This window comes from Podarcis gaigeae (genome assembly GCF_964106915.1).
Source record: "Podarcis gaigeae genome assembly, chromosome: 7".
Taxonomy (NCBI): Eukaryota; Metazoa; Chordata; class Lepidosauria; order Squamata; family Lacertidae; genus Podarcis; species Podarcis gaigeae.
Window position 1 is genome coordinate 43,344,627 of NC_139683.1, and position 233,583 is coordinate 43,578,209.

Genomic DNA, 233,583 nt, shown 5'->3' on the forward strand with positions numbered 1-233,583 from the left:
CGGCTACTGATTGATTGAAAATGTGACTGCGGAAGGGGATAAAAGCCCCCCATCCAAACAATGACTATCATCCGCGCAGGTAAGAATTTTTTTTTAATCACCTACAGTACCGTCTTATTTATTTTATCGTATAGTACATTGATTATTGCTTTCATTTTATGGATCAATGATCTCATTAGATAGTAAAATTCATGTTAAATATCTCTTTTAGGGGTTGTTTTTAAAAGTCTGGAATGGATTAATCCATTTTGCATTACTTTCTATGGGGAAGTACGCCTTGGTTTAGGAACGCTTTGGTTTTGGAAAGGACTTCTGAAACGGATTAAGTTTGAGAACCAAGGTACCACTGTACAGTGGTACCTCGGGTTACATGCACTTCAGGTTACATACGTTTCAGGTTACAGACTTTGCTAACTCAGAAATATTACCTCGGGTTAAGAAATTTGCTTCAGGATGAGAACAGAAATCATGCTGCGGTGGCGCAGCGGCAGCAGGAGGCCCCATTAGCTAAAGTGGTGCTTCAGGTTAAGAACAGTTTCAGGTTAAGAACAGACCTCCAGAACGAATTAAGTTCTTGACCCGAGGTACCATTGTATATGGAAAGGGGCATGGTCACCATCTGATCCCAAACCCAAGTGTTGTTGGACTACAACTCTCATCATCCATGACTAATGGCTAAGATGGTTTAAGCATTGAGGTGGCAGACCATAATCTGAATGCTTCATCAAGTGCCCAGGACCTTTCAGAAAAGAGCCATAGGGGTAGAATAATGTGTTGCATGCAGAAGAATCCAGATTCATTCTCTGCTAAAAGGATTTCAGAAAGCTGTGCTAGTCCTTGGAGAGCTGCTGTCAGTCAAATTTATCAGTAATGGGCTAGATGGATGGTGATCTGAATCTGTGCAAGATGGCTTCAGCAATTTAGCTAGTAGGCCACCAAAAGCACTTCAGGGGCATCATTTACAAAGGAGCACTTAACAGGGAACTGATCATTTCAGAATGAAATGCTCAGACACTCCTTCATTATCTCAATATTTGAATCTATTCTCAATAAAAAGGCACCACAGATGTAAATTAAGCCCCCCCAAATATTCATGTGAATTGCCCATGAGTTATCCTATAATTAATCTTAAATTTCATCTGCATAAAATCTTTACAAATCAGCTAACCTAGAGAGAACTGATTACTTTCCATGTATGTTTAATCCCCCTGCTGAGGCTGATGCATGATAGGGATTGCTGAGGTATTTGTAACTTTAATAAAAAAACCCTCATCTTTTACTAGTTTAAGAACAGTCATTTCTTTATAGAAATCTGCAAATGCATCCAAAAACAATGCAGATAGCAGCTATTAAATAGATGCTTTTATAAATTATCCATTTTCTTACATGCATAAAAACCTCAATTAAAGCAACATAAATCCTATCAAACTGTACGCTGAAAGCATGCATATATTGTTGGAATTAATGTGATTTTTCTATGTTTGTACCAATAGATGGTGCTAGCAATTGCCATATTTTTCTGTCACTTTAATTTAGGCCATAAAAGTCTTCAGCAATTATTGGAGGGCGGGGGGAGGAACAATCTATTCATGTGACAATTAAAGCAGGAAATGTCATCTTATTGACACTCAACTTTTTTACAGAGTGAAAAGGGTAACAGAGCAGCCAAAAGCTGTTTTGGCTGTTCTAATTTTCCACTGAAAATGCATAGAATTTGCAAATGAGAGAGGTATCTTCTCCTCCCCTACAACTTATCGTCAGAGATATTCAAATACTTATGCTGTGCTACGTAGTTGTCTGGGAATGAACATTTTTGTCTAGTGAAGATGAGACAGGAAGCAACAAGCAAAGACTGTTTCAAGCACAATTTAGGTTGTAAAGCCTTTAAGTCAAAGGGATGGTTTGTGTTATCTATCAACACTAGGACAGGGATTTGAATACTAAAAACTTATAGTCCAAGATTTCGCTCAGAACTACAAGTCAACTAGACTCCTAGAGTTGGATGGTCTTTTAGGCCATGCATTCTAACCGCTTGCTTGATGCACCCCCAAGAACACTCCCAAGATATGGTGGTCCAGCTTCTTCTGGGAGGCATCTAACAAGGGGACACCCCCCCCCACACACACACCTCCTGCCACCAGGTAATCTGTTCCATGAGGTTCTACATTGCTCTCCCTCTACCAGCCTGACAAGAAGATTTCCTCCTTTCTTGTTCTGGGCAGTCTCACTTGAAACTGTAGCTTAGGGAGTGAGCAACTGAGTTATTCTCTCATACTTAAGAACAAAGGAAAACAGTTCAGATACCAAACTATGATATCGGGAAGAAGGTGTTCTCTTAGTCTTTTCCCTGACAAGGTACTGGTAATTGTGCACAGGCAAGTTATTATTTAACTTGAAGAAGAATTTAAGCGTTTAATCCTCCAGCCGCAATCTGAAGTCAAACAGTCCTGAAAAGGAGAGGCACATCACATGTGTCTCCTGTTGGCATTTGATCTCTTTAATCCATGTAGTCATGTCATTTAGGCTATGTACAATTTATGCTAGAAACATTTCTGCACTTGTTATTTCTGTGCAGTCCATACATAATCAAGATCTGCTATGTATTTTTTTGCACCTGAAAAGTGCTTCTTGAGAAACTGTGATCGGGGGGGGGGGGGGAGCTTGATGCAGATTGAGTCTGCATGATCCCACAGTGTGTCCATGTGAAAACAGATTCATCAGTGCTGGCAATGGGGGTGTATCAATACCTGCTGAATGATCGATGGGCTTATACCAGGATCATAACCACCACTTCTTCATTCACCTGGGATATGTGCAGAGAAGAAAAGGCATGGGCAGCTTAAGGAAGGGGAGGGTTTTCAAAAGCATATCAAATAACCACACCCACCATCGTGGATGGTTTGATCTAGAACAGGCATGACCAACTCCCAAGAGACTGTGATCTACTTCCAGTATATAAAAACCTCACAGTGATCTACCTATTGTCATTGCCAACAGTTGTTAAGCTTTTTAAAGGGAAGAGTGCCCGAATGTTTGAGCTTTTTTAAAATAAATGAATAAAAATAAGTACCATGGCAATTGACCAGGAACATCGCCGCGATTGACCAGTAGATCATGATCGACCAGTTGGACATGCCTGATCTAGAATAAATCTAGATGGGAAGCAGCATGGTGATGATGATAATGGATTATTCCGTTTTGAGAAAAGCTATATTTTTGTGATACAAACAGCTTAGCTTGTATGCAACCTTACCCTCTTGCCAAAATGAGGGGTATAATTTCATTGTATACCTTCTGTGAATGTCAGGGGGCTAGATAACAACTTGAATTGTTCAGGAAACAAGGGAATATTTATTTGTTTATTTATTTATCTAATTCTTTTAATTTATACATTGCTTGATTTAAAAAAAAACAAAGCTCAAAACAATTTACAACAATAAAAGAGAGAGAGAGAATACAACAGTACTTTAAAATGTACAGAAGTTAAAATACCAAAACAGGTTAAAATTACCTCAACTTCCTAAGCATGTGAATAGGTTTGTCTAAATGATAATGTTTTTAGCTGCTCCAAAAAGTGTACAGTGAATGTGTCTGCTTGATCTCAATTGGCTGGGGTGTTGGACAGAGTTCTTAAACGCCATCTCCTAACATGTAATGTATGTTAGGACACCACTTTCTCTGCATATATTTTGCTTAGCTTGTCAACTTCAGGTGGCTGTCCAAAGTCTTTGCCCCTAATTCATATATTCATATTCAGACTACAGTGCAGTTCCATCATAGCTTTATGGAAGACATGGAAGACATGCATATGTTCAAGATCAGGACATTGTAAAATAAATAAATAAATGAGGACTATGTTACAAGTGAAGAGGAAATGGTGACACTCTTGAAAGCATCGTTCCACTCTGTCTTCTGATACTGCAGCTACTGTCCTTTCTTTCAATTACATCACAATGCCAAGAAACAAAGAATTAGCTGTACCTAAATTCAATAACCAAAGAAAAAGGTCAGACCAAGAACCTCCTCCTCAGCCTAATGCAGACATTTGCTTCTGAATAAACTGACGTGTGCAGCAAGTAGCTTTGGCATAATAGGGATTCTGTTTTCCTGTAATTAAAAACAAGTTCCCAGACCAGAATTTCCCCACTCTCTTATCTATTTGTATACCTCTAATTAATGTCAGATAGTTTTCTAAGAATATCAGAAAAGGAAAACAAAGCCTATTCGTGCAAATATAAAATGAAGGGATTTCTTTAAGGGTGGGAGAGATATAAAGGGCTTTCAGAAACTGTTACTGCTGCTAACTGTAGGTACTAAATACAACTGATAATTCTCTAGAAGATGCAGACATGCTCAAGCAAAAATAGAATTAATGGAGTCATCCATCATCATGATGTTGCTTAACAAGCCATTCCTTGTTTTTCTGAATATTGTCTCTGTGAAACAGTCAGATCTTAATTCATGAACTGCCCTGGGAAAAAAATGTACATATTTAAAAATACATAAATGTGTTGGGCTAATCATAAAGCTGTAAGACTGAAGATTATTTCAAGGCTACAGATAAGAAGGATCTGCCTTAAAACAGCTACTCATATTAATTTTCTGAATGTGCATTCTTAAGATACATGTCAGGAAGGATGCCAGGAATAAGGCCAATGTAGCTAAACTCTCAAATGTGCTTGAATCACTGTCTTCCAGTGATGTCATCAAATACATGCCACAGAAATAAATAACCTCCCTGCTTTAAAGGTGAGTGTGGATCCTTCTGTGGCCCCACACCCCATCTACACAACATGAGGAAGGTATTAACAGGTGGTGAGCTTGCAGAAGTTAGAGGGGGGGAAACTTATTTTAAAAAAGAAAAAATCCTGGAGGGACCACCCAGAAGTGAAGGCACTTAGTGTCCAGGGAATGCTGACTGGCTATTGGGGTTTGGGATGAATAGCAGGTGGGGCTGGAATGAGGAGATTTCACCCCTCCCATATCCAAGAATCTCCTGGTGATCTCTGCTGACTCTCCAGAGAGGAGGAGGCGTGTTCTGCTATCTACTTATTCTACTCAAGCACCAAGTCAGTCAGTCAGTCAGTCAGTCAGTCAGTCAGTCAGTCAGTCAGTGTGTTGGAGAGAGAGAGACTGAGAGTTAGAGATCGTGTGTACAGATAAGGTTGCTGCTAAGAGCAGCTGCAGACACTCAGTGCAGTTTAGCATTCATTTATGCTTAGAACCCGTTTAGCTCTGTATATAGTTTGTATGATAGTTGTAGATAGAATAAAGAAGTTATTCTACAGAGCTGCTCTCTGAGTCGTTTATATACTCTGCTAGACTCTGCTATACTCTGCTGTGCGATGACTGTCTTCTTGTGGAAGTGAATCCGGTGCTCACAACTCTAAGCTGTGAGTCCACAGCACTTTGACCTGTTCCTGTCCAGAAGGTGGTCTCTGGAAGTGCTACCCAGCTCGCCTAGCCCAGTCGGGGCTGAAGTGCATGAGTCCAGTTGGTGGTACTGGCTCAAGGGCGATGCTGACATGGAGATGGAATGGATTTTCTTGGGGAGGGCAAAGCTGGCAGGCTGGAGCATGTATCAGGAATACTTAACCTTCATCCAGTTTTCTGGGGTGCGACACTTATCCCAGGTGCACTTTTAATTGTACAGTTTACACATAAGTAGACATACAGGGTAGTCTCTTTAGGGCATTGCCACAAATTGTCACCTGTACAACATCCTCTAATTTCAGCCAGTAACCACTTATTATTTTCCTTCTGGAAACAAAAAGCCACCAGTAGCATATTATTATAAATTTGCATTAATAAATTTGTATCCATAGATCTCAGGATCTGATCCAGCAGGACTCTTCTTATGTTTTTATGGCCTGAGAGGAATAGGAGCAGGATCCCATGCTGTCAATATTCCACTTGCAGATCAGATCAGTGTGGCAAGTGCAGTAATTTGTGCGTGGAGAGGAGTTTTATATTCTTATTTACAATGCATAAGAGCATAAATGAAATATAAATGAAGTAAATGTGAAAAAAGAGGAAATAGTGAGACTAAGAAACAAGTCATTAAATTGGGTGGTGGGAAACGATTTTGAAAAATAATTAGTTCCAGAGTTTCCGTCTTTTGCTGAATCTGCTGGTTCTATTGTTCTTTCAAAATCCCTTATCCTTTCTTATTTATGTGTTCTTATTATGATATATATATATATATATATATATATATATATATGCTGGTTTCTCTTCTTATTCCTTTTAGTTTTTACTTAATAAGTTGTGTATATTAATGGAGGTGGTAAAATGAGAGTAGGAGACCTAATGGGGAGTAGTTGTTAAATTTCTATAGAATATTCAAAAAATGTTGAAGTAAGCCAATAAAAAAAAGTTACATAAAGTCAGGACTTTTCAAATAACATCAAAGAGGGAGGACTTGCTGCCTGGTCTCTGCCGGTCTAAGCCACTCTAGGGAGTAAGCGTTATGAAACTTACTGCTGAGCAAACCCATGCATCTGAGCTATAAGCCCATCTACTTTTACCTTTCCTGTGGCATTGTGATCTGGGGCTTTTCAGTTTAGACAAAAGGCAATCAAGAAAAGCAGGGTTACTGACAGGGGGTACTTGAATGCCTGTTTGAACAAGGAGGCTGCTTTATTGGCTTTTTCACATGGCCTGCGGTTGATATTACCTTAGAACATAAGAAGAGCCTGCTGGATGAGGCCAATGGCCCATCTGTTCCAGCATCCTGTTCTCACAGAAGCCAACCAGAAGAAGCCTATAAGAAGCCCACAAAGAAGACTCATGTGCAGCTTGCAGACTTCCCACATGCATCAGGTCATCTTTTTATTTTATTTTTTATTCAATTTATCTGAAGATCACAGGGCAGTTTGCGACATAAGTGGTTGTTGTGAGAACAGGATTTTAGCTTGGCTTGACTCACTTTATATTCTTGGAAGCCATGTTGTCTTGAGCTATCTTGGATGTATTGAAAGATCTGTATGTCAGCCTTGGGACCTGTTTGGTACCCACCAATCAATAAAGTAAGGCCTCTGCCTAAGTGATCTTGTCTATCATGTCTGGAGAGGTTTTATAGCTTTACTGGGCAGCAATGATGTAATGCAAAGAAACAGAAAACAGTAACTTTCATGCTACTTTTGAAGCAGTGGCTAGATGGACATCTGTCATGCATTGTAGGGGTTTGGACTAGCTGACCATTAGGGTTCTTTCCGATTCTATGATTCTTTGAAACGCCCTTTATTTTAAACATTCAAATACCCTTTCTAAACTGAAATGTGTTTGTGTATGGCTTACTTGTTTCTCAGGGCTTACTTGTTGACAATAAAAGGACATAGAAGGGAACTTTGCAAACCTTCGCTCCAAGCCTCTTTGCTAATTCCACTCCAAGTAATCTGACTGTGGCTTAGAATCAAGGACAAAAATTGAGAATGAGGGCAAATTGAGGAGCTTATTATATAGTACAAAAATAAGATGCTGAAGAGAGAAGTAGAGTTGCTGTGATTTACTTAAGAGTATCATATTCACATTGTCATGGATATGCCAATCACAGCATGCTGAGAAATCGTTCCATCTGGTAATTCTGCTCTTTATAGTGCCAAAATGAGTTCTTCAGGAGATATCTAGCACAGAAACATGCATTACCATTTCTATAGATAGCACCGGGACAACATTACTTTTTTAACAGCACAAACCTATTATACAGATATGACATTGTTGAAAATTCAAGGGAGAACCAGGAGACAGTGGGTTTGGGGGCAAGAGAGTCAGGGGAAAGGTGGGGGCTAATTTCAGATAGAGTCCGGGGACAGGAGAAACTGTGTGTTAATGGTGCAAAACTATATGAAGAGATGACAAAAACTAAATTTCATATATTGATTCAAAATAACCAAGCAGATCTTTGGCAGCAGGCCTCCCTGGTAGTTTTAAATTCATGACATGCATAGTTTTACATTTTGTTTGTACAACACACAACTAGAAAAAATTGCTATCTTTTTCTTTAACCAGAAGGTACATTCTTGGAATATAAACATTCCAAAGTACTCTTGTGGATTTCCTGCCCTTCAGGATGAACATCAGTGACTGATAATGTTTTCAATAAAAAAAACCACCCTGCTATTACTATCTTTTGATCCAACTCCATTTGCCAGCCTTGTCGTGGATATATTATTCATTCCATATCTATATTGCAAGATAGTCTGGAGGACCTGGGTATGTTGAGCCAGATTCAGGTGGATCAGAAGGGATATTGCCAAGACTGCATATTTTACTGGGAAGTTTCTTCCACATTCAAACTCTTCTGTTCAAGGAGGAGGAATGTTACAAATAACTCACAGAACAATATTTGATCTGGGCATTGGTCAATGGAAAAAAATACACATGAACAGAATAAAAAGGAGCCACAAGCTTGATTTTACAGAAACCATTTCAAATTCAGTTATGGCATGTTAATTGCCTGTAGTAGCAATGATGGGTGAGTGCCAGTAGTAGCAGTAATAGTAATCCTATACTCAAAAATTAAAGTATGTTTCATAAGTAATTTAATCCATATTACCTAGATATGAGCTATGATTTTAGATTCCCCATGATAGCAGCTGTATTAATTCAGTTTCAGACTAACTTCTTTAAGCTTAAGTCAGTTTGACTATTGCCTTCAAACCAAGTCCTAATCAGAATGCAGATCAAGCTTGTTAGTGTGCTTTTTTTTTTTACTGGTTTTACAATATTTTTGCCACAATCCAGTGAAGTTATTCATCACTGTCCACGGTGTGCACAGTACCTGCTTAAAACACAGCTAGGTTGCTCTTTGTCTCAAGCTGGCTTGAAGGGAAATGGATCAAGCAGCTGCATTTCATAAGAAATGATGGCATAGTTATAGGATAGATACAGACTGTAGCTGTCTTGGGTATGACGCTTCCCAAACTAGCAGTGGGAGCGTACTGCATGCAGGCCTGCATGCATGAGGGCTAAATATATATCTCCTATATAAAGCTTATAAATTATACCCATCTGGCTTCCTAAATTAGAACTAGGTTATATGTTGCAAATATGATCTCTCTGTTCCACATAAGGTCAGGGATGGGGGACCTGGGATTCTTTCCAGGCCACACACCTTCCCCCCAGGTCACATTCCTTACCAGCCCTGCTTCACACTCTCCTTGTGTGTTTTTACCTGCTTGGGAAGTCTCCTTGAACTCTGATACTTACATGGATGAAGGACAGAGAAGGGTATGTGGATTGGGAGGGCATGTGTCCTGGAAAGAGTCTCAGGAGTCAAACACAGAGGTCTAGTGTGTGTGTGTGTGTGTGTGTGTGTGTGTGTGTCTGTCTGTCTGTCTGTCTCTGTCTGTCTGTCTGTCTGTCTCTCTCTCTCTCTCTCTCTCTCTCTGTGTGTGTGTGTGTGTGTGTGTGTGTATAAACTAGCCTGTTGGACGAAGGAAAAATTCACATCCATTGCTCAACCCAATTTTGCCTCTGGTTCTGCCCTGCCATGTGACCCTCAGAATGTTGCTGAGTAGGCAATCTGTGAACCTCAGACTGAAAAGGTTTCCCCTCTCTGATGTAGGTTCTCAAATCTGCAGGTTGAGAAAAGGTACTAAAATACAGCTCCTTGAGCAATTCTTTCCCCTACTCCAAATTATTCAAATATGGCATGGATCTGCCCCCCCCCCCTTTACCACATGGATAAATTCTACAAAATAAATTATACTGTCCTCTCTCCTTTAAAAACAAGATTAAAAGACCCACTATTTCATCACCAGCGACTGCCATTAATTGCTAACGCTGAAAGGGAGCTTGACATATCCCTGGATGGCACATCTGTTAACTGTATGTAGACTGCAATCAGTTAAATAGGTTTCCCAACAAATGGCTTGTCAAAGTCTTGACACAAGAATTACTTAGGTTTGTTGCCAGCCATTCACTTTTCTCTTTTTAACTGCCCATCTTGTGCCTACGCACAAGAATGTGAAATATTGGGGGGGGGGGGAGAGATTTCGCTATTGATCAGGAAGCTTAAGTGAGCAAATGTATTCTTTCCTTACTTCCCGGGCGGGGGGAGGAGTTTCAGGGTCAACCCAAATAGGTTTATTTTCCCCTCACCTATCCCAATCTGGGCCTCAGCCTGTGAGCAGGGGATTCAATCCTGTGGGGCAGTGGAGGATTCAGTCCTGCTGGGGTCTACTTCCCCGGTGCATTTCCTGCAGGAAACATGCTGGCAAAGCAGACCCCCTACAGCAGTGTACCCCAAACTTACAATAATCACATGCCACTGTTGAGAGTTTCATCTTACTGGCATACCCCTTATTGGGCAAGGATAATGTGGGGGTAGTTTTAATAATATACTACATGTACTACTTTATAGAAACAAGAGCAAATTCTGCCATGTACCCTTTGAAACCCTTCCATGTACCCCTGAAGGATATGTGTACCACACTTTGGGAAACATTGCCATACAGTTTTTCCACCTGACACCCACCCCCAATTGTCTTGGATCACTCTGGTCAGCCTGATCTGATCTAGGGCAAACCAGAGCTGCCTCAACCCAGCTCAGCCCAAGCCCAGATTCCCCCAACTCTGCCTGATTCAGTTCAGGCTTTGGCTAAATCCAGTGCAGGGTCAGAGCACAAGTGGAGGTTAGATGTCACCCAGAGTGAGCCAGGAGTCTGGACTGAGGAACAATCCAGATCAGAAAGCAACTCAAAAGGTAGGAATGGAAGAAGGTAAGAGTTAGAACCAAAGAGTGATTGGGATCAGAGGGCAAACCAGGAATCAAGACCAAAGAATAATACCAGACACAGAAGTGTGTTTAGGTAGACCTTGTGGCTCAAGAAGATATCTGTCTTATACAGTCGTACCTTGGCTCCCAAATACCTTTGGAGTCGAATGTTCCGGCTCCCGAACGATCAAAAATTGAAAGTGATTGTTCGGGTTTTCAAACATTCTTTAGAAGATGAACGTCTGATGGGGCTTCTGCGGCTTCCTATTGGCTGCAGGAGCTTCCTACAGCCAATCAGAAGCCACGCTTTAGAAGTCAAACATTTCAGAAGTTGAACGAACTTCCGGAATGGATTCTGTTCGACTTCCGAGGTATGACTGTACTCCTCCCTGTTCAGAAGAAGCCAAAGGCAAACCTGAGTAGAACCAGGAACTGAGTGAGCCAATCCAAAAGGTTCTTCTCTATCTCTTGTATCCAAAAATCAACTGGGGAAATCTGCTGGCCATTTCCCAGTTCCTGGGATGAAAGCCTGAAGGCTGTGGGTTACTCTATGCCCAAGCAGTTTAAAGGTTTGTAAGCAGTGGGGTAGCAGCACTACTAAAAGGTTATAGCCATTAATGGTGCTTCACCCCCTTGCACGGTGCATGTGCACAGCAGACTCCATGATAACTGCCTCCAAACCCTGATGTGTAGAGACAGTTCTGTAATCATTAATTCTTAAAGGAACAGTTGGCCAGATGTAATTGAGCCAGATATAATCCATTGATGCCACCTGATTGTGGTGTCTGAAAAACACATTATTGCTGCATTCACAATCTCCTTTTTGTACCAGTCCCCCCATGCAGAGGGTTTTATTCCTGATCCCAAAAAATAACAGGAGGGCCTGAAGCTTGCATGTACAATAAGTAGAGTGAAGTGGGAGAGAGTGTGCCTTGTGGTGTGAACAGCATGGTTGACTTGTGATCTCTAGAACCTCCTGAGAGACAGCAGTGATATGTACTGGGGCTCAGCATACCTAGCTGGAGTCTAGAACTATGTTCTGGTTGCCCATCTGAGAAATGAATCCAGTTTTACATCTAATTAATTTTGGAGCAGATTTGGATGGGAACTCGCAGCAGGACCTGAAAGTGCCAAGGATGCTGAATCCTAACGATGATCTCTCTTCATGCCTTCAGATCACAGGGCCTGTTAACTATTATTGCTTTAGTTTTCTTGTCGACGTCTGCATCCCAGCTCTGAAATAAGCACAAATGCTGCAGTTTGTGGAGTTTCAGTACCGACGACCAGGGTAGCGGAGTAGGTGTTTGACACAAACAACATGATATGTGTTTCACTCTCTCTTGGGAGCTGGAACAAGTGCACTTGCATCAGTAACTACCATCAAAATATTTCCTGTGATGTATGTTACATCTATTTATAACAGACTTTAGTTGAAACAAGTTTTGATTTTAAATGAAGAGCCTCTGATTCCTTGGCAGCTTGGAAGGCATTCAGTCATTCACTCAACCTGTTTAGGTTAATATCATGATGTTTAAAGGATGCATTCCTGATCACTTGAGTTTTGCCACCAATAGCGACAGAAGCAGTTGCACCCCTAAATTAACATGAATTTAGTTATCGTAAGCCTTTTAATTTTTATATGCAATTAAACCTGGGGGGTCAGAACTAGGTCACAATTATCTATGAGCCATAAAAATGTCTCTGTGACAAACCTTTGGCTCTTTTCGAACCCAAGGGAGCTTTATCATGTTTCTAGAAGGAGGAAACAATAACCCACAAGGGACCAATGGCATTTTATTACTCATAGAAATATGGCATAAAACTGAACTGATTAAGATCAGCTTCATCCACACTTGCCATGAATACTGATACTACCAATTTTTTACATTCACCACGCTGTTCAGATGAATTCTATATATGTATCCTGCTTTATAACAGCAACTGCATAGAATAGAGTAATTAAAATAACTGCAGAAATGTACCAGTATTCTTCTGCAACATCCTCTCTCCTCCAAACAATTATATTTCTAAGAGGCATGTTGAGGTTTCAGAAGTAAAGGTCTTGCAACTGCAGGGCCAAGAGGTTACAGGGTGGGAATCAGTCACTATAATAGAAACTTGTGGTTAATTCTCAGTGTTATTAATGAAAGACAAACAAACAGAAAGGGGACACGTGCGCTGAAATTCCTGCTTTGCCATAAATTGCAGGAGGCAGTCTTGGGCTCAAGACTATCTCTTAAACTAACCTACCTCACAGGTGCAGGTAGGTAGCCATGTTGGTCTGCCATAGTTGAAACAAAATAAAAATATTCCTTCCAGTAGCACCTTAGAGACCAACTAAGTTTGTTATTGGTGTGAGCTTTCGGTATCTGAAGAAGTGTGCATGCACACAAAAGCTCATACCAATAACAAACTTAGTTGGTCTCTAAGGTGCTACTGGAAGATTTTTTGTTGTTGTTGTTTCGACTACCTCACAGGGGTATTGTGAAGACAGAATGGGTTCATTCTGTGTATCTTACCTTGATCTTATTAGATAAAGGATGAGAATTATGCAAACAGGAGCAGCAGCAGCAACAACGTAGAATCACATACTGAAATCCTATATTTACTATTTAATTTTGCTTTAGTTACATTTATACCATGCCTCTCCAGAAAAAAAAGAGGTTAAAAATGCCCCCTTATATGGTAGTTGAAAGCCAAATTATTCACGAGATCTGGTCTTTTTTAAGATTTCAAATCAGGTGCAAAGGGGGCAAACTGGATTGGGGTTGTGGTGCCAAGGGTGCCAACTAGCCTCCTCTGCACACACTCCATTTCCCATTCAACGTCTGCCCTTACCCCTTTCAACATTGCTTGCAGCAGCAGAGTGTCATGAACTGGCAGGATTTCGGAAAGGAGGAAGAGGATCCAGGCGAATTAGAAAAAGGGCAAGCTGGGGATGAGGAAGGAGAGGTTAGTGTAGGTAGTACTCAAGCAGTGACAGAGGATGATGAGGGGATGAGAGCCAGTGCACAGGAACATGAGCAGCAGGACCCAGAGCCAGAGGGGTCCCTGTCCCCATGATTATGGTCCATTCTGGGGTATAGGGAACAGTGGCTGAGGCACTCCAGGAAGCAGAGGCAGACCAAGGCCTGCAGCTCAATTCACTAGCTGGCCAGATGGAGAAGGAGGCATGTGATTATTCAGTTGGAGGAAGTGGAGATTAGGTGAGGTTCACATGACTCATCAAGCCCAGAAGCTGCAATCAGCAGGTACAGTATAAGAAGGAAGCTGAGCTAAGGTTCTATGTATGCTCAGCTGTCCATGTTTAAGGACCTTGTCTTGGATATTTCTGGACCTCCATGGGTGTAGACTTTGGGCTTGATGCTGCACTGCATCCTGACTTCAGATTTGGATTAACTCTGAACCTTGTCTCCTGACCTTTGGCCTTTCAACTTTGGATCTTGGACTGATCTTGGTGGATCATGATGGAGCCTCAGATTTTGGACTTGGTCTTGGCATACTGTCTGGCTGCCAGGTAGGCTAGGGGATCAGGACACAGTGGGAGAGGGAAGCCCAAAATAAGATGAGGTCCTCCTTTGTAGTACTGGAGGGAAAGAGCCAATACTCCTCTCTGAGCAGCTGATCCAATTCAAGGTCTTCTTCAGTTGTTGCTTTTAAAATGTCAGTTCAGTCACATGGATTATAAACTATCACATGTAGTTTGGCCCTGAGTCATATGGATTAGCCCCTTCGTATTTCTGTGCAGAAACCAGTGGCTATGGTAGGTCTATTCTAAGGCAGTCAATCGTTCACATATGAGGCTGAGGAATGTGTGTGCTTGTTGGCCCTGCCTCCTCCATAGGCCTGCTATGTGCAGCAAGGAACCTTCTGTATGCATGCATAGTTTATAATCCTGAAAGTGCAAGGCTCTAAATTGTGCAGGGAGCCCACATGTATCAGGCTGTGCGCTCCATACTTTCTCCCCCAATGCATGGAACTCAGTGGAGACAGACTACAAGGATGCAATGGAGAGGGTAGGATTAGTGAGTGTGCACCTTCTTCCTCTTCCATGGCTTTGCATGGCATTCTCCTAAAAATGATGTATACCGTATGTTTATGATGTTTACCGTATATAAATACCCCAACACTTCCCTACATGTGCTCTTCCATACCCTCCAAGTGTCCTGATTTTCCAGGGACAGTTCTGGAATTACGAGAGCCATCCTAGCTTCTGATTTGATTCCATAATGTCTCTGTTTCCCCCACCAGAGCCACGGCTGCCAAGCTCTGGGAGGAGAAAGAGCCGGTGCTTGTCCCGAGCGATGGCTGTGGCTGCAGTTGTGAGGGAGCATCTCGCGGCCTCTCCATGGCCTCTCCTTGGACACCACTGCCAGCCTTCTCCCTTGGGCGGCTGCTGGCAGCAGGTGAGGAGGAGGAGAGGCTGCCACTGCCAAGGCCCAACACCACATGATGTGCCAGCTCTCTCTCTCTCTCTCTCTCTCTCTCTCTCTCTCTCTCTCTCTCTCTCACACACACACACACTTTGTGCATCCATGTCTTATCTTGCCCCTTTCCAAAATGTATTTATTGGTGTGTGTGCTTTCTTTTTGTAAATTTACTGAAGAATAAAAAACAACAACGGGATTAATGAGTTTTCTCAGGACAGTAGAGGGCATATGTGCTGTGTCCTGTTGGTGTAGTTGTGGTGACACTGGCTCTTATTCTGATAGGAAATGCTGTACTGGGGGGGGGGGGCAAACAAAGAATGGGGGGGTCAAGGAGTGTCAGTTGGGGGAGTGAGAAATATCTCTATTTTCATCTGAAGAATGTTGGAGGGTATGCTCTTCGTTCATCCTTTTGTGATGCCATTGTTAGCAATGACCACCTATGGCTTCCTTGGAGAATTGCGGTTGAGGCGGCACTAAGATAAATTGTCTGCAGCAAGATCCAGTCAGTCAAATGTCTGGGTACATGCAGCCATTAAAATCCTCCACCCTCTATTCAGGAGTGGTTCACTGGGGGGAAAGATGAAGAGAAAGCCATTGTTCTTTCACATAAAACCAAAGGGAGTTGAAAAGAATGGTTCTATAATTTTCTCCAATAATATTTGCATTAACCACTTGTATCATTTCTGTGTAACTGACAAAACAAGGCTGGTGCTATTTCTTTGCAGAGCTTTTTCCACTTGGATGGTAATGGTATTGTATAAATTTTTGATTGCATTTTCTTGCTTTCTGACATTGTGTTCTGCTTTTGCCATTTGTATATGTATACATATGCAAACAGCTTACTACTAAATTGTCTGCTGACTCACCTGGAATCACACCATAATATGTTTGATTGTAGCCTACATGCTGATTTAGAATGGCAGAGGCCCATATAACATGCCCCTGTGATCCAGGAATTATTGCAGTTGTTTGAAACTGAAAATAAAGGGAAGGCTGCATAAAAAGAAAAGAGGAAAACATTGGGCAGGTTAGGGGAGAAGAAAAGGACATTCTTTAGCTATATGCAATGCATCCTTCTACAGTGAGAAGTGTAATTCCCCTCAAAAAGTACACTCTGCGGAGGGCATTAAGCTCAGTGGCTGTACACTTGCTTTGCATGCAGAACATCCCATGTTTAATTCCAGCCACAATCTAGTTAAGGATTTAGAGATATGCCTGCATTAAACCCTAGAGTGTCATTGCCAGCAATGCAACACCAGATTTTAATCTGGGGCTTGATGACCATCAATCCCTACATACCACACCTACTTGGTGCCTTTTCCCTGCCCCCAAGAAGGACATTGGCCATTGCTTCAGCTGCCTCTCTCAGGTCCTCTCTGCTCTGCTGAGCATCAGACTGAATGGCAATATCCATCACCAACAGTGCTGACTGCCAGCTGCCCCAGTACAGGCATACCTGGCTTTATTGTGCTTCACATATATTGGTCCTTATGAGGACATAGGTGTGGCTGCAGGCGGCTCGGCTGCTTCCAGGGAAAGGAATCCCCTACTACTACTGCCCCTCTTCTGGCCATGGGGGTGGAGCTGGCTAGGGCTGGAGCTGAGTTTTTCCTCTTCCTTCCCTGAAGCCAGGGGGCCTGGCTTAATAGACTACAGTAAAGTGTAAACATAACACTTTATATGCAATGGGAAACACCCCCCCCCCCAAAAAAAATAGTAATAATTGTGTGACTCGCTTTATTGCCAAATTCACTTTGTTGTAGTGGTCTGAAACCAAACTATATTTCTGAGGTATGTCTGTACTCAGCAGAGCACAGAAGTCTCAGATGTCTTTGGGGAGTCATAAAGATGTTGTTGCAACTGCTCTGCAATGCTTCCCTTCTCTGCTGGGTGCTCCCCCACGAATTGTGTGTTTAAGGAAATATTTCTTAGTTGATTCTTTGAAGAGGTGATGATGTCAAGAGATCATGATGGGCCTTGGCATTGTCCCACCATGCCAGTTGCTGGTCTGGTCTGACTGCCTATTAGTGTAGACAATACAAGGTAAAACTGATGACTTGACTCGTACAAGGCAACCTACTCCACATAGAGCTGCAGAAACAGGAGGAGTTGCCATTTGTCCTCTTTTCCCAGAATACGTCGTATTTTTCATGGGTAGAGACATCATAGTGATCCAAAATTAAAAGTAGAAGTTGGCAAATGTGTCCTCTTTTTTTGCTCTTCAATATATGGCAACTCTACTTAAAGGGGTTTTATTCCCTCCCTGCCTCTTCACTTCTGATGCATGAGTCACAGCAAGCACTCCTTATTAACAAGACATTCAGAAGAACACTCCTTATTACTTGCTTTGAGAGGTCCAGATGTAGATCTGTCTGGTCCTTCATGGAGCTGAGAGCCTAGGCTCCTTGTGTACATGGGCCCCACAAGAAACAGGCTGGTTGAATTTTCCTGTGGGAGGTCACATGGCCTTTCATAGCCAGGAATGGTTGAATATAGCATTGCAGTGTGTTTATGCCTGGCTGAGGGATTTTTGTCACATTTCAACTTCCCCACCACCCTTTTTTTCCTCTTTTGATTTTTAACTGGATATTTTCTCCTGCCTCCTGTCCCAATTAGCTGTTAAACTGCCCTATTAGAGATGATGGCTTCAAGCTAGAATCCATAGTTAAATAACTAACTATGCTATGGCAGGGATCCTAAATGCATTTATGAGAATATAAGCCCCACTGAACACAGTGCAGCTTCCATCTGAGTAGACATGCATAGAATGGTGCTGTATGGTTACAGACCTAGGCACATTTACTTGAATTTAGTAGATCTTCCTTCTGAATAAACATTCATAGGTTCTGGGCTGTCATCCTAATTTTTGTGGCTTGTGTTTTTCATTTCATTTCATTTTTCTTACAATCAATGCTCACAGATGGGCACAAACAAGTCTCATTAGCTTAGCTAGTTGCTATGTGTGCACTTACCCCCTCACTAATAGTTGCTCTAGTGCCAATCATTTTGGATCAATACTGTGATGAACATCTGCTTGAGCTGACATGGGGTCAGCAAAGAGTTTTATTTCACATGCCATCCTAATTATGCATCTTTGGATGTGTACAGCTGAGAAGCTTGCAGATCTGGAGAAATGCTGCATCAACCTTTGAGGCTCGTAGCATAATCATATTCGCAATTTCCACTTTCCCTGCACATCAATGTAAGAGATATTCACACCATATTCATCCAGTCTCTGTGGCTGATTTATGTTGCAATGAGTTTTAATGGATGGGCTGAAAAGCATAATTGTTTGCACCATTGTGCACTATATTAGTCAAAAAAGAATGATACCGAACATATAGAAATTGCAAATGAAACACAATACCTTGCCATGATGACGAGATGTTCTTCTTCGGTTAGCTCAGCAATAGATATTCACAGAGAAACAATCATGGTCAACAAAAGGTAAAGGGGATGTATTCTCTCTTTTGGCACAGCAGCCATGCCTACATTTCTTATGAAAATGGGAAGGCCATATTCCAAAAATAGGAGTTCAAGTTATTAGATATTGAGACTGCAATACTGTTTTCATTCTGAAAATGAGGGGAAAGATCAGTCGAACACCCTCAGCCATATAATATTTCATATGCATACACATAGCTTTTCGACAACTGGATATGATAAGATATTGATGGGCATTTATCCTGTTTCCTTCCAGCTGTATATAGCACTGGCCAGCATTTGGACAATTGGAATATTAGTTTCCTAGTTAGTAGCACCAAGCAAATGGTAGTAAAGAACAAAATAAATGGCAAATAAGATTGATCTGAGAGACAATGCGCTATGAGAGAGCACATAATTAAGTACAAGGGAAAGGGCCTTCTAGGTGATGGGACTACACCTGTGTAAGGAAAACATTTTAAACATCATTGGACCATATGGACTTTATGCGCTGGTTCTTGATGTGTAGGTGCTATGACAGGCCCCAGGAAAGAGTCTCAGGTAAGCACCTTCCCATGTGCATAATGCCATATGGGGCAGTTATTTTAATTTTGGACTTCTTGATGGAAAAGGCAAGACAATTCTCCCCCTGACCATCTTTCATTTCAAGGTATTTGTGCAACCCATAGGCCACAAATATGGATGGATGGGGCTGTACAGACAGAACAGATATGTATAACTTGGATTATGTTTTACATGCAACAGGGAGCATAAGGGTAAAGGTAAAGGGACCCCTGACCATTAGGTCCAGTCATGACCAACTCTGGGGTTGTGGCGCTCATCTCGCTTTATTGGCCGAGGGAGCCGGCGTACAGCTTCCGGGTCATGTGGCCAGCATGATTAAGCTGTTTCTGACGAACCAGAGCAGCGCATGCAAACGCCATTTATCTTCCCGCTGGAACAGTACCTATTTATCTACTTACACTTTGACATGCTTTCGAACTGCTAGGTTGGCAGGAGCTGGGACCGAGCAACAGGAGCTCACCCCGTCGCGGGGATTCGAACCGCCTTCTGATCAGCAAGTCCTAGACTCTGTGGTTTAATGTTCAGTTTCATACACCATTGTGTATGTTATAATGGCAATGTGAGTCAACTTTATGTACATGCAGATTTTAGCACCTACCACAGAAATTGGCATCTGAAGAATCTCAAAGATAGTTACCACCAGAGTTCAAGGCTCCAGAATGAGCTTTACATGCTGAAAGTCCCCAGCATTTCCAGGATGAGAAACTAGATGCTATAAAAGTTATCTGCCATAGCCCATACAGAATTGTTACGAATCAAAGCAGTTCAGTGCTAGGGGAGAAACATCCCTCCAGATTTGTTGGACTCCATTAGCCCCAGCCAGCATGGTTTCCATCTACTTCCATACCAGCTTGCCTTCCTTTTCTATAGTCTCCTTATTACACACACACAAATAGCAAAACAATATTAGAAACACCAATTCTCTAAATCAAATACCATTAATTTCCATAGTGTGTCCACCTACAGCATTTGCTAAGTGCATATTATTATTATTATTATTATTATTATTATTATTATTATTTCTGAACTGAGCACGTACAGCCCAAGCTCTGGTATTAATGCAGCTCGATGGATTACAAACCCATCCAAGCATCTAATCATAGAGTTTCAGATATTCTTCTTATAAGTTCTGTTCAGAGAACAGAAGTACAAAGGAATAAAGAAAATAAGCTTTCTTACTCTGGTTTTACAAAAATCACAACAACCCCGGGAAGAATATTTTGTTGGGATTCTGTTCAGAAACTTGATTAAAGCCATAGTTTACAAGCTAGCACTGACAGTATTGTGATGAGTTGGGGGTGGGGAGTAGGTTGTATGCAAGACCCCTGATCCAGGGGTCAGCAAACCTTTCAGCAGGGGTCCGGTCCACTGTCTCTCAGACCTTGTGGGGCTAGATTATATTTTGGGGGGAAAAAGAACAAATTCCTATGCCCCTCAAATAACCCAGAGATGCATTTTAAATAAAAGCACACATTCTACTCATGTAAAAACACACTGATTCCCGGAAAATCCGTGGGCTGGGTTTAGAAGGTGATTGGGCCGGATCTGGCCCCCGGGCCTTAGTTTGCCAACCCATGTTCTATCCCCTTGATCCAGCAAGTGTGAAAAACTAATCAAGCCTTCTAACCCTGAAAACAGCCAAGCTAGCTTCCTGTGTTGAGGAGATAGTTGAGGAGATGGGCCATTAAGGGAAACAAAGAAAAGGGGATCTGTGTGAGATGGCACATGCGTTTTCCCCCTCCAACTAGTTACAAGGACAAACCTGAGTTTAGAGTAAAGTTGCAGTGATGCAGGCCAGAAGAAAAGCAGGAGACAGAACAATGTTTGATTTCTGCTTGAATCCAAGGCTGCTGCTATTGGAGAAACAAGACTTTTTGGGGGTGTTAATACTTTGAACCCCTCCGTCATTGGCTCAAGTTGTACATATGTGTAAATAACACTATAGTCTCCACTGTGCCTCATTCCTAAAGGAAACACAAATCCTTGGTAAGCTCCTGAAACCCCTGGAATCTTGGTCCACTCAGTGACTGGGGTGCCGTGCAACAGTATTAGAATGGCCAGTTTCACTCATCAGCACAACATAGCCCACAGAGACATTGACTTATCCCTAAAGTATTTTCAGTATCGGTGCTTTAAAAAATATGATCAAGAATGTATAAAAATGAAAAATCATATTTCATGCTTATGTATTCCAGTACATTACTGTGCAATTCTAACAACTGAAGGAAGTGGGAAGAAAATAGCTTCAAGAAGGTTCAGGGGATAATGAGAAAAGCTATAGAAACTGGCTCTTCTGATAAGCTGAGCTAAGCCTTGAAACATCACATATGATCAACCTCCAAGTAGTTATTATTAACAGGGATGTTATTTTAAAACAACTATAGGTATATGAGGTTCCTTTTGATCATTAAATTCCTAACACAAAGGGTTTTTTAAAATACTAATGTACAACAAATAGAGATTCAGTGGCCATTGTTCAAAAACTGGATGTTTAAGGTCTATAAACTTGATTTCCAGAGCCAAGCATGAACTTAAACTTTAGTAAAGAGGTGTTCTCCAGAGGTTGCTGGTCTGCAACTCCCATTTTGCATACACACATGGAATTAAGACTCAAGAACCAACATTGGCATAAAGGTCACAATTTATTTGACATCACTTATTTTATCCACAGAAGTCACATCCACACCATACCTTTAAAACACTCATGCAATTTAAGAGTCATGGCTTCTTCCAAGGAATTCTGGGAAGTGTAGTTATTAAGGGAATTTTAGGCCTGTGAGATATCTCTTAACAACTCTCAGGACCCAGGACAGTTCCCAGGATTCTTTAGGCTTGGGTAGTGGACTAATCAATTGGCTGAAACCAGTCAGGGAAAGGTGAACTTGTAAAAACACTCACTCAGGACTATGGAGCGCAGAGAGGGAATGGGTCAAGAAGGCCTTCCTACATAATCTTAAGGGCAGGTTGGGATTGAAGGATATTTCACTTTCAGTTGCCTCAGATTCTCATTTTTCAATCTTAAATTCAGTTCTCTACAGTTCTGCAGCAATTTGTGATTTATTACTTTCAATATATATTCATGAAAATTCACCATAACTCTAAACCTAAACACATTCTTGTATGTAGGTTTGACTGATGAGCACTTTTTGTTGCAGACAATTTCCCCTAATATAATACATCTTTGTATGTTATTTCCACTATTTTTTTATTTTTATGCACCCTTTCCCCTAATATATGCATTTTTGTAAACATTGTTGTAGTGCATTGCAAAATTCAGAAAAGTGTGGATTCCAAAGGTAAATGTGTTTTCTTTTGCTTGTTTCTGGAAGGACAATTATGATAAAAATGAGGAACAAATTGAATTTCTCCCTTATCCCTAGGGGCAGAGCTGATGGAAAGGGTGGTATTAAAACTAGCCTCTTGGCTGTTGGTGGGTTGGGCTTACCCAATTGGTCAACAGTTTTGTTTTCTGCACAGTCAGTCACCCTGCAGATCCTATCATGTTTAACCTACTTTACCTGGCCTTGCTTAATTTTCCTGGCTGTGTTTGCAGTCAGGAGGCTGAAGCCACTGGTGTAAGTAATAAGAGAAAATGTAACATGGTGGGATAAAGAAAAAGCCACCAATCAGATGCCCCCTTCTTGATCTGTCATGCTGAAATGACCTCTTACATACATCTAATGGTATTCTGTTGCCTCAAAGTCACAGAAGTGGAATATTTATATGATACTTCCTTGCATTTTTTCAAAAAATATGTATCTTTAAAACCTCAGAAGTTAAATATGCAAACGTTATGTAAAAAGAACCACAAATCCCATCAGTTTTCACTCCATTAATTAGAACAAAACTTAAAATGACGACATCATAAACCAAATACCAGAGCTATTAATGAACAGACCTGCTGCAGCTCTTGCCAGATAAGCCATAAATCTAATTACTGTGGTTTTTTTCTGGCAGATGGCATAGTGTAAAAAGATTTGATTTAAAACTGAAACAGATTGGAGTATGATAGGAAATTCCACAAGCTAGACACATTGTATACATATCAGGAGTCAGATAATGATTGAAACATTTGTCTAGTGTTGAGAAACAATAGCTTATGAGCAACATAGCAGCCTGTGCATTAGGGCCTCCTTTAGGTACTACAGAGCAACAAGGGTATGACATGGAAGAATCCTCTGTTGATGCTACTCCTTAGTCCATGCAGAAAGTGTGAATATTAGTGGCCCTGACTGCAATTCAGAACCAATGTGTGGTGTAGCCATTAGAGTTCCACAGACTAACTAGCACTGGAGAGACCCAGGAACAAATCTCCACTTTGCCATGAAACTTGCTGAGTGGCCTTGAATCAGTTACAATCTCTCAGGCTAACCTACATCACAGGAGGGAAGCTGGAGAAATCTGATGGGAATAGGAATGGGATTTGCCAATGTCTGTTTATTCGTCTCATGCCCAGAAAATCAATCCAGCAAATAGGATTTGTATTTTCTGTTGCTTTCAGTCCGCAAATGAGATACAATTGATTACAGTTTTTATCCAATGCTGGTCCTATTCAGAGTGGAGTCAATGGGCATGACTTAGGTCCATTAATTTCAATGGGTCCAATCAGAGTTGCATTTAGCTGGATACAATGCTACATCCCTGCCCTCTGCACTTTGTGTTTCCTTTACATTGGAATGAACAGAGTGGAATAACCTGATGACAATAAAATGTACATAATTTTGCCATTGTGAACATCCAGCTAAATAATGTAGTCCTTGGCAGAAGCCGAACTGCAGTGGAACAGAAACAGTGCTGCATGCGACAAATAGAGGGCAGAATGGAAAACTACATCTTCTTTTATCCCTACCTCAGTTGCAGAGTGTGGAGTGGAGTGTGGGAATGTTGGGGTTGGCAGGAGAGGATTTATTGATTGTTAATATCCTTCCTAACTTGCGCTAGCAAGTTTCTTCACTTAGCAGAATGCATTCCCCTTCTTATGCAGCAGAAAGCTGGTTGCAAACTCGTGTGAGTTTCTTAAGACAATAACAATTCAATCTGGCTTGTCCAGATTGAGATATGTTTTAATATTCCTGGTAAGACCCCTTTGAATCCCTCCTAAAAAAAATAAAGACACCACAGTCTTATTCATAAGTAACAAAAAGTAGTTTTACTCACAATCAGGCAGAGAGAGCACAGTGTGATCCCTGAAGGCAGGCTTAAGGCTTAAAGTTACAAACATGTACAAACAGGTTTACCCCACATGGGAGATAACCTGGGGGTTGCTGTGGCAGCTGGCAGTTCAGTCCAGGTGATACAGGAAGCAGACAGGACAAACAGGAAAGTTGAAAAAGAGAGGTAGCAGTGTGACTAGCCAAGTCTGGAAAGGTCACGCCCACCTACTAGTCGCATGCAAGGAAGGATGTTCCAGGCCAGGAGGAACAGGAAATTTCAACTGGCTGGACCAACATCCCCTGCATGGCCACTCTAGCAAAACAGGTAATGTTGTACTTGACTGCTCCCAGTGGATTACTTCCCACATGGAGGACTGCCACAGCTCTGCCTTCCCAGCTGCAGCAGTACTGTTGCTCTCCGGGATTGGGAAAGGACAGTGTGATGTGGCCATGAGAGTGAGGGGAAGAACTGCTTTGACAAATTTGAGTATTTACCTGCTGCTGCCAACCTGATACTCTCCCACCGCATCTCATCTTGGTCCCCCATAAGTGGCAGTCCTGCCACAACCAGGAGCACAATGGTCCATCTACACCCATGAGTGATCACAAGGTTGTTGTGCAGCTAGCCTGGTCATTGGTCAGAGTTGTACTCAAGAAACATCTGGAGAGTTAGAGGGCCTGACCAAAATGAAAATGGGATGGGAAAACTAAGTTTCAAAGTGGGAAGACTAAGTTTCAAAGTGGGAAGGAGCTGGAGCCAGTTTGGCAGTGGAATCCTATGTAGCTGGAAGTCGTATTATGTTCAGTAGGTATGTTAAAAATTGAGGCCTTTGTGAATAAGATTTTATCATTTCAAGGGCAAAGAAAGCATACATAATTGCCTCAGATGTGCCAATTAAAGAAAAAAAGGGGTCACAACCAAGCACCTCGTAAACATCTAGTATCTTTCACATTTTGCTAGAATATAGATTTTTTAAAACACTGTAGTATTGACTTTGTTTTTGTTTTATTCACTGTGTGCCTGAACATCATTCCAAACCAATTTTCTTTTAATAGAACCTCAGCAGAGAAGTGTATATTTTCAGTGAAGTTCCTTCCTATCTATTGCATCCAATTACAAAATTGCCCCATTTTGAGACCTTCACAAACAAAGTGTGTGGAGATGGTTACTGATAATTTGAGCTTGCAAAATGCAGCTGAGATAAAGGTCTGAAAACAGGCTGAAACACTGTGGTATCAGAGTTAAAGTAAACGTGGGATCCTATACATGTCTACTCTGAAGTAAGCCAAACTGGATTCAATGGCACTTAATCCCAGGTAAGTGTTTACAGGATTGCAGTCTACACAGGTGCTCTGACACTGAAATCCCAGCTGTGTGTGAAATGCTGGAGGCAGGTAGGCTCAATAATGCAGGAGATATGAACAAAGATCTTAAACCTTTACTTCCCATTGACAATTGACCCTCAGTGATGCTATTTAGATGTTGGTTCCTATTGTACCAATAGGAGCTTTCCTTCCAATACAAATAACAGTGAGAAGAGGGGACATTATGTGGGGACCATGAAAGGAAGAAAAAGGGTTAAATTCTTCCTTCCTATCAGTCCCAAGCATAATGAAGAAGAAGTGGTGAAGAAGTGGGAGCCTTGGGAGGACCACATTCTCTTGGCATCCTTTATACATAGGAAAGGGAAAGGTTAGTGTAATTGAGCTTACACTCTGAATTTTAAGAAAGCTGATTTCAGAAAATTTAAGGAACTACAAAGTTAGACCCTATGGCCAGAGATACTCATAAATGGGTGCTCATGAGTGAGGTAAGAGTTGTTGAACAGTGGAACAGTTTACTTCAGAAGGCGGGTGGACTCTCCTTCATTGGAGGTTTTCAAACAGAGGTTGTATGGCAATCTGCCAGAGATTCTTTAGTTTGTGATTCCTGCACAGACTAGATTACCACTGGAATCCCTTCCAGCTCCAAAGTTCTATGACTCTAGGATAATCCCTCCATGGATGGAAACTGCATTTTAAGGATCATACCCATTAAATCCTCATGAAAGCATTTAACCACATGTTCAGTTTGGCCAGTTTACATGATTGAGCATCCCACTGTCTAGAAAATGTAAATAAGAATGAAATGATTTGGCAAAGATTTTTTTTCAAAAACGAATACTTTTAATTGACTGAAAACTCCCCTCATTTAAGCTAGACAGCAGATCTCACATGAATGTTACCATTTTTGGAGTGTATGTGGGGGAGAGATTGCTTAAAGGCTTAATACAAACAGGATATTAAATCAATGAAATATAAATATTCAGCATTAGCCTGAAGAACAGAATGAGGCTGTTACTGACATTCCTCTTCCTTTAAGTGCCTATTTATTAAAATAAGTAAATATACTGCTGTGAGCCATCCTGCCCTAGTATGTAAATAGTCCTTCTAGGTTTTGGTGTGGCTTTGGTGCTTGCTCAGGGATTTGGGGAATCCAGCTGTAATCCTGCACCCTCTAACCTGGGAGTAAGCTCCATTGAACTCACTGCAGCTTACTTCTGCATAGAAGCATATAGGATTGCGCTGCAAACCTGTAGTCCTATACAGATTTCCCTGGGAGTAAACCCAAAGGGGCTTACTTCTGAACAGGCATGCACATGTTTTGGCTGTTAATGAGGAACTGGCTACAGAAATGCACGCATGGTTCTAAGTGTTTAGAATTTTCTTTTTTAAAAAAAAAATCACACTCATACACATTGCAGCAAGACACAGGAAGCTGCCTTCTATCAAGTCAGACTGCTGGGTCATCTAGCTGAATACTGTTGGCCCTGACTAGCAGTGCTCTCTAGGGTTTCAGACAGGAGTTGTTCCCAGCCCTATCTGGGAACCTTTTGCACAAAATGTGGGTGCTGTACCACTGAGCTGTAGCTTTCCCTTCCAGGTTTTGCTAAAAAGGTTATGGGGGAAGAGCTTTTTGAATTTTATTATTTATTTAACCAGATTCCTATCCCACTTACATAACCTCTAAACAGATTCAAGGTGCTTTCCCATCTAGGAATGCCTTTCTGCGCACTACAATATATAATGTTTAACCCACACGGATCATTTTCCTAGACACTACATCTCTATGGCATTCTCTCTTCCAAGGGAAGCTTTCCTTATCTTCCCACTGTGTGGGAAATAGGAATGCAAAACAAGACAACAGTGACAGCAGGGAGTGGCGTTTTGGTCAGAATCACATTGCACCCTGGGAGCTTTATACAACCTATACCACAGGGATCCCTGCTGCCAAGGGACTGAACAGGGATGGCAAATCACTTTGTGTGAATGAATCTTCTCCTTGATCACAATAAAATAATTTGTATGGGAATTGATTGGCATGTTTCCTTTAGCCACCACTGGCATTAACACTATAGCTGGGCATCCCACTTAATGCTGGTATATGCCAGCATATCTGAGCCAGGTTTAAAATCTCTTTCTTAACAGGGCTCATAGTTGGCAGTGCTATGTATACCATACATCTTTAAGAAATTTTAACTTCTCCCTGTATGCTTTTGTCACGCGAAAGAATACACCCACACATTAAATTATAGTTTCCTCTTATCTGCTGTTCCTACAGTGCAAGTGAGCTCTAAATTGTCTAACATGTCTACTCAGAACCAAGCCCCACTGTGCTTAATTGTTTTGTTTATTAACTTTATTAAATGCCTATTTCTTTAAAAAGAGTTGAGGCATTTTACAGCAGGTTAAAATATGCAAAATAATAATAATAATAATAATAATAATAATAATAATAATACTACAAAACAGTATAAACAATATCTTAACAGCAGACAAAACATTAGAAATCCACCATCCTATCCAATGCAACCGGACTTAAGTTCCTGCTGCAGGAGGGTACAGGATTGCTGCTATAAAGAGGGATAGATAAATATACTTCAGAGCTGTGTACTTGCTTTCCTCTCTCTCCTCCACCCGCACATGGCCACTTTCACCCAGCGAGTATTAAACTAGACAGGCTGTGGTGAATGCAATATTAAAAGCTGCTTTAGTTAATCCCGTAACACAACACTGTGGTTTCCTCTCCATGTTTGAAACGAATTTCAATTCCTCCATCAGTCTGAGCAGAAATAGCTAGCTAGAATGGTGTCCTCTGAGGTCTCTCCTGCATCAGCTCCCTTAGAAGGATGTAGGGATTTTTCTGCCAGTATTGCTGCACAACATGAAGCAGCCACAGAGATATAGAAGGACAAGGACAGGGGCCCTTAAGTTGCTTGTGAAGTGCCATGCAAATGGTAAAGCAGTAGATGAATTTACAGTTAATTGAATAATATCATTTGTGGGCACCAGTCTCCCATAAATTCCTGGGTCCAGTAGGTTGATTAGAATTTAATCAAGGCTTGGGGAGTTAAATTGGATGCCATATTCCTAAACCCTGGACCCAGATTCCTGTGTTCAGGTGATTGCCTGGCAGATGAGCCATTAAGAAAACAAAGGAAAGGTAAACTCAGAGTTAGTTAGAATACAAAGCCAGAGTTGAGAGTTGGCTGTAATGTCACCTAGGGAGAAAAAGGCTGCAGGGTAGTAAAGACAGCAAGCTGAAGAGAGGGCCAGAGCACAATGTTTGATTTCTGTTTGAATCCAAGGCAGTGTCTATGGGAGAAACTAGACCCCATTGGGGTGTTAATACTGTGAACCCCTTCATTGTATGCACAGGTTGTATATATGTGTACATGAACCATATATCCTAAAGACACCACAGTCTCTGCCGTGCCTCATACTAAAAGGAAAGACAAGCCCTGGGTAGATGCCTGGAATCTTGCACCGCTCAGAGACTGGGGTGGTTTGCAGCAATATAATTATGGTGCTTTAAATGGCAGGTGCTAACATAGTTGGTTTAATGCCTCATTCTGTGAAAAGACAACTCTCTTCTAATGTATTGTCATGGCTTTTCTAACTGATTTCTGTAATGCTATTGACCTGGGGTGCCTGCCCTTAAACAATGTCGGCCAGCCAGTTAGACTTGCGAAAATAGTGCTGATAGCCCTGATCTTCTAGTGATGTATTTCCCTGGGACTATGCGATTGTCAGAAGAAATTATTCATCCAGGTTGCCACACCCTCTAGTCAGAGGGGAGACAAGGTGTCTCTGAGTGTAAGAAAACAGACTGCATTTTCAGACAGAAAATGAGGCAAACAGAGTGGGCTTTGAGTTCTGTAAGCATTTTGAGGAGCAGGGTATCTCCCTAGAACTCAAAGGTAGCATCACTGGATTTAGGCTGTCTATTGGAGTGCTTAAGCTGTACCTTGACCTATGCTTAACCTGTATTTTTGTAAATAAACTCAAGCGCTACAAAGCACCAATGTGTCTCCAGTGGCCTCTTCCAAAGGAAACCAAACCTGAGTAATAAGCTTTGTACCTCTGGAATGCCTTACCTTGCAGAGCAGTGAGGTAAATGAAAGAGAATCATTAGAAAGGGTTGTAGGCAACCTACAGGCTCAGCTAAACCAGGTCTTGGGAAGATTTGATGAAAGCTTAAACCTAAATCTTTTTCCAGAATGGGGAATAACAGGATCCAACCTACAGTAGGAACAGGTTCAAGCAAGTTAGATTTGGTTCAGCATGGTGGTAATGGGATCTAAGAAGTGAGAGAAAGCATTATCAACTTTGCAAAATGCAAAACGGGTAGGCAGCCAGAGCCTGTGGTCCCAGGGCCAGCAGAAAACTAGTTGTGGCTGTGCCTGGTAGTTCCGACAGGACAGACAGGAAAACAACAAGGGAAGATTAGGATAAACATTGAGCTGCGGGGGGAAACTTCCCCCATGCGAGGCTCAGTTAGGGTAGGTAGAATCAGATGATGGTTAATTGTTTTTTTTAAAAATTGCTATGTGTCTGAGGTAACCTCAGAATAAGGAAGACAACTTTTCAGCTGGCTATTATAGCAGTGCCTTTAACAGCATCTCAATGTGTAGGCATTACAAGGCGATCAACTTTACATCCATACTGTGAAATTCTTTAGCTACTAATTTTGCATTGTTGCTAACCATCTGTTTATAACCTTGTTTCTGCTTGCCTGTCAGAAGCTTCTGATTGTTTCATAGGAAGCTGCCTTATACTGAATAAAGCAGTGAGTCCTCCTAGCTCAGTATGGCCTACATGGAGTGATAGTGGCTCTCTAGGATTTCAGACTTTCCAACTATTAGCCAGAAATGCCAGGGATTAAACCTGGGGTCTTTTGCAAGGGATGCTGGGAAATCAGTCCAAGCAGAGCATAGTTTGGACTGTGTTGGCTACCTTTCTCATTGTCAGCCGCCCTGAGATCTTTTGATAAAGGGTGGTATATAAATCAAATAAATACAATAAATTACCAGTGCAATTTGGTACCTTGTGGCACCAGAGCTTCTTCTCCATTGGGGAATGTTACCAATTATTTACTCACCATGGAAAGTCTTCTATGAGAGAAAAGCAATCATGCTAGATTCTTCTAATTTATTTTCCCCTTGTTATAATAATTCTAAGGTCTCAAATATAGAATAGTTAAAGGTAAAGGTACCCCTGACCATTAGGTCCAGTCGTGACCGACTCTGGGGTTGCGGCGCTCATCTCGCTTTATTGGCCAAGGGAGCCGGTGTACAGCTTCCGGGTCATGTGGCCAGCATGACTAAGCCACTTCTGGCGAACTAGAGCAGTGCACAAAAACGCCGTTTACCTTCCCGCCGGAGCGGTACCTATTTATCTACTTGCACTTTGATGTGCTTTCGAACTGCTAGGTTGGCAGGAGCAGGGACCGAGCAACGGGAGCTCACCCCGTCGCGGGGATTCGAACCGCCGACCTTCTGATCAGCAAGTCCTAGGCTCTGTGATTTAACCCACAGCGCCACCCACGTCCCGTCAAATATAGAATAAATGTCCATAAATGTACAAGGCAAACACATAGGTAAGTATATAAACCATGTGTTTGAAATAGTACAGGAGAGCAATGCAGAAGCTGAAATAGTAAAAGGTAAAGGTAAAGGTACCCCTGCCCGTATGGGCCAGTCTTGACAGACTCTGGGGTTGTGCGCCCATCTCACTCAAGAGGCCAGGGGCCAGCGCTGTCCGGAGACACTTCCGGGTCACGTGGCCAGCATGACATCACTGCTCTGGCGAGCCAGAGCTGCACACGGAAACGCCGTTTACCTTCCCGCTGGTAAGCGGTCCCTATTTATCTACTTGCACCCGGAGGTGCTTTCGAACTGCTAGGTTGGCAGGCGCTGGGACCGAGCAGTGGGAGCGCACCCCGCCGCAGGGATTCGAACCGCCGACCTTTCGATCGGCAAGTCCTAGGTGCTGAGGCTTTAACCCACAGCGCCACCTGCGTCCCTTAGCTGAAATAGTACAGGAGAGCAATCCAGAAGCCATCCCAAATTGACCTCAAATATTTCTCTGCAAGGAGGAAGGAAATGGGAAAAGCTTTCCAATTGTCTTTGGACTGCAGGGGATTACACCTCCCTGCAAATACAGCCTGGCAAGTATCTGTTAAGCTGAGCAAACTATCAATATGTGTAAGAGATTCAGGAACTAAAGTATTTACCATCTCAAAGGAATGGCCAGGCTACCCAGAAAATGCAATCAAGTAAGCCATTATCAGGTATCCTGGCAGACAGGAGAGAAGCAACACTCTCAATATTCTGCTGGAGACCACCTCCTTCTGTGATGTATGTATGATGTTTTGGGGGCTGGTCTTGGGTTACAGGGTGGGCAATATCAAAAGTCTTTATAGGGGATTGCGCACCATTGTTCTGGGTCTCTACTACCTCCTTGCAAAGTGGGGAGGGAACTCTATTGCAACAGAAAAATAAAGATCTGCCTTGTTTTCTATGGATCTTGCCTCCATCCATTCACCTCTGACCGATCATGGACTTAGGGGACTCAGTCTCTTGGAGAGTTGGGCAGCAAAAACCAAACCCCCTTACACTTTCTGGTCTTTAGAAGTGCTAAAGGGTTCCCTTCATTTCTATAACTTCATGCTCTTTTTGTTTTATTTCCTTACATTTATATATTGTCTTTCTTTCATCATGGAACCCAAGGTGGTGTAGAAGTGGTTCCCAGGTACTGCTTAACTTCAGCTAGGTGTTAACCTCAGGTGCCTTCAGACCATGCCCTGGGACCCACAGTCTTGCTCACAATCCACAGAGAAATAATGTTTAACATGCATGTGAAGCTGGAATCACTAAACCTAAATTATAATCTATGCACTCACTATTCGATTGATAGCAATTCTTTGGTATGACACCATAGTCATGGTATGGTAAAACGGGGAAAATGCAGTGTTTTCACAGGAAGCAATTCCACTGTCTCACTGAAAAGCCCCTCAAAAGTGTGGATCTGGGAGAATGATTCCTCTCTCTCTTTGGTTATTTAGAGTCCCTTATCTGTCTCACAGCTTGCAGATTCCAATTAACTCTTCAGCACACCTTTGATTAAAATAGTAAGCAGCAAGGTGGATTCTCCAGGAAAATGTACATTTAAGGGCCTGAAAGGTAAAGAGAGATAAAGAAAAATGGAAGGAGGAAAAAAATGCATACAAATCTAAATTTTGCCATCCCCAGAAGTGCTGCAAAATATTCCTCCTTAGAGAAAGTGGCATTAAGCTCAGTATTTTTAGTCCCCCCCCCCCACCGAAAGATTAGTTTCCTGTATAGAAACATATTGCTTCCCTGATTTCATTGTGGTTCCTGCAGCTCGTCAGACATGAGGATGGAACTGACACTGTCCTGTGTAGCAGTGTGGATGTGCTTCAGAACATGACACAACACTGGTTACAGACAGCTGTTCTGGGTGAGATAATATGCAGGAACAAGCTGCTAATTCTAATTGAGAAATTAACATGGATTTCCACACACCCTCGCCCCCTGTAATAATTAACAACATTTCATCCAAAAGTAGAACTTGGGCAGCAGCAACCAAAATCAGTATGCTCCATTAGAAGCACACACCATCACTCACTGTTCCGTTCCCTGAACTCCCAAGTACAGCAAATACTCTAATTCAAAGTCATTTTGAAGCCTGCATGTTTTCTGTTTAGAATAATCTTAGGTAAGCCAATGGGGCTTTGAAGTGAACTTTGGTTCAATGCTAATGCAGCCGTTTACATGCAGTTTTTGAGTTCTGTTAGTACAACATTTGCTTTATCATTATCTCTACAATTAGTGATGTGCTCCTTGGAGATGACTGTGATATGTATATGAATGAAAATGAGTTTTAAGGCATTAGGAAAGCATAAATAAAATTATCCAAGACACTAAAGCCAAATGCGGTGGGGAGCTGAAGGCCACTTTGTTCTACTGTGAACTTAAGTTACTATAATATTGGCATCCTTATCTGAATAGTAATATATTAATACAAATATGCATCATTATTATGATTGCCTGAGATGTCAGCATGCAGTCTCCAGTCTCACACAGTTGTCTCTTTATTAAGTGGCTGCAGATGTCAGGACTTTGCACTAGGGCACTGGGATACCAACCCTGGAGATTCACGGACCATTTCACCTGGCTTGAAATGGCACTGCATGTGTTTTGCTTCCTGCTAAACTTTATGTGAATCTTACAGCTACTTTCTGGAAAATACCACAGATGTGGAAATTGACTTGCATGGAAGTTAATAGGCCGTGATGATGTCTCATCCAAACCAAACATGCCACATAATAAAACTTTGCCACTTATAATTAAATGTAGGCATAACAAGTTTTGGAAAACATAAATGTGGCTGAGAGAGGATGTTTGTGGTGTTATTCTAGACTTGCACAACTTCTCACCCCCATCTTCCCAAACACAGCCCAGCAGGAGCAACCCACATTGCAGACCGCTTCATTTCAGCATTGATTGGATTTGCACCGGGCAAATCTGAAGAGTTTGCTGGAACTCGCAAACCCTATGAACTTTGACAGCATAACCATTTCTTCACTACAGGAAAGATCACTTGCACACTGCCTTGATATGATGTTCCACTGTCTGGATATAAGAATAAAATCTACAATAATCTTAACTAATTTAATTTATCTACATCAAGCGGGAATGAGGTCATTTTTCAAGTATTAATGTCCTGTGTGAAGAGCTTAACATTTAACAACTGGGATGTCAAAATATATATTAGTGCTTTATGTCTCCCATCAAATGGACAATTTAAGAAGTTTAACAGCTATTCTTTTGTAAGAACAACTCTGCCCAGTGAATAACCTTCCAGAATTCAAAATGGACCATCCCTTCTAATCAGCACCTTATGTGATCACTGAGATGTCATTTGCAAGGGACAATTTGCTGAGGGCTTCTCCTTAGGAATGCATGGAAGATGTCTTTGAGGTCTTTTTAAAGGAGTAGCATTCACCAGCTATCAAAGCAGAAAGCATTATCAAATGAGGCTGTACTGTACAGACACGAAGCTTTCAAAAACTTAGAGATGGCACTGTAGAGCTGCCTCTGGGGATGGGGAGATTTGGTTCAGTTGACCTTTAAATGAGAACTTATCTAATTCACTCTTTCCAAAGCAATATGCAAACTGAAACACAGCCAACTTCTGAAATTGACACTTCTCAGAATTTTGGATATTTAATTTTTATACTGCTTATTTAATTTTTATAGCACTTAATATATTAAAAAATATACCTAAGCAGAGTACAAAAAAAGTGGAGCAACAACAGGCAACTTAAAATATTACAAAAACACACCATTACATATAAAAATGTTGCATTAATACAAAGTTACCAATATATATAAATCAATATCAGTTCATTTTCTTTCTGATACACCCTCCCTCTCAGCCTCTGGGTTCTTGCCCAGGGTCCAAACAAACTCTCAGCTCACCCACAAAAGTCTCACAACAAGAAGCATTCCTGGAAACTGCAGGCATCACCCTAGTCTCTCTAGATTTGCTTTTTATGGGCAGGTCCAAGGTGAATGGTACTTCCTCAGGCTGCCCACTCATGTGTCCCATTCGGCTGCACTCTCCACACCCAGTTCAGGTACAGCAGGTTTGTTGAGTTTCCTACGGGGTCCAGAGGATGGGGAAAGGGCCCTCCTCCACTCACACCTCTTTCATCACCTTCTATGCTCCCCTCTGCCTCCAGTTGCTTTGCAATGCAGTTCCTCAACTAAATGTGTATAAAAATGCATATTGCAGGATAAAGTGTGGATAAAAATGCATATATTACTAAAGATAACATACAATAATGCATAGGTATTAGAAGAAATTCATTTGCAAACATGTGCACGTTGGGCAAAATTGCATTCAAAAATCTGTATATTAGGATAAATTTGTGCTAAAGTTGTGTGGTTAATTTTTATAAGCATTTTATGACCAAACCACCACCACCACCACCACCTAGTGACAAAGAGATTTTTTTAAAGGAAAACTTCCTTTTTTTCAAAAGAGGAGAACTGAACTTAAGACTTGAAAAATGAGAAACTGAGAGAAACCAAATCTAGCAGATTTGGCCATCCTTAGCTGCCTTAACCCAGTGTTGCCTGGGAGGGTTTCAGACTGTTTGACACCCTAATGGGGGATGCCAGGGATTTAACCTGGTGCTTCGGTTGTACAAAACATGTGTTCTACAACCAAGATACAGTCTCTCCTTCCAATCACCTTCCTCCTCTCCCAAAGGTCTCTCAAGGAACTGGAATACAGTGCAATTCTCTGTACCTTTACTTAAAGGTGAATCCCACTGTGGTCAATAGTATTTACTCTTAGGGGGCATTTATGTAGCATCACAGCCTGAGAGTTTTGGGGGCACTCCACACATTCCCAGGGAAAAGAGGAAACTAATCCAGCAGCCTTTATTGTGGTATGTATACTTTTGTGACATGGACCAATTAAACTGTGCCTTTGACAGTAATTATGACGGGTAACGAATTTGTCTGCCCTTCTCTCTCCTCTTCACCCTCCTACCATGCTCAGGGTAGTTTAAAAGATAATGAAAAGTATTTAGATACTTGGCACAGGCTGAAGCTATCATGGACAGGAAGGATGGCTGCGATAAAGATGTGTGTTCTCCCGAAGTTATTGTTCCTATTTCAGAATATCCCAGTAATTAAGGGTACCACCTGCTTTAAGAGTTGGCAAAAAATCTTGGCTAAGTTTATATGGCAGGGAAAAAGAGCCAGAGTGAAGTTTAAATATCTTACGGACTCGAGAGATAGAGGCGGATTTGCAGTCCTGAATATAAAGCTTTATTATGAGGCAGTCTGCCTTTGTTGGATAAAGGAATGGGCTATTTTGAAGAATGCAGATATGCTGGATTTAGAGGGCTTCGATATAAGATTTGGTTGGCATGCCTACTTGTGGCAGGAGAAAGGGAAGGTGCACAGGGGCTTTTCCAACCATATTATCAGAGGTCCGTTACTTGAAGTCTGGAATAGATATAAGAACGTGATTGAAAGGGGTACACCCTGGTGGCTCTCCCCGTCTGACATTGTTAAAATTAAAAAATTAAATATGACAGGTGAAAGGTGGACATATGAGGATTTATTAGTTAAAACGGAAGAGGGATGGAAAATTAAGCCTTATGAGGAGTTAAAGGATAAAATTAAGGAGTGGTTACACTTTCACCAAATCAATGCATTGTGGGGAGATCACAAAAAATTAGGGATGAGTGAAAAAAAATCGAAATACCAAGTGGAAATTCTGGAAAGCAACAATAAACTCCTCTCTAAAATGTACAAACAATTACTGGAATGGGACACTAAAGGGGATGTAGTGAAAGGTGCGATGGTAAAATGGGATAGGGATCTTGGGCACAAGGTGGATTATAATAAATGGCAGATACTGTGGAAAAAGGGTGTGAAATTCACGGCCTGTGCAACCCTCCGAGAAAATTTAGAAAAAATGATATACCGCTGGTATTTGACTCCGGCTAAGTTAGGAAAGATGTACAGGAATGCTGATAATCTATGCTGGAGATGTAGGGATAAGGTGGGAACTTTTTTTCATGTTTGGTGGACTTGTGATGTGGTTAAGAGATTCTGGGGGCAAATCTATGACGAGTTGAAGAAGATCCTGAAATATAACTTTCCTAAATCCCCCGAGGTGTTCCTGTTGGGCATGATTGAGGAGGAAATAAAAAACGCAGACCAAACCTTCTTTCAATATGCCATTACAGCGGCAAGGATCTTAATTGCACAGAAGTGGAAATCTCCTGAAATACCTTCGGTCAGAGACTGGCAAGTGAAACTGTTTCAATATATAGAATTAGCAAATTTAACTCAAAGAATTAGGCATCATAATATGGCTAAAGTTAAAAGTGACTGGAACAAATTTTTAAATTATATTGAGATTAATCTGGGAATTAACAATATAGCAGTAGATATTAGTTAACACTTACGGCATTCTGAGTAATTACTATAACAACTGCAGAAATTGTATAGGATTATGTAACCCTAAGCTGAAGTGGTTGGAGGTCTAACTCATATGTATTTTTTATATTCTATGTTATGTATCTTAGTTATACTGATACTATGTATCTGTATCTGTACCTATTTTTGAAGGACTTTTGTTCTTTTTTAAAAATGTGATCAATAAAGATTTATGAAAAAAAAAAAAGATAATGAAAAGTATGATAGATGGATAAATAGCCGTTTATCCATGTGAACATTCATTAAGTCCTTTGAAAGAAAAAGAAAACGGTACAAGGCTCCTCACTCCCCCACAATCAATTCTCCCATTTCAAGAACAGTTTATTACTTTTTAAAGAAATTGCTCCCCTCCCACAACACAACCAGAAACATTTTCTCTTCCTTCCCCATATTTTTTTTCAAGTTTCCACTCTGAATAAAATGGAATTACACCAGAAGCTGCTGACAATCTGCTGGTGGTTGATTTGCATAGGATTAATAGGAGTCATGGCAATTAGAACTTCCTCTATGCAGAGGGGGGCCAAACGCAGCCCCCAAGTCTCTGTTTGGTTCTGGGTTAGTTGCTGAGTTTGATTGACTTGCCTAAGATCCAGGACAAAGCGCCACCTTTCAGAAATTCTCCCCAGATAACAATTCTGCCTTTGAAGTCTGGATGCATGGCAACCCTGTTCTAGGCACTTTTTCCAGGCCACACCCCTTTCCCAGCAACAACCCTCATGGGCCCTGTTTATTACCCTTCTTGTGAGTTTTTGCCTGGCTGAAATGTATCCCTGCCTGGATGAAGGACAGGGAGGTGTGTGTATAGAAGCTAACCTTTTTTACTCTGGCCTCTTGCCCCACCCAGCCCTGGCATGTGGTCCCCGAAAGGTGGCCGAGATGGGAATACAGCTTTGAAAAGTGTTCTCCATCTCTGATCTAGATCTCTGTGAATGTAAGCTTTCCTGTGAGTTAATGCTATCCTGATTGTGCAGGTTCTGGAAGGCTGTGATGCTACATTTGAGTTCCTGGAATCTACCTCTGCATACAGGTTTTTACCCTGCAGATGTCAGCACCTAACAAACGCATGTCGTGGGTGGGGCTGGCAGAAACCATGTGAATTCAGGAGTGGGGCCAGCACCAGAGGCCTTCTCCCTGGTGATCACATGCAAACCCCTTTATTCATTGGTCATAGGGTTGCTATGTTTAAGAATTGTGATTTTAAGTTTCTTGAGCTTTTTCCACTGCTTTTTCCATAAGGAGCCATACAGCCGGGTTTCCCTTGACATTTGCACCTGAAAACCAGGGGCATGTCAGGAATTTCCCTGATCTATGGCAATCTTACTAAACATATGAAGGGGGCTAGAGAGTGTAGGTCATCTTTCATTGCCACCACCCGGTCCCCTCTCCTCATCACTGCTTCTCTTATTCTGCAGAAACTATTGTGTGTCAAGGTGGCAGGTTGTGTATCTGCCTTCAGCTGGCTTAAGAGAGACCAGGGTTCTCCAACAGTGAATTCTCAGCACCCTCATCAAGTTGAAATTCCTTAACCCTCTGCTTGGCTTAAAATTGATTTAATTTCACGGTGTAGTGGAGAAATATACCCTAATGCAACTTCAATGGCAGCATTTGGACTTTCATAAAGGAAAGGCAGAGAGAGAGAAATGTTCCTACCTCCCTACTGCTAAAGAAACAGAAACTGAAGAGCAACCAGTTAAATGGGGCTGTGGGCTCCCAGGGAATTTGTGGGGAGGGAATAAGACCTTTTCCCACTCCCAGTGATGTCATCAGAAATGTGGTGGCATCAAAATTGGGCTTGGAAGTTTCTGTGATTCAGTTTTATTTTGTTTTTGAAAAATAGCTCAGTTTGCTGAGCCTGATTCAGAATCCAATGGGGCGGGGGGAATTGATCCATCCCTAGATGACATTGTTCTCCTCAAACTATTTGATTCTGAAATTGCTTTCCTAAGGGGAGGTTATTTGCTAGGAGGTTTGTATCTGTCATGCGTTGGAAGGAACCATGTTGAACCATTTCAAATAACCTCCTCTTCCATTCTGGTGCTGATGCACATGGATGAATTTTATGTCTCATGAAAAGTTTAAAAAAACAACAACCCCAAACCAGTGGACTATACAAGGCTATGGCCTTCAAGTTAACATTAGTCAGCAACACAAAATATATGATTAAAGAGCAACAGAGTCAAAATGGACATGGTGGCATCCCATGCATGTTTTAAACCTGGACCTGACCAAAACACATATAAAGTGTGTGTGGGGGGGTCCAATTTAAGACACAAACAAGTTCATGGGTGAGCAATTCTGATCCTTTCACCCCATCCTCAGATCACCTCTTTACAGTCTTCTATGAAAGCGCCCCCCCCCCAGCCAGGATCTCTTCCATTAACAGAACCTGGTGGATGGAAAGGTTGAATTTGGAGGTAAGTTGTGGGTATTTGGGGTGGGGATTCTACATTCTTCACCCTTACTTTTGCTCTTAAAAGAAGATTCCCCTCCCTGTACTTTTTGCAGAAAGTATGTTTTGCAGAGCAGAACCAGTTAAAATCTACAAGTCTGTTACCATCATATCTAGCCTGGCCTACAAAAAAGAGTTTATTAGGAGCATTACAGTCATAAACAGCCCAAGGGGTGGGTATGGGTGTGGGTGTGTGGAAAAAGAGAGATTGTTCTACATCTAGATTTGTCTTTCTATCTATCTAAGGATTAGAATATTAAAATGATTATATAAATCCTATTTTAAAAATTAGTTGATGTTTTTCATAGTTGATTCATTTTTGGAGCAAAAGAAAATTTAGCACACCCCTCCCCCCCCCCAGTAATTTCACTGTCATCTTTAATGGCATAAAAATCAATAAAGAAATCACATATAATAACAAATGGAATTGCCTCTTGCAAACCTGTCATGGATGAGGAATGCAGAAATACTCGATCATAAATCCATAGAACATAAATACAATTTTCCTCCATCAAAACTTGCAGGGTGATTAGATTATACCATATCATGAGCTAATTATTAGCCCAGTCCTCCATGATTCAAATAAGACTTAAAATATGTTTTTACTGTTAAAGAAAATAAAAACAGAATAAAATCATCTTTTCCTCTTGAAACACACTTGCAGAGTCCACACCACATTGGAATGCAGTGGAATATAATAAGCTGCTTGCAGAGGTTATGATGATTGCTTGAACATTATACATGGTCAGTTGGAGGAAACAGGACAGGAGTGGTGGGACCATTGGTTGAGTTCTGTGAAAGGCAGCTTCTATTTGCCCATTTAAGCTTACCTACCTAAATCAAAGGAGACCAAACAAGTGGCTTTCCGCTTCCATTCTAAGTGTTTGTTGAACAGTACGGAGTTCATTTTATACAGTAGTTCACTATTTGTATTAACTAAGCCAAATATTGTGAAATAGACTATGACACCTGTCTAACTGAATGAAGATAAGGCTAGATAGGTTTTTAATTAATCCAGTTGGGAAAATTATGTGTAAAGTCTTTGAAAAGGGCTCTGTGATCAACATGGATTAAGAGTCTTGCCGCTGTCTCGGAAGTAAAATTCATTGTTCAGCACTAAGATTTGCTGCAAGGCCAATGGCCGCTTAGGCTTGCGTGTATTTACCTCTGTGTTAATGCAGTGTTGAAAACTAAGACTGGCGACACAAAAAATATATCTCAACAAGTGTCTAGGAATTCAGAGGGATGACCTGTGGCCCATAATCACTTGTGGATGGTGAGATGCTTCAGAGATGATGCATTGGTTTTCTTTGGAACAAGGTCACTGAAGGCTTATTGGTGCTTTTTAATATTTGTTTTCATTTATAAATATGCAGGTTGAGCATTGGTGAGACCCTCAAAATCCCCTGCTCCCACATCCAGTGAGCCAGCTAAACCATAACTCAGATCTCTATGTTTCTTCATCATCTCCTTCATACTGCAGCCAGTGCTTTACATCAGAGATCACTAACCTCTTTGGCTCGGGGGGGGGGGGGGCTACTTAAATAAAATATTGGTAGGGAAGCCCTGTCCCACATAACTGATCACATGACACAGCACACACACACACACACCATTTGAATGGCAATGCCCATTTGGGGGCATTAATATTTGGGGCAATAATATTTTATTTTTGGGGGGTGCAAGGGGACCTCACCGCCTAGGAGTTGGCACCTATGCATGGGGACATTTGTGTTTTTGAGCAGGTGCTGTGAGCCCTACCTCTTCTGGCTCTCTCCTGAAATGTCCTTATATGTTAGCCTTCGTCCCAGTCATGCTTTGTTATTTCTTAAGTTGGCTATTTAACCATTTTCAAATAGCCTTAAAAGAGACTGAGAAAAAGAAAATAACCTTCTTTAACTTTTGAATTGACCATCCTCTACTCAACATACATGAAGTGGGGTGAAAAACACTGTAACACCCAAATTTGAAAGGGCTTTAATTGCATCCTGGTTTTCTGTTTAATGCTCTCAACTTTACTCTCTCTCTCTCTCTCTCTCTCTCTCTCTCTCTCTCTCTCTCTGTGTGTGTGTGTGTGTGTTTAGAATAGCAAATATAAAGGCAACTGTAGAATATGTCTTACTCTCTTCGAGAGATACAAGATAAAACTCTTCTTCAAAGTTTTTGAAATTGGGTATTATCTTCCTTCTCACTTCTGCACAATAGCAGGGGTTTTATACTGACAGATAAGCAGAGAAAACCTGAGGAGCGCTTTATCTGGGAGGGGGGAAATAAAAGTCTCTGAGAATAGCGGGTACATTCATGTGAAATGGGGAGGGGTGTGTGATTACACTTCCACTAATGTCAAAAAAGCTTTTTGCAAATCTTTCACACACAAAAAGTAGTTAGATAAACATAGCTTCTGTCACCACCCCCGCCACCCCCCTGTTTAATCGGAGATGCTTTCTAATGCACCAACGATTAGCTTCCAAGAAAGAAGATGCTTTCTTTTACATTTAATGTTAATGGCAAACCCACAGTTATGAACATTTGGAGCTGATATCCTGCTGTGTCAGTGACAGCCCAGAGTGATAAGTGTGCAAATGAGAAAGGGGAAATGTTGGTGACCAAGCAAGAAGTATGTTTGATCCTGACAATTACAAAATAAACTAATGCCACATTATTCTAATTTGCCTTGCATTGTTACGATCAGGATTGGGGAGCCATGTTCAACAATCTTGGGGCCCACATGCTATTGGTGGGCAGCATCAAAGGAAAAATGGGTGAAGCAACAAGCATACATTTTATCTTTGTACAATAGAATAGGTCAGTTTCTACACACACTCACCCACCTCTCTCTATCCTCCATCCAGGAAAACAAGAGACAATATTACATTTCAAGGACACATTCCTTCCAGGCAAAAAAAAAAAAAAAAAGATTAAGGAGGGTGTGAAGTAGTGCTAGAGGAAGGATATGATCTAGGGAGAGTTCTAAGTAGAGATGGACTAATTGGTCAATTTTGGTTTCTCTCAGTCTTTCATTTTTCCCACTCATAAGTTCCTAAGTTCATTTCCACATTAGTTAGTGACTTTTTAAATAAATAAATAAATAAAGCCAGGTTTTCGTGAAGATCCACCAGCATTTTAGTGCAATTTCCCTCTAATATATACATTTCCGCATGCAGTTTTTGCTTAATATACACATTTTTGCAAAGGAATTTTTCCTTTCAGAACACATTTTTTGTATGCTGCTTTCACTAATATATACATTTTACCCACACTTTAACATAATATATGCATTTTTGTATACATTACTTGGCTTATGAGATACATTGAAAAATCCAGTGTGAATTTCAATGGGTTTGGTTTGCACATTGTTTTGAAAAGGATAGATTGGGTAAGTTCACCTATAAATGCAAAGGGAATTTCTCTTCCATCCCAAGTTCTGAGGACCTCTGAACCTAAGGTTTCCCACCCTTGGTCAGGGCCAACCACTGCCAACAACCCAATTACCTTGAATCAAGATGAAGAGCTCTCATCCCCAGTGAATTCAAAACGAACCTGCCCTGCCCAATGCTGGAATGGAAACAGCTATGGAAGCAGTACAGATGAACACATTCTCACAATAGAAGAAGGTGTTATTTCTGCTGTGCCAAAACTCAACTTGCCATTAAATGGCGTGAGGTTTAAAGGTTAAGATGCTAGTGGATTAGAACAATGATAGAACCAGTACAAGTATGTTTACTTTTATAATCCTGCTTCATCAATAGAATTTCTGTAGAGTAGAACTAATAACAGTCATAGGATGGTAAATGCTGTGCAGTCTTTACAGTGCCAAACTACATCCAGGTCCAAATTTGTAATAAGCCCTCACTAGGTGACCATCGCTCTGTCTAATTTGCCTCACATTGTGGTTGTGAGGGAGGAGGGAGAACCATGTACACTGCTCTGACCTCCTTGGAAGATGAGAAGGATAGAATAGTAAGCATGGAAACATTAGCCTGGCCTGAACATACCTCAGGGATTGCTTCTTGTCCATTCTCTCTCAAAATGTACACTAATATCAGCTCAGAAGACCCTGCTCAGAGTTCCCTGTGCTCAGGGTTATAGATAGGTCATCAACTGAGCCTGCTGTACCTTTTCTCCAAGAACTTCCCCATCCACAACCTAAATGACCAAAGCTACAGTTCATCCATTAGTCTCTTGACTTGGTATTACTGGCAACATGAGGAAACATTTCCAAATTTCTTTTGGGTTTTGTTTATGTTCAGAGTTGAATGTTCTGAGCACACACCATACTTCACAATGTGTTGACCCTTTGGAGGACAACAGGACAGTAGAGATGGTCCAATGATGGTCCAATGCAAGCACCCCAGCATGGTGGGTCGAATGCCAGGGTCCATTAGTCCAAGAAGTCCTATCACTGATGATACCTGCCTCTTTTTCTTTGAATTTACTTTTTTTCAAAAATGGTCTGGCTCCTTGAAGAGACATGTCAGGAGAGGCGACTCCAGTCATCATTGAAATTTAGCCAGAATGCCTCCTGGTTCCAAAATAGGGCTCAGAGGCACACTGGGAAAATTAAGGTTGGGGTGTTTCTCTTTTCAGCACCAGGCTGCCTACTGCCACCGCTTCCCTCTTCTGTCCACAGTTGCTCAGCCTGCTGCACCTTGGTAAGCTCATGGAGGAGCTAAGAGGGCATTAATGAGGGGGTGCACACAGCTCCAACCCACAGCCCAAGATAAACACTTATTTTCAGAAGTATGAAGTCCTAATGAGAGATATATGAGGAATTAGTAGTCATTAACTACAAGTTGAAGTCTTGTGTTCATAGGTCACTTTTGTCTATGGGAAAACTAGTCTTTCTGGTTCCAAAGTTCTCAAAAGCTCACTCCACAGTAACGCAGAGCAGGGCCTTTAGTGTGGCTGCCCCTGTTCAGTGGAACAGATATCCTGTCAAGATACAACAGCTGACCACGACCTATACGTTCTGGAAACGATTGAAGGTGTTTTTGTTCCAACAAGCTTTCTCAGCTGGTCTCTGCCATGGATGTCTGCCTGGTATTGTTTTTATCTGCTCTTGTTTTCTTTGCTGTTTTCATTTTCATTTTTTTTTACATGTTTTTATTGCATTTTGCACATCATCTTGAGATATATATGTGGAAGGCAATAAATAGATAGATGATAGATGATAGATAGATCATAGATAGATAGATAGATAGATAGATAGATAGATAGATAGACAGACAGACAGATAGATAATGTTTTATTTATCCTCACTGATCTTTTTTTGGAATGATTTTAAATGCGTGTTTGTTTTTGTTTTAAATAACACTTCTTAATATTTAATTTGACTTGCTTACTGAGTTGAGCCTTTCAAAAGGTGCAGCCTCCTGTTTAGGGCTTTCCCTGACTGGGGCCCCCCATTGCATACATAGCAAAGAACAGTACACACCTGAACATCATACAATTTCCAGATAATTGTGTAGGTTTCTCAAAATCAGCAGGAGGCAGCCCAGTCAATCATGTTTAATCTCTGGGCTTTCTCAGCAGTTCTTTGCATCTGGCATCTCTGGCTCTGTTCCCAGGCAGGTGTAATTTCAAACACTGGGACCAGTGACAGCTTTTCTATGGATACAAATGTCACCGCTTACAGTTCAATACCTCATGCAAGCCTACAAATAGGAATTTATTCCATTAGGAAGGGGATGCTCCCTCTATCGCAGTGAGGGCCAACAGCTACATATGCCTTCCCGAGGTAGATCTGAACTAAGATAGGACTTGCATTCTAATCATTAACAACAAATACATTAGGGAGTTTTGATGGCTTCCTTAGCTTGTCTTTCATGGCTGGGCTGATAGGTATGTGTGCAAGATTTGTAGGAACACTGGGCTTTCCTACATTTTCAACCCAGCAGTTCCCAAATAACACAACAAATGCTGAGGGCCACCCCAAGACATTTTGCTGATGGAGCTGAAGGACAAGGTGGCTCCTTTTTCAGTCCATGCAGAGAACTCAAGCATATTGGCTGCTGAGTTTTACTTTAACACTGGTGATGGAACAGTGTTCTCCCCTAGACCTGAGGGAAGCCAACTAATATAGGAGGTGCAAGGCAGATGGTGGCACACACAATTTTGTCCACCAAAAGAAGGAAATGGCCAGGGGACAAGCCCAGGGGACAGCCACCAATATCCTCCCACTTCCCACAGTAGCTGCTAGTGCCACCTGAAGCAGCTTTCTCACTCTGCCTAATGATAGCACCTACCCTGGACTTGTGCTTAGCACTAGAAGCTGCCACAGAAAGAAAACTTCCCAAGAAATTCCTGTTTCCCCTTTGCATGCTCTCTCTTGTATGTGCTTTTGTGGCTCCTATCTATAGAAGAGTGGATTTCCTTCACTCCATTCTTGTATGGTCCCCTGAGTTCATTTTGTTCTCCTTTCCACCTCTCCCAAATTCAGTTTTAACCAGGAAACTTTCTAAGATTGATTCCAGATTTGGAAGAAGCACCATATTGGATGGAAATGTCCATCCAAGTAGAACTGGAACCATTGCAAAGTGGTGCCACCCACCGCTAACTTAGATAGCCGCTCCAGTAGAATACCAAGGTCAATGGTACTGAAAGCCACTGAGAGGTTGAGGACACATTTCTCATGTCTCTCTTCTGACAGAGATCACCATACAGAGCAACCAAAGCACAAATCCCAATTGAAATGGAACCAGAATATCAGTTTCTCCCAAAGCGCCTTGATCTAGAACAGCTATGACCAACCAGTCGACTGTGATCTACAGGTAGATCCCTGGATGTTAGCGGTCAATCGCAGGAGCCTTATTGATTGCTGGATTAACTGAAGTGGGCAATGACTTTTGGGAAATGCTCCTCCTCCCTCCAATGAGAATGGGTAGATCACTGACACTTTTTATATACTGGGAGTAGATTTCAGTCTCTTGGGAGTTGGACGTGCCTGATCTAGAAGGGGTCTGATGAAGAACACAGTGATTAAGGCAGCAAGAATACAACCTTTAAAACTGTTTAAATCTCTCAAGCATTCCTAAACATCATTCTCTTGTTATATGAAGTACAGAGACAAAAAATGGTTACATAGCTCTTCAAAGATGTCAAATATTCAAGTTTCTTACAGAATGATCTCCCAGTGATCCACTCAGAGGATCTAAAAAAAGACCCACATGATATTCAAGATGCTGCAAGCCATTTGACCACTTTGTCACAAACCTATTGTAAGTAAACAGCTGGAGAAACCGAACAGCATGCTGTAATTGACAACGACCATTTCCCACCTTGGCTTAACTTCTCTGCTCATTTTAGTCATCTGTTAAATGTTAATGTTTGTAAAGCACTTCAGAGGTTAAAAGTGGTGCATAATTGCTGTGTATTATTATTCTCATGCTCCCTTTGATCTTTATAAGGTTATCCAAACTCAGAGCAATTAAGCTTTCGATAAAAATGGCAGGAGCTTTTTCTTTGTAGAAAATGTCAAATCCGTAGTTTTCAATTTCCCATAATCTCTACTGGAAGAGTGAATGCAAAACGAAAAGCAATTGATCAAAAAGCCTTGACACAAAGAACACCTCGACAATGTAAATGAAACCCAGCTTGTTAAAATATATATATCGAAAGGAGAGGATTTGTATACATTTTTTCCCATGAAAAAAGACTCTCCTGTCTCTGATTTGAGAAGGGAATTGGAAGATGTATTTTTATGGTGTCGGGTAATTGCTGTTTTGAAAACAGCAGTGTTTTTCACGGAGAACTAAGGGGAGGTTGGTAGACCTTTGTTCTTTATTTGGAAGATTTATGTTGCTAACCTTCAGCCAAAGCATGATCTATGAGCATAGAACTTCACTGGAAGAAGAGGGAAAATATGCCTTCCTGAATTCTAAAAGATGAAATGATGGTATAATAGTATATGCAGGTTATTTAAATGATTCCGAAGAATGAGACCAAGCTGAATAAAAGAAAAGGATATCAAATGATCGACTGTCATGACCCCTGTAGTTAGCTTAGGTTCTACTTCAAGGTGGGAAATGATTACAACAAGGCATGATTACTTGGAAGTAGGAATGGAGAAGAAATTCATTTTTTATTTTTATTTTTTGCCTTTCAAAAGAAACTACCTAATTTGCACTGAAGTTGCTGCTCACATCAATTTTGTATTGGCAAAATCCTTGATATTTACAGATGTCCATGTGCATTTGAACTATATCTTAGCAGCATAAGTATTAACAGATGAACACAGATGGTGGCATAGAGATTCAAACTTTGACCCTGGAAGGCATCTATTACCCAATGGTCTGAGGACCTCACTGCCTTGCCTACTTTCATACCTATTTCATATAAGCAACAATTTCATGTGGATGCCTAGTTGGACATCTGGAGATCTTACATTAACTTTTATGTTTAAGATTCATGTACTGATAGTCACTGTATCCTCAGTGTAAACTGTTAATAATAACTACTGTTATTATTCTTTCTTTCTTTCTTCTCTTTCTTCTTAATTTTAATTCATCTTCTCTCCCCCCCCCTTTCCTTTTCTTGCTAAATTAGCAAATAAAAAAAATTAGAGAAAATTACACACTGGAATTTATGTATTCTGTATCAGAGTACTGATGCCAAGGTTGTGTTTCTGGTCCAATTTTGGGAGCGTGCTCACAGGAAGATTTGGAGGTATAATGCCAGGTGTACCTGCCAGACAAGGTATCCAAAACTATCAAAAGAAATAAGTGTTAGGGTCCTGCTTTCTGATAAGCCAGACTAGTAGAATGTTCTTTGAACTAAACTAAATCAATGTGCATTCTGTAAAACAATGCAACAAATGATTAATAACAATAACAACAACAACAACAACAACAACAACAACAATAATAATAATAATAATAATAATAATAATTTTTATTTATACCCAGCCAAGGCCGGGCTTAGAGCAGCTTACAAGCAAACTTAAAAACAAGTTGAATGATTACAACTTAAAAACAAAATTAAAATACAACATTAAAATATTGAAACATTAAAATATTAAAATGTAGCCTCATCACAGGAGGAGAAGGAAAGGAAAAAAGAAAGAGAGGGAGGGAATGAAATTGGCTCCAAGCCAAAGGCCAGGCGGAACAACTCTGTTTTACAGGCCCTGCGGAAAGAAATCAGATCCTGCAGGGCCCTGGTCTCATGAGGCAGAGCGTTCCACCAGGCCGGAGCCAGAGTTGAAAAGGCCCTGGCTCTGGTTGAAGCCAATCTAACTTCCTTAGGGCCCGGGACCACTAGGGTGTTGCTATTTATGGACCTTGAGGCTTTCCATGGGGCATACCAGGAGAGGCGGTCCCGTAGGTATGAGGGTCCTAGGCCGTAAAGGTCAAAAGCGGCACCTTAAATCTGACCCTGTACTCTACCAGGAACCAGCACTGGGTGAATATGCTCCAATGGCAGAGACCCCGTGAGGAGCCTCGCTGCAGCATTCTGCACCCTCTGGAGGTTCTGGGTCAGCTTCAAGGGCAGCCCCGCGTAGAGCGAATTACAGTAGTCAAGCCTGGAGATGACCACCGCATGGATCACTGTGGCCAGGTCGGGGCGGGAAAGGTAAGGTACCAACTGCTTGATGCGGCGAAGGTGGAAATTTCACCTTGGCTGTTGCTGTAACTTGCGCCTCCATGGAAAGGGAGGCGTCAAGGATTACACCCAAACTCTTAACGGAAGGCAATGGCATTAATTGGGCCCCCGCAAGAGAAGGGAGTTGGTCCCTCATCCCCATGCCATCCCGACCCAGCCATAGGACCTCTGTCTTGAAAGGATTTAGTTTCAATCGGCTCCCACGAAACCATCCAGCCACAGCTTCCAAGCATCTGGTCAGTGTGTTCGGGGCCGAGTCAGTGTGGCCATCCATCAGCAGATAGAGCTGAGTGTCATCAGCATATTGGTGACAGCCCAGCCCAAAGCTCTGGATAATCTGGGCAAGGGGGCACATAAAGATGTTAAAAAGCATCGGGGAGAGAATTGCGCCCTGCGGCACTCCACACACCAAGGAATGGCGCAACAACATTTCCCTCCCTAGTGCCACCCTCTGTCCCCGACCAGAAATAAAAGAGCACAACCAGTTACGGGCTATGCCCTGTATCCCCACATCTGCGAGGCGGTGGTCCAGAAGATCATGATCAACCATGTCAAAGGCTGCTGACAAATCTAAAAGGATCAGCAGTCCTGATCTGCCTCAATCCAGTTGTCTACGGAGATCACCTGTTAGGGCAACCAGAGCCGCCTTGGTCCCAAAACCAGGACTGAAACCGGACTGAAATGGATCTAAAGTCGATGTTTCCTCCAGAAACCTACCAAGCTGTTCAGCAACCACTCTCTCAATTACCTTACCCAGATATGGAAGATTTGAAACTAGGTGGTAATTGGATAGGTCTAAGGGATCTAATGAAGTTTTCTTTAAGAGTGGACACACTACTGCTTCCTTCAGTTCCCCTGGGAAAGTCCCCATGTCAAGGGACAAATTGATAATTTCAACCAGGGGGGTCCGCGCAACATCTGGACACTCCCTAATCAGCCAAGATGGGCACGGATCAAAGAGGCAGGTGGTGGGCCTACCAACTTGGAGGAATCTATCCACATCAGCAGGAAGTATCCGATCAAAATGGTCCAACACTGGACCTGAAGTCAGTCGAGGGGCCTCCAGTTCAGTCACTGTATCTAAATTGGCAGGGACGTCACGGTGGAGCAACAAGACTTTCTCCGCAAAAAAGCTCGCGAATGCCTCACAGCTGTGGGTCGAATTTGTGCTTAAATTTGGTTGTCCTCCTAAGGACGTTATTGACCTAATTATTGTAAAAAGTTGTGCCGGGCGAGAGCTAGCGGATGCAATGGAAGCTGCAAAGTAAGATTTCTTAGCAGCTCTCATAGGCTTTCATAAGCGTCCTATAAGATGTTCTTGAGGTTCCGTAACGAGTCCGTCGCCACACTCGCTCTAGCCATCTGAGATCCCGCTTCATTTTCCGGAGCTCCTCAGTAAACCAAGGGTCCCGGTTTCGACGGGGTCGCAGAGGGCGCTTAGGCGCGATCTCATCAATGGCTGCCAAGAGCCGGTTATTCCAGTCCTCAACAAGGTCATCTAATGAGTCGCCAGGAGGAGCACGGTCCCGTAAGGCTTGTCGGAATCTGTAAGGATCCATCTGTTTTCACAGACGAGCCCAAATAGGTTCGCCACCCAAGCAGGGGAGGAGCGGGAAGTCAATCTTGGCTTTCAGAGTGTAGTGATCAGACCATGGCACTTCCACAGGGGGGAGCATGATCACATCTATGCCAGCCCCAAAGATCAGATCCAGCATGTGGCCTGCTTGATGAGTGGGGCCCAAAACAAACTGGGAGAGCCCTAGTGTTGCCATGGAAGTTGATAGGTCCAGAGCCTGTGAGGAGGGAGAGGCATCGGCATGGACGTTGAAGTCTTTCAAAACCAGTATATTTGGGAACTCCAAGGCCCAGCCCGCCACCACCTCCAGCAGGTCTGACAGGGTGGCTGCCAGTGTTCTGGGTGGTCGGTACACCAGACAGACAGCCAAGCTCTCCTTGGTGCCCCACACGAGACCAACACATTCAATGCCAGAGATCGCCGGTGATGGCAGAGCTCTGAAAGAGAAATCCTCCCGGATTAACAACTCTACTCCTCCCCCCCCCCGACCCACAGTCCACGATTGATGGAGGACAGAGAAACCTGGGGGTGTTATCTCATGTAGAGAGACTACTTCGCCTTCCCATACCCAGGTCTCCGTCACGCAAGCCAGGTCAATCCCCTGCGAGACAAAAAAGTCACGCATGGTGGCGGTTTTGTTGCCTATGGACCTGGCATTGCACAGCACCAATGACGGAGGTTGGTAATCCTTGCTCTCCCTACCCTCATTCCTTGGGATGGGGCATAGATTGGAAGGGGTTCGAGGATCACTGCATCTCGAAACCCTTTGCCGATAGAGATATCTAGCCCCAACACCATTCCTCCCTAGCCCTTCAATAGTGGAAATCCCAGACCCCATGCTAGCCTCCCCAATAGAGGGGTAACATCCCCTCAGTAACAAGTCATCCTTGGGCCAGGACTCCTGGGTCAAAATGGTATGGGGAAGAGGTGGAGGTTTGATAGGGTAAGTATCCCTAGAAGATAAAACCCAACCAACCACACCCCAAGCCGGTGTTTCGTTAACTGTCAATCCCCCTCTCCCTCCTGGGTTGATTGGAGGATTGTTGGTTCTATTGTGACAAGTGTGCTGTAGATGTGCATAGCAAAACATACTTATTTTGTTAAGTAGAACTAAAAGCACATAAGGTTAAAGGTAAAGGTAAAGGACCCCTGGATGGTTAAGTCCAGTCAAAGGTAACTATGGGGTGCTGCGCTCAGCTCGCTTCAGGACGAGGGAGCCAGTGTTTGTCCATAGATAGCTTTCTGGGTCATGTGTCTAACAAGGACTAAACCGCTACTGGCACATGGAAACACCAATTTATCCACCACAGTGGTACCTATTTATCTACTTGCACTGGTGTGCTTTCAAACGGCTAGGTTGGCAGAAGCTGGGACAGAGCAACAGGAACTCAACCTATTGCATGGATTCAAACTGTCAACCTTCTGATCAGCAAGCCCAAGCAGCTGAGTGGTTTAGACCACAGCACCACCCACGTCCCCTAAAAATGGCATTTGTCTTCAATCATGATCAGTCCACATTAATTCATTTTACTAGCTTTTAAAAAACTTCTGTTGAGCTTCATGACTCATACTTATCCATCCTGTTCTTCTTGTTTACTATTGACATACAATTGCCCTATGGCTCATGGAGATTTCACATCTTGTTCTTGCACCTTCTGCTGTATAGACTGACTCAACCCAGAGGCATATGGCTTGTGAGATTTAATGTGTGAAACACATCTGACCTTGGGGGGTGGGTGGGAGGGAAACCCTGTACAAATGGGTGCTAATAGACCAGCTTTAGCAATTGGAAGTGAGATCACAGCTCATCAACCTGCATTAGAAATACACAGCATACACAAGTTAAGAGAACAAGAAGTATAATTGTAGGGAGTATGAAACATAAACTTCTCAAGAGACTTTCATATGAGAAGCACGTCATCCAGAAAAAATATTCTACCACTGTGCAAAATTTCATCCAAACATACCAAGGGGGATGAAGATAGGAGCAGGAGAAAAGTGTTTGGCTAAGGAAGAGGAATTAAAAATTGCAGTGTGCAGCAGTTCTTGGAGCAGGGGAAATCAAGTTTGCAACAACAGTCTTCAAAAGAATACTAATCCTATCCTTACATTTTACTATGCTGGACATCCTTCCCCACCCCCACCCCACTTCTGCAAGGACATCATCAAAAACACAGCTCCACTGCATTAATGGCAATTTTTTAGCTCAAGACTTTCAACGCATAAAATTGCGACATGGCTTATTAGTATTTTTAGCATTTGGTCTGAACCACTGTGGCTATATAATGTTGGAGTGTGTCAGCTATCATTAGCATCAGTTTGTTGACTGACACCTAACAAATCAATTTCAAGCACTCCTAATGGTGGTCAAAATTACACATGATGATGTAATAAACAGCCCATCACCTTTGTGTCGCTTCTAGGCTAATTTTGGTAGTCGAATTGACCAGTATTTGCAAGTAATGCACAACATTATAAGACATGTGGGATTGTCAGGACTCTCTCTCTCTCCCCTCTCTCTTGTAATATCTATTACAAAACCATGCATGATGCCACATCATGATATTGTGAATCTTCCCTGATGTCAGAAATAAAGAAGAGAATGGGAGAGATAGAGACACGGAACAATGAAATCACCTTTCCATTTTTGCTTCCGATTTTTTTACAGTCTTAAATTCAATTCACCACATTTCCACATCAGATTGCAATTTTTTATTTTACAAGGCTCCCCCCACCCTCAAAAATCAGAGTGCTGCTAGTGCCCACATCCTCTCCACATTTATTCCCTCATGCATTATCTGAACATCATACTACATCTTTTGTAACTAGGGCTTAAATGTGAACAAGAGAGCTAGCAAAGAGAGAACAAATTGTGGTAGATGCCTGTAGCTTTTAATATTGTGTGGTCCTCAGACAGCTATCTTTAAACTGGTGCTGTTGAGACTACAACTCCCATCAGTCCCAGCTAGCATGCCCAAAGATGATGTGAGTTATGATACAGAACATCTGGAGGGGATCAGGATGGGGAAGGCTGCGCTAAAGTAAGTACACTGATTCACATTTTTTGGCAGGTTTACTATTGGCAGGTTTGCTTAGCCTCCCCAGGTAAGTAATAATCTGCAATGCAATAAAAATACCTAATACAAAATAACATCTCTATCACACATACACATTACCTTCTTTACTTCTTTAAGAGTTTCATCTGTTTGTTTCATCTGTCTTTTTGATACTATCTGCTTTCAATGGATACCCTTAACTCCAGCAGCTTTACCGCCCTGCCCCCCTCACACACAAATAAAATCTATAAAATAATGTGTCCAGGAGGATCAACAGGCTGCTAAATGGTTCACTTATAACCCATAGACCAAAAACCTTGGTATGATATCTATTGGCTGATATAATTCCAACAGAGGCACCGAAAGAGTGATCAACTAGGGAGCAATTCTGAAGCAACAGGAAGAATTCTAAAGAAACGTTGTTTTAAGGGCTGGGGCTATTTAAACAGATGCTCGATTGTAAAATCAGCACCACTGCAGTAAAACATACAGCACAAAATGTTGTTTGCAGGCATGTTTGTTAAGACTGCTCTCTCTTACCTCTGGCCATATGGCTTTGTTTGCTCAGGTGGCTCTGCTTCCCTGTAACATCGGCAGACAGTGCTGGAGGCCTCCTGGTTGCCATTCCTCTTCCCGATTCCTCTGGGTATGGAATCCTTCAGGAAATTGTCCTGCACAAGACAACCTGAAAGGCAAAGGAAACTTGGCACAACTTCTGATCAGTTCAATGGGGTTTGCATAGAAGAACTTCCTGGTGGAAGATGACTATTGCATTTTATGTATTGTCAAAGTATATATCAAAAGCCTCTAAACACCCTTTTCTGCTTCAAAAAAACACGCAAACTGTGCTATTTTCTTTATCATTTCCCCATTGCATTAGAATATGTGATATTATTATTTTGAAAATCCTGAAAACACACAGATGTGCTTGCAGTTCCTGATTTATATGGGGGAAAACCCATATGTCTTCTCTTCATAGAGATCATCTCTTCCTAAAGTAGCTCCATTTCACAGGTTACAACAACATGAGTAGAAGGCAAAAGTGCAAGTATTCCTATCTCTGGTCTGTACTACATACCCTCCAACATTTCTCGGATGAAAATAGGGATGTCCCTTTCCATAATGAAAATTTTGCTATTTCTACCTCAGACATCTTCTTGGGTTACCTCGGCCCCCAGGCAGCTTCCAACATATAATAATAATATAATAAAACATATAATAATAAATATAATAATAATAATAATACATTAAATATTTTTTTAAAAAACATTTCCTATACAAGATTGCCTTCAGATGGCTCAGGAGTTAGCTAACTCCATACCCTTCAACATTTCTCCAATGAAAATAATGAAAATAGGGATATCCTATGCGGGACATTCCAGGATCAAATCAGAAACCGGGACGGCTTCTCTAAATCAGGGACATCCCTGGAAAATAGGGACACCTGGAGGTGCTGGTACTACTTTCACATGTATCACCTATGACAAGTCCATTCTGTTCTTTCCTCCTCACACCTCAAAATATGTATTTTCTATTAAAATATGTATTCACAGGCATATTTTGGTATGTTTAAACAGCAGAGAGCTGAGTCACAACATATGGAGAAGTGTGAACTCTAGGTGGAAAATCCAAGGGGCACTGTTCCAATCATTTCACAAAAGCAGGGATGGGGAAACTCAAGCCAGGAGGCCAAATAATCATGATAATGATGATGATATTTATACCCTGCCCATCTGGCATGGTTGCCCCAGCCACTCTGAGTGGCTTCCAACACAGATTAAAAAAACACAATAAAACATCAAACATTTGAAACTTCCCGATATAGGGCTGCCTTCAGATGTATTCTGAAAGTTGTATAGTTCTTTATCTCCTTGACATCTCCTTCTAGGCCTCTGTATCTGACCCTAGACTCTCCCCAGGCTGCACACCCCTCACCAGCCCTTCTTTGCACCCTTCTTGAACATTTTTGCCTAGAATGTGCCCTTGTACATTTTGCTTGAATGTGTTTTGCTTATCCAGATGGAGAACAAAAGGGGTTTCATAAGTGTGTAGAACTGGAGTGTGATCCTAGGAAGGTTTCCCAGAAAGAGAATGTGACCTTTGGACTGACAATGTTTCCCCACCCCTGTCATATAGGAATTAGTAGATATTAACATTTCTCAGGCATACCTATGTGAAACACACACATTTACTGACTTCTTGCTGCTTCCAGGTATCCTGAAAAGCATATTCACACAACTCTTACCTAAGGGACCAATTGGGTTGGGTAAATGTGTGACTTCCTTTCCACACATCCATCTCCTGTCCCTCCTGTTCCTTTCACTCCACAATCAAAATTGAGGTTGTAAGCTCCTTTGGGACACAAGCCAGTTTTTCCCCGGTAGTCAAACTTTGTAAAATGATGCATGCCTTTATGGCGCCAAATATCAAGAACAGTAAATGAGGCTGACAATATTTGGAGAGCTTGTTTATGCTTGCAGTCTTCCTTGATCCACAGGACTGAACTTTCTAAAGTCTGCAGTGTTGGCTTCCTTGTGTGAACTTGGAGGTGTTCTCTGGGAAACCATATTTGCCTTTTCTGAAGATGCTGTTATCTACTTCCTGCTTCCCCAAGTAATTGTGACATTCCAATGGGCAACACTAAATGATTATTAAATACTTACTTTAATTACAAACACACCAGGAGGGTATATTGGAAGAAAGGGGACACATATTCAGCAGAACTCAACTTTAGATACATCTGACCTATGGACCATTTACGTTTAAATTAGGACGGTCACTGATGGATTATTATTATTATTTATTAAATGTCTATGCTGCCCGTCATCCAAAGATCTCAGGGGGGTTTACAATATAAAAAGGCAAAAAGATATAATAACAAACAAAAACAATAGTCCATCCTAATGTGAGCTGGTGCTGTTCATTTTTTCTTTATTTAAACATACATCCTAAAGACTCACTGGATAAACCAGGGGTCAGCAAACCTTTTCAACAGGGGACCTGTCCACTGTCCCTCAGACCTTGTGGGAGGCTGGACTATGTTTGGGGGGGGTGAAAAAATTCCTATGCCCCACAAATAACCCAGAGATGCATTTTAAATAAAAGCACACATTCTACTCATGTAAGACACACTGGTTCCCAGACCATCCTCTGGCTGGTTTTAGAAGGCGATTGGGCCAGATCTGGACCCCAGGCCTTAGTTTGCCTACCCATGGGATAAACTCTATTAGGCTATATCCCAGCTACAGCTAACTGCAGGGCAAACCTTTTAGCTGCTCTCTCCAAATTCAAACAGCTTTCCCTTCTTTTAGACACACACAGGTTTGCAGAGCACTGGTCTCAGATCTCACTCCCTGCAGATAGATTGCCCATTCAGGAGAACATCCATGGCCATTAATGGAACATTAAGGCTCCTTTGTTAAATCTTGGACTACCCATAGAGGAAATATCAGCCAGTCATTTTTGACCATTAACAAGCAATCAACTTAGCAAAGGGTGGCCAGTCAGCATCTGAGCAAACCTTTTCTTGTGCTCATGTAAGACTATTGCAAGTTGCAAACTGTATGTCCCTGAAGTCCTTTTCCCAAGCTTGTCCTTGTCTGAGTCTCCTGTTCATTCAGCGATCTTAAGTTTATTAAGTTTATTAGAATTATTAACAACAGCATTTTGTGGGGTCTCTGCTTTCATTCCCCAGCCCTGCATAACTGTGTTGGGATGGTTAATGAAGCTTAACATACTTTCTCAGGAATTCATTTCCTTTGCAACTGTAGACTTTAGCTGTGCTCTGTTGTATCTAGAGAAAGTGTAAGCAAAACATTCAATGTCCAATAAAAAATACTGCAGAAACAAAATGAGACAGATAAGCTTCTGAACTGTATATTTGAAGCTTAGCCCAGCATGACCATTCATAATGCTTTCTCTTATAATCAAGTTGAATGACCGATATTCCTTTATTTAAAAAAGCACTTTGAGCTATAAGTCTGTATCTGTATTACAAAAACTTTTAGCACCTTTTTTTTTACACTTTCTCATCACCTGAGAGCAAACACGCATTACAAAGGCCATTTTCCTGCATAAAAACCAATAGTATGTTTCATGAATTTTATCTTATTCCTAACAAAACTTCACAAAGAGCCTATTTCCAATAGCTTAAATTTCTGGACTCAAGAGGGCGCCACATTGCCTATCCCTGTGTTAGATAAGGGGAAATATAACATATTCTGGGCTAGTCCTCACATGATAGAATAAACTCCGTCTTCCCCATGCCTAAACACACAGACAGACCCAGCATTTTTGAATTTAAAACAACTGACTGCCACCTTCCAGTTTTTAATAAAGAAAGCTACTTTTTTGTAAAATACCCATATTGAAATCTGCACCACTCCAAAGCTGAGTTAGATGTTGACAGCTGACATAATGTAAGTCAACGTGATCTCATATGCCATTAAACAGCATAATGTTAGTGTGATCCTAAACAGAAGGAGGCCACACACCATTAGGAAAATAATACAGCATTAGCAAAGCGCAGCGTCGCAAGTCGTGACATCTATTTGGCAGGGGATAGTTTTGTACTCAAAAAGACGGTCGTGCTTTGTGTTCGGTGAACTTGTCTGGAAGTGCAAAACACCTAATGGCGAGATTAACCAGTAGCAGCACAGCAGCAGTCTGTTTTAATTTAGGTTTGCAGCTAGCTACTGCTATGAAAATTAACAACTCTTAAATGTGTTAAACAATCTTCAGGCTTCTGCAATAAATGAGCAGGCTGGAAGAAGCCATACAGCTTGTGCAATACTGTTGTTGTGAGACACCAGCCAACTATTTCCCACCCCCTTTGAGAGCTTGATCTGATAAATAAACATAGACATGCATAGACTCTCAGAGCTAGCTAGGCATTAATTCTAGCCTTGGGCTATATTATCACCCACTGGGCATTTCATTTTAGGATCCGGCATAAATGAAAACTGCAGCCTTTAGATTATTTTAAACATAAATGTAAGTAATTGTCTACTCCTAAACACAATTAATCACAACCCACTTGCTGTTGAAGTAATAATAATAATAATAATAATAATAATAATAATAATAATAATTTTATTATTTATACCCCACCCATCTGGCTGAGTTTCCCCAGCCACTCTGGGTGGCTCCCAATCGAGTGTTAAAAACAATACAGAAATAAATATTAAAAACTTCCCTAAACAGGGCTGCCTTCAGATATCTTTTAAAAATAAGATATTGGCTTATTTCCTTGACATCTGATGGGAGGGCATTCCACAGGGCAGGCACCACTACCGAGAAGGCCCTCTGTCAGGTTCCCTGTAACCTCACTTCTTGCAATGAGGGAACCACCAGAAGGCCCTCGGCGCTGGATCTCAGTGTCCTGGCTGAACAGTCTACATTGGCTATAGCCTCAAGATGGAAAGAAGATAGAAGTGGCATTGCGGGGAAACTGTTCCAACCACTAGGAAGTGCTACCACTTGGCTTCCACTGGCTTTTTAATCTAGTGCATGGATTATTAACCATGGTAGAAATACTTACTGAATACACACACCTGCACGCTGAGGCAACATATCTTGCACACAATCTGCCTGCCTTGAGCGACAATCAAGTGCACCAGTCAGTCGAAACCTTATTCCGGGGTATGGCTGCTGTCGCCTGCTGACAGCTCCTAGGAGCCACAGGTGAGAACTGAGTGCAGTGTGGGGACCAAAGGTGGGCAAACTACCCCTGAAGGTGCATGATGTTCTCACACCAAAGGTACAACCCCTCTCCTTACACCCCTATGGATATGGATATAACTACATAGAGGGGAAAACAAAGTAAGAGTAGATGAAATATTCTGGGTGAAATCCAAATGTAGTGTCCAGCTTGCACAGTGGACTACTGCTTGTGTAAGCAGGACTTAGCCTTTTCCTCATTCCCTCTGTGAACCTGCAACATCTACTCTGAGGGGTGGGTACCCTTAGAGCAGATGGGGAGGCTGTTGGGGAGCCTGGAGGAAGGGAACTTTGCTGGTGCAACAATGTATCCTGTGCATTATTTTTTATTAAGCAACTTTAATTTCCTCCCTAAATAAATAAACTAATAACAGAAACACAGAATCATAGAGCTGGAAAGTGCAGTTCTAAACACATTCCCTAAGGGGTATCAGACCTCTCAGAGGATCTACAGTTCATTAGAACCCATGGATCCAAAGTTTCTAGTGCTTCAACTCTGTCCCACAATTCTCTGTTTTACGGATATATGCCATCTACTGGGAGAATGGCTGGCGGGGTATTACTATCTGCCCAGGTACAGCAGCAGCACCAGCAGTGCTGTTCATAGACTCATAGAATCATCATGTTGGAATGGATCTCACAGGTCATCTAGTGTAACCCCCTGCAATGCAGGAATCTCAACCAGATCATAAGTGACAGATGGCCATCCAACCTATGCTTAAAAATCTCCAAGGAAGGCATGTCCACCACCTTTCGGGGGAGTCAATTCCACTGTCAAACAACTTTTACTGGCAGAAAGTTATTCCTTTCTTCTGGAGAAGGCCAGCAGAGAGGTGAATGTGCATCATTCTAACCTCCAATCAACAACAATAGGGAATTAGAATTGCAGCCTTTATCAGAGCAAAGATTCTTCCCCAATGAAATCAGTGGACCTGAATGAGTCCATATACCTTCCTATGCTCTGCGGGTCAGGTAATAGCAGGGGTCAGTTTAATTAAGCAGATAAATGGATAGGCTGAAGAATGGCCACCTTGATATCTGTGTGGAAGAGTGACATAAAGGCTTGGGAGCAGGGGAGCCTGTAATATAATATTCATACAACTAATCTTATGCAGCAAGTACAGTTTCCCACCCTGCACCAATTGAAATAACATAACTTCTGCTAATTTCTCCCGAACAGCTGATATTAGCTACCGTGCACTTACTCTTAAGCAGGCATTTGCTATACCCACAAGCTTCTCCTTCTGAATATTTACACTTCAGCATCTAGGAACCTAACATACATTTCAGCTCCTCCTTTGTGGTCATCAAGCTGCCCCAAAGTTGCAACCAAGGTAAAGTTAGATTGCAGGTGCCACATTTTGATGGTCTTGTTTGTAATTTTCTTAGAAAAAAGTAGACCTCTTGTCTGAAAAAAGGTTCTTTTTTATTCATGTTACACATCCCTCATGTTATTCATATCAAGATAATTTGCACATTTACATCACTTTTAATTACAGCACTTTATGAACGTTTACTAATTAAGCTTCAAAAGACCCCTAAGCCTCACAAATGAGGAATATATAGTCATCATGTCACTCACCATTGAAATGAAAGCCTCTCTGGAGTAGAGTGGAGCACAACAGCTGTTTTGAAGCGTACACCAATGCTGCACAACTGTTGAGATGAATTCCATTTCCAGCCGAAACTGTTGGGGAACGTTGGGTAAATAAAATGTAATTACTTGATTTGGAATGTATCCAGGACACCAAGATTAACATCCTGAGACTCACAACTGTTTTCGGAAGTTGGGTTTTACAGGGACTGGGTTTTGCATTTCACATGGAAAACAGCAGGCCTAAATCTGTTCTGTGCTATGTCAGTATAAATCAGGCTGGATTTCTTCTAAGATGAGATGATGAGAAGTTCTGTCACCCTCTCTGTACACACACACACACACACACACACACACACACACTTATAGACACAGGTTCTGTGTGTAGGCTGAATAGCAAGGCAAATCAGTTTGATCTAGAGGATTCTCCCTTTCCCGAGCTGAAGTGAAATGCTAATAAACTCCCCAATGACCCCTTGCATAGAATTTGCTTTTTTCATAGTGCTGCACATTCTGTTGACATTTGCATTGAAATGTCCACCATGATGCCCATTTCCATTTTCTGTTTAGTCACTGCCAGCTCTGTGTACATGTGAAGTTCAGATCTGTTGCCCCAACATGTCCCACTTGAAAATAAATTAAAAAGCACTGACCCAAATTCAAATCCTTGGGGGACCTTCATTGTAAGAACTGTCCATTTATTCCTACTCTGCTTCCTGTTCATTGACCAGATGCCAATTCATAACAGATCTTTTGATTGTAAGCCCTGTGACAAGTTCAAAGTGAGTTTAAATGTGAATAGAACTTACATCTTCGGAATTATAGCCAGATTTTATTTCCCAGTTTGGGCAGCTCAAACATTTGACTGTTGTTCTTTTAATTTATTGTAATAATCTCCGTAAGATAAATCATTTTTACAGAAGACCTTTTTTCACAAAGTTACTAGTACTTTGGGGATTTAAAATATGTTTCCACATAAGGTTACACAAGCTATTTTCACTTGTTTTCCAGCACTTATTTAGCACTTTCAGTTGAACATCAAAGGCACCCAAAATGTGTCACATAGCATGTTACATATTTTCTCTTTTCAGTTATCAAATTCCTGCATGTTACTTTATCAGTATGCTTTTAATTTAAATATGGCATTAAAATTCACAGCTGTTTCAAGTGGAACATAAAGTCAATTGAGAGGACAGATTTGTGGAATTTTGCAGAGAATTTCAAACACTCAGCTGTCATCATGCCATCCTTTGCACTTGATATAAATAACTTGCCTTTGGTACATAAGCCATTTTTAAAAAAGAAAGAAAGAAAATGAAGATGATTGCACTGAAGAAAGCACTGTGTGCTCTTCAGAGTTATATGGGATGTTTTCCAATTGACAATATGGGAATGCTCTGACTCGGGCCAAGGAGTTTGTTGCTATGGGGAAATAAGAAAAGCGTCATTTGATGTTGTTACACTTGGCAGACAAACTCAGGAACAGGGAGTGTGGGGTGCCTTCAAGCGGGTTTCACTATCAATGGGAAAAGAAAAGTTCCTTCCTTGTTATCTTTCAGTCTTCTATTTGCTTATCAACTTGTCACAAGCACTTCCATAGCTATGAAAGAAATTTCACACGTTCATATCTCACAGTCAGTATTGCCCATTGGAATCTACATGGACTATGCAGCCCAGTGTTGCTGTGATTTCTCACTCATATGTACCTGCACATTTGCATGCCACCCAGCTTTTTCAGATCCAAAACAGGGACGCATGATCTTGCCTCAAAAAAGTGCTTTTTCGGGGTGAGATCTTGTGCAGCACCAAAATATGTGTGTTTTGGGGCACCGTGTGAGATCATGGCCCCCCAAAAAGCACTTTTTTGGGGGGTGAGATCATGGCATGACAGCACATCACCCAAAATGGCCACTGCAATCTCATGCCAAAAAACCCCCCCAGATGTCCCTTTTTTCCAGAAGACTTGGTAGGTATGCATTTGTGTCTTGTTAAAGACCTTAGTTTCAGTGGAAATATATATATAGAAAATAAGTGTTAGTAGGCCACTCCATGAAAAGGGAAAGAAGGCACAGTGGTCTGAAATCAAGGAAAGGTCAGGAGCAGCTCACCTGGCGGAGCTACAATATCAACTTTCCTGCTACTGTGTCACTGCTGCTTATCCAGAGAGAGAGAGAGATGTAAACCAGCAGAGAGGTACAACATGGGTTCACCAGCAGGAGCTTTGCTGGCGTGCCTGCACCACACTGACCACCTCGCCCCTCCCAGTAAGCAGCAGCAACACTCCTGTCAGGAAGCTAGCAATCACAGGTCCATCCCACTGAAGAACTGACTTTCAGGAAATTGGCCCAAATGAAGAATTTCCAACACAAGTTCTGGATGCCACACAGAGCCTACAAAAGCTTTCCTACTGTTGATAGTGGCACCCTATCTTGGGGGGTAGTGAGTTGAGGTGAATCCAAACCAGAGAAAATAGTACAATGAGCCACAGATTAGCAAAAAAATGGCAGTGCTGTGATGAGCCAAAAGATGTGTAAATCGAATTGGGGACTGAAAATAGGGAAATTAAGGAAGGCCAATATGGGGTGGGAGAAAGTAGCCAATATGTATAAAGTGTGACCTAAATATTTCCCATAGTTTATGTAGTGATACATAATCGGCAAAACTGCCGATTGGAGTTTTCAAAGTTATGCTTGTATAACATATTTATTATAAATATGCACAGACACAGACAGACAGACAGACAGAAAGAAAGAAAGAAAGACACACAGAGAGAGAGAGGGAGGGAGAGAAGGTCTATCCTGGTCATCATAACTGTAAAATCTCTCGGACAGCAAGACAACGTGAGCTCCAGGTGTGAAGCACATTTGAAAACAAGTCTGTATATAAATCAGTGAAGAAAAATAGCATATGGGCTTCACAGGTAACAGACCACAAGAGAGCCCTCTACATAAGGCCTGAATTATTGCCGCTACATGGCTTACGAAGCAGCCCAACTCACAGCCACCAAGCTATCGCACCTCAGGGGGAAAGGGATATTGAGGGTTATTGAACATTGCCAATTTTTGCCGTGGATCAGCTTGAAGTTATTTAGCACAGATGTTTCCGTAATTGTGACACACTGGGAAAATCCACATGCTCAATAGCCCTCAAACTCACACTTCCATCTGTGCAGCGTGAAGGTCTACAGTTACTACACTCAGTGGCAATATAAAACATCCAGGAATACTGGCTTAAGATCTAGGGAAAGGTTTTTCTTTTCTTTTTTTCCTCTAGCACCATCTGCTCTCTTATATTTACCTGCATTTTTGTGCTCTTGCATTCATATTCAGCACAAGGAGGCAATGTGTTTTGTGAATGTTGGTAAATATGTGCAGTTAAGGAACCATAACCATTTATTAAGCTCTTGTGGCTGAAGTGTAATATATACAGAAGAGCTGGAACCAATTTCACAAGAGATGTTTAAATCAGATTTAGAAATCCCCACCTCTGTGCCATGAAATTACACTGAGTCACACAAGGCAAGTTCAAATGTTATCATTTTTGTTTTATACCATGGGTAGGCAAACTAAGGCTCGGGGGCCGAATGCGGCCCAATCACCTTCTCAATCTGGCCCGCGGATGGTCCGGGAATCAGCATGTTTTTACATGAGTAGAATGTGTGCTTTTATTTAAATGCATCTCTGGGTTATTTGTGGGGCACAGGAATTCATTCATATTTGTTTTTCAAAATATAGTCTGGCCCCCCACAAGGTCTGAAAGACAGTGGACTAGCCCCCTGCTGAAAAAGTTTGCTGAGCCCTGTTTTATACAGCTGCACCCCGATAAGTTTTTCTTGCAGACTGGTATTGATATTCATGTAAGGCAACCCTCGCCAACATGGTGCCCTCCAAATATTTGGGGCTACAGTTCCCATCAGCCATGCTAGCTGGGGCTGATGGGAGTTGTATTCCAAGTCGTAGATTCATAGAGTTGGAAGAGACCATGAGAGGCATCTAGTCCAAGAACCTGCAATGCAGGAATATTTTGCCTGATGTAGGGCTTGAATCCACGACCCTGAGATTAAGAGACTCATTCTCTACCAACTGACTCATGACAGAAGCATCTGGAGGTCAGCAAATTGGCAAAGGCTGATGTAAAGGGATGCAGAAACAACACAGTCTTCAACTTTTCCTCTTCCTGGCTATGGGCATTCCCATTCCCAACCACATGGTGGTAACCATATAGTTTGCAAACTGAAGTCTTCACATGCACTCTACAGTTATTTTTAATTCAGGCATTTCAAACACAAACCAGTTATTCTGCACCTATTTTCACTGAGAATTAATGGAACGAATTATCTCTAAATCGCTTGAATGCAATGCTGGCAGAAAAGGAGTATTGATTCCCACTTGTCTTGCACTAGGGAAAGGGGTTCATGGAGAAAGAAGAATTTGGCTGTAGACGTGGCTCTTGTATTGCCACGGAAAAACTAAAAAAGAAGAAGAACCAATCTCAAATATGCTGAAGAGTCTAAATACCTGGCACACTTTTAGCCAGAACAGGGGCTTTCCTATAAGAAATGGGACAAACCATGCTTATTTTTTTATAAACCTTTCTAAAAATGTATAAAAACCTTAAAATACAATCTCAAAAGTCACCAATTTATAAAACTATTTTTACCATAATTCTCATAGAATATCCATTATCCCGCTAAACAATTTGTCTTTTTCCAGGCAAAAAATATTGTTTGTGTACGTGCTTTGCCACAAAACATGACATGCCACCAATGCCTAACATTACAATACTGTTCACCTTTACTTGGAAATCTCTCCCCTTGAACACAAAGGCATTTGCTTCTAGGTGAAGACACATTGGATCAGGCTGTAAATTACAAATGGCTGTTCCAACACAAGTTGGAATTATTACAATCAGTCTCTTTGTTCAATGACAACACCATTGACTTTGTTTTAGAGTCAGTGAACATTGTGGTATTCCCAAACTGGTATTTCTAATCAAAGGAACCAGCAGCCCTTTCATCAGATACAGCAGTAAATTCTGATGGTAATTGATGAAATCCTTTAATTTCTCTGTTTGAGAGAGAAAAAACATAGCAAAATGGACAACATGCCAGCCCAACATGCCAGCCCAACATGCCCAAATGAGCAACATGGAGTGCACAGGGAGTAAGCGAATCTAAAAGTCAACCCAAAGTGTCCAAAATCTGCAGTCAATAGGTTTTCCCCCCCTCCTCAGGCATTGTCACTCTCCCTAAGTAGCCATCGATTCGTGAAACACAAAGAAGAAGAAATCAACTGAGTGACAGCTTTATGCTCTGCCACAGTAAATTCATGCTGAGATGTTAGGGAGGGGGATCTGCCCTAAAAATATCAATCAAGAGACAGAAGGGAAATGGACACAAGGACACCAGTGTTGACATGCCATTTAGAACAGGGAATTTGCCTTTAAGAGCCGTGAAAACAAAACAAGGCCCATGCAGCCAAGGGAAGCATAAAATCTAGGCTAACACACAGCAGGAAAAAGGAAAGAAAGAAAAGAAAACATTTATTGTTCGGGTTGTGGGGGGGACACAAGGGATCTCCTTACACCAAGAATTGCTTTGATGATATTAGGGCTCGTCATGAGAACGAGTAAAGGAGTTAAGACACAACATGGCTTGTCTGTCTTATTCCACCCTTCTGAAATCAGCGAAAGCGAGTGAGCCAGCATTAAGTTACTGTTCAGAAAAGTCAAGGAGGAAGGACTCGCCAGGGGTTCCATCTAAGGACAAAATGGACAAAGATTACAGATATAGATATAGGTGGGGTGGAGAAGCAGGTTTCACAGCCTGCTTGTGAAACTGCCCCAAACGTGTTTAAATTCATTTGCTATGGTGACTTTTTATTCCATACAATAATCAGATACATAAGTGTTCATAAGGGATAATCACGCATTGCTAAAATGGATGGGGCTATCCTTTCCCTAAATGCTACATTTGGATGTTTGAATAACTAAGCTGCAAAACTAAGAAGTGATGCTGCACTGCAAATCATCCAATGCATTATGACATTCTTACATTTTTATTATATGTGAGGCATTAAGTACGTAATGGTTTTGTAAGTATCATATCATATCAAAAGAAGCTACATCAATAGGGCCTGATGGCATCTGCCATCCAATCATTTAAAATTTAAAATAGATGTGCCATAAAACCCAGAAAATACATAAGCTTTGTTTGCATGTATCGACTGTCACACATCTAAATCTTTAAATATCTTCTTGATTACAAAATTCAATGCATTCCACCAAAGCTAAAGTAATTGTTACACCTTAACCCCTGCTCCTTAACTTATAAGTGTTAGGTGAAAATTTAGTGGTCATAAGCAATTGATACTCAAATATGTACCGCAGCTGTTAAACAGGTACAAGCGGAGGGAACAATAACATCAGGGTTGTGGGATGGTTGCTTGTCTTTCCCTTTCTGGGCATTATTTCCATGTTGTATTTATCTTGTCTTCTTGTAAAACACAGCTAAAAGTAATGAACACAAAATTTTAATGATAGCCACTTTCTGCTTAAGATGCTGCAACCTCAGAAGATGTTCACTGTAATTATATTATTCAGGCACTTAACTCCTGGTCTATATGCTTAGACCAATGGGAAATATTTGAGAATGAAAAATATGAGATGGTAACTTGGAATGTAGATCAATGAAAGACTGAGGGCAAGGGATGAAATATTGGCACAGACTTAATTCATTAGGAAAGTCTCCAATCTTAACCAACTGATATAGCCTAAGTGGATTGATCCACTAACTGAACCATTTAAGAATGGAATCAATCATTCCTCAAAATAGTACAACAGTGTATGTGTGTGTTTTGTTTGTGTGGGTACAGGTGCAGAAGAAATAATTTCAATCTTTCTCTCAATATCTCTATCTGGTTATTGTCTGATATTTTCCTGACAGAGGACTCTGCACTTCAGGGGTGTAGAGATTTTACCTTTAGTGGAATTTCAAGGTTAATTGGATAGTAGAGGATAATTAAGAAGTATTCATATATTCTGTTTACTATGTGAAAAGCTCAGTAACAGTGATGTAGTCATGGATCTGGTTGGATCGCACATCAGATAATTTTGCCAGTGATTGAACAAATGAATCAAAATGTACTGAATGTGTCATACTGTTATGTTGCCACGTTGGGAAAACTGCTACATAGTTATCACCCCAACCTTTATGAGACGTGAATCTAGACAAGCAGAATTAATCACTGGTACATTCTGAAGGACCACAATGTAAATCCAAAATATTAGTCAAAGGATTTCGGATGTAAATATTGTTCACAAACTAAAAATGCCCTTGGTTACCCACATCCATCAAAATATTGCTTGATGTAGAAAACATGTATAAAATATCAATGTTGTTTATTTTTTTAAAAAAATTAAGCAAGACATCTGCTCGTTTAATCATGTGGGTTTTTTTGTTTTTGATTTTTTAAGCCAGAAATGAGAGCTCACAATGAACTACAGCACACAACCTGAGGTACAGGACATGTCAACACATTTAAGGTCCAGCAAAATAGCATAGGAAAATTTTGTGACTATACCAGACTGCAACCTTTCTTCTTCAAGTGTAACTTTTTATTAAATATGGTGGAGCATTAAAAATGTGGTAATATTTGAAGTTAACTCTGTGGCTTAGACACTCACTTACTGTGGCACGGATGTTTGGCAAATTGTTAGTACTGCTATTCAATATGCTGGACATTTATTATGAATGCTGTCCATTTCTATGAAACTTGGGCATTATGAACTTGGCTTATGTCTAAGTTGCATTCTGTATGCCAGGATAATATTCTATAAAGATTTAATAAGACATAATGAGCAAGTGAAATTTATGAAGCAGGCTTGTTCCTCTCTAACCAACACTGGGATTTTCATTCCTGCCGGCTCAAAACGCTAACTAAATGGTGATTCATTTTACAATGTCAGAGGTATCTAAGCAAGAGTCATTTATTTAAATCTTTCTGCTCCTGGGGTGACTGTACATGGAAAGCAATGCTTTCTGGTATTTAGTATTTATGAACCTTTGAGAACCATAGCAGTACTAATTTGGCACATCATCTTCTTGTAGTAATTCTTAGAAGACAAGCTGGGAATCCCAACAGGATTCTCTAACACACGGTCCTTTCTTTGGGTTGGTGAAAAACAGCATCTATGACCCACATTCAGCTAATATGGAATACAACATTAGCGAGAATTCATGTATGTAAATCAGGAGTGTGCCAGTGTAATTAGGGCTGAATGCACTTCAGTGCTAACAACCTGTGTTCTGGGAGAACCAAGAACCAACCATTCCAATGCTCCATTACCTGTCTTAGTATATTCACATGGTCAACCAAGGCTGTTTCCCTTCCCAAACCAGCATGGGACCCAAATTGGTATGCATCCAAACAACCAGGGATGACATCACAAAGCTAAAGGAGGCCTAGGGTTGAGATACCATTAATGAGCAAGGTATTGAAGACGATGAGAGTAAATTAGACACTGGCTTAAAGCTGTTCAGAACTGTAGAGTCCAGACTAGATTCTACCCCACTTCCAGAAAGTCCTCACTATTTCCTCCTTAAGGGAAACAAGAAAAGCTTCCCTCCCTCAGAGCAGCATTCACAATCTCAGTGGTCCAAGTCAGAAACCCAGCCTGGTTTATTTCCCTAGCTAGAAAAGGCAAGTACAAGTATGGGACTAAAACCTCCAAGCACCTTGCTTACATTCTCAGTCTATACAAGAGCCCGTGACAACATACCTAGACAGTGCTCTAGCCATGTCCACCTCTGATTTTGTAATAACTATGGCATCCAACTCTTCAAAATTATCTAAAAATGTAGTGCAAATTGGTCACAGTGAACATCCAAGTGTTACACAATTTTCCATTGGGCCTGCATAAAAAGGCCTTCGGCCACTTCAAACATCTCCACTGGCCAACATTCAGATGCAATGGTGGAAAATTTTTCTGTGAGCCATCTCAGCCACAGCAGGCCCTACAACAGAACTTTATCAGTATTTGGTTGCATTTGGCAAAAGTCTTGTGCTATCAGTTGGTCATCCATTTCACTCCCCTCAGCTCCTCAGAATATGAAGCAGCTAACATGATGCTTAGTCATGCTGGCTTAGTCATGCTGGCCACATGACCCAGAAGCTGTACGCCGGCTCCTTCAGCCAATAAAGCGAGATGTGTGCCGCAACCCCAGAGTCGGTCATGACTGGACCTAATGGGTCCCTTTACCCCTTTACCCCTTTACCTTTAACATGATGAAGTGGTTAAATCGCGGCCATTTGGGAGTGACTATCTGAATGGCCAAAATCACCCCCATATTCTAAGCAGAGATCTGGACCTTGGCAGGGTCATTGGCCAAATCTACAAGAAAACCCTCTGAATCCATCAGCCTCTGGTAGTGTACCACTGAAAATGGTGTATTCAGAGCCACCAGTCCACCATCTGCACATGTAATTACCTTCTGGAATCCATCGGAACATGTTTTGATGTCACCTACCTTAAATAACTCTCCTCAAGGGCACAAGGAAGTAAAGAAACACTGCATGTAAGGAAGACTACAGTTATTACTTCCATATGGGGGAATTGTTAAAAGATTGTGGTTTACCATTCAGAGAATTTACAGCTGAGTTGAAGCTTAATCTAGGCAATTCCTCTTCATACCGCAAGTTCAGCACACACTACACTACAGCTCTTGGGGAACATCTCAGGACTATCCATTTAGGGCTGAGTGAGTGAGTGAGCAAGTAAATGATTTATTAGGGATCAATGGAATGGAAGGATGGTACAGTTTGCGGGAACAGTATATAACACATAAAATCTCCCCCTTTTGGTGACAATCTGAGAGACTTAAAAACATGATGCAACAATTATCCTGTTCAATGTGGGAGCAGAAACCACTGCCCTAAATTCACTTTAGCTTTGTGATGATGCCACATAGGTGGGGATTTGACCTTTACACTAGGTACATGATCCCTGATTGGTTGGATCATGCAGCCAACATAAGGAGGAATTCACCAGAATAGCAGCTTAAAAAAAGCAGTGAGCAAGAATGAAAAGGAGCAAAAGGATATCTCCCCCCCCCCAAAAAAAGGAGAAAGGTATGAGGGGGAGAGATATATTTCAGACAATATTTGGTGTTTGTGTGGAGAATCCTTTTTTCCCCTTTTCTGAACTGAAAATGTTCACCCACCTAAATGCAGCTCAGCCCTAGAATTTATTTTTGATGGAAGAGTGGAAGAGAAGTGAGATAATCATGCAAATGTTGGCTCCATAACTTTATTATACCAGACCTCTGCATTGCATTTTAGAAACTTTTCCAGGGCAAATTATTAACCTTTCCGGCTATCTGAAAAATGAGTTTAATAGCATTTTTCTACCTCAAAGGGATATTGTGTCGCTAAATTAATTAGACTCAGCCAGGATCTTATTTTGCATCTGTAGTAAGAATAGTGCATCAGCTCTAGGGGGTTTCCCTCCTACAAAACACCCCACACACCCCAATAAGAAGAATGGAAGAAGAAAAAATAGCCTCTAAATGCCATGTCCAAATGACCACAATATGGAAACATCCCCTACAAATTTTAATATTAGAAATGAAATGAATCCTGTTTGGTTTGTCTGCAGAAATGCAACCATCCTCATGCGAATTACATTTTTAAAAGTCACAATTACATCTGTAAGGTACATAAACATTTTTTTAAAGCTCTTTAGAGGAAGACCATTAGATAAGTATTGATTTATGATCCCAACTATATGTGTGAGAGAGAATGGTTTATATGTGGGATTTTATGGGTCATTGTAAATAGCTGTCTCTACCAGTGTGGAAAGATAATAAAAAATGAAAAATGATTTTTAAAATACCCAATTCCACGGAGACTGTAAAAAGGAGTGAAACTTCTTCACCTGTTTGACCTTTAAACTATGTAGATGTTTCATCCTATGGCATAAAAGCTCTTTGTAATTTAAAAACAGGAAAAGGACGAATGGAGCAAGCTCAGACTTTCTCTCTTCTTTCTCTGCTTCTTTTCTTTCAACTCACTGTAGGCAGTTAAAATGAGGTTGCTGGTTTAGTTCAAAATACACCCACTGAGATCAAGACTCTGTCCTGCTGCTAGACTATGAGCAAAAGCAAAATAGGATTAAACTGGATAAAGCACCTTTCTAATTTATTAGCGTCAGACTTCAGGTCTGAGAGTTTAGGTGAGAGACCAATGGAACATTGCTCTTATTCTCCCCATTGGATGCTGGTTTCTTCCACTGTTCCATTGCAGAATATGATCCATTCCCTCCCTTGCAGAGGTTCATTTCACCTGAATGCTTTCATAACAGCACAGCAAGAAACTGCTATATCACTCCAGTGGCCTATCCTGTTCTCAGCATCCTGGGCATTTAGAGGAGAGCTAAACAAATAAATAGTAATGCATCATTCCATGTTTCTTTTTATCACCATAATAGAATAATGAACTACGGGTTGTAGCCAATGTTACTTCTAATCTGAGTAGACCCATTGAAAATAAAGGGTCATAGTCCATACGTCCATTCATTTCAATAGCTCTGTGACTAACATTGGATAAAACACTACATCCCAACTTTAATCTAGCAGTTTTGTACTGAAGGCACTGCAAAATATATGAACTTAATGCATTGTGCTTCCCCTAAAACATGTGTAGCTTGCACTTGCACAGAAATTGTAAGAATCCAAATTTTCAATCAAGCAGAAATATCTTCCATGTGTTCCTTTTGAAATTTGTTAAAAGCTGTGACCTCAGGTGATACTAGTAAATAAAGTACCAAAAAAAAAAAAAAAACCCCAGCAAAAGACAAAGGCAGCATTTTCAAACTTGGATGTTATTTTCCATTCCATTGTTTTATTTTAGGTTACATCTGACGTGTCACATTTGCATCATGGTGTCTCTGAAGACTACAACCAAAGATCTACTGGCAGAGGCTATGAAGAGATGTGTTTTAATCACTGAATCCCTTCTCCGCTGTTAGGAGACAGCAACCCACTCAGTTGTGTGGGTAACAAGGGCCGTGATGAGGTTACTCAGGACTTCTGACTCAATGGCAATTGACCCTGTGACTGAAACCAATTTGAGTTTATTGCTCATTTACAGTGTTTTTGTCTGGTCCCAGATGGGCAATTTTCACATTCTGTGATCAGTGGCTGCCCCACTGTAGGTCATGCATGACAGGCGGCACACAGACAGAGTCCACTTTGCATCCTCCTGCTAAGAATTCCACTGTAGCTGCATAGTGCTTAATGCCTGACTCACAGCGTGGGACCATGGCTTGGCAACTTCAAGTGCTATTATCTCGCTTTTTCTCAACAAAACAGAAGCACACTTCTCCTGAGATACAATGGGAACAAAGCAAATCTCCTGCTGCTTTGTTCTGATACGGGTAAGATTGCCAAACTATTGCTGCAGGTAAAAAAACCCCCAGCAAAACTATCTGGAATGAAGACCAAATTAGCTAGGTTACCCATTAACTTCATTCAAAATGGTATTCCAATAATCTTCTCACAACCATCACCACAAAAAACAAAAATTACAAGCCTAAAGTCCAACTAAGATGACCACAGCAATGGCAGGGCTTACACCAGTATATTTAGTTGATATGCTATGCTCAGCAGAGAGTTGTAGCATCTTTGAGGACGAACAGAAGCATGGGGCTCCTTTTATCAGGTGGGGGGGAACAGTTTGGAGAGGAATGGGTTGACCTTTTCCTGTGCTGCAGTTCTAGTTTAGGCCCCTGCAACTGTGTACAGTTGTATAGAGTTCCATATTTCTGCTGTGCAGATTCGTGTGGCAGCAAACCAGTGAAATAACACTTCCAGATCCACTGTTTCCAACTCATGTTCCGGCAATCTGAAAAATGGGGTGAGCATAATTCTTTGCATAGAGTGGGATAATATCTTGAATTTTGTCTGAAACTGTCATTCAGAAATATTGTATATTTGGACAAGACACAAATGAATGCACAAAGTCTTCCTATTTCTGAAAACAGAGAAAACAAAGCATGTCCAAGAGCTCTGACAAATGCATGACAAGGAACCCCTGCTTATGAGTTCTGTTGAATTAGTGGGGTGGATGACTAGTGCCAAGTAGCCCTGAGGGGTTAGCATTCTCTGTAGGTCAGGTTCCAAGAACACTTGGCCATCCAGATGTTGTTGGGCTCCCACTCCCATCAGCCTCTGATGGGCAGGGATGGTTAGTGTTCTGGTTCAGCAACATCTGGAGACCCTGCTCATTTCCTCAATGTCCCTTTGAGTGCATTCTATCATTTTGTATCTGTTTCCTTAAAATGAGAGCAAAGCCAATCATGGGGAAGGATGGTGCTAGATGGGAGCATGGCTGAAAGATGAGAGGGCAGCCTACAGAAAGAAGGTCATGAAGATATGTAAGATGTGTCTCTTTCATCCCAGATTACAGTGCTATGTCACCAAGCAACTCAAGGGGTGGATAAATCATTTTCTTTACCTGACCACTGGAAGACAGAGGTCAGGTAAATTAGAATATCCAATGCTATTTTGTTATTTAGGCAAAATCATTTATTCAGAGAAAGAGGCTCACCCTGGTTGTCCTGTTTGATGGAGGTACACAAAGCCGATTCAGGTAATTCTTATTGACAGCAGAGAGTCATAGCACTTGGAGTTGAGGTGAAGAGCTGACCAGCTGCAGAGGTGCTGCTGACTGATTTAACTCAGCCAACAGGCCACATGAGATTCCACTTGAGCACTGACTCTGTTATTTTGTTGTTGGGATGAGGGAGGAAAAGGAGTCTTTCTTTCCTTCCTTCTCCATAAAACACTATGTCCAACTTTCTTCTTATGTGACAGTGGATGTTTCTATGAAGAATGAACTCTAGATGGAATCATTGGGGTTGTGTCTTTTTTAAAACAAAGCACGACAACACTGTTGTTGTTTTTAATGGGAAAGCTGTCAAATATTTATCAAGGAAAGAAATCCAGAGGTGAATTTAAACCGACTGAAATACATCAAATAAATGGGCAGACTTTACCTTGCATTATTGGGATCATTTGTTTCAATAGCAATCGGTTTCAGTCTTGTAAACAAACTATCTGTAATGGAATGACCTCTGGGAAGCAAAACACACACACAAACACATTTCATTCTTTAGTTTCATTCTTTTTCATTCCAGAATCTAGCTCTCTTTCATGATACAAAGTGTTCCCATCCTGTTTGATATCTTTAAAAATGATACCGGGTACCAGATTAAAGAACAAGGAATGTTGTACTCAGAGCTTGGAGAGTTCGTTTTAAACAGAAATCAGTTCCTACCTTAAGCTCAGTATGTCCAAATAGGAACTAATTCCAGTTCATGTTCATTTCTTTACAAAACAAACTAGTTTGGATCATGTTCAATTCAAGTTCATCTATATAGATCCTCAGCAATTTCCCCCCAGCATCTGAATATTACAAACTGTTGTGCTAAAGTATAAAATATAGTTAAGAAGACAAAGGAAACATCAAAATACGCTCAGTGGAATTTGAATTGTTTAATTTATTTCCCCCAGCAATTATGATCTTTAAGTTTAAATTTCTGAAGCGTATAAAGAGTAAAAAAAAATGTGTAAGAGAATAAACTTGAAGATGAACTAAAAATTATTAAGAGTTCTAGCTTACCATTCAGCAAACCCAACAACTCTGGGAACTGCTTTCAGGTGTAAGCTCAGAGATTTTTGAACTTTATTCCATGATCTTCATTAAACTGAAAAGCCAGGGTAAAGAGGTGTAGCTTCTATTCAGGCTTTTATAGTAGCTCCATTGTAACGGTTTTGACCATTATATTGTAATTATTTTTCTATAATTTACTGTTTATTTTGTATCATTCTTTCATGGTTGTGAATGAACATTTCCATTTTTTCACCGTTTATCACTTATTTTTAATGCAGTTTAAATTGAATTTCTTTTTGGTGCAGTTCTGGCTGTCTACACATATGCTCACTGTACAATGTATATAGATTGAATTGAGAACCCTTCCCCACCCCCAACAGAGAACACAGTGCACGAGGAGGGGAGATTTAACCCATATGTCTCCAGTTATGAAGACAACTGCAATATTTGATGTGACTTCAAGAAAAGGTATAGATAGTTTTTGAGAATTGTGCAACAGTAATCATTAAGTGGGACGCAGATGGTGCTGTGGGTTAAACCACAGAGCCTAGGACTTGCCGATCAGAAGGTTGGCGGTTCGAATCCCCATGATGGGGTGAGCTCTTGTTGCTCGGTCCCTGCTCCTGCCAACCTAGCAGTTTGAAAGCATGTCAAAGTGCAAGTAGATAAATAGGTACCGCTTTGGCGGGAAGGTAAATGGTGTTTCCGTGCACTGCTCTGGTTCACCAGAAGCAGCTTCGTCATGCTGGCCACATGACCCGGAAGCTGTACGCTGGCTACCTCGGACAATAAAGCGAGTTGAGCGCCGCAACCCCAGAGTCGGTCACGACTGGACCTAATGATCAGGGGTCCCTTTACCTTTACCTTTACCATGAATCATTAAGTGAGGGGCAGAGTGTGCTTGCTAGGCAAAAGGGTGCTTCTGAAAGCACATAACTGAGGTCTTGTGTTGACTGTGGAGATATTTTTTCCAATATGTTTATTTAAACATTTGCATTCCAGTTCTCTATATGAACAACAAACAGATCCCTAAGCATTCAGATTCAGCCAACACTACCATACATTAAAAACAATTAAAAACAATTTTAAAATGAACTATTTTTTAAAAATATAACTATAAAAGTATGAATAAATTGATAGCCCAAATTAAATACCCAAACATCTTTTGATCATCTTTCCAGAAATCATGCACTATCCATGTGCAGAACACATCTAGACATATTGAGCCTATTTGGATCTCTGAACCTTGGCTCTAGAAGAGTTATATTGTTCTTATGATGTTTAAGTTGATATATGAACTTTTCACCAAAGTATCATTTTTAGAAAGATGCTGCATTTACAGAATACAATGCAATATTGATGTTATCAGCCATGTATTAAAACATGTGATAGTCTGTACTTATATCATGATGAAATACATTCAAATACCATACCTTTTCAAGGCAGCTTGGGAAAACAAAATATAATCTTAGCAATCCTCTGCCAAAATGGATTGAGAAGTGAATGTTAATAGGTGCTGCTTAATTCTGGGCTATCCAAAATAAGTTTTAAATCATTTGTTAAAGATAAATTGGAGTTTTCGGTGTTCAAAAAATTGATCATGCAAATAAAGGCACCGAAGCCTTTAAAGACAACCTCTTTTGTGATCTCGACAAGAGATACTCTAACAGTCATAAATTCATCAGGGAGACTGCATCTCTAGCATAAGCTATTTGGTTTTTATAGGGAGCTCATTGTAGGCACATTGTTGGCCCATCAATTTTATTTGCTGTGAGTAAAGGAAAGTCTAAACAGAACAAACTAAAGGGAGACTGTGCTTCTGAAAAAGCCTTTACACTGTTTAAATGAAAACATTACTTTACTTCTTGTGGCACAAAACAAATAAAGAAGAACAAAAGTAAACCCAAGAGGGACATCAAGAGATTTTAGAAGTGACCTCTATGGTGACATCTTTTATTTTCAAGGATCAACATATGGTACTTGAATACTTCATGGAATGCTAAGTGGAGGGAAAGGGAGATAGTATATACAGAGGAATGATAAGGAAATAACTCAAGCAAAATACTGACAGTTGTATATCTAGATGAAACCAATTAAAACAAGCATTCATCACTTCGGTCACAAGAATGTGCAGTTTAGATTTAATGCTTGCAGAAGCCGCTGATATTTCAATAGATAATAAACAAATCTAAAGGGTGAGCATAATTTTCTGTTTACATTTCAGCACCATGAACAATCACACATGTGATTCTCAATTAAATCTGTCCCACAAAACTATGCATACAGATTCAAACTCTCTCTCATCAAACAAAACAGTCCAAATAAAAATGTTCTGTGCTGCATGATCACAAAAGCTTTCATGATAGTCAGGAAATGTGAGTTAGGCAAAGTAAGAATACTTCATTGGCCTTCTTTTCACTGATGGATGAGAATGTAAACTTTGGAGGATCTTAATGTCTATGAAGGTTCATATGGCAGCAGCTGGCCCTTCAGCTACACAAGTTACAGGCTATTTAGTGATTGGACCTTTCTAATAGTGACAAGAGACAGCACTGCAATAGTAATACAGCACTATATTAGTTAATGAACACTAGCATCCAGGACAAGATGACAGCCTTATGGGGTCAAATCATGTCATTGGTTCAGGAGCTCAGGCATATTATTTTTTATGTTGTTCATTGTCTTTTTGAGATGCTTCTCCTAATATAACTATTATAAATGTGCTGAGAAAGGCATTGCTCCCCTGAGTCATAACATCCTCTCTCAGCATCTTAATGGAAGATAACCTCAGCATAAACTTCTTTGGCAGATAAGGAATCATGTGTAATTATTTCCTCTAAACCTTCCCAGGCATATTTTGAGGACTGGGTTCAGAGCCTTGCCATTCAATTAAAAACTACAGCTGTAGACTCTAGCAGGTTTGTAAATTTAATTGTAAACAATGAAGAGCATCTAATTAACCCCATTCAGTTTTTGTGCAATAATGGCTACATACGTTGAAGTGGACAGTTAACTCAGTTGGTTAGAGCCATGCCAAGGTTGAAGATTTGATTCCTATATGGGACAGCTGCATGTTTCTGCATTGCAGGGGATTGGACCAGATGTTCCTCAGGGTCCCTTCCAACTCTACAATTCTATGATTCTATCACTTTTACCTTTCTTTTACCTTTCCCCCCTCCTGAATACAGAATCTACTGTAAAATTGGGAACCCACTGAAGCTAAAGCTGTCCAAAAGAGTGTTTTTCACTCAGGGGACTGAAAAGCTTATTCTTATTTCCAGAATATTGTCATTGTTATTATTTATATACTGCTTATCTACCCAAAGGCCACCAAAGAGAAGAAGAAGAAGTGTTTGGATTTGATATCCCGCTTTATCACTACCTGAAGGAGTCTCAAAGCGGCTAACAATCTCCTTTCCCTTCCTCCCCCACAACAAACACTCTGTGAGGTGAGTGGGGCTGAGAGACTTCAGAGAAGTGTGACTGGCCCAAGGTCACCCAGCAGCTGCATGTGGAGGAGCAGGGAAGCGAAGAGGTGAGGAACTTATTTATATGACAGAAGATGCAGTAAAAATATGACAAAATCCAATGAAGAATCAACCAAACAAACGTTACAAGATATCAACACTGCAATATAGGAAGATACGAATAAAAGGAAGCCTTTCCAAGCATTTGTGGTGTTGTAAGAGATGCTGCTACTTAGGCTTTTGCCAACTGTGGCAGCTGCTTCATCTTGCCTCATGGGTGGGCCGGCCCTGGCTTTTAGAACAAGCATTTACCACGCAAAAGTCCCACAATAGTTAGAAGGCCCACTATGGTGATTTTACAAGGTCAAAATCAATGCAAGAATTATTCCTAAGGTTTATAGATGCTGAAGCAAGATACAGTGATATTAACACAACATAGTTTTGCTAGTATGGGGATGGAGTTAAATCTTCCCATTTGTTTGGCATACAGTGTTTATGTGATTGTTCAAAATGGCTGTATAACAATAGAAAAGCTGTTTCAAATTGGTTCATGGCCAAACCGAGCTACAGCCCTATTTAAAAGTTCATAAACCAAAATGGCTTTCAGGGTCAAGTAGGCTTGACTTTTCCTAATCTTTTGGGTGAATGATTAACTAAAGATCAATTCTGTTTCTTTGTTAGAAGCAGTTTGCTCACAAAAGCTGCTTTCTCACAGCTATTTCTTCCATTTTCCCCTTTCCTTACCTGGTTATTTTTGTGTTTTACATGCTCTTTCACATGATATAAAAGCCATTCCTGGAAATCTAGTGAGAGTCTGGTGTTCATTTTCATATTAACTGCTTCCTGGGAGGGGGGATGCTTTGCAACCCTGTTAACCCAGAAGAGCTTAGGGCAAAATTTGGGGTAGCATCCTAGCATACGGTTCCCCGCCCCTTAATTTTAGCAGAATATGCAAGTATATTGATCAAGAAGCTACAATTTCATAATGGCACTATGACAAAAGTGCCAGAATTATAATCAGGAAAACTAATGCAATAAGATCCAAGTCTGAATGCACCCAGGAGGCTTTGATGCACAATACTGTTATTCAGAAGTCAAATGCGGAATTCAGCATAGTACTAAGCAGATAACTCCATCAGCAGAAAGATTTCTGCTTGCCTGGTGGAAGAACCTGCTCTCTCCTCCCCCTGCATGTTCTTCTAGAAGTTCTCCCACCCCACCCCAACCTTCTGAGTTAGAATGGCGAGAGGGTGCAAAGACAAGGGGGGGGAGCATTCTGAGTGCACTTTAAACCTTTTTACCATATGAATACCCAAGGGGTATTATTTAATATGCTTGAATGTATGGTGCATTTTGTTACCATTCAGAACAGATGCCAAGGGTAGCAGGCCTGCTTAGCACAACATTGTGAAAAAGATTCTGTTACTTGGTTACCCAAGTTTATCATTCGAATGAGTCATGCTGCCATTTACAATGGTTCAAATATTTCTTGTAAAATGTATAAGAAGTAATTTGCTTGAAATTTCAAAGAAGCACACACTGATGTTCACAGAGATTCAACAAACTACGCTGATGAAAGAAATCCTGTTTTCTTACATAAAAAGAACCCTATGGGAGAAAGAGAGGCAGTTTATTTACACAAAAATCAAAGCAATTTTGGCATGCACTGAGGCTGAATATATAGCTCTTGGGGAACTAAAAAAGAGGACTCTGGATTTCTAGATGGAAAAAAATAAAGCAGAATAAGCATAAATTCATTTGACCAGCAGGCCTTTTAGAAAGTATATTTATATTAGTGTATGTGGATCAGGTCACCATTTTACAGGAATGAGTACTACCTGATCTAGACATGGTTGCCTTCTCCCTTAAAAAAATCTTGGAAGCATTCCTACAACTAGCTTTGTCTCTAGAGGTTCAAGTGGTCTCAATGGCTTGGTGTACTTTTGGCCAACTTTCTTGGTCCATCATGTACCATGTGTCACTAGTAGTCATATGAATATTATGGAACTTGTCAATGCTATTTTTCTGAAGACAGAGGTGCCAGAACTCACCAGGAACACCTCCCTTGTTCTGTTATAATGGCAATGGCGTCCACCTGAGAAGTGCTAGAACTGAATTTCGGTGTGTTCTGGCTGAAAAAAGGCCCTGGATGTTGTAAATAAAAGGTGTTGGTGGGAGAATTGACCCTTTCTTCCTTCACCATGGTCTTCACAAAAATCCACAGTCCCTCAAAACTGCTATGAGCCTCAGGAGGGAAGTTTCTGTTGTCAACAATGGAAGCTTTCCTCCCAAGCAGTAGCAGCCAGTAGGAGTGGTGCAGGTGGGGCTGCTTTGCTGACCTGCCTTCCCAGTGCTGCACATCACTGTTGCTTACCAAAAGGGGGAGAGGAAAAGCAGCAGGAGCCTATGGTGGTCCTTGTCCAGCAGAGGAGCCAATCTGATGTTCGCTCACTGTGCCCACACTATGTACACACCACACTGGCTTTCCACTGACTTACCCCTCTCCTTCTCCTTCTCAGGAAGTGGCAGCACTGCACAGCACTGGCAAAGCAGGTCAGTTTACACAGACCCACCCACACTGCCCAACTGGCTGCTACTACTCCCAAGGCTAAGAACACTCTGTGTATGATATTTGACAGGAACATAGTGTAGGGGACTATGTGCCACAGTCTTGATTGCCACCACTTCCCTTATGGTGCTTTGTAAGTTTGAGAAGGCTCACATATCTACAAGTTTAGCATTTTGTAAACTGCGACTCAGCTGCCTTGCTCTCCTAAGAAACTCCATCTGTTCTCCCTCGCTTGCCCTGCATGCCTGGAATAGCTCGAGGAGCCACCTTTCATCACCTTCAAATCCTAGCTCAAAAACTGCCTTTTACAGCAAAGCCTTTGGCTTAACCTCTTCGTCCTCATCTCCAGCTGAAGCAAAGCCTGAGCACACCAGACTGCACTTGCTCTTTTACATCCCTGGTTCCAGCTGACTCTCCTTTCCTCATCATTTCTCTGTCTCCTTGTTGAAATAGAAATTGTAAGGTTTTCGGGGCTGGGACCCACCTTTATGAAATTCTGATAAAAAGAACCATATAGACTGATGACACCATAATAATAAAAATTATTAATACTGGGCCTACTGAAAGGAGGAACACATTGCAGATGTGTCTTTGCTACTCTAATGGTGCACTCGCTCGTACACACTGTTGGGTGTTTCTCTCTTTCTTACAGAGTGTTCGCCTGACAAGAAAAATATACCTTAAACTTGTTGTTCTGTAGCTCACAGGTGAAGATGAAATCAACCTGAAATATATAGAAGATGCTCTGAAAAGAAAACAATTTCACCAGCACAGGGAAGGGGAAGAATGTTAATAGTCCCTAGAAACATTTGGAACGATAAATAGAGGAAGAGAACAGATAAGGGTAGCTGGGAAAGTGTTTCTATTTTAGAAAAAAAAGTTGCACATTCTTATCAACCACCCACCACATACTATAATTTAAAAGTTGTTGACTACACAGTATTTCTTTTACAGGCATAAAACACTGTTGTGTGTTGTCCCAAAATACCTTGATTAGCAGTTGGCAGTTGAGCCAGGGGAGGGACCCCTGCATTTAGACAGGCAATTTACAAACTCCCCAAAGTCACTCTGAAGAGACAAGGACAAGAGGATTAACAGAGCAATTTTGTCTACTCAGAAGTAGGTGCCACTGAGTTCGATGGATATCCAGGTAAGTGGATATAGGATTGCATCTTTAGCAAAAGAAAGGGAAGATTAACCTTCAGGGGAAAAGACTGTTGAAACAGTGAATGTGGTCTCCATCACCACTGATCTCCTCCGCCCCTTTTAGGTTTTTTGATACGGTGTGTCAAATTTAGCCATTTAGGTGGCAGGAGATTTCTCAAGACACTTGTGTCGTCCGTTCTGCCAGTGCACTTCAGTGAGAAAGTGACAGCTACAGCTGGAAAGAAGATGATGGCTTAATATTGCGTGTGTGCAACAGACTTCCCCTTCCCTAATTTGAAAACATATTGTATAAAAAGAAAAAGAAGGTGCACGCTTGTACTGTGTAGCTGCACTAGGCAACACCCATCCGTCTGGAGCCACACAATCTGATTTGATATAATTAAGAAAAGAAGATCTGGGGATATGCCTGCAAAATATGCACAGAGTTATTTTAGCAGAGTGACTAAAAGACAGAGCTTAAAAATAGGGAGCTTCTCTGGCCAAATCTTGCCTCTGTAGCTAGAGATGGGCAAATCTCTAGCTGTCATTTTCTGTTTCTCTTCCCCGCCCCCCATTTCTTAAATTCACTTCTTGCATCCCTCCCCCCTTGTAGAAATAGAGCTTGCTGGAACAAGTGCAGAAAAGTTGAAGGAACATGAGCATGGAGTTGGACCAACTTCTCTATAAGAAAAAGTTACAGCATTTGAAGTTTTTCAGTTTAAAAAGGCAAATAAAGGGGAATGTTATTTGGCAGAATGAGTTTTTGGTGGAAGGCGAAGTTCAGCAGAATGGAAAGAGTGCTGCCTGCAACAGACACAGAGCAGGGCAGGAAATGAATCCCTAACACACACACACACACACACACACACACACACCCCAGTATCTCATGCAACTTTGCAAACAGGATGCTGCACTAGAGAGGGCTTACAGCTCATCCACCAGGGCTCTTATTATGTTCTTATTTGGGATTGTCCTGCTCATGATTTTGGTTCTGCTTTTGAATATTAATTAAAAAGAGAAAGGCAGGAAGCGAGCATTCCCACTCTCTCCATTTCTTTCTTTGTTTTGTCTGTCTGTCGTCTCTTTTGATTTGTCTGTTCATGTGCAGAATTTTAAGAAGTCATAATATATTATCACTGATTAGACAAAGAAGTTGCAGTGAATGTAGGTCTGTTTGATCAAGCATCTGTACTTTGATCGCCTAGTTAAACATAAAAGAAATCTAGCCTACAATTTACATAACATCATTATATAAAAAAAGACACAATCATTGGATGCAACTAAGGAACAAACATTGCCTCTTGTATGAATCTGGCATCTGAAGGTGGTAATTAATGGATTATTTCCACCCATGTGTGACTTTCTTTAACCCCTTTGTCAATGGTCAGTTGTACCAGGAGCTTCCTTCCACAATATTGCTCTTATTACAGTACCGCCAGAGATAGGGACCAATGGGGCTTAGGGATGACAGAGAATTCAGATGAAAATGAAAAGGGTAGCAAAAATTGCTGTGGTTTGCATGTTTCTCTGTGGTCAGGATCAGGAACAGAAACAAGTCAAGCGGATATGATTGGTGTTCATTCACATTGTTTTGGGGGTTTTTTTAAACTCCACAAATGATATGTAATTAATGACCTTTTTTACATTGCTTTGATAATATTCATTTCAATATAAAGGAAATATGTAACTTGCGTAAATAGTTATGTAATTTATGTATGGATGTAATGTTAAAGGTAAAGGACCCGTGGGTGGTTAAGTCCAAGCAAAGACAACTATGGGGTGCGGTGCTCATCTCACTTTTCAGGCCGAGGAAGTCAGCGTTTGTCCACAGACAGCTTTCCAGGTCATGTGGCCAGCATGACGAAACCACTTCTGGTGCAATGGAAATGCTCTGTATGTAGCTTAAGCTAAATAATAGGGAGACAAATAATGTAGCATTTGATGAACTACAGACTGCAATGGAAATCACTGCCTTCTTACATCCTTAGATGAGTCATATGCTGTGTACAATTTTTGAAAGATACCAGAGATATAAAATGAAGTAACTATGTCCTGGAGGTATCAGAAATTCATATTGGAAAAGTAAAATTGCTGGGGGGTTTTCCTGACCTGGCGTGGCACCTTTAATAGTTATATGTCAAGCTGAAATTCAGCAGATGTCTCTCTATGTTTTGAAAGCATCACCTCAGCTTTGGGCTGTCAAGCAGTGAGGAGAGCCCCCTCCCTCTTAGCTTCAGATTGGTCCCCTTGTCCTAGTTTGAATAGATGGAGAGAGTTTTGGATTCACAACAATGGAGATTCTTGGGTGACTTTGGGCCCATCACAATCTCTTTGTCAAATCTACCTCATAAGACTGTTATTGTGAGGATAAAGGAAGGGGGAGAACCATGTATACCATACCAATCTCCTTTGATGAAGGGTGATATATAAATGTAATAAATAAATCAATAAACAGCCTTTGCATTTACCTCTCTTGATATATCTCTGACATGAAAAGGGGTTCAGTTGGTCAGCAAGAAAGGTCTTTTCTGTAGCAGCATCCTGGTTGTGGAATTCCTTCCAAAAGAAGGTGAGACTAGCCCATCCCTGATGATGTTGGCAACCAATGAAAACATATTTATTCCACATAGCTTTTAAAATATATAAATAAAAGATTTAACTCTGTTCCTTTTGAATTTAAGGTTTTAGTTGTTGTTTTTAATTTGAGGGTAATTTTCTTGGTTTTGCTCTTATATGTAAACCTTTTTGAGCTAAGGCTGTTAACAAGCTATAATAATTTATAAAATATAAATAATACACACTGTCTTTCACTCGTGGTATTCCTTTTGCAGTCAGACAATGGCCTTTTACAGTGGAAACTCATGGAATACAAAAGTGGAAACTCATTGATACAAAGGAATAAGAACACATTGAAATCTGGGATGGGAACAACCATTTGCCTACAATAAAACTTTTTCGAAATGACTAACATTTCATTTTCATGTATTTTTCCCACCACCTCCCCTTTTAGTTTTTACAAAGAGTTTTACAGGAAAGGTCCTAATGAAAATGCAATAAAGAAGAGGCCACTGCTATCTAAAAGATTTCATATGAGGCCAGCTTGCGAGATTAATGTACCCGCCTGCAGCTAATGCATTACTCTCACTAGCTTGCCAGAGATGAAACGTCATGTACGGCAACTCGTATTTTATTGCTTTTAATTTGTATCCCATTTTTGGAGCGAACAGTGAATCAGTGTCCCTACTTTAGGCCCTTATGGTTGTGATTCTTCACTAGCATAGTTCCATCTTCAACAGACAAGCCCAATTACATCTCTGAGGGTGAAGGAATGGCTGCTGCAGGAAGGAGTGATGAAAGGTATGCCTTAATGTAAAGAAACCCCCAATTTCCTTGGCCTGTTGTAAGTGGGCTTTTGACCCAGAATTCTGGGTACAGGTTACATTGAAGGCGAAAGTCCCATTAATTGGTTTCATCTTTCCACCTGGTAGTGTCTGAGGCAAAATGGCATCATAGCTATGATGACTGTGCATAAGTTAAATGAATGGCTGCATGGTCAACCAGCATCGCTGTAGTGCTGAGAAGCAGGCCCCTATGTCCTGTTTGTCTAAGCTATGTCTGTCCTTCTGTATCCAGGCCTTTTTGGGTAAAAATGGTCCTTGTCTTTTGTCTGACGGCCCCTACTTTGATGGAGATTGGGGATGTACTGTGCTGGTAGTAGTAGTAGTAGTAGTAGTAGTAGTAGTAGTAATTTAGATACTGCTCATTACCCAAAGATCCCAGGGTGGTATGCAAGACCAAAAAAAACACACAAAACACATAATTTGCATAGCATAATAATAGAAGACAATAAAAAAATCACGGGGGGGGGATCATAATAGCAGGCTCCTCACATTTAAAAGGCCATAGTTTGTTTAATGGTTGAAGGCCATTTTTGGAGTGAACAGTGAATCAATGGGTTAGTGTATTAATGGGTGTCAGGGTTTCAGGGACAGAGAGCGAGGGGGAGGGGTCCCAGGGCGATGAGGAAGAGGACGACGACGACCCGAGGTTGTCAGTGAGTCCGTCAAGTGAATCCGAGGATTCCCAAAAGGGAGCCCCCCTGGTCAGGCCAAGGGGCAGTAGAGAGGGAAGCAGTCAGAAGCAGGGGAACGAAGAGGGAATCCCCAGTGGGGGTTGGAGATCGGGACCGGCCTCTCCGTCGGAACGGAGTGAAGGGGGTGGAGTTGCCAGTGTGTCAGAAAGAGCAGAACAGGAAGCAGAGAGGGGAAGGAGTTCGGAGCAGAACGTCCTGCCGGAAGGGGAGGAGTGTAGTACCGAGAGTAGCGTAACGGTCGAAAGGAAGGTCAGAGGCAACGTACGCGCGCCAAGTTCAAATGTGGAGGCGCGCGGAAATGAGGAGAGCCCCTGAGGAGGAGCCTGGTCCCAAAGCACGAAGGAGGGGGGAGCAGGCGTCAGAAGACTCAGCCTCGGGGGAGTCCCGAAGGGAGGGAGCACAGGGGGGCAGGAAGACCCTGCGGAAAAGGAAGGAGAGGAAAAGGTGGAGCAGTACAAGCCTCTTAAGCTGGTGCAGGGGCGGGACTGACTCAGAGGGGACTTCAAACATCTAAGGGTAACAGATGCTGAGCCACGGAGCTTGGATGTAACGACAACAATGTTCTTCAATAAAGCCTTTTGTATATAACTTGGACTGGACTTTGGTCTCTTGTGAGCTGGGACCTCGGGTGGCTCTGACAATGGGGGAGGAAATTATTGGGGTCTATGAGTCTAGTGGTGCAGCAATAAAACTGCTAGCACCTTTGCAAAGGTAAGTAGAGTCTGGCATGGTTTCAGATTGGATGGGAAACAGTGTATTGTGATTCCTGCATTGGACTAGACACTCACGGTATCTTCCAACTCTACAATTCTATGATTTTATAATTAGGATGAGGCAAGGTGTACAACGATTTCCACAAAGAAATGGTTCCTCAGCCCCTTAGCATTTTTCAGTGCCATTAGGATATTGGGAGCATATGAGCTCCTGTCTTCCTTAACTCATGAGTTTTGGTGATGCCATTTACTATTTGGTTGGACAGGTGGTTTGTTGGCAAGATTTCGACTCAATTTTACAACCATCTTTACAGTATGCTCTACAAAAGAAAATAACAGTGGATTTTTTTTTTACATTTATACATCTTCTATAATGGAATTCAAGGCAGCGTATGCAGAGACCCAAACAGCCACCTTAATGCTCTAGACCTGCTTAGCTTCAGCAGTGTGGGGGCCTCAGACCACACCCCAGGACCACATTTATTCTAATATGCAAATTACAAAGAGCTTCCAAATGAAAACCGTCCAGGAGAAAGCTATAATACAGATAAGTAAGGAAGCTCCTCTTTTGTTCTAGTGTGGATTATTAATTTTCAGTAAGCTCTGAATTAGGAGTCGTTCCCCAGTGCCTTCCCTGCTATTTCTCAGAGTGATACTTATTAGGAAAGGCAATTTATCAGATGCTTTCAAAAACTGCTGCTCTTGTATTCTGTCTGAAGTAAGGATAATTTGTGAAAAGTACTGCATGGCTCCGACTCTAGGTATGCTGTGTGTATGTGCACACTGAATTGGCCCCACTGGTTGTATTAGAATTTATTCAGAATAGAACTCATCATTATTTCCTTTCTCTGCAACATTGTTTCTGAGCCCAAAAAGTGTGACAATTGTTTCTTATGCTTAAGTGTGTGTGTGTGTGTGTGTGGAATTCAGTTTTATAATTCTTATTCATGTATTCATTCCTGGAAATGAACCTTTGCAGTCGAAGTGAGAACTACTGGTAAATATTATGTGTATATTTAGTTCCATCGGTAAATCTTATCTTGCAACATGAAATGAAATGGCTGCAACTCTGCAATAAGTATCATATGCCTTCACTGGCACTCCTCTATCTAGCTCAGCATCATCTACATTGTAGATTCTACATTAACTGGCAGCAGCTATCCAGGGTTTCAAGCAGAAGTTTCTCCCAGCCCTAGGTGGATATGCTGGGGACTGAACAAGAAACCTTCGGCATGCAAAGCAGATGTTCTGCCACTGAGCTATGGCCCTTCACTACAAAGGTACAAGGCATGTTTTGTTGATTTATCAGTATGTTTTCGATTGTTATTACTATGTTGTTGTTGCTGCTGCTGCTGTTGTTGCCATTGCCCTCCTTTCACAATGATGCTCCAGAGCAGGTTACAACAATTTAAAAATAGAATAGTAAAACAGTAAAAGTGGATTACTATCAAGAGAATGAAGTGTTTCCTAAAACATGTGTTTCCGATGTCAAAGGGCAGGCAGGGTAAAGCCATGTGTCTTCAGCATATGGTGAAAAGTACAAACCCAGCGAGTAAGCTGACTGCTGCACTTTGGGCTAGCTGAAGTTTCTGAGCCATCTTCAAAGGCAGCTCTCTGTACAGTGGGTTGCAATAACCCAGTCTGGAAATTAGCAGGTCTTGGAGTACAGCGGCCAAGTCTTCTATGTTCAAAAAAGGCCATAGCTGATCAGTGCTGAGTTGAAGCCCCATTGAGATTGGCTGCAGTCTTCCTTTGCAGCACAGTTTGAGTTCAAGCCTTGCAAGAGGGTGAAAGGAGCCAAGGCCTTAAAAGCCCTCACTCTGGGGCCATTTTGCCCCACTCGTCCATCCTTGGGTTAGAGCTTCACTGAGCTGTTAGGGTTGCTGAGTGACAGGACCAAAAATGTTTTTTTCTTCTTCTTATCAGTCTTAATTGGTACCTTGGTTGGTGAGTTTTTGGTTTGTTTGTTTTTTGCCTTTCCATCTGTGAACTTATGTCAGGCATTGACAAGCTTTCTAAACTGTGAGTGGAAATGGCACAGGGCAGGATCACCATGGCAAAGAACGGCTCCCTAAAAGGGTCCTGGGAGGAGAATTGGCCATGGCATGCCCAAAGTTCAGGTTGGGGACTCTGTCTAGCTGAAGTCTCTTATTGTGGTTGCTCAGTTAAACCCTGGATGCTTGGCTTGCAGCACACCAGGGTTCAAAGTTGAGCTACTCCCAGGAAAAGGCTTAGGCAGTTCCAAATGATGACAAAATGTAATTATATCAGCAGGGGCTGAACAAAATGAGAAAAATGATCCTTGCCTCTTTGCCATGCCAACCCCACATATGCTGCTGGCCAATAAAGATATGGCCTGATTATACCCATCACCTGGTCTTGGTTATTTCACCATTCTCAGGGGACCACAAAATGCATGTACTTGGACAATTTGCCAGCACCTACTTCCCATTGAAATCAATGGGACATGTTAGCCATGCCGTCTGACTAATTTCAGTGGAATGTAAGTACAGTGATGTTTCTGTGGATATGGGTCAACATATTTGGTGTTCAACAACTAACACAAAACATTTGTGAAGATAATGCTAAACTTCAGATATGAACAGATGGCTTAAAGTGTGATGATTTGATCCTTACATCAAATTTAGGAGGCAGAAAGACTGTCCTGGGTTCTCTCCATAGATTGAGAGTTCCTATGCCAGATGTTTTAATAACATCCTCTAAATAAAGCCTTTTAAATGGGTCTGGATGAAAGAAATTGATTCACCGAGGTTTAAAAGGTTGAAGACACAAAAAAAGTTAAAGCCTTTTAAAGCAAGAGGATTAAGAAGGCTGCTTGTTGACTCTTTGGAAGATGATGGGGAAAATAATTTTGCACCATGCTTCATCTGGAATCGCAGAGAAAATATAATGAAGCTTTATCAATGCAATGCAGATTCTAAGAATGAATTGAGAACTTTAAAAAGTAGCTTGTTGACATTAGCAGGCAAAACTAAGAAAGAGCTTTTAGGTGAACAAAACACATTTTCTATGCTGAAGTCTATAGCAGTCTTCACTAACCTAGTGTCCCTCAAATGTTTTGGTCTACAACTCCCACCCAGCCAAAGCTACTGCCAGGAGTTTGACTCAAGGCCCCAATGCTTTCATTCTGCTCTTGGGTGAATTAATTACTAAAGCATGTCACAAAGCAATGACTTACAAACTGTGATCTAAGAAACTCTTGTCGTTTGTTGGAGGCTTCTCAGGGGTTCCTCAGTGAGAACATTTCCTGAAAGATAGCCAGCCCACCACTAGTGATTTTTCCCTACAATGTATAGCCACAAGAGAAGCCCTGCCCACCCATTGACCAGTTTCTAATGCTGTCTGCCTCCCAAACAGCTCTCTTGTTGCTTGACTCCTTGTTCTCTGGCCTTGTGTTGCTGGTCAGCTTCTTCACAGCGCCTTCCCAGCTCTGATGGACTACTCTACTACTCAGCCAGAAGACTGGGAATGAGGCACCACAGAGCATGGAGAACCAATGTGATATCTACCAGAGGCCACTGAACTACACCTCCTAGCATCCCTTAGCCACGTCATTAGTGGCTTATGGGAGCTGTATTCTCACAGTCTCTGGAGGACACTATGTTGGCTACTCCTGCCCTATTATCTTTAAGTTTCTGGTTGTATGTGGGTTTCTGACAGACTTAGTTTGTCACTGATAGGTAGGAAGAATAGTAATTGACAATGATACTTAATATTTACATAGCACTTTTCCTATAATTTATTAAATAAATCCTTAACAACAAAAGTTTTCTGGGAGGTGACAGAGAACCAGATGCAAGTCAGATGTACATGTGACTTGACATGTGCAGTAGCAACATCCATATTCATGCCTAAGTGTTGTTGATGTATCATCTAAAGATCATGGAACTCAAAAATGTGTGCCACTAAAATGCAGTGCTAGGAACAGCCCAGAGAGCATATCTGTGTGACAGTAATTGTGTTCCTATCTTGCTTCTTATGCTGGATTGTATTAAAATTCCCCACAGCTTCAAACATGGTGTCTGTTCTCTTATCATAGTGTCAAGGGAGAAGGGACCCTGTTACTATATCTGGAGAAAAATAGAATATTAGCAACCTTCCCAGCAAGGAGAGGAAAAAGAAGTGAAATTAACAAGACTGAAGAGTGGTGCTAGCTGCTGGGTATCAATATGGCTGCTTAAGCATCCCTTTGAGGCTCTTGGCAAAGCAGATCATGAGGCATGTGGGGTATAGCTATGTGGGTGCTCAGAATAAGCACCATTCCATATATATTAATATATTGATTGTGTTGCATAGCCCTGCTTCAAAGTGACACCTGTTAATTCCTTAGTAGGTACTGTTCGCAAACTGGGTAGTCTTGAAGTGAATATGCCCTGTTCAGGAAAAATATGCTTTTAAAAATCTAAGCCAAGAGTGCTTTGAATTTAGTCTCTGCTCCTAAATAAGCTCAGGCCATTCCAAGATGTCCCTGCTACCTTTCTTTCCCCTTCCCCCCCCCCCCCAGAAACTACTTTCAAGCAGCAGTGGTGAGTAGGTGGCAAGGAGGCAAGCTATTTCTTTTGTCTTCACTGGGTCTGAAAACCATACCAGCCATAGGCCTTGAACACAAAGATTAATGGGAAATATAATTTGCTAGCATTTAAGACTGGGGACGCAAACATGACAGGCTACAATGTGCATGTAGAAGATCCCAGCATATACCCCTTCAAAAATCCATAATGAATTGCTCTTCCTACCCAGTTCCTATTCAATTCCTGTTTGCACTGGCTTGACTTCTCTTACACTGAACATGCCCCCTCAGGAATGCCCCAGTTTCACTGGATAGCAGGATTTAACGCCCATGCTTCTTCACATTTTGAACAGAGGAAAGGCACAATGGTGACTCTGCTCTGGCCAAATCCCAGGTGTACCCAAATTGATTTGGGTTTGGCGTTTGGGATTTGGTGGGCCAGTCCTGGTTAGTAGACTCCCTCTCAGTCCTCAGATCTTTCAACCACCAATCAGCTGTAGAATCTCTGGGATACTACATGTTTCCTCAGAAATAATTCCAGCCCTGACTTTGCTGCCCAAGCACTAGGATACTATCAGTGTGATTCAGAGTCCTCTTTGCTAGGCAGGCATGATTTAAATGGATGCCCCTTTCAAACTGTAGGCAGTGCATGGAGGGCAGCTAACTCACTGCCCAGCTGCTGCTCTTGCATGTCATTTGAGGTAGGAAGAACAGTCCTGCCCTTGCCAGAAGGGTTATCACTTGGTGCTGGCAGGGGCACAGATGGACTGGCGTTGTACCTTGCTGCATACTACAGCCTCTGACACCCCCCTCCATGCATTCAGCCTCCATGCACCCCCCTCCCCAATATGTGTTGAATACCCTCCCTGGTGAAATGTGTCCGTCTCAGCTTTTAATTTCAAAACATCCCTGCACACCCAGGCATTTGCAGACTGAAAGGCTGTTGCTAGCAACCTTGAAATTATTATATTACTTTCTTGTTTGCTGCCCTGGGCTCCTTTGGGATAAAAGGCAGGATAGAAATTTAATTAATAATAGTTTTTAATAATGCTGTTATTTCAAGCCACCTCATTACTTGGGTGCAGGGATTCCCCCCCCCCCCAGTTTAACGACAACACCTCCAAATTAGGCAGTGGCATTCAAACCAAAATACATTATACATACCAAGGTCTCACACCATTAATAGCTTCCAAAAGATGATATTCAAATACATTGATTGCTACTGTGTTGATGATGAGAGGCCTGCAGCCAATGCTTAAGTTTCATCCTGTCTCTCTATGAGCATATACCAGAAGGCTAGCTTGAGGCTTGATCCCGTGTATATTTGCAGTCATTCTACTGAGACAAGTGGGGTTTTCTTCCATGTGCCCAGGAACACAGCATGACTCATTCATCTCCACAATTCTCCTGGGAAGGGGAAAGGAAAAGTCACAGAAGAATCCTACCCCCACATCCCATCCTTGGCATTGTGGCTAGCTTTGCAAATAAGACCATGTCTCATTTCATTTTCATTTACATATTGATTTCACAATGGGGGGCAAGGCACTTTGGACCCCCCCAAAAGTTCTTAAAGGAGTGGTAACATCATATGCAATGTCACACATGCCATGCCAGCACATCATGTGGCTCCAGCCCCCTCAAAAGCAGGGGCTAGCCAGTGCCTCTGTTTCACATCTATATACCGATTATTGCAATCAATAAAACTTCAATGTGGTTTCCAAAAAAAATTTAAAACAATAAAGTCTAAAAGCAAATATGTAAAACATTCAAAAATAAATAAAACCAACAGCAAGCTAAAACCAGGTTAAAACACATGACAGCTTCTGCATATCTCGATAGGCTTGCCTATGCAAAAGTATTTTTAGTTGGCACCCGAAAATATACCACTTTAACAGTGATGGGACCCCTCCAAAAAGAACCCTAGGAAGTTTGTCCCAGACCTACAATGCCCTGCACCCTTAACAAGCTACAGTTTCCAGGATTCATTGGGGGGGGGGGGACACAAGACTGTTTTAAGTGCTACAACAGTCCTGTCAGTATATGGTGGTGTGACCTAAGTTGTTTGTCATTTACTTTAGTAGCAGCTGCTCTCAAGTGTGAGCAAACCATGAAGTCTTGATGAATAAGAGTGTGCAACAAAGCTTCTTCTCCCTTTGCTTTCTGGAGAGAGCATGAGGTGTGTAAAGGTTGCCATCATGGGTGCAGGCAGGCCTTACTAAACTGAATGTGTCCTGCTTCTCTGTAAAGGATCAGACTGAAATTGAGACTTGTTCTTTTTGGCTCTTGCACATATGCACATATCACACTCCCATTTCAAGTTGTCTCCTAGGGAATGAGATGTGCACTGTTCACAGCAAAGTTTCTCCACTACAAGCACAATGCAACATAAGAGTGCTGTCTGCTCTTGGGCATTTACTTCTGCTTGTACAGCAGCAAACAAATGGTTAACATTCTGAGTGGAAAAACACTGAAGTTATTAAAAGATTTTCTTATAAGAATTATTCAAAAATGAGATCTATTGTAAAATGTAAGGATTAATTTATTAATCAGAGCTTTCTGAACTCTCGCATTAAGCAGCTTTGTTATGCTAATTCCCTTATAAATGAATAATGGACTTATCCTCCCATTATTGCCTATCATTTAAAAAGACCCCATTTAGAAAATGAAGATGTCCTTTTCGCTTGCAAATTATTATACGTTTTAGGGCACAAGTTTGTTTTAAATGAATACTAGAAAATACTCCCTGCCTGCCTTCCCCATCATTCATATTCATCAATCATTGTTCTAATCAGATTTGTCTGATCTTGAGCATTTATCAGAGACAAACCTTCTATGCTAATTAAACACAAGAGAAGGAAGAACTGTGTCTTAGCCAATTTCTTTCTGATAAATTCCCTTCAAGTAAAAGGTTGCCTAGGCAGACATGCAACGGTGGGAAAAGATTGACAGCCTGCTCTCTTCCAAAGACTAGCTGTACCGGCATGCAAGAGTATATGATGGTGCATGCTGAAAGCTTCACCACATCATGATTTGACATTTATATTAATTAATTAATTCGATGTTGTTGCTTCTTTGTTTTTTTAAGCCATGCTTCATCCTGACAGATTCAAGTGTGCTGTCCAATAATGCAATGCTATGGCCCCATCTGCACTATACATTTGAAGTAGTATTATAACACTTTAAATAGTCATGGCTTTCCTCAAAGGATCCTGAGAAAGGTTTCTTGTTAAGGGTGCTGGGATTTTTCTAGGAACCCCTGTGTTTCCTAAATTCCCAGCGTTCCCTGGCACTGAGGGATTGATCATTAAACCAACCTGGAAATTGTAGCTCTGTGAAGAGCTGTTAAGTACCCTTAACAGGCTGTGGTTGCCAGAATTCTTTGAGGGAGCCATGACTGGACTTCTTGTAAGTAGGAAGGCATGTTAAGTATAATTTTTTTAATTGACTGAAATGGAGACTGACAGTGTATATTGCTGAAAAGGTTTAACAAGGGGAAATTCCACTGTATACTACATGGTCTTTGAGCTCTTTGATGGGTTGATAATTGTTATTGTTCTCTGCTAGCTAACATGTGAGTGTTTAACCTTAGATCACATGGGAGGCTATTGAAGTACAAATTTGCCATCTTGGAAGTGTGGTGGCTTGGGTCCTTTGTTCCCAGGCTCTGTGTGAGTAAGGATGTAATGAAGCTCTCCAGGAGCACATAACTTCAGGCTTTAAGGAGAGAGAGAGAAATGTCTTTTCTTATAGGTCTGTTTGGAATTATATTTTATTTCTAAGATGCTGAGCCTGTGCTGGGCAGCACAAAATCTTGTATGGAATTATTTGGATGTATCTTTAATGTTTTTGTTCTGTTTTGAAGGAAGTTCTGCAAGCCAAGTTTTGAACAATCTTATGGGTTTAATGGACAATATAGTGGACAATGTTTCATTTCAGAAAGGAGTCAGTTTTTCTGCATTCAGTCACTTCAAGCTGCATGATATTAATATCTGCAGTAAGGCAGGCAGGTCGGGGCTGGCTGAGGATAGTGGAACAAGACTCCATTTGTCCTAATGAACCAGCTTCCACTACAGCGACACCTGTAAAAGTACCTATGGGCTTGTAACTTGGCTGTTCTACCAGACACAACATTTTTGTCAGCCAGCAGTTCAGTGGGGGAGCAATATATATGGTTGGTGTGATTTGTGCAATTTTGACTGCTTCAAAAAGTGCTATCCCACTGTGGGGCATTGCAGCAGCTAAGCATACAACCCCTACATGGCAGTTCCAGTTCATGCAGATGACATCTCTGCAAGGCTGTAGCTCAGTTGTCATTAGCACCCTACTTGTGGTCCTGAAATACACCTATGGGAGCCACTGGTAAGGATGAACCACCACCCTGCGTAATTGACAGTGGTTTTTCTTAAGCTGAGCATTAAATTCTGAACCATCCCCAGTGGATATTGTTCCAACATGTAAAAATAACAAACAAAAACCCTGCAAGAAACAATGTCTCAAAGCATATTGATTCTCTTTCCTATTCCCCCCCCCCCAATTCTGTATATCTAAAGATACGTGTGGCTTTATTTATGCATTTTCTGAGTGACAGTTTTGTTTGATTTTGCTTTCCACCTAGCTGTATTTCCACCTGCAGGACGCAGAGCGTTGGCACTGTTTGAATGTCTGACCTCTTTCTGGCTGATGCAGCAGAAAACTGATTTGAGCTGGCAAAGCAATAAAGGCAAACAAAATAAACTCACATTCTTGGCCTGTTTTGCAAGAATTCAAACTTAACTAGTATTTTAAACGGGCTGTTCTTTTTTAAAAAAACAACAACAAAACTCTGTCTTCTTCTGAAAAATGAAGCAGTAGCAGTTGTCACCGCTTTTCATGATTTCTGTCTTGCAATACTTTAAGCTTAACTGGTATTTTACACTGACCCTTCTTTAAAAAAGCAAAGCAAAACTCTGGCTTTTTCTGATAAATGAAACAGCAGCAGTTGTCGCCACTTTTCATGACTTTTGTCAGAAGAAGTAAAACTGCACTGTGCTTTAATACTACCAATATTCTCCCCACCCCACCCCCGCTGCCTCACCATTACAAACGATGCCTGACCTGCATTGTATTTCAAGCCTTTCACTCACATAGTTCATCTCATTTTTATTTCTCTCAGTGGAGTGAAATCACAGTATTTTAGGGAAGACAAGACAGCATAATTATCATGCTATGAAAACAGTTCATTTATTGAGACAGAGATGAAAGATGAGATGGACAAACCCGAGGAAAGATTCTTTGCACACATTAGTGGTGTCAGCTGCTAACTGCTATTCCACTCATAAATGAATTTTCAATGGCACTGAGGTTTTTTTTTATTAAGTAATGCTGTCAAAGGTTTTTTTCAGAGTGTGAAAGGTGCTTTTTAAATAAATGTGTTCATTTTGGCCTATCTTTGGGTTGTAAATCAAACACTCTATTAAATTTTACTCACTACCTGCTGAAGAGCACCAACTGAAGATGAATCTTCACTTCCAATATGTTTTGTCTACTATCACACTCAACATTTTTAATAAGCAAATCATGCACTGCAACCTATTGGGGAGGCTGCTGTCTGAAAATACATCCTAATGCCAAGCATTAGACTTCAGAACTAAAAATGCTTGGGTTCTTAATGCACTTTTTTTTTTAAAAAAAGTTATTAGCTTGATTATTCTAAGAGAATATAAGGATTTAAAAAGTATAAGAAGAGTCCTAATGGATCAGACTAAATGCCCCCCTAGACCAGGGAGGAAGAACCTGTGGCCCTACAGATGTCATTGGATTACAATTCCCATTGGCCCCAGCCATCAGGGGCAGTCTTCAGGGATGAAGGGAGTTGTTGTCCAACAACATCTAGAGGATTACAGGTTGTCTTTCTTGTCCAAGAGGGCAGCCACATACCTCTGGAAAACCTAGAAGCAAGATATAAAGGCAATAGATCTCCATCACTGTTTATCTTATACCAGCTTGGTAAACATATCCTCCATGAATTTGCCTAATCCTCTTTTAAAGCCACTGTGCCATCACAGCAACCTGAGAGGAAATTCCATATTTTAAAGCTGAATGCACATTACACACTTAAAAAGCATGCCCATCATTCTTTTACACAATTTGGATTGAAGATTGGGGTGAATGTATCAAAACACAATATTTCATAATAAACTATGGGATAAATATGGACAGCGGCTAACGCTGTTTCTTCAACAGGCCAACTAAACCAGGTAATAGTAACCGATGGGCATAGAACCCTCTGTGAGTTAAGGATTTTCCCTGCATGTGAAGACAGGTTCTGAGCAGATTAGACTAACAGTGGGTCGAATGGCGAAGAAGGTGTTTTCTGCACATGGTGTAGAGGGAAGTGAAGGGCAGATGGGGCTCATCAACCTGAGACGGTAGCTCATCCAGGAGAAGGAAAACTTTGATCCTAAACCTCTTGTGCTTTGTAGGATATCTTCAGAAGGAGAAAAGACGAAGGAGTAAACCCTACACAAATCTGGAGCGGAGTCACTAAGATGGTTGGGTGGCAACTCCTGCAGCCAAGTAGGTACCAAACATATTGCTCTGCTTTCCTGTGGGCCAGATCAGCAAGGCCGAAAGTGGGGTCTTGTCATCTGGACAGCCCAGGACCTTCACACATACAGAGCTCAGGCTTGCGCCCCATGGAGGTCATGTCAGTCCTACTAATGCAGTAGTTTGACTTCAACCCTGGAGGCACATTCCATTGTCTTTCGAGAGAGAGATATGTCAGCAGCATGACTACCCTCACATGCAGTTGGAGTAGACTCGATGTAGACTAAACAGAAGTGTGTATGCAGCTCTAGACTGTGTTCTCTGAAAGTGTTTGTCCATTTTCCTGCCTTGAATCTCATTGGAAGAAACAAAATTCACGGAATATGGGAGACAGGAAGAGAAATTTGCCCCTTTTACTGGCATCACATACTGACAGCATGCACAGAAAACCATTCAATTCATTCTGTTTCCTGGTACAGTGATACCTCTGGTTATGGATGTAATTCATTTCGGGGTGCCGTACACACCCCGAAAAATCCGTAACTAGAGGCACCGCTTCTGCGCACACACGTGTCGTGATAGAGTTCTTCTGTGCATGCACGCAGCACACAGAGACCCTCTGCGCATGCGCGAGCAGTGAAACCTGGAAGTATACACTTCCGGGTTTGCCACAGCTGTAACCCAAAGATTCCGTAACCCGGAGATTACGAAACACGAAATAACGCTGCCTTTTATTTTATTTTACAGCAAGAAACTCTGCTCTTCCAAATTCTTACAAACTGTCTCTGGCTGTTGTAGACTTCTTGTGTACCTTTCTCCCTCTTGATGGTTAGAAAGCCTGTCAAAATCTTTCTGTTCTGCCAGGTTTTTATCTGCTGCTAGTTTTTAAACTGATGCCCTGATGCTGTTTTTACAGCTAGTGTACTGTTATGTTGTTTAGTTAACAAAAGCTGGGGAATCTAGCATGCGTTTTTTATCTTGATTCCTGACTGCTAGATTGAGCCACTTTGATTGTCTAGTTATATGCACACCGTGTGTGTGTGTGAGAGAGAGAGAGAGAGAGAGAGAGAGAGAGAGAGAGAGATTATTTACTATATTGCTTGATATGCTTGATGCCCTTCAAAGCCCTCAGAGTACACCTTGCTTAAAAGGTAGAAGGAGCCCTGACCATTAGGTCCAGTCGTGAGTGACTCTCATCTCGCTTTATTGGCCGAGGGAGCTGGTGTAAAGCTCCTAGGTCATGTGGCCAGCATGACTAAGCCACTTCTGGTGAACCAGAGCAGTGCACAGAAATGCCGTTTACCTTCCCGCCAGAGCGGTACCTATTTATCTACTTGCACTTTGTCATGCTTTTGAACTGCTAGATTGGCAGGAGCAGGGACCGAACAACGGGAGCTCACCCCGTCACAGGGATTCAAACCACCGACCTTCTGATCGGCAAATCCTATGCTCTGTGGTTTAACCCACAGCACCACCCGCGTCCCACACCTTGCTTTTGTTGTTGTTCTTTAGTTGTTTAGTCGTGTCTGACTCTTTGTGACCCCATGGACCAGAGCACGCCAGGCACTTCTGTCTTCCACTGCCTCCCACAGTTTGGTCAAACTCATGTTGGTAGCTTTGAGAACACTATCCAACCATCTCGTCCTCTGTCGTCCCCTTCTCCTTGTGCCCTCCATCTTTCCCAACATCAGGGTCTTTTCCAGGGAGTCTTCTCTTCTCATGAGGTGGCCAAAGTATTGGAGCCTCAGCTTCACGATCTGTCCTTCCAGTGAGCACTCAGGGCTGATTTCCTTAAGAATGGATAGTTTTGATCTTCTTGCAGTCCAACACCTTGCTTAGGGGGTTAGAATACATAAAACAGAGGCAGCCACTATGGTGCCTACCTGTCAGGGGCAGGCGGGATGATGAAGAGTGGTGGGAGGCTCCTGCCCAAGAGAAGAAAAAGACACAGAAGAAGAAGACTTAGATCCTAGGTCATGGTGGTGGGATACTGAAGAGCAGTCTGGGATGAGTGGGGAGATGCTAGAAGCAGGAGGTTTGAGCAATCAAGTGGGGGTGGGGGGACATCTGCAGAAGGAAGGCCTTCCAGGACAGGGTTAGAGGCTGAGATTCACAGTGCAAGTGCAGATGCAGACAGAGAGGAGTCAGCAGTTGCCCTTGCTACCCAGCAGCAGGACAGTTTCTGTCCTGCTGGCTCTCCCCCCTCTGTCCTGACACCCTGCTCAAGGAGAGTCCTGCACATTGCTTGGCTAGAAAGGCCCAGAGGAGGAGCCCAGCCCCTTAACACAGCCTTTGCCTGCTTGGGAGTGATTCAGAGTGAGAGGCTAGAGAGGAAAGGACAAACCAGAGGGCTCTACTATGTCATTATTTTCTGTTACTAAAAAGCTAATTGCATTCCATGCCTCCTGTGCTTCCCTGTCCTGTTGTTGACCGGGACATGCTTCAAAGCTCCTTGACCCTTCCAGAGGTTTGCTGGACTACAACTCCCATCACCCCCAACTATGGACTATGCTGGCTAGGGCTGATGGGAGTTGCAGTCCAGCAATATCTGCAGGACAGTGTCTTGGTTACCCCTGAGTTCACACTTATGGTAGACCCTTTCTGAGTATCTCAGGAGTGAGCGTGGGCTGCTACTATCCTTGCAATGAGGTACTACTCTTCTGGAGATACTGTTCTAGAAGATGTTCTTCTGCATGGGGCTTGTCTACATGGTGCAATCTGAAACCTCACAAATCATGACTGCTGTGCATATACACCTCACAAGGAGGTACCTCTATCCACATGGAACCTGCACATGAGCACTGGCCATAAATGTGAACCTCTTCATAGTATTTTCAGGATGTTACCTGTTAAGAGAAGCAGGATGTTACTCACTCTCAGTTCCTTTATTTTTGTGGGATCCATGTGATAGCATTGAAAGTCCAGCCAAGAAAAAAATGTCTTCAACTAGCCAATAAAACTGAGATGCTAGTTCCTTCTATTCATTCTGTTGAATAGCAAGCTTTTGATTTTCAGTTTCAAGCTGTTACTCCTTGCTGTTAAAATGTTAGGTATTTTGTCTTCACGAACACTAAAATTAGGGTATGCCGTGTAGAATCTGCAGAGAAACCATCAGATATATTTGTAAATACTTCAAATGAAATTCAGTGTTGCAAATATTTTGAAATGGATTCAAACAGATCACCACTAGGTTATGTTACGGCAGATGAAATTCTTTTAATTACATGGTCTACTGTTGGGATTTGAAAAGTATTAGGAATATCAAGCTTGCCATAAATAATCCATTGCATGTCTATAGTGTCTCACACCTTTTAAGTGCTGAAAAAATTAGCTAATTAATACAACAGCCCCTCTAACTCTAGTTTGGTGTGAAAGGCCACAATGAAAGACTCTGCCAACACATAGGCTAAATCCATCAGGCATATGCTTTGTACTGGTGTTAACTAGATGCTAGACAACAGATACCAAGGAAATGAGTGGGAAATTTGCAAGTGAGTGTGGATAACAGAAGCGGCTTAAGCAATAAATGGGTTAGAAAGCAAAGTTTCTGCAAAATGTTCATTATTGCTCACTGTTCTAGTCTAAACACCCCACTAGCTGGATAACCTGTATGGGCACTCTCAGTGGTTATTGTTTTATCCACTACGACCATTGGACTCACTATTGGTCTCGTCCACTCAATCTGCTGGAACCTGTCTTTGTACACAGGGGAAGACCCTAACTCACTAAGGCTTTGAGACGCTTGGCTTGCCAATCAAAGTCATTCCTGGAGTGTGACTGCTGTCACATACTGGCAGCTTCTAGGAGCCTTTGGTGAAGAAGAAGAAGAGGAGGAGGAGGAGGAGGAGGAGGAGGAGGAGGAGGAGCTTGGATTTGATATCCCGCTTTATCACTAATGCAGGTGGCGCTGTGGTCTAAACCACTGAGTCTAGGGCTTGCCGATCAGAAGGTTGGCGGTTCAAATCCCCTCAACGGGGTGAGCTCCCATTTCTCGGTCCCAGCTCCTGCCAACATAGCAGTACAAAAGCATGTCAGAGTGCAAGTAAATAAATAGGTACTGCTCCAGCAGGAAGGTAAATGGTGTTTCTGTGCACTGCTCTAGTTTCGCCAGAAGCAGCTTAGTCACTTCAGCAAACTGTCTGTGGACAAATGTCAGCTCCCTTGGCCAGTAAAACAAGATGAGCGCCGCAACCCCAGAGTCATTTGCGATTGGGCTTAACTGTCAGGGGTCCTTTACCTTTACCTTTTATCACTACCCTAAGGAGTATCAAAGCGGCTAACAATCTTCTTTCCCTTTCTCCCCCACAACAAATACTCTGTGAGGTGAGTGAGGCTGAGAGAAATGTGACTAGCCCAAGGTCACCCAGCAGCTGCATGTGGAGGAGCGGGGCCACAAACCTGGTTTACCAGATTATGAGTCTACCGCTCTTAACCACCACACCACACTGGTTCTGAGAGCTGAGTGCAGGGTGTGGACCAAAGGTGGACAAAAAGAAGGAGCACAACACGTCCCCCACCAATTACTGCCTTTCCCCTAATGCCCCATGCACCTCATGTATGTCTTTCATTTCTACTTAAAAACAGGGGGGTAGGTTGCATAACGCTGACTAAAAATAAGCGCTAGATATTTTGTTCACAATCTACAGAAAAAGGTACTCTACAACTAAAATAAGAAAAAAGTTTATTTTGTTTTATTTTTAAAAGAACCAAATGGAATAGCAAACATTTATTTGACCTGCTGAAATCACATGCAGCTGAAGACTGCAAGTTATGCTAATAGAATATTCCTTGTAGCTGGAAAGAAGAAAGTGCACTTACCTGACCCCTGGATTTTTACATTTTTCCATTATGTAGATTGACTGTTTTGATGGGCTCAGGTGAATGTTGATATCTGGGTCTCAAGGTGGGAATGAATCTGATTGTCTGTGAATTGGTAGAGAAATGAATATGAGCAATTGCCGGTTACAGTATTGGCACTACATTAGCTGCAGATCAAATAAAGCTTTGAAGCAGCTAATCATTTTCGGAGTGGCCATCGAATATTGATAAAGCCGAAATGCTCAAGAGCCAAAAGGAGAAAAAGTGAGATAGAAAAGCAATAATAAAAAGGCCTCTCTGATCAGTATCATTTTTTATTGTTCTGCTCAGAGATGAAATGAAATAAACTGTGCAGCAGAACAGACAAAAGGAAGAGCCACTCACACATCATCAGCAAACTCAGGTTCCTTGAAAGGTAAACTGTGTCCGATTTTATAAGAAGATCTTCCACATTCTTATTATTACCAGCACCAATGATATATAGGAAGCTTTGATTTTAACAACCCATGTTTCTATGGTCTCTCACACAGCACTGGATTGGGCACAAGGGTCCTTGCTCAAGGGGCTGTTACCTCAGTGAACTGTAGAAATGGGGCCACTTAAGCTTGGTTTGAGGAACTTAAATGGATGAAATTGCCAGTCTATAAGTGTGCTGGAAAATTACAGTGCATGCACAATTCTTCACTGTGGCAAATTACGGCTGCATCTCTGGTTTCATGTGTGTGCTTGACACATGCCCACTTAAAGCAAAGCTGGAGAGCTCCAAACTGAGGTAAGATTGAAGTGTGTAGGAGACTAACAGACAGAAACAGTCTGCAGCTGGCTGCCCAACAGGTTCCAGTGACAAGATAAGCTATTGGGTGCCAGGAGGGCTCTTCACAGGATTGTCTGGAGGAATGGACTTTACAGGATCCATTTTAGAGGGCAACAGCTGTGTTTCATCTGGGATATAAGGTTTCAGGTGGTCCTGAAGGTACCCTGAGCCTAAGTCATTCAGGACTTAATAAATTAGGACAAGGACATTCAGCCTGGCTCAGACGTAGATAGGCAACCAGTGCAAATGTTTTAAACAGTGGTGCCACATGCTGTGTATCTTGTAATTATTTGTATGGTTTAAATAGATTTTATATGTATAGAGTTTTACTTCTAACAATGTTTAACTGTTTTAAAATTATTGTTTTTTCTATGTTTTTAGCAATTCTGTGTAAGCCACCTTGAGTCCCCTTGTGGTGTGTGTGTGTGTGTGTGTGTGTGTGTGTGTGATAATAATGTGCCCTCATCAGCAATCTGGCTGCACCAGTTGGAGCTTCTGAACCAGGCCCAAGGGCAACTCCACATAGAACAGATTGGTTTTTAAATGTTTCCTCATCCCCCTTACCTGTTTTATGTAACAACTTGCCTGATAAGGAGTTCTGGAAGATCGCATCATTGTGAGATTTGGGTTGCTCCCAGTAAAGGTATCACCAAGCTATGGATTTTTTAAAAATTATTTTTAATGTGTCTCAGATTTTATCAAGGAGGAAAAGTGTGTCGACTACCCTAGGTTTGGGAAATACTGACATATTTCCTGAATATGGAATAATGTAATGTAATGGTAATGAATTGCTGTGCACTGGAGCACCTTCCAAGCTTTGTATCTTTCATCACATCCCTTTCTGTGCTCAGTAATCCCTAAACTTACATAATGCAGAGAAAATGGCATTCAAAGTGGTCTTTATGAACGTTTTTTGTGTTTCATGGCTTGAAGATAAGAGTTTCTGTCTGCTGTAGAAAATCTCTGTCAACAGAATCTGCTTGATCAAAGCATCCGTTGTCAGTTATTAGTAGAAGGAGTGAAAATCCACGATACTGTGATGATCTTCAGCATTTTTCAGCTTGCCATTTTATTTTATTCCCCCCACCCCATTTTTATGCTTTCCAAATTGTAACAATAGTTTAACATTTCAGCTCATGATTTTGTCATATATCTGGAGGAGAGCAGGGAAAGGAAATGTTTTTCTTTCTCGCCTTTGGAGAATAATTGAGTCTTTTCTCCTGCAACACATTTTGACTTGCTTGCACAGTTCTTCATCAGTCCTGGTCTCCTAACTCCGATTTGTATGAATCATTAGCCATTATAGTTAAATGGGCTTCCATTGAGCCTCTCTGGTGAGTAAAACCACTGTCGTGTGCAGGACAATAGCTAATACATGATAAGGAAAGCTTCCCAATCTACTAAAAAGAGGAAACTAATCCACACTTAAATTGTATAAGGAAATAGCTCCTTGAAGGTATAATTGACAGTATGCAGTGGAATAGCCTTGCATTTTCCTTCCCTTCAGCTAATCCCCAACAGTGTTTCTTATATCCTTCATGAATTCTCTCATTTTAGAGTGAACTGTGTGATGCTCCCCCTTTGGCATGACCCACCTCCAGAGTTGGAGATGCCCCAAAGGCGTGTTAACTTGGAGTGAGGTGCCATGGCCATGTCCAAAGGATTGTGGAACAAGCACTCTGTTGAACTTCCAATATATGGAAGCTCCTCCCTCCTGTGCCAAAAGCAGCAGCAGCAGGAGCTCAACAACAACAACAACTGACCTTTTCACTCCACTTTGGTCGTTTTCAGGTGCAGTTTCTGTTTTCACTGATAAATGGAGACTGGTCATGAAATTTTCAGCACAGCACTAGTCTGATCTATTAGCAAAGCCATGTTTTGCTCATGCATTTCTTCTTTCCTTACCTTCTACAATTTCGGGTGTTACAACAACATGCTCATGTACAACAATCTTTCCTTCTCCTTCCCCCCCTCCAGATTCCGCAGCTGTATAAGCTTTGCCAGAACCAACTGTTCCCTAGACACACTGATGCAGGAACCAAGGATGTCTGTTTGTCCCTGTCAACATGGCTCTTATGGCTCCAAGAGAAATGTGTGGCCTTCTCCAAGTGCTCTGGCTGGGCTGAAACAGGCACCCATGCTCAGTCTGTGATGCTGCCGGCAAGTATCTATGCCCTCATGTCTGGCAGTGGCACTTTGATGAGTGTCAATGCTTTGAAGTTCTTCATTTTAGAAATGGCTGCTGTTATTGTTGCTCCTAGTCCTGTTTTCCACTCTATGCAGATGCTACATTTGAACAGAACAGGCCTCAGAGGCCAGTTGCCCTTAGGATATGATACACTGACTGTAACACAAGCAGGAGGGATGGGGTGAGATGAGAAATGTGAAACTAATGGTGACATAGTAAGCTCCTGTCAGATCAAAGTTGGCGGGTGGTTGCCCTTAGGAAAAGGATGCATGCTAGCAAATGGTGCATTTTGCAAAAGTGTTGGTTGAAAAATAGTGTGAAGCAAGCAAGTGTAAAACAGTGTATTTTGCAAATGTGTTGAGTACAAAAAAATAGCATGAAGCAAAGAAATAGCAAAATTAGGGATGCTGGATAATTGATACAGGAGCTTTGCTTAAAGAAGGGAAATCAGTTATCTTTGCTTTCAGCCTTTCCCAGGTGAATGGAAACATAAACATTAACAACCTAATTCATAGCCATAAATATAGTGCACTTTACATTAGTATACATTTCTTTTTTCCCTTTCCCTTTTCCCCTTTTTGCATATTACCTGGTTGGAGAACTGCATTACAAAATTCAGATAATGTGGTGTTTGAGGGAATAGCTGTGTTTCGGTTCACATTCATGCGAATTATGTAAGTTCATCTTCAGATGTGAACTGACTCAAATGTATCCCCCATTCCTATTCTCGCCATTTTCCCTCTTCCAGGGAGTAACATTCAAGGAAGGTGTGAGCATGCAAATCATCTGGTAAACATTAGGGGCACATGGACCAGCATGGCCCCACCCTGCCTGTTCCACTCCTGGCCTTCCAAAGTTGAGAGGGCAAGTGTGAAGGGGATTTCTAACTGCATTCAGCTGAATGGGCTGAGAATCCTTTACACTCAACCAGGAAAGTCAGGGGTGGCACAGACAGGCCGATGGATGTGCACCCCTACACACTTTGTGCCATTGTGCCTTTCTTTAAAAAATGCCTGAACAGGGTTGTTGCCTTCCTTAATGTTCTAACTAAATAATGATTTTGACTAAACATCAGGAAGAACTTTCTGACACTAAGAGCTGTTCGACAGTGGAACAGACTTCCATGAGAAGTGGTGGCCTATCCTTCCTTGGACGTTTTTAAGCAGACAGTGAATGGCCATCTATCATGGATGCTTTAGTTGGGATTCCAACATTGCATTGGGTTGGACTCAGGGTTACTTCCAACTGTACAATTCTATGATTCTAGGAATGGTTTGCGGATTGTTGTTGTTTTTTGTGGTGACTTCCCAGTAGCTGAAATGTCTTTGACTGATATGTCCAATAAAATAAAATAAAATAAAATAAAATAAAATAAAATAAAATGAAGACTAGTCCTAGTCATTGCCTGTGGGGCTTTATCAGCTGCTTGCAAACATAATCAAAATTAGGCAGCAGGGAAGACTCCCACACCCTCCCCTCTAATATAATCTATGAGTTGAATAAACAGCCAGTGTGCTGACAAAACCTGTTTCTTTCTAACCTTTAAATGCTGATAAGTATTTTATATTCTGAAAAGTATAGAACTACCAAAAGAGATTAAATCAGAAAGAATATAAATAAATGTTCTGTACAGTGTTTTCAGTGTGCTGGGAAATTGGCAAATATACTCGGAGAAATGGTTGCATCAAATGAAAAATGGCATTTGTTAAAAAGGTTCGTGCCACAAAATAAAAGAGGGGAAATGCTGACAACATTAGTCTGAAGCTAAATTTATTATTTCCACAGATATAAGATATACTTCTAGCCCCTTGAGTCTGACCAGTGCTGAACCTTATCAGACATACTAGAGATAGATGAATTACCCCATAAACACACCAGCATTTGTAATCGAAATAAAAATTCCAGACATCTGAACTTTTCTGTATTTACTGGATAGGCTTAACATTAATACATTGCTTCTCACTTCTACCACAAATCTCCAGAGCAAATCAGCTTGAAATTAATGGAACTTGTACAAATACCAAAGTTGCTTCAACCCCTTAGCACCCCAATTAATTCTGGCACAGTTTCACCTGCCTTCTACCACTGACCCTCTAGCTTCTTGGCTGGGCCAGCTGTTTTCTACCTCCCAGTCTTGTTCCACAGGTTCCTGTTTTGTTCTATTATGTGGAGCTATTTGATTTCACCTTTTCCACAGAGCAGCTTGGTTCCCAGTAGCCCATCAACTTGAGGTGGTGGCTCACTTCAAATAGTAGTTTCAGTAATGAAGCAATTTGCTGGTCCTTTACTATCCATTATGTGCAGTTGCTGGTCCTTTATTAACCATCATGTGTAGTTGGATTATTATTCTTCCTGACAGATTCCCCCCCACCATCCCCAACATATTTCCTCACCATTTTGCACTTTCCCCCCTAGTATTGCTTCTCTAGAAAATTGGTTGCTAATTTCTCTTAAGAGATGGTGGAGTCTTGAATTCACATTTTACTAGTTACTGGTCATTATGGTCTTCTATTTTGGGCAATATAATTGCTGTGCCTCTGACCATAATCCTATACCCAGTTTCTGAAGAATCAGCCCCATGGAAATCAGTGGTGCTTCCCTCTGAAAGTGAAGGAATGCACTGCACATTTATGTATACAAACACTGTAAAAACAGGAACTGTGAGTATACTAAACTTTAAGGAGAGGGGCTCTGAAATGACCCCTCTGCTCAGGAGAAATGACTCAAGGCTTCTCAAAGAGGAGGGTGTGTGGCAAACTCACCCCACCCCCAAGAGGGACAGCAGCAATTGGGAAGGGGGGGAGCACAGGCAGAGATAAAAATATGTTTAACAATGACCAATAATGCAGAGCTCAAGCAACACATATAGCGTGATAAAAATCCACTTCGCTAATTCAGTCCACAAGTGATAGAATGGAACCTCTTGGTGTAATGTATCTGATGAAGTAGACCACATCTCGCAAAGACTTATTAAATTTGTTTGTCTTTAAGATGTTTTCGCTGCAGGAGACTAGCATGACTACCCCTGTGGAAATTAATGAGATAGTAGCAATTAATATTCATTTTATAATGAAACTGGGTTTTACATCATCCACCTCTATAAATATATGATGGGATGTCGGTATGAGTTGCTAATGCAGTCTGCTATGTATCTTATAGACCTTTTCAATAACAGCCTATGGATATTAACCAAGTCCTCTACATCTATTGATTGAGGTGTTTATAAAATGCTAAATCATTATGTTACCTAACTAACATCAGCATAAATTTATTGGCTTGGCCAGACAATGTTTCTTCATTAAATAAATGTGCATTTTAACTACCACTAAGACCATATTGACATATTTACTGGACTTGAAACACCTATCTTAGATCCTGCATTCTCACTCTTTTTCCATAGCACAATGCATTTGTTTTTGTGAGTAAGAAGGCTTTGGGGAGGAGAGTCACAATTCCTTCCACTGCATTAAATTCACTCCTACTATGTAAAGATATCCAAGACTGCCAGTAGCCAGGAGATTTACTTATGCAATCAAATGGCTATTTTTTTTGGGGGGGGGGTTTTACAATCATATTTCCATGAACCACAGTATTCAAAATGTCTGAAAAGTTTCCATCTCTGAGTAAAATGTTGCCTTGAGAGATGGTGAGCGCCATTTGCCAGATCTGATTATACTCATTAGGCATCTAGGGTGGTTGGGAAAATATATTTGCAAAGATGGTGCTTCCCAAGTTTAAACCTGCAAGGGAACAGCTGGTTTTTATGTGATGACTTCCTTTGCCCTGCTGTGCTGCAGATTTTCCTGCTATGACAGGGCTTGTTATGGCCTGTAAATGAGATGCAACTTGCAGCAGGATTCTGTTAATATGATATCTGCAGGAGCAGTGGGGAAGTCCTGGGATTTTGAATTTAGAGACCGTTAAGTGTTGCAAGGATCTGGAATGAGCCATCCTATTTTGAATTACAACCTGAAATTCAACAGTGGTAGGTTTTGAGTTGCTAGCACTGTGCCATTTCCTCAACAGTAGCTGGCTTTGAATTTATTTATTTTTGAAACAAATGTTGCTCTATTTTCCAGCCCTTGAATCCCATCTTCCATGTGACTGGTGTCTAATATTTATTTATTTATTTAAAAGATTTCTCCGCTGCCCTTCATCAGAGGATTCCAAGGAGGTGTACAAAAGTGTCAATTAAGCTATTAACTCAAAGTATACATACTTACTCAGGCTTGCTTGCTTACCACCCCCACCTACTGCTGAAAAGCCACCCTCTCCCTCTGCTTCTTACCAAAACCACTCTACCCCTTCACTTCATCCAAAGCTGCACACACTTCCACACACATTACGGCTCACAAACCCCCTTCCCCTTACATCTCAACAAACCTCCTTGACCACCCTGAGGGAAGGCCAAGAAAGAATTCAGGCTTCTTCCTTGAAAAATTCAGTAGCAGCAGTGGATGTGTGTGAGAGAGAAAGGGAGAGGTTTTCTCCCATTCGTTCTCTTTCCATCAGCAGAAACATTCTGACAGTAAGAGTTGTTTGACAGGGAGGTTTTTAAGCAGGAGTTGGATGGCCGTCTGCCATGGATGCTTTAGCTGAGATTCCTGCATTGCAGGAGTTCAGACTAGATGACCTTTGGGATCCCTTCCAACTTCCGATTCTATGATTCCATGATTCTATGTACTTGATAGTCTTGTGGTTCACAAAGCAGGCAGGTCTTGGCGATGTTAGAAGCAAATCTCAGTCTGGTAATGTTGACTGCTCTTTTCTTTGTGGTACCCAACATTTCCCAATTTTGTTGTTGCTGCTGCTGATTGTATCCATTGCATAAGCTTCACCCCACCCCACCACTTCCATTATGGATTTATCTGTATAATATACATTGCCAAATATATCCCTTTCCATTTGGACTGAGTGGTATTTGGCTGCTGAATAGAAATGTTTCATGTTAGATAAATGGTTTTCACAAATTGATATTTTTATTTGTGATACATATCATTTTCAATGCTATTGTTTCAGCCAGAAATTATTTCTATCAACCATTCAGGACTTTGAAAAATGAATCTGTCAGTGCTAGCATCAATGTCAACTGATTCCTTACTAAGATGCATAAATATGCAGCAATAATCAATGTGTGCTGCTGTGGCAGCAAACACTCTAACTGGAAAGAAGGTTGCTAATTATGGACATTAACCTTTGGCACTAGTAAAGGTTATAGCTGAGCTGAATCACCAGGGAAGGTTTTCTCTAATGCAGAGTAGAATGCTCCTTGGAGTCTTGAAAGGAACATTCACAAAACCACTAAATTTAGATTCGTTACCATGTGACACATTGTAACTAACCTTTTTTCTCATAAGGTCCAAACACCTGAAATGTAATCAAAAGAATAGATTTCCCACCACATACACTTTAGGAAGAAAATCAGGCTGCAAGCCTGCATGTGCTCACTAGTGAATAAGACCCTCTGAATACTATGGGAATTCTTTCTGAGTAAGCATGCACAGGATTTCACCGTTAACCAGTAAAGTGTGTTACCAAAAAGGACCAATGCGGCAGCAAGCAAAAGCTTTAGCAGCTTTGTCAGCTGCAGGTGGCTGGAAAGCCAGACAGGATGTGTGTGACTGTTGCCATGGGAAGAAAGGGGCAGTCCATTCTGTACTGAGCACCGGATGTTAGCTCAGTGTGTGTGTCATGTGACCCGTACTGGAAGTATATGAGTGGAGTTTATTCTCACTGCTGTTGAGTGCAGACATGTTTCTCTGTACTGCTGTAAGAGACAGAAATAAAAGCATGTAGATACATTTCTGTCTGTTTCTTTCCCCTCCCTGGGGATACCAAAGGGGAATGAGAAGGAATGGTGTGTTCTTCTCACATCTGGGAAGGATCACCGATTACAGACCACGCCAGTTTTCCTGCCGGGAGTCGCAGCGGGGAGGTCAACAAGGAATTCAGCCGGTGCCTACGGCGTGGCACATTCCTCTGACCGAGGCAGAATTCCAACAAAGTGTTCCTAAGAAAGGAAAGCATTATGGGTTGCGGGTGGCGCTGTGGTCTAAACCACTGAGCCCAGGGCTTGCCGATCAGGAGGTCGGCAGTTCGAATCCCCGCGATGGGGTGAGCTCCTGTTGCTCGGTCCCTGCTCCTGCCAACATAGCAGTTCAAAAGCATGTCAAAATGCAGGTAGATAAATAGGTACCGCTCCGGCGGGAAGATAAATGGCATTTACGTGCGCTGCTCTGGTTTCGCCAGAAGCAGCTTAGTCATGCTGACCACATGACCTGGAAAAACTGTCTGCGATCAAACATTGGCTCCTTCAGCCAGTAAAGCGAGATGAGCACCTCAACCCCAGAGTCGTTCACGACTGGACTTAACTGTCAGGGGTCCTTTACCAAACCTTTTCAAGAAAGGAAAGCATTGTGGCCTCAAACATGGATCTCTGTGGTTGACTTGCATTTGATATTCCAATGCTCTGTTCTCACATTGGCTAAGCAGATAACTATGGGAAGCCCAGAAGCAGAAGCTGGACGCAATAGTACTCTCCCTACTTTCAGTTCCCAGCAATTCCAACAGTGGAGGTAGAGCATAACTTTAGTCTCCATCAATTTGTCTGATTATCTTTTAAAGCCAAGTTGGTTGCCATCACTATCTCTTCTCGGATTCAGATTTCATCATGCTCATGGGCTCATTGAGTGACCTCTGTGGCAGGTCTCTGTCTCTCACCCTCCCATCTGTAATATCAAACTAATAGTGGCATACTTCATTTGGTGGTGATATGGATCAATTAGATAAGAAAATATTCACCCTGAAGAGCAGAGACAGCATGAGCTTTAAATCTAAACAAGAAGTAATTGGTTGTAAAACCAGAGTTAATTCATGCATTATTATTATTATTATTATTATTATTATTATTATTATTTGAGCTTAATATTAGGTCTTAATAACATTTTTAGAAAATAGGATTTAGTATTTAAATAGGGTCTTAATATTCTCTTCACAATCCTCATAAATGCTCTAGAATTGACTAACCTTTATAAAGTTTGAGCAAATTACCATGACCAAACAGCCATTACATTTGTGAACTGACTTGGGGCATTTGGCATGCTTGTAGGTGTCTTGAACCATTGTTTTAGCAACATGGCAAGACTCCATCTGTTTTTGAAAGCTTGGTAGTGATTGGACAACTGTGGGTTGAAACTGCAAGGGAGATGGGTGTCAACTATTCCAAAGAAAGTGATCCACTCAAGCAACATTCTTAGTACATCAGTCTGATTGACCACCAGAATAGTTAAATGCACTTTAGTTTCATAAATTGGGCCTTAGGAAATTTGTGGACTTGCTCTTTGGTTTAGAAATGAGGTTTTGAGATGACTTTTCATGGTTCAGCTACCTACAGGCTCTTCTTATCTACAATAAAGGTAGAAAGGGATAGCTTTGCTTGTAAACAACATGTTATTTTTCAAGTTCTCAGATGAAAGCATGTAACGAGTTCAGCCAAATGATTTATATCTCCATAATGAAGCCAAAACAATTCTTTCAAATTACCAACAGAAAATAATATACTTGGTTACATGATAAGTGTTGCTTGAAGGTCCATACACTGAATTCTTAAAATTGTTGAACTTTTTGCAGGATCAGAAAGAATGGGCCAGCAAATGTACATAAGAAACTGTCTGTCATGCAGAGATTATAGCCGCAATTCTTTGTTGTCTTGCTGAACAAATGAAATGCATTATCGTGCTGTCTGTTTTAGATTATACACACATTTGTTTATTTTGTAACATTCAGAATTTTTTCTCCAAGCATTGACAAATGACTGTTTTTAGGAGACACTCCATTCTACATGCACATGCAATTCCTTGGTATGTATAAACTAGTTTTTGAGAATGAGTGTGTACATTAAAATTTCACTTGCTTTTAGCTGGTAGCCAACCTAGGTCTTTGGGTTCATTTCACCAGGACATGTGAACTTAAGTGACAATCTCACCAGGAAATGATGTGTAGACACAACTCTCAGCCGCAGTGACTTATCAAGTATGTGTTTGCTATTTAATCTTTACAGAAAATGTGTGTGATAGGTTGGCTGTGGAAACAGGGAGTCATCTTTCATTATAAGATGTGACATGGCCCTAATTTCATGAAGTTCTACTGTACAGCTAGCAAGTCCAGATTGTGAGGTCCTATCTGAATTACTGAACTAATATTTTAGATTCACATATGCGTTATCTTGCACTGCAACGTGCCTGAAAGCTTGGTGTTGCCCTTTGTTCTTGTGGCACCTCTATTGTTGTGAAGAAAATCATAGGGCCTGAGCTGTCCAGAAATCCCATGTTCCTCTATGCTGAATAGGAAAGATTCATTTTTTGATCCCCATAACTGTGTTTGGCTTTAAAATGGGAATTTCTGACTTTGTTAAGGTTTGCCAAGAAGAGGCTGAACTGTCATGAATTGTGCTCTGGGTTTTTGGTAATGAAATTTTCCTGCAGCTTTGCTAAATAGCTCTGCTCCTGTCACAGTGGGCAAAACTCTGTGGGTGAGAACATGGTTTTTGTGATTCACATGAAAGGTGGATACTGTAGTGAGTATGCTTTTGTCTCTGACAAAAAAAGTGAAATGTCAGATTCCTCTTGATTTTTGCTCTTTCTCACAAAGAAAATGAATATAAACATGTTCCCCTGACTCACAGCGCATGAATCAATGTCTTACATGTTCTCTCCATAATTGACACCACTCTAGCTTTCCAGTGCCCAGAAATTAGCATAGGGACTTGGGAGCAAAAGGGAAGAGAAGTCTACAATAAGCAACGTTCTATGGTAAAGGTCACTGGTGTTAAAATGGTTCTGAGTAATACAAATTGACTTGATATTAGCAACCAAGGAAATAAAGGTGGTCTAATAAATAAATGTGCTAGAGTAGTCTGGTTTACAAACATCGTTCTAGTGACATGATGAAGCAAGGCTAATGCCTCCATGGTTGTATCCCCAATATAGATCATTCTTAAATAAAATGCAGCAGTTGGTTCTTGGCGCATATATTTAGATATGTCATCCCCATCAAAAATCACAGTAGCTCAGAGCAAGACTATCCCAGTTTCAATTTGATAGCAAGAGTCCATTAATACAGTGTGTCATTCTATTCATTCCTAATAGTTCCCCTGTGAACTACTTGCTCTGCCAGGCTACAATACAGAACATCTTGATTCAGGCGATTGCAGCTTTTGAATGGACTTTTGACAGATGCTCATGAAAGCATTTGTGACCAGAGTCTATCTTTTAAAAGACTGAGATCAGCAGCAGCAGCCTTCCCCATCCAGGTGCCCTCCAGATTCTTTTGAACTGCAACTCCCAACAGCTGGCTGGGGCTGATGGGGGTTGTAGTCATCAGAACATAGGAAGTTTCATTATACTGATTTAGATCCTGGGTCTGCCTAGACATGGGTAGGCAAACTAAGGCCCAGGGGCCGGACCCGGCCCAATCGCCTTCTAAATCCGGCCCGCAGATGGTCCAGGAATCAGCGTGTTTTTACATGAGTAGAATGTGTCCTTTTATTTAAAATGCATCTCTGGGTTATTTGTGGGGCACAGGAATTCATTCATTTTCTTTCTCTTTTCAAAATACAGTCTGGTCCCCCACAAGGTCTGAGGAACAGTGGACCGGCCCCCTGTTGAAAAAGTTTGCTGACCCCTGGTAAACTGACCACTAGGGCCTCATCCTAGCCTTACCTGGAAGTGTCAGGGATTAAACCTGGGACCTGTATCTAATGCAGGTGCCCTGCCACTGTGACGGTCTCTCCTCAAAACAGCTGGAGGGAAGCAGGTTGAGAACAGCTGTCCAAGAGCCTGTGCACTGCAGACACCCTAGAATCATAGAATCATAGAATCATAGAACTGTAGAGTTGGAAGGGACCCTGAGGATCATCTAGTCCAACCCCCTGCAATGCAGGAACATGCAGCTGGTCCATACAGGGATCGAACCTGCAACCTTGGTGTTATCAGCACCCTAATTCTATGTCACAACAGAATGCTTTAAAATCTCATTTGTGTTCATGCATGTGTGTGTATATACATGCACACCTGCTCCCCCCTCCATAAATGAGTTGTTTAATTTGATAAGTTCAAAAAACATGTTGCCAGTAACACATTTGTTACATCTCAACAACAAATTTACAATATGCCCTCACCTAGAAGCACTCATTATCCTCCTAAAAAGTGGTCGTCTGTAGCTGAGTGAGGATTTGTTCCCATACCTCCACATTTCATCTACTGCACCACATTGACTCTCCAGGAAACAAGGTTAGGTGATCAGTGTTCTGCAGACCCACCCAGAAATCAAGGTTAAATCCAAACACTTTTATTGCAATATATCACCATAGCAAATAATGGGACCTTTCCTAGATGGCTGCACAATGAAATGCTACTATATAAGCAAAGCACTCCCAAAGTGCCTATAATACCTGAGAAATATGTTGTTTCACTATAAATCCAGCCTGTTGCCTAGAAAAAAAGTTTATCTTGATGCACTCTCAGTTCCTTGGCAAAGGGCTTTGATTTTTAGATCTGCAGTGTTCTCTTAACCAGGCTTGCAGTTTGGGGGAGCCCCTGCCCCTGGCTTTGCTCCTGGATTCTCAGACATGACTGTAACCAGGTGCTCCCTTCCCAAGCTTAGAATGGTGTGCCAAGCACACCCATTTTTCCAGAGGGCAGATGTGGTCATATTAGTTGCCGTGAGATTTGGCTGTTTGAAAAAGGATAAGCACAGCAGAAAGGGAGGGGTAGTATTACATGTAAAAAATGTGTACATACCTGCAGAGAAATAATTGGATCAGAAAATAGATGTTCTATTAGAAACACCTAGGAGAGGGACAAGAAAAAGTAATGATATTGTGGCAGTAGGCTACAGATCTGGAACTGCTGAGAAGTGGATTCAGAGGGTACTGATGTACTGGACTCAGAGCCAAGAAAGTACCCAGACTCTGAGCTTTCATTTTCAAATAAGATATACCTCTATCACTCCTAGAAAGAAAGTTATGAAACAAAATGTGTGATTTACATGGAATGATCCACATTGGTTGCTCCCTCCTTTTAGGGTTTTTAGCCAATGAGAGTAGTCAGAGTTTTGATTGACGAATGAATTATTGGACACTAGGCAAACTCTAGGATCCTAAAGAGCTGATTCTTTCCCTTCTTTACTGCTCTTTTTTTCCTGCTTTGGACTCATTTTCTCCTCCTTGGAATCACCATAGTTTCTCTTCTCTTGTTAGCAACTAGGACGTACCTTTACTGTGGTGGGTTTGTCTGAGATCAGTAATCCCATGCAGAGTGTATTACAATAGTCTAGTCTTGAAATTACATGTGCATAACTCACAGTGGCAAGGCTATCCCTTGTCCACAGGCAGATGCAGCTAGCATACACATCCAAATGGGTAAAAGTCACCCCATAGCACTTAGGCTTCCAGTGACAATAACAGACTGAGAAGCACCCCCAAATTGCATGCTTGCTCCTTTCACTATAGCCAGATTGCCCAACTCAGAGTCCTGGGAACCATTCACCTACTTGCCATGTGTAGTTGGCAGGGGAACATGAAAGGGCATTTTCCATTGCAGAACCTATGTTATATAACCGCCTGCCCTGGGAGATTGGTCTGTCATTCCCTCATTCCTTGAACACATTTTATTCCAGCAGGCATTTATCCTAGTTGATCACTCCTGACAATCCTTTGTGGATGGTTGTAATTTTTTCTTCTGCCCCATTTGTTGTTTTTGCACTGTTTTTAACATTTTTTTTTTACTATGTGTAATTTTCGCATTAACCATCATGGGCATTTTTCCTAAACTTTAAGAGCCGAATAAATATCTTCCTTTAAATAGATAAATATTTTTTTAAAATCCAAATTGTGAGTTCAGATTACTCCACAATATGCTAATTCCCATATAAACCAGGAAGCCAGGCTTTCCATGAGGAGTAATCTAGCTATGTTGGTGTGCTAATCTGATCTATAGATTTAGTATTCTGTATTTGTTCAGTTTTATCAATATAATTGTATTGTTGACGTTTATAGTATTCATTGCTATGATTTTTTTTTAATGTTGGCAATACAGTGTTGTTGTTTTTTGTGCAAATAAGTAAATAAACTTCCATCCAATCCACTTACTAGGAGAGGTGAAATCATAGTTTTAGCTGGCACCTCTTTTAAGAAGGCTTAAGTTAATCAAAAACTTTGTCCCAGAAGCCATCTATGGTAGGGCTGCCATATTTCAAAAAGTGAAACTTTTTGGCCAAAGTTGTTGAGGTTTTTTCAAAAAAAAGTGAAGAGATTTGTAAGGGAAATTGCCAAATATGACACTGCCAACGGGCCTTGCTGTACATCTGTATTTTCCCGGACATTTCAGTGATTTCTGCCCAGACACTGCTTCTGAAGGTCAATTGCCAGCTATGTCCGGGAAATTCCAGACATATGGCAACCCTAATACAGTGGTACCTCAGGTTTCAGACGCTTCAGGTTACAGACTCTGCTAACTCAGAAATAATACCTTGGGTTAAGAACTTTGCTTCAGGGTGAGAACAGAAACCACGTGGCGGCAGTGTTGTGGCAGTGGGAGGCCCCATTAGCTAAAGTGGTACCTCAGGTTAAGAACAGTTTCAGGTTAAGAACAGACCTCCAGAACGAATTAAGTTCTTAACCCAAGGTACCACTGTACATGGCAAATGTAAATAACATGGATAAAACTCATGATTGTGGCATTTAAGAACAGGAGTTGGGGAGTATTCAACCAGAAAAGCTCTGCCCAAACATTTTCCTTTCGTTAGGTGAATGTCTGGTGTTCCCCCACTTCTCTTTTCGAAACTACATATAGGTATGTCAGCTTCTCCGATTTACTTTGGTTTATGCAAATAACTACTTTCGTAATTAAATGTATGCTTATCTCCTCCTTGTTACATCAGTTTACAGGATTCGATACGACCCAGGTTTGCATTGATTCATAGCTTTGGTTATACCATCACCCCCAACACACACACACACACATACACACAACCCTATGAAATCAATGTGAGATGACAGAATGTGGGCTTTGGGAGAAAGATGAGTTGGTTGTGGGAGGCAGCATTCTAGGGAGCTGTGCATTACGTAGAATGATTCTGATCTGACCTTTTTTGCCTTATTCTCAAGTGTCAAATGCAATACAGGGCTGTCAAGCAGTCCTTCCCACAGTTATTAAAGAGGTGGACCATTTCTATCTCTGTCCAAATGTGAGTCCCTCTTGCAATTCTTGTGACAGGCTGTCTCCCTTTCCCCCAGTCTACACAGATACATAGTCAAAAGTTAGTCATGCAGCGACTGCAGTGCTTAACTGTCCACAGAAATGACTTTATCCAAACTTCTGCAGTCTCTTCTTAGCATTTTATGAGTTTAGGGGTGAGGGCATAGCAATTATATTTTAGTTATTTATGTTCATGGATAAAAACAGAGTTATTTATTCTCATCCTCACTGGTCTGCAGCTGTGGTAGTAGAAAATGGGTGTAGGCTGTTTGTGGCGGCAATTTCCTCCACTTTGAAGGCATGCAGGTATGCTTCAGTGATTTTCAAAGGTGTTCTGGGAAAGATCTATTTCTTAGACTGTTTTCTTTTTTTAATGCTCCTTAGTGGTTCCAGTGTTTAGAAATGACACACAAGCAGTATTCTCTTAATGCTGTGGAAAAGAGCCATGAGCACAGAGCATGGAGGAAGCTTTTATAGGACTCTATTACAGGAACAGGTTTCAAACCTGCACTGTAAAAGTGAGGTAGAAATGTGCTCAAACACACCATTTCCCCAACTGCTAATGCAATAGGATAGTGAGTGAGACGGATCAGGTTCAATGGGGAAGGCATTACCAAACCATTCTCAAATGAGAGCCAGATTAGCTTGGTCAACTCTTTTCATCAGAGCCCTAAAAGGAAACTGCAATAAAACTCTTTGAATCAAATGATGAGTCAGGGAAAATGTGCAGAGGAAACAAAGTTGTAGGTGACATATCTCTCTATACTATATTTTTGCAAGAAAAATCGTCATCATGCTGTAGTTTGCATAACTGCCAGTAGGTGGCCACTCCAACTGCAGTATGACGACAGAACAACAAGGAGGTGAGCAAGCAAGTGCCATAGGTGGCAGGCAGTGCAGGTGAGCTGATGAGGAAGGAGTGATGCTCAAAGGAGAGTAGAAAGTGTTTCAGACAGCGGATTGGCAAACCACTCTCTGAGAAACATACCCCCCACACAATTAAATGTTGCTGGAGCATATTTTAAGGAGGGTGGGAGGCACTTCAGAGATAGGTTTGGCACTCTCTGAAGCATCCCTCACATTAAAAATTGCTGGAGCAGTTTGTGCTCACCCCTCCATTGAACATATTAACATGCTGTGAGGGATGGGTGCCATATTTGGGGTGAGCTTCACAGGGCAAGGGTAGAAGGCAAGCTAAATGAGGTGGGGTGAGCTGTGGGGGACATGGTAGTAAGGAGTGCAGTTTGGTCAGGTGTAAAGGGAGGGGTGCCCAGGGGTGTGTGAGTGAGTGGGGTTGGTGAGTGGAGCAAGCAGGGGCGGGAACGCTTAGTTGTATATAAAATCTTAAACATGACAGATATTGGCAGCTGGCTAATTATCTTATACAGTGGTACCTTGGTACTCAAATGCCTTGGTTCCCAAATGCCAAAAACCCAGAAGTAAGTGTTCTTGTTTTAAAATGTTTTCCGGAAGCTGAACGTCTGATGCGGTTGTCAGCAATTGTTTCTGGGGTGCCTGTACCAATCAGAAGCTACACCTTGGTTTTCGAACATTTCAGAAGTCAAATGGACTTCCGGAATGGATTAAGTTTGGTGCTTTTGTTTTTGCTATTCATTTTGCATTTTTGTTTTTGTGGCTTTTTCGGTTAGTTTGTTTTTGTGACTGTGTGGAACCCAGTTCAGCTACTGATTGACTGATTGTGTGACTGCGGAAATGGATAAAAGCCCCCCATCCAAACAATGACTATCATCAGTGCAGGTGAGGAAAAAAAATAATTTTTATTTTTATCATCTACAATAATGTCTTATTTATTTTATAATATGATACATTGATTATTGCTTTCATTTTATGGATCAGTGGTCTCGTTAGATAGTATAATTCATGTTAAATTGCTGTTTTGGGGTTTGTTTTTAAAAGTCTGGAATGGATTAATCCCTTTTGCATTACTTTCTATGGGAAAGCGCGTCTTGGTTTTGGAACACTTTGGTTTTGGAATGGACTTCTGGAATGGATTAAGTTTGAGAACCAAGGTATCACTGTACAAGGTTTCCTGCTTTATTGCACAATTACCCAAAAGAGATAATTGTGCAATTGAATAGATGGCACCGTTCCTGTAAGAAACATGGAACCTACTTCCAAGGAAGGCTGCCCAAAGCATCCACCTCCAATGGGTTGTGCTTTTTCATTTGCCTGAGAAACTCAGTGCACAGTTTAAGCACCAACAAAATGTGCAAGGTCATTCACAGAGTCCACTTCTGCTGCCTCACCTACCCACTTTCCCTTCCCTCTGAGGGCCCAGCAACTGACTGGGAGAAGGAAGGAAAGGCAATGGGGCTGATATGGATGTTCCTCCTCCCCAGCAAAGCATATGTTCTCAACAAGGAGATGAGTAGGGCCCTGTCCCCAGAATCCCCTGGGGAATGAAATGGTGCTCTTCACATCCATTTCTGCTTGGGAGAAAGCTCTCTTGTATCTTTTTTTTGTGCCCCATTCAAGGGTGGCAAAATGGGGAGACACTTTTCTTTGAGGGTTTTTTTTGGGGGGGGACACAAATATAATGAACCTCTTGCTGCCAACTTCAGCAGCGGCCAGGGAAGAAAAGAGAGATACCGTAACTGTAGTGAACTACTGCTTTTATTTTCCTCTGTGTCCATGATGCTGTAGGAGATGCTTTCATTGCTGCCTCCACCGCAGGTTAAAGTGAAGAGAAAGCTCTTTGCTGCATCAATTACTGTTGTTATTCTCCCACTAGAACAGGGCTGGGCAACCTGTGGCTCTGCATATGTTGTTGGACTCCAGCTTCTTCTGGCCTCAGACAACATGGCCAATGGTCAGGGATGATGGGAGTTGGAGTACATCAACATAATGAGTGAGAGGGACTGGTTCCCCAACCCTTCCTTAGAGCATTACTATGTAAAGACATAGTGATATTCCAGGGGAGGATAATCAGAAGGGGTTCTCTTGCCGCTACCGCTAAAGGTGGCAAAGTGTAAAAAATAACCAAAATGGAAAAGTAGCACCAAAATGGTTTGTTACATTCATGCAACCTCCTTTCCCCCTCAAAAGCTACCTCTCCAATTTGGGCAGTCCTTTCTGCACCCAGAAACATTCCACCCATGGACCAAAATTGTGCCTGCGTACTTTTCACTCTGATCAAAATGCCACAGTTTATCAAAAAGCAGATATAAACAAACATTCCTATGTTAGCAAAGCTTGGGAAGAACAGTTCTTCCATCGCTTCTCTGACATTTTTTCTTTGCATTTGTAGAAAAATTCCTCATGAACAGTCGGCATTCTGTACACAGAGAATCCAATAGCTTGAAGAATTTTGTTTGCATTTTCTTAAGGACAGGCTTTCACACACATACCTAGCAGGTTTTGAAAGGAAAGAAAACAGCACCCTGGAACCCATTTATTTAAAAGCAATTCACTTAGCTAGAAGTGTGCTTTATTTCAGCTGATGTTATTAAAGATGCTAGTTTTTGAAGAGCTTTTTCTTTGAAAACCTGCACTTGCTTTCTGCTGAGGGAAGTCATAACCCTCCTGTTTATGGCACATCATTCTAGTGCTGCAGAAATAATTGCATTGCCAACAATGCTGAAGGGATCAGGAAGAGGATGACCTTTTTAATGCACCGAATACCCATTTGTAGAACAAGGGCAGGCTGTCAAAGTAGAGCCATTAGAATCTGCTCGTTGCACCAGTGTGCTTCATCCTGTTTTCTAATTCAGTGCGCTCAAAGCTGCATTTTGGAAAGCCCACTTTGAAGCTCCCATGTGCCTGAGCTCTCAAAAGTATGAAAACAAAGCAATTATACTATTAGAATGGGGATGGAAATTTCAGATAAGCCCCCTTTAGTCTTTCATTTCATGAAGTTTCTCCATTTCAAAGACATTTAACACTAGCTGTGGATTGAAATCTTGGGACATCAGCCATCAAAGGATGAAGTGTATATATGAATTAACCACAAATCTCTATATTATATGTTGTTGCTGCTGCTATTATTATTGTTATTGTGTATTCATCACCTTAATGGCCAGATACCAACTCACAGCAAAAATATCAAACAGGTACAAAATATTCCATTAATATTAAAACAAACAAGCAAAACTAATTATATCTTTTTTTAAATAAAAAAAATTCTAAAACCTCACCAACCCCATAGCATCACAAGATCATCTTAAAGCATATAGCCAGCAGATACCCCCAGAAAAATTAACAATGAAAGTACAAAGCATCTCAGTGCAAGAGAGATCTCCTTCAGAAGAGCATTCAGGGGGCTACTGAAAAGTCTCTCAGTTGTAGTCACCCTCTACACTTCTGCTAGAAGGGGGGATTTGATGAAGGGTCTTCAGGCGGGCATCCCATGAGGTTTTGGGGTCCCAATCTCCAAATTATTTTTACTGTAAACATATGCAACCCAGTACAGCTGAGTCAGAATGGGCATGATATGTTCAGCATGGCTGATGCCACTCAAAAGTATGGCTGCTAACTCTTATACCAGCTGCAGTTTCAAGACCACATATAAAAGAAACCCAATGCTTAGTGCACTGCAGTAATCTAACCTCGAAGTCATCAGAGCATAGACAACATCCACATTCGGATAGAAAGTAGCTGTGCCACCAGCTGAAATTGGCAGACGACACTCTGTACCAAAAAGGTCACTTATGTCTCCAGTGACACTAATGGATCCAGGAGCACCCGCAAGCTATGAACCTGCTCCTTCATGAGGAGTGTGATCCTAACTGGAATTGACTGAGCATCACCTTTCCAAAAAAAAATCAAGCTGTGTCTGCACTCCAAATTCTTCCATTGCAGCTTAAGCTTGAATTTTCCCACACCTGCCTTTATATGACACCAGGCACGGGAAACATAAGCATAGTTGAATCCAAACAACCTGGCAGGCTTATGTGGTATAGGTTCCTCACCTCAGACATATCCAAGCAGAGGAAACATTCATCAACAGTTTCTCCATCCAGTCTGGGTTTACCTTTTGTTTATTGACCCTCATTCAGTCCATCACCATGGTTAGTTCATAGTTCAGCAGGTCCACTACCCCACTTGCTTGCAGTGCAAAGGACATGTTAGTACTATGCTGAACCCCTCTGACCATTCTCATTAAAGCTTTCCATTCTCAGTAGAAAGTCTTTGCTCTTGACAGAGTCAAGTGCCTGAATTTTTCCTGCATCTTTCACAAAGAAGGGGCTTCTATGCCTGCACAATTATTTCAATTCTGAAAAAAATGAAAAGTTATTGGCCGTTGATTTTCCATTACATTCAACTGGGAAAGCAATCCAAGACTTCAGAAAATGAACTCTGGTGAGGCTACACTTTCTTAGTCAGCTGCCTACTTTGTATCTATTTCTTAGCTGCTTATCTCTCAGCTTTCCTGTATCCCAGGGTGTCTCCACAGTTTCAGTAGTTCTGCGTGAGTTTTTAACCCCAGCCAAACTGATAGCTTTCTCTTTCCTTACAGAATTTGGATGGCAAACAGTCTATGACCAGCAGAACATTTGGAGCCATCATGCGAGTCCCTGTCAGATACTTCACTCCCATAGGTACAATACAGTAAAGGTAGACAATCATTTGCTACTTCAGGATCTCTCTCTTTGTTTTTATTCACACACACACACACACACACACACACACAATAATCACATTATCTATGTGAGGGAGAGGACACTGGACTACAGCTGTTTCCATCCTTGACTATTGGTCATGTTGGCTGAGGTTGATAAAAGCTAAAAGTCTACACCCTGATGTTTCCCACCCCTGATCTATCTACTAAACTATTTGTTGACCTCCAGCCCAAATGCACCTGGCCATTAGGTGTGGAGACGTGCATTAACCAAATCTGTGCAAAGAGGATTCTCCTCTGAACTTGTTTCAACAAACTGTTAGGATGTTACATCTCCTACAGTGCTCCACGTTGACTGCCTGCATCTCAAAATGGTGCTATTCTGCTTTGCATCCACTAATCACCGCTGGACAGCTGCTTCTCCCAGCATGTCAGCCACCTTTAGGCTGATCTGGCGCAAGGATAAAGAAAGAGCACCACATGCTGGCCCCTGTAGTCTCCACAGGTAGCACCTCCACATTAAAGATGAATGTTCCTGCAATCTGCTCTGTTTTATGCTACGCTGATGTGGCAATGGAGGTGGGCAAATTGCCAAAATAGCTTCCATCAGAGCCCCAATTTGGAGGGAGCTAGTTGCTTGATTGACTTCCTTTTCTCTAGTACAATAAAGGAAAAGCCAATGAAACAGAATACCTTCGGCTATTTTCACCAGTTGGTTTTTGCATTTCCCACATCTGTAAATCGAATGAGAAAACTACAATGGCTCGAAAGTACATTCAAGTTAAAAATAGCTCCGTTCTTCTTTCTGTCAGGCTTTAACAGCATTTAGAAGTGCTAGACAGGCACAAGACATCTGCAACGTATTCACATAGTATAACTTGAGAAAATGCCCTTAGAATTGGCCCCATATATTGAGAATCAAGCTAGATTCAGTCATTGTATTTTTTGAAAATGCAAGAGCAATTCTAAGGCTCATACACAAGGGTAAAACAAACTTAGAGAATTAATGGTTTGCCACTAAAGTCAATATATCTGGATATCTTTACAGTTCGACATATTATTTATTATGTGGATGCTTGCATCAATAGAGGCCAATACAGCAAGACTGTCAGAGATGCAACCTTTGGGGGAAAGGAACTTACATTCCCTTCCAGGTAAAGAAAATAAACTATCTTTCTCATCTTCAGCAATTGAAGATTCTTTTGCCAATATGATATCAATATTTTAAAATCATTTTTTTAACTGGTCATCTTGCAACAGGAGCAAATCTGTGGCCCATATGCTGGATCCTTACAACAAGTGGACTTCATGGGGCTTGTCATGTCTTGAAATCTAGAAATACAAGATCAGATGTTGGTCATGATCCAAAAGAAAAATAATCCATGCACTGGGTCCCTGAATGCATGCCTGATCACTCTCCACTATATACACCCTGGAGCGAATGGATAAATACAATTACGTTTACCCACTGAATGACATCTATATTTGCAAAACATGATGCCTAAATAAGACCTCAATGTATTGTTGAAAGTGGAAATTATTTGTAGGGTTGCCATTAGTCCAGATTTTCCTGGACATATCCGGAATACTGCAGTCGGCAGCAGAGTGTGGGCGAAATTCGGTTAAATGTCCAGGAAAATCCAGATATATGGCAGCCCATCAGCCCATGTCAAGCAACAGTTCTAGCATCCTTTGTTGGGAATTAACCCATTTATACTCTAGGAATAAGATGGAACCCTGGGAGAGTTTCCTTCTGAAAAATATTGGTGGAGGGGACAGCAGTGCCATTTTCACACGATGCTTAGTCTGGCTTCACAAAATGTCTCACATTAAAAATAAGCCATAGTTTTCAGCCTTAGATATTGAACTTGAAGTTGTCCTCAGCAGCCTGCCTTAGGTCTTTTTTTTAATACAACTTCTTAGCAGCTTCAAAACTTGCTGAAAAAGAACCACCAGCTATGTACATTCTATGTATGTCAATCATTGTGTGTGAAGAATGTGAGAGATTCTTTTGCATCCAGCAGACAGCTTTGCTATAACCATACTGGGAAACTGCAACAAATGCTCCAAACTCAAGTACAGTGGTACCTTGGTTTAAGAACAGCCTAGTTTATGAACAATTTGGATTAAGAACGCTGCAAACCCAGAAGTGTTTTGGTTTGTGAACTTTACCTTGGAAGCAGAACATGTTCCGCTTCCTGTTGAGTGTGTTCCATTTGTAAATTGAGTCCCCCGCTGCTTTGGGAAAGCATGCCTTGGTTTAAGAACGCTTTAGTTTAAGAACGGACTTTAGGAACGGATTAAGTTCGTAAACTAAGGTACCACTGTATCTGCTTCTTAGACAGCTTTCTCAGACAACATTCATCCTCAAGTAGAGGGAGCATCTGAATACAATTCACCAACTATCCCTTTAACATTTGCAGAAGTGTTGCCACAACACTTTCCAGAGCAATACTTCCGTTAATTTGAAAAGTAAAAGCGACCAACTTTCAAAGCCTTTGCCTTGTAAAGACTGAGTGATTGGAACTTGGAATAGGGACTTCTCAGTGGCAACACCTGAACTGTGGAACCCTGTGGAACAGTATCTGAATGTGTAAGATTACTTTTATGTAATATGTTTGTGGTAACTTTACATGACTTGCCCTGTGAGCATTTTATGGCGAAAGGCAGAATATAACCCAATCAATCAATAAATTTGACAGGCTACACTTGTATTTTGTATGTTGGGATCTAAACAGTAATCTGAAGAGAAATTGTTGCACAAGACCCATTAACTTCTAAGCACTGCTGCTCAAGGTGTAGCTTGAATTCAATGGACACATATATAGTTGTTTAGTCTTTTAGTCGTATCTGACTCTTCCTGACCCCATGGACCAGAGCACGCCAGGCACTCCTATCTTCCACTGCCTTCCGCAGTTTGGTCAAACTCATGCTGGATAGCTTCAAGAACACTTTCCAACTATCTCGTCCTCTGTTGTTCCCTTCTCCTTGTGCCCTCAATCTTTCCCAACATCAGCGTCTTTTCCAGGGAGTCTTCTCTTCTCATGAGGTGGCCAAAGTATTGGAGCTTCAGGTTCAGGATCTGTCCTTCCAGTGAGCACTCAGGGCTGATTTCCTTCAGAATGGATACGTTTGATCTTCTTGCAGTCCATGGGATTCTCAAGAGTCTCCTCCAGCACCATAATTCAAAAGCATCAATTCTTCAGCGATCAGCCTTCCTCATGGTCCAGCTCTCACTTCCATACATCACTACTGGGAAAACCATAGCTTTAACTATACAGACCTTTGTTGGTAAGGTGATGTCTCTGCTTTTTAAGATGCTGTCTAGGTTTGTCATTGCTTTTCTCCCAAGAAGCAGGCATCTTTAAATTTTGTGACTGCTGTCACCATTTGCAGTGATCATGGAGCCCAAGAAAGTAAAATCTCTCACTGCCTCCATTTCTTCCCCTTCTATTTGCCAGGAGGTAATGGGCCCAGTGGCCATGATCTTAGTTTTTTTTATATATATTGAGCTTCAGAGCATATTTTGCACTCTCCTCTTTCACCCTCATTAAAAGGTTCTTTAATTCCTCCTCACTTTCTGCCATCAAGGTTGTGTCATCTGCATATCTGAGGTTGTTGATATTTCTTCCGGCAATCTTAATTCCGGCTAAGGATTCATCCAGCCCAGCATTTCGCATGATGAATTCTACATATAAGTTAAATAAGCAGGGAGGCAATATACAGCCTTGCTGTACTCCTTTCCCAAATTTGAATCAATCAATTGTTCTATATCCAGTTCTAACTGTAGCTTCTTGTCCCACATAGAGATTTCTCAGGAGACAGATGAGGTGATCAGGCACTCCCATTTCTTTAAGAACTTGCCATAGTTTGCTGTGGTCGACACAGTCAAAGGCTTTTGCATAATCAATGAAACAGAAGTAGATGTTTTTCTGGAACTCTCTAGCTTTCTCTATAATCCAGCGCATGTTTGCAATTTGGTCTCTGGTTCCTCTGCCCCTTCGAAATCCAGCTTTCACCCCTGGGACTTCTAGGTCCACATACTGCTTAAGCCTGCCCTGTAGAATTTTAAGCATAACCTTGCTAGCAGGCAATTGTGAGGTAGTTGGAGCATTCTTTGGCACTGCCCTTCTTTGGGATTGGAATGTAGACTGATCTTCTCCAATCTTCTGGTCACTGCTGAGTTTTCCAAACTTGCTGCCATATTGAGTGTAGCACCTTAACAGCATCATCTTTTAAAATTTTAAATAGTTCAGCTGGAATATCATCACTTCCACTGGCCTTGTTATTAGCAGTGCTTTCTAAGGCCCATTTGACTCCACTCTCCAGGATGTCTGGCTTAATCAAGGTCAGCAACCACACTACCTGGGGTATACGAGACATCCATATCTTTCTGGTATAATTCCTCTGTGTATTCTTGCCACCTCTTCTTGATGTCTTCTGCTTCTTTTAGGTCCTTACCACTTTTTGGACACATATATTATGGTTTGTTATTGTATTGCTATTTAAACAATAACTTATGTATAACAAAAAAGTGAAGATTTGCAGAAATATGAATATAAAGAGAACTTCCCATGAAACAGTTATATCAGCTAGACAACCATTCTCATAGTCACAATCAAATACATTTCAAGCATTTTGTGTTCAAGTGCTCAAAAAGAAAATTAAATCTCCAGATCATCTGTAGCATTTTCATGAAGGTAAGTGTTATTTTGGTATACAAAACAAAAACTTTAAGCATCTGAAGGTATCGAGACAAACATTTTGTATCACTTAAGTATTTCCCCCTCGTATTATAAACCAAACACATTTTATTGTGAGGGAAGGATTAAATAAAACCTGAAAAGTGCAGCTACGTTATAAACTCAGTGTAATCCAAGCTACAGAGAACCAATTTGTTGGAATGACAAGCTAAACGTTTGGCAACAAATGGATTTGTATTTCAGCGTAGGGGAAATTAAGGAGATTTTGTTCCTTCAGAGTATGGGGCTAATGCAAGCAGGATAGCCATTCTTGTGAGACAGTGAAATGCCTTTGTGGTGACATGAAACCTCATATAGAAACATTGTATATGTATTTCTTATGCCCCAGGGTTCAATTTCTACTTTAGTGGGATCAAGATTTGAAATCACTAAAAACTGAAGTTTCAATTTTGTTTATCCAACCTGCAGGGTATAAAAGTGCTTACAAAGGAAACATATAGCCAAGATTTTGAGTTATGATTATTTCTTTCTTTTCTGCACGGACAACCTTTACTTTAAATAGGGCTTTAAAAATATACAGTAAACTCGGAGTCTTAAAAAAAAAAAATATTACAGCAGTAAGTGAGAATTTCACTTTCTTCACCCTTGTAAGGAGGATTAAAAATAATAATTCTCAGTCTAAAGATCTGTCCTTAGCCCTTCTGGCGATCTTATCTGAGTCTTCATCATCATTAACAGTCCTTGAAAAGAGGTGTTAAATTTGCTAAAACAGAGAAGTGTGCATGTGGAACGAAGGCAGCTCAATAACACTTCATATCTAGTGGCTTCATATATAGGCTAATAATGGGTAAATCCTTTTTTTAAAAAAAACACAGAATTTGACATGCAATGTTCAAAAATATATAGAGAAAAATAAATAACATGTTTTTCGTTAAGAAATATATTTGTGCCAACATCAGTTCAGCACCAGTAGAGCGAACCATTATTTCTGTGTAATGGAATATAGATAGTTCCTTATGGCAGGAAAAGTGCGGCATGTCATGGACAATATCCAGTAGATGCCTGTGTAACTCATACAATCAAATTATACCAGATTCCGCTCACAGTCACAAGAAATGCTCAACTATGTGGAGGTCCAGCAACAAAAGATTGGTTGTTGCGGTATACATTGCCTTCACAACATAAGCCCTGCTCAGGCCTTATGCTCATGGGAAAAGCCAACATTTGAGCTAGGCCACACCAATTAGCCTCAGCCCCAGGGCCACACAGACACCAGTCCTTCCGCATAGCATCTGCATATAAAGCATGAATTTCTGCAGAGAGCAAGACTTGGTGTATTTGTCTGTACATGTGAAATCCCATCCCTGCACACTTTTGTGCTGTATGCACAAACTCCAGAGAATGAGACAAGTTGATATATGCTTTGTGACAGGTGGGACTATTCAGTGAAGCCTAGCTCATGCTCTGATCTTACCTATGCCTAACACCTGAAGTGGTCTATTAATGTCCATGTGTGCATCTCCTGAAATAGTTAAATAGCTGTGTGTAATATTTTCAAATCATCTAACTAGGGTGAGCCAGACTCTGGTACCATCCGCAGCTTTTTCATCAGCAAAATTGCCAGTCTGTTGTTTCCAACCACTGCTAATCCAACTGTTCCCTTCCTTTTTCTCACAGCCATCATACTGCCCCCTGCACTTAGTTGCCCTCCATCCTTGGAGGCTGGGCTAAAGTGGCTTCAAGATGTGTCAGACATGAACACTACATGCAGACTTTCTAGTTCTAGACTTCTAGAAGACAATGTCACTTGGGGAAAGTGGTCTGCCCTAGCCTAGAGCATCTACTTTAGAGGCCTATGGGCAATGCACAAACCCAGCAACATTTTAGAGGAGATTTGTGCTTTCATGCTGCAGGAAGAGGCTAGAGGATGCATAGTTGCCATTCAAGATGGGCACTTCAGCCTACACTAAGATCAGGTTAACCTTAATTTTCATGAATTTAAGCAGTTTTAATACTTTGGTTTACATTTGTGGGTCTCAGGTTCTTAGCTTGAGGGATAAAGTTTGAATCCTACAGATCCTATTGCCATCTTTTTCACTTCAGTGTGTGATCTTCTACAAGTGACATTCATTGTTCAGAAGGGTTTTTTTCCCTCCCACTGATCTAAAAAAACACCTCTCTTATCCTTTGAAATCTGCAGTTTGACTTCCAATATGTAGCTGCAATGCACCTGAATACTTATATTTTCTGATTCTCAAATATGCTTTCCCTACAAATCCTGATTTCCCACAGTCCTTTAGATTGTGAACCCCACCAAAAAATCAAACTTATGAGTTGCATCATCATCATTTTACATTGGTTACCCAATAACATAGTTTGCTAGATGACTTATAAAGATAAATCAAATAAAATATAATTTAAAAAATTAAAGTCTTAAAACAATGGCAAAGGCATATGTGTGATTAACTAATCTGATAAGGTATGTTATAAAGCTACCACCATACATTATGGAGGTGACCATGTTGTGCCATGAGAAACATGTCTGGGTATCACACCAATATCCCAAACCAATATAGAGTCCCAATCTGTCAGTTTGATTCAGGCTTATGTTGCCACCACCAACATGTGACTTTTACATACAGTTGACCCTTATGATCTGGTAATACTGCATTATTGATACCAGAAACTATGGACAACCCAGAGAACATGTACATTATCTACATAATTAATACTGTCTTGGAAGTCTGCACTCTTGTGTCTTAACCCTAACCCTAATGCTTGTCCATGACACAAGGGAAACTAAGCTGAAATTGCATTTGTAGAAGAAAGTAACATATAATATTTATATCAAATATGAGATATTCTCTAAAGTGAAGCCAGAGTAGGCAGATATTACATCTGAAGAACACAGGTAACTTGCATTTCTGATTGGGTTCCTCACAGTTTCTTTCAAGATTGTGTTCTTAATGTATGTTTCTTCCTAGGAGCACATTTCTTCCAGGCCAATGATTTGCTGTTAAGGATCAAACTCCGTACATTCCTTCACACTCTTGTTCCTATTGGTCCTTCAAAAGCACAGTAGCTCTCAAATTCCTCTAGTCTAAACCCGACTCAATTTGCTTTTCTCTAATAATGTCAAGCTCGATGGCTAGGATTTATCCCAGGATTCAGTTCATCACTTTGTTCAATGAATCAGATAATTATGTGCTTCTGGTAAACAGAGCAACAAACACACTTATAAAAGAATCCCCCCCCCCCCCCCGCCTTGACAGGGTTAAGGGATTAGATATTCCTCTTGGGGATCCTCTTAGAAAACTAATGAAATGAACAGGGGAAAGTATTGCATTGATTTGAAAACAAAAGGGCTGAGAGTGAGATGCACTTGGCTCTTATTATTCTAGCCATCTTCAATGAAATTCTGGACAACATCCCATGTAAGGAAGTGTACAAGCCACAGTGGGGGCTGTTATCTAACAAAATAAAACCTCCTTGCAAGTCTTCAGTTTGCACATTCTTAATTCCTAAGTAGTTATACTATGTATCACACCCAATATTTTAAAAAAATGTTTTGGCTAACATTTGCTTTCAGCATAATGTGGCATTTGTTATCCCATCAACTAGGAACTGGCGGTCTAATGTTTGTATGATTGTGACCTGCACAGGCACCATGGGAATGTAAAGTTTGACTGAAGCCTGGAAAATATGAGATCTGCATTATGCTTTAGAAGAATGAAAGAAAACACATACACAAATGAAAAAAGCTGAATTAAAAATTAAATATTGATGTATGACATACTTTATGAACGATCCCAAACCTGCCATCACTGTTTTAACTTGGCACACAAAGTCATCCTCCTAGAGTTATAATGCCCAATAATATAGCAATGTTACACAGACAATACAATAACACTACTCTCCGATGCACAGGTGAAATAATGGGATGCAATGCATGGATGAAATAACACTACCCTTTAAAGACTTGGTCGCAATTTGTTTTTTGAATAATAACATTTGCTTTCCTGGGCAATATTATTTCAAAGAGAGAATTCTAGATACCCAGGGGTGGGTATGAAATGATCCAGACTTTCTTTTGTAGGATGCCTTTCTCACTATAGCTACAGTGGTACCTTGGGTTACATACGCTTCAGGTTACATACGCTCCAGGTTACAGACTCCGCTAACCCAGAAATAGTACCTCGGGTTAAGAACTTTGCTTCAGGATGAGAACAGAAATCGTGCTCCGGCGGCGCAGCAGCAGCAGGAGGCCCCATTAGCTAAAGTGGTGCTTCAGGTTAAGAACAGTTTCATGTTAAGAACGGATCTCCGGAACGAATTAAGTGCTTAAGCTGAGGTACCACTGTACTTCACTAGTTCACCAGCACCTGTCTTTTTTTAATTGACAGGTGGCTTTCATATTATTTATGTTACTACTTTTTAATTAATTAGTCATGTGCTCAATAGCCTATCTCTCTCTCACACACGCACATTTGAATGGCAGAGATGGAGAGGATTCTGAGAAAATACTGCACATATAAAATCTCTCATAGGGAGGTGTCCTGTTTAGAGGCACAGGCAGACACACACACAGCTCCATTCCCTCTGGCACCAATTAGCATCGCTTTTGATTTTCTGAGCTGAAAGGAAGTGGCTTAAATGAGTCATAGAGACTGAACTTCCCCATTACCCTTTGAGGTAGTCCCACAGGGTTGGAACATTGACTTGCATTTCTACAGTTCAGTATATTTTTAGTGGACAAAAAGGGGATTTAGCTTTCTTGGACGTGAAATCAACCATTTGCTGTATGTGTGTGTCCTTGCAGGCCAAGAGAAAGGTATTATTAGCAAAACAGATAAATAAATAATCTAAATTAAGGTTGTAAATAAAATAGATTTCTAGGTTTAGCCCACTGGGTGTAGCTAATCCAGCTGGGCCCTGATTCACAGTGACAGAGGCTAATCCCAGCAGTGTGGAGAAATTGAATCAATATGAGCAGATGCCAAATATTGACTCTTTCCAAGCACAATTATGCTTCTCACCAAGTCTCCTGTGGGATGCATCCAAAACACCCAGGGACACCAGGTCTACTGGCAGTCCCTACCAGCCCATAGCTTTAATTGTATTCTTTCCTGCTGTCATAGCAGCATTTTAATTCCCAGTAATATAGCATACCTTCCAACATTTCTCCAATGGAAATAGGGACATCTTATTCCATAATAACAATTTTACTATTTATACTCTGCCCATCTGACCGTGTTGCCTCAGCCACTCTGGGCAGCTTCCAACATATATAAAAACATAATAAAATATTAACCTTTTTTTTTAAAAAAAAAAAAACCCTTCTCTATACAGGGCTGCCTTCAGATGGCTCGTGGGTCGGATAACTCCATACCCTCCAACATTTCTCTGATGAAAATAGGGGCATCCTAAGGAAAAGCAGAACATTTTGGGATAAAATCAGAAACTGGGGTGACTTTGGTAAATCCAGGACTGTCCCTGGAAAATAGGGACACTTGGAGGGTCTGATATAGAAGCTACAAAACATGTTTGCTTATGGTCATGTCACTGTTTGAAAACTAGCACACTGCGCAAATATTTACACTTGGGGTTGTCAACCTCCAGACTCTCAGCCTGTTTCCATCTGGGTGGTGAAGAGGAGGAAAAGGGGGAAAGTGGGTGATTTCCAACCCACTTTTGGCCCTGGCCCTACCCATTACAGGGTCCATCCTTACCCACAACCAGCATGTGGCCTCTGACAGATTACCCCTGAAGCATCCATTATCTTTCTGGCATGCAGAAATATAAATATGAAAACACGGCAAGCCATGTGAGGGACTTTCCGAGGCTGGCTTCAGGCTTGAAGCGGCCCTCATTTCCCCAGTCTCACCCCAGATGCATCTTAACTGGTGACACATAATTAGGAATTGGCCATTTTAAATTCTTCACAATGCTGTGGAGAGATGCTGCTTTTGAGACCCAGCCACCCAGCGTGAGGGGCCGACAACAGGGGTCAGTGGATTCTGCCCAAGGGCATAGATACCAAGATTCAGGCAGTTGCCAAAGGTTTTTGGGTGCTGATGGTGGCCCTACAACTTATTCCATCTTATCACAATATTCCATTGGGATTCAGGAAATTTTAGGTTCAGCCTAGAGCAGATGGATGCTTGTCCAGTGTGATGCTTGACTTTTTTCACTTCCTGATCACAAACTGCTTCTGGTAGTCTATTCAATTTTGACAGCAGTTTGCCCTGTGGCATCGAAAGTTTGAGAAATGCAAACCCAATGTCCCTTTATGGGCTCAGACTTTAGTGTGCAGTCCCTGAAATCCCAGCCTAGGAAACTGTAGTGCCTCCATTTTTCCTTTCATTTGATCCCACCGGCGACCTAAATAAAGTGCATGACTCACTCTAATTGAAAGAGCCTAACGTATGCTAATTGGCTGAGACCGAAGATAAGTTCTCCCCCCCCCCCCCCCGGTTCTCAGAACTCTGAACATTTTCAATTTACAATGTTTAATAGAAGCTTTTCCTATTGTGAGGTGTTACAAATCACACTATCATCCACAATTAACTAAAGCGAAGTTATTGGCTCAGTTTTTGGTCAAAACAGAAGAGTAAACGAATACATTCCAATTAAACCTCTATTTTATTAATGTCTCCCACTGACTAAGTGAGAGGTATGCACATTTCCAAACAGCATTTAATTTGGAAGGCAGGGTGTCTCTGATTCATTCTCTGGCAGTTATTCCATTATAAATGCCGCTCTCATTTTGGGCTCTTTTGTGGATTTCCCATTATTTTTGTTGTGTGAGATTTCCTTCTCTTGACGGCTCCCCCCACCCCCACCTCTTCTATTTAAGGAAGAAAGTAGCCTTTGTTACCAAACCTACCCAAACCTTCAGGGTCAAAAACTGGGAGACGTGATTCAGCGGCTTAATCACAAGAGCTTTTACAAGGTTGAAATCCAAGCAAAAAGTGAGAGAGGCCCTGCTCCAATCATAAATTAACATGAAGAGGGAATAAACCGTCCCCCCCCCCCTTCTCCACCTCTTTACTCTGAGGGGCTGGCTTTAATTTTTTTGCATTTCACATGAAAAGTATATGCCTCATTCAAGAAAAAAAGGGGGGCTGTGTTTTATTTCATTGTTTTGCAACAGGGAAAGTGCTCTCATGGTTGGCCTCCAAATGATCTTAGTTCAGTCTAAATGTCAGTGCTCATGAATGTGCCTGTCTGGATTTTCTGTCATCCCTGCTAATTGTGCATAACAGGGTCAGTATTTGGCACCAGGATGAGAAAATGTGGCCAGCACCATTTTGTGCAGCTGTCAGATGTTCTTTAGCTGACTAGTATAAGGACTAGGGGAAAGAGGGTGGGGGTGGGGTGGGGATGGAAGCTCAAAGTTCTGTGGAATTCCTAACAACATAATTTAACTACCTGTCAACTTCTTCTCGCTATAGTAGAGATACTGCTGGAACCACTGAAATGGTTTTCACACACATAGCTCTTTCTGCACACGACAAAATAGGATTTGCAGGGAAAACAAGGAGCCTTGCTATACATTCCTCTTAATGCCATGATGAGCAATTGGCACCAATAAGACCTTTTCTTCTGAATACTAATTTACACTTGGGGATGGGCAATTTCCCCCCACCAGTACCACAGCTAAAGAGGGAAGGCTTAACACCTGCCCCCTCACATGCTGTGTAGCTGAAGACAATCACCACTTTCCCATGCTTGCTTTTTAATTTTTTTCATAACATGATTCCTAATCATGTTGTTAATGTAATGTATATTTAGCCCATCTTTCTGCCTTCTTCTTCTTCTTCTTCTTCTTCTTCTTCTTCTTCTTCTTCTTCTTCTTCGTGTGTATTTCAAAGCCCACCTGGAATTTGAATGAAACATTTTTCATGTGCATATATCCGTGAAGGAAATGACAGTATGTTGGAAAGAGTCCTATTGCCTGCTTTTGCCTGTGAAATGCTACAGATAGTTAACTTCCAGATGGGTAGCTATCTTTGTCTGTTGCACCAAAACCAGCAAAGAGTCTCATAGCACCTTAAAGACTAACACATGTCTTAGGCAAGCATTAGAGGACACTTCATGATAGGCAGGAAGCACTGTCCTCAGCTGGCAAGGGGTATAGAGGGGGAAAATGGTAAAAGGTAGGGTTAGATTTAACTCGTATTCTCTAAATATCCCATAGGGTTGGGTGTGTTTGTGTGTGCTCCTTTCTCTGACTTCATTTCTAAGCCCCATGAAATCAGAGAAAAAAATATGTCATGGCCTAAAATTGGCTACTGTTTCTTTAATACAAAAGGAACTGAGTCGGCGGCCTACAATGAATTGGCAACGCTTGCATGACTCATGTAACCTTTCACCTGCATATGCCTGTATATATAGAGTGGTCATTGATTGAGTGAGTGTGGGTTGGTTGGTTGGATGGTAGAAAGTTGGTTGTCGGTTTTGGTTAGATAAGAAGACTTTTTAAGAATAAAAGCAGCAATACTCTGCAAAAATACTCATTCTCAAGGACTCTTTTGTGCCAACTAGGGTCCGAGGACCAGGCAAAGGAGTCAAAGGAGGTCAGAACCTTTTCTTTTTCAAACACTGACAAAATATTCCACTGAATATTTTGTCCAGTTTATGCCTTTTTTTACATGTAATACTTATGATTCCTCTTTGTCTCCCTATAGGTGGAGGTCTACAGCTGACGATTTCTTTCCTGGTTCTCTAGTCACAAATCTCTGCTCACCTGGTGAGGCATCACTGTTCTACTCCCAGATCATTCAGGTCAGAGGATGTGGTCTTACTGACTCCCTCCAGCTTTCCCTGAATGAGTCCTAACAAACACTGTTTGCTGTGAGCTCTCCATGGTGCTGACAAAATGCTTTTTGCCCTGCCTTGATCTACTGGACATGACTGAACTAATGGACTTGCCTTGCCATGACTCTACTCTTCAGAATGCAACCTCCACCCCACCTGTAAATGCCCCAATATAAATCTAGCCTCTCCTAAAGTGGGAGAAGCCAGAACACCATCCTATCAAAATCCCTACTCCAAATCCCCCCAAATGTAATTCAGTGAATTCTTCTCATTTAGCTCTGAAACAGATCTTTGTTAGGTTTCAAACTGCTCTTACTGGCAAGCAAAATTAATTCAGTGACAAAACTGTCTCTAGTGCTGGCTTTTATCAGGAAGTAGCCCTCTTTATGATTTACACCTTATCTTTAAAAATCCTTTCAATATCATGTTCTGTTCGCTTTAAGGAGCTATCTGTGGATTCTGCTGAATTAAAATTGAATCCTCTTCCCCTTTGTGGTCTATTCATATCTGCCCTGAAAGCAGAGTAGGAAAGTTGCAACCAGCAATGTCAATAGGACCCTATAAAGATTAATGGGGTACCTGCCAAGCAACAAGGACTCTGAGTGATTTCAAGGATTCCAAAGACTCAAAAAATCAATTTTGCTGAAAACGTCCTTGCTTAATTTAATACCTGATAGTATTTGACATCCCTCTGGTCTAGTGTGAACAGCAAATGAGCATGAGGATGTGGTTTTTCTCTATGTTACTGCCATACTTACAAAGTAAAATAAATACACAGAGCAGTCAGGTGCTGAATTTCCATGTTTCAAAACAAAATTAAGATTTTCTTCATGACTATTTTTAAAAATGTTCCAAACAAATGGAGATAATCTAATTATTGAAGCTTATTGAAGATGAATAGAGAACTGAGTAGCTTAGTAAATCTTGCATATATTGTACTGGTTTGTCTACTGATCTTCTATAACATTCAAGAACTAATTGAAGTGGCTGAAAATTTGGATCTAATGAATTTGGGTGCTAGCTGACATGATTCTGTCTTTGTTACACTGTTGTTGTTTTTTACAATAAATTCTAGCTCATGCTTGAGGCTCAAATAGGATAAGACAAAATCTTTCTTCTGATGATGTCAGAGGTATTAAAATTCTGTTTTTAGTGAAGATTTCTGCATGTCCTAATTACAGGTTGGAAATAACTACTGCCACTTCTATCACCCTGAAAAGGCCATAATGATGGCATGCATGCTTGAATTGAATTTTTAAGCAGAGCTAATACAAAAAGAGACACAATTAAATAGATTTAAAGATTACTTGATCTAAGCACAGGGATTTAGTGATGCCTTTCCAAATATTTAAAAAACCTCTCTGGAGCAAGAGAATGGAAACTTGGAAAAAGAAAAAGAGAAGAATGAGCATGGAATCTAGGTAGATTGGTGAATTGAACTAATGTTTTAATAAGTAGATGGTTTTCTGTAGTTAGCAATCACTTAAGTGAAAGATAAAGTCTCTGAACTGCTGGGTAATGCACTGAGTATAGATCAGGAAACCCTGAGTTTCCTTCCAGCCAATGTCCTGGACAAAGAATCATAATGGCATGGATTCTAACTAGGCTGTTGTAAACTGAAGGGTTCCTTCCATTCACTGATGGGTTGAAGATCCAGTTGAGGACCCTGTTGGCAGAATGAGCAAGGCAATTTTTGGCAATTCCCACTCCCACTACAGTTTTCTCCACTGTTCCAAACAATCTCCTAGTTCTCCAAATCAGATTTTCAGAAGGCAAAAGGTTCTGTAGGAAGGGAGGGGTAATCAGTGAAAGTTGTCTCTTCCCTCCTCTTCACCCAATGTATTTTGTTGCCAGTGGAATCCCAGCTAATAAAAATAGTTGTGGAAGGGTTAGGCATTAGGATTATATAGTGAAGACAAGTATTTTGATTACTCACTGGTCCTAACACTTCTTTCCACATAAAAAGTAAAGATTTATTGTGAACATTTTGCAACGTAACTTTTGGACAGCTGAATGGGGTAAGATTGCTGAATGGGCTAATGAAGACTGAATGCATTTGTACCAATCATCCTCATCCTCAGAAGTACTGGTTTTGACATAAGGAGGCAGGAATCCTGATTAATGGATTTTCCAAAACACATTGTTTTGCTCCACAATACTTAGTCTGTGGCAGCAGAAATTACAATATATGTTAGTCTAAATAGTCAGAATGTATTCAGTGTGGCCTTGAAGGCTTCGTCCCACTGCCTGCATATAAATAAGGTTATTTTTATTTTTATTTTTTCTGCTTTGTTTTATTCCTAGCATGCAGTCATTTGTCTCATGGTAGAATTTTCACAGCTCCATGTCCAAAACAGATACCCTACAATGAAACATCACACTGACACACAAAATTAATTCATGAAATTTTCACAGAAAGGTTACATCATCAAACACTATACCGTATATTTCTGGAAGAAGAAAGAAAATGGCATATTTTCTCAAAGCCTGGTTTCTCTAAACTGGATTGTTTGGACTGTGTGAAAATCTACTTTGGTTTAATATGGTAAAGGGAAGATATTTTGTCTTTGCTTAAAAATTAATATGTCACCTTCCAGGACAAAGCTCTCACAAAGCAGCTTATAAATATAATGTAAATATTTTTTACTAAAATGCTGTTGCACTCAGGTCCTGCTTTGGGGCTTTCCCTAGGCATCTGGTTGATCACTGTGAAAAAAGAATGCTAGACTTCATGGGCTATCGGTCTGATGAACCAGCCTCTTCTTATATTCTTACGTACATTTAAGTTATTTGTATATTTGTACAACAAAATTATACAGTTTGCTCAAATGGAACCCCTTTCACAAAGCTTGTCATGCATTCACTAAATGAGGAGGAGCAGGACATTCATAGAAGCTTCTATCATGCACTCAAATCAACACATGGGTGCACATGTCATATAACTTGCTTGTAAGAAGAAGTGCTCATTGTTGGTTCAAACTGGAATCTGACAAAGATCCACCCCCCCAAAAAAATTAGAAGCCATCATTTTTTGTAGAAACCTTGTAGAAAGAGTTTTTGTAAAGACAAATGTCTTATACATGATCTATTGTTGTTTGGAGTTTATAGTTGCATGTTGAAGTTCCCCAGAACGAGCAGCCTAGGAGCAGTGGTGGAGCTTCATGCTCCGGCACCAGGGGGCGGAGAGCAGGCGGGGGCAGGGCTGGCATGTGTCCTGGGGATGGGGCATGCTGCCCGCAGGGGCGTGGTGCCCATCACGGCTGCCCCCCACCCACGCTTCAAGTCTGCCCTGATGCTACACCCAGTACATAGGTGACCTACTCTGCTCACACATCCAGGTCATCCCCAGGTTGAATGAGGGGCTGGCACACAGAGCAGTTCCTAACTGCCTGTGCCATGTTCCTCTTACCCAGCTTGCCCATGCTGCATACCTCGTCTTGCCCAGAATCACTGCAATTGTAGTCCCCCCCCCCCCGCCCCGCTCTCCCCAGCTCCTCTCTTTCCAGGCACATCATATATCCCTTAATTTATAAAACAATAAAAAACCCAAATTTAAAATGCACAAGTTAACAAGTTTTTTTAAAAAAAAACATTTTAAACAATTAGAGCAATAATAACAGCAACAGAAGCCACCAACCTGCTCCTGCCAAAGAGTCTGTTCAGCCAGCATACATCCAGAATTTCCCGGACATTTCGTTTTTCAACAGCTTTTCTGTCCGGATTTTCACTTTTTGAAATATGGCAACCCATATTTCAACCGTAGCTGGAGTCAGTCCGGGTCCTGCCCTCCCCTCCAGGCCAGGTGTCATGGGAATGTCATGCAAGCCACACCTGAAGTGTCTTCTACTAATCAACTATTAGAGATGCCTTATCCTCTTTTTCATCTGGCCCTAGTTAAAGGAGCTTTGCAACTGGGATGAGAAACCTTTGGCTCTCCAGATGTTTTTGAACTACAACTCCCATCAGTCCCAGCCAACATAGTTAATGTTCAATGATTATTGAGTTGTAGTCCAACAATGTCTGAAAAGCCTCCTGCTGTTCATGGATACCAGAACCCTTTTATACTCAGGGCCTGGCAAGCACAACCATTCCATGGATGTTTGAAATTTACCCTGGCCCGTTCTCTTTACATAGGGTGAGGGGGCACTTGGCTTGAAAGGGAAGCCATTAGTTTGAGCTCTATGCCACTTGGTGCCCTTCAAATTATTTTTGCTAATTTTCTATTTCTGTGTCACACAGGGATGAGCAAAATATGTGCAGACAACTGAAAGAATGAGAGGCAGCAGGGAGGGAAGATGACAGCTTTAAAAGGATTAGAAACAAAGCACTGCAAATATGGAAACATAAAGAGTCTGAAATGGGGGTGGGAGTACAGAGAGAACACACATTCCACATTAAATTTGAATCTGCTTTGCAGAAGGATTAAATGCTCACTGTGGACTAGGAGAGAATCCATTTCTAATGGTGAATTTATATCAGTCCACAGGGAACCCTATCAAGGCACAGCTGACTAATGAGTATCATTTTCAGTTGATTTCATTAGTATTTAAGTTATAGCATGAAGCATATTCCCTTGGGTGCCTGAAAGTTAGTGATTTACATATATTCACTGAGAAGATTTTGGTTCTGCTAATGTAAAAGTGATTTGTTAGCTGAGTGAAGATTTTCTTTTCATCTGCCTCACCTAAGTCCACCGATTCAGAAAAATAAATATTAACTATTCATATATGTTCTATCCCATTATAGCTGTGAATTAAAGTTAAAGTCAAAATTATGCTACCAGACATGGCATTCCCTTGTGTATGATCCACAGCTTCTGTGCAAAGGGAGGTTTGCAACACTGTATTTATTGCAGAAAGCCTCAATGCAATAGATCTTTTTAAACAGAGTGTCCTTAAAGCACTATGTTATAAAACCACCTACAGAGGGAATTGTCAGTGTATAAAATAACCAAGGGAAAAACAGGGGTTGGACGCTGCAAATTAGCATTTGTGTTAAAAAGAAAGAGTTTGGTATTCAGTTAGCACAGCTTTATTTTAAATCTGGCCAAGCCGATCAAAACCAACAATACAAGTGTCACATCAAATGCAAGCATGTGTTGCCTACCCATCTTCTTCAATGCTAACCATCAAATTAAAACTGCTTTCTCTTTACCTGGAGGGTGTTTTTTCCTGTTACATTTTCAAGCCACAGAAATGCTCTTGGAAATCATTTCTCCCAAAGGGGGAGCCATGGATATGGCTGCTTCTAACAAAGAAGAAGCATATATGTAGTGCTTCAGCTATGCCCACTTCTCGCTTGGAAACAAAAATATGTATATCTCTCTCTTTCTTTTGACTACTTGGTGTATTACTTACACAAAGGAGGCCTCAACCTCCCAGGAAGGTGAGACTGTAGAAGAGCAAGTTAAGAGCAAAAGGATTTAGTTTTTTTCTCCTTCTGCACTCAAGCACCAGGGAAGGCTGCCAGAAAACTGTTGGACTGTTTTACTGGGTACCAATGTGCTTTCGAGTGGGGCAACTGGCTGACTCTTCAGAGAGTGGTGGTCCTAAATCCTAATCTAGGGAAGCTGCCTTAACACTCAGGGAGATGTTTCTGTTGGGTGTTAGATGTTGTAGCCCTTAATCTCTAATAAAAGCTGTTAACTAAACATCCTAGTGATTGTGGCCATTTGTGCAAGACAAGAGGTAAGGTAAAGGGACCCCTGACCATTAGGTCCAGTCGTGGCTGACTCTGGGGTTGCGGTGATCATCTCGCTTTATTGGCCAAGGGAGCCGGCGTACAGCTTCCAGGTCACGTGGCCAGCATGACTAAGCCGCTTCTGGCGAACCAGAGCAGCGCACGGAAACGCCGTTTACCTTCCCACCTATTTATCTACTTGCACTTTGACGTGCTTTCAAACTGCTAGGTTGGCAGGAGCAGGGACCGAGCAATGGGAGCTTGCCCCGTCACGGGGATTCGAACTGCTGACCTTCTGATCAGCAAGTTCTAGGCTCTGTGGTTTAACCCACAGCGCCACCCGCGTCCCATAGCAAGACAAGAAAATTGTTGGAAATGGACACATGGCCCTGGCAGGCAGAAGGTGCCAGGTTCAATCCGTGCCATCTCTGGGTAGGCCTGGTAGAGGGTGCCTAAAATCCTGGAAAGTGACTGTCATTCAGTGCAGCTCATGATGAGATAGATGGACCAATGGTCAAACTTCATATAAGGAAGCTTCCCATGATGGAAAAGTATTGATGCATGTTAGGCCAACCCTGAAACAAGCATTTCTCCCCAACTTCATAGGTTTATTTCTTCTTTTCCGTACTCTTAGCTCCCTGCTGCTCAAAATGGTATGCATTCTGTTGACATCGGGCCACACACAGAGAGAAATATTTTGTACATTACTAAATGAGTAACAGTGAAGCAAATAAGATTCATTTACACTGTAATTTACAATAAGCCTTTGCCTCCCCCCCCCCCTTGAAGTGAACAAAAGCTTGATTGTCATTGTATGCACCACTCAGGTTTGTCATTGTTTGTTTTACTCCTTACTTCGAACCTTACAATGTCGTTCTCCTCAATGCTGGAGAAGTACATGTTGTGGTACATTTTACAGATAATTCTCTTTTATGAAGACCTTTGTTCGTTTATTGTTAAATGAATATGCAATAAAGGCCATTCAGCTTACAGCACAGTGAGTGGTTGGTCTTTGCACATGGAAAAAATATAACAAAGCTGGGTAGAATTATTTTTTCATCAAAAACCCCCCACAAAAACATACTGTATATAACATAGCAGGTGCAGTTTGAGAAAAGCTTTCTACAGATTTTTTTCTTTTCATATAGGCAAACCACAATAATATTAGAGCAGCTTATTAATAGCTCCATCCAAACTAGCACACACATCCACTTTATGCCAGGAATTGAGAATTTGTAGCTCTCCATTTGTTGTAGGAATCAAACACGCATCAGCCCCAGGCAACATGGTCAATGGCCACAGACAATGGGAGTTAATAGCCCAACAACATGTGTCTTGTATGCCTCTTTACAGCAATTCCTGCAGCCAAGCTGGTGCCAACCACATTGCTCTGCTTTCCTTTGTACCACATCAGGGAGGCTGAGATAGGGGTCTTGTCATCTGGGCAGCCCAGGACCTCCATACACACTGCCCAGGCTGGCGCCCCAGGGAGGACACTTCAGTGTTGCTAATGCAGCAAAAACTACATGGGAGGGAGCAATTCTCCAGCAGTTTGACTACCCCCAGAGGCACACACCTTTGTCTCTGGAGACAATCGGATGCCAGCAACTAAGATTGGCCTGCCTCAGTCCTGTTACACAGGTATATAATGATCAAGGCTGCATTCAGATGGCACTTTCCTGACATATAAATTTCCATATTTTCCAGTGTAAATCCACTTCTGGAAACCTAGTGGTATGTCAGGGAGAATTCGGAGGAGCAAGTGATAGAAGAGGTGGAGCAGGGGCTCAGGGATGCTGTGGAGCTCTTCAACCGCCCAGAGACAGAGGAAGTGGAAGAGAGGGCAGTGATTAGCCAGGAGGAGGAAGGGCTCAGGGATGCTGCAGAGCCCTTCAACTGCCCAAAGGCTCGGGAAGGAAGGTCAGACTCTGGAAGAGAGGGGCTTTCAAATCAGCACAGACAAGGAGGGAAATGAAACGTAAGGATCAAAGACATCTCACTTGATTCCCATGCCTACTTTGTTGGTGCAGGAATCGAAGGAAGCCACTCCCCGAATCTGACCCAACGGGTCTGGACGCGTAATCCTGAACTGTACCTGTTTCTTGTACATATGTAATAAAGACTGTAAATACAGAGCTGACTGTGCTGGGGTGTTAATGCGAAGAGGAGACACCACCTTTACATGGTATCTACTAGAGTTTATAACTCATTTCCATGTTAACCATTTCCAGAAAATAATCCATTTCCAACCCTGGAATCCTGGAACATTGTGGGTGCTGTGTGTTGTAAGTTTCCTGCAGCTTATTTAATTATTTGATGTATTTATATCCCACCTTTCTTTCAAGTTGTCATAGATTGCACCTCCACTGCTCACATAGTTTTGGGTGGGATTTTGGCATGTTACTGTGTGATCAACAGAAGAAGCATGCATGTGCAGAAAGGGTGGGGGGAGTGGTGACATGTACAAACACATTCCTCATTGGGTCACACCACAGCCACTAGTGTGAATGAATTTTAGTGCAGCATGCTGCTATATAAATCAAAAGGCTAGAGTTCCATAATGCAAAGGGTAGTGCTGTGTAAAACAAATGTTAGAAATTGACACAAAAGTGATAGCATTGTAAACAATAAAGTTAAAAGACGAAACTCTATGTATGTATGCAGTCCTGGGGATGCTTGAGGGATGCAATTTTTTGAGAATGCTAAAATGGATTGACCTGATCTGCAGCCCTGGGACTAATATGTGGCTTGAAAAGCAGTTGTCCGCTGGCTTCTGCACTTCTGAATGTTCCAGTGAAGTTCTTGGCTTTAAAAAAAGATCATATTTTTGTTTTTAAATGTGTATGTGAAAGAAATTACATTTTGAAAAGTGCAGTTTGAGAGAAAAGATATTTAAAATATGTGTTTAAATGAATCATTAAATACAGTTTTCATTAAATCCGTCTTTGAAAAAATAGGTTAATTCAGAAACAGAATGTAATGAAGACATGTGACACTAATATAGACCGGAAATAGACTGATATGCCCACTCCTAAAATGACCACAGGAGATGATGAAGAAGAAGTAATAGGCAGGTAGCTTTCATTCAGGTAATTGGCATTAGGCAGGGAACACAGAATCTAGAACTCCTTAATTTTTTGGATAATGTAATCAATTCAAGACCAGTACATAGGATTTTTCTTATCATTCCAGTGGAATTCAAATTACATCTAATGTGGGCAGAAGTTCTTTTCATGTGCTTTTCTCTTCATTTAGGTTTGTGGCATCTCTTGCTGAGAATGCAGTCCAGACAACTTCTAACTGAGACAAACAACATACTTTTTTCATTTTTTCTTTCTTATTTTAAGTGCTAGGGGATCTGATGCTAAGACAAACAATTTGGCTGACAATATACATCACTGTCACATGCCTTTTGTTATCAACATTTTTGATAAATTCCAATTGGTGTGAATTCTTGCTTCCAAATATGAATAAATGGCCTGAATCCATTGCCTATAAGCCACTGCAAAAATAAGTTTTAAGTGTTTCCAAAAAGGAAAGGTCCTTCAAAATTATCAAAGGCCTTTTCTGTATCTATAACTATCAACAAGGTCTCCTCTAAAATTCTGAATTTATAATTTGTGGTATGTAGCACTTTTCTTCTATCATCTCTTTTTCTCCTTTATAATAAACCCATGTTTGATCTTGGTATATCTCTTTATTCAAGACACTCTTTAACTTCCTTGTTATGACACTAGTAAATATATTATAATGAGTATTTAAAAGTGATATGGGTCTATAAGAAGATGCTAATGTCGAATCTTCACCTCCTTTAAGGATCACTACTATTGTTGCCTCCTGCCATGATTGCAGCAACTATTTTTCAGTCTGGATCTCACTAACTTTCATTGAAGGGAGTTACTAAAAAGTTTGAAGTTTTTATAGTGCATTGATGTTAAGCCATCAGGACTTGGTGCATAGTTTTCCATTAAAGCCTAAATAGCTTCCTATATTCCATTGCCTAAAACAAGTTTTTCCAATAATTGCTTGCCTTCCTCAGTTTCAGAATTTTCATTTTATATAAATACTTTATTTTTTCTATTTGTGGGTTGATTTATATAATTTAGAATAGGGTTTTTAAAAGTCTTCTGTAATCTCCTCAGGAAATTTAGAAATATCACACACACACACACAACTCATTATGGGGGAATTTGCTTCATCTGTTCTGTTTCTTTAATTGGTATACAATTCAAATGTCCTTTGTCTATTTAAGTTAATTGACTGGCATAATTTGTGTGTTTCCAAAACTTCTAATTGTGTTTTTTTTTTACAAATGTTATTTTTATTATCATTGATGTTACCTTGTTTTGTTGTATTTTATTAATTTCCAGGGTAAGTTCAGTTTTCTGTTTTTCCCATTATTATTTTTTGTGATGTTCTTATCAAGAGTTTACAGAGTTTACCCCTCTTTACACTTAAGACAAACATAGATTGATTTTCTTAGATACATTCATTTTAACATCTATTTTATACTCGTTATTTATTTTCTTGTAGTGTTTCTGAACAAGATTGTTTACAAATGGACTCAGGCAATCTTCAAATAATAATAAAATGCAATCTTCTAGCACCAGTTACCTCTCCCTTTTTTTATAACTATTGCAAGAAAGACAGATGAGTTCTGAGTGGCTTCATCAGCAAAAATCCACGCAAAATCACCACAGCAACCTCTAGATGTCTCATCCTTCAGTGGATCTCCACTGGACACATGAACCACACAGCTAGATGCAATCCCAGCAGTGGTGGTCATGTGAGGCATTTACAATGAACAGTAGTGAGCAGGTATGTCAGAGAACTCTGATGGAAATGAGAGCATAAATTGCCAATGTTGGTTTATTTATCCAATATCCAGAACAGAAATCAATCCAGTAAATATGATCAGCATTCATTGCTGCCGTTTTCAGTCCACAAACAATATATAATTGACGAACTTCCCATGCCATTAGAATTGCATTTCATCTGCGTTGAAATGAATGGTGTGGAATAACATAATAATTTATTTAATTATGTAAAATTCTGCCATAGCAGGCAGCAAGTCAAAGAACATAGTTTTTGATGCAGGCCAGAGTGCGGTGGAATGGACAGTGCTACATGCAATGAACACAAACCAATGCCTTTCTACACCAGTCGTAGCATGACTGTGATGCAAAGGTGGCTGATATGATAATCAAACCACAGTGTAAAGTATTATAATATTTAACAGATTTGGGTAAAGAAATATTTACATGCTTTTATGCTCTTTCATTGAATGCATTCCACAGCTTGAACGAAATAGCAGCTGTGCCTCCTTCACGGACCGCTAGCAAATATTAGTAAATGATACTCAGTCTGAAGCTTTCACTTTAAATCATTGGTAATAGTGTTCTGCAGTCTTTTCTTCACAGTAGCAAGTGACTTTTTTTTTAAAAAGGTGCTATATTTTATATTGTGAAAGGAGGATTTGAAATGAAGAGCTCTTCTCTGTCTTCTGTGCTCAGAAACAGCCTTTTAAAGTGCTGGCCGCAGACATGATGGATTATTAGCTAAGTGCAAAGAAATGCCTTACTGTAGACTGTGGTGACCTTTGCCAGTGCTCTGGATTTGGTACCAATCATCTGCAATTAAAAAGAGCGTATGAGAAGAAAAGAAAGATTCACAGTTGTACAATGACCATTCTTTACTATCAAGAGGCTGTGGGAATCATTCATGTCAGAGCCAAGAAGGCCAAAGAGCCTGCATCTCTCCCCCCCCCCCCACAAAATATGTAATATTTCCTAAAGATTTTTTTATTTTTTTTTTGCAAAAACATTGAATGTGTTGACCCTAACCCTTCACCCCCAATCCATTCTGCAGGTGTTATAATGTAGGGCTCTGAGGGAGGCAAGACTGCCACTTCCCCCCATTGTTGGTTAATTATTAGTGGCTGGAATATTTCCTGCCACAAGAACAGAAGAAAAGCCCTGTTGGATTAGACCAAAGGGCTAGCTCAGAATTCCCTGAGCCGATGCTCTCTGTATGTTGTGCACCACAGCTCACATCAGCCCCAAAGCATGGCCACTGGTGAGGGTGGCTATGGTTCAAAACATCTGGAGGATACAGGCTGAGGAAGGTTGACTCATCTAGTCCAGCATTCTGTTCCCATAGTGGCCAACCAGATACCTATGAGATGCCCCCAAATAGGACAAGAGCACAAGAGCACTCAAGTTCCTATGGCGTTGTAGGTAAGTTGTATGTAAGCAAAGAAGCCCCAGAGATCTCTGGATCACAGATTAAAAGAAAAACAGCACTTGTCCTGCCTATAGGGATCCAAGCTTTTCACTCCAAAAGAACCACAGTTAGTGCACCAAACAAAATATACACATAGAAAAAAGATTGTAAGCAAAGCAGATGCAAAAGAAACGAGTTCAGGAAAGAGCAGTGGAATGCTAATAGGAAAGTATTTTTTGTCAGTCATCCTTATTAGCTGAAATCTCTGTGTTTCTCTTGCATTTCATCATCTATTTCTATACTAAATATTAAATTTGAGCTGAAATTTGAAATGAAAAAGAGGGGAGAGGGTTTTTCCCATTATTTTCCTATCAGAGAGTTATTTGAAATGCCAATGTATGTGCATAAGTGATGTGTGAAGGTAGCCGCTAGGGAAAATGCCATCCAAGGAAACAGGTTTTTCCCCATAATATTCTCCCCACCCCCGCTGCATTTGAAAGTCAGAACAGTGGCTTGGCTTCAGCAATGTGTACTGGCACTCCCTCCCCGCACCCAGCACATACCAGTGCTGATTCCACTGGCACAATTCTTATTATTATTTGGAGACTGATGAACAGTACAGCATGTCCTTAAAAAAATGGGAAGAAAGGCTATCTGTTTCTGCATAGCATGGGTTGTAAAGGCCTGGTGATTAACTGAGTAGAGTTATGTATTTATTTGCCTGGTGAGATCTCTAAATGGGAAGCTCTCCCTCCAAGTATAAAAATAAGTGGAGTTAGATTTTCCTATTCCTTCTCATACAAAGCAATGCACCTGTCTCTGACCTCCCAAAATTCATCACAGCCTGATGCAGCTAGGACGCTAGGCTACCTAGACAAGGCCTGGCAATGTGAAGGGGGACTAAGAGACGAAAGCTTGCTCAAGGCTGTCCAGTATGCTCATGGCTGATGGCTATTTCAAAACCACCATCCTACCTGTGCAGCTGGGCTCAATTTTACTAAAATAGCATCTAGCTGTCAGTAGGTAAACTGCTTGTTTAATGAGGAGCACCACATTGATCTCCCAAGTGCCATCAGATATCCAGTTGCTGCCAAGAACAAATTCATGGATTTTAGCATCTATACAGCTATTGTTCAAAGAGACAAATATCCTTGGACTTTTGTCAGCTCCGACAATACCTCATAGTATACACATTTTGTGCAGTGCTTTATCTTGCCAGACACCAATAAGCATGCCCATTATATTGTAATTATAAGCTAATCGCTCATTGGCATCTAGTGAAGACATTTTTCATTTTAATGGTAATTCCAAGGATGACTACCATGTAATTTGTAGGCAAGAAACAACCACGCAATTACTCTGTTATTAACACAATAATTACCAAATGTGTCCAGGCTTTTTTTTATTTTTGCATGCGTGTATCTTATGAAATTAAGACACCCACACCTGCACACTGCATGGCAATTTTGTAGCTAGTCAGCCCATGTTTTTCAATACAATGATAGCCACTAATATTTCAGAGACAAGGTATCGTTCGGTACTCAGTACCAGAGAGCACAGAATCTAGCTGTATGTCTCAAACAATATCATGTTTTAAAAGGGGATTAGCAACTGCAAAACCAGCATAAACTGAATGTAAATAGCGTGATGAAAGAAGCCAAACATGATTGTTCAGTTTGATTGATTTGATATACTTTATTGATGGGACTGTATCTCTGAAATTGCAAGATTAATTTCTTTGCAAAAACTTCTTTTACACTTATGGTCCCACACCATGTATACAAAAGTACAGAGCCAGTGCTTTTTGAGACTCAATTATTCTTCAAAAATTGGAGTATCTGCTCATGTGATGGCCAAGGAGCCAAACAGGGCATAGAACACCTTTATGGAACTTTGCTCTACATGAATTGCACCATAGAGGAGTGAAATAGCGACAACATTTGGAGGGAGGGGGGAGCTGCCATGTGATTCATCATATAGTCAAGTGAACTTTTGCTTTACTGCTCACCACCTACATCATTCAGAGAAAGAAGGGGGGAAGATACCAAGGCCTTGGATCTTCAAAATAGAAGCCTTGGGTGAAGTCATCTGTTCCAGGAATGAATTACTACAGAGATGGGTGAGCTTTTTGAGACAGTTTCAAAGTCTCTAGCTGTCTTGCACTACAGATTTGTATCATATTGTGGCTGAGGCAAAGAATAATTGCTGTGCAACTATGACTCTCAGTTTCAGGTGTGGTATATACGTGTGTGTGTGTGTGTGTGTGTGTGGTGTGTGTATCACACAAAAGAAAAGAAATCAGATGCTGTTATTTTCAGGGTCTACAAGCCGGAGTTCTACAAATTAAAATTGCACAGGCTGCATCATCTGTCCAACACTGAGGATGCTGAGGGAATTGGATATTTGCAGATTCCAATATAGTAAGTGGACCTGGTCTGCATCTTCTGGACTATCAGGCAGATCTGTTCATAGCCGTCTGCCAGCTTTTGCAGTAACAGAATGTTCCAACACAGTTCTTGGCTGGAAAAAAACATATCACATATGTTTAGAAATGTTAATTTTGAGATTAAAAAAATACATTTAAGATATGTGTTTGAATACTATTGAAATTCAGTGGGCGATATCCAACAAAGTTGTTGCATTGGCTCGAGAATGGCTGCACAATGTAACTTTCCTTTCCTCTCATCTCCCTGTGCATATGTGTCCCTTAAAAAGGGTTTCTGCCAGCCCTCTGAAATCTGGGGCGGGCAGGGCAAATCAGCTACTGTAATGTTTAAAAGATTGCAGCCATGTGAGAGGAGCAATTTACTCAGGTCCTTACTATAAAATCAGTGGATGCTAAATTTATGTTTGGAAGCACCAGGGCCTCCAAGACATATGGTGGGAATACAGAGCCAGCAGAGGGCTCTAACACAGTAAAAAAAGAGTTATGAAGCAAAATGTGCAGGCATCCTTCTAGCCAATTTCATTGTGAGAAATGAGCCCACTTCCACTATTCTGTGTGTTTAGCTAATGAGTGAAGTCACAGCTACTGCTGAGGTGTGTACTAGAGAAAGCCGGAGTCACGTGTGGCCCCATTTTCTGCACCACACATTTAAAGCAGCATCATGCCACTTTAAACACTACCCCCCAAATAATTCTGGGAAGTGTAGCTTGCTAAGGATACTGAGAAGTGTTAAGAAACCCATATTCCCCTCAGAGAGCTACAATTTGTAGAGTGGTTTAACAATCCAACCCCTCTTCCCAGGGAACTAGTTTAAATGGTGCCTTAGTAGCACCATAGTAGAAGAGAAAGTTACTTGGCACCATGAAAGATATTTAAAATACATGTCGGAGAGTCTTTAGAGCCAAGTCCCTTGCTGCTTCCCCATTTAAATTATATTCTAAGCCCAGACCCTTTCTATAGATATCTAGTGAGTCATAGACAGAGAGAACAGGCACAGCTTCACAAAATCCAGCCTCAAAATGCTATCTCAAATAGGAAGCACCAGTATCTCTGAATAAGTCCTTTTGGAAATGCAGCATAGTACTTCTGCATCTAAAAGCTGTCACCTACTTCCCTAATAGACTGCAAAACTCACATTTATTTGGAAGGGAAAGTATTAGGGATTCCCATAAAACTAATTTCCCTCTCAATCGGGTTTAAAAACTCATATTCAGTTCAAGGATGATTGGCTATTAGATTGTAGCTGAAGTTTCAAGGGAGAAATAGAATTTTAACTGTGCAGCTGGGTGGGTATTTGGAACTTTCACCTCTCCGTTTTTAATGCTCCCTTATTAGAAAGATGGGAAACGCTTTTCCATTGCTCTAATCTGGTAAACAGGAAGTGGCGGGAATAAATGGAAGAGAGAAGCCTGACTAGAAAGCTGACATAGGAGGTGAGGGAAGTGTCACATTGTGCAAAGCAAATGACAAAAATGAACAGACCAACAACATTGCTGCTACAGCAGCAATCACAAACAAAAATTGGACCTTTCAAAGATTATTCACTAGAGAGGCAGAGTCCTCTGAAGTCTCCCAAGGCCACCCCAAACCATTTTGCTGTTGCAATTTACAGTTACTGACCCACACTTGCATGCATGAAAGGGTTAACCTGAGCTCAAGTTACCAATGTGGGTATGGCTTAGCAGGGACTCAGCAGCATCTTTTCCCACTTTCCCCACTTTCCCCCACTTTCTTTTTCATGCTTCCAGGAACAAGAAAAGGAAAGCATGTACGTTAGCCAAAAATGGATGGGAAAATACATAATTACATACATGATTTTATTTGTATGCTGCCTTTCCATAGTTAAAACCATGCTCAAGGCAGCTTACAACATAAAAATGCATAATTACAAGCACAGCAAAAGTAGTCACAAAAATAAATAAAGCATCAAAAAGCACACAACCAAATTAAACCATTTCCACATAAATCATAATAAGATATAAAATAAAGATACAAAAATGTAATATCAATAACAGTAGCGACCCCTGCCCCAACAAAGCCCCCTAAACAATACCCCAACCTAAGAGTTTGTTCAGCAGCCTCACCTTTTGATGCTGGAGTCAGTCAGGGCCCCACCCTCTCAGGCCAGGTGGTAAAAGGGCTGCAGGGCAGAGAACAGATGTTTCCAGACTCTCAGCCAAGATAGTTATTGGGAGAAATTCATACTAAAATGCTGATGAATTTTGCAAATTGCTACAGAAATGGGAACTGAATTTAAGATTGGGGAAATGAGCAACTGGACCGAAATTGGCAGATCTCTTTTTTTCTTTTTTCTTTTAAACATTTTTTTATTAACGATCTCTTGGATTACAAAAGTACGTGCAATGTCTCTTTTTTCAAGTTACATTTTCTACAGATCAGTTTCATTTGTTGAGACATTAGTGTTACCTTATGAAGAAAATGGGGAAAGAGCTGGAGGGGGGCATGGTGAGTGGGGGTGGGGTCGGGTGTCAATGCTTCTATTCTACTTAATGTATGTGTGGGGTTTTGTGTCAGCATCACTTGTGCGGGTTCTATTATACTATTAGCTTGTGTTCCTTTGATGGTGAGAGAGGTTGAGGTTGGCCTAGGGTGTGGTTGTTTGCTTGTGATTGGCTGTGGTGAACTTTGTTTTCATGTGTGAGTGGGGTGTGGGTGTGTTTTTGAATCAGGTTAGCCATATTGATTTGTATGCTTTTGGTGGATTCTTGTCGTTGTCTTGTTGGGCTGTGTGTGTAATAAAGGGGAGAAGGCGTCTTGTTCTATTTGTCCCTGTATTAGTTTCAGACACATTGAGAGATGCCAACCAGGCAAGAAATGAGTCAGGCTAGGTCAGAAATGAGGAGGAATTTCAGCTACCCTGGAACCAACTCAGGAAGATGGGAATGGGCAGTGGCAGGAGCCTCAAGGGGAATAGCCAGGGCAGGGAGATGCTTTTGGCCCCCACAGAATCTGCCATTTGAGCAGTCACCTCACTCTGCCCAGTAATATGGCTGGCACTGAGAAATTACTCCTCACCTCAAACTCTCTCCTGAAGAGATCCTTGCATAAGCTTTCCAGAAACTGAAATGCACCCCAAAAATTGGCTTTGGAAGTCAAGAGAACCCCCAGAACAGCACACAGGGGAAGGAGGGGGGAATTGTTCCATCTAGCAAGTGACAATGCTCATACAGACATAACATTGAATTCCACCCATTTTTCCTACACAATGCACTCAACCATTTTTCCACATTCCCACAATTTCAGACAATTCTCTCCACCCAGCCAATTTCAACCATTTTGAATTTATGGAAATGGGTGGAAGGTTGTGTCCACTGGCAAGATTGATACCAACACCTCCTGCAGAAGATTGGATCCTATTAACTGGGACAGAATACTATTGATTAAATAGAAATGAGATGGGGGAGTAAAGAGTATCAGGCCCCTCCTATTTCAGATCTGGGTCATTTAATAGTATCCTTTTGCAAGGGGAAAAAAATATTCCAAATGAACTGCTCCTTTCACATCACCTATAATTCAGAGTGGCATGGATAACAACAGGTCTGCTTGGTGGTTTTGTAGCTAGCAGATTGCCTACCCATATGTCCAGAATGAGATATTTCAGGGTGATTAATTGTTAGCTGGCAAATGTCAATACCCCCTGAAGCATATGTTGCAGACATACAGTCATTCCAAAGGTACCCATTAATTTCAGCTTAGTCGTGCTTAGAAAATTGCACAAATACTGGTGTTCATATTTTATAACATATCCAGAGGGTTTCACTGGAGCAGTAACTTAAATGCTAGCTGCTGGCAGCTTTTATTAAACATGTGAATTAGGGAAAGAGAGGAGACGGGTTGAATGCTCCACTGGAGGCTCTTGTTCACCAACAATCCAATGTACAAATCAGTTAAGGTGGAGTAGTTTGCTGAATTAGTCCCCAGTGGCCAACACTTAATTTCTAAATGGAGAAGCCTGCAAGTCATCGCCTGGTTCGTGCTGCCCAATTTCTCTATGCTGTCACGGCCAGAGGCACACAGCCTCCTGGAAAAAGATTAGTATAAACGAGGCTGTCCATGTGGGGAGGCAGCAGCCATTTGCATGAACGGGGCTACACATTTGTCAGACATTGCAATCCCAGAGATGCACAGTAAGGATGAATAGATGTCCTTTCTTTTGTTGCTTTGTTCTGTGAATTTACTCTCCTCTGCGTTTTACCCTTCATGAGGTCTGGTTGAACTAACAATTTTTTTAAAAAACAACAACAAGTTCTGGCATTGGAGCATGCATGGATTGCCACAGCTTTCCCATTCTTTTGGTCCATGGGCATGTTTCCTCCCCCTCCCCACTCTGTATACTACCAATTCACATGTGCACTTTTATGAAACACTGCAAAAAAGCAATCTTCATGCGATTGTGTGTGTGGTTGCATCAAATTTCTGTTGTGTAATGTTATACAATGGTGGAAAATGGTGTAGAAAGTAGGGAATTATGTGAGGAAGAGATACTGTAAAAGCAAGTACCATAGAAACATAGGAAGTTGCCTTCCTATCATTTGGTCCATCTAGCTCAATATTGTCTTCACTAACTAACAAAGGCTCTCCAGGATTTCAGGCAGAGATCATCACTGTACTTTTTTTGGTGCCTGCTAAAAACATTTTTGTTTAAGTAACCCTACCAGGATATACTGGTGTGCTTTAATCAGGTTTTTAGCTTATTGTTGTTTTTACTTCTTTTTGTTTTTAACTGTTTTTACTAAGAATTTCATTGCTTTATTCTTTTTGTAAACTGCTTTGAGGTTATTGAAATAAAATAGAGAAAGTGGAGAAATAGAAGTTGTTGTTTTTCTTAAAATCTTGAAATACTACAACTCAAGAAGTCCTGTGAAATTGGCTGACAGGAGATTCAGGAAAGAGAGAGAAAAGTACTTTCCCATACAACCAGTGCTTTTTTTTCTGGGGCGATGCAGGGGTATGCATACCCCTAGACATTTTGTGAATCTAAGTTTGGCCTCATTGAGGGGCAGTATTTCAATATAAGTAGGAGAATGAGAGTACTCCTAAACATTTTTTTAGAAAAAAATCACTGCATATAACACAAAATTAACTCTGCATCCTTATGCTCACTTCCCAGGAAAGCAATCCCACTGAACTCTGTAGGACTTACGAGTTCAGACCCAGATACCTCCCCACTAAATAAATTCACACATGACTCAAATTTTAGTTTTGGTTTTTGACAAAATTTAGGCCACAACTTTATGGATTACAGAAGGTGAGTGGTTGCATAGGCTCTGGTTCAACTAGTTTCCTGCACTTTTGCAGGCAGTGCTGACCCAGGGCACCAGCATAGTTCAGCCAAGAGTGAACACCTGGGAAGGTGAAAAGCCAGGAACAGACTATGTTCACCACCCAGATGCCCCCCTGGACTCAGGTACGAGCCCAAACCCCTCTCAGGGGTTGACCAAACCAGATGAGTCCCTGGATTCCTTTAAAGGAATACCCTTCACATAGGGATGGCAAAAACGCTCCCCCATCCCTATCACCTGAACCAGTGCCTATCCGCAACCTTACAAGTTGTGACGATTTGCTATGCAGCAGGCGAAACCCAAATGGCAACAGCCAATCAGCCAAGTGGGGAAATTACTACCGTGCCCCTGTCCCAACAACAGACAACACACGACGGCATAGCAAGGTCAGGCGCACAAAGCCTTAAAATTAGGGAGAGGTGGACAGGTGTTGCAATGCACAAGCCGAAAGAGGAAACTCTGGGTCATGTGCATGGATAGAAATAGGTCCCTCGATCCGTTTGGACTGCACCCCAATGGTCAGATTGAACCCAACATCGAGGGACCTACCAATTAGGTGTTGTGGCAAACCAATCCAACCCACCCACCCAAAACACAGGGCGTCAGTCTCCAGGTCTCAATGCAACACGTGGCCTCTTTTAGGGAGGACATGATTTCTGAGTAAACTTGCATAGGATTGTGCTGCATGTTAATGAAGCCACAAGCTGGGGCTGATGACTACTAGATTAGATGTCTTTAAAAGAAGAATAGAGTCACAGAGGATGCATCTATTAATATTTGCACACCATAATGGCTGGATGGAAACTCCAGATCAAACGTAGTTCACCACAGAAGGCCAGTTGGCAAAGTCAACAATAGGAGAGATGCCGCTTTCATGGCCTGTTTGTGGTGGTTGTTCTTTTGACTGGGGCACACTCTTAGAAATAGGATGCTGGACTAGACTGACCTTTCCTTGTTGTGGTCCAGCTTCTGTTCTTAGTTGAGGGCAGCCTTGATGAAAGGCTGGCTGCAAAGAAGGAATTAAAGCTAGCTATTTACTGTCCAGGTAGCAATCTTTCAGAGTGTGATTTTATTTCTTTAACTGCAAAAGTTTTGCTTCTTAACAGTGACCTTTTGCATTTTACCTAGAGTGTATCATTCGCTCTTTATGGAAGGCTGATATCTCTGATATTTTTAAGGCTATTATTATTATTTTCGAAAATGCCAAGGCCTTTAGCTTTAAAAGGCACCTGCTGTGCATCTCCAGTAATAATGTTTCACATACTTTCTACTTGAATGCTGGAAATTCATGTTATGAGCTACAGGAAAATGGGAAACTACTGAATTTCTGAGAGTGGCCGTCGCTTGTCCTGTGATCATACCTGAGCTAGACGTCTGGAAGAACCCATTTACATTTGTCTCTCCCCTTGAGCAAAGAGTTTGATCACTGTTGCTGCTTGCGCATGCTCTTATTGCTGATATGGCAGCCAGCCTTTACAGCATAAGTAAATAAAAGAACCTTGTGATGAAACAGACATTGTGATGCCTCTACTAAGCAACATGTGTAGAACAGACTGCCTCAGACTCTCCTTCATTGGAGGTTTTTAAACAGAGGTTAGATGGTCATCTCTCAAGGATTCTTTAGCTGGGACTCCTGCATTGCAGGGGGATAGATTAGATGACCCTTGGGCTCCCTTCTAACATTCCAATTCTATGATTCTATACATCTAGAAATGAACTCTGATGACTCAACTCGCTACTCAAATCCCTTTAAGTAGGATTTCGCTGCTTGCGATCCACTAAGCCAGATGCTGTGGCCTTCTAAGTTTTGGGCAAACTCTCCTCTCCATTTTGCTTTACCCATCAGGTAGCTAAACTCATGAGGACATTGAGTTGCCTGATAGTTTTTTACCACACACTTGTGGCTAGATGTGTTCAGCTTGGCAGATCACAAGCTGTATAGGCTTGTCATATATAAAGATATATTGATGGCTCCTTAATCACGGGGGTTAGAAACATTTTCTTTTTCTTTTCTTTTCTTTTCTACAGCACTGATGGCTGCTAGGCCAACTGATAATAACATGACCAAGCTGCACAGAGTCCAGAATCTTATTTTAGAAACCATCCAACCATTTCAACCCACTTCCTTTAAACTGTCAGCGTGTCAGCAGAAACTGCACCCAAACCAGGAGAGTTGGTCCAGATAGCAAAATTGCTTATCCTTTCCTAGAAGGGCTGTGGTATTTCCTAAATGATTTTTCCCCCATTTCCTCCTTTGAATTTGTATTTACCAAATAATATTCAAGCCCGTGTTTGAATATTTTCTTAACAATTTGCAAAAATTTGCAAAAAACAACAACAACAACTTCTCAGAGGATTTGAGGACTCAGGGGTGGGGAATGATAAGTCCTGTTTAGTCTGACTGGCTTGGAAGGCTGCTTGATTTGGTGCTCTTTGGTCCTGGGCCACTCACTGAACAGAAGGGTTTCTGGTACCACTTAGGTCACGCACACACATAGCTTCCCTTCATGGGAATGTGGTATTTGCCTTCCATCATGCCAACCTGGGTGATGGATTTGGTCTGGGGTGGCTTGGCCTATAGCAGCAGGCAAGAGATATTCTACCTGCCTGTGCAGGTTATACATGCCCACACTTGATATGTGAAACTGGTGCAAGTTCTTCCTTGTTATATTTTAATAAAATATAGTCTTTTACCAGTTCTATCTTGTCTCCATTCTGGGCAAAGGGCCTAGTAAATACATGGTTTTTGTTGAGGGAAAATGTCATTGTACTCAGCAGCAAACAGGAGATGTGACCAAACTGTTCTCACAGGATCTTCTTACTAGGACACATTCTAAGGAATGTCAGCAGCTTTGACTGCAAGCTTTGTGTTGAACAGGGGTGGACAGAACCACCTGCTTCCCATCTGTGCCCATCTTGCATGTGTTCATATGTCAATGCCGTCCCATTGCTGCATGAATCTGCAATTGGTTTAAAAAACAGTATGAACATTTACATTTAAATATGTATTTCATCTCAAAATACATATTGAAATACATTTTTTTATATCTCAATGTATCTCATTTTGGTACTTTTTTGTTTTGAGAACTGTGTTGCAAAATTTGGAGAAGTGCAAAACCTCAAGTATATTTGCATTCTAATTTGTATTTCAGTCCAGGAGGTGCAAATTGGATCAGTTCACTTAAAACTGCAGACCGAACAAAACTGCCCTCCATCCTTAGTTGTACCATGACTGAGAAAACACATTTCACTGCACCTTTGAAAATGGTTTTCCAGCATACCACAGATATTCAGTGCCCTGATACTACGATTTCAAAATTTTCAAGAATATTAACATATATTTTAGTCCTAGTATCAAAGAATAGCTATGACATTGTACTTTGAATTGCTATAAAGATGCTTTTTGATGGATGTCCGCCAGTATTATTAGATGCAAATCCAGACACATTTAATATAGGTACTATGTCTATTAAAAAGTTACAGATGGAGAAAAAAGTCAAGTATGGCTTTAGTTCTTCATGTAATGCAGATTTCCTTTCTGTGTGCTAAAAGGCTTATCCCAAACTGGCTGTGCAATTGTCATCTGCAATTACCTTAGCGAGCAGTCTAGAATAGATTGTGACATTGCTAGTAGGAGTACAATGCACCACAAAAAACTTAAGTCTCTCCCCGTTGTTCTAATTCATTTCTACCCAGTTATTGTTTGTGCGTTACAATAAAATGTAAATCACTTAATGCAATTAAAGCTATATCCCACATCAGCGTTCATGATGAAAAATGAAAGCGAACAGTCTATGAGTTAGTATAATCCATGTGTTGTTTTGAGGATTCATGGACATCTAGGATTATCATGAATACCCCTGAGGTCTCCGAGTGTTAATTTCCACATTTATCTCTGGTTTAGCTCACAAATATGCCATGTTGGGAGGAGGCAGAGAGTTATTTGCATCTTAATGTACCAATCATATTTATTTCAGAGTATGGAAGTCAGGAAATATATTGCACTTGTGCAGCATGGCTGACTTCATATATTCATCCCCTGATAATATCCAGGTTAGAATCTGTAGTCTATACAGAAATTTCAACTGCTCCTGAATACAGCTGCTAGGCTTTTGGCTGGTACAAATGGGGTGGGGAAATGAGTATCTCATAAATCAGGGTTGCTGTGACTATAACATGATTGGAGCATTATCAGTGCATGCTAGGTCACATCACACTAACACTGTGGGCATTATCAGGACATAGCCAGAACATGAGCAAAAGCTGTTCCTTCACATCACACTAACTTAATGTTTCTGCACATGGTCTTCACTCTGAGATGTGCACCTATATTGGAATTGTTTAGCCTCCAATGTGTCTCTTTGGGAACTCTTCCTGAGAAAGCGATATCTTATCACACAACTTATAACTGAAGATCATTTGGAATATCCTGCTTTCAGAACCCTAGAGGACAACACTGCCAGTCAGCAAAGGCAACACAGAACAAGTTGGAGAATGCTGCTGAACTCGTTTCCTGTTTGCAAGCTTCCCATAGGCATCTTGTTGGCCACTGTGAGAAGTCCACTTACCTTATTTGGTAGGCAGTGCTGAAGCCGGGCCCCGGGCCCTGCATGACCCGACTGAGGGTCAGAGACTGGTGCCCTCCCTCCCATCGCTTCCCTGTGGCATCAGCGCTGGGCGGGGCGCTGCTCAAGGGGTGGGCCTTGCTGACCAATCAGTGCCAACGGAATTTAAACCATGAGTTCAATTGGTGGTCAGGCATTGGGTAAGCTTTTATTTGGAGGTTGTAGCCTCCACCTGCACCTCCTCATTAAGGGTATCCTATTAAAGGGATCTGGGGGTTTGGATTCTGTCTCATGCCCAGACATGGGCCAGGGCCATACCCTACCTCAACGGGCACCCCTCAGGGTGCCCCTATTTAATGTAATTCATAGAGCTCCCCCTATTGGTGGTTTATTCTTAGTTGGACTCACTGCAGATGGGCGGGAGTCAAGATGCCTAAGCCAAACTGTTCACATCTGTAACCAATAAAGTTGTGGCCTATTTGAACCCATAAACCAAAATCCGCTTGTTCATGTGCTTTATTTGTCCGCTAGAGGACCACAGGTCATGGAGCCTTGGCACACAACATGGTCTAGATAGGCCTTTGGTCTACATTTCAATTTATTTTTATGTTGGTAAGCGGTGTCTGTGTGTGTGTGTGTGTGTGTGTGTGTGTGTGTGTGTGTGTGTGTTAGGACCTGTGTTATTCCTCTGATTGCAAATTGTTTTACATGATTTTAAGCTTGGATTCAATATTGTTGTAGCTTGCCATGGAACCTTATGGTGATAGGCAGGTAAGAAATCAAACAAGAAATCAAAGCAGGTCATTGGGCTGCTGCAGCTGTCTGCTTTAAACTAAAGTTGAAGAAAGGGGGAAGTTAGCTCAAGCTGGTATAAGAGCCTGGATCTTTTTAAAAAACAACAACAGCAAGCTGACACTGATGTGCCACCACTATTGGGGACTTGAGCCGCTCGAGGCCTTTCTTTTGCAGTGTGGAGCAGAAGTGGGGGAAAAACCTGACAAAAGCAAGAAGAAAAACTGCATTAATGTTTACACCTCCTGCATTCCCATGAATTGCTCGGTTCGAAAGAATAACTCTTAAGGTGCTTGAAAATTATTATCATTACCATCATTATTTAGATTATGCTGTCAAGGTACATGGTGCTTTAGAGGATATAAAACTACAAAAAGGCAGGTCTTTGCCCTTTAATTCAGCTGCATTTAGGTTTGATTTCAATGAGGGAAGAGGATGGGGGAAATAAAACCTAAGGCTTCATAGAAAGGTCATAGGGGTTGAAGACAGATGAAGACAGGTTTTTCTTGATGCATTAAACCTAGACTAAAATAAATAGTGTACTTTGTGAACTGTTGCTTTATTTCATGACTCTAGAAGTGTAAAGAATGGGAAAAAAACTGAATGTTGCCCATTCCATTCCCTTTTCATTAATTCCAAAATGTGCAACAAATGGAGGCTATTGTGGTTTCCTCATTTATATCTGTTCATTATTGGGACGCGGGTGGCGTTGCAGTCTAAACCACTGAGCCTCTTGGGGTTGCTGATTGGAATGTCAGCGATTCAAATCCCAGCAATGGGGTGAGCTCCCATCGCTCTGTCCCAGTTCCTGCCAACCTAGCAGTTTGAAAGCACACCAGTGTAAGTAGATAAATAGGTACCGCTGCGGAGGGAAGGTGAGCGGCATTTCCATGCGCTCTGGCACTCGTCACGGTCCTCTGTGAGCCAGTAGCGGTTTAGTCATGCTGGCCACATGACCCAGAAAATTGTCTGTGGACAAATGGTGGCTCCCTCGGCCTGAAAGCGAGATGAGCACCCCAACCCCATAGTCGCCTTTGACTGGACTTAACCATCCAGGGGTCCTTTACTTTACTTTTTTACTTTTACTATCTGTTCATTACTCTTTTAGGAGTGGGAGGACTTGCCTTTCTGCAGTGGCCGTGATGGTGGCTGTCCTGCAGTGAGCACTGACCTCAGAGGCAAAGCAAGGCAAGACTGTACTATCCAGGGCTAATGCTGAAAGCTATAAGGAGAGACCTCTGACACACAGTCAACCTCAGATTGGAGCAGCAGTTATGCCCCGATTACAAGCTTCACCTTCTCAGAAAGGGTCCCACCCTCCCCCAGCAGCCTTTTACTCTGACAAAGTGGGGAAAATTTTGGCTCCACTGAGGCTTCGTAAATGCTGTCCTGCACTGAAGAAGAAGAAGCCATCATCATGAGGTGCAGGCAGTATGGCTGATTTATCTGCTTGTGGATCTGAGCTGGCTGCTCTTAGCGGGGCAGCAAAGGATTCTCTTGCGATGTAGATGCTGGAAACTCTCTCCATCCAGGCACAAGTTGTAAATATGTTCAAACAAACCACATTTCATAAATTTTCCAGAAGGAAACTTAATCATGGGACCCTCTGGAATCTTGCTACCACTCAGCAGAGATTGGGGGTGGTTTGTAACAATATGAAGGCCATGCCAACTGATAATGCCATAAATAAAGAATAAAAGCATGGGAATCAGTACAGATATTTTTTTTAAAAGCAAAGTTAGAATTACGATGCTACAAGTGGGGCTATTCCAAGCATCTGGTCACACTTCAGGATACAGGTATTGGCTGTTAGATAGTCTCAGGTTGCCTGCTATCATCTCAATGTAATGCAGCCATTAATTGCAGGATACTGCCACATCTACGCTCTCTCTTTAAAAACAAAATATCTGCATTTGGGAAGCTTTTACAAAACATAATAATCCTTTTTTATGCCAGTGTGCCTTCTTTGTTTTTTAAAATGTTGGTGCCAGTCATTGTGATTTCAGATAAATGCAGAAGTTAAGACCCTACAGAGAACACTAGAAATAAAAAAGAGAAAGAATTAGATGAGCCAAAATAGGTTTTCATTGTTTGCTTGTTTTCATTTTGTGTTGCTACAGTGTTGGACTACTCCTCAAGAAAAATAATAATAAAATGCATTCCAAATCAAATGCACATTAATGATCCTTTAAAAATGTAGTGATCATAGGTGGAAAAAAATCCAATGGGAGAATAAAAATCTATTTCACAGAGGTAAAAGGCAGCATCAAGACAGCTGTTTGTCTTGGCTTATCCATCAGATAAATGAATGCAAAATTCTATTAGTCTACACTTGTACAGTGGTACCTCTTGTTACGAACTGAATTCATTCCGGAGGTCCGTTCTTAACCTGAAACTGTTCTTAACTAGAGGCGTGCTTTCACTAATGGGGCCTCTTGCTGCCACTGTGCCGCCAGTACACAATTTCTGTTCTCATCCTGGGGCAAAGTTTTCAACTCAAGGGAACTCTTCCAGGTTAGCAGAGTTTGTAACCTGAAGCGTTTGTAACCTGAGGCGTTTGTAACTCAAAGTACCACTGTAATGTTTTATTGTACTCACACTTCCCCCACCTCTCTCTTTGGGCTACTGATACTCCCCAGCAATGACAAATAATATTGGAAGAAAGATTTCATCACCTTTCTACCTTCTGGGGATAGGTTGGCAGATAAAAAGTTTTTGAGAGTCCCTGGTACCAGCTTTCCTCCGTTTTCATGGCCTGAAGTCTTTATCAGTTAATTGGAGTCATTCTACTAAAATGCACTCTTACTAGACAACATCTCATTATTTTGCGCAATTAGTTTGCAAAACCTGAAAAATAGTGTCCTATCTTTGAGGGAAATTGTTTTCTTGATAGCTCATTTGGCCCTCATCAGCTGAAAATGGCTGAGGTTCAGGACAGGCTTCTGAAAGAAGACTGATAATGGCTGGGTAACACCTTGCCCCAAAAGAGGTGGTGTGTCTGAGTTCTCAAAGACAAGGCTGTCAAGATGACAGTGCACAGTACTACTTAGAGCTGCCTACCAGTGGTGAGTGGTCATGATGGCTATATACTACCTGCAGGAACAGAGGTCACGTGTCCACATGCTTCTGAATATCAGTCACTAAGAAAAAAGAAAGGGAGAAAGGTATTGCCCTCATGTCCTGCTTGTGGGCTTTCCATAGGCATCTGGATGGCCATTCCAGGAAGCAGCAGGCTGGACTAGACACAGCTTTTGTGTGGTCCAACAAAACTCTCATTTTGTTCTTATGTTCTTATATACTGCCTGGATTTGTTGCTTTCAGCTAGGTAGCTCACTGCTTCCAGGGAGGCTGTAGCTCCACGTTAGAGTACCTGTTAAGTTGTTGTTGTTTAGTCATGTCCGACTCTTTGTGACCCCATGGACCAGAGCACACCAGGCACTCCTGTCTTCCACTGCCTCCCGCAGTTTGGTCAAACTCATGTTTGTATTTTCGAGAACACTATCCAACCATCTTGTCCTCTGTCATCCCCTTCTCCTTGTGCCCTCCATCTTTCCCAACATCAGGGTCTTTTCCCGGGAGTCTTCTCTTCTCATGAGGTGACCAAAGTATTGGAGCCTCAGCTTCAGATCTGTTCTTCCAGTGAGCACTCAGGGCTGATTTCCTTAAGAATGGATAGGTCTGATCTTCTTGCAATCCATGGGACTCTCAAGCGTCTCCTCCAGCACCTGTTAAGTATACTTATTTAACTGACACTGAAATGAAGAATACCTATGTGTATTGCTGAAAGGGTTTAACTGGGAGATTCCATTGATGCTAAATAACAGCAGGAAGTGGTCTCTGAGCTCCTTGATGGGTTGATAATTAACTGCTGTTGTTTTTCTGCTAGCTAACATGTAAGTGTTTAGCCTTAGATCAGGTGACAGAGGTAAAGGTAAAGGGACCCCTGACCATTAGGTCCAGTCGTGACCGACTCTGGGGTTGCAGCTTTATTGGCCAAGGGAGCCGGCGTACAGCTTCCAGGTCATGTGGCCAGCATGACTAAGCCGCTTCTGGCGAACCAGAGCAGCACATGGAAACACCGTTTACCTTCCCACCGGAGCAGTACCTATTTATCTACTTGCACTTTGACGTCCTTTCGAATTGCTAAGTTGGCAGGAGCTGGGACCGAGCAACGGGAGCTCACCCCGTTGTGGGGATTCCAACCACCGACCTTCTGATCAGCAATCCCTAGGCTCTGTGGTTTAACCCACAGCACCACCCATTTCCTTGGCTGCAAATCTCCATTTTGAAAGGGAGTTGGCTTAGGTCTTCCAGTTACAAGCTCAGTGAAAGTAAGGATGTGTAAATGGCTCTCCAGGAAAACAGCTCCAGGCTATAATGGAGGCTGGAATGGGTGTGCATGTGTGTGCCAGACTGAGGAGTGAAAGCTAAAGGTCAGGGCAGCCAAAGAAATGAAAGATGCATCAACTGTGGGGACGGCTGCTCTTTTCATGTAAATTATTATTCTGTCAACTCTAAGTTTTATTTTTATTTTAAAAAAGGACAGAGTAAAGCAAAGACATTTTCAGCTATTTAACCAAGTAAATATTTAGTTTTTAAAAGAGAGTGTATACTTAAAAAATAATACTGTATATTTGTTAGACACGGTACAAATTTACTTAACTTTGTTTATTTAATACGTAACCAAATTGAAAATAGCCCATATTCAATATAAGCTGTTGTTTTGAATCCAGATAAGCAGCTTTGAATTTTCCTAATTTGTTTACACTTGACGCCTTGCTGGACTGACATGATATTACATTACTCAGCTCAGAGCAATCTCCACACCTCCCTGGTATTAATGAGCCAGAGAACATTAATATATAGCTTAGGAAAAAGTCACATTGCTTTGCCATCATGCTATTTACTAAGAGGCTTTTTAAACTATTAATGCTCTAGCATTTTGTTCTGTCCTCCAGTGCCCATCGTAAACCTTAAAAAAGAGTCCAAAACTGTTCTTCCCACTCTTGAACGGAAAGTGGCTAATTTTAGCTAAAAGGCTGCCAGCCTGCGGAGTCAGAGAATCCAAGGCAAACACTGATTTGCATTGCGAGGTAGAACTGTTTATGCTCTTGCTATTTACACAGGCAGACAACACGCACACACACAAATGAGGAAACCGCATGGTCACAGCAGGAGTCAAATAAAACCTGCTGACTTAAACATACGGAGCAGACAGGGCCTAAATATATACAGGCTGCTGCTCTCCTTGGATTGTAGTAGCTTCAACAAGACATAAATATTTGAAGAAACAAAAGGTGAGATGTTTTCTTCGCAAACTTCCCTATCCTGTGAGCAGAGGCAGATTTAAGAGAGCACGACCCATTTGGTTGCACTGGGTGCAGAGCCTTTGAGGAGCTGCAGGGGGTGCCTCAGCTATGCTGTAAAATCGAAGGTGAGAGTTGGGGTGCAACATTTTGGTAATGCACAGGGCGCCGCAGAAATTTGAGACCCCAAGGTCCACTGCTGTGGTGAGACCTCTGAAATATCTGCTTTCTATCCAATTGATTTGATGTCTGTTTTCACATCTGCTTGATGTCTGTTTTCACGTCTGCTCTGGTCAGACCTCACCTGGAGTACTGTGTCCAGTTCTGGGCACCACAGTTCAAGAAGGACACTGACAAACTGGAACGTGTCCAGAGGAGGGCAACCAAAATGGTCAAAGGCCTGGAAACAATGCCTTATGAGGAACGGCTAAGGGACCTGGACATGTTTAGCCTGGAGAAGAGGAGGTTAAGGGGTGATATGATAGCCATGTTCAAATATATAAAAGGATGTCACATAGAGGAGGGAGAAAGGTTGTTTTCTGCTGCTCCAGAGAAGCGGACATGGAGCAATGGATCCAAACTACAAGAAAGAAGATTCCACCTAAACATTAGGAAGAACTTCCTGACAGTAAGAGCTGTTCGACAGTGGAATTTGCTGCCAAGGAGTGTGGTGGAGTCTCCTTCTTTGGAGGTCTTAAAGCAGAGGCTTGACAACCATATGTCAGGAGTGCTCTAATGGTGTTTCCTGCTTGGCAGGGGGTTGGACTCGATGGCCCTTGTGGTCTCTTCCAACTCTATGATTCTATGAGTCTATGATCTCCCAACATCTTTGAGTCACCCAAAGGTGTCTGGGATGGGCAGAAAAAAGGACTCTGGCTTATGGGAGGTGGGGGGGCACTGCAAATTCTGAATATTCTCTCTTTCCTGCTGCATCTCTTACACATCATACATTCCATGCTGTTCTACATTTACTGATAATTTAAGAGCTTTGCGCGCAGGGTAAAACCTTCCTAAAGCAGCTAACAAAGCGTGTTCTCCTTCATGGAGAGCACGTGTTGCGGTGAGGTCTGTTGAGCCACCCCTCTGTTACCAGGCAGGGTCTCTAAAGATGGCCTGGGGCAGTGATTGGTTCACTGGGTTGCTGGGGTAAAAGTTATGTTGCAATTTTGGTGGGAGGAGTAAAATGTTTAAATACTCTGCACGCAGCCTGGAGCTTTCTCTTTGCTGCGTGCAACGGATCACCCGCCCACCTGCCCTTGAGTAAGGGGTTGTTGCATTGACCTTGCTATGCCTGTCATGGGGTTGTCTGCCGTTGGGGCAGGGGCCTGGTAGGAATTTTGTCCATCTGGCTGATTGGCTGGGCCATTTGGTTTTTGCCTACTGCGTAGCAAATCGTCACAACTTGTAAGGTTGCGGTTAGGCATTGGTTATAAATTGGTGGAGGAGGGGTTAGGATAGGCTGGGCCTGCCCCTCCATGGTTGCTGCGGAAAGGGAATTCCGTTAAAGGAATCCTGCGGCTTGCCATCTTTTCGTCCAATCCCTGGAATGGGACTAGGGCCGGCAAGCCTTCGGGGAGCATGTGGATGAGAATTGAGGGTCTGTGACTCAGCTCCATTTCTCCCCGACTTGTTTTCCCTCACTGTCTTTCGGTGGTGCCCGGAAGTCAGTTCTGTCCCCAGGTGGGGGGACAGATAGTCTTAACCAATGCCTAAACAACCACTCATGGTTTTGTATTTAAATAAAGTTGTTGCCAAAATTATGCCAAAAACCTTAAACAAAATTAAGTGTGCGTTGTGAGTTATTTGGGGGGTGGCTTGGGGACCTCGACACGCAATAGTAGTTGAAACATCATCAAATAAACAGTCTCTCTCTCTCTCTCTCTCTCACACACACACACCTGAGAACAGATTTTCAAGGGGCTCATGGGGAGTTGAAGTGAAGAGGTTTGGACAGGAAATATCCCCATTGCATGAGTAGAATTTGGCTTAGAAACTGCACTATGCCAACCGATTAAGCTAGGTGGGTCCTTCTTTCATGAATGCATATGTAGCAGAGTAGATATGAGAGATATCTTGACTGCTACATACCTTAAGTTTTACACTCTAAACCTGTCCCACCTCTCTGCTAGCTCAAATACCTGTATTAAATCTGTGACAGCTCACAGTGAGACATTGCAAAATATCAGTGGCTGTCCTGATAACTGCAAGCCTTGAATGAGAGATATCTTGATCTACAGCTGGAACCTAGCCAAGAGAGCTACTGGGGACTTAAGAGTGTTTTGACCTCAAAGGAAAGAATTAAGGAATAGGAGTATACAAATTTAGCTCTTACTTTTCTGCAGGCAGTCTGGCCCCTCCACTGGCCTCTGGTCAGCAGAGCAATGCATTCTGTTTGCTATATTTCAGGCACCAGCTACTCTTTTCATTTATTTATTTTTATTCCAACAATCCTGGGTTAGGGAACGCACCCTCTTAGTCTGTATTTGACAATGGCTGCCTACCATCTCACAGAATTCAGCTTATGATACCTTTCTTTTGACTTACAATTGATGTGTGCTTCCTAAGGGACGCAGGTGGCGCTGTGGGCTAAAGCCTCAGCGCCTAGGACTTGCCGATCGAAAGGTCAGCGGTTCGAATCCCTGCGGCGGGGTGCGCTCCCGCGGCTCGGTCCCAGCGCCTGCCAACCTAGCAGTTCGAAAGCACCTCTGGGTGCAAGTAGATAAATAGGGACCGCTTACCAGCGGGAAGGTAAACGGCGTTTCCGTGTGCGGCTCTGGCTCGCCAGAGCAGCGATGTCACGCTGGCCACGTGACCCGGAAGTGTCTCCGGACAGCGCTGGCCCCTGGCCTCTTGAGTGAGATGGGCGCACAACCCCAGAGTCTGGCAAGACTGGCCCGTACGGGCAGGGGTACCTTTACCTTTACCTTCCTAAGCTTACTCCCTCATACCAAGAAGCAGCAATTTTTTCCTTAGTCTTTTCGGGTTGGTTAAGAGATTGCACAAGTTCCACGCACTACACTTTTGAGGGTAAAACCATTTTGCACAATTTGCCAACAGCTTCATTGCAAGAACATGCTCCATTTAAGTGTACATCTTGATGCAAATGTATGTGTACATACACAAGACCCCACCCCCATCCATCCTCCCTCTCCCCACCCCCCCTTTCTTTTTTCTTTCTGTTTTCTTCTCCCCCTAATGCCTCAACAAATGAAACGGATTTGTAAAAACGTTACATGGAAGAAGAAGAAGAAAAAAATACGAGGCACTACACTTCTGTAAAACAAGAAAATCCTTAATAAAAATATTTTTTAAAAAAACAAAACATTCCACACAGCCCTAAATAATAAATACCGGTATATTGCAATTCAAATGGAGCTAACAGTGACAAAGCATACCCTAGTTGTATAAAAAACAGGCAAGTTCAGACAGAGGACTAGACATGCAGAATCACTGCATTATTAAGTGCTAGATGATAGAAGATGCTCTGTTGCACTCTTTGGCAGTTTTTTGCAGTGTAATAGGTGCTAATTACGAGGCTAACAGGGTGTTTATCATATTCTATCCAAAGACTGCTCCCACTTGAATAGGTGACTTTTCATGAGTTGGAGCTTTTTTAAAGCAGATCTTCAGGAAGTTTTCAATATAGAGTTTTATCTGTAGGAATTTAACAGTCCTGACTGTAATAAATAAATATATTGAAAGAATTCCCCGTGCCTCCAGCGGAGCCAGAATTTTATCTAATACAAATGAAGAGGGATTAACATCTCTCGCCTGTTCTCATGGTTGATTGAACAATGCAGAGTCATTCATCTTTGTATACCCTTTTTTTCCAAAGTAGAATTATCTCCAGGTATTTACCTTGACTTCTCCTTTTTGTCATGGCAAGACAACTTTATGAATACCAGGCCTGCTTCAAATCAGTTATGAGAGAGCCACAAGAGATATTTGCTCAAGAAAGGCACTCTGAAGATGTTGCCACACGGCACAAAATATAAATCTTGATTTATTGTGTTGAGATCTTCTGCCAGTCAGGCTGCTTACTTGACCACCGTGACTGTTTCAGTTTATCAGTGAATAGATAGCATCAGCCAAATTTTTGGCCTTGGATGGGTAGACCTCAAAATCTGCAATGCAAAGGTGTCCTTAAAACAGTTATTGCCCCTATAGTGTGCCTTTCCTTGGTTATATTTCCACATTAATTTCTGTAAAAGTCAAAGTACAAAGACTTCCCTTTTTAAAAAAAACCAACAATGTGGTGTAATGGGGTTTTGAAGAAGGGCAGCACCCACGAAGGCTGCAGAATTCAGAACCCTGCAAATATGATTTGTGGAATGAAAGAAAGGATAGTTGTAAAGTCTTCAGCTACCTCAAAAGTAAGGTGAGTGCAACAACAGCAAAACCCACACCATAGCCAGAAGAATTTCACAAAAAAGGCTCTCCCTTTTGATAATTTTCAAATGCAATTTCTTTTCTCATTAATTAACATAACATGGTCAAATACGTACAAAAGAAATTTTCAACACAGCTCTAGTACAAATATCAAAAGCTACGAATGTGTTCTAACCTTTGGATTCCCATTAGTTGTTTGTCCCATTTGTCCTGACCCAGTTGGCATCTGTCTGTCTTGGGAAACAAATCCTAAATGGCAGTACATATGAATTCAACAACATATTGAAAATTGAATTCAACAACATATTGAATTCAACAACATGCAAAACATTCTTTCCCTTCTCTCCACAATCTTACTGCTTTTAATCTTTCATCTGGGCATTCAAAAAGACTGATTAGTACAAATACAATGAAGAAGAGGAGCAGAGTCTAAGCACTTTACAGTACTTTTTGAAAATCTTATTTTGAAGGAATCTGCCAAGTCTGCTTTTTTGGTATCTGTTTGGAGAGTGGGGGGTATGTGTTCAGTCTCCATGAATCATAGTCTGCTAAGGTATTGATTTCTGTTTATGAAATGTCTAGCAACAGCTGCAGCAATATCACCTCCCCTAAATGTAGATTTATGTTCAGTAGTTCCTCATTCCAAAGGTATGTTGGTGTCTCCCACATGTGACAAAACCTGGGCCATTTGAGCATATCAAATGTTATCACGCACCAACAGAGATTGCCCATCAGTTAATGGATGATTAAAGCAGACACTTTTAATTGTATTTTTTCAGTGGGAGCTTTTAAAGGGCACGCCTGGGAGTTAAGTATGAAGTGCTCATTTATGCGGAATTGTTCTTTGTGCTTTTACCCTTCCCAAAGCTCTCGGTCACAGGACAGATATGGAAAATCCCAGCATCTCAAGCACATCACATTTCTTCTGATTACATAAACCAAGAGAATCGATAATTTATGAAGATCCTTCTTTGCCTCCACAGAAACCACTATCAATTCCCTAAGTAAATCAGATTGTCTACTTTTCTGTCGTCGCAGAGTCTGATGGGGTGGGGTTATTTATGTTTTTCTGTCGAAAAAGAAGTGGTATATATTTATTGGAAAAGGGCCTTCTTGGTGAACAATATTTGACATTATAAGAAAGCTAAAGCATGCATCTTGCAAAGAATTAGGGACATGGATTTTTAAGAGTAGAAGGCCTATTCTGAAGGATCTTGTTCACTGATATACAGTTTGGATAATTGGAAATGTTATCAGATGAGCAAGTATTTAAAGTATCTTATATTTTCCATACTTCAAAGAGCTTTGATGTTGGTGCTCCATAATTCTCTAATCTCTTCCAGCAATATTAATGGAGGTTCAATTTAACCAGGTTCCATTGGAATCAAGAGTGTGACTTGTGAAGAGGCTTACCAGCAATGGGGAAGGAGGAGCACTCCATTAAACTCAGATTCCAGAGCAGACTCACTTGATTCAATTTGGGTGACTCATGAATATATTCATGGGGTTAAGAAGGACCCACTTTTAAAGCATATACCCGGGTGTGATGTTAGAATTTTTTATGAGGGGGGGGGGAGAATGCCTTTAAAAAACGATAATCAAGATAAGAACTCAGATGATCTTAGAATGAATTTTGGATAAATGTGAAGTTGTATATGTCTTGTTTGCATTATTTTCCAGCTCCGCTCTCTGTTCTACCTCCACTTTCAGAGGCATTATGCCTCTGAATTCTAGTTGCTAGAATCCGAAGGTGAGCAGAGTGTTGTTGCAGTTATGTCCAGCTTGCAGGCTTTGCACAGACATCTGGTTGGCAACTGTGAGAACAGGATGCTGCACATGATGGGCCTGTTATTCTAAAGCAGCAATGCTGCAGCAAGCAAAGGCTCTAGCAGCTCAGTCAGCTGCTTGTGGCTGGAAAGTCAAACAGGATGTTTGTGACTGTTGCCATGAGAACGAGGGGGCAGTCCATTCTCCTTATTGAGCACAGGATGTGAGCTCAGTGTGTGTTATATGACCTGTACAGGATGTACATGGGTGGAGTTTGGAGTTTCTCTCTGTTTGTTGAAGAGAGCAGACATCTTTTACTGTATGACTGCTAGAGACAGAAATAAAGATATGTAGTTACATTTCTGTCTGTGTCTGATTCCCCTCCCTGGGGATATGCAGGGTGCAGGGAGGAGGAGAAGCAGTTGGTGTGTTTTTCTCACAGCCTGAGGAAAATCGCCGGAACGGACCTCGTATGTTTTTCCTGCCGGGAGTCGCCGGAGGGAGGTCAAAGGAATTCAGCCGGTGCCTGTACAGATAGGCACATACCTCTGAATGGGCCAGAATTCCAACAGGGCCTAGTCCAGAAGGTGCATCTGGTGATTCCCTCACTGCGAGAAGCCAAGTTACAGGGAACCAGGCAGAGAGCCTTCTCGGTAGTGGCGCCCGCCCTGTGGAACGCCCTCCCACCAAATGTCAAAGAGAAAAACAACTACCAGACTTTTAGAAGATATCTGAAGGCAGCCCTGTTTAGGGAAGCTTTTAATGTTTGACATACATTTTAATATTTTGTTGGAAGCCGCCCAGAGTGGCTGGGGAAACCCAGCCAGATGGGCGGGGTATAAATAATAATAATAATTATTATTATTATTACGCTTGATTATGCATGTAACACTGTATTGTACAATGGGTCCATAACAGCATTAAAACTGTTCTGATGTTAGACAGAAAACAACAACAATAAAACAAATAACATGGGGGCTGAGGATGTCAAATCTATATACATAAATAAAGGCCTTGCAAAATCTGCCTTTTCTGTTTCTGTTGAAAGACTAGCAACCTTCTCATATTTGTCTAATTTCCTTTCAAAGCAATCTAACTTCAAGTGGTCATCACCCCACCTCTTCTGGCTGGGAATTTCATAAATTGATTATGTATTGTGTGAAGAAGTACTTTCTTTTCTTTTCCCTGAATTGACTGCCCACCAGTTTCATTGGCTGACCTGGGGTTCTATTATTACTGGAAAGAGAGAAAAGTATTACCAATAATATTTGGAGAGAAAAACAATTTGAGAATAATTCAGTTTGAGCTCTGTGGGCATATATCTTAGAATATATGCCCTGGCTGGTGGTGTAATTGCCACATTTAAAATTGTGCTGGCTCTAAAAATAATTGGTTTTCCAAAAAGAGTAATAGGAGAAAACATTTTAAACATAAAGTCATTTTTATTCAGAAACCTTTTTATTAATTAAGCCAAGAACGGAGGAGTAAAGATATCAAATTACTTATTTAAAATGATGGATCGTCCTTGTAATATATTGAGGTATGAAGAATAAACTAGTTGATCACTTGCTGGGAATCTGAGTACCATACATATTTTTAAAGCTGTTGAACTTCTAAGAAGATGGAGAAATTAGCTTTGGTTGCAGTTTCTGAAAAGCTGAACAATCAACCAGCATCAACTTGAATCAAATACTATAGGACTTCTCAGATGCTAGCCTAATGACATTTCCTTCTGTGTAATATAGAGTGAAATATCATCTCCTGTTACCTGTCTCTGTATTAAAGGAATCCACTTGCTTAAGATGTAATGATGGCCATCAACTTGGATGGTTTCAAGAAAGGATTAGACAGATTAATGGCAGATAAGGTTATGAATGGCTACTAGCCACAAAGTCTATCTCCACTATCAAAGGTAGCATGCCAGATTCTGGGGATCACAAGTGAGGAGAGCAATGTTGCATTTTGGTCTTGCTTGCAGGCTTCTCATGGGCATCTGATGGACTAAACGGACCAGTGGCCTGATCCAACAGTGCTTTGGGAGGCATGAATATAACAGGGCTTCCTAAATGCTGATCCATAAGGAAGTACCGGTATGTGTCTTAATAAGTTAGGGCATGATCCATACCCATGCAGGTAGAGATGTGTATATGAGAGGTAATTGGAATGCAGTATAACAACACAAACAGTTATATTCAATAGAAGGTCCATCTTCCATTCGTGCAGCCAGTCAGACGGTCACTTCTGCAGGCCCGCACATGCAACTTTAAATGGCTAGCCAGAGAAGAGGAATGAGGACTCTGTTCAGAGCCCCTTCTGTTCAACAAGGTGCACCCCTGAAGGGGTGAGTTACATCCTGACTTCTTAAAAGGGCAGCAAACTGTTAAATGGCCATATGAAACACAGCCCAGCCAAATGGCAAAATGAAATGACATCAAGGAGCACACTGAATAAGAATAATACAGTCATGAGTATCCAATCACATTGTTTTTATTATTTTACTTACCAAATATGGGATTGCAAAGCATGTTTCTAACATTTTCCTATATGACAACTTCACTTTTTAGAGTGGATGTGACAAACAAAATCACAAGATCATGCCATTTAACTGTTCTTTGCTGTCTCCAGAAGTCTCTCCTGCTCTCATTTGGAAGCACTGTAGCACATGCTTCATATGAATCATGTCCCAGGTTCAATCCCTGGTATCTCCTGATAGGACTGGGAGAAAAACCTGCCTGAAACCCTGGAGAGCTGCTGGCAGTGAGGCTGGATCTACATTGATTGTAAAAACGCTTTAAAAAGTGATGTAATTCAATGGAATTTTACACTGGCGATTTTACATTGCTCTAAAGCACCCTCTGTTGTCACATGCTTATAACGCGTTTATAATGTTTTAAATTGACCAGTATAGATTAGTCCTATGTAAACAATATTGAGATAGATGGACCAACCATCTGACTTTGTATAATGAGCTTCCTGTGTTCATCAAACACTAAACAGATGTCTATCTGAACTTTGGACATTTTACACACACAGAGAGATGGACAGATTCCATCCACAATATATTTCCTACATATCATGAATAGACCTCCCAAAATATGAGCAATCGATAAAACTTATGATTGGGAGGCACCTATAGGATGCAGTAAAGAACAATATTTTTCCTATGATCTTATGATGACATCACATGGAAGTGCTGGTTATTTCTCACTAAGAAACCTCAAACATTCTTATATTTGAGAGTGGGGACATGCAGCATTTCAAACAACATCACTCGTCATTTTATTCTTGAAGAAGCTTATCTATTTATCCACGGGTTTAGTTATAATTGCCTTCCTTTTAGAAGGATATAGTAGGATACACTTTTTCTCTGAACTAATATTATTAGATATTCTGTTACCAAACCTCGTTTTTGCAAAGAACTTTGTACTAATTAAATGTAAAATGCTACCAAATAATTGGAAGGGGAATGAATACGTTTATATCAGCTGAACTATTTTATATTCATTATTTTCAATAGACCTATTCACATAAATCTGTCAGCCTCTTCACAAGACAAATTCTTTACTGGTGGCTGTTTCCTTCATTTTAATTTTCCAAACTTATATATCCATTCAGAAAGTGGAAGAAGAAAATTGATTTAGCAGTAAGGTCATGGATAGTTGTTCAGGTGCCAAATGCATTCATACAGTGCACACAAGATGCAACATATTTAACACAGTTTACTGTGTTCATCCCTGGTTGATATTTCATTCTCCAAATAGCAATACAAGCAAACCACACAAAGGAACCATAATCCAGATAATATTGTTCCAAACATTGTTGCAGAAGCAGTAGATACTAGCCTGAGAAATGTGGGATGGTCATGTTTCATTCCCCCTGATACAAAGACCCAAACGGTCCATGCCACTCAGTGAAATACAGAGGAATAAACAAAACAAAACATGTAACTTCCAATGCTATTTTTCTTTTTAAAAGGAGGTGCCAGAACTCACCATGAATGCCTTCCTTGTTCTCTTATAATGGCAATGGTGCCCACCTGAGTGGTGCCAGAACTGAGTTCTGGTGAGTTCCGGCCAAAAAAGAGAGCCCTGGTAAGTTCCAGGATGAAAGGTTGAGCACTGCGGGTTCTTTCCTTGCACAAGAAGCACAAGAATCATTACCCATTCCCCAGAAGATGAAAGATGCTCACCCTCCATTTTTGTGTGTTACAGAAGCAGCACAAAAGCAGGAAGTACAGCTCGCTCCTGCTTCCTGTTTCAGCACTTGCAACATGAAGAAAGCATTCAGATTTGTATGCTCAAAGCAGCCATAAGTAAGCAACTCCTATGCTTTGAGATTTTCTTTATTCAAACAAGCTCAGAACTCAGAACAAGAAAATAGCAAAAGCAATTCCATTGCAACAGTTTTAAGACTGAAGCAGGAAGAAAACGTAGTGTGCATGTGGGTGTGTGGGTATGTTACACACACACACACACAAATACATTGTGCAATTTCATCTTGCTTCAGTCATCATTAACCTTACAAGGTCTTTTATGCAAAATCTCCAATCTCAGTGGTGCAGAACTCAAGGGCCACATTCCTTTTGGGCAACCTTCCAGGGGCCACAATCCAGTAGTGGTTGGGGCCAAAGGCAAAAATGGACAAAGCATTCAATATGAATTTCTCCTTTGTACTGAAGGCAAATTTCTTCATGCCCTAACATCCATCTCTATCCTCAATCCAGGTGAGCAAGAAGCATTATCTGGGTTTGAACCAAGCAACAGCGCCCAAGGAGAGTGCAAATCAGGGCTGGTGAGTGGTTTGGGTTGGGAAGATGTAGCCTGGAGTGAATCCCAAGAGCACGGAGCAGCCGGGAGACCTGCATTTGGTCCCTGATCTATAGAAATCTTGAACAAGATACCAGAAGTTAAAGAATCGGTGGTTATCATCCCCCCCATGAGATCCTTTCATGCACTGAATTTAAACTGTATTGCAATTAAACTGGCACCCAGCTCTGACATTATAACCTCTCTATAGTGCAAAACAAACTACAAAAACCTTGTATGAGCTTCTCAGGGACAACAGGAAAAAAATAGGCTTAGGGTTAGGGATCTGCTGGGGAAAGCATCCTGTTAATGGCATCCCACTAAGAGGATGGTCTCACCAGCAAAAGCATTTTTAGTTTATCTCCCCATCTCCCAGCAGCCCTTTCGACCCTTGAAAATCTGTCTTTAAGGACTGGGAGACCCTCCTGAATAGTATGAGACGTAGTGTAGGGGAAAGGGGGCAAACCACCAGAAATGCCCCCCTACCCTCCAACGTGTACTCCAGCTGGAGATCCCAGTTTCCTCAATTAATGAAAGAAGTCCTTCCATTTGTGGAGGGCTAATTAGGATCCAAGGCACAAGTATCTAACATGGTTCTGAGAGCTTTGGAGATGATCTGTGAACCTTACTTTCCATCCCACAGTGTAGCAGAACCAGAAGTCGGAAGAGCAGAATGAACGTCACTAATGTTTTTTCTTTCACTCACTGAAGCATCCATTTTACAGTCTTTGAACACTGGTGAAGAGGGTGAATACTTTTCATCTATTATTACTTCATGTGTTAATCAACTATGCACAACACTTCTGGTCTGAAAATATGCTGTTTACAATAAATATGCTGAAGCTGATACAATCCATTAGAAAAGAGGCATGTGGCAGGAAAAAATTTGATAAAGTTGACACACATACTAAGAAACAATCAAACACACACACACACAAACATACACTCCTGGCCTTCAGGAGTTATGCCAGGATGAATCCATCATTGTTTTCTTCACCTAATGTGCCATCTGGCTGGTTTTGAATTAGGTGTTAACCACTAGGATATTTCCTTCTGAATTCATGGCAAGCAAATTGCTTTCAGAGTGGCTTGTGTGGTTTAATCCATAAATCATTCAAATCATTAACATATATATCTCTATCTATCTATCTATCTATCTATCTATGGCCGCTGAATCAATCGTAAAAATTCAGGAGAGGATGAAAAGTCAGCTCTACCTACAACCTTTTATAACACCTGGGCCAATCAAAGTGGCTTCAGCTGGCACCAGAAGGTTCAGCATCAGGTGATTCTCCCTCAGGAGTATGTTCCAAGGACAGAGTGCCAGCACTGAGAAGGACTTCACCATCTGCTTCACTTCTGAAGTCTGGGGTGAAGACATAGAAGAAGACCTCTAGTAAAGATCTTAATGAAGTTAGGTTAATACAGGAGGGGACTCAGATCCCAAAGGTGGACGTAGGGGATCTCAGACCTGGGACCCAAATGTGGCCCTTCAGGCATTTCTGTCTGGCCCTCAGTGCTCTTCCCAGGCCACACCCCTTTCCCCCGGCTGTGCTCCAGGCAGTCCTTGAGCATTTTCGCTGGAATGTATCCTAGAATTGTGACAATGCCTCTTACTTGCCTGAATGTATGTGTTGATGTATCCTTTTTTGCATGAGCGGAATGCAGCCTTCTGTACATACAGTTGCAATTGTTGTTCAGCCCCCGTTTCCCCCTGGCCTTGCTAACCACTTGCATTCTGCCCCCTAGGAGGTTGCGTTTTGTATTGCACTGGATAGATATCCAGTTATTCCAAAAGTGGTTCGTTATGCTCCCTGTGATCAACCCCAGTCAAGCAGCAGGAACTGGAGTTTATGAGAAGTCTCTAAAGAAAGTCATACATACAACATACAACAAATGAGTTACTACTACAGCATGGACAACTGTGACCATTTCTTTCTGTCCAGGAGATGACAGAACTTTTCACGTGCCTTAACTAGTGAAAGGTGCTTTGCATTATGAAAGACAAAAGCCTCCAAAGAAGTAAGAGTATCCCAAAGTTGCAAATCTGATCCTTTTAGGAGGGGTGGATCTTTGTCCAGAAAAGGCTGAAGACCACCCATTCAGATGAATCACCTACCAACAAAGAGAGGAATTCATTGTAGCAATCAGACAATTCTGCTTGCCTGAGGGAATAATCTACTGTCTTCTCTCCCCATGCCATAGGCACCAACTCCTAGAGGAGGAGCCACCAGCCATTGAAGCTGTGCTGCCGCTGCATTTGGCTCCGCCCTCTGGCTCCTCCTGATGTCCTGACCTCACACACATGTCATTGCTGCCACCCTACCCCACCCCACAATCTTTGGTGCAAGTTGACTCTTCTACCTCATGCAGTGTCCCAGGTAAAGCCCTGTAGTGGTAGTGGAAGTCCTTGCATGGGTTTCCACTGACAGGGCACATTACTTGAATCCTGTCCTAAATCTCCATTATGCCTGGGCTTAACTTATGTTTACTGTCCCTCATCACATCATATCCAGGCAATAAATTAGCACTGCCTTACCTGACTTTGATGAAAAGGAAAAATAGAGTTGTTTATCATCTGTGTATTGGTGACTCCTCAGTCAAATCTCTGGATGACCCCCACTCAACTATTTCATGTAAATATTAAACAAAGCAGAGCCCTGGAACACACATGTGCCATAACTGGCACGGGGCAGACTCATAGTCCTCTTCTAAAACAGCTGCTGAAATTGGAGAGGAACCTCTAGAATATGGTGATCCCAACTCTCATCCCTGGCATGTCTATAAGGACCCCATGAATTATGGAACTGAAGCTGCTGGTGTCTTGCTGTGTGTCCTTTTCTTCTTTCCTTGCTCTCCTTTGCAGTCTTTGCACAGCTATTGCATCTTAGATATCTAAGTCAATCATTGTTGCTGGCCCTTTTTTGTGTAGTTGACGCAGAGAAATTAAATTTTACGATTATTTCTATGTGTGCCATTGGAAACCTTGTCTATGAAATTTATACAGTGGTACCTCTAGTTATGAATTTAATTCATTCCAGAGGTCCGTTCTTAACCTGAAACTGTTCTCAACTAGAGGCGTGCTTTTGCTAATGGGGTCTCTTGCTGCTGCTGTGCCACCAGCACACAATTTCCGTTCTCATCCTGGGGCAAAATTCTCAACTCAAGATAACTCTTCCAGGTCAGCAGAGTTTGTAACCTGAAGCGCTTGTAACCTGAGGCATTACCACCTCAGCGTAACCTGAGGAGGTACCACTGTAAAATGTTCATTCATAACGCTTATCACTAAAGCTACCTCAAAAGCAGCAGAGGTTTGTGGCACCTAGAATCCAACAAAGTTTACTTTATGCCACAAGCCTCTTTCTCATGTGTGTGTGTTGCTGCTACAGTTTAAAATGGATTAACAACTTCTCTTGAAGTTGTTACTTGTAGAGTTAAATTGCTTTAAGAGTGTTAACTTTAATTTATCATTCCAAAGGTGAGATTAAGCCTGTTTATTAAAGGATTACACAATATAAAAGCTTTTTTGTGGGATTGTAGGTTGCAAAAGGCCATTAGGATTGTGACTGTGTAGGTGGTCTACAATTATATGGTATTCAGACACGTCTAGCTGTCGGAAGAAGAGCTGCTACAGCTGTCTGGCTCCTACCAGGAGCATAAAGCTGCAACAGCCAATACCTTAAAAATAAGCATGTTGTCCCAAATAGGCTTAACCATAATCACCTGTGGGAGACTATGGGATATGCAATGCTTACATGAAATGGAATCCCACCATTGAGTACTCCAAGGGTTAAGAAGACCCAATTGCTATAAAGTTTTTAAAACTTAAATATCACTCTTTATACACTCACAACTGTATTAGCTTTATCAGCTACTCCAATAAAGAGGAAGTGGTTAGACAATTACATCCACATTTTAGAAGAACCTGGCCAAGGTATACAACTTTTTAAAAACAAAAAACACCTCTTTCTTTCTTTTTCCTCTTCACTTTGTGTTTCCAGGAAAAGCAGGATGTGTATTATAAGAGGCATCAGTTATTCTATCTTCTCTTTCTGTTGGCAACTGAATATTAGAGGGGAGCAATTGTCACTTTTTGGAGGAGCCCAGGGTAACCGAACCATCTGCTTCTAATGGCTAGACACAATGGGATCCCTAAAATGTGAGCAGACTATTAATAAACTTGTAAGAATAAGTTAATGAAGTGTAAAAACTTACTAATGGCAAAATGATAGAGATCTTTTGCTACAGAAGCATAAAAACGGGGGAGGGGTGCACTCAGTCTATTGGCTTCAAGCCTAATTATGTGAGAAAACTTTCAATTACATGAGAATTATGTGAGAAAAGTCCAGGAAATTTGGCTTCAACATTTACTGATCCAGGAATCTTTTATGCCATATAATATATACTCAAGTCATACATCTGTAAACATACATGTATGAGATGCATGTATGATGTAGCATCCATTACACTGTGCTTGTGGCACACACAGGAAAAGGGACAAGCCCCCTGCCCTACAGAATCCCCCAGTTGCCAAATGCATGAGGTAGTTCCAGATTATATAGCATTTAAGAGCAAATGTACCTTCACACTCTCTGCATACTGGGGTCATTCCGGAAGTGATGGAGATGGTGCATCACCAAGAGACAAATGACAAGAGAATATTTTTCCTTTGTTCAGTGAAGTGGTAAAATTACTTGGATAATACTGAACAGGGCCAAAGTTCCGTTGGGAAAATCTCTGTATTTAAAAGAACTGGAAACCACTACCATAATTCACCAGAGGTGCTAAGTTGTTAAACTTCAAAACTTTCTTTGAAGTGCCCATAAAACAATGCATGCTTCTAGCTTCCTATAAAATGGCGCAAACTGGACAATCTTTGTAAGAATGAAATTATTTAAAAGGGCACAGAAATGACACTTTGTATTGTGGCTGTTTCAAAGTTCCGCCCTGAGGTAGGTAAGTACATAGCAAAGTCATTTCCCTGCCTTCTGTCACATGAATGCACTTAGGCAAGGATTATGATCCAGGTCTCCAACAAAACGCAGGCATGAGTTACAGTTCTAATGTACAGTCAATCATTCATACAGCAGAGCACTGCAATGCAATCACCTTTCACCATTAAGAAAAACAATTGCAAAGTGATCAGTTAGCATAAAAAAATAAATGACTTATGTCACCTGTTTTTTAAAGAATCATGCTATTGTTCTCCCAATTTAGTTGCTTTAGTTGTTCAATCTATGAATTTTTTGTGATTTTCTTCTGTGCTATAAAACTTGACATCCTATAGCTCCTAGTAAACAAAAAGGCCCCTAGCAAACATAAAATGAATGAACTGTTTAAATAAATGTTCAAATCTGGGGGAATGAAACTGGATATGGTTTGTCATCAGGCTCCAAATGGATTTCAGAATGCGAACACTACAAAACTTTAGCTAGTAGCACTAATGCTTTAATGAAACACACACACAACCAATAAGAATAATTTCAATTTCCCTGTGGCTGGTTTTGTTTTGTTGTTTTTTTAAAAAATTCTTGCCAATAGTAACTTCCGTGTTTGCAATAATTCAAAATTCTAGCATGTCCTCATTCAATATGATAGATTGGTTTTGCCATCATCCAAATGCAATGAGACAGGAAAACATCACCATTGTACTTTGCTTAATCCTGGGTTTGCAAGACCTATAACCCAGACCTTCTGGCCCCACTTTGTCCCAGTAGGGAAGGGAGAACCTTTTTCCACATAAGGATTGCATTCTTTTCTGGGCAACTTTCAGGGTGGGGGGCACATGCCAGTGTTGGAGCAGGCAGAGCAACAAATGTAAATTTTACCTTTGTACAGTAGGCAGAGGTGTATTATTAAGAATGGAGTGTGAGAGGTGGGGATGCTGAATTTTGGTGTCGCACAAGGCGTCAACTTAAATTTGAGACCCCAAGGTCCATCGTGACAGTTGTCTACTTTATACACAGCCTCATATCTCTCCACACTCCATCTAGACAAACAAGAGGCACTCTCAGATTTCAAGGACCCATTCTAGCAAGACAAAAACATGGCCAGGGATAGGTGTGGTCCAGGGAGAGTTTCAAAGGCTAGATGCAGAGGCCTGGAGGGCCACATATAAGGTTTCCCATCCCTGTAGTAATTGTTTAATTATTTCCTGGTGCTGTGCACACATGCAGTCGTGCGCTAGTAGAACACTCATAAGTTGATGCCTGTACTTACACTGGTACCGCTTGCAGAGTTGACTCTACTTTTCTCCTCGGCAAGTCATAAATTCCAGGAAAAGATGCAGTACTATTTCCTATGTGAGCAGGGGCTGCCGAAAGCTGCTATTGTGGATGCTTATCATCCAGAAAATAGGAATGTGCAATAATGAAGTCGTACATTCTCCTTTTAGATTTACGAAGCTAACATCACACACAATCACTACTCTTCTTTTTCTAAATAAAATGATGGAGAGGTCCGTTTGTACTTGCATAGAACTTCACAGATCTATTCCCCATCATTTTTAAGAACTGGGGACAGCTGTGAATTGACAGAATTCGCCTTCTATTATAAGTAATTCAATATGTCTCTAATGTTTTACGTATGGCAGCCTTCAGTACTTCTCATTGAGGTGACACATCTGATGACGAAAACCAGGGAGGCAAAAGCGCAGAGACTTGGCTGAACTTCACATATCAGCTTCTCTGAAAACATCAGTTCAAAGATGCTTCATTAAGTGAGTTAATTCATATAACATTGATTCACTTGTCGATATAGCCTAGCTAGGGAGTATTATTCTTTCTGAAGCTGCCTCCAAAGACGCTTTAGATGGTGGCAGGTGGGACATTTTCAATAATGTACATTGTTCAAACGTAGTTTCTAATGTCAGTGCATGTGTCTATTCAAACTGAGGATAAGGTGGCCTCCACATCAACTGGACATTTTTACAGTGCTTACTGTGAAGTAGTTTTGTAAATTGCCTAGGCCACGTCTATAGGCTGGTTCAGTCTTCATGGACACTTGTGGACCTGCAAGGTCCAGCATGGGCAAAAGCACCTTATATATGTGGTTGGATTATCAAAACCAGAAATCCCAAAAGTACAATGTAATACATAAGTAAACTCCAAAATCAAATGTCCAATCTCTAGCCTCAGAATATATGGCAATAGATTAATTTTAAATAAGTTGTTTTGGCCCCAGTAAATGCAATAAAAGCAAGTAAACATAATTAATTTTGGGAGGTGGGAAGAAAATTATTATTATTATTATTATTATTATTATTATTATTATTATTATCATTATTATCATTATTATTATATTGTTTGTACCCCATCCATCAGGCTGGGTTTCCCCAGCCACTCTGGGTGGCTTCCAGCAAAATCTAAAAAATAATAAAATGTCAGACATTAAAAACTTCCCTGAACAAGTCATTTCTCATTGTCTGTGATATGAATTGTTTTCCCCCTGCATTCCCCTCCCCACTCAGAAATTAAATATGCAATTAGTAGCTGTCATTAACACCATAAATACAGAGGACCAACATGATTATACTGTAGTAATGTCTGTAATTTTGTTCAATAGACCTTCCTCTCTCTTTTTGAAGTGAAGGAACTGTGTTCACCATGTGATTCCCTTAATAAAGGATTTATGGGGAAGTGGCTTAGCTGCAAATTATGAAAAACCTACACCTGCAGCATTAGCATGCCAACTATCTATCCTCCTGGCAAAGAGAAGTGGGTGCAAGCTCAGAGAACTTTCACTCACATTATTCTTGAAACACAGAATGGTTCTGTAAAATGCTCCATATTTGCCATTGGCCTGACAGAGGCATTGGTTGTTTTTTCTCTACAGCCCTCCTAGGTCTTTTGGCACATAAGCTGCATGTGGCTGTGCCAGTTGCTAAGCCAGTCGTGGTGCTTTTGTGCTTTGCTTTGCTTTGCTTTGCATTGCTTTGCGCTCTCTCTCTCTCTCTCTCTCTCTCTCTCTGTGTGTGTGTGTGTGTGTGAGACTAGCCACACTACTTAGCATTACAAAACGAATGCCCTTTGTGCCAAAGTTGAAGGAAGAGATATGCAGGATTCAGGCAATGTGATGCACATTTGAAAATGGATTTCTGGAGCAAAAGCCTTGCAACGATGCTCAGCCCCACCCCTTTCACAGACACCTGCCCCCGCCGACAAAAGCCTCTATTACTACCTTCATTGTGCCGGTAATAAAGAACTCAAGCAACCATACCCTTCAGGGCTGGACTCCTCATCACTTCTCTTGAACTCAGCCTTAGCATTCAGCCATGGCATGTGAAGTTAATTACTCTGGGCACTGGGGCTCTAAACAGAAGAATGACCCTATTTGCAGCTCCATGTAATGTGTGCCATGCTACAGTGAACTCTTTCACTGCCTACACATTGCACACTCAGTGACTCTGAATGGAGCAATAATTCTAGCACTCTAGAGGAAACCTTGACTGTCATCTAATTTTCACAGGGACACTTGTCTTCCCGGGTATCCATTCAATGGATGCTGCTGACACCACTCCATATTCAGTCACTGTCACCCTTCCAGCTCAAAAAGCATCAGCATTCAGAGGTTGCGACTTTCAAGAAATGCATTCTCCCAGCAGCTTGCAAGCATGACTCAGCGACTCCAGCTCCCAGTGCAGCAGCCTAGAGTCAGGAAATCTTTGACACCTCGCTGGTGCTTGAACACAACAATCCAGAGTCTGTCAAGCTTTCCCAGAGAGTCACCATTCTGACAAATCAGCACAGCATGCTACATGCACAACCAATTCCTCCTTGGTGCTATAAGTTGTGTGGTGTGGAAGCTGTCCCTCCATATGTCGAGACATACATCTGGAGCAACCTTCATGCAGAGAAGCTACCACATACAGAAGAAGTCAATCGTGGTGTCCACCTCTTTTGCTTTTCTCCAAGCAACTGAGATTCTTCATGGTTTTAGCACTTTATCTCCTATGTTCTTTTCCTCACCATGGAACTCTGAAGGTTTGTTTCAAGTAAAAGAAAGGTAAAAGTAAAGGACCCCTGGACAGTTAAGCCCAGACAAAAGCGACTATGGGGTTGCGGTGCTCATCTCGCTTTCGGACTGAGGGAGCCGGCGTTTGTTCACAGACAATTTTCCAGATCATGTGGCCAGCATGACTAAACCACTTCTAGCACAACAGAACACCGTGATGGAAACCAGAGCGCATGGAAACGCCATTTACATTCCCGCGTCAGCGGTGCCTATTTATCTACTTGCACTGGTGTGCTTTCAAACTGCTAGGTTAGCAGAAGCTGGGACAGAGCAATGGGAGCTCACCCTGCCACAGGGATTCAAACCGCCAACCTTCCAGTCGGCAAACCCAAGAGGCTCAGTGGTTTAAACCACAGCGCCACATACGTCCCTACATTTCAAGTAACACATGCTTATTTGAATAAGGTGGGATAGGACAGCTGTACTAGTTCTTAGCCAGTTAAGGGGTGCTTTGCACACTGTAGCCATATGTATGCACACCATGTGACCCCCCTCCAGAAAAAATTAGACATGTCTATGGATGGCCACCTCATGAGAAGAGAAGACTCTCTGGAAAAAACTCTGATGTTGGGTAAGATTGAGGGCACAAGGAGAAGGGGACGGTAGAGGACGAGATGGTTGGACAGTGTCAAGCTATCAACTTGAATTTGATGAAACTCCACGAGGCAGTGGAAGACAGGAGTGCCTGGTGTGCTCTGGTCCATGGGGTCACAAAGAGTCGGACACGACTAATCAACTAAACAACAATGGATGTTTAAGCTAGGCCTCCACTGCAGAATATTCAGCCCATTGGATTACTATCGTTTATTGTACCACCTTCAACAGTACAACTATGCTGAAAGAGCGGCACTGGTAGCCCTGAACAACTTAGGACCAGGTTACCTCAGGAGAAACACTCATAATAGTGGTAGATGCTCCTGAGATTCATAGCATGTCTACAAAAATCAGGACATTCGGTCTGGCGCCACCTGCCTTTTGGACTGTATTCCCACTGAACATCCAGCAGGCACCTATGCTATTTGCATTCAGGCAGCTGATCCACCTATTTGTGGTGTATTGAGTTTATTTAGTGATTTGTGATGTGTTTTATACTAGTTCTGTCATGGTTTTGTTTTATTTTTTGTTCATGATGATCTTGCACTATTTACACCCATGATACCCCCCCTTTAACGCTGGTCTTAATTAAAATTAAATAAATAATGAGTTTAGGGAATAAAATTTTCATCCGGTTAATTCCATCTCAATGAAGGTTGTTGTTGAGTGGGACATGAAACAATCACACACACACATGCATAGCATTTTTCTGAAGCTTTCACAGCTCTGAAAAGTAACTGTCAATTTCTCTGAAAAACACCATCACAGAGAAAGCCCTACATTTTTTTGAAAGCTCTCAGAGCTACTTGTTTCCCCACACACACTTTAAGCAAAAAATTGTGAGGCTCAAAACAAACAACCATGAAGGTGACTCTTGTAGAAAAGTCCAGTAGGTGAGATCTGCAATACTTTGGCTTGAAAGAGTTTAATGCAATAAACTTTCATCTCACCCAGACTAAACACCAAATTTACCTGTTACCATTGGCTAAGCTCCTGGCATGTTTATGCATAGTCAAATTTAGTCAATATGAAACATGGGATTAGGGGCTATAGATACTATTAAGCATTTCAGAAAGGAAAAAAAAAACTTCGACTTGCAAGCAAAAGTGCCATTGGTTATATCACTGCCCCACCTCATCATCATCATCATCATCATCATCATCATTTATTTATACTCCGCCCATCTGGCTGGGTTTCCTCAGCCACTCTGGGCGGCTTCCAACAAAATATTTAAAATATGATAATATATCAGACATTTAAAACTTCCCTAAACAGGGCTGCCTTCAGATGTCTTCTAAAAGTCAGATAGTTGTTTATTTCCTTGACATCTGGTGGGAGGCCGTTCCACAGGGCAGGCGCCACAACCGAGAAGGCCCTCTGCCTGGTTCCCTGTAACCTCACTTCTCGCAGTGAGGGAACCAAAGGCCCTCAGAGCTGGACAATGGGGGTGGAGATGCTCCTTCAGGTATACTGGGTCGAGACCGTTTAGGGCTTTAAAAGTCAGTACCAACACTTTGAATTGTTCTCAGAAATGTACTGGGAGCCAATGTAGGTCTTTCAAGACTGGTGTTATGTGGTCTTGGCGGCTGCTCCCAGTCACCAGTCTAGCTACTGCATTCTGGATTAGTTATAGTTTCTTGGTCACCTTCAAAGGTAGCCCCATGTAGAGCACATTGCAGTAGTCCAAGCGGGAGATAACCAGAGCATGAACCACTCTTGTGAGACAGTCTGCGGACAGGTAGGGTTCAGCCTGCGTACCAGATGGAACCTCCATGGCAACTGACCTGTGCCTCCATGAACAGCTGTGAGTCCAAAATGACTCCCAGGCTGCGCACCTGGTCCTTCAGGGGCACAGTTACCCCATTCAGGACCAGGGAGTCCTCCACCCCCACCCACCCCCTGTCCCCCTAAAACAGTACTTCTGTCTTGTCAGTATTCAACCTCAATCTGTTTGCTGCCATCCCTCCTCCAACCGCCTCCAGACTCTCACACAGGACCTTCACTGCCTTCACTGGTTCCTATTTAAAAGATAGTTAGAGCTGGGTATCATCCACATACTGGTGAACACCTAGCCCAAACCCCCTGATGATTTCTCCCAGCGGCTTCATATAGGCCCAGGAGGAAGGAGCAAAACCACTGTATAACAGTGCCCCCAGCTCCCAGCTCCTCTAGACAGTCCAGAAGGATGTCATGGTCGATGTTATCAAAGGCTGCTGAACTAGGAAACAGCTTTCAGCTTTGTCCCTTGCCCACTGGAGATCATTGACCAGCGTAACCAAGGCAGTTTCAGTCCCATGAAGAGGCCTGAATCCCAATTGCAAGGGATCCAAATGGTCCACATGCTCTAGGCATGCTTGGAGTTCTTCAGCAACCACCCACTTAATCACCTTGCCCAAGAATGGAAGATTTGAGACTGGGCGATAGTTGGCCATATTGGCCAGGTCTAAAGATGGTTTTTTTTTAAAAAAAAAGCGGTTTAATAACCACCTCTTTCAGTGGGTCTGGGAAGGCTCCCTCACAGAGGGAAGCGTTCACCACCCCACAGAGCCCATTGCCCAGACCTTCCTGACTTGCTTGTATTAGCCAGGATGGGCAAGGATCAAGGAGAGAGGTGGATGGCTTCACTCGTTCAAGCAGCCTGTCCATATACTTGGAGGTAACAGACTGGAATTGATTCCATGCAACTCGACTAGAGAGGACTCTGGCACTCTCCCGCCCCAGTCCTGCTCCCATGGTGGAGTCTACTTCCTTCTGAATCTGAGCGACTTTATTTGCAAAAAAACCCTTTGCAAAATCGTTGCAGGAGATCTTGGGGTGTTTACCAGGCCCCAATGGCAAAGGTGATTCCATTAAATTGCAAACCACCTGAAAGAGTCTCCTGCTGCTATTTTCTGCAGATGCAATAGAGGCGGTGAAGAAAGTCCTCTTCACCGTCGCTATCGCCACTTGGTAGGCTCGACGTTGAGCTCTAACCTGTGTCTGATAACCTCAGACCACTGAGTAGGAGAGCTGAAAATAATGCCAATATATTTTACATCTGAAAACCAATGTGGTTTCAGATAGTACATGGATGGAAGAGTCTTAAAAGCCCAGGACACAAATTTTCTTGGCCCTCTAGTGGCTATGGTGGCTCATTTACCAGAGGTAATATATTTAGCATTAACTCTGGAAGTATATACAGTGGTACCTTGGTTTCGAACATAATCCATTCCAGAAGACTATTCGAGTTCTGAAACATTTGAAAACCTAAAACTCAATAGCCCAACAGCTAGGCCTCAGGATCTTCCACTCAGTGGAAGCTGCATGGCATGTTCAACTTCCGAGGCATGTTTGAAAACCGAAGCATTTTACTTCTGGGTTTACGGTGTTCAAAAACTGTGTTCTCCCAATTTCTAAAATTTGGTGGTATGTCGCTTGGCCAGATGCAGTGCCTTGGAAGGTTATTCCAAGGGTCATGAGACCCTTGGAATAACCTTCCAAGGGATGCCCACCTAACTCCCCCCTATTAGTTTTTGCCATATGGTCAAGACATGACTCTTCTGGAGGGTCTTTGCAGAGTGGGCAACCTGATTGTTGGAGGCTTCACTTTCCTTATACTGTTTCTGTTGGGTTTTAAACTTTGGTTTGATTAGGTTTTGCACTTTCTTTTCAGTTGATCATTTTTCTGACATTTTATATTTCTTTTACATTTTTATTTGTTGCCTTAGATTTCTTTGTTGAAATGTTAAATCACATTTAAGTAAATAAGTAATAAATGGATAAAATTATAGTTATTTCACTAGATGCGTTAGGGGGAATGTATTACTTTTTTCCAAGTACTGCATCTTCAGTGCCCAAAGAATGTGATATTCTCAAATGGATCCTGTTATGCATAAAACAAAGGTGCATAGATTACACAAACAAAGAGATGAAATAGAAAGACTCTTAGTGATTAGTTCATTACTAAGAGGAAAAACCCTTCATTTCCCCAACAGGGGACCAATTTTGGTGCATTTTCACGTTGTGTTTATTCATACAGGTCTTCCAGTTGTCTACCCTTGGTGGCACTTGCAGCTGAGCCAATCCAGGGCTTATGTTGCCTTGTAAAAGTTCCATCCATGCCTTTAGCAAGCTGGTGAAGGTATAAAGGGCATGAAAAGTGAGCTGCAGAGGGATCAAAAGGGAAAACTTTTCAAATTATAAATGATCTGCAGTTCTGAGGTGTTCATTATTCTGAGATTCTACTCCAGCTCAATTGATGTCAATGGAGCCCCATCAATCTAAATTGTGGGCGGCCTATGTGGAGTGCAATGGCACTCATTTAAATTAACTTTGACACCTCATATTGGAGTTTACATGGTAGAACTCAATTTTTCCTCATTAAATCAAATCTAATAAAATGTGTTTTCTCCACTACAATAAATCAAATCATTTGCTTTAGCCATTTCATGCTTTTAATAATCCTATTATTAATATGTCGCTATTTGGAAAATACAAATGTGTTCAGGACATTTACATCAATTATTTTACCTTCTCACTGATCAGCAAAATTTTGAGTGAATGTCATCCCAGGGGATATAATTATATAGCAAATCATTCCCGGCACATTCATATGAAGTATTTGAAAACTGCTCAATAACCTGTGAAATTTAATTCAACTTATTTCACGGTTTACATGACAAGCTCACTGGATCTTTAAATCTGCAAAAGTTTGAGACAAGCCAGGAAGGTCAGCTTTTAAAGAAAACAGAGTTCCCACTGGAAGCTTCAATACCAATTAGTGAAAATCAAAGTTCCCCCTATTCACTATTGTTGCTGCAGATACAGTAAATTGGTAGTGGGCCAATTCTGACAATGACCCCTACCATGCACCTTGGGCCTCATTTCAGTTGTCTTCACACTGCTTGGCTACATCCCAGCTTTTTACCCCACAGAAGAGAAAATTCACTCAAGACAGGAAATGCCCAACACAGTTATCCTACTATGCACAGTCAAAGCGACATGAGAGAAGAAGAAGAGGAGGAGGAGGAGGAGGAGGAGGAGGAGGAGGAGGAGGAGGAGTTTGGACTTGATATTCTGCCTTTCACACCCCTTAAGGAGTCTCAAAACGGCTAACAATCTCCTTTCCCTTCCTCCCCCACAACAAACAATCTGTGAGGTGAGTGAGGCTGAGAGACTTCAGAGAAGTGTGACTAGCCCAAGGTCACCCAGCAGCTGCATGTGGAGGAGCGGAGACACGAACCCAGTTCACCAGATTACGAGTCTACCCCTCTTAACCACTACACCACGCTGGCCAACCAGAGAAATGAGGGTTGTTGTTGTTGTTGTTTAGTCGTTTAGTCGTGTCCGACTCTTCGTGACCCCATGGACCAGAGCACGCCAGGCACTTCTGTCTTCCACTGCCTCCCGCAGTTTGGTCAGACTCATGTTTGTAGCTTCGAAGACACTGTCCAACCATCTCGCCCTCTGTCGTCCCCTTCTCCTTGTGCCCTCCATCTTTCCCAACATCAGGGTCTTTTCCAGGGAGTCTTCTCTTCTCATGAGGTGGCCAAAGTATTGGAGCCTCAGCTTCATGATCTGTCCTTCCAGTGAGCACTCAGGGCTGATTTCCTTAAGAATGGATCGGTTTGTTCTTCTTGCAGTCCATGGGACTCTCAAGAGTCTCCTCCAGCACCATAATTCAAAAGAATCAATTATTCGGCGATCTGCCTTCTTTATGGTCCAGCTCTCACTTCCATACATCACTACTGGGAAGACCATAGCTTTTACTATACGGACCTTTGTTGGCAAGGTGATGTCTCTACTTTTTAAGATGCTGTCTAGGTTTGTCATTGCTTTCCTCCCAAGAAGCAGGCGTCTCTTAATTTCGTGGCTGCTGTCACCATCTGCAGTGATCATGGAGCCCAAGAAAGTAAAATCTCTCACTGCCTCCATTTCTTCCCCTTCTATTTGCCAGGAGGTGAAGGGACCAGTGGCCATGATCTTCGTTTTTTTGATGTTGAGCTTCAGACCATATTTTGCGCTCTCCTCTTTCACCCTCAATAAAAGGTTCTTTAATTCCTCCTCACTTTCTGCCATCAATGTTGTGTCATCTGCATATCTGAGGTTGTTGATATTTCTTCCGGCAATCTTAATTCCGGCTTCGGATTCATCCAGCCCAGCCTTTCGCATGATGAATTCTGCATATAAGTTAAATAAGCAGGGAGACAATATACAGCCTTGTCGTACTCCTTTCCCAATTTTGAACCAATCAGTTGTTCCATATTCAGTTCTAACTGTAGCTTCTTGTCCCACATAGAGATTTCTCAGGAGACAGATGAGGTGATCAGGCACTCCCATTTCTTTAAGAGCTTGCCATAGTTTGCTGTGGTCGACACAGTCAAAGGCTTTTGCATAGTCAATGAAGCAGAAGTAGATGTCTTTCTGGAACTCTCTAGCTTTCTCCATAATCCAGCGCATGTTTGCAATTTGGTCTCTGGTTCCTCTGCCTCTTCTAAATCCAGCTTGCACTTCTGGGAGTTCTCAGTTCACATACTGCTTGAGCCTTCCTTGTAGAATTTTAAGCATAACCTTGCTAGCGTGTGAAATGAGTGCAATTGTGCGGTAGTTGGAGCATTCTTTGGCACTGCCCTTCTTTGGGATTGGGATGTAGACTGATCTTCTCCAATCCTCTGGCCACTGCTGAGTTTTCCAAACTTGCTGGCATATTGAGTGTAGCACCTTAACAGCATCATCTTTTAAAATTTTAAATAGTTCAGCTGGAAAACCATCACTTCCACTGGCCTTGTTATTTGCAGTGCTTTCTAAGGCCCATTTGACTTCACTCTCCAGGATGTCTGGCTCAAGGTCAGCAACCCCACTACCTGGGGTGTACGAGACATCCATATCTTTCTGGTATAATTCCTCTGTGTATTCTTGCCACCTCTTCTTGATGTCTTCTGCTTCTGTTAGGTCCTTACCACTTTTGTCCTTTATTATCTCCAATTTTCTTGAACAGATCTCTGGTTCTTCCCATTCTGTTGTTTTCCTCTATTTCTTTGCATTGCTCATTTAAGAAGGCCTTCTTATCTCTCCTTGCTATTTTTTGGAAATCTGCATTCAATTTCCTTTATCTTTCTCTATCTCCCTCGCATTTTGCTTGCCTTCTCTCCCCCGCTATTTGTAAGGCCTCGTTGGACAGCCACTTTGCTTTCTTGCATTTCCTTTTCATTGGGATGGTTTTCGTTGCTGCCTCCTGTATAATGTTGCGAGCCTCCATCCATAGTTCTTCGGGCACTCTGTCCAGCAGATCTAAATCCTTAAACCTGTTCCTCACTTCCACTGTGCATTCATAAGGGATTTGATTTAGATTGTATCTTACCGGCCCAGTGGTTTTTCCTACTTTCTTCAGTTTAAGCTTGAATTTTGCTATAAGAAGCTGATGATCTGAGCCACAGTCAGCTCCAGGTCTTGTTTTTGCTGACTGTATCGAGCTTCTCCATCTTTGGCTGCAGAGAATATAATCAATCTGATTTCGATGCTGCCCATCTGGTGATGTCCACGTGTAGAGTCGTCTCTTGTGTTGTTGGAAAAGTGTGTTTGTGATGACCAGCTTGTTCTCTTGACAGAACTCTATTAGCCTTTGCCCTGCTTCATTTTGCTCTCCAAGGCCAAACTTGCCAGTTGTTCCTTTTATCTCTTGGTTCCCTACTTTAGCATTCCAATCTCCTATAATGAGAAGAACATCCTTCTTTGGTGTCACTTCTATAAGGTGTTGTAAGTCTTCATAGAATTGGTCAATTTCAGTTTCTTCCGCACCAGTAGTTGGTGCATAAACTTGGATTCCTGTGATGTTAAAAGGTCTGCCTTGGATTCGTATCGAGATCATTCTATCATTTTTGAGATTGCAACCCAGTACTGCTTTCACAACTCTTTTGTTGACTATGAGGGCCACTCCATTTCTTTTGCAGGTTTCTTGCCCACAGTAGTAGATATGATGGTCATCCGAACTGAATTCGCCCATTCCCGTCCATTTTAGCTCACTGATGCCCAGGATATCAATATTTATTCTTGCCATCTCATTTTTGACCACCTCCAACTTACCCAGGTTCATGGTTCTTACATTCCAGGTTCCTATGCAATATTTTTTCTTTACAGCATTGGACTTTCCTTTCGCTTCCAGGCATATCCGCAACTGAACGTCCTTTCGGCTTTAGCCCAGCCGCTTCATCAGCTCTGGATCTACTTGTACTTGTCCTCCGCTCTTCCCCAGTAGCATGTTGGACGCCTTCCGACCTGAGGGGCTCATCTTCCAGCGTCATAACTTTTATATGCCTGTTGTCTTTGTCCATGGAGTTTTCTTGGCAGGGATACTGGAGTGATGAGGGTAGAGCTTCTCAAGGGAAGATGCAGAGATTCCATTTTTAACAGAAGAACATAAAAATAGCTTACTGCATTAGGCCAACAGCCATCTAGTTCAACATCCTGTTCTCACAGCAGAGGAGGTTTTAGGTAAACGCAACAGGTGTAGTCCCACTGGGTGCCGTGCTGCAGGTGGTGTCAAAACAATGCTGCAGAATGGAGCAAGAGGCAGAGAGGGGCACCAAATTTTAACATTGTACAGAGCACTGCTGAAATTTGAGAGCCCAAAAATCCACCACTGCTCACAGTGACTAACCAGATGCCTGTGGGAAACTCACAAGCAGGATTCAAAAGAGGAAACTGCAGGTATAGTGGGTAAGGAAGGAAAAAGAGATAAAGAAGCATATGAAAATAAGAAGAGCCTGCTGCATCAGACCAATGCCCCCAAAACAAAATGATAAACTGCCTTCAAGGTTAGGCCCATAATAGTGTTCTGATTGCATTATAGTAGCCTGGTTGGAAGGTTAGCAGAGCATGCACCAGAGTAGCCACACACATCTTTCCTAGGAAGTGGTGTGGCTAGCAACTTGGGCAAAGTTTATAAAATGTGCTTCTGACCAAACCTGAGCATGCAAGAGGAGGGCTTGGATCCAGACACACACACAGAAAATGAACCTGTTCTTTCTGCGGGAGAATGGCACTCCTATCATACCACTGGCCCTTTGCTATGGACCAATCTAGATCACCCAGCAACTATAGCCCTCTTCAGCAGTTCTGTATGAATGGACAAAGGATCCCTCAGGAATGCGTGAAACAAGCTCTGTACCCTCTGTGAGTGTGTTGGCCAAGTGCACTACACAGTCAACTCAGGATCGCCACTTATTTGAAGGGGGCTTCCTTACACATGCAACTGATTTCCAACACCGGACATGTTGGAAAGATAGCTCACCTCATGTGTTCCTTCTTGCCCAGAATTAGACAATGTGGTGGGGCACCATGCTCACCTAACCTCCAGTGGGGTGTGTTGCTGATGCTTATTGGGAAGTACAGGTGATGAGGCAGGGTGGTGGCAAGGTTAATGTGGTGTAAATCCACTGGAGACAATCAAGCATTTACGCCAATGTGTTTGCACCATGCTGATTCTCCACCACCTCACCCCTCGCTCTCTACCTCTCAGAAGCAGCACTGATGCAAGAAACTGGAGGTCCAGTGTGGGGTGGCATCCCACATCATCATTTGCCACTGCACCTGCTGCTTTGCACGTTCAGGCTGAATGCCTGAAGAGAGGGCTTATGAGTCTGAGCTCAGCGTTCTAAGCATTGCTTTGTACTAGCTAGATTATGAATGTATCATTAAACTATGTATTCACTAAATATTGCACTGTGAAATACACTACTTTTTGATAGTTATTTGATTAAAAGGTAGTTCAACTAAATTTAGTAGCACAAAGGTTTAGCTGCATGAATAAGTAGCTCTACAGATCTTTGTTAATTTGCCCACTTCAAGTTAATGAATTTTTCTGATTAGTAATTGAACAAATGCACTGAATTAAGAAAAGATACCGCAGCCCAAAGTGATATTCATTTTGACAATTTTAGCTTACATTTAATTATTTATTGTAATACTGTATGATCTACTAGCAAATGCACTGTAATATATTTTCTAAAAAATAATTAAGTCTCAGTAATACAGAACCCCTCAAAAGCACTTTTAAAAATATATGTGTGGAGAAGTGGGAAAAGACAGGCTAGTTATGCTAATTATCAGGTGAACACATTAGCAATATTGTACTTCATTTATAACTACACACATACACAGCCTGCCCTAGATATAGTAGTGGTGAAGTGCCAGTTGCCTATTTCTTTTCCATGTCCCTGTGTAGTTTGGTAGAGTCCCTTTTGAGAAAAGTAATGGGAGACTTGTGCTTAAAACCACCCACAGCAACCCTTCTTCACATAAGTGATCTAATCATACAGACAAGTTAGCATGGAAGCCACAAACACATCCAACATCATGGCTTTCCTTCTGTGAAAATGAAAAGTCAACTTCCAGATTTTTAGGGGGAGGGAACCATGACCTTACTGAGTTTGCGGGTCCATTGTTGCATTGCCCACATGAGCAATTGTTTCAGTGCACATTAGCTCTGCTGTAACTATCTCAGAGGAAGCCTGTGAATGGGATTCGATGTGGTGCACATTCTGGGTCCAAACAAGGAAAACCCAGAATGGCACTCAAAATACCATAGGATGAATTCCATACATCTAATGTGTATGGGCAGCAGTCGTCATCGTCATCTCCACCACTCACCCGGGGCAGTTCTTATATATTGCAGTTAAGAACAGTATCTCCTTCCTGGTGTCAATGTCGGTTCTGGGTGCCTTGCTTTTGAAAAAGAATGGTTTCCCCAACACTCTGGTCCTCCTGTCAGATCCAGGAACATGGCAAGTACAATGCCTATGCTAAGAGGACAGCACAGCTCTTGCCACACACAAACTAGCTAGCTAGATAAAGATGAACAAAAATTGGTTCTGGGAAATTTCCACCAAATCTCTCTTGAATGTATAGTAGCTTCAAAGCAACCCACACATTATTCTCTTCAGGAGCTGAATGCAAAGTTTCAGAGCAAGAGCATGAAAGCAAATACAAGGGAGGCAGCTGCAGGAAACGATTGCTCTGTGGTTGAATTAACAGTCCAGGTGGATATAATTAGACACATATCAAATCAATGTTGTGGCAGTTAAGCGCTTTGCTTCTTTAAGGCATGAGAGCTGTTTGAGACATAACAAATAAATTAAAAGGTTGGTGTGGATTTCTTTTTTTAAGGGGGGGGGAAGCAACACCTTAATAATGATTCATGCAATGGTAAACAAACACCGGGCACCAGGAAGCTGGGGAGACCTTGTGTCAGACAGTTACTGGCTGATTGACATTCCAAGCTAGAATGAGAAACACCAAAGGTAGAGGGGGTGGGGTGGGAACAGTTTTAGAAAAAGCAACAGGGTTATTATATAGATATTTTAATAGAACATACGGTTGAACCATCTGACAAAAAGCTGCAATAAACACCAAAGGAACTGGGGAATAAACACTCATTATTCAGAAAGCAAAGTGGGATGTGTACCAGCCGGCTAAGAAATTAGGTCTTGGAAAACTGGTACAGTATGTTATTGTAGGGATAACTTAAGCAAATGTAGAATTAAAATCAAGGCCTTCTTTAACTACTTGGTCACCAACTCTCCCCACCCCACAACCACAGAGGAAACACTTGTATAGATCAAGACAAATTAATACAGCTTTCCTTGAGTGCCCTTTCAGCTTTTGCCTTAAGCAATCTTCACGAGCCTTTATCGATGCCTGTGTATAAAGCCAAACAGTGTCATGTGGCACCTTAAAAAAGTAACAGTTATATAGTGGCATAAGTTTTTGTGGACTATGGGCCATTTTATCCAATCTTTTATCCTCAGATGGCAGGTATGAGAGTGCCCCAAGATTCTTCCTCTATGTGTGCATTAAAAAGAAGAAGAAGAAGAATTCTGATCTGTTTCTGGCTCTGATTCACTCTGTGTCCTCCCTAGGGATGGTGGGGAATCCAATTCAGCTAACATTAAAAGCAACCCTGTCTAACTTGCATCTCCCCAAAAATATTCAAACTTTGAAATTTGCACTTCTCCGAATTTTGTAGTGCAGCTCTTCATCCAAGAAATGTGTGCAAATGTGCATATACTAGGGGAAAGTGTGAATAAAAGTGAAAATATCAATGCAAATAACACAGAGAAATGAATCATATTAAGGAATACTATTTTGAAAAAAAATATGTATAATAGGCAAAACAACATACAGTTAGGAGAAATTCATATTAAAATGCTGATCAATTTTCATGAAGACTTTTTTTAAAAAAGCAAACTGAGGTAAAAGTGCAGAGAACTGAATTTAACATGGAGAAAATGAGAAATTGGGAGAAACCAAAATGGACAGATCCACCCATCCCTAGATCTCTCTTTGCTTTGATCTGTCTCTGCCTTCTGAGCAGATCCGTGGAAAACAAAGCTCTGTATTCCCCAGCACTATAATGTGGAATCTAAAAAGGACTATGGCTTTCCACCCCTTTTTCGCAGAAGCAGATGAAATTTCCAGGCACAGGAGCCCATCCAGAGTAGATTAAGCATGCCAAATTGTTGGCAGATATATCTGGGAGGTTTTATGTAGGGTGTTTTAAAAGTCTGGCTTTAAAAAAGAAGAAGAAGAAGAAAGGAAAAGTCTATAACTTCTTGATTTTCTGCCATGATTGGATGCAAGTTGCTGGCATGGCAATCTCTTCTGATGGGGTGAAGCCTCCCAAGTTTCAGAATGATAGCTGCAGTAGTTTTTCTGCAAAAAGGAGGGGAGGGGGGAATACAACAGGAATGATTAGCTGGTGATGGAATAAAATAATGCCTCCTCAGGACAGACAGGGGTGTGGACAGTGTTACCTCCCCCCCCCCCCAGCAATAACTCAGTTACCTGTAAGGGTCATTGTTGGAGACTGGGATTCTTTCCCCCACCCCAACAAATTTTAAGGTACCCATCCTCTTCTCCCTGGGATGGTGAGAACTTCTCCTCTCTCACCCTCTCTCTGTCACACAAACACACACACACACACACACACACAGTAGTAGTAGATAAGCTTTATTGAACTAGCCAAAGGCCATGACAAAACTATACAAACACTATCAAAGAAATATCTGTAAATCTATATATCTATATATAAGCACACATACAGGGAGAGAGAGCAAGGATCATTAGATGGAAGTGGGGCTAGAGGCAGAACCAATGCACACTCCTAGTTATGTGATAGATGTATCTGGTTGGCCACTGTGGCATGATCCCTTTTTATGAGAAGAGGGATATTGTGAACAGACAAGGGCACACCTCTTTTTATCTGGGGATACCTGAAGAGTCCAGTATTAATTTATGTGGGCACCTGCTTTTAATTCAATTCTTGTCACTTCTATAGAAATTTGCAGTTGATAGGATGATCCTCACCACCAGGAGAGTTATCTTATTTGCTATGATTCTTCTACTTTAGGGCAGAAGATTACAACAAAAATTATAATGGAGCTTGCAGCTACCTTTATATGGCCAGAATAAGCACATGGTTGGAACAATGGGGGAATTAGCTGTGCTCCTTAATTTCAATTTTGCCCAGAACCAGTTTGAAGAAACCAATATTGAGCTGTAGAACCAGCAGAACAGTATTGGATTTCTCTTGTACCTGCGGGCATATACAAAATTTGTCTGTCTCATCACTACTTAACCTACAGCCATTTTCCTTCCAGGATTAAGAAGCCTGGCTTCCAAGCTGGTTTGAGGCCCAGAATCTCTTGTTTCAGAAATTAAGCTATCTATATGAGTTTCTTTCATTGCTTTCTAAAATACTAGAAACCTTGTTTTTTTAAAAAAAGAAAGGGCTTTTAAAAAAGTTTACTGAGGTTTTTTCTGGAAGACAAACACTCGGGTTTTTTTGGGGGGGCTGATTTAAAGCTGTCATGCAGATCTTTATTCAGTGTTGCCATCTCTCAGTTTAAATATAGGTGGTGAAATTTAAACAGATACCATCGAGTATAAGTTAGAAGCATCTACGTATGATGGTGGTTAACTTTTATAGCACAGAACTGTTTTCTACAACATAATGATAATTCTTTATTGGTTCCTTAATTTTTTAGGCGTTGTTGCTTGTAGCAGTTCTTTAAGAGGGGGTAAAATAGTTCGGGAATGTTTCAGCACTGAATCTTGGATGTGTGTCAGACTTCCAGCAATCACTTCTAAGTGTGATGAGGTGAAAGGTGGGAGGAGGTGGGGAAAGTAGAGAGATTTTTTCTGGCAGTTACTGAGAGTGCTGGAGTGAAATCTGGAATATGTCATTAGCTGCTTCTTTAAAAATGTGCTCTCCTCTCCTCAGCCTCACTACTTTTAAGAAGCTGATTTTGCCTTCCATTTTATTAAGGCATCTTGTCATGGCTTTCACTTTAGTAACCCAATCACCTATGCCAGCATTTGCCAATGTTTTCGGCTTCAAATTTCACCAGCTCCCAACCTGCCCTCAAACATCTGAAGAGCACTAGGTTGGCAAAGGCTGATATATATGGTGTGTAAAAATGTCAGACAGTAAAGTTAGCAAATACATAAATAGTCACAACCTTGTCATTGTTTCAGCACCAGGCAAAGACATTTTGGATTTCCTGGGCATGTGAGCATCACCATTGATATGGTACTGTTAAATCTGCTTTTAATGATGCTTGTGGTTTTATTATTGTATTCTTCGCTTTGGCTGTAAATTGGTTTGGGCCTTTTTTAGAAGTGGGATGCAATGTATAATTTGAGCAAATCTAATTTAGAAACAAAATTTCTGAGAGGGGAAACATTACACTTCAGTTTGTTTCGACGTGGATGGGGAGAGCCACCAGATCTCATCTCTCTTGTCTCTTGCAAACCACCATTGTCCCCTGTGGAATGATATGTCCAAGTCCTTCTACCAGTAAGAGGATGCATGATTTTATTCTAGACGTTTACTCCTCCGTCCTCCTTCCCTAGACTGCTTGATCAGCCTCCTCCCAGTACGGCTCCACACTGTTTCCTCACTGCAGGGATGTGCAGCTACTGGGAAGATCAATTTGTTGGTGGTGTCTTAAAAGCAACTTCAACCTTCGGCTCCTTTTGCTGGAATGGTGTGGACAGTGTCATGTGAACCAGATCAGTCACTGGCTAACTACAGATCCAAACAAGAAACATAATCCACTTGGGATGCTATGCTTCTTCAAAGAGCAATTATCCTCATCTGAAAAAGCGATGCTGTAAAAATACCTTGATTTATTTTCCCTCTGAGACTTCCTTATCATCTTTGCTCCATTTCAGATATCTTTCTTTTTTTTCTTCAAATCCCCAGAAAGACAGTTCAGCATCTTATCTCAAAATCCAGCAAAATTCTTTGCACACTGTCTCCAGCTATGAGGATCCTGAGTTTCTAACATAGATACTGTTTTGTCTGATCCTTCTTGTGGCGAGATATGTCATCTTGATTTCCATGGCATTTCTGAGTGCAGCAAATCTCTTCATTTACAAACAAATACAGAGACAGACATCAGATGTATGTCACGTGAAATGTAGATACTGAAATATTTTTACACAAACTTCAAGTTTTAGCTGTGCTTCAACAGTAGTAGGTCAGAAATAGGGATGGAGAAGAAATTTTAGTAAGTTCACATTTAAAGGAAAAATTTCCTAATTCTCACTTTCTGAAACACTGTGACCCAAATGCCATACATCAAAATTCACACTTCACAAATTTTGCAGTTCTCCATCCAAGTGATGCATACAACAATTCATGTACAGTGGTACCTCGGGTTAAGAACTTAATTCGTTCCAGAGGTCTGTTCTTAACCTGAAACTATTCTTTACCTGAGGTACCAGTTTAGCTAATAGGGCCTCCTGCTGCTACCGCTGGAGCATGATTTCTGTTCTCATCCTGAAACAAAGTTCTTAACCCAAGGTACTATTCCTGGCTTAGCGGAGTCTGTAACCTGAAGCGTCTGTAACCAGAGGTACCACTGTACTAAGTTAATGTCAATGCATATATTAGTGAAAATAATGCACAAAATACAAAAATACATTATATTAGGGGAAATTGGTTTTTTATGTTAAGCAAAATTGCATTTGAAAATGTGTGTATTAGGAGAAATTTGCACTGATGAATTTTCATGCAGACTTTTTAAAAAATCACAAAATGGTGTAGGAATGCAGAAAACTGAATTTAAGATCAGAAAAATGAGAAACTGAGAGAATATGAATATGAAAAATTTTACGCATCCCTACTCAGAGATCATCCTGGTTTTGATTGCTAATAAAATTTAAATAATATATCTACAAAGCTCTAACTAGATGACCAGATGCACATTTGAATCCACATTTTAAATCTACACAAAACCACTGGGAGTGATCATAATTTCAGAATGAAGTATCATTCATATGCTGATGACACTCGGCACTATGTTTTGTCTACTAAACATCTGGATGCTACTATCTTTGTTCTGATTCATTTTATGTGATCTGGTGGGTGAGGATTAATGATTAAAAGTTTAAGTTTCACTTGAAATATTCACACATAGCATTCTTGAATCTGAAGAAATAGAGTTGATTTACCATTTTTATAACATGCTCCTCTGCTTACACAGGGGGAAGAGCTTCATATGCAGAATGTCCCAGGTATAATCTCTTGCATCTCAGGCTAGGATGACACGGAGAAGCTGCTGCCAGTCTATGTAGACAATAATGAAGTCTTGTGACAAATACATCTGCTGAAGTAGATAGAGCAATGATTCCTATGTTCCCTATGGAATACTTTTCTATCCTGATGTTTCCTCTTTTGCGCCACTTTTTTTAAATGAACATTTGATTTGGCTAGTGTAAGAACAAGAATAGTAGGCTTTCCAATGAGACAACATGATTTGGCTGTGAAATGGGAATTTCACTTGTGAATATGAGAGTATTTGCATTAGGGCAATATTTGTTGTACAATACTAATTAAAATTGCAGTTGTTAGCTGCAGTGAGTTAGGTTTTAGAATACTAAGCTGTGGTCCAGGATCCCTGTTCACAATTTGGGGGCCCTGTGTGCATGTATTCATTGCCTGCCCCCTTCCCTCAGATGTCAGTTACACAGCTATTGGGTTTGTGGGTGTAGGCACCAAACATATCACTGTGCAGGAAGTGCGGATAGTGTTGAGAATTCAATTCCTTCCGTGCTGCAGATGTGTGGGATTGTTACATGTCACATGTCTGTTTACATTCCTGCACTGATTATTGGAGTCTTGTGAGCGGAAAGGGAGATACGCTGTTTCCGCTCTCTATAGCTATTGTTTTTTTTTGCAGTTATCTCTCCGAGGAAGAAAGACAGAGAGAGAAGCCATGTTTTTTTTGTTCTGCTATGTTTGATTGTGTGCACAATAAATAATAATAATAATAATAATAATAATAATAATAATAATAATAATAATAATTTATTTATACCCCGCCCTCCCCAGCCAAGGCCGGGCTCAGAGCGGCTTACAAGCAATAATAAAAACAAGATGAATGATTACAACTTAAAAACAAAAATAAAATACAACATTAAAATAATGGAACATTAAAATATTAAAATGTAGCCTCATCGCAGGAGGAGAAGGAAAAGAAAGGGGAAAAAAGAGAGAGGGAGGGAATCAAATTGGCTCCAAGCCAAAGGCCAGGCGGAACAACTCTGTCTTACAGGCCCTGCGGAAAGAAATCAGATCCTGCAGGGCCCTGGTCTCATGAGGCAGAGCGTTCCACCAGGCCGGAGCCAGAGTTGAAAAGGCCCTGGCTCTGGTTGAAGCCAATCTAACTTCCTTAGGGCCTGGGACCACTAGGGTGTTGTTATTTATGGACCTTGAGGCTCTCCGTGGGGCATACCAGGAGAGGCGGTCCCGTAGGTATGAGGGTCCTAGGCCGTGAAGGGCTTTAAAGGTCAAAAGCAGCACCTTAAATCTGACCCTGTACTCCACCGGGAGCCAGTGCAGCTTGAAAAGCACTGGGTGAATATGCTTCCATGGCAGAGACCCCGTGAGGACCCTCGCTGCAGCATTCTGTACCCGCTGGAGTGTCTGGGACAGCTTCAAGGGCAGCCCCGCATAAAGCGAATTACAGTAGTCAAGCCTGGAGATGACCGTCACATGGATCACTGTGGCCAGGTCGGGGCGGGAAAGGTAAGGGACCAACTGCTTGATGCGGCGAAGGTGGAAAAATGTCGCCTTGGCTGTTGCTGTAACTTGTGCCTCCATGGAAAGGGAGGCATCAAGGATTACACCCAAACTCTTAACGGAAGGCAATGGCACTAATTGGGCCCCCGCAAGAGAAGGGAGTTGGTCCCTCATCCCCATGCCATCCCGACCTAGCCATAGGACCTCTGTCTTCGAAGGATTTAGTTTCAATCGGCTCCCACGAAACCATCCAGCCACAGCTTCCAAGCATCTGGTCAGTGTGTTCGGGGCCGAGTCAGTGTGGCCATCCATCAGCAGATAGAGCTGAGTGTCATCAGCATATTGGTGACAGCCCAGCCCAAAGCTCCGGATAATCTGGATAAATTAGACTTAGATGTTACTCCTCAAGGCTGAGCTTCTGCTAGTCGTGTGCTCATGTCCTTGGATATGGGTCACATCAGCGTGACGGGAGACCGGAGTGATGAATCCTGGGTGATGCTGCATCGGGGGGGAGGCACTGGCCTCGGCATTATCACCCAACAGCTAGTGGGTGTGATCCCAATTCTCCCCACTCTGGTCACGAACACTCCTAGCATCATGGTTTAGCTTGGGGCACACTTTTGCATCATCATCTGCTATGGAGTAAATTGTTGCTTTCCAAGTACAGAATCTCCCTTGCTAGACAGTGGCATCAGTTTATTTTGTCAATCAGTAATCCATGTGTTTGACTGCTTCAATAACTGCATGCCATTTCTCAATGACTTTAAAGAGATCATTGTCCAGGCTATCTCTGATAACCAATGCGAGGTATTGTTTGGGAAATAACTGGGGTTCCATATTAAACAGCAATCTGCAGGCTTCCTTTGAAACCTCAATTAAAGAGGAGTAATCACACACACACAAAAGCAGCAGCAGCAGCCCACCACCCTAAATATGATAAATGGTAATGTTTTACTTGAGGTGTCTCAGGGCTGATATATCGGTTTTAACTTTTTTGCTTTCTAAAGCGGTAAAGAAAGTGCAGTGTTCAAACGCTGGTGTCTGTGTTGGGGAATAATGGTGTCCCATTTTGATGAATCCTCTGTCTCTTCTCTTATCTAGCATGTCTGAACTCTGAATGTTATCTAACATAACTTTTTTTATAATGCCTGTTCTTTGGAGTACAGCATTACAATGAAGCCGGTGGTGCTGAGTGAAGTTAATCTTCACTCAGACTTGAATTCCTGCTTGCCTTGCCCTTTCTAAGGAGCCAAAGTAACTTGGGACATTTTGACCCGCAGGCATTTTAAGGCTTAGGGAGTCAAAGAAAGTGAGGTTTGGTGGCAAACAGAGACACCGAGCTAGACATTCTTATTCTTATTTTAGTGACTGGTGATCAGAGTCTTACTGCCTCTGAAAACAAGGGTGCAACATGGCCATCCTGGTTAGAGGTTTTGACTAGGAACTGAGAGACCAGTTTTCTAATCCTAACCCAGTCATGCAGCCCACTTGGGTGACCTTGAGCCAGTCACTATTTCTCAGCCTATCCTATTTCACAGGATTGCTGGGTGGATAAACTGGAGGGGGAGAAGCGTGTACACCACCTTGAGCTCCTTGGAGGAGCGATTTCATATACATGTAATAATCAATCAATCTGCAGAGTGGCCTGACAGTATAAAGCAGTCTCAAGCCTTCTTCTGCTTTAACAGTCTCACGTGACTGTCATGCATGTCGACAAATTACTGTTCCCTTACTACTGTTGATCACCATATATGGGATTTATAAACTCTTTCATGGTCTATCCTGAGTTACTTCGACTACACAAGCAATTGGAGAAGGCAAGTGAGGTAGATATGGAGAAACAAGGTGGTTCACAATTCAACAAAGTATCACAATGTGGACATGTGAAAACTGCAGACATTTCTAGACAGGTGGAAGCCCAGGGGACCTGCACAACTGATGACTCGCCAAGCCAAGCACGGCCTACCGGGTATCCAAGTTAGGCTTCCTAATACAAATGTGCTCTTTTTTCCACTTGCTCAATTGGACTGGATAAACAAGCAGGCAATCCATGGTGTCAGCCTACCATGGATGACTGATGGACTGAGCTTGGCTTAGTGGACCACCAGTTTGAAAGACCTGCTGCTGCTCTTTCCTCCCTTGGGTCTGCCGCATCATACAACAATGCGCAATGACTCTTCCACCACCACATGCCTCATTTGCTGTTGTCCTGGCTCTCTTTTCAAAAGGATTGTCTGCTTTGCTTCCTGCCTGCCTGCCTGCCTATTTTCCCCATTAGAGGAACCCAGCACCGTGGCTCTGAAAACAGATGCCAAAACACACATACACACACAAATCCTTTGCTGTGTGTCATTGCCTTTGCTTTGTCTCTTCCTGCCCTTTCCCTCTCACTAACCTACCCTATGCTTTTGTGTCCATTCTCTAAATAAACCAGACAGACAGAGACATGTACCAACACCCGGGCTGCTCAAAATAAACTGCTGCTGCAAGCATCATTAGGTGCTACATTTCATGTCATGAAATAACAGTTCGGATGTGTTGCCGTTGCTTCCTGCGATAAATCCTCTGAAAAGAAGCAATGACTTTGCAGCATTCTTTTGACCCTCACTGATTCATATCCTAGTGCTGGAGTTCCTACTGTCTGCCCCCATCCCACCCTTCACCCTAATTTAACTACAGAGGATAAGAGCTGCACACACAAAGGCCTGGGCTGTGTGAGTCAGAGAGCGCAAGTGAATTTCCCCACTAAAGGCTGTGGCTGATTCATTCCATGTCTCCCAAGTTGACTGCAGAGATGAGAGTGGTTCTCCATGCATAATGTATCGATTTTGTATAAATGTCCAAGTCCTGAGAATTGTATAAATGTATAAATTTAAGAATGAAAGGATGAATTTCAGGCATACTGTGTGGCATGCTATATAAAAAGTCTTCAAAAAAGACCTTATTTAAAACCTTCTCATTGTAAGCAGGCATGCAGCTAGAAGTTGAGTCCTGTGCAGCACAGAAAGGAATTCAGATCTTGCTCCCACAGAATGCACTACATGGGTTGGGTAAAGAGCAACGGAATTAAATACATATTTAAATAAAATAGAAAGCTTTTTTTTGCAAATTTAACAGCATATCAATATAAGTCCAAAAATTCTCCAAAGCAAACTCATGCAGTCAGTGGACCAGGCGGACTAGGCTAGTCACCTAAATGTTCCCCTGGTGCTTCTTTCCCAAACCCCGGGAAGCTTCTGCCCATCTTAGGGATGGAGGTGTGATGCTCTAACAGGTCCAAGAGCCCTCCCGCCACCTTCCCAAAGCCCTCCCAGCTTTCAGGAGGAGGTAGGAGGGCTCCAGCATCCTGTGAGAGTCCTGGCACTTCCTTCCCCAAATCCCGGAAGCTTCTGTCCAGCTTAGGGAAGGAGGCGCAATGCTCACACATGTGATGTCAGGATGTTGCGAAGTCACACATACACTGTCGCCCACCCCCAATCACCCTCGCAAGCCAGGGCTTCTGGTTGTAACTGTTCCCATATGAAAAATTTCACTGCATGCCACTGACTCAGATCTTTTGTGCATGTAGAGACCAGCTGGGAGCTGTATCGGCAATCTCAATCCTTCCCCAAGTTCCAAAATCCAGAATGGGACATTTAGTTGGACATTTTGATTGTGTGTGTGTGTGTAGGGATCTAGTATTCTTCACAGTAGTGTGGGGCAGGTCTACAAGGCAATCCTCTCTACACTGGGATGGGTAGTGCCACACCATAGTCAGGGATACACATTGAAGCAAGAAAGGATTTCCCCTGCTGGCTTGCCCATTCAACACTGACTTCACTAATGCCCCTCCCTAGCCCAGCATGGGTAAGCTGCAGCAATGCAAGTATCAGGAAGGCAGCTCCGCTCTACCACAGATGCTTGTCCTTGTGTGGTTGAAGGCTGCTGCTTAGGGTAATTCAATTTTACTAGATATCTCCTCTTTTGCTATGAGTTGATTTGGGCTAGGCATCTTATTGTTAGGTCTTTTGAAATGAACAGTTGAACGAATGGCTCAATGTGGATAGCGGGTAGTATCTACCTAAACAGTCATGCCAGCGCAGCAACTTGTAACTTCCACATCTTCTCCCTGCATGGCCCTGTGCTCCCCTAAATCTGCAGTGGAAGGTTGGGGAAATCCCTGGAAGAGATTTAGAGGTGTGTCAGTGGCAGGGAAGCTACACCACATAGCTAAAAAGTCATTGTGCTAGCATAATTGTTTAGCTGGATACGAGGTGGATTTAGGGGAGCGCAAGCAGTTTGGTTGCACTGGGTGTGAAGCCTCAGGGGTGCCACAGAAGAGGCCACAATTCTTCTTTAGAGTGGTGTGAGAGATGCAAATGTTTGCATCACACTGAGCACCACTGAAATTTGAGACCCCAACATCCACAACTGGCTGGATACAGCCCACACCACTGACATAGGCGCCGACTCCATGGGGCCTGAGGGGGCCCGAGCCCCCTCAAAAATTCGTTTGGGGGGCTCCGCCCCCCCAATAATTTAAGAAAATTATTAGTTATATTATGCTTTGTAAAATCAGAAAATTATGTTGGTATTTTTTATTTTCCTTGTTTGACGATAGTTACCTTTTAAAATACATTCGGTAATGAGTTAAAACAAAGCCACTCCCGATCTAGAGAGGGGGTGGGGTTGCGGGCTCTCGACCCATCAACAATCTCGCGGGGCTGGTGTCAGCCCCGCGAGAAGCGGGGATTCCCCCTAGCTCATTAATATTCACCGCCCACGGCGGCAGCCAATCGGCTGCCGCAAAGGGTGGGCCCTCACAGGTTCACTTAAGGTCGGGGCAGCCCGGGGCTCGCCCCTTTCGTTCCCCCAGCAGCAGCGGTTTGGAGGTCTTGGCCCCCCCCCAATATTTTTTATAAGTCGGTATGGGCCCCCGCCCCCCCAATATTTTTTATAAGTCGGCGCCCCTTACCATTGACATTGTTGGTACTGGACATTGTACGGTAATTTTACTGTCATTATGTTTATGTTTAAAACATAATAGGTTAATTGACAATGTGCTAATAGCCTTTGTTAATAAACCCATTATGTTTTATGTCCAAACTTTTAATCAATTGTTAACTGTTCAATTGTCAATATTATATTGCGGTGGTATTATAATTCTTACTACGTATTGTGGCCATTGTGCTATTATTTTGTTTATTTTCTGTGAGCCACTTTGATCAGAATGTCTCTGTGGCAAATGCAGTCTAATAAACAGACAAACTATGGCTTCCGTTTTATTGTGTTAACTCAAGAGACTTAGATTCTCTATTTTGATACCTCCAAATCAGCTTCTCTTTTCACTTTCCGATCAAAGCATCTATGAAAAGCAAACAGTCAGAAGAATGAGAAATGCCTAATGTAAAAGGATTATATTCCCAAACAAATACAAGCAATGGACATCATTCAAAAAGAGATGTTCAGATCTCTTGTCACCAGGTTAAACTTCTATTGAAGGATGTTGACCTCTTGTTGCTAGGGATTTTCCTTCCGCTTCAGTAGTTTTGAATTGCTAATGAATAATCCACTTAAGCTGGTTATATGTCAGAATACTCCGCTCTAATTTTTTTCTGTGCTTTTGATGCTCCTCAATTCACATTCATAGTTTTACATCATAATTTAATGCTGCCAAAGATACAATCAGAAACAGAAGTGGAAATGCTAACAAATCTGCTGTTATTTCTATTACAGCTAGGAACTGTTTCGTTCTATTTTTTTGAAGAAGAAAAAATTGCCGAAGGTTGAAATGAGTCAGTTTTGAAAACCTGAGAAAACATCTAACATTGTAACTCATTACTGAAACCTGCTCTCAAAAGAATTCTAGATTATCTTTGAATTTAAATTTTATTTTTTAAAAAAATGTGTTGCGAAATCCTAATAAGCATCATATCAAAGCCCTCTATTGCATGAACTGAATGATCTTATATTATAGGATGCACCTATAGCCAGCCACCTGTTGTTTCTTTCTGGATCATATGTAAATATTTGGATGCATAGTACATTAGGTCAGTATATCCTCCTCATCATCAAACCTTTTGTTGGCATCACATACAAACATCCAAAACAAATCAATACAGAATTACCACTTCCCCAGTGGCACAAAACATTTGTTAAAAGAAAGGAGGCAGAGCAGTCTATCGCCACATGTCTTGGTCACCAGGGAGATCAGACGTCTGCATTGTATTTCGACAACAAAAAACCAAATAGAGATATTTAGCCACTAACTTGGTGAGCTCCTGATCATTCCCCAGTAATAGAAAATGGATGTTGGTCAGCATATTGTGCTCCATACGCTGGTATGGGGGTAAAAAGTGTGTGTGTGGTTAAAAATTCATTCTGATAAGAGATTCCTTGGAACAGATGCGGGGAAGCATTAGCCCTCCAGATGTTGCTGAACTACAACTCTTATCATACCTGGCCATTGACCATGCTTGCTGGGGCTGATGTGAGTTGTAGTTCAACAACATCTGGAGGGTCAAAGGTTATCTACACCTTCCTTACAAGAAGAAAGGCAACTTGTGGGGAAGGATAATTCTGAGGGTGGTAAAGAAGTTCTGATCTAATGTCCTTCTGTCCTTTCCTTTTCCAGATGTGTATTCACATTACATTTGCCCTTAAAAGGTGTAAAACTCATGAGGGAAATGCTTTCCTTGTACTAATTAAGTTTTACTTTCTGGTGTTTTAATATGCAACATGCACAAGGTTTGGGGTATTAACAGATGAAAGCTCAGAGCAACAAGAAGTAAAACAGCAAATTACAGGCATGTACAAGGGACGAGGGTGGTGCTGTGAGTTAAACCACAGAGCCTAGGACTTGCCGATCAGAAGGTCGGGGATTCGAATCCCCGCGACGGAGTGAGCTCCTGTTGCTCGGTCCCAGCTCCAGGCCACCTAGCAGTTTGAAAGCACGTCAAAGTGCAAGTAGATAAATGGATACCGCTCTGGCGAGAAGGTAAACGGTGTTTCCGTGTGCTGCTCTGGTTCGCCAGAAGCGGCTTAGTCATGCTGGCCACATGACCGGAAGCTGTACGCCGGCTCCCTCGGCCAATAAAGTGAGATGAGCGCTGCAACCCCAGAGTCAGCCATGACTGGACCTAATGGTCAGGGATCTCTTTACCTTTTACATATATTCCAGCAAGGGTGGGAGGAACTAAGACTAAGTCACTAGCCAAAGGTAATGCAGCATAAATAAAAATGGCTACAAAATCCCTCATCATTTTTCCGTTGCAGTTATTGCATGATCGATGTGGTTGTAGAAACCCTAGAAAGATTTGATTCTGGAATGATGTGCCAGAAGATATTCATTACACACACAGCTAAACTTCCCTTACTGTGGAAAACAACCTCCACAATTAAAAGCACAAAAAGAAAGGTGTAGAAAGAAGCCAGAACTCTCCAGAACAAAGTTCTGGCACCTCTCGGGTGGGCACTATCGTCATTATGAGAGAACAAGAGAGGCGTTCATTGTGAGTTCCGGCACCTCTTTTTCTAGAAAAATAGCACTGCATGATAATAGGAACCATAATGTATTGCTATTCATTTGGGGAATAGTCTTTTCTGAATGGTTGCAGCATAGTGAATCAGCAATCTGCTTTCTTGCTAGGGTGGTCAAAAATACGTCTGCCTACAGCAGATGAAAGTTTGCCTAGGTCTAGGTGTTGGGCTTGGCATCCTACAATTTAGTCAATTTCAAAACCCATGCAAAAGAGAACAATGTGCTGCACAGGATCAACCAGTTGAAAACAGCTGGAGCATTTTTTCTCTCTCTGTCTTCTATTCCTAATGATGTTGCCGCATGCAGCTTGAAATATTTTTTTTCTTCCTTTCTTAGAAGCTTCAGGATTAATTTGCTATCAAAACAGACAAGCATTCACACACTGAATAATGATCTTTCTTAAATTCATAATTTATTATGTTCTGTGATGTCATGAATTAAATAAATATGATTTCTGAGTAGATGCATCCTTTCAGAGCATAGCAATTAGACCCTGCATGACTTTGCTCCTTAGCAGGCATGGCAAGAGGTCATGTAGCCCGTCAAGAAATGAGCCGGGCTTTGCAAAAGCTGACTGGTCAAGCATATTAAAGCTAAGAGAAATCTCCTGGGAGAAATGGCTGGATTTGTAAACGTAATGCAATGGCTGTATGAAATGAAATGGAACAATATTGCTAGAGATGTTACTGTGGTTAAAAGCTTTGGGCTAAATCCAAAAGTCAGTTTTCAATCAATACTTTTCATTCAGGCAAAAACTCTTTGTAGTCCATGAAAGATTTGTCTTCATAAAGACAGGATTAAAAAATATATATTAAAAGGGTGGAGTCAGGGACTGCTTGGAGGCAGCATATGTTCAGATCAAATTGCAAGGGCATATAAAGAGAGACACTATCTTAGTGGCTGCTTCACAGTTGTGAAAATGCCTTCCGTGGAAATTCACAAAATCCTGAGATGACGCTTTTTCCCCAGCCTGTCTTGTTTGGACAAACTCAGAGAGGGTGAAATTAAGCTACAACTTTATTGTTTCTAGCTCTCAGCTTGTTGAGGTTGAGCTAGGGATGTGCCAAACCATCATTTTATTTCCACGGATATTTCTGCCTCCTTGCATGCTGGCATTGTAGGGCTGGGAAAGTTACCAGCAAAAGCAGCAGTGTGGTTTTCACAATGTAGATTCAATTCAGTGTTGTGCTTTGCAAATTTATTGATTATTATGGTAATAGGCTTCTTTGCACATCATATTCGCTATTGAAAGCACAAAACACCCTCTCAACAGTGTAATGCGCATCCGATTACTTGCGTGGTATAACTACAACTAGCTTAGTTTAATAGTGCATCATGTTGATAGTCCATCACTGTGCGCTGTGTGTGTGTGTGTGTGTGTGTGTGTGTGTGTGAGAGAGAGAGAGAGAGAGAGAGAGAGAGAGAGAGAGAAAGAGAAAGAGAGAATATGATGATAAAACATTCTCAATCTTGCTGTTTCATGACACCACTTATCAACAACATAAAATACTATTTTCGCACTAGGAGTGGAAGATCACAAATATTTACGCTAGCCCTCGGCTGAGCACTTGGGATAACATGGGCAAGACCACAGTTGAAATAAATGAATCATCTCAAAAATGATACATTTAAGTTAAGAAATGCACCATACTGGCTATCAGATAAAGACCATCTCCCCTGGAAATATAACTGAATGGGATTTGGGGGGAAAGCACAAATTGTCCTTTGTAATATATGTCTGCTCCAACTATGCATCTCTTAATTTGAAAAATAAGCCATTTTTGGACTGGTTTAATATGTTACAAATGGCATTATGGGTATCCAGTTAAGCTTCTTCAGTGCATTTCTATTGGGCGGGGAGAATGGCCTGGAATGACACTATGTCTGGGACAGTCTCAGAAAAATGACAGGTCACAGCTGGCAGCTGTTCAGAAGCGCCATCACTAGAGGCAGAAGTAAAAAAATATTGCTTTTTAAAAATGAAAATAAAGACTTACTATCGTTGCTGCCACCAAGGATACCCCCCCCCCCAAAGTCTCTTAAGAAATCCTACCACTGAAAAATCACTGGCAATTCATCACCCACAATAAATTATGCAGAATTTGTCAGATAGAACCATCAAAGAGAATAAACCAGTTGATGCAAGCACTGTGCCCCACCTAGGGATGTTGGAGAATTCCAACAAAACAAGAAAGTGGAGTGGAAATTTCCAATTTCCACTTATTCATCCCATGTCCAGAAATGAAATCAATCCAGCAAATACAATCAGTGTTCACTGTTGGTTTTTTCCCACCTGTTGCATTGTGCTTTCTTTGCGCTGAATGAATGAGGTGGAATATTGTAACGGCAAGGTATTTTATGTAATTAGTTAAGTAAATTCCATAAGTTACATAATTTCTCTGCAGTTGTAAAATGAATGGCATGGTTTTTGACAGAAGATGAACTGCAGTGGAATGGGAACAGTGCTGATGCTGGAAATCCAGGGCAGAATGGAGAAAGATGCCTTCTTATATCGCTTCCCGTTTCCTACCCCACCACAATGGCCAGATTCCTTTCTGCCTGAAGATAGGGGCAGCATGGCATTCATTTATATATTCTACACATGCACATTCTTCCTTTCCTTTCTTTGCACATCTTCCAACACCTTTTAAAGAAAATAACTAAAAGCTCCTGCTACTTGAACAAAAAAGTAATGCTAACTTAAAATACTTTTCCCCCAATGAAGGATGATGAAGTCCTTTTGAAGTACCTTTTTGGGAATGTAAATTGCATGATGCTCTCAGATCTTTATGAAAGAAAAAAAATTCTCATAAATTTGAAATTTTAATTCAGTTAGCTGCCAAAAGCCTTTTAGTTTAGATATTTGATAATTTCTCAAACTTTGGTTCCTAAAGACAGGATTCATTCATACATTGTACGTCTTTCCTTCTGTCTGTCTGTCTGTCTGTCTCTCCATATATATTTTTGGTCAAAAACAGGATATTGTTCTGGAGACTGAAGTAAGCAATGGAAGAAATCCTGGCCCATGCTAGTCAGAAGTTTCATCAGCAAAATGTAAATTCAATATGCAGATGACCTATATTATCATCTCTCTCTGGTCTAAGAAACACATATAGAGAAGAAGTTCCCAAATTCCCACAAGCTTTATTTAGATGGTCCATGGTGCATGTGTAAAAGTACAATTAAGACTCATACAGCAATTTTCTTCCATAGGAAGAAACATTTGGGAACCACTGCTACAGAGAACATACTATTGGCTGTTACCTAGATTCTACCTGTTTCCTGTGTATTTGACTCAACCATTTGCTTTGCAGCCCTCTGTAGACATTCAAGATTTTTGCATATGAACGTATGGGGAAATGGGAAAGGATCATACATGCTGGCTCTTCCCCCCCAACTGCATCTGTTTGGTACTCTGTCAATCTTGTGCAGGTGGCTTTTGAAAATAATGTATGGAAACATCTGTGTTGTAGATATTTATGCTATCACACCTTTCTTCCAAAAAGTGCATACACACATGTATTTAATTCTCACAACAACCCTCTAGAGTAGGTTTTGCTGAGAGAAAGTGGCTAGCCCATTACTACCAAGTGAGAAAGAAGCTTCTTCATATATTTTAGTCTGACAAAAGCAGCCAAGGCTGTGGTTTTATTTGCGGTATGGGAATCGTTGCAGAGGAGATTGGATATGGAGACCTTTGAAATTTTATTTTGATAGTGGTAACCAAATCCCAGCTCTCTGTTAGCTCTGTAGCATATAAGGGCTGCCATTTAGAAATATGTTGAATGCAAAGAAAATCTAAGAATGAGCAGCAGAGGCCCCTTTCCCATTCAGATCAGGATACTCCTTCAGTCGTGTTATTCACAATGGTGTGATTTAAGAATTAAATGTCATCCCAGTTATTTATTCACTATTCTCAAATCCCCCCCTTTTCTGTGTATAAATTGGTGCTTCAACACTTTTTTATTCAGCAGCAGAATTATATTTATTAATATTTTGCCCTTTCAGTTTAAGGCTATAATTTAAACTGCAATTGCATAAGTCAGGGGCGATAAAACCTATGCCCAAGAGTTCAGGGAAGCCTTGTAAGGAAGTGATTCTTATCAAGTGTGCCTTGAAATTATGTCTCTGTGAAATATGTAATAACAGGCAGTGGCTTCTGCGTTAAAATCAGATAACAAGGGAGAGATCAGGACAGTTTAAAAGGCAGTGTGACATACTACACAAAATATTCAACTGGAACCTAGGGTGGCCAGTTACACATCACTATTTTTATAAAAAAGAACAAAAAAGGGCACAGATTTGCATGTGCTAATTTATATCTATAGATGCAAATTAAGAAAGAATTGTGAGATTTATTTAAATAGCAATACTGTACAATAAATCTCACAATAATGGGGAAGACTATGAACGGGCAAGCACCGCAATCCCAGAGTCGTTCGCGACTGGACCTAGCAGTCAAGGCTCCCTTTACAGGGAAGTGGGTGGCGCTGTGGGTTAAACCACAGAGCATAGGGCTTGCCGATCAGAAGGTCGGCGATTCTAATCCCTGCGATGCGGTGAGCTCCCATTGTTCGGTCCCTTTCCATTCCAGCGGGAAGGTAAATGGCGTTTCCCTGTGCTGCTCAGGTTCGCCAGAAGCGGCTTAGTCATGCTGGCCACATGACCTGGAAGCTGTACGCCGGCTCCCTCGGCCAGTAAAGCGAGATGAGCACCGCAACCCCAGAGTCATCTGCGACTGGACCTAATGGTCAGGAGTACCTTTACCATTACCTTTAAAATAAATCTCACCATAGTGGGGAAGACTATGATTAGGTGACCTATGTCTGCTCTGCCTGCTGTTCAGATGCTAACTGTGGACGGACAATTTTAAAGGAGACCCTGGTCTCCATTCTTATGGCGCTTTATCTTTAAACCACACATGGATGGAGAGCCTTTCAAATAAATGACATCTTCAGACAGATGACTGTCCTCTGACAGCCCTTGACCATCCTACTTGGCACATGGCTATCCTACTTGGACCTGAAAGACCTGGGTTGAAATCCATGACCACCATAAGAACATAAGAAGAGCCCAGGTTGAAGATGCATCTAGTCCAGTGTCCTGGTTCTCCTAGTGGCCAACCAGATGCTTATGAGAAGCATGTAAGCAGGTGCTCTCCCTGTGGTTTTCAACAACTGTTATTGAGAAGCATGCAACCTCTGGAGATAAGAGCATAACCATCAGGGTTAGCAGGCTTATCCTCCACAAATTTGTCCATTCTTCTTTCAAAGCCCACCAAGTCAGTGGCCATCCCTACATTTTGAGGAGCAAACTTCATAGTTTAATTCTGCACTTTGCAAATAAGTACCTTTCATGTCTGTTCTGAATTTTCATTGGAAGTCCACAAGTTCTAGTGTAAAGAGAGAAGGAGGAAAAATATATATTTTCACTTTATGCCATGAATCTGAGTGGGCTTTGACAAGTCACTTAACCTACCTCAGAGGGATTCCATGAAGATAAAATGGGAGCTCCTTGGTTGAATGTCCCTGGTAGCCTTACAGCTCTCATGATTCCAGATTATGTTGGTGACTACATTCCGCATGTTATAGAGGGGAGACATATGCTCTGTGGTTATTTACAAATGCTTTCGGGACAAAAGGATTTTCCAGTTTCTAGGCATTCATTAAGTTCTCCAAACCTTCCCTTTGCTAACTATTCTTCTTGCAGACAAGGCAATCAGAGCATCTGGATTTCTCAAACTAGAGAACCCTTCAATTTATAGGCTTCACATTAGCACCATAAATCTGCACATTTTGTGATATTGTTTTTGATTCTCTCAATATAGCATGATCAAAACATGTATGTTTTGAAGCTTTATTCCAATAGGCTCCCCATGTAATTAGAGACATGAGAGACCCAAACTGGCAGGATTTGACCCATTTTCAAACACACGGCAGAACGAAAACAAAAACAGGTTGTATGCATCTTTACTTTGGTTTAATCTTTTAAATGTTCAGATACATTAACTGCAAACATTTTTTTCTATGCTATTTCGCTCTCTATCCACAACTCTAGATGGAGCCTGTTTCTTGGCAGTAGTTGCTCCACAAGTTATTTAAATATAGTTCCATATATTTTATTCTAAAAACAGACCATTAGCAATTCAAGTGGCTTCTCCCAGGTTAACTCCCATCTTGCACAGCATTTGAGCTGCAATCTGCACACTGTTCACTTCGAAATAAGGTCCTTGAAATGTTACTGAAGTCTACAATAATATTCAGGCTCAATTACAGAGGTCCCGCTCATAGTAAAATGGTTGATCTGAAGACAGAAACACCTCTTTGAGGTAAAGCTGCCTCATGTGTAGAATTCCCCCTCTAGTCATTCATAATTACCTCACATAAATCATACATTTAACATTTTGGCTTTGTGGTATTAATGGAAACATTTTAAGCTCTTCTGCAAGTTAGAACTTACGAATCTAACTCCAAATGATTAAGAAAATGAAACCGTATTTCTCCTCCCACCCCAAGTTAAGAATCTTGATTGCTTTGAATAGCTTCCCATTAAAGCTAGGGAAACTACTCCAGCCTTGTAACCTGATGCAGTCAACAACACAAAAAGAGAGCTTTCAACACAGATGAGTTTTTCTCTTTGTAGAGGACATACAACATCTATTCTCCACCAACATGTGTACATACCCTAACCCTCAATGTCAGCCACTGACAGTACTGATAACACCTATCAGGTAGGATAACCCAGGAACATGGGTAGGCAAACTAAGGCCCGGGAGCCGGAGCCGGTCCAATCGCCTTCTAAATCCGGCCCGCGGATGGTCCGGGAATCAGCATGTTTTTATATGAGTAGAATGTGTCCTTTTATTTAAAATGCATCTATGGGTTATTTGTGGGGCATAGGAATTCGTTCATTCCCCCCCAAAAAAAATATATAGTCCGGCCCCCCACAAGGTCTGAGGGACAGAGGACCAGCCCCCTGCTGAAAAAGTTTGCTGACCCCTGCCTAGGAGGTACCCAGGGACACTTCAGCTAGTGATTCTTTATATTTTATCTGCATAACCAGTGGCACTACTCTTTCTGCCCTGACTCATTCTCTGCCTGTCTTAGTGCAGCCCTGACCTTTTATGGGCTGTGTGGTACACTGTGGCATCACAATGGGGAGCGGGGGGCAGTGCACCCCAGGTGCCATGTCTGGAGGGGTGACAAGAAGGCACCCCGCGGGGTGCTTGCCCCACCGCCTCAAGGCTCAGCGGTGTGAGCAGCCATTGCGCTGCCACAGCTGCATGTGGAGGATCCTCAGTTCGTGGCTGCAGCTGCGAGCAGAGGATCCCGCCACCGTCTGTACGGCGCCAGTGGCATACCGCTAAGCACAAAGCATGCACATGCGCTGTACATAGCGGTTTGCTGCCGGTGCCAGCCAAGCACCGTACGGACTGCGGTGAGATCCCTCCATCACCGCTACAGCCACAAGTGGAGGATCCCTCTGCTGCCGCTGCAGCTGCGAGCAGAGGATCCCACAACCGTCCGTACAATGCTCGGGCGGCAGCAAACCGCTATGTGCAATGCATGTGTGGTGTTGCACGTATGGGCTGTACATAGCGACACCACACATGCATCACACATGCATCCATGTAGCGGCGCAACGCATGCACAGCCGGCGGTTTGCCCCTCCCCAGGTGTCAGTTAGTGTTTGTTCATCTCTGGTGGTACAGTCCATCCACATCCCCTAATAGATCCCACCATGTGTTATCGGGGGGGGGGGGCAGCACTTAAGAACATAGGAGGAGCCCTCCTGCATCAGACCAAAGGGCCATTTAGTCCAGTATCCTGTTCACACAGTGGCCAAACAGATGTTTCTGGGATGCCCACAAACAGGACGTGATTGTAACTGTGTCCTGTATACTTATGCTCCCCTGGCACTGCTATTCAGAGGCATACCACCACTCATCCTAGAAGTAATATAAAGCCATTTACCATTGTAATACCCATACACAAAGCTTGCAAATTCTTTTGTAGTTCCTCTCAATCCCTTCTTGTTTTAATCACCCAAATATGTGTCTCTTCTTCTTCCTTCTGAGATAGCATCCCTGCTATTCTCCCCATCGCACCTTCTGAACATATGCGTAATATGAAATCTGTTGTTAACGGAGCCAAATCACCTAAGAATCTGCTTTGGTAATGGCGCTTTAAATGTACTTCCATGTGTACTTGAAACTTAATAGAGCTGGGAAAGTGGCCAGGTTTACACTTTATATGTTGGTCATTCTCCAGCCTGTGTTAACAGAATTCCACACTTCCTTTGCTGCAAACATCCACTGCCAGAGGCATTAAGCCTCTTATACCGGTTGTTGGGAATCACAAGCCCCATTTCTGTAAAAACAGAGCAGGAGAGGCATGTCAGATGTTGGAAAAATGTCTTTTCTTATGACTAGCCATATATCCTAGACTTTGTCATGGTACCTTTTAAACATTTAACCTGTAGTCTGAGCTGATGCAGAAATAATGTGCTGATTTCATTAACAAAACTTTGAGGATTACCTGAGCCCAAGAGTGGGAACCAGGAAAGCCATGAACCATCATTTGGGAGGGTCAAATCCAGCCTGCAGGCTGTGGGTTAGCTACCTCTGAGTTAAACGTTACTTGAAATGTTAGTTATTACATTGGCAATGGTAGGGTAGATGGTTTAACCATTTTTAGTGCTGGTTATCAACTTTATTTTCCTGTTTGTATATTTTTCCAAAGCTGACTGAGTTCGTATAACACATTATACTCTCTATGCGGACTTAAGGAAGTTGAAGGAGGCCAAATCTCTTCAGGAAGCGTGGAAGTTATTTAAAAACCTCTATAATAGAGGTTCAGATAAAATGTATGCTACAGGTCAGTAAGCGGATGAGGAAGTCTTAGAAAATGCCAGTGTGTTTAAATAGCAGTGTCAAGGAAACCATAAAAGGTGAGAAGATTTCCTTTTTAAAAAAGCGGAAGTGTTGCTCAAATGAGAAAATAAATGGAGCATTAGCTTGCACGGAGCAAATATAAATTGATGATAAGGCAAGCAAGGAAGGGATTTCAGAGGGAAAATCAAACAAGCATTTTAAATGCAACAGGAAACTATGCAGGCAAAAACTCTGGTGTGTAGAGGACTGTGCTGGGGAAGGATGCAGAAAGGCAAATGTATTCTGTAAGCAAATTGGGTGTCTTTGGGTGTCACTGTGGGAGATGTTGGGATGAGGTAAAAGGTAAAGGTAAAGGACCCCTTGGTGGTTAAATTTGACCGGCACTAAAGCGGCACTTATCTCTGCTTTAAGGCTGAGGGAGCTGGCGTTTGTCCGCAGACAGCTTTTCGGGGTCATGTGGCCAGCATGACTAAATGATGCATGAAACAGCGTGATGAGTGCCAGAGCACATGGAAACACTGTTTACTGTCCTGCCACAGCCTTACCTATTTACTCGCATTGGAACTGCTTTGGAACTGCTAGGTTGGCAGGAGCTGGGACAAAGCAACGGGAGCTCACCCATTGCACGGATTGGAACTGCCAACCTCATGATTGGCAAGCCCAAGAGGCTCGGTGGTTTAGACCATGCCCCTTTACCTTGGGATGAGACCCAAGTCTAAACCATTCTTTCTTGGAAGTGTAACTGAGGAGGTGTGTCAAAGAGAGTCCTACCAGTCGCAAAAGAGCTTTTACCCACCCAGACATTTTCCTTGTATGCCAAGCTTGGGAATTAATCTTTTATTTTTTTGCAGACATGTTGCCTTCCCCAACTGCTTCAAATGTATCCACTTCAAATCAGGGCACTTCAGAGAGATTTCACCTGAGATTATGGAGCAGAGGGCTATCAGTGGCTACTAGCCACAGTGGCTATGCTTTGCCTCCTCGGTCAGAGGCAACATCACTTCTAAATGCCAGTCACTCAAAGTTACAGGACGACAGAGCGCTCTTGTGCTCAGGTACTGCTGGTGGGTTTGCCACAGGCATCTGGTTGGTCACTGTGAGAACAGGATGCTGGACTAGTTAAGTCATTGGGCCAATCAAGTAGCACTCTTCAGATGTTCTTATGAGTTCAGACAAGCCCTCTTCAGTTTGAGATTGGTACAAATTTGATGCACACCCCTAGTGACAACTGCCACTTTAAAGAAAGCAATTCAAAATGCAAATAGCATCACTACCCTGTCTTAGGTAGGTGCTTTCAACGTTAAGTTGATGTTTTTAAGGAGCTGCCTCCCAAACCTCTAGGCTAATAAGTAACTAGCCCTGAGTCAAAATAAGAGGGATGGGGTCCTATTTCACAAACGTATTGCCCTCTGCAAAGAGCCTTCATTTCAGTGATGTGTCAGGGCAGGCACAATCATGGATAAAAATGTCCACCACATTTAAACTGGCAAGTACCATGTTAAAAAGAGGCAGCCTGGAGCACAACCTCCAATTTTGCTCGTCTTTTGGCAAACCGTTTGCCAAGAAAGGGAGAGGAGTAGGATTTCTGCTCCAGGTTCCTTACTTCAAAGTAATGCTTCTTTAAGTGATGCAATCTCTAGTGTGACCCTTGTTTCTCCCCCTGCTATTGGCAAACTATTTGCATTCAGACAATGGACTAATTCACTGTAGAAATCACCTTTTCTAGGGAATAAATAGCTATCATGGTGCCGTCCAAGTGGTTTGGACTACAGGTGCCATCATTGCAGGCCATTGGCCATGTTGCCTAGGGTCAATGGGAGTCATAGTCCACAACATCTGATGGACACCACATTGGCGACCCATGTCCTGAAGAAAGGAAACACGAGAAGCTGCCCTGTTTGCAATAGCCTAGAGTGTAAAGTGCAGGGATAATCGTATTTGTCTTCACAATTGCACAAGGCCTGCAGTAGTCCTCTGGCATTTGTGTTTTCAGCTTGACAGGATTGTTTTCCTAATTTGTTCAGCTGATTTTTCTTTCTTGTTTGTTTAAAAGGAGCACAGTCTAGAAGCCTGAACTCTGATGTAAAAAGGATAAGGTCTTTGATGATTCAGGTCAATGGAAGATGTAGAGCCTATGAAGACCTCCCTGCGGAGCGACGTTGCCATTGGTTTAGATCTCATCATCACAAGTCGACACCTTTATTGCTCTGGAGCTTTTTCACAGATGTCAGCGACATTGTTCTCTTTGCTCTTGTTTTAAACGACTACACTGTAAATAAATAAAAGAAACTGGATTTTTTAAAATAGAAAACCTGTTAAGCTAAGTTTGTGGAAATTCTCAGTAAAGAGTGAAATCTGCCACATGCCCTCTAACTCCTGCACATCATCTGCAAGTGCCTTTTCAACCATGTCAAAAAGCCGACTTGTGACCGGGTGTCAAAATAGATGGGGCAGACAGATGAGGGTTCCATCTTTAGATGTGCATTTCCTTCGTTTCATTACTTGCCGGCAGAGACTGATATTCTTTCAGTATGGTTTTTGCCGAGAGATATTATACAGATAAATCAGAGGGATATATAACCAATGGCTCTGTGGAAGCCTTACACCAGGATCATTTTTAGTTCAGCAGTGCAAAACCAAATTTAATTAATAGGGCTGAGTTTTTAACCGACTTGCTTTTTATAAGACTTATTAAAAGATAAAAGTGATGTATGGAGAGCCACTGCCTTTGAGTGTGTGCTGCAGCCTCATTTGCATAATAAAGGGGGTTTGGCACATGAGCTTCATAGTAATAATAAATGTGTATTAATGAAGACAATTATAGACACACAAAAATGTATGCCGCATAAAGGGAAGAATCTTGGTTATTAATGTTGACAAATCCAATACAGATGGCATTATGTTAATATTATTATAAATCCTTATTGTTATGCATGGATGTATATTAAAGCTATCATTATGAATCATATTCTGTCAGCTCCCATGAGAAAAGGAAAGTACATGATGGCAATATGTAATGGCAAAATGCTATTGTCATGTTTATATTGATGTCAAGTTCAAATTGAAATTAGTTCTCAAAAGTTGTGACAGCCACATGGTTATCCATTTGAGTAATAATTAACATTCCACATAAATGACAGTAATAAATTAATATCGAGATAATTAGATTATGTAACTGTACTCATGCTCTGAAGTCATCTGATGTCAAAAGGAATTGAAAAGAAATTTTGGGGAGGCTGTCACACCTGGGAATGCACACTAGATATGCTGAAATGTATACTGGAAATGTGATTCTCAAATCTCTCTAGAATAAAGCACAAGTCATCTTGGTTTGCCTTTTTGATATGTATTCTACTTGGCTGTGATTGTCCTGATTCCAAGAGTCACTTTCAATTTATACCTGTTGTACAGTGGTAACTCGGGTTACAAACACCTCGGGTTACAAGAACTTTGCTTCAGGATGAGAACAGATATCGTGCAGTAGCAGCAGCGGGAGGCCCCATTAGCTAAAGTGGTACCTCAAGTTGAGAACTGTTTCAGGTTAAGAACGAACTTCCAGAACGAAATAAGTTCATAACCAGAGGTACCACTGTACTCTAAAGATAACCAGTATCTATCAAAATACAGCTATCCATCATGGCCAAAGAGAGAGAGAGAGACCTGCGCAGTATTTTATTTATGCACAAGCTGAGGTTTGCTAAGGAATGGATTGAGACCTCCCTCATGGAACCATCTGTTCTAGTAGACCTGCCTTTGTGAAACTCTGTAAATTTTCATTTAACACATTCCTTATCAAATGAGTTAGTTTAAGGAATCAGTCAGTGGCTTGGGAACAGAGCTATGACAGTTACTCTATCACAGTTGCATGCTGGACCAAACCTGCAGTAACAGTGAAGCAAAACCCACACTAGGCTCTCAAGGACAAGGTTCCTGGCATCCCTGGCACCGACTCCAACAGCCAAAACTTAATTCAGGAGCCTTTCACCATCTTTGTACTCTCCATTGCAGACCTGTATCTGGTTGCCAAATATGGAATGCTTTCTAACCTTTCAGGTTCCTGCTAACGCATCCCAAAGAAGATCTGGCTTGCCATTCTGGATCTGCCAGTTGCTTAAAAAATAAAGCCAAGATAGCATCATGCGAGAAGTGGGGAGGTCAAAATAAGCAGATAAATTATTAAACAGGAAGAATATCCATGGGTCATATAATAGGTAATAAATGGTTATTTTTGCAGGTCTTGGTGAGCTAGCCAAGGAAGAAAGAAAGAAAGAAAGAAAGAAAGAAAGAAAGAAAGGTAAGGTTGTCATCTTGAAAAGCTCTTATCCCCAAACCTATGGGAAGCTGCAGCACCAAAACATTGGGGGAAAGCCCCACTGCACACATTTATACACCAAAAATGCTGTGAAAACCCCTAGTGTGTAGTATGTAGCAGATACTTTGGAATATGATCATGCTGTCCTTTTTGCCACACTGTATGTCTTTTAAGCCAAGGGTGTGGCTGCTGCAAGTGTGGATTTTTGACTGACATTTTGCAAGCTATGTGGCATGCAACTGCCATGTGAGATGCAAAAATAAATGCATGCTCATTTGAGCACATGACATCAGCACTCACATGACTTGCTCCACATGTGGCTGTACAGCTAAGGGTTGACCTGGGAACATGTACTGCCAGACACTGAAAAAGAACTGCAATGAAGAGGCTATTGATTAGTGCTGCTTACTCATATGCATTCGCCATTCAGGAGGATGAAGAGTGATACACTCTTTCAGTGCATGTGTATATTATGCCAGGGTGACTGTGAGGAAAGGATAGTCCCATTCAAGGCAAGAGCACACATTGTTTTGTAGCCGTGTCTGTGAAGCATCCTAGTGATATTCTTGCTTAACCTGACCCCATGGGAAATCTGGAGGTTGGCTATAAGCTGCCCCTTTGCCTTCTACTTGACTGGGGTGTTTGTGTTCCTGAACAATAATAACCATGCTGGTCCTTTGCATCGTTTCCATGTATAGCTAGTTGAGCCTAACTGGTATGGTTACTGGTGGGAGTAGGAAACAGCTCCGGATAGGTGATATATGTGTCTGATCCTTCTTTACCAGTTTATCCACTGCTAACTGCAGGATTTGAGGTGGGAAGGGGATTTGCACACCCTTTTCTCTTTCCTTTCCCACCAACCAAACACACCTACTGGGAGTAAGGTAGACCCTTCCCATGTAACTACTTTGTTGCCAGACGTCTCACCATATTGCAAGTACTTCAGATTCTCTGGCTGATTTCTGGCTCTCACTGCAAGGCTATTTGGGAGGTGGGTTTCTGGCAGGAATGATGTCCTCATAGAGGTGAAATTTGAAGGACATGCTCCTGCAGCATGCCAGTTACTGGGATAAAAGGAGTAAGAGATAACAGAAGTGGATGCTTTATATATAGGCATTTGCCACTGGTATAATAACACTCAGCATTAACCAATGAACACAAAGTTCAAACATTCCAACTGGCATGGAGTTATATCCAGAAATAGATTTTATCTACCTTTGACAGATCCCCAAAGGGGCTTTCTTTCTTTCCGACACAGTTTGGCCACACTCATGTAGCTTGTTGTGCCATTGATTTGAGATGAGCATTATGTGTATGTGTTGAAGGAAATAAAATGAGGATAAAACAAACCTTTGACAATCTCTTTTTCTCTCCCCCCCCCCCCCGCTCCTTTGGGAGCTGATCCTTGACCTTTTGAATGCTGTCTTTTGTAAAAACCTGATAGGCAACTTGAAAAGGAACTAAAGTGCCAGTCATGGAGACACAGAAGGTTGAAAAGCTGTTCAAGTGGCACTGCTAGATTGACTCACATGGATCTCCTTTGCTAGGCTATTCTTATTCCTTTCTCTCCACTGCCCTCCATACCTGGATGTTGGCAGACGTGTTGCCAAGAACATGCTCCAACTGCCCTTTAAAGACAATAAAATGATTATCGACAGGAAAAAGTTAATGGGATTATGCCCTAGTCAGTCAAACCCAGCAATTAGTTTTAGCAAGATCAACAGTTCCACATAGCTTGCTTTAAACTGTTTTTACTGCTGTATTTATATTGCTGTAACCCTCCCTAGGAACTGGGAAAGGAAGTTAATGAATCTAATAATAATAATAATAATAGAACACCTGGGGATCAGATTCAAGGGAACATCAAAAAAAGTTCAGTCCCGACAGAAAGCCAGCGTTCGCCATGGTCTCAGATACTTCAGAGAGTAGGAAAGTCTGGAAATGAGACATGTCTGCATCCCTCATTCAGTGCTTCACAGCAGCCAGCATTTCAGGAAATAACAAGCTAAGACATACATAACAGAACTGGGGAGTGTGGAGAAATACCTCTTTTACTTACTGTGGGAATGGGAAACTATGGACCTCCAAATGTTGTTGGACTCTGTCAGCTCCAGCAAGCATGGCCAATGATCAGGGGTGATGGGAGCTGTAGTTCAACAAAATTTGAAGGATCACAAGCCCCAGCCATGGGAATCCTTAGCAAAAGGTGACCAGAAGGCCAGGAGTCTGTGATAAGGCCAAGAAGTGACCATCTGGGGTGAGCTGCATCCAAAATGAGAGGCATTATAGCTTCTGAATCCCATTTGCTGGAAACTGCAGGAGAAGAGAGTGTACTTGTGCACTGGTTGGCCACTGTGAGAACAGGAAGCTGGACTAGATGGGCCATTGGTCTGGGCCAGCAGAATCTTCTTGTGTTCACTACAATGCGTTATCCTAGAGACCCTTTCACTTTTTCCCATATAAGTGGGAAGTCTTGATGCTTCATGATAATGGGAATCTTGTTAATAGTGCATTAAGAAGAAATGTTAAAATGAGGCAAATGCTGTTATCAATAGGGATTATTATAGTAATACTAATTCAGTGATGCTGACATTTTAGTGGCTGGACAACATTAAGTGTTTGAGAGCACCGGGGAAGGTAAATTACCTTCTGATCCTATTATGTGATTTGTCAATACTGTCTCTCAATGATTAGCATTTAGTTTTCTTTAATTAAGGAAACCGATGTGGAGGACAGTTCTGGGAAAAAAATAGATCACAAACACTGTTAAAAAGTTTGTAGATTACAGACAACTTTAGCCTGCCCTCCTTGATCCACAAGTCTAAGCTTTGGACATTGTGTCTGTATTTAAGTGAGCACATAAACCCAATGGTTCAAAGGACAGACATCTCTGCTTGCTAACCACCAGTTTTTCACTCTTATTATAATTATCGCCACTCCCAGGGTCATGTGCAGCATTAATCTAAATTGCCTTGTCACTGGCAGCTAATGCAATCTGATTTGTATTGCTTGCAAGTTTATGCCCTTATCCTTATGGGTCTGCTGTACAGCTATCAAGAAAAGCTTTCCAGGAAAGCACATGCAGAAGCCAGCCCTCTGGACACTCTGTGCACCTCCTGAAAGGCAAGGAACCTGGATAACCTTAGATGATCAGATTGATTGCCCTCCCTGCTTTTCCCATCAGTCATTTCTTACCCGATTATGCAGCCAGAGAGGGGTGGGGATGGAGGGAGAGAGATGCATTTATCATTCTGAAACATGAAGAAGAAGAAGAAAAATCAGTTGAGTATCTGCCTGGGGCCACATAAGTCTCCAAGTTCTCTTTCTTGCCAGTGTGCTGAAACATTGTTGCACCCGACAATGGAGGTCGGGGCAGACAATAGGAAACATGAGTAAGCAGTTTCACTCCTTACCTTCACGTTGTGGGTGTCACTGTGTTTACAAGGCTAAATGATAACGTGGATAAACAATGAATTCTGAACTCAGCAAGACAGCCAACTTCCCAAGGCAGCTGATATCTTCCTACTTGAATGGTAATTTCCTAACTTATTTAACTATCAGGAATTTGAGCTAACTGTGCTGCTCCACCACCTGCTTCTTGTTGCTGGGTGAAATTCCCAGAAATGAAGTGACCGGGCTCTTCCTAGAACAAAGAAGCCACCTGTCAATCACCTTTCTTGCATTAGATGCATGAAAAGTGATCCTCCGGTATATATGCACATGGGTCTATAGAGCAGATTCCCCAACTTTGGGATATAGAGGGAAATGTAAACAGTGAGGTCAGATGGAAAGAAACCGGTGTTTGTGTGGAATACACCCTGTGACTATTCTGTTAACAGCTTAAATGTTTGCAAAATAAGCACAGTGGTTTTCTATCCCCCACCAAAGGTGCTAATTACATTAGCAATGCTAGGATATCTGTGCTATCATCAATTACTGCTGTTGTGAATGGTCACTGTGCTTATTTTGCCCAGAGGAAAGAAATGAAGCCTATGTAATCATCCTAATAGATCCAAAGGAAATACTTGTAACATTTAAAATGAACACAAGGTCACAAACCGCATCTTCACCACAGAATATAGAAGACACTGAGGGTGTCGTTTTAAACTACTGCCAGCTGAAGCACAGTCCCTCCTTTTTTCCATTTGTCATAAACCCATACATGGCCTTAACTTGCCCTCTGACTTAACAGGGTCCAACAATTACAGCATGGGAAAAAGAACATTTGCTGTTTAAATATGTTTAAGGAACAGTGACCTCCATCTCACAGGTTGGTCAATCATTTGATTTCATTGCAGGGTAATATATGGAACTGTCTTGTGCTGAGTTAAATCACTGGACCATCTAGCCT

At 41.6% G+C, this 233,583-nt stretch overlaps 1 protein-coding gene and 1 long non-coding RNA gene across 8 annotated transcripts; both read left to right on the forward strand.

Annotated features, from left to right (window-relative positions):
- The first annotated feature begins 83,309 nt into the window (after nucleotides 1-83,309).
- On the forward strand, nucleotides 83,310-228,250 carry LOC310848685 (uncharacterized protein). 7 transcript variants are annotated; one of them, XR_014566502.1, is made up of 6 exons: nucleotides 83,310-83,529; nucleotides 99,324-99,417; nucleotides 104,536-104,620; nucleotides 125,940-126,037; nucleotides 127,090-127,195; nucleotides 139,435-143,130. XR_014566502.1 is itself a non-coding variant. In XM_083748109.1 (6 exons), exons 1-6 carry the CDS (start codon nucleotides 83,518-83,520, stop codon nucleotides 148,594-148,596), a joined length of 462 nt encoding a protein of 153 aa, XP_083604235.1. In that variant the 5' UTR covers nucleotides 83,310-83,517; the 3' UTR covers nucleotides 148,597-149,186. The 7 variants fall into 7 exon arrangements, 6 of the variants coding, with proteins under 6 accessions (XP_083604235.1, XP_083604234.1, XP_083604237.1 ...); XM_083748109.1 differs by lacking the exons at nucleotides 104,536-104,620; nucleotides 139,435-143,130 and adding exons at nucleotides 147,475-147,528; nucleotides 148,499-149,186; XM_083748108.1 differs by lacking the exons at nucleotides 104,536-104,620; nucleotides 139,435-143,130 and adding an exon at nucleotides 161,243-161,529.
- Nucleotides 180,240-181,769, forward strand: LOC310848741. The gene is made up of 3 exons (XR_014566570.1): nucleotides 180,240-180,345; nucleotides 180,757-180,824; nucleotides 181,482-181,769. It is a non-coding gene; the product is annotated as an uncharacterized lncRNA (long non-coding RNA).
- Nucleotides 228,251-233,583: the final 5,333 nt, after the last annotated feature.

Coding starts and splice junctions, on each gene's coding strand:
- LOC310848685 (XM_083748107.1), top strand. Junction 99,418..225,771: donor GTGGCAACTCCTGCAGCCAA/GTAGGTACCAAA, acceptor ATTTTTTTGCAG/ACATGTTGCCTTCCCCAACT. Junction 225,976..226,973: donor CAGAGCGCTCTTGTGCTCAG/GTACTGCTGGTG, acceptor TTTGTTTAAAAG/GAGCACAGTCTAGAAGCCTG.